Below are 288,358 nucleotides of genomic sequence, written 5' to 3' on the forward strand. Positions count from 1 at the left end.
AAGACCAAAGAGAATGGCTACAATGTAACGTAACAAATAAAGCCTTAGAGGCATTGATAAGACTGCTGTCTTTGAAGGATTTTGATATTACCTCAAAAATAAACACAAATTAAAATGAACATTTTAAAATGTCAACAAAAAACTAAAATGTAAAGAATTCATGGCAGAGCTGCTACAATGGATTGCAATGCAATGGCTGTCAAACATCACAGGTTTATATAATAGTACATACTGTGCACTGAATTTAAAGTCAGGTATTTGTAACTTACTGGTCTTGATTTGAAGCATTTTCCATTTATTCAAACGATTCTCTTACACTTTCAAAGACATTAAACATTAAACCAAGTTGTCCTCTGCCATCTAAGCTAACACCACCCTGCTGTACATTCTTTGCATATTGTGTATGAGCTTTGATTTACTGACTCAAACAAGTAACACATTTCCATTTATGTTGAACCCACGTCACCAGTCAGCAATGACACAACGACTTTTCAAACCTGCTATATGAGTGCCAGTTTAGCTCAGTAAGCAGGTGACCACATGCTACATGGGCTGGATTTGAATCTGACCCAGAGTGGCCCTTTGCTGCCACTGTCCAACAAAGGCTCCAAACATATGATCAGAAAATAAAACTACTTTACTGTTAGAAATGTAACAGTATGAAGACGTTTGAGTTTGTAACATTCACGTCCGTCACTTCACTTAGATGTTAAATATTCCAACATGTCATTGCACTGCATTTCCAATTATCTACACCACAGCACATTCAAAATAAAGAACTTGAAATGGATAAACAAATATTTGGGTATATTCTGTTATAGTTGCTCCCATTTCCTGCATCACGTGGTACATGACAGTAAGGAAACAATTAGTTTTTCCACAGGCACAACCAGATTTATTTGGTTTCACTTTCAAAACAAGAACAATTGAAAATTGCATCAGACGCTGTCTCAATCAACACAAAAATCCAATCTACCAAAGATCACTATCATGAACCTGGAAAAAAGGATTTCTCCTGAAAAGAAAAACAAAAAACCAACTGCTGCTTGCTTCTTTCAATGAAACCTTTAAATTTACCACTAACAATATTCTAACAAAGGATTATTGAGCATTCGCAAGTGCACAAATGAAAACCGATGGCAATACGATAATAACACTGCAGACTATATTCTCATTCTATGTGCTAACTCATACTGCTGCCTCCATTTTCAACAATCGTGCAATTCTTCTCTGATGCTTTGAAGATGTTGGCTCTGTAGTGCTGCAGCTCCTTGATGCTCTCCCGGATGTCCTCCAACGCTCTAAAGAAGAAAAGCTCCATTTTAACTTTACCATTGTGGATATTTCTACATTCGCCTCCACATACACACTTTGTTCCAGGATTAAAACAAGATTCTGCAAAGGTGGCCCCCACCTAAAAGCTCAGCTCCACGCCCTGTGAAGGGCATCGAACACTTTGCAAATGAGCTCAGGCTGCGTGTTTGTTTAAACTTATATTTATGGTGGAAGATTTAAAAACATGAACTACTTTCCATTAACCTATCAGAATGTCAGCTTCATGTCTAAAAAAGCGATATGAACAGCAAAGTCTGAAGATTAGGCTGTGGAGGCCTTTTACATTTTTGGACTGTGTAATAGTCCACTAACATCACATAATAGACTGAAATTATTATTATTACAAAATAATATATTACAACAGTTCAGAGTAATGTGTTTGGGCCGTGACACTTTTCAACAAGTAACGCACGAGGTTGCTTCCCCATAGAAACTTTGTTTCACTACAAGTTTCATTATGTCCATGTTCCTTCATCACTATGGCCCAAGATGCATTTCATAATTACCACACAGCAATATGAATCTCTGTCCTTATGAGGACGTGTCTTTATTGTCCTCATTAAGAACGAACACCAGTGCTACCCCTCACCCTCCTCACAGATGCACCTGTGGTAGAAATGTGAAAGTCCTCTGTGCTTTGTTTCTTTGTTTGACTGCTGAGTTCAGGAAGTGTGCAACCTTAACAGGGGATCACATACTTTTCCCCTCACTGTACAGGTTTTAGAGCAGCAAACGCTCCCACAATGATGTCTTTTTTCATATTTCCATACTTCAGCAGGACCAAGCTAAACCCAATACAGCATCTGTGTAACTAGCTTTACACCAGGGGGGTTCAACTCCAGGCCTCGAGGCCCGGTGTCCTGCAGGGCCTCGAGGCCTTATCACCCTGCATATCACCCTGAGGAAGAGAAAAGTCGGCTGTACACTATTCTGTTCAACATCTGATCCAAGATCTTCAATAATCAGGTGCAATCTTCACTCTCTTACAGAGAGGTCATGCTTTGACACTGCAGGCCTACTTGTTGTTCCTAGAGTATTTAAAAGTAGAATGGGAGGCAGAGCCTTCAGTTTTCAGGCCCCTCTTCTGTGGAACCAGCTTCCAGTTTGGATTCGGGAGACAGACACTATCTCTACTTTTAAGATTAGGCTTCAAACTTTCCTTTAAAGCATACAGTTAGGGCTGGACCAGGTGACCCTGAATCCTCCCTTAGTTATGCTGCAATAGACATAGGCTGCCGGGGATTCCCATGATGCACTGGGTGTTTCTTCTTCTTCACTATGTGTTAATAGACCTCTCTGCACTGAATCACACTTGTTATTAATCTCTGGCTCTCTTCCACAGCATGTCTTTATCCTGTCTTCGTCGCCTCGCCCCCAACCGGAGGTTCTGCTGAAGGTTTCTTCCTGTTAAAAGGGAGTTTTTCCTTCCCGATGTCAACCGTTTTCTGATTGTTGGGGTTCTCTGTATTACTGTAGGGCCTACCTTACAATCTAAAGCACGTTGAGGCGACTGTTGTTAGGTTTTGATGCTGTATAAATAAAACTGAAGCTCATCGGCCGTTTCATATATATGTTGATGCAGCTTTCTTTTTATTTACCTGTGTGTTGCTTTCTTGTGAGGCACCATTTTGTATTCTTCTGGAAACCAGCGTCTGAAAGTGTTTATAGAAAGAAAGTCAATCGTACTGATACATTTATCATTTTCATGTATGGGCAGCATGCAGATGAAAATGCCATGCAACCTTTTCTTTGCTATGATGTGCAGCGGTGCATTAACTGCAGTAAACGGTTCTCACGACTTTAGTTCACATCAAAGTGAGAAACCACGTAAGTGAGTGCGGCTTGTCTCTGGCAAACACTGTAAACTCTAAAGTACCTGAGCCATGAATCTGTGGGCATTCATTTCTATAAAGGGTTTGATTAGAAAATGGAAATTAGAAATGAATATACATTCATGTTTATGGGTGTAGTCCCCCCCATCCCACCCACACTCCCTGTGACCAACAGTGTTTAACAGTGGCTCTCCACATGAAGATGCCAGATTATTCTGAGGTCAGCTCATGCAAAGCGGCCTGGCTGCAACAACTCTCACAGTTTACATCTCCTAAAGTCACCTGCCTGCTAAGCTCCTTGATGGTGCTCACGTCGATGATTCTGTAGTGAAGGTGGTACATGAACTGTGGCATATACTTGTCCAGGAACCTCTTATCTGCATGCACAGAGTTACCTGTAGAACAACAAATCACAAGCATGACTCCTCAAGCCAATCACTGACACCAGCACATGATCTACAGTATAGTCTGAGCTTTGAGTCCAGTGTGAGGAGGGTGAAGCAGAAGAAACAGATCACCTACACTGACACCTGACTCAGTCCTTTCACACTCAGCATCTTAATCACTTTCATGAGCTCACTGTGCATTATCTAACACAGGGTGGGGAGCTCCAGGCCTCCAGGGCCGGTGTCCTGCAGGGTTAAATGGCTAAATGACCTCCTCGACATGTCTTCAAGTTCTCCAGAGGCCTGGTGATGAACATTCGATCCAGGGTGAGATCTAAAACCTGCAGGTGCTCGAGGCCTGGAGTTCCCCACCCCTGATCTAATTAGAGTAATCACAGCTACCCAAACGGAAACCTCGGACAATTAGGAAAGCTAAGCTGACGATTGGCTCTCCTCGAGCTCCTGTAGCTTCACCGGAGAGTCATTACAGAGATGCTAGGCATAATCCAGCCATCCACACAGTACCACAGACAGACATGCAGAATCATAACTTTGTGCCCAGGTCTTGGTTCTGAGGACATGAACAGAAAGATCAGAGTTTACCAGCGAGGGGACATTGTCCAGGTGGTGTGTGCTGTCTGACGAAGGACAGGAACTCGTACTCTGCTTGTTCCAGGGTGATTTTACTGTCCCGTACAGCCTGGGTCAGTCCTGACTAAGACACAAGTACACCAACAGACTTTGTTACTTCACTTTAAAACACGCCTCATCGTTCAAACAAGACAACAGTAAAGTGGAAAGGAAAAGCAGACGTGAGCACAAATACTAAAATCTGAACTGCTGTGTCTGGGTTTTCTCTCAGTGTTGCACAACCTGAGGTTACAATAACATTAACTTCTGGGAAGATTGGTAACTGTCTGCACCTCCCTGAATCTTTCTCCCTGTAAAATGATGAACTTTAAATGATTTGATGGGTCGCACCAACTGTTTCTTTAAGATCAATCCTGATGTCCAGACCAGCAAATTGTCAAAACTTCTGATTAATCAGTCCATTGATTAGCAGCACCTGGTGCTACTTAACCTCTACTGAAGCAGCAAAGGGAGACTTCATTATTCACACACTGTCTACATTCTGGTTTAACGTTAGTCTGACATGGGTCGTGTCCAAATTCATGGGCTGCATCCTCCTGAGGCCGCATTTGTAGACCGATTACGTCACAGCGACGCGCCGAAGGCCGTCCAAATTCGTAGACTCCTCCGAATGCAGCCGACAAATGCGTCCTCCTTTTCCCCAAATTTGAAGGATGGGTCGGGTGTGTCCTTCGTGGCCTACCATATCCCAGAATTCATAGCGCGGCCCAGCCAAACTCCAGTTTCCAACAATGGCGGCCGCTTCTAAGTTTTAAAATTACTCATACTAATCTTTCTGGGTCACAAAATAAACTTTTAACATATTTTCGGGCGAGAAAGCAGCTGTGTAAACATCAAATATCTGCTCGGTTTATCAAGATATCGCATATTTGCAAAAGTGCTTCGACGTTTTCGGAGACGTCTGTTACCCACCAGCTCGATAGCTAGCCGGGAGCTCGAGGGTCACTGATGCGGCCGAGAACGGCACAACTCCCGGCACATCATTTTCAGATCACCGCGGACTTTCGCTACTCGGGTTAAACGTAATATATAAGTCACTTAGACAACCTAAAAATGTTATTGTTGGGCTTTTTTTCAGTGTTTTATTTGTTCGTGAGTAAATCGGTTTGGCTGAGATTAAAGTTATTAGATTAGATTAGATAAAATAAAACTTTATTAATCCCCCGGGTGGGTTCCTCCTTGGTTTTCACACAGCTGACTAAACGTCAAACAGAAAACTGATTAAACAGAAGTATGAGACGGTCGAGAATTTACACCAGTGTCCTGTTATATTTTAGATAGCAAGGAGCAGACGGCTGAGTTTATTAAACTCCACCGAGACAGCGGTGACGCTGATCTGAAGGCTAGACCATCCAATTTCCCCAGCCGTTTACTTCCGGCCTACCCGACCTTCTGAGGACCCGGCCCACGTAGACCGCGAAGGCCGGGTCCTCAGGAGGATGCAGCCCAGGAATTTGGACACGACCATGGTGTCACATGTCATGCTCTTGTGCAAAGCTGCATTTATCTCATTTTAAGAGCTATAGAGGATCAGAAGATTTTGTTTTGGGTCCGGATACGTCAAACCTTGGAGTTAAGCATGTGGACTTTGTCACCTGAATGTAACGATAGTAAATTTCATACACTGGTAACCTGGTCCTTAAGTGATGACGTATGAACCCTGCTTCAGTCCAAACAACTCTGTGTTTATTAAGGCTGTTGTGTTTTTAACATGTTTTAATGTTTTGTATCTTGTTCTGTTTAATCTGAACAAGCCCCTAAAAACAGTCAGTGATCATTGTCGGCCTCTCTCGGTTTTTAAACATTACGATGTAACTACAGCCCCTGCAGCAGTATATTAATGACTAACCTCGTATTGTGGATGGATTATCTCAGTTGTTCTCCTGACTGAAGTTTGGTCCGTTTACAGCATCCTGCCATGTGTTTGCATTTGTCTCTAACCATCAGGAACCCTCACGTTAACTTTTATCGAGTGGAAAAAAGTTAGTGTTCATCCTCCAGCTTCACTGTGTTTATGTTATGCTAACATAGCTGTGTCGCTAGCGATCACGTAGCACATCATTATATACCAGCTAGCCCAACTTCAGTAACCCTACAAACGTCACTGCTGTTTAGTTTTCTGTCTTCATTTATGTTGGAAGTGACAGCAGAGCTGTATGTTTGGATTTTTTCAGAAATCTCTCAGTCAGAACATGCTACATCATGTTTAGGTGGAAGCTAGCAAGATAACTTCCTGCTAACTTCTAACTTTGTTAAATGTAATAAATTCTGTTCTCATGGATGCCTGGATGTTAAACTTCATTGTTACACCTGGTAAAGCAGCAACGCTGATCATTTTATTAAAGATGAAAGAATTTAGACAGTTTGTAACTCTCAGTGATGCTGCAGTGTTCGTTTGACTTTGAGACCTGAAACAGAGACACAGCTAATGACGTCAGACTTAAACACCCGATTGGGGGAAAAAGGTTATTTTTGAAATGACAATGATGTGTCCGGTGTACTGTGGGAGATACGACACGTCCCACAGTACACTGGTCACCTCTTACCTTATGTCAACTTAAGGACCACCCTTAGGTAAGAGGTTAATCTTTTTAATGGGTTTGTGTTACGTTGTCAGCCTAATGATGGCCACCTTCATTCACATCAACATCTCTTTGAATCTCAAGAATTTCAGTGAAACAATATCAAAGCAAGTTTAAGAGTTGGAATCTCAAGCAGAGCCTTCATGTTCTGAATTTGTCCTACAGGCAAACAGCAGGTCTCACCTGTACAGTTACCTATGAGCCTGTGAGAAACTGGAACATAAAAATGACTTCAGTAATGTGACAAGTATTAAACTTTATTTGCTACACTAACCAGAACCTTCATTTCAGTTTAGGTGAGTGAACATTTTAGATTTTATTAATTGACACTAATTAGCCAGTAAAGGTTTTTGTGTATTGAACACAAAGTTTATAAGTTCCTAAGAACGCTTGAGTAACAGCCCATAATACCACACGCCACCCTTTCATCTGCACTGGGTCACTCCAGAACGACCACCACGGCAGCAACCAAAACACTAACGTTAAAGCTTCAATTCAATTTGATTTATGAAGTGCCAAATGACAACAACAATCGCCTCAAGGCACTTCATATTACAAGGTAAGGACCCTACCTACAATAGTAAAGACCCTGATTAGTGCTACTGCGTTGTTACCGCACTGGAATTTCAAACACAACCGTGAGACCCCCAAAAAACACTCAATATCATTATCGTGGGGAAGATTTGACCCCGTCCTGTGAAAACACAAGTAATGATGAGGCAATTTTTGAAAATGTTAACTTCTTAGTTTCCAACTAATTCTTTCCAGTTACAGTATTTAAGATTAACTTTTGTGTGTGTGCTTGTCAAACTGGAGGAGGCCGAGACGTCACTGTTAGCAATGATACTGTTGCAACTATCTTCATTTGATATTAATTTTAGTATCAGTGTTTTTGACTCAGGGAGCATTCAAATGGCACAGTGCAACCAGCAGAAAGAACATATGTCTGCAAAATCTCTACAATGAATAAGAAGAGACTGATTCAGAGACTCCTAAGAGTGTAGGAGCCGGGAACATTCGTGCTCACGCTATGGTTTAAAGGCCATGGTTGTAAGGAGCTGCATGTTCCCATTAGCATTCTAGATTAGTTTGTTTTCTTGCAGAGGTGCTTTCCAGCACAGACTTTTGACAGACGTGTAGAAAAACAATCTGTATTTCTGCTTTACTGGTACGAGCCCCTGAACAAATGGCAGCTTACCTTTCCGTGATGCTCTTTACACCACTCTGACATCCCTTCCAGTAGCTCGTCGGGCTGCTTAATGATCAAGTTTGGCCCCTGGAGAAAAACAACAGCTGCCTTGAACTTGTATGACAGAGAGAAGAGCAGAGGCTCCAGTGTTCACGTTCACATTACCTCAGCCAGGATGTTCAGGTTAGAGTCTGTAATAAGGCAGGCCATTTCAATGATTTGGTCCTTTTCAACGTCCAGCCCTGTCATCTACACACACACACACACACACACACACACACACACACAGACGTAGTTGTCATTATAAACAGCACAGACAGATTGAGAACAGCAGCTCAAGTCTGCACACCCGTGTGCCATGTTCCTGCGTGGACTGCCTACAGCTCGTTGGACACTTCACACAACTATTCCAGCATCCAGCGCTATATGCGCCATCTAGTTCCACAACGGCTAAGCAAAGCGTTTAGTGCCTTGTAGCAATAACCACAGTTCCCACGACGTGACTCACCTCCAGGTCCACCCACACCATTCTCTGGGACATGCCCGTGGCTGTCATGCTGCCTCTTGTTGATGCCTGACCTGCGGCTGGTGCTAACAGCGGACTTCCTGGCCGGCTAAGCGCTGCCTTTCCGAAAGACCGCGCGAACAGACTCTTGCTGAATGTAGCGAGCACCCATGCCGAACTGCGCGAGCACACCGGCATGCTGAGCCCACTTCCGGTCTTATTTGCCATAAGAAAACTTTTCAAACAGAGACTTCAGCAACGAACTGCTGCATTACTGCCACCTGCTGGTGTGGATGTACGTGTACAGCTATCAAGATCACTACTGAAGTCCAGGTGCTTGAAGTCGTTGGTCTGCCTGCCTGTCAGTCCTTGCACTCTGGCTACGATTAACTGAAATCGTGCCGCAGTCTGTAGCGTGGATGCGGACATTTATTTCATTTTTACTGCACAGAAGTAGTGATGTGACGTTCTGTATCGAGGCTTCAAAGCTTGTGTCTGGTGATGTGTCGGTCGCGAACGAAATGGCTCTTAGAGCCGACTCTTTGACGTGAACGACGCGAGCCGGCTCCTTATCGCGAGCCGTGGGTTTTTTTTTCTTTCTCTCACCCTCTCTCTCTCTCACACACACTTTTTTTCCGCTTCACTCCACTCGCCAGCCTTGTGCTTTGCGCTGGGAAGAAGGGGGAGGGGCGGTAGTTACACATGCTAGGTAACTACAGGAGGGAGAGAGAGACAAAGAGAGCAGGGACAACAACGTCACATTAGAAAGGTATAGTAATCATCCACAACTATTTTCAGTTGCGGATGATAAAGGATTCAGAAACTTTATTCATGCAGACCCATATGACAGAGAATGTGCATGTTCTTTTTGTTTTCATATTTTAATTTATATTTAATTGTGTTGTGGTTTGCAGTGTTTAATGTTGTTACACTTTAAATATGTTTAAAAGGAAAAAGCTGAAAATTTAAATAGTTAAAAGTTGAACCGTGAATAGTTGGTTTTTGTATTATATGATTTATTTATTACATTTTATGTGGAGTGAATAAATAAAAGTATATTTACGGTGGCCCCTAGAGACAAAGCACGTACAAACCCCGAAGCACGTACAAACTCCAAAACACGTAAAAACTCAGAACACGTACAAAATACAACAGAAGTGTGCCAGGATGCTGGGCGCAGTATTGAGCTTTTGTTACCTAGTGGCTACACAAGCCAGCAAGTACCAACGACCGGATTTGGTGTGTGGTAGTAACAGGTAAATGAACTTTTTTTATTATTATTTGAATATATATGAGTGCTTGTGTATAAATACACAAACAATACACACATGCTTTCATGCTTTCAATTGTGTCATTTAAGTGATCTAGGTAGCTCTGTTTTGGAAGTTCAGTTAATGTTAGAAATGTGTTTTGGAGTTTGTACGTGTTTTGTCTCTAGGGGCCACCGCATATATTTATATATTAACATATATAAATAAAACAACTTCTTTTTTTTACATTAGTAATTCCTTTTGTGCATAATTTTATATTATTGTTAATAAAAAATTAATTAAAGCAACAAAACAACCTGAAGAGCCGGTTCGGAGCCGAAAGAGTCGGATCTTTTTAGTGAGTCGAGCCGAAAGAGCCGGTTCTCTAAAAAGAGCCGGAAATCCCATCACTACTTGTGTCGAGTAATGGAGGGGGCGTTTCCGAGATGCGCATATCGAGGCTTGCTTCATTTATGGGAGGAGCTGAAAATGATGACGTCCGAAGCCTCGCTGCCCGGCTGTACCACGTGACTGGTTCATGAAGTGGTTCGAACTTTGCCGCGAGCTATGACAGAGATATAAACCCCTCAGACTTCATTCAAAATGTGGGTGTTTGATGGAGAGTTGCTGCTATGACAGCACTATACTTCTATCTTTGAACAGATACGTAAAAGAAAATGGAAACTGGAAAAACGTCATGATGCATGCTCAATCATCCAGGTAAGTAAATCTCCAAAAGTTGATTCTGTTCATCTGGGCGTAGCGTTTTGTGGGAAAAATGTTTCATCAGTCATTCAGGTGACTTCTTCAGTCTCAGCTGACTGCAGGTTTCCCCAATCTTATAAACAGTACATTTGCATAATGACTGAAACCAGCCCACTGAAGGAACAATGGGCTGGGAGGTCAGTTCCTTAATCTTAATTATGAAAATTCTCCATCAGTAATGGGGGACATCTAAAAGCTGACGTGTACCGTAAACCTACACATACGGATCAGTATTTAAGGTTTGACTCTCATCATCCACTGGAGCACAAACTGGGCGTCATCAGGACGCTACAACACAGAGCGAACACCATCCCCACAGACACAGCAGCCAGGGAGGCAGAAGAACATCAAGAAGGCCCTAAGTAAATGTGGTTACCCCAGCTGGACTTTTGTCAAAGCTGGGAAGGCTCCAAAAGAAACCTCCAGCCGATCCAGGAGAGAAGGACAACCGCTGCTCAAGCGAAAACCTGTAGTGATCCCGTACGTGTCAGGAGTATCGGAGCAGTTGAGACGCATTTTTTCTAAACACCGGGTCTCTGTGGCTTTTAAACCCCAAAACACACTGCACCAAAAACTGGTCCACCCCAAGGATCGGGTCCCCGACACAAACAGAGTAACATAGTGTACGCTGTTAAGTGCAGGAGGATTGGCAGGATTTATACATCGGGGAAACCAAACAACCTCTGGCTAAGAGGATGGCACAACACAGAAGAGCCACCTCGTCAGGCCAGGACTCTGCAGTCTATTTACACCTACAGGCCAGTGGACACTCTTTCAATGATGAGGATGTAACATCCTGGACAGGGAGGAACGCTGGTTTGAGGGCGGAGTCAAGGAGGCCATTTACATGAAAAGGGAAAGACCATCTCTGAATGGAGGAGGGGCCTAAGGGTACATCTGTCACCATCTTACAATGCTGTGATTGCAGCCATTCCCCAACTCTCTGTGAATGGGACTCATGGGCTTTGATCAGTGGTTGTTGATCAATGGTCATGAGAATTTACATATTGATGATTATAAACTGACCTCCCAGCCCATTGTTCCTTCAGTGGGCTGGTTTCAGTCATTATGCAAATGTACTGTTTATAAGATTGAAACCTGCAGTCAGCTGAGACTGAAGAAGTCGCCTGGATGATGACGAAACGTTTCTCCCACAAAACGCTACGTCCAGATGAACAGAATCACCTTTTGGAGAAACTGGAAAAAGACACAAAACAGGATAATAAAGGATTTGTGTTTTTTCATTATTCACATGATTTCCTCCAGAAGTATGGATTCACTTTGTTTTAAAAACTCAGTGACAGCAGTCATGCACACAGCAGATTTCTTTTACTATGTTTTACTACTTTTGCATCGATATGATACCGATCCTGAGTTTCAGAGTCCCCTTGTAACCATGGTTATTCTGTGATGGGTACATTAGAGAGGAGAGCATCTGTCCTGCAGCCTGATCAGCTAGATCATTTAATGTTTACGTCACAGGTCTGTTTTGTTCCTTATTGTCTGCTACAGTACGATCTCACCTGTGACTCACCTGAGTCTCACCTGTGACTCACCTGAGCCTTCTTCGTTTCCTTTTTAGAAACACTTCTTCATGGTTGAACTGTTTTGGCTAACTAATCAATACCACGTTAACTTTGGTCTCCTGGTTGGAAAACAAGCACATCATTTTAGAATGACTAAAGACAATACTCAAATAACTGACTGGTTTTAATTGTAGGGATATCTCACTGGAACATGTGTGTCTAGTTTGAAAATAAATCGGTGCATTGATCATTTATTACTTTGACATCAATTTGTTGTTGGCCTATTTTCACACTGGTGTGATGAAAAGAAGTATGAATGTAAACACATGTTAAACGTCTGGTTAAAAACACAAACCTACAACCTGCCCTGTGTGAAAACATTACCTGCGGTGTATCACATCTTTAGAAAGCCGAATAGTCACACCCAGGCGTGATTATTACCACACCTGTGCTCAATCAAAAAATCACTTACATAAGAGCTGCCTGACAAAGTGCAATAGACCAAAAGATCCTCAGAAGTCAGACTACCTGCTGTGATCCAAGAAAATTCAGGAACAAATGAGAAACAAAGTACCTGAGCCCTCTCAGTCTAGGAAAGGTTATAAAGCCATTTCTAAAGCTGTGGGACTCCAGCAACCCACAGTGGGAGCCATTATCCAGAAAGGTGGATGAACCAGCAGTGAACCTTTCCAGGAGCTGCCGGCCGACCAAACTTAACCCAAGAGTGCATCCACGAGGTCACAAAAGACCCCAGGACAACATCCAAAGACCTGCAGGCCTCACTTGCTTCCCTTAAGGTCAGTTTTCATGACTCCACCATAAGACAAAAAGAGCCTGGGCAAAAATGGCCAGCATGGCAGAGGTCCAAGATGAACACCACTGCTGAGGAAAGGAACATAAAGGCTTTCAGTTTTCCTAGAAAACATCTTGATGATCCCCAGGGCGTTTGGGAAAATACTCTGTGGACTGGTCAGACCAAAAGGTGAACTTTTTGCAAGGTGTGTGTCCCGTTACATCTGGTTTTCAGGAAAGGAACATCATACCAGCAGGAGAATATGGTGTTGGTAGTGTGACGGTCTGGGGCTGTTCTGCTTTATGTCTGGGCATCTGTTCAAGACCTCACGGTGAAGTGCACTTCTGCAGCAGGACAATGATCCAAAACACACCAGTGAGTCCACCTGTGAGTGGATGAAGGTTTTGGAGTGCCTTAGTTACAGTCCTGACCTGAATCCAACTGAGATGCTGTGGCATGAAAAGACGGTTCTGCTCAAAAATCCTCCAATTCTGCAAAAATGAGACGGTTTCTCATCAGCGCTGTCAAAGACTCATTGCCAGTTATCATAAATGCTTGATTGCCGTTGTTGCTGCTGAGGGTGGCCCAACCAGTTATTATGTTTAGGGGGCATCACTTTTTCACAAAGGACCATGTAGGTTTGGATTATTTACCCCTCAAACAAAAACACCTTCATTTAGAAACAGCATTTTGTTTACTTGTGTTCTCTTTGTCTAATATTTACATTTGTTTGATGATCTGAAACATTGAAGTGTGACAAACACACAAAGAATGAGGAAATCAGGAAGGAGGGGCACACTTTCACGCCAATGAACTCACAATGTATAAACAAATAAAGTTAATAACTTTAATAAATACTATTGTTCATACGTGAATATAAAATCTGTGACAAGCATTTTAACATGAACTTGGATTTATGAATGACAAACTGCTTTGATTTGTTGGTTGTTAATGTCTTTCTTCATCAAAGGTTCAATAAATACTTCATATTCTAACTTTCTTCATATAACTACAATCTTTTAACTTCAGCTTCCTTCCTTCTCTCACTCTTCTGTGTAGAGATCACAAGTTTAAGTATTCAGACATCACCAGTTTTTGCAGTGCGAGTGGAAAAGGGAGAATCTGACACAGACGAGTTTTATTGGAAACAGCAGGGCACAAACTGCTGCCGCACATCACAGCCCTCTGGACAGTCATTCAGCTCCACCGATACAAGTCTGCATCAAAAATGGTGATTGAACCATCATATGTTGTGTTCATCATATTGACGCAGACCGCGTGCACACTGATCACCGGTCGGCTTCATCACGTCCTCCTTGCAGCAGCTGATGGACCACGACAGCTTCAGCAGAGCCGCTGGTAGCTTGTTAGCACGATGAAGCATGACATGGACAGGACAGTCGTTTGCGTAAACGCTGGCAGGAGACTATGAAGAACACTCACTGTGAATGACTGACTTTATTAAAGGACTGCAAACAAACGCGACACCGAGACGTTCAAACTGGATGTAAACAATGCTCCATTAGATCACCTGGATTATAATTAGGGCAGTCGGACAGGTGGCAAAATGCAAAAACCCGAAGAAGAAATCGAGATGATTTCCGCATAGATGGCGGTAATGCGCCCCGCCGCTTGTCGCTACCTACCACTAAAACCAAAGAAGAAGAGCTGTAGCGTTAGCTGTGGACGCAGTAATGCTTCTGAGTTGGTTTCAGTTGAGGAGCCACCATGGACGCTCGGTGCGCAGCCTAACATGCTCATAACGCTGTGCTACGTCTACATGTGGGTGCGCTTTCACAGGTGCTACTCTGCCCTGATCCGGAGCGGTCTGTCCCGGCTGAACAGCAGCAGCTTCAGCTTCAGCCTGTGCTCTTCAGGCTCGCTTCAGCTCGAGGACAACGTGTTTCTTCAGCGGGGAGATAAGGCCGTGTATGTTAGCGAGCCTCAGGTTGGTCACCGTGGAGAGCGAGTACTTCCTGCTTTAAAATCTTACTAATCTCACAGTTTGACAGCTGTGTGTGTGTGTTCGTGTGCGGTGGGCTCACGCGCAGGTCCCCACGGAGCCTGACCTGAACAGCACGCCGAGCACCTTTGTGAAGCTGTACCGCAGCTAAACGCATGGAAAGCTGCGAGTTAGGCTGGCGTTCACTCGTGATACAGTGTGTGTGTGTGTGTGTGTGCGCGCGCAGCAACAACACAAAACTCATTGTGCTACTGGTGTCTCACTGTAATGTCACTATAGTCCCATTGGTGTCTCACCATAGTGTCTCGGGTAAAGTTTGTAGCATGCGTGCTTGTTGTTTTTGTCTGCTTCCACTTGTGTTTGCACTAGGATGATGTCGGTGTAAATGTGCAGTCATATTCGTTGTGTTCCCACTAGTGCTGTCAGCGTTAATCTCGTTAAAATGACATTAACGCCATAACGCGGCAAATCTCCGTTAACGAGCTACCGCGGATCGCCCCGTGCGTGGGGCTGGACGGCGCTTTGCAGTTATTTATTTGTAAAAAATGTTTGGAATCATGTATGATTGTCGTTCCACTTCTCACGTGTGCACCACTTTGTGTTGGTCTTTCACGTGGAATTCCAATAAAACTGATTTATGTTTGTGGCTGTAATGTGACAAAATGTGGAAAAGTTCAAGGGGGCCGAATACTTTTGCAACCACTGTGTATTAGTAAAGGTCAGTCTGCCATGTCAGCTTTGTTGATGAACCCACTAATAGTACCCTCTGGGCCCTTTCATGAGTTCCCACTATCCAGGCCACTGGTTCCATTATCAGACAGCTCCCTGGATCATTAGGTAGGATGTTGCACAGACTTTGCTGCATAGTGCATTGCTGGTGTGATCCACAGTCGAGCACCTCAGGTCTGGCCTGCGAGCCTGAGTAATGTAGCAGAATAAGTAAATGGAGCATGGTGAAATGCTGAGCAGTGTTAGGATCAGAATGCACCCTTGTATGAAAACAGAACGAGGTGATTGTAACTACCACTCGTGTCTTGCACAAGCATGGGAAGAGTGAATACAGAGGATCAGGTCAGCTGTTACAGTATGAGGGACTCGTCTTTGCATCGGAGCTTTAACAGCTGGTCATGCTGAGGCCATTCCCACGATGAAATAACATCTTAGCCCAACACTTTCATATCGGTCACATTGTACACCACGCTGATACCATACTTGATAATGGGACACCCAGAAAACATGTTACTAACTACTTTATGTGTAAGACTTTGTCGTGTTTGAACTTGCCGTCTGTTCTGTCTGTACTTTTCCAGGTATGTGAGGACCTCAGCCAGTGGACTGTTCTCCTGCGGTCCTCTACCGTTTGTGCTCCACGAATAGACAATATTTTTTTCATCATAGAAGCTACAGAACATAAAGTGGGCTCTCCTTCTCATCGGCCGTCTAATAAGAAAGTAAGCAATGTGCTTTCTTAACTTCTGTTCTCATTATGAAACAACAAGCTTGTATGTATATAAATATAAATGAAACACTGACTGGGCGACTGGCTCCAGCACAGCTCAGGACAGATGTCTAAGAAGAGCGCAGTCCTGGGAACAGCAAAGATACTGCACAGGAACCTCAAGCTCCCAGCCTCTGGTAGAGGACCCGAGCATGAGGGTTGAAGACAAAGGTCAAAATTTAAAAATAATGAAATTAATAAAATTTGGATTTTGTTTGGTAAGCTCAGGAAAAAAAGGTGGAGGTATCTGCTCATGTATTCAATAGTTTCTCTTGATCGCAGCTTTTCTGCAGTGTAAAACAAAACTTTATTCATCAAAGTAGTCATCCTCTGCCCCTGACTGATTGGACGCTGTAATAATGAAACTAATAACAGGAGAGTTGCTCCAGGAAAAGAAGCCCAATAGTGCCCTCTACTGGAGACGTTCATCAGTTACTACACCTTTTAACTTTTCAATAAAAGTTAAAAGGTCCCATGTCATGCTAATTTACAGGCAAGATTCAAACAACAACAAAAATGCCCCATTTCTTTCAAAGAAACTCATAATTTAAACGCCATGTCTGTCCTCACCATTGCTCACCAAGAGACCGTAACAACGTTTAGTGTCCAAATAAGTAAGCCTACAGTGGGTTGCAAAAGTATTCGGCCCCCTTGAACTTTTCCACATTTTGTCACATTACAGCCACAAACATGAATCAATTTTATTGGAATTCCACGTGAAAGACCAACACAAAGTGGTGCACACGTGAACAGCGTTTGTGAACAGCAGTTTTCAGATCTTGCCACAGATTCTCGATTGGATTTAGACACCAGACAGGTCAGGCATAAAGTTATTGAGAAATTTAAAGCAGGCTTAGGCTACAAAAAGATTTCCCAAGCCTTGAACATCCCACGGAGCACTGTTCAAGCCATCATTCAGAAATGGAAGGAGTATGGCACAACTGTAAACCTACCAAGACAAGGCCGTCCACCTAAACTCACAGGCCGAACAAGGAGAGCGCTGATCAGAAATGCAGCCAAGAGGCCCATGGTGACTCTGGACGAGCTGCAGAGATCTACAGCTCAGGTGGGGGAATCTGTCCATAGGACAGCTATTAGTCGTGCACTGCACAAAGTTGGCCTTTATGGAAGAGTGGCAAGAAGAAAGCCATTGTTAACAGAAAACCATAAGAAGTCCCGTTTGCAGTTTGCCACAAGCCATGTGGGGACACAGCAAACATGTGGAAGAAGCTGCTCTGGTCAGATGAGACCAAAATGCAAAACGCTATGTGTGAAAACTAACACTGCACATCACTCTGAACACACCATCCCCACTGTCAAATATGGTGGTGGCAGCATCGTGCTCTGGGGGGGCTTCTCTTCAGCAGGGACAGGGAAGCTGGTCAGAGTTGATGGGAAGATGGATGGAGCCAAATACAGGGCAGTCTTGGAAGAAAACCTCTTGGAGTCTGCAAAAGACTTGAGACTGGGGCGGAGGTTCACCTTCCAGCAGGACAACGACCCTAAACATAAAGCCAGGGCAACGATGGGATGGTTTAAAACAAAACATATCCATGTGTTAGACTGGCCCAGTCAAAGTCCAGATCTAAATCCAATCCAGAATCTGTGGCAAGATCTGAAAGCTGCTGTTCACAAACGCTGTCCAGCTAATCTGACTGAGCTGGAGCTGTTCTGCAAAGAAGAATGGGCAAAGATTTCAGTCTGTAGATGTGCAAAGCTGGTAGAGACAGACCCTAAAAGACTGGCAGCTGGAACTGCAGCAAAAGGTGGTTCTACGAAGTATCGACTCAGGGGGCTGAGTAATTACGCACACCCCACTTTGCAGTTATTTATTTGTAAAAAGTGTTTGGAATCATGTCTGATTTTCGTTCCACTTCTCACGTGTGCACCACTTTGTGTTGGTCTTTCACCTGGAAGTCCAATAACATTGATTCATGTTTGTGGCTGTAATGTGACAAAATGTGGGAAAGTTCAAGGGTGTTTGTAACACAAGCGTCTGTAGCTAGCATGCAGCTGGCAGGTGCTGACGTGACATCAGTGTAAATGAGGCCGTTGGAGCCTTTGTGCCTCTTTAAAACACTACACTGAATGAACCGGCACAAAATGCAGAATGTGGATAATAATGGTTTTGGTGGTTATGATGGTTTTCATATTTAGTATTTTAGCAATGTTAAATGTAGCACACAGAAAAATATGCATTTAACAAATATGGGATAAAGTACATGTTCTTCTGGTTTGTGCTGATGGAGCCATTGATGCTGTTCGGATGATGCTGTGGTTGTTATTAGGTTAGCTTTTATGAAGTGAGGTGAAAATAGACACGTGACCATCATTACAGGCTTATAGCATTGTTTCTGTACTAATCCCTCCTGAACACCAGGTGATGATGTAGTAGGCGGGCATGCTGAACTCTAACACGTGTCACTGTGTGTTGTGTACGTGTTGTGTGCAGGTGCTGAAGTTGTCCGACTGCTGTCTCCCTGTGGCGTGTTGCCCTGGCCAGCCGTTCAGGGCAGTCGCTCGAGCCAGCGTGGAGAGCTACAGCCAGCTCGGGATAGCTTTCATAGAAGATCGCCTCCAGCTGGACAATGGACTTACGCCCTCAAAGATAGTCCGTATGTTGTCTTCAAGTAGATTTTCTACGATGTTTTTGTTACATGGTATCCCACCTCACAGTTCCTTACTCATGTCTCGTTTGCATTGAGTATTATGTTGATCAGCGTGATTAATAAAGCCCAAAGAAAACAGCAATTTCCTGTGCCAACACCTTCATCTTGTGACCGTAGAGAAAGCGATGAGGATCGTACTGAAATTCTGTTGGTCGGGTTTTGCTCCACCCCTCTACCAAACGTCCTAATATACTTCCCCGAGGTCGTGTTCATGTAGTACTGCAGTGATGACGTTCAGAAGGAGAATAAACTTTCTTATTGTTAGTTTACGTTTCCAAGATAAAAAGGTAGAAGCGTGTTCTCACCACCTTCTCACCCTGTAGTGTCTGAAGTAGCTTTTTAAACTCAGCCTTGCATCCAGCAGCAGCAGGAAACTGTTTTCACTCACAAAACCTCATATACAACGTTGAGCTTACAGGTATAGAGCTGCACACTTTAGTGCACAGTTTAAACTTAAACTGTCTCATGACCCATTGAAGAGTTACAGACATTTTTTGACTGTTTTCAGGAGCTCAGGTTTAAATAATGTCACAAACAAATTTTCTGTCGTCTGTGAGGAAGTTGTGACGTGTAACTGCCCGACATGTGGAACTCTACAGCCACCGAGCTTCTTACCCCATCATGACATGAGCTGTAGCTTCAGAGGTAGAGCAGGTCATGTACTAATTGGAAGGTTGCTGGTTCGATCCCTGGTTGTCAAACATGCCTGCGTGCCAAATATCCTTCGGAAAGTTGCCAGGTTGCTCTCTGATGCTTCTATCGAAGAATGAATGTGTGTGATTGTTACATAGAAAGATGGATAAGATAATTCTTTATTGTCATTGCACAGTCATCCATAGTACGATAGTGAAATGAAATCGGAAAATTGTCCCACGTCGGCACTACGTACAACACAAAACGACACAACACAGAAACTTATGTAATAAAAATAAGAAGAATAAGCGTATGTGTATTGCACATTGTTATTAATGTGTGTGTGTGTGTGTGTGTGTGTATGTATGTATGTATGTATGTATGTATGTATTTATTTATTTATTCACTTATTCAGTGCTTCTTTTCCCTGCTGTATTTGTGTATAGGGTTAAGCCTTTATACCAGGGATGTCCAACTCCAGGCCTCGAGGGCCGGTGTCCTGCAGGTTTTAGATCTCACCCTGGGTCATCACACCTGAACCACATGATTAGTTCATTACCAGGCCTCTGGCGAACTTGAAGCCATTTAAATCAGCTGTGTTGGATCAAGGACACATCTAAAACCTGCAGGACACTGGCCCTCGAGGCCTGGACTTCCCCACCCCTATGGCGTTATTTTTGTGCCACTATTCTGAGCGCACGTAAAAAACAATTTGCAGGTGCAAGTGTTGCATTTTGAGGAGAAATTTATTTTGAGCGGAGAAAAGCTGAATCTGAGTGAACAAAATTCATTGCGTGCAAAAATGTATTTCAGTGTTTGCTATTATCCCCCCACACACACACACACACACACACACACACACACAATAGCAGCTCCTGTTGCTCAGTTTTTGCATTTGCGCTCGCTCGCAATGTGTTGCTTGCACTCTCAACATTTCTGCCCGTGCTCGCTCAACTCTTTTTGTCCAAAGCTCAAACGAGGCAGTGGCGGAGGAACACAGAGTGGCAGAGTTTGAAATATTAATCTTTCTGGGTCACAAAATAAACTTTTAAGATATTTTCATGTGAGAATGGTGCTGTGTAAACTTCAAATATCTGCTCGATTTATCAAGACATCACATATTTGCATAAGTGCTCTAACGTTTTCGGAGATGCCTGTTACCCACCAGCTGACCGGGTGGTCACTCGGGTTAAACATGATATAAAAGGCTGAACTGACAAAAAAAAAAAAAATCACTGACTACACCACCAGGTATTATAGGAAAAACCATAAAGCCTTTGAACTAAAACAAACGCTGTTGTGACAGTGATGTACACTGTTGTTGGTATATATGTATGATTTGTATCACTTTCATGTTTCCCTCTCACCACATATCCAAACCGACATCATGACCAGCAGCTTTACAGCTGTGGCTCCAGCAAACATCAGCTGATACTAGAAATTAATATTAAATAAATTCTAACAACAGCTGATCAAGCTTAAACGTGCTGCTGTTGTTTAGCACGACATCCGCTGGTTTCCTGTTTCTGGTGCAAAGTGGGCGATAAACAAACAAGAGAGACGATCAGCTGATCATTGATCAGTTTCATGATTGAAGTAGCAACAGGAGAGGGAGGGGAGAGAATGAGGGGAGAAGAGGCAGCTGTGCAACGTAAAGACAGAATAACTCCAGCTTTGTCTTTTTGATTCTAGCTGAAGTCCGGGACTAATCGCGTTCCTTTTCCCTTCAATACGGATGTATTGTAATTGGTCCAGCCCAGAGTTGATCATGGCCAATTGGCTAATCCACCACCTTTCATTGTTTATACCGTTACAAAAACAAACAAACAAACATAAAAATGAAAAATCACCATCGGCCCACCAGGCAAATGTCCGGGATGCTCAATGGCCAGTCCAGCTATGCGGTCAGCTGGTGGGTAACAGGCATCTCTGAAAATGTCAGAGCACTTATACAAATATGTGATGTCTTGATAAATCGAGCAGATATTTGAAGTTTACACAGAAACATTCTCGCATGAAAATATCTTTAAAGTTTATTTTGTGACCCAGAAAGAGTGATATTTCAAACTCTGCCACTCTGTGTTCCTCCGCCACTGCCTCCTTTGAGTTTTGGACGAAATGGATTCTGGGATATTGCATTTCGTCATTTCGAGCTGATTGGAGACCAAAACAGCCAATCAGATTTTTTTGCATCCAAGTCTGTGATTGGCTGGTTTTGTGGCACAAATATAACGAGCAACACATTGCGAGCAAGCGCAAATGCAAAAACTGAGTTAGAGGGGCTGCTGTTGTGTGTGTGTGTGTGTGTGTGTGTGTGTGTGTGTGTGTGGATAATAGCAAACACTGAAATACATTTTTGCACGCAGCAATGAATTTTGTTCACTCAGATTCAGCTTTTCTCCGCTCAAAATAAATTTCTCCTCAAAATGCAACACTTGCACCTGCAAATTGTTTTTACGTGCGCTCATTTTTTTTTTTACGTGCGCTCATTTTTTTTTTACGTGCGCTCAGAATAGTGGCACAAAAATAATGCCATACACCCCTGCTTTATACCTCTGTGGTGTAGCACAGCTGAAATGAAAGGTTTCAGCAGCTCTGAGCTGTTTGTTCTCCGAAGCTGCTGGATACAAGAACTGTACCAAAGAGCTTACATTGTTACTCTTTTACTGTTCAGTAGTTTAGTGGTTGACAGAAACAGTTGTTTGAATACAAAGATAGATCAGTAGATGGTTCTGATGTTTTTGTGGTGTGGTTGTATTTCCACAGCTGTCCTCCTGCAAGAATCCACTCTGAGTGCACTGCTGGACCAGCAGTGTCCACAGAGCCCACGGGCACAGTCGTCACTGCTTCCCTGTAGCACTGGAGAGCCCATAGCTCGCCACCATCATCTGCAGTGCCGTAAAGGCAGCTTCCTTCTCATCCCAGAGGTAAAGAGGAGGTTAGAGGACCGGCGAGGGTCAGAGCCGCTCCGCAGCTCCCAGGATTTGGAATCTCTCGGTGACTTGGAGGAACACTCCCTGGGGAATCATCACCACATGGAGGGCCACGGACACCACCTGCATCTGTCCAGCTGCCATGAATGTCTGGAACTGGAGAACAGTACTATACTCTCTGTCAAATATGCCTCCGCTGAGAATATTCCAGACCTACCGGATGATAACTCGGTTGGAAACGAGTGTCTCGATGAACTTGAAAATGATTCCCGAGGGTTTTTTGGTCAAAGCGGTGGCAAACTCCCAAATGTTCTCGTCTACACGGGGGGCTGTCAGGAACGTTTTCAGACAGTTCGCCAGCTTTTATCAGAATGTATCAACACGGAAAGTAACATCATCTATCCGCTCCAGCCAGAGCAGGCACTGAATGATCCCTGGCTGGAAAACACAAGACTCCTGGTACTGGCAGAAGAGGAAACCCTAAGTCCCCAGCTTCAGACCCGCTTTCTCACCTACCTGAGCCAGGGGGGCAAGGTCCTCGGGCTAGCCTCTTCTCTGTGCCCTGCAGGACTCTACCTGGAAGTCAGGCAGAGCCAGTGCATGCAGGTCAACAAGCTGAATTTCACCAAGGAAGACAGCACAGAGCTGAATCTGAGTATACTGGCGAGTGGGAAAGTCTACATCAGGGATCCTCGGGGGGGAGGAGAAGTTGAACTGTGGGGGGAGCTGAAAGGGGATGTCCCCCATAAGAAGGATATGGTTATTGTACGACTGACCCACGGAGGGGACAGTGGAGAAGCTGTCCTTTGTCAGGTAAACCCATGTAAACCCATGTAAAGCATGCTATTCATTGTCCTTGGGGACAATGAATAGCATGCTTTTATTGAGGCCCGCAGTAGTGCTAACACATGTGGGACAGTGAACCTGCATGCTGTTGTGTTTCTGTAGTGTCAGATCAAAGCAACAGTTGCCTCACACTAGGGCTGCCACAAACGATTATTTTGATAGTCGACTAGTCACCGATTATTTTTGCGATTAGTCGACTAATCAGATCATCATCCATTGGACGTAAAACGTACAGCTTATTGCACCAGCAGCATCTGCTCTTATATAACTATCATTAGCTTATAGCTTTAAGTGTTTAAGGTATGTGCTAACTAACAATAAAGACAAGATGATAGTTTGTTAAATTTTAATGAAATTTGCAGATTGTTTCTGTGAAGTTTAATAAACTCCTTGCTATCTAAAATATAACAGGACACCGGAGTAAATTCTCGAGCATCTCACACTTCTGATGATCAGCTGTCTGCTTGACGTTTATTCAGCTGTGTAAAAACTATAACTTTAATCTCAGCCAAACCGATTTACTCAGGAACAAATAAAATACTGAAAAAAGCCAAACAATAACATTTTTAAGTTATCTAAGTGACTTATATATCATGTTTAACCTGAGTAGCGAAAGACGGCGGTGGGTTTGAAAACGATTTGCCGGGAGTCCGGTGTTCTGACGGCTCTAGTGAGCCGTGCCCCCGGCTCGCTATCGAGCTAGTGGGTAACAGACGTCTCCGAAAACGTCGGAGCGCTTTTGAAAATATGTGGTGTCTTGATAAACTGAGCAGATATTTGAGGTTTACACAGCTACATTCTCGCCTGAAAATATGTTCAACGTTTATTTTGTGTCCCAGAAAGAATAATAAGAGTAATATTAAAACTAACTAGCTGCCGCCATTGTTGGAAACTGAGCTGGGCTGCGCTATGAATTCTGGGACAGAGCTACTTCTTCTTCTTCGGGGTTTAACGGCAGCTGGCATCCTTGTACATGCAGTGCTGCCATCTTCTGTTTCAGTCCGTTATTACACTCTTAAATCCTACTACTTATTCCTGCGTCTTTTGGGATCTTACAAAGCTTCAAACGACGCGTCGACTATTAAATCAGTCGTCGACGATTTTGATAGTCGACGTAATCGTGACTAGTCGACTAATCGTGGCAGCCCTACCTCACACATAAAGACCATGTGATGTTAGAGAGAAAAGCCCAACATTCAGGCGATCCCACGTCCAAGGACTTGGCGGAAGTTGGAAAATCTCTTAACGGGAAGAAAGAGGTTCAGATGTATGAGGTCTCAGTGACTGACATGAGTGTGAGTGGCTCAGTGGGTACGCCCCACGACAGGAGTGCAGCAACTCTCAGATTCAACTCTGATGTTTGCTCTTTCTCCTGATTTTCCATCTTCAGTGCTGCACTGTCCAATAGAGGCAAAAATGCCTTCAGGTGAAGGATAATTGCATCATGGGATGTTTCCAGCAGTCTGAGCCTATAGCAGCAGATCTAAGAGAAGATCAGCTGATCTAGCAGTCTCCCTATAGCACACGATTCCTTTATTAATGGTGTAGCTAGCAGTAAATTAACTGCCACAGCAGCCTGAATCTTCTATAATCCAGGAACTGTTCTGTCCTCGTTTTGCAGTCGGGTCTAGAAATATTATCATTATTATTAACATTATTTATGCATTCTGAATGAATCCAGGTGCTGACAGTGGGTATGTGGTACTGCTAACTGTTGGGCTAGTAAACGAAGCCCGGTGTCATATGATGTCTAGATTACAAGCAGATTTATTAGGTGCAAATATTTGCAGTGTAAAATAAATAATACTCATTTTTGCTGCCACATTAATGTTTCCTGCATCCTCTGATGTTTTTACTTAAACATGTATATCTGCAGGTCCACTTTGAAATTGCTCCCAACTCTCAGAATTTGCCATTGGACGCTTTTGATGAACTGAAGGTCAACAATGCGTCGCGGTATGAAGTCTTGACAGAAATCCTCACCTCTCTAGGCCTCAAATGTGAACCAAGTCAGACTCCAAGTCCAAGTACAGTACACCTGCTCGCTACCTCTCAGGTAAGATACTCAGCGTTTTTGTGTTCAAGACTAAGAACAGCTTCATGTCCTATTGGCTCATCTCTCCATGTGAAATAGGTTCAGTGAGTGCCTCCCCCCTGAAGTACAGTAGCTTTGCTTCATTAAATGTGCTACATTTTAAATATGAAGTACTATAGTTACTGTAAGTTACAGGGTTAGGATAAAGTTATTCTCTCTTCTTTTTCTGGCATTTTGAGACCTCATAACTTGTTGAGTAAAGGAGTTAGCCCACATAATTTTGGGGACTGAGCCTTTGTTGAAAACTGCAACAGAATCAAGTTACATCACGTTTTCTATCACTTTGATTAAATTGTATTAATGCTCATTCTAATTAATCATAGTTTTTAATAACATGGTAAAGGTGTCCTTTGTTACGTCCGTAGTGCAACATAAAGCTCAAACACGGGTATCCCCGCCCCGGTCCCCAAAGCCACAAACCCAGTAGCCAATTAAAAGTTAAGGTGAGCTTTATTGCTCCACCAGCTTAAACTCCGGGGTGAACCATGGTTAGAATAACCAACAAAACGAGCTATTCCAAAGAAGTGCTACCTAAACCCTGTGTGAAAACTGAACCAAACCCTAACTCTAAAAGTTAATAAACCAGACACATGCACGTTCAGTTAACGGTGTATCTGAGGCACCCACGTTGATGTAGTTCCTGCATTATACTAGTGTAGATCCAGGATCAACACTGCAACTGACCTACCACACTGCAAAACTATGACATCATAACAATGTGGGGAAAAAAGGCAAATAAGATGCCTTTGTTTTAGGGGTGCAACGATACACAAAATTCATGGTTCGGTTCGGTTCGATACTTTGGTGTCACGGTTCGATATTTTTTCGATACAAAAAAATGTTCATGCCTTTTTAATTTGTCATTTATTAAAATTATAAATATATATTTTAACTCAAAAGTACAGTTTTTAAATTTAATGTTGCTGAAACAACAAAGTAATAAAATAATAAATCTATCTGATTGAGGAATCACTCATCTTTGGAAAAGAGAGTTTATTACAGAGAAATGGCTCTTTCCAAAATAAAAGCTATACTATACGCTTCTTCTGGGCTATATTCTCAGCAGCATATTAAACATATCAGGTCCCCATAAGGAGAATCCTGTGCTAACGGCTGTCTAAATGACTCGGGTAAAGTTTGTAGCATGCGTGCTTGTTGTTTTTGTCTGCTTCCACTTGTCTTTGCACGAGGATGATGTCGGAGTAAATGTGCAGTCATATTCGTTGTGTTCCCACTAGTGCTGTCAGCGTTAATCTGAAATGACGTTAACGCCACAACACGGCAAATCTCCGTTAACGAGTTACCGCGGATCGCCCCGTGTGTGGGGCTGGAGGGCGTCAGCACGTTAACGAGCTAACTGCGCTAACGCAGTAGTTCCCACCAATGTAATTGAGCATTGCGTGGCACATCCGACATACTGTTTTACTTTTGTCCACGACGCGCTTACCTTCAGGGTCATACTTCACATGAAGACCAAAATAGTTCCAAAGGCCAGATCTGAATGAGGATGGGGGAGGTTCAATTTGCCATGTTGCAACGAGCTTAGCTTCTGTCTCGCTAGCTTGCGCTGCGCTCAGTGAATCTGCGTTCGACTACTCCGCCTAGGCTGCACTGTCGAGCGCAGATCCACTGAGCGCTCAACACAGACAGCATCGTCAGAAGAAAAGTTGATAAAATAAATTAAAAATGTTGTATTGTTCGATACATATGCGTACTGAACCGAAAGCACTGTATCGAACGGTTCAATATCGATACGAGTATTGTTGCACCCCTACTTTGTTTAATCTGAACTCGTGTTAGGGAGCAATAGTAGAAGGTAACTCTTGTCTGGTAGACTTCTGTGGAGGGACGGTGCTGCCAGCAGGGCGGGATTGCCAAAACATTTTAAATCTACCAAGATTGTCCATTACATGTTTGACACAGTGTTTATTCCGTTTGGCAATATTACAGCAGCAACAAGCTAACACGGATCATCTATGATCACATTTAGATGTTGAGAATGAAGACACCCATCTAACTTCATGAATAGTTGTTTTCCTGGCCTTGTAGAAGAGTGCTAGGTCACACAATGACACCACTGTTCACAACCCAAGGATGGAAACAGAGTTTGAAAGCACCGAAGGCTCCAAACTTGTTCCTGCTGAATAATTAGAAAATGTCTTTGACGCAGAAGGAACCTGCTGCAGCTTCTTTCAACCACTCACCATCCAACATGGTGACATGACCTTTGAAAGTTCACCTAAGATGCTCCTTTTAAGGTTTGAATATGGAATTGTGGGCACATGTAGGGTGCACAGTTGAACTCTGCGTCCATTGTTAAGTGCCATCAGGTCCTTAAATAGTGACAGCTGTGTCCACATCCTTGGGATGGTGTTGGATTCCACCTGTGCTTGTCTCTAATTCTAGGCCATACGTGTCAAACTGTTCAGTGCTGCCCAAAGTAAGGAGCTTCAAGTATCCTGTGGTTCTGGAGTCTTCGTAGGAAGATGGAGCGTGCCATGGATTGGTGCAGACTCTGCAGTAATGGCACATTTGCCAGACTGTAAATGGACTGGTTCTTGTATATCACATTTCTACTCTTTATATAGAAATGTTTCTCAGTGTTTAGCCTGTATCCAATGGCTTAATCCCTCAGAGTGCCGGTGAGATGTTGGTAAATCAGCTGATTGTAACTGAATCATTGACAGCACTGTTACAAGGGTGTAACTTGGTTTACTGCAGTAATCTGAACTGTCCATCAAAGTGACCAATCACATTAGGACCCTGCTCCTTTTAGGCTCCGCCCTCCAAACTCTCAAAAACCAGTTAGATCCAGTGCAGGATTCAGGTTGGAGAGCGCAGCGTTACCACAGAGTGCTAATCTGCTACAGCCCTGATAAAGCAAACAGTGTTGTGTGAATGATGACTAACTCACAGCTGCTGAGATATTTACTCAAAAGTAATTTCATTTTTTTATATAAATATAATACGTTAGTTCATTTAATTTGATTGGTGTCTTGGCTCATAGTGAGGAGGACACTTTGGCTCTTTGTCCAGGCCAAAAAAAGGTGACACATCTGAATTAAGATCCTCAGTTCACAGTTAATCTGCAGGTTTCCTCTGCTCTTTATTGACTTCGGTGAACTTTCCCATTGTTCTGAGTGCTGTCAGACACTGTCACTGTGTGCTGTACAGACATCCTGGAAAAACTGGAAATATTCATGCCCTGTGTGTGTGTGTGTGTGTGTGTGTGAGAGAGAGAGAGAGAGAGAACAATTTGGCGCTGGGAGTTTGTTTTTATTTTTAACCCCTAGGGGGCGTTGAAGGCCCACATTGCTCAGTAGCAGGAGCCCTTCTTCACAGCAGCTCTATGACTGAGTGTCACATTTTAAAAGAAATTGGCTGTAGCCAATACAGACGCTGCAGGGAGGTAGAGCAGGTCACCTACCGATCTGAAGATTGGTGGTTCGATCCCTGGCTCCTCCAGTCTGCATGTCAAGTATCCTTGGGCAAGATGCTAACCCCGAGTTGCTCTCTTATGCATCGGTCTGTGAATGTGTGTGAGTGTCGTCAGAAAGCACTCGGATTACAGAAGGTGCTTGTGAGAATGGGTGTGATTGGGTGAATGTGGCATGTTGTATAGAGCGCTTTGAGTACTCCGGGAGAGTAAAAAAGTGCTCTATAAGAATCAGTCCATTTACCATTTATCAGTCCATGTATTTGGTATGCAGTACACCATTCATTTTGCCTTAAATGGGCAAAGTCATCTTCCCTCTCTTATCCATATCTCATACATTATCAGCTACTCAGATTAAACCACTGGTATGATAAAAAATAAAGTAATTTATTTCATTGTTTCTTTATTTAAAAATGCTGCCAAGCTGCCGGTTCAGTTCAGTACTTTGGTGTCACGGTTTTTTCAATACAAAAAAAATGTTCATGCCTTTTTAATTTGTCATTTATTAAAATTATAAATATATATTTTAACTCAAAAGTACAGTTTTTAAATTTAATGTTGCTGAAACAACAAAGTAATAAAATAATAAATCTATCTGATGGAGAAATCCCTCATCTTTGGAAAAGAGAGTTTATTACAGAGAAATGGCTCTTTCCAAAATAAAAGCTATACTATACGCTTCTTCTGGGCTATATTCTCAGCAGCATATTAAACATATCAGGTCCCCATAAGGAGAATCCTGTGCTAACGGCTGTCTAAATGACTCGGGTAAAGTTTGTAGCATGCGTGCTTGTTGTTTTTGTCTGCTTCCACTTGTGTTTGCACTAGGATGATGTCGGAGTAAATGTGCAGTCATATTCGTTGTGTTCCCACTAGTGCTGTCAGCGTAAATCTCGTTGAAATGACGTTAACGCCACAACACGGCAAATCTCTGTTAACGAGCTGCCGCGGATCACCCCGTGTGTGGGGCTGGACGGCCAACACATTAACGAGCTAACTGTGCTAACGCAGTAGTTCCCACCAATGTAATTGAGCATTGCGTGGCACATCCGACATACTGTTTTACTTTAGTCCATGACGCGCTTACCTTCAGGGTCATACGTCACATGAAAACCAAAATAGTTCCAAAGGCCAGATCTGAATGAGGGTGGGGGAGGTTCAATTTGCCATGTTGCAACGAGCTTAGCTTCTGTCTCGCTAGCTTGCCCTGCGCTCAGTGAATCTGCGTTCGACTACTCCGCCTAGGCTGCACTGTCGAGCGCAGATCCACTGAGCGCTCAACACAGACAGCATCGTCAGAAGAAAAGTTGATAAAATAAATTAAAAATGTTGTATTGTTCGATACATATGCGTACCGAACCGAAAGCACTGTATCGAACGGTTCAATATCGATACGAGTATCGTTGCACCCCTAATAAATTAGGCCAGAGCAAATAAATATCATCTTAAACTTTAGTTAAATCCAGTTTCTGTATTGGTAACAGAGTCCATTCATTCTTAGTCTTGTATAAAGCTGTTCTGTTCATTTTATTGGTTTTTACCGTTGGTATTAAAATCTGGCTCCTGTAGCCTGTCTGCCAGAATATTCATGTCTGTGTACACTGAAATTTTTATACAAAATAATTAGAATCTTTCTAAAAAAATAATATTTCTGAAAACATCAGTAAAGAATAAATGAATATGTGTTTTATAGCCAACCAGTTAAGACATTTATGCCTTGTTATATTTGTCCTGAAGCATTCATATGGCTCTGTTCTGTACCATCTGCAGTTTCTGACCTGATCACACTCCTGGATGATATCAAGATGAGATTATATTTATTTATGAAGCACAGCAACTATCACCTCAAGGCACTTTATATTGTAGATTAAAAACCCTGCAGTAATAAAGAGAAAAGCCCAACCATCAGACCGAACCCCTGTGAGCAGGCACTTGGCAACAGTGGGAAGGAAAAACTCCCTTTTAACAGGAAGGAACCTCCAGCAGAACTAGTCTCAGCCATCATTCTCCGGCTCTGCAGGTGGTGGTTGAAGCTTTCCTTGCAGGCAGCGCAGGGGAAGACGACCTTAGTGATAGATGTAGCGATACTGAATGAGTGCAACGTCAGGACGAAGGGAAGAAAAGAGGGCTGAGAGAAGACCTCGAGAAGATCTGGAGGGTGAAGGTAACAGTGGTCCCCGTGGTAATCGGAGCACTCGGTGCAGCGACTTTAAACTAGGCAAGCGGCGGTGTCTCGTTCACTAGTGGCATATAGCTTGATGTCATCCATGTAGAGGGAGGTGATTGCTGATCTCACTGAGGGGGTTTGGCCTGCGCAGAACAGCAGAGTGGACAGAGCATCTCCTTAGTAGATCTGCACTTGATGGTGACTTGTGCCCTTCTTAAACACACTTCTCAACTTAAAACGGACCGGAATTATTAAGATATACCACTGTGGTTGTGCATAAGTCCTAAAGCAATTTAAACTACTGACAGTCTGTAAAATGAAACCAAACTGATGTCCTCTCTTCTGTATTCAACACAGGAGGCCAAGGCCAGATTCCTGAAATGGCTCCAGGCGCATGCAGAACACAACGGTGTCCTTACGTTGTCCAAGGCCTCCCTCGTCGTGATGTCTGGTTCAGACCTTCAGGATGCTCTTTTGCTGCCTAAAGGCTCTGTGGCCCTGGTCACTAATTCTGCAGAGTCGCAGAGCTGGGCCCACTTTAGTATGGAGACCTACAGCAAGAACTTGAAGACCAAGCTGCTGGGTCACACTGTGCTGTTTGCCGAAATTGTCACTTCTACCATGGATCTATTAGAGGGGTAACGTGTGTTTCTAAGAATCTGTTTAATGTTTGAAATGTGGACTTGGGCCAGCAGGAGTTTATTCTAACAATGAAATATCCAAGTAGCTCTGAGATGAGACTGCGGCAGTATGGGCTGTAGCTTTACAGCCGGGGTGTCGAACTCCAGGCCTCGAGGGCCGATGTCCTGCAGGTTTTAGATCTCACCTTCGGGTCAACACACCTGAATCAAATTATTAGTTCATTACCAGGCCTCTGGAGAACTTGAGGAGGTCATTTAGGCATTTAAATCAGCTGTGTTGGATCAAGGACACGTCTAAAACCTGCAGGACACCGGCCCTCGAGGCTTTACACCAGGGGTCTCGAACTCCAGGCCTCGAGGGCCGGTGTCCTGCAGGTTTTAGACATGTCCTTGATCCAACACACCTGATTTAAATGGCTAAATGACCTCCTCAACATGTCTTGAAGTTCTCCAGAGGCCTGGTAATGAACTAATCGTTTGAATCAGGTGTGTTGACCCAGGGTGAGATCTAAAATCTGCAGGACACCGGCCCTCGAGGCCTGGAGTTCGAGACCCCTGCTTTACACCATATCATTCACTGCATTTGGCTTGAAATGGGCGAAATAACATAATCTTATTTAGAATGCTCGAGACCTAAAAGTACAAACTATGGAGTCGACTATAATGTGTCATGCTCCCTGACCTGTCCTTTCACAGGATGAGCCTGTGTTACTGACCCATATATGCCTACAGTATGGGTCAGTATTTACACGTTGTAGCCCATAACACTGCCATACAGGTCAGCTGTCCAAGATCTTGTTCTTTACCCTGTTATGTCCATCAGTGTGGAACAGGCTAAATCTAGACTCATCACACCACATGAGTTGTTGCCACGGCCCCAGGGTCCAGTCTTTATGCGTCCCAGCAAACTGACATTTGTTTCCAATAAGTCTTACTGATAGTTTTTGTACGGCAGTACAACAGTTCGGTGTTTGTCCCTTGAGTTCTCGGCACATAGCTTTGAGTCCTGTATCCAGCTGTTTCCAGGTATTATTGCATTGGACATTTCTTAACTCGTATTTAGTAGAGTCTGTTTCTTTCTTTGCTTGATGCAGGCCAGTAATTTGACCCATCTGAAACAGCTCGACATTTTTCCACTAACAGGTTTTCCATGAAAACATGTTGGGTTGTTTAAGGAATGAGAAGTTGCTCATTTCCTGATTTTGGATAAATCCAAACAAAACAAATAATTAGTAGTTCTTATTAATTTCCTTGGTTAACTCCAGATGGTGACTTGTTTTGGGGCTGGGCAGTGTTGGGCATGATAATGTAAATGAAGTGCTAGTTGGAGCACCTTCATTCATTAAATGTTAATAAATAGGCAAATGAAGCAGGAAAAGATTATCACAGCGGTTGCTGTAAATTCATATACAAGCTCGTATGTGGAAAGTGAGATCAGGTCTTTACATGGAAATTCAAACATGGTTTGAAAATCTTTTCTTGTTACTGAGCCAAACACATCAATCCCAGAGAAATCCATGGCTGGGTTGTCTTTTTTTGGCTAAATTGGTAAATGGATTTCAGGGTATGTTGATGCACAAATTTGCATATTTAAGAGAGAAAATGGATATTTCTTCCAACCTTGCTTAGAATTCTTGATGGCAAACCCAAATTTTCAGGAGCAAGTAGTCATAGAAAGTACAGAACCTTTAGATTACATTTTAAATCACAAAAATAATAAAAATATCTTCTGGTCCCTAGCAGGTCTTGAAATGTATGTCAATATTTATCAGATGAACACCAACACATCACACACGTGTCATTATTTCTATTCATTGTCTTTTTTTTTCATGCTTGGGGCTGTAGTCTGTCCCAGCTGTCAGTGTTTATCTGACACTAATTTTGTCAAAATGTAGAAGCAATGTGTGAAAACCTAATAACTTCCTATTACATGTCCAAGCCTAATAGGCATTAAGAGGGTAAGTAGCAGAAATCAGATGCGCTAATTGCTAATCAAATGCATTAATTGATCATCATCAGTGTGAGCACTGCTATAAAAGCAGGAGTTTTGGCAGTTTGCTGGTCTCGAGTGAGGCGTGTTAACACAAGGAGGAAAAAGGCCAGCAATGATCTTAAAAAGTAACTCTCTTCTGGGAAGCGATAGAAGGCCATTTGCAAACAACCTGCGGTACAAAACACTATTTACAATTAGAAGACATTCAATACAGCTGCCAGTCTTTACAGGAGACAACCCGATGTCACCCTAGTCTCAGACCATGAAACACTCAGAGAGCATCTCACACTCTACAGGTATCAGGTAGCATATTAAAGTTTATTATAGTGCCATTAGAGAAAGATTTAACAAGTTGGGCTTGTTTGGAAGGGTTGAAATCCTCTTCTCTGTAAAAAGAACAACACCACAAAGTTGCACCTGAACGAACGACCATACTTCTGTACCAGTGTCCTTTGGATGGACGAGACCAAATATGAGATGTTTGAGCGTAATGCACAGTAGCACGTTTGGTGGAAACCAAACAGCGTACCAGCACAAACACCAATGGTGCCAGTGGTGAGCACAGTGGTAGAGCGATGATGGTTTGACCTTGTTTTGCAGCCAGAGGGCCTGGGCAGTCATGTGAAAGACTGAAGTCGTACAGAAAAGGATTACTCCAAGTTATTTCTGCTTCACGTGGTTCATACATGGGTTCTGCATTTGGCTGAACTTTTGTTAAGTCAATAATGATTTAAATCTAACCTCAGATGTAAAACACACAGTTTTACATCTGAGGTTAGATTTAAATAATTTAAGCATATGCATGAAAGCTTAGAATTAAGACAGAGTGTACTTCCTTTAAACTCTGACTGTGCATGTTTTTTCTGTCATGATGGTTTGCACAGAATACACCCATGCAGCTAACATTAAAACCACCAGCTAGTTTTGTGTGTAGCTCAGTTTGGATGTTGCCTGCAGACATGGGCACTGAAGCTTTGCTGGTGTGCTGTGGGGTATGCCAGATTGTGGATCAGATGTACCTGCACATCCTGTGCATGCTCAGTCAAACTGAAGTCTGGGGACTTTGGAGGTCAAGATAACACCTTGGGCTCATTGGTTTCTGCAGCACACATGTGGGAGGGTTCGACATGGCAATGAGGTGTGTGTTGTTTTTGGACCAAAGATTAGGTGAGTGGTACTATCATAGTAATATCAGCATGATTACCAGGACCCAACATGCTGTTTTTTGGAGTTGGCAGTGCTTCCAGTGTTGTGGCTTATAGCTGAAGATCCTGTGAACACAAGTCAAAGCTTTTCACTCGCTCTCTTGTGACCTGACTGAGATTAGGAATCAATCCCTGGCTAACAACACTGCACTAACTGTGCTGACATTTAATATCAGCTGTTAGTTATACACTAAAAATACATCTTACAGTGCAGACACAGCTTTAACAAGGCCCAGACCGCCAACCTTGCACATGCATATATGCATGTCATGCATGCAATACATGTTGAATAAGCAAAGGGATAATGGAGGACAGACCACTGGATGTCACAGTCTCTCCATGATGTTCACTCACTAGTTGGTCAAAGTGCCTCTTTATGAACGTTTGACTGCAAACAACGGAGAGAGAGAAAAGATAAGACAAAGTTTTCAAATGCATGTAGTGTTTCGTACTGGAACTGGGCTGGAACTAATTTAATGCCCAAGTGACCTCACTGGAGCAAAGGCAAGTTGCACCTAATAGACTTCTTTGTCTGCATCCACACATGTGACTGAAAGTGGCTGTTGAGCGGGTCGATGAGGCAGCAGGTGGGAGCAATTAAAACTGTCATAAAGTTTGAAAAATGGATCGTAGAGCAGCGCTGAGCTGATTGGAACAGACAGTGTTGTCATTAAGCTTATGCAGAAACTAAAGCGGGGTGAATAAGTAGGCCATACAACCCCAAACGTGTTGCTGCAGTTTGATTTCACTGCTAATGTTTGAGTTTCCAGATGTTTCTCTGGAGTGGCCTTGATTAATGTTATTATTAAGGAATGCCTGTTCTATTTCTCCAAGCATTTGTGTTTTTTAAGTAGTCGTGATCCTTATTATTTCAAGAGAAAACCACTTTTTGAGGGGGGAGAACTGACAGTTTTAAACAGTTGTAGAGAAACATGGGTAAACTGGTCTGGAGCCTCCATGGATCAGGCTTTCTCCAGTTCAACACAAACTGGTGGGGACTTTGTTTTCCTCAAGCTCTTCAACTTTCAGTTACTTTAAAGTAGATTTCAATTAGAAAGCAGTCTCTGCTTTTGGCACATGGCACATCAGCCGTTTCATTTTGTCTGTTGCATCTGTTCATCTGGTGATAATTTTGCTTTGCCATCAGATGAGGTATCCTTTAACTCCCTTGACTAAACCTTAGAGGTTCAGCATTGTCTTCATCTTTTGGCTCATTGGTCCCAAGGTGCTCTGTGTTCAGTAAAATGGCCTGTATTTGTATAGCGCTTTACTAGTCCCTAAGGACCCCAAAGCGCTTTACATGTCCAGTCATCCACCCATTCACACACACATTCACACACTGGTGATGGCAGCTACATTGTAGCCACAGCCACCCTGGGGCGCACTGACAGAGGCGAGGCTGCCGGACACTGGCGCCACCGGGCCCTCTGACCACCACCAGTAGGCAACGGGTGAAGTGTCTTGCCCAAGGACACAACGACCGAGACTGTCCAAGCCGGGGCTCGAACCGGCAACCTTCTGATTACAAGGCGAACGCCCAACTCTTGAGCCACGATCGCCCTAGCAGTAGTGATGTGCGGATCGATCCTGAAATATCGATTCCTCCGATACCAGTCATTTATGTTCTAGAATCGATTCTCACATTAAAATATCGATATTTTAGTAATTTAGGGTAAATTTGTAGTTTATCATTAACAGGAACACAGTGGAAAGAAACTATCCTTCGGATTGTCTACATTGGAAGGAACTAGTTCCTCTTCCGCCTTTCATAGTCATGTGTGAAATATGGCTGTATAAATGTGGCAGCCCCTTGGCGTGCGCACTCACAACAATGGCTGAGCATAATTGGAGTTATGTGTGGACGTGTTTTACATCCACAAACAGCTGAGACGTGGTTTGCGATACATGTGGCAAGAAAGTGAGGTGCTGTGGCAACACCACAAATTTGTCAAACACCTCAGAGTAAATCATGTCACAGGATATGACGAGCGTAATGTTGAGGTGAACTGAAGAGGAGGACAGGGACAGGTGCTGCTAGGGCAGACAGACGTCTCTCACGGAGTCCTTTAGTGCTGCAGGCAGGCAAGGTGTTCAAATAACTTCAGGTTTTTTATTTCTATATGATGAATTCTGCATTATTAAGTGATAAGAACAAGTAATCTGATGTCCTGTAATCATTATGATGATATAATTTGAGATACAATAAATAAAATATGTTTTTGTACAAAGTATCGGATCAGTGTTGTCGATACCACCCTGAATATTACTTTGTATTGGATCGGAAAGGAAATCAGTGGTATCGCACATCACTAGTGTTCAGAGCTCTTCTGTGTGCTCAGGTTTTAAAAAAAAAACTACATCAACAGTGGATTTTATATCAAACAACCACGACATGATTGAAGACTTTGAGCTTGAATTTAATAAGAAGATGTTTAGGGATCACAGACATCTTTGAGGGGCTCAGAGGTCATTGGAAAAAGTAACAAATTTAAATGTAAGGATTTGTGTCAATAATTAGATGAATGAAGTGTAGAACCCACAACATCACCAAATACTGCATTTCCTGCCCGGAGATGCTCTGATAGATCTTTATTACAGCACCTTCAGTTGCTCCTCGTTTGTTGTGATCATGTGACTGACTTGGCCACTGGAAAAACACCATTTTTCTTTGAGTTGAGACGTGTTACAAATGTGTATGGATTGATACACAAGCTTAAAGTGACAGTTACTTTTGTGTGTCATTTTTGAGGACTCACAAGAGGCCGTAGCTCAGGTAGAGCATCTACTGATCACAGAGCTGCTGGTTTGATCCCTGCCTGCTATAGTTTTATATTCATGTTAGATAGAAAACACTTCAGTAAGACAAAGCATAGAAAAAACTGCTTGTATCAATGGCTATGAATGAGGCAAGTTGTATATGGTGCTTAGTAGAAAAGCACTGTATAAGAAATAAGTCCGTGTGCTTCAGTCCATACAAAGCAATCTGGCTACAATGAAAACAGCTCTACAAATGCATCCAAACCTGAGGAAAAAGTGATCATTTATACAAGTTCAGCTTCACAAATCTTTCAAAAAGCTTCCTGTGCACACAGATGTGTAAAAATACACATCCCAATCAAAATGGCATATCTGGCTTCCACTGTGTCGCTGCCTTTTTTCAAATGAAACAGACGTTTTCTTCTTATTTGGTTCTTTTCTAAATAAAGAGAAAATCGCGTCAACATAGCTTCTCCATAGCTTTTACGTCCCTTCGTTCGGCTACAACTACAATCGTGGTTTCATCAGTCCAGACTGTCAGAAGCTTTTTTTAGATGGTTTCTGTCCTGAGCACTTCAGTCACGTCTTCATAGTCTGATCTTCATTAACCTGTGAATTTTATTCAGAATGTTTATGCATATTCATATGTTATAATATTGAAAGGGGATTGATACCATAATTCTGAATATATTTAGGTGAAGTGTTAGAGCAGCACACAGTGTGTTTTTTAATTGTTGCATCGATGAACACAGCTGTAGATGTTGTTTTTCACGGTAAGCTACGTTTTGCTCCTGGACGTAGAATAAATGGAGGATAGAAAATGAGCCTGGCATAAAAAAGTGAGCTTTCATATCCACCATCATTTATGGTGATGTCATACTTGAAAATTTACCTGAAAGTTTTATCAACAAGAAATCACAATTACTGTTTGCTGCCAGCAGAGTGCTTTACACTCACACTGCACACAGTGTATGCTGTCCACTCTGGACAAAGAACAGTTCATTGATTGACCCCAAATTATCACAAGCGTCTGTAAACTTTTGATCACAACTGTATGTTTGTGTGATTCTAAACTGCAAAGGAAGTTTATCTTTCAGACCGTAGCTGTTACCAGGTGGGCCGTCAGATGAGTCCTCATCAGGTGAGGGCCACCCTTCCTAGCTGCTTCACCTTTTTAATCCAAGGACATCTTTGGGTGGTGCAGCGCCAAATCACAACAACAGTCTCCTCAGGGCGCTTTATATTGTAAGGTAGACCCTACCCTAAAAAAAACAAAACAAAACAATCATATGACCCCCTATGAGCAAACACTTTGGCGACAGTGGGAAGGAAAAACTCCCTTTTAACAGGAAGAAACCTCAGACAGAACCAGGCTCAGGGAGGGGCGGGGCCATCTGCTGCGACCTGCAGCTAGCCTATCTTCAATTCCTGATGGTTTCTTCTAAACAGCAGCCATAACCTCCCGTTCTATGCCCCTTCACCCAAATCCTTTTTTTTTTTTTTTGGCTTGGACCCAGTGACTCAGAGGGCCTGTAGCAATGGTTGACGGGATTTCCCAGCATGTATCCAGCATTTACAGGGTATTTGCCTTCCACTGTGCTTCAGGCACCTTTTTTGGGCCTTTTCCCAGCTTTATTAGATCGGGACAGTGAAGACTGACAGGAAGACATACGACAAAGGGCCGTGAGTCCACCCTCAGCCATACAGCATGTGGTTGCCTGAGCTAAACGGGCGCCCCTGTACTTCAGGTGTAGCTCATTTCTGGGGCTTGGCAAGGTGTTGTGTCTGAACCTCCCCTCAATCTTGCCTTTTTTCAGCCCAAGGTATCAAGTTATGGTTTTGCTTCCCAGTTTATCCATCTTCTTTTCAGCAGCTCTTTTCTCCCGCTGGTTCACCCAGGAACCAGCGGGAGAAAAGAGCTGGTGGTTACTTCTGTAACCACCAGCTCTTCAGCTGTGGAACTTTCAAGATCTAAACCACATGGAAATCTAGCTTCCTGCATTTGTCTGTCTGGTTTTGGTCCCTGGGTATGGCATAGTGTTTGACACAACCAGGGAGAAAAAATCTGCTCTGTTCTCCTCACACTGGTAAGTCTGTCTCTCAGTTGGGCCTAGAAAGCTTCACGTCGTCCTTATCGCTCTCATGTGCTCACCGGAATACTTTGTTGAGGTGTCATCCGCCTTTTATCAGCGTGACGTTCCTCAGTCTCTCTTTTGCTTGAGGCTGCTCATCTTCTCGGGCATTTCTCCTCTTCCTTCTGGCTGCTGGCTCATGGTGTATCACTTGTGATTGGACTCGCTCTCGCTTTTTGTGGAGATATGGAGATGTTTAGGAGAGGGAGCAGTGGAATTTGTAACAAAACTGTTGGCAATATGGTGCCAAGAAAGTAACTGAGTACTGCATCAGGAAGTCAGGAGTGGCAGAGAAGTAAGTGAGGGCTGTGGAGAACATGTAGGAGTGACAGGGTGGAGACGAGTGGTCAGAAGGATCGCAGCAAGAGTGAAAGGGAAGGTTTACAAAATGGGAGTGAGATGTGAGGGGTGTATGCTACGAACAAAGCTCAGCACATCCAGGCTTTCTTCGAATTAGCGAAACCTACGCTGTTTATTTCTGATCATCAGAGCAGTGAAATTGGAACTGGACCCATTGAAACATTAAAGCTTACTGTCCCACAGCCATTCACACACATGTTGTTTGAACATGGTGTGTTCCACTGTTCAGGTCATAATCAAAACATGCTGAGCATAGATCATAAAAAGTAAGAAATACTTGTATGTAGTTCAGACCTGAGTGAATAACAGAGTCGGTGGTTACAGAGGCGAGAACGTGTGTTTAAACTAGAGCTGCAGCTGTAGTCTGCCCGAGCTTTCAGACACTGATTTACTTTGTTTAGCTAGCTGAGTATTTTTGCACAGATATATTGTTGTTCCTGATGTTTTATTGTTCATGATAAGAAACCTCAGCTTTATGGATTAGGGAGGATATTAAGGGACTGGTCTCTCATTTCTCGCAGTTGTGTTTGTTTAACAAAAGTTTGAAGAGACGAATTTCAGATATTAGAGTCCTTTGAAGTGACAATGACCGAGCTTTTCTTCTGTCAGAAGGAGGATTATGCATTGCCACAAATGCTAATAGACACAGACGGTCTGAAAGCAAAGTTCCTGCCGGTCAGCGCTGCCTCAAACTGAATAGCTGATGAAAACGCAGGTTTAGCTGCTTGAATGAAGAGTCTTGAAGCTGAGGCTCAATGGCTGGCAGGCTGTGTGTTTGTTCAGGGTATTAATGCTTTGTCTGGCTGTGAGCAGCTAATTACAGTCAGCACTGAGACACAGGACGGTGTTCTCACAAGGTCACACCACACTGGAATCTCATTGTGTGTCAGTGAGAAGCTTCACACTGCAGTTTCTGTTTTAATTTCACTTTTGAATTTGTTTATAGACTTTTATTAAAGGGAGGGGTTGTACGTGGGAAGATGTTTTCTGGTAGGAAATGACATGAAAGTCTCACTGATATTATGGCACCTTTGTTTCATCTGGCAAAAACTAGTGTAAAAATGTGCTTTTATTTACTTGTTCCTCAGCAGTTTGTGAGTGTTTGACATTTTTTACATTTTAACAAAAGCTTTCATTTTTTTTTAACCTTGGTTCTCCGAGTGAGAGACTATCTCTCGAGTCCATTACATCTTCCACATGTATGGGGTATGACCCCCGCTGGGTCATGGTGTGTGGAAACTTCTTTAAGACACTCCAGCTAGCCTGGACACGGCCCACAGCTTACATATAAAACAGCTGCACAGATGTGAAACCGGTGATGGTTTGATCGGCACATGTCTCCGAGTGGCCTGAAGGTGGAGAGATAGTTTCTCAGTCAGAGAACCAAGGTTACAATGTAACCGTTCTCTATCATATCGAGGCTATCTCTCCAGCCCGTTTCGTCTTCCACATGTACGGGCTAACTCTGTGAGTCACCCCGCGAGGAGACAGTGCAACCGAACCCAGAGTGAATGTACCAATGAACTATTTAGAAATGTACACATATACATGCTACCCCGCAGCATCAGGGAGGCTGCTGAGACAGTCTCCCAACAGCAGACCCAACCACGACACACAACACCCTCACACAGGACCACACACACGCAATCGGTCACACATGCTCACTTTCAGGTGTAGATCAAACGATCACCGGTTTCACATCTGCATAGCTGTTTTATACCTAAGCTGTGGGCCGGGTACTGCCACTGAGCCTGGTTCTGCCGGAGGTTTCTTCCTGTTTAAACTGAGTTTTTCCTTCCTACTTTTGCCAAATGCTTGCTCACAGGGTTTCATCTGATTGTTGGGTTTTTCTGTAAATAAGAGTAGTAAAAGTTTAAAGATAAGATAACTCTTTATTGTCATTGCACAGTCATACATAGTACAATAGTACAATGAAACTGGAAAACTGTCCCACATCGGCACAACGTACAACACGACACAGTAACTTAAGCAATGAAAAGAAGAAGAAGAAGTGAACATGAAAACACGAACTGTTTAACCATTGCAAACCTGCATTGTAAGACTGTGACATTGGACTTGTTCTAATCAAATCTTCTGCTCGAGCCGTATGTTTCCTGTCATTATTTTCCTCATAGTTGATTTTTAGTGTGAGCGTTGATGGGACTGGTGGGCATATCAGTAAGCAGTTGGTGTTTTGTTAAGGTTTGTTAACGTGCTGAAGTGTTTATTGGTGGAAAACATGAGAGACTACGAGAGGCCACTCAGCTAGCCTGGAGAGCATAATGATTCTTTTCCTGCTGTGCTGAACTTGATCCCTGGGTCTGCAGCAACACTGACTACATGTTCACGTCTTTGTAAGAACTTGGACATGAAAACCCAAGGGTCCACTTTTTGCTCTTGTATTATATTTCCCTTATTTTTCAGTCAAAAACTGACATGCATAAATGAAGAGAAGCAGTAGTGGATTTGCACTTGTGGTCATAAAGAGTCAGTTTTCATTGTTCTGTGAAACGTATTTTTGAATAACCCAGTTTAAAACCATTGGCTTTGTAAAAACGACTGTGAAATTGCAGCCTCCGTAAATAATGTTAGAAAATGGTGTTTTGGTGTAAGAGTCACACAAATAGGAAAATTCTGTGAACAAAAAAAACAACCGTACGAGATTGTTTTTCCAGTTGTCCACTCACCGTTTGTTTGGACAAGCAATCGAACTTCCAGGCTAACGGTGTGTGTGTGTGGGACGAGGTCCTGTTTCCTGTGAACAGTACATGCTGCACAACGGCTGTGGTGGAAACAACATGGATTCCTCTTCTGTGGCAACAGGTTAGACCATAAAAATCAAATTGCCCTAGTTGACCTTGCATGCTCCACCTGCAATTATAAAAAATTGGAAGCAGATGCCTAAACGTCCTCAGCGTCGTATTTGGAGAAACATATGGAGGCGTGTTTGACTCAGTCCTGTGCTGGGGAATCCAGCGCAACGCAAGCCATCCTGCAGGAAAGATGGTGGCACCAAGAAGCTCCTTGTTCCTTAAAGAAATACTTATCAGGCTCTCTGTGATGATTCTGAACAAAAACGATGGCTGCACTAGTCAGTGATGACAGAAACAGAAATGAGGAGCCACTGGAGGGTCTTTAAGTTTAAGCAGAGGTCAGCTGCAATTAGCTGTTCCCACACAGCGCCACTTAGGTCACGCAGTGATGACGAAGGCATGCAAAAGTCTGTTTCAGTGATGAAGTCAAAACAGCACCAAACCTGCAGAGGAGGTCAGTTGGTGTGTATGTGCTACACTACTGTGTGTGAAGCCCATAGCTGTGCATGGAGCAAATCGCCTTCTTTGGTTCATGATTGCAAACCCGTGTCTGTTGTATCCATTTAAAGCATGCAGCAGACACGAGTTTGCAGTGTGTGAGTGCAAAGGAAGATAAACTCCAGACTCTGAAATCAAGCTGAAGGTAAAAACTAGCTACAGGTAGAGTCGCGTAGTCCAACGTGCTCTTTATGTACCAGAAACATGCTCCATTGTGACATGCTGTGTACAGACTGATTTGAATCCCATTCATTTTAAGACGCTGACTCTAATGGATTGTTGAGCATTGCTGGCCTTTCCACACCAGGCAGTCAGCAAGGCAAGGTCGTTGGTGCCTCAGCTGGCCGCTAGTAATGGAGCAGCCCTCTCTCATTGATCACTTCCAATAATGCTATTTGGAAATGATAATTTCTGCTGCTCCAGAGTATACAGGATTAGCTCAATTAATCACATTTACAGATTAGTTTGTCCTCCCTTATTGATCATCCCTTTGTTGCTGCACCAGCATCAATGCAAACACGTTTATCTACTGCAAATCCTTTTTTTAAAATGAGCATTGATGGCAGGAATAATCTTTTCATCTGGGATGCTTTAATCTGGGAAGTAAGTGGTGAGTGATGTGGACCTGGGTGGCTGGTGGCAACGTTGGAGGATGCAATAATCTCTGTGTTTGGAAAGTCTTCATCGTGTGTGTTTTAGGACACATCCGTGCTTTGGATGGACGTGAAAGCTGTTCGGTAAAAACCAGACTCCACTCTTCTCTTTGTTTGCTGCCTCATAGCTGTGTGTGAAAGATGGCATGTAGCTCCTCATCACAGGATGACTCGGGTGGCGGCCGTTTATCCTCCTGACCTACCTACGGGGTCTGACGGTGACACCCTCGGCTCGGCTGCCGCCTAAACAGAGTTCAGAGCGTGCTCCTCCTCTCTCTGTGTGTCAGATGTGCTGCTTTATAGAGCAGGGCGATATGGCCAAAAATATTTATCACAATATATATTTGAAACTTTGCGATAACGATATAACTGACAATATAATTGATGCGAGACAAAATACAACTCCACAACTTTACTAGTGCAAAAAACCCATCCATTTATTTTCATTTAAACAAGCAGCTGTTTTATGTGCATTAAAGCTATATAAAAATTTAACAGTGCAAATGCAAATTCCTTGCTGAAAGTTTAACCAAAAGGCATTTCCAGTAGAAATGGGCTGACATATCCTGAGCATAACCATGTATAATACCCACTGAAGATTAAAAGAGGTGCTTTGCAACATTAAACTGCAGTGTGCCAAATAAAAAAGTCAAATACGTATTTTTTGGACCATAAACTGCACGGGATTATAAGACACATTAAGCGAAACAAAGCAGTCAGATAAATCAAACTTTATTCAACTCATTCTTCTTGCTTCCTCCACTTCTGTACCATTGATTCATTAATGCTGTATTCTGTCACAGCGGCTCTATTCCCATGTTGTTGCAGTATATTAATCAATAACCTCGTATTGTGGATGGATTATCTCAGTTGTTCTCCTGACTGAAGTTTGGTCCGTTTACAGCATCCTGCCATGCGATTGCATTTGTCTCTAACCATCAGGAACCCTCACGTTAACTTTTATCGAGTTGAATAAAGTTAGCGTTCATCCTCCAGCTTCACTGTGTTTATGCTATGCTAACATAGCTGTGTCGCTAGCGATCACGTAGCACATCATTATATAGCAGCTAGCCCAACTTCAGTAACCCTACAAACGTCACTGCTGTTTAGTTTTCTGTCTTCATTTATGTTGGAAGTGACAGCAGAGCTGTACGTTTGAATTCTTTCAGAAATCTCTGTCAGAACATGCTACATCATGTTTAGGTGGAAGCTAGCGAGCTAACTTCCTGCTAACTTCTAATGCTGTTAAATGTAATAAATTCTGTTTTCATGGATGCCTGGATGTTAAACATAATTGTTACACCTGGTAAAGCAGCAATGCTGATCTAACCATTTCGACTGCAACTTCATTTAAATCCAAACACATCTTCTGATGATGTCACAGACTAATATCAGTTTTCAAGACTTTTTAGAAGTGAGCACATGGTGCCAGTTACTGGGCAGCAGAAACATTATTAAAATGTGTGCTGTCACCTGTTTTTACCCCTCAGCCTTAAAAGGCTGATTGGCTGTATTCATCACCCAACGGGCAGGTGGGCAGGCAGCATGGACACCCACCTGTTGTGAAGGCAATAACTCAAGAATGAGGCAACGTAGCATTTTGAAACCGACACTAGAGGTGTATCTACTAAAAATGTGAATTTCAATAACCTCCAGCTCAAGGTCAAAGTCACAGTTTTCTGAAAATCTTGTGAATGCATTAACTCCAGCATGAGGCGACATTTTTCAAATCACCACTGCAGCGATGACAAAGGGTTTGAAAACCCCTGTGATCCGAAACAAACGTGTCTTTAAAACAGGGAAAAAGATTCAGCTACATTCCTCCTCTTTACTGTCAGCTCATCATATCCAAAAGATATCCTTTCAAGACTGACGTAAATTTTGCTCTTACTCCTGACCTTCAGTGGACAAAAGCCAGAGAGACTGGAGTGGGGGTGGGGGGGTTCATACGAGGCCCTGTCACTATTATGTCTGTCCTACAACATATATCATAATCACCTGTACCAATGACCTTGGCTATGAGCCTAAAGGCCTATGAATTCAATGCTAAGATAGGTTACAGTGGAGGTTACGCAGCCTGTCCTCTCACACCTCCCTGAGCTGGAAACACTTCTTAGAGGCAGCGTGCTACAAAGCTCTAAGCACAGCTGGGAAACCCTCTCACTGGGACTGAGCTTAAGCTTGATTGACCCCACACCAACTTTGCATTACAACAGCAGAAAGAGTGTGCTGCTTCAGTCTGTATTCACTGACCAACAGTTGCCTTGAGTCAGTGACTGAGCTTTAATTGCATTTGGAGCTGAATGTAAACACAGTGCTTGGATCAGTGATTAGAACCTTGCAGAGTAAATGTTCAGCTTCATTGTACCAATGACCTGCTGCCTGGCTGTGGTTGGGATGTCAGCGGAGCTCCTGAAAATGATTCTGCTGCTGCGTAAAGGTCAATGCTTTTCCCTGGGTATGCAGTCCATATAAATTCATCTTCTTAAATTTTTGTGGGTGGCTGTAGCTCAGGTGGGAAAGCAGGTCACCTGCTAATCAGAAGGTTGGTGTGGTCGAGCCCCGCTTGCTCCAGTTTACATACCAAATGTAATGGCAGTATACTAACCCCAAGTATTGAAATGATACAAACATACGAAGAGCATAGAAAAAAGTGCTCGGGTCCGTGAAACAACAGTGAAACTCAGAGAAGAAAAGTGTTATTTTTATTTGTCACCAGCCCAAATTACAAGACTTCTGGGCAGCATGGTGGTGCAGTGGTGAGCAGTAGCACCTCCCAGCAGGAAGGCTGCTGGCTAGCCTGCTGTCCTGGTGCGTTTGAGTCTCCTCTCTAGTTGCTCTGGCTTCCTCACACAGTCCAAACACATGCTTGTGCATTTAACTGAAGATTGATGACAGCTAGATAAAGGCAATAAATGTGTCATAGATTACGTTTTTTATTGATGTGTTGTTCAATGTGACTTATAGTCTAAAAGCATTATGTCATTCATACATACATACACTTGTGGTCAAAAGTTTACATACACTTGTAAAGAATATAATATAATGGCTCTACCGAGTGTCCCGTTATTTATAAAATAGATTTTTCTCTGATAGAGTGATTGGAACAGATACTTCTTTGTCACAAAAAACATTCATGAAGTTTGGTTCTTTTATGACTTTATTATGGGTTAACGGAAAAAAGTGATCACATCTGCTGGGTCAAAAATATACATACAGCAGTGCTAATATTTGGCTACATGTCCCTTAGCCATTTTCACTTCAATTAGGCGCTTTTGGTAGCCATCCACAAGCTTCTGGCAAGTTTCTGGTTGAATCTTTGACCACTCCTCTTGACAGAATTGGTGCAGTTCAGTTAAATTTGATGGCTTTCTGACATGGACTTGTTTCTTCAGCATTGTCCACATGTTTTCAATGGGGTTTAAGTCAGGACTTTGGGAAGGCCATTCTAAAACCCTTATTCTAACCTGATTTAGCCATTCCTTTACCACTTCTGATGTGTGTTTGGGGTCATTGTCCTGTTGGAACACCCAACTGCGCCCAATACCCAACCTTCTTGCTGATGATTTTAGGTTATGTTGAAGAATGTGAAGGTAATCCTCCTTCTTCATTATCCCATTTACTCTCTCTAAAGCACCAGTTCCATTGGCAGCAAAACAGCCCCACAGCATAATACTCCCACCACCATGCTTGATTGTAGGCATGGTGTTCTTGGGGTTAAAGGCCTCACCTTTTTTCCTCCAAACATATTGCTGGGCATTGTGGCCAAAAAGCTCGATTTTTGTTTCGTCTGACCACAGAACTTTCCTCCAGAAGGTCTTATCTTTGTCCACGTGATCAGCAGCAAACTTCAGTCGAGCCTTAAGGTGCTGCTTTTGGAGCGAGGGCTTCCTTCTTGCACAGCAGCCTCTTAGTCCATGGAGATGCAAAACACGTTTGACTGTGGACAATGACACCTGTGTTCCAGCAGCTTCTAATTCTTGATTCTCAGTTGACTCTTCACTAGAGCTGGGCGATAGAACGATAACGATATGTATTGCGAAATAACTTTTTCTCGATAGAAAAATTAAACTATTGCGATAGGCCTCACCACTCTTGTCCTCTTAAAAAAAAAAAAAAGAACAGCCAATCCAAATTAAGTAGCGCAGAGCCGAACCAATCACAGCCGCAGCGTCACGTCACGTGACTTGTTACGTACAGCACAAGTGCCAAGCCGCACATGTGTATTTGTTTGGGAAGCAGCCAGCCGCCGTGCCGCCCGGGTAATGGAGGAAACGAGTGTGCCGACTAGAGAAAAATCAACCGAGAGCGTGACCGAAGGTTACCGAAGAGAAAACAGATGATGGCTCCAACGCCGGAGAGATTGTCGAACGGAAGAGCCATAGAAGTTCTGTAGTGTGAAGGTATTTCAGCTATTTCAAGTATGACAAAAAACAGAGTAGCGCGCACTGTAAATGTGCCGAAAGCAAGTCTGGAAATACAATAAAGCGGTGCAGCTCAATCTCTGACTGGAAGCGCTAATTCGTCATTCGGCTTTTGTCAGACTAAAGTAACTGTTAAAACTGTTTGAAAAGCTCAGCTATACAACAAGGAGAGATTGAGAATTTCCTTTTAGTTCTCAGTTTATTTGATATTGACAAAAGTTAGTCAATTTTGTCTGTTCTTCTGTAAAACAAACTAAGATTTATTTTTAGAATTAATATTTTGTTTCTAAGTGGAATTGACAATTTAGTAGTCTGTTTTGTTTGTTCTATTTTGAAACTTAAACGCTTTGGCGGCTGCCTCTTGTGTAGTTTGCAATATTTGCCTTTATTTATCTGAAAAAGTCTCGTGTTCCTTAAGTGCATCTACCCTGTTGAACTTATTATGGGAAATAAATATTTAAATCAAAACAAGCTGCTGATTATTTCACATTTTACTTGTGAGCAACGGCACATTTAAATCTTACAAATATAGTTATTTGGCTTATATCGTGATATATATCGTTATCGCCTGAAATTAAAAAAACATATCGTGATATGAAAAAATCTTATATCGCCCAGCTCTACTCTTCACCCTCCTGACCAATTTTCTCTCAGCAGCAGGTGATAGCTTGCGTTTTCTTCCTGATCTTGGCAATGACGAAACAGTGCCATGCACTTTATACTTACAAACAATTGTTTGCACTGTTGCTCTTGGGACATGCAGCTGCTTTGAAATGGCCCCAAGTGACTTTCCTGACTTGTTTAAGTCAATAATTCGCTTTTTCAGATCCATGCTGAGCTCCTTTGACTTTCCCATTGTAGCGTTTGTGGGTGTTTGTATCCAATGAGCCCTATTTAACTGGCCTAAGAGAAGTCACCAGCTGTAGTCACTCATAATCACTCACAAGAAGTTAAGAGGCCATGCTATGAAGCTCAGTTCACTGACAACTTTCTAAGTCACCAAAATTGCTAATTCATGTTGCTGTATGTATATTTTTGACCCAGCAGATGTGATCACTTTTTTCTGTTAACCCATAATAAAGTCATAAAAGAACCAAACTTCATGAATGTTTTTTGTGACAAAGAAGTATCTGTTCCAATCACTCTATCAGAGAAAAATCAGAGTTTGAGAAATAACGGGACACTCAGTAGAGCCATTATATTCTTTACAAGTGTATGTAAACTTTTGACCACAACTGTACATACATGCATTCCATCTCCTAATTGCTACTCTTGGTAGCCGGGGATCGGTCTGCCAGGGCCTCACTCCGGGCCGTCCTCCAACACACATTGCCCCTGACCCCCACGGTGCCTCCTGCGAGTGGTGGGCCTACAGGAGGATGGGCCCATCTCCCTTTTTTGGGCTGTGCCCGGCCGGGCCCCATGGACTAAGGCCCAGCCACCAGATACATAACAGTGTTTGGTGTGAACTGTAGCCAACAGTAATGGACACATGGTTAAGGAGAGCTGTTTAAAACAAATCCCTGACTAGGCAAACTGACACTCTGAGGAAGGCTGTGCTTTTCAAATTTGAAATTCTGACTTTCATTTGAACGGTGAAGGGAAGCACGAGTGTAGAGCATAGATAGGACTGGAAATTTAGGCTTCAGTTCAAGATTTGTTGACCATGTCCAGTCCCCTTCATGGTCACATGGTCTGTTTTTCTCCTACTGGACCTAAAAACTGAACCTACCTGTGCAAACTTGCTTTTATTTATTTCTGTCTGTTAAAACTGTTTTAACTGTATCCTCTTGTATTGACGTGGTTCTCCTGCAGCACATTTCTGCTAAATTGAGTCCAAGTCTCATTCTCCTAATCACACACACATTCATATAGTGCTCTTATCTATATCTAATCAGACTTATCTAAAGTAGACATGCACAAAGTATTTTGCATCATTCCTTCATCATATAAATCAGCGGTCCCCAACCCCTGGGCTACGGACCGGTCCGTGAGGCATTTGGTACCGGGCTGCGAGAGTTGACACTCGGGTGTGAAATTTATGGTTTTCAGGGATTTTATTGGTTTTTATCATTATTTTTTATCATTTTTATCGTTAACTCGGTTTCTTTGGGTCCTTTCCTATGTGTTATGAATAAATCTTCTTTGTTTTTGGTACCGGTACTGTTTTTTTTTTTTCTTGTATGTATCCGCGAAACCTTAAAGACCAGTCCATGAAAATATTGTCAGACATAAACCGGTCTGTGGCACAAAAAAGGTTGGGGACCGCTGATATAAATGATTAGTTAACTTACGTTATTGGATTCTTCTTGGTCACTGTCCTGGATCTCAGTTTGGAGTGGCCAGGTTGGGAAAAATAAACACATATTTAGTGAGATTGTTGGATTTAGTAGAGAGACTGAATTAAGAGAATTAATCATTAGTGTGACAAAGAATATCACTTTCACCGATGGTCTTATAGAAAATGATTAAAGCTATACAACACTCTTTACAGTAAGCTGAAGAAACGTGTCTCTGTGCACGGGCCTGCTGTGGCTCCTCTGCTGTGTTATCCAAAGCAGTTGGAATCAGTACTGTAACTGTTTTTCTGTAAGAGCGTCACACACATCTGTTCCCAGGATAACACTGGAAGTGTCACGGTTTGCTTGAGGACTCACACGCAGGACAGAGGCACAGTTGGTATTTATTACAGTTCCACCAGGTGTATATACAAATAGTACAGGGGTAGTGCTATATACAAAGCGGTGACAGGGAAAAGGCTCCGGAGAAATCCAGGTAGGGAAAAGACACTTGCTCCTCTTCTGACTCTCTCCTATCGTGACCAGTCTCTCTCCAAACACTCACAAAAAAACAGGAATCCACTCGGGGAATGCAGGGTCGGGTCCAGGGGATCTATGTACACAAGGAAACACGTTAGAGGTTTTGCGCAGGGAAGCAAAAGAGAACTTGCTCAGAGCTGGGCTGCACTGACGCGAGTCACACACAACGATCCAGCGATGAGTAGAAGCCACTCCCTGGCTTAAATGCTGGCTGCACTGATGAGGCCCAGGTGTTTCCTCTTCAGAGGGGCGTGGGCCGAGGGCGTGAACCCGCCATGAGTTCCGCCCTGGCGAGAGAGAAAGAGACCGCTACTAGTCAGCGGCCTGCTGATCCCCTGGCCGTGACAGTAAGAAGTGTATAGATGAAACTCGCAGGTTTGCCCCGGTGAGCAGTTGCATTCGTTACACGTTCACTGTGTTACTTTTGCTTCCTTGCGAGTAAAATAAACACGTTGGAACTCGCTGCTCTGTGTGTCTCACTTCATAAGAGAATTTTTGAAACATGTCCCACAGAGACACTTTGACACATTTCTGTCTCTCCTCAGGCTGACTGTACACTTACCAAGAGACATGGGTTTAATAGTAGTAGCTACTCAACAAAGCCAGGGAAGAGGTCAGTGCATTCATTTTTTATTTTCATTTTGTACGTACACTACCAGTCCACATTTGGACACACCCTCTTATTTAATGGTTTTTCTTTATTTTTACTGCTTCCACATTGTAGATACAAACTGAAGACATCAAATATATGAAGCTAGATATATGGAATAATGCAGCAAAGAGAAAATGTATAAATAACTCTGAGGAATCTAAAATATAAGACATTTAAAGTAACCCTTTGCTTTGTTCTTAATGACGTTGGGACCATCTGTTGTGTTGTGCAGCAGTCAGGTTGGTGCACAGCTGACAGGCCTATTTGACAACTGCTAGAATTCATATTATGGCAAGAACCAATCAGCTAAGTAAAGAGAAACAACAGCCCATCATTACTTTAAGAGCTGAAGGTCAGTCAGTCGGAAAATTGCTAAAACACTGAATGTGTCCCCAAGTGGAGTCGCAAAAACATCAAGACTACGATGAAACTGGCTCACATGAGGATCGCCCCAGTAAAGGAAGACCAAGAGTCTCCTCTGCTGCTGAGGATACATTCACCCGAGTCACCAGCCTCAGAAATTACAATCACAAGCAGCAGCTCAGATCAGAGCCCAGATAGATGCCACACAGAGCTCCAGCAGCAGACACATCTCTACATGTTCAGAGGAGACTGTGTGAATCAGGCCTTTGTGACTAAGGAACTAAGGAAAGGCATCAATGAAGGCAAACTGGCTACCACAGCATCCTGCAGCCACATGCCATCCCATCATTTACTCCTCAACAGTAAAATGACCCCAAACACACCTCCAGGCTGTGTGAGGGCTGTTTGACCAAGAAGGAGAGTGATGTCTGTGCCAGATGGCCTGGCCTCCACAGTCACCTGACCTAAACCCAGTGGAGATGGTTTGGGATGAGATGGAGCGCAGAGTGAAGGCAAACAGGCCAACAGGTGCTCAGCATCTCTGGGAACTCCAAGACCGTTGGAAAACCATTTCAGGCGACGACCTCATGGAGAGAACGCCACGAGTGAGCAAAGCAGTAATCAAAGCAAAGGCTGGCTTTGAGAGTTATTTCACACTTGTTGATTACTGCATAATTACATATGTGTTCATTCATGATGCCTTCAGTTAGAATCTACGATGTAAACAGTATGAAACTAAAGAAAAACATTAAATGAGAAGCTTTGTTCAAACTTCTGACTGGTAGTCTATTTCACAGTATGCTTTAGGTGTTTGGTAAAACTTGCTGCTTGTGTTTTGTGCTGTAGGTCGGGGAAGGAATGCCTGGCTCAGCCCTCTGGGTTGTGCCATGTTCACTCTGAATGTCCAGATTGAGCTGAACTCCAAGCTCGGACAGAGGATTCCCTTCCTGCAGCACCTGGTTGCTCTTGCTGTAGTGGAGGCTGTTTGCTCACTTCCTGGATATCAGGTATCCCGATATCTCCATAATAACATTAAGACATCCAACTGTTTAGCAGTCCATGTTCTTATTACAGCATTACTACCAGTTAATGTCACTGTATTAAAAGCATTTTATTCGAAGCACTGCAGCGTTAGGGCCTTTTTCCTGCTTAGATGTTCTTCTATTGTTCTAAAAGATGATTGTGCCCTTACTGTAAGTTTTATTTTATTCATTTTTTTAGGTTTTTCCTCATATACCCTGTGTTTGTTCCCCCATCATTAGCCTAGTATTTACCCAAAAGTTGATTCTGTTCATCTGGACGTTTTCAGTGGGAGAAACGTTTCGTCATCATCCAGGCGACTTCTTCAGTCTCAGCTGACTGCAGGTTTCAATCTTATAAACAGGACATTTGCATAATGACTGAAACCAGCCCACTGAAGGAACAATGGGCTGGGAGGTCAGTTTATAATCATCAATATGTAAATTCTCATGACCATTGATCAACAACCACTGATCAATGTCCATGAGTCCCACTCACAGAGAGTTGGGGAATGGCTGCAATCACAGCTTTGTAAGATGGTGACAGATGTACCCTTAGGCCCCTCCTCCATTCAGAGATGGTCTTTCCCTTTTCACGTAAATGGCCTCCTTGACTCCGCCCTCAAACCAGCGTTCCTCCCTGTCCTGGATGTTACATCCTCATCATTGAAAGAGTGTCCACTGGCCTGTAGGTGTAAATAGACTGCAGAGTCCTGGCCTGACGAGGTGGCTCTTCTGTGTTGTGCCATCCTCTTAGCCAGAGGTTGTTTTGTTTCCCCGATGTATAAATCCTGCCAATCCTCCTGCACTTAACAGCGTACACTATGTTACTCTGTTTGTGTCGGTGTTTGGAAGATACTCCTGACATGTACGGGATCACTACGGGTTTTCACTTAGCGTCCTGATGACACCCAGTTTGTGCTCCAGTGGATGATGAGAGTCAAACCTTAAATACTGATCCGTATGCGTAGGTTGATCAAGGAACTGACCTCCCAGCCCATCGTTCATTCAGTGGTGCTAGTTTCAGTCCTTGTGCAAATGTCCTGTTTATAAGGTTGGAAACCTGCAGTCAGCTGAGACTGAAGAAGTCACCTGATGATGAAACATTTCTCCCACTGAAAACATCCAGACGGACAGAATCAACCTTTTGGGAGAGCATGCATGAAGACAGCCTAGTATTTACCTCATAATGGAAATTTCTCTCTAACATATCCAAGCATGGTCATTAACATGCAATTACTTGGTACCATAACCTTGTTAATCACATGGAAATGTTATTAGACTATTTTCACACATTTTGAAGTATAATAAAGGTCATTGTGTTGGTATTAAAGTACATGTAAGATAGATGACGTTTAACCTCCTGTAGGACATAGATCTGAGGGTGAAGTGGCCCAATGACATCTACTACGGTAACCTGATGAAGCTCGGAGGAGTGCTGGTGACTTCCACAGTACTGGGATCAACTTTTCATCTGCTCATAGGTGACAATCTGCACGGTTCAACGGACACATATCACTCATATCAACATGAAGCCGTTCCTCACATGGCTAAACTAACATACTCATTTTAAACTTGTTAACGTAAGAGAGTACCTTAACGTAGCAGTATACAAAGTTTTATATGAGAATGGGCGTCTGATTGGTTAAAACTGATGAGGAGAAATCCTAGTTTACATTTATTCTGCCTTCGTTGGTGCCCCGAGGTGGTCCCAGCCTCTCAGCACTCCGTCTCATCCAATCCTGAAGAGCAGCACCTAAAAGGGAAGGCCCCTACTCTGCTACACGGGTACTAGATGTTTTTCCCTCTCACCTTTCACCTAATCACTTCTCACGTCTTAGTTAGCATGAAGGCCACCCTGGCTGAGATACTGGATATTGTTTTTGTCTCACGCGTCCCGATGACCCACCTTATCATAGGACTTTGTGTCCCTTCACCTTGAAGCTTCTTCACTGTCGCCATCTAACTAAACACTGTCTAGACATCTAAATTCTTAAGCTGTTCACTATAACACTAAATAGTCCCTCCTCTTACACCTGTTAAGGTGTAAACCTTTATCTCACACATTGTCTTCCCCTTTCCATTGGACAGGGCATCTGTGGTGCCCTGGAGCTTCAACCTTCAACACTACACTTGCTTTTGCCCTCAGAGGCCTTTACTCCCTCCTGTTACACCTACTCTTCCTCGTCACCCTCTGACTCCTCCTCCACTCGGAACAATGGCAACTGTTACGATGTAGAGTTCTTCTCCTTAGACAAAACAGCTACGATCAACCTATCCAATAGCCGTCTAGCACGTGGAATACAACAACAATCACAGGAAAGTGGAATAGCTAGAAAGCACGCTATTTATACTAACAAGGACATGCAGTGGTTTACGCGTTTCTGTCGGCTGTCTGTCGCCGGTTTCTGCCAGATTAGTCCTCACCTCGGCCAAAGTTCGCGAGGGTGGTTGTGCAGGTACACAGTGTGTCAGGTGGTACCAATTAGCTCCAGCTTTACCGTTACCTGGACTGCATGGGTTATACATTGAATCACCTCATAGGGTCCAGTCCTGGGTTCAAGCCACTTTCTCTTGTGAACTTTCACCCATGCCCACTCACCAACCTTTACTGCTCATTGCACCTGCTTAGACAAAACTCTGGTCAGTTTAGTCAACGCTGTCGTATGTTCATCACGACTCACCTGCCAGACATCCAGAGAGAGCATATGACCTCCCTCTCATGGTGGGCCAGGGCACCTGGGGAGGTTCTCATTGACATGAGAGCAATGGGGAGAGAGTCCAGCCACATCAGTCTAGTTCCATAAGATAAATCAAGAATCTTTCTCTTCAGAGTCTTATTTGCCCTTTCCACCAGCCTTTGTGAGGCAGGATAGCAAACGGCCCTGAAACTGTGTTATACCTCGAGCCTTTTCTACCCCTGCCAGTTCTTTATTTGAGAAATGCGAGGCATCATCGGAGCATATGCTCCTTGGGACCCCAGACCAGGGTATTAACTTGTTTTTCAGCCACTTCACTACAGTCTGCGCTGATTCATTTTTGCATGATACTGCTTCCACCCAGCTTGTGAACTTTTCCACCATCACCAGCAAGTACCTGACCCACTCCCACATCAGTGAAGTCAATTGTGATATCTTGAAGTGGAGCCACTGAGACTGGAAACCTTACCACTGGGCATTTGTAGGGCGCCCTTGGGTTGTGCTCATTGCATGTGTGACAGCCCGTGACCTAGTTGACTACAAATGCGGTCATGTGGGGGTCCCACCAGCAGGTTTCAGTGTTCGTCTGGGTCCTCTTCTTTCCTTCATGGGCAAGCCCATGTGCTTGTTTCAGTAGCAGGTGGTATAGTTTCAGCTACTATTCTTCCATCATGAGACCTCCAGAGTCCATTCTTTAAATTTTTATTACATTTTTAAATTTTATTAAATTAAATTTTTTTATTTCCCCCCGATATCCAATCCAGTCATTTAGGTCAGGATCGGACAGACACATACTGTGGCCTGAGTCGGCGTTTGGGTCCCATCAATACTGTTCCAGATCCCAGACCTAGGATGGCATCTGATTGGGGAACCTTGGCCTTGGTGCTCCTTCATACTGTCTCTGGTTGGACATTCCTGCTCCTCTGCCTGTGAATGGGTTTGGAAAAGAGGGATAAGGCTCCTGAGGCCCTGTTGTGCCTGATTTGGCATTGGAGAGGACCTTCACACACTACAGACTGCCTGGATTGCATTATTGGAGTTATGTCGTGCACCTTGTATGCCTTTCCTACAGGGTGGCAGCCCATTTTAAGCACTCCAGCATCCCTTTGTGTTATTTCCTTTTTTATGTCTCCGATAGTCTGTCAGTTGGGTATTCCTTCCTTAGAACTCCCAGAGGTGATCCCATTACAGGTTGAATAGTATAGCGTATCCTTCTCATGACCCGATGCTGGCTTCCTTTAGTAGTTTACGTGTGGTGTCTCTCCCCTCCAACTTACTCAGCAAGGCCCTGAGGTCTCCACCTCCGTAGGTGTCTCCCATCGTCTCTCCCTCTAGGGTGGTAATCCAGTCTGAGGCTCCTCCTCCCACTGGGGGAAATTTGGAAGGTAGGCCTCAATGTCTCTTTGGGGAATGGAACATACAGCAGGCCTCTTCCATCTACTACTCGTAGTGGCAGTTGGGTTATTGGTATTGATTCCCCGCCTTGATCTCGGTCACATCCTACGAGTCTGGGGTGGAGATCTCTCAAATGTGAGCTGGGACCCCTCTGCACCACTCATTGGTGGAGGAGTGAATACCCCTGTGAAGTCTCCCACTAGTGTACCCTGAATCTGGGTTGTTGGTTGTTTCCTTCAAGTCGTGTGGATCCTCCTCCAATTTTCCACTTGTCTTGGATCTCGTCCTCCAATCTGAGTCCTCCTGTAGGGCTGACCCTCCTCGGAAGTGTGTCTTAATATGCAGCCTGTCGATGGCATGGAGGGCGTGCTGGCACTGGTTTGTGCTTCGTGGATAATCTTTTTGGTGTGCAGTCCGAGGGCACTGGTGAACTCCCGGTGCTAAGTGATCCTTCTTGTTTCAAGGTAAGCTCAGCAATGGCCTGCTTCAGTTCATTCACCTGCCAAGTCGATTGAATTACCACCTTTACCGCTGTGTCTGCCATTTCTGTCACTTCCCTGTGAAGTGTAGCATTTGCCTTCCGATCCGAAGCCTCATCTAGATCCAGGACGCCAGTCTTTACTTGGAACAGTGGGGGTACTGCCCCCAGCATCAGCATAAGGGGGCGGCGTTGTGGGCAAAGCAGGTAGAGTCTGGCCGCGCTCCTTTTTCTTCAGAGTTCCCTTCTCCACCTTTCTGTTGCTTTTTCTTTCATTTCTTCGCTTACTTCCCTGCTGCTGTGTGTGCGTGTGTGTCTTATGGTCTTTGCCGATCATTTTCAAACTGGTTTGGCTGGAAATAGCCATTCCTGTTTATGTGGTTTCTTTGGTCCTCACAGCTTGGTTGATTTATTTGTTAGACACTGCAAGGAGTTTACACTAGCTGCCCAGTACACACCGTTCACATCCTTGTTTTGTTTTTTTTGTTTTTTGCAACTTCTGTCCAAATCTAAAATGAGGATGGGGCATCCCCGGTTGTCACAGCTGACACAATGCAAAGTCAGTTAAAGAATAAAATGTTACAATTCTAGCAGAACGGATAGTAAGGTTTTATCAGGGAATACATTGGTATGCTGGCCCTTTGCTCCTATTGTACCAAAACACCACTATTCTAGCTTCTTGGAGTTCATCTTTTATAAACAATGCCTGAATGACCCCCTCATTTCTGCACCAAAGTCACTGCAGATCAGTGGTGTTAGATAAAGCTCTGTTGTATTCTCATCTCTGCTTTAAGGAATTTGTTTTTGCAAAGAAATTATAATCTGTTTAATAAAACGGCATGAAAATAACGTACACGAGGCATTGGTGACCATAGAAAACAAGCAGCAGAATTTATACCTACATTTCTGCTGTATATTCACATATCACACATTCTATCCAGTTAAACATTTTTGCGTCCTCACCTTGGGCCTGAAATTGCTTATAGTGTGTTCACTCATTGGTGCATGTTAAATGTTAAAGTTCACGATGGTACGATTGGACTGAAATTGTTTGGCTTGTTTGGAGGAAAGCCTCTTTTCTCAAAAATGAACTTGGTAGCATGGCTTGGGTTTGCATCTGAATAAACCAGAAGATTTCTGGAACAATGTCCTTTTATAGTAACACGAATTCTGTTAGCACAGCGTGGGGAGGTGATGGTTTGGGCTTTTGCTGCAGTCCACCATGAGATATCATATTTAACTGTAAAACAGCAAAGTATTCTGCAGTCAGATGTGAGGCCATCTGTCTGACAGCTAAAGTTTGCCAAAATTGGATTGTCTAGCATAACAACGATCCCTCAAGTACAGCAGCAACTCTACAACATAGTGGCTAAAGAGGAAAAGAATCAAGGTGCAATAATGACTCAGAGTAAAAGTCAAAATCACGATCCTGATCAAAACGCTGTGGAGGAACCTCGAGAGCTGTGCATGAATGAATGTGCACAAACCCAGGTTATCTCAGAATATTGTAATTATCTCTTAAACGTGTTCTTCCCTACAGGCTGTGGGTTTAATGTGACAAACAGCAACCCAACAGTGTGCATCAATGACCTGATCCAGTCGTACAACTTACAGCACAACTGTAGCCTGCAGCCGCTCAGCTGTGCCCAGCTCATCGCGAGAACTGTCAACTGCCTGGAGGCCCTTATTGACAACTTCCAGCAAGGAGGCCCAGAGTCTGTCCTGCCCACGTACTACAAGAGATGGCTCCACAGGTGTGTAACATAGACAACTCTTGATGCTTTGAACTAAGATTTCACTTTTACTTAGAATCACACACTTTCTTTTAGCAACATGGGAACAAGGATTTAATGGGCGATTTTCAGTGTAGAGATGCACTGACCAGATTCAAATCAAGTATCCTTATGATACCACTTCCTATTTTTGCTTTTACTGACCCAGTCCCTAATACAGGGAAACTGTAATGTCATATATCTCTCTAATTACAAATTACATAATATTTAACAATCTCTTGTGTGGATACAAATTGAGGTAATTAAATGTGTTCTCTTTATCTTGTGATTAAATCTCATTCAGTCATATTTGACTTTCTTTTTCTGATTCGCCTGTTAATAGACTTTTAATCTTTCATGTACATGTATCCTCAAACACTACTAAAATGCAGTCAAATCTAATTTATATTCCATTGTGCATTCAGAAGTACATAACATGAACAAAACTGTGTAAAAGAAAAACGGCACATAAAATCCTGAAACAGATGACGTTTTGTTTTTCATGTAAGAGTAAAGTGGCTCTGGAGTTGGGTTTTAACCACTGTTCAACTTAACTAAGTTTACTAGACCCCACATTCACATTTAAACTGTAAAAACTGCTCTCTTTGTTCTGACCTCAGTGGAACTTGGGTGCGTCTCTGGAGTGAGGACGGCCCAGAGGTTCAGGTGATGGGTGTGGACCACAACGGTTTCCTCCAGGTGCACAGCAAGGAGCAGGGTGTGGTCTCAGTGGAGCCGGATGGAAACTCGTTTGATATGCTGAAGAATCTGGTGGTCATCAAAACACATTAGGACCAAATTCATAAAGCACAGACTCATCAAGTGTGTGTGTGTGTGTGTGTGCTGGACCATGTTAACCAGATGTTTTTATGTTGGTCAGGTTACTTGTTCAGAAACATACAGTAGTGACAAAGACAGAAAAAACATGTAGGGATCTCTGCATTGGTAATGACTGGTGTGCTGGTCTGGGACTACTAAATGATGTTAATGTCTTACAATGTATATTCATTTTGTCTTTCAAAATAAATCTTGTACCCGTCACTAGAACGATTCCATGAAAACAGTGAACAGGGCGATTTGGACTGTTGCTATTTTCAGCAAAATAAAGATTTCCACACACATTTTTTTGTCATTTCCTTTTTACCTAAACTATTCCCTGGTTAGACCTTTTTTTCTGTAATCATGATTTTCAGGGGAAGCTTCAAATTTTCCGACATATGGAGGACCCTGGAGTGTCCTGAAAGGCCTGAGGATAAAGATGTGTTGAGAAGTCTAGCAAGTCACCGACAAAGCTTTTCTTTGGATGTTAGCTGCTTTTTGTTCATTTTTTTGATCCCCCACTGCTTCAGTAATGAGCTTCAGGATCTGGGAAGGCCATTCCAGGACTGTCAGTGTTCCATTGTATGTTTTTCCAAGTATGCTTTAACTGCACTGTTTAGGATCATTGTCCTCTTGACAATCTCTCAAACTCACTGCACCACTCTCCTGACGTCCTGCATTCATGTAAATGACTATTTGAATACAAATTGTCAAACAAACATTCGATTTGACTCAGATAACGGGCTTCTAAATTGCCTTTTCCTCCACCACGTTAAAGTTGCGATTCACGGAGGGGAATCTCAATTCTGTAAAATTTTAATCACGTCAGCAGTAATGACACCCGCTTATGTCAACTGGACATCACTATTATATTTCAGTTCAATTCAGTTTATTTATATAGCACCAAATCACAACAACAGCGCTTTATATTGTAAGGTAGACCCTACAATAATACATACAGAGAAAACCCAACAATCATATGGCCCTTATGAGCAAGCACTTTGGCGACAGTGGGAAGGAAAAACTCCCTTTTAACAGGAAGAAACCTCCAGCAGAACCAGGCTCAGGGAGGGGCGGGGCCATCTGCTGTGATTGGTTGGGGTGAGAGAAGGAAGACAGGATAAAGACATGCTGTGGAAGAGAGACAGAGATTAATAACAGATATGATTCAGTGCAGAGAGGTCTGTTAACACATAGTGAGTGAAGAAGAAACACGCAGTGCATCATGGGAATCCCCCAGCAGTTTCAGTTCAGTTTTCAGTTTTATTTGTCATATGCAAGTTAGCACAGGGTCAACATCGCAATGAAATGTATTTGACGAGCAGAAGACAGCAGAATGGTACAGTATAAAAAAGTAAAATAAAATAAAATAATAAAAAATAAATAGAAAAATAGTAAGAGCAAAATAATAAGATGTAGTAAAAGAAAAAAGAGATTTTCAGTTAACTGACTAAATATATATGTATGTATATATAAATATATGTACACACTAGTGATTAAATAAAGAAAATCTTAAATAGGAATGTGAGGGGCGGGGGGCAGATGGGATATTGCACAGGAATGAGCAGCAGTACAAACTAAACAGTACAAAAGTTTTTGTTTTTTGTGGCAGTTGTTACAGTATTGCACTTTTTTAAAATATAAATATCAATGAAGTGGAGTGACCAGTGCAGCCTACACCTATTGGAGTATAGAGCGAAGTGCTCTAATAGGGTGATATGGTGCTACAAGGTCATTAAGATAAGATGGGGCCTGATTATTTAAGACCTTGTATGTGAGGAGCAGGATTTTGAATTCTGGATTTAACAGGAAGCCAAATCTGCTCTCTCTTTCTAGTCCCTGTCAGGACTCTTGCTGCAGCATTTTGGATTAACTGAAGGCTTTTCAGGGAGTTTTTAGGACTTCCTGATAATAATGAATTACAGTCGTCCAGCCTGGAAGTAATAAATGCATGAACTAGTTTTTCAGCGTCACTCTGAGACAGGATATTTCTAACTTTAGAGATGTTGCACAAATGGAAGAAAGCAGTCTTACATATTTGTTTAATATGTGCGTTGAAGGACATGTCCTGGTCAAAAATGACTCCAAGGTTCCTCACAGCGTTACTGGAGGCCAAGGTAATGCCATCCAGAGTAAGAATCTGCTTAGATACCATATTTCTATTACTGACAGACAGGAAGCACCCATATCTAGGTCTTGGCCTTGAAGAAGAAGCTGTGGGACACAGGTGTAGTGTGCACTTGGTGTTCGCTCGCTCTGCGGTAGAGTATCACTTCCTGTTCCTGCTCAAACACAGTGGTGTTTCTGAGTAGCTTATTTGCTTAGCAATTTAATTAACAACTTTTAAATACATTCTTCTTTCATAGTATAATCTTCACGTGCTTCATCCGAAGCACACTTTCTGTGTACTCACTACCTAATTTATAGCCAAAGTATTCACTCACTGTCTCTGTACTGTTTCGCTAGCTTAGCTTAGCTCGTAGCCGACTCGTTAGCACCATGGCTACTTCACCTGTCCCTCCTGCACTTTCTTGCTCATTGTGTCAGATGTTTAGTTACTCCTCGGCCTCCTTTAGAAGTAATGATATCTGTAACAAATGTAGCATATTTACAGCTCTGGAGGCCAGGATTACTGAATTGGAGACTCGGCTTCGCACCCTTCATTCACCCGTAGCTAGCCAGGCCCCTGTAGCTGGTGCAGCCGAAGATAGCGTAGGCCCCGCTAGCTGTTCCCCGGCAGACCCCAAGCAGCTGGGGAAAGAGGGCGGCTGGGTCACGGTGAGGAGGAAGCATAGTCCTAAACAGAAGCCCCAGGTACACCACCAACCCGTTCATGTGTCTAACCGTTTTTCCCCACTCGGTGACACACCCGCCGGGGGTCAAACTCTGGTAATTGGTGATTCTGTTCTCAGACATGTGAAGCTAGAGACACCGGCAACCATAGTCAATTCTCTTCCAGGGGCCAGAGCAGGCGACATTGAAGGAAATTTAAAACTGCTGGCTAAGGGTAAACGTAAATTCAGTAAAATCATAATTCACGTTGGCAGTAATGACACCCGGTTACGCCAATCAGAGGTCACTAAAATCAATATTGAATCGATGTGCAACTTTGCTAAAACAATATCGGACTCTGTAGTTTTCTCTGGTCCCCTCCCCAATCAGACCAGGAGTGACATGTTTAGCCGCATGTTCTCCTTAAATTGCTGGCTGTCTGAGTGGTGTCCCAGAAACGATGTGGGCTTCATAGATAATTGGCAAACCTTCTGGAGGAAACCTGGTCTTGTTAGGAGAGACGGCATCCATCCCACTTTGGATGGAGCAGCTCTCATTTCTAGAAATATGGACAAATTTATTAAACCCCCCAAAATATGACTATCCAGAGTTGGGACCAGGAAGCAGAGTTGCAGTCTTACACGCCTCTCTGCAGCTTCTCTCCTCCTGCTACCCCCCCAAAAACCCATCTCCATAGAGACTGTGTCAGCTTCCAAAAAGACAAAAAACAAACTAAAAACCAGCAACAAACAACTTAAACATAAACAATTACAAAGAAAGAACAGTACAGTATCCACATCTGAACCAAAGAGTAAAACAGTGAAATGTGGATTATTAAATATTAGGTCTCTCTCCTCCAAGTCTCTGTTAGTACATGACTTAATAATTGATCAACAAATCGATTTACTCTGCCTTACAGAAACCTGGTTGCAGCAGGATGATTATGTTAGTTTAAATGAATCAACACCCCCGAGTCATTCTAACTACCAGAAACCTCGAAGCACAGGCCGAGGGGGCGGTGTGGCAGCAATTTTTCACACCAGCCTATTAATTAATGAAAGACCAAGACAGACTTTTAATTCATTTGAAAGCCTGATGCTTAACATTGTCCACCCCAGCTGTGAAACTCAGAAACCAGTCTTACTTGTTATCATCTATCGTCCACCTGGGCCTTACACAGAGTTTCTGTCTGATTTCTCAGACTTTATATCTAATTTAGTTCTGAGCTCAAATAAAATAATTATTGTGGGTGATTTTAACATCCATGTAGATGCTAAAAATGAAAGCCTCAACATGGCATTTAGTCTGTTATTAGACTCAATTGGCTTCTCTCAAAATGTAAAAGAACCCACCCATCACTTTAATCACACTCTAGATCTTGTTTTAACATATGGCATAGAAACTGAACATTTAACAGTGTTTCCTGAAAACCCTCTCCTGTCTGATCATTTCCTGATAACATTTACATTTACAATAATTGATTACACAGCGGTGGAGAGTAGATTTTATCAAAGTAGATGTCTTTCTGAAAGCGCTGTAACTAAGTTTAAGAATATAATCCACCCACTGTTATCATCTTCAATGCCCTGTACCAACATAGAGCAGAGCAGCTATCTGAACGCTACCCCAACAGAGGTCGATTATCTTGTTAATAATTTCACCTCCTCACTACGTACGACTCTGGATACTGTAGCTCCAGTGAAAACTAAGGTCTCTAATCAGAAGTACCTGACTCCGTGGTATAATTCTCAAACACGTACCCTAAAGCAGATGACTCGTAATCTGGAGAGGAAATGGCGTGTCACAAATTTAGAGGATCATCATTTAGCCTGGAGAAATAGTTTGCTGCTTTATAAGAAAGCCCTCCGCAAAGCCAGAACATCTTACTATTCATCACTGATTGAAGAAAATAAGAACAACCCCAGGTTTCTCTTCAGCTCTGTAGCCAGGCTGACAAACAGGCAGAGCTCTGTTGAGCCAACCATCCCTTTAACGTTAACTAGTAATGACTTCATGAACTTCTTCACAAATAAAATTTTTATCATTAGAGAAAAAATTACCAGTAATCATCCCACAGATGTAATATTATCTACAGCTACTCTTAGTACCATTGATGTTAAGTTAGACTCTTTTTCTCCAATTGATCTTTCTGAGTTAACTTCAATAATTACTTCCTCCAAACCATCAACGTGTCTTTTAGACCCCATTCCTACAAAACTGCTCAAAGAAGTCCTGCCATTAATTAATTCTTCGATCTTAAATATGATCAACCTATCTCTAATAATCAGCTATGTACCACAGGCCTTCAAGCTGGCTGTGGTTAAACCTTTACTCAAAAAGCCATCTCTAGACCCAGCAGTCTTAGCTAATTATAGGCCAATCTCCAACCTTCCTTTCATATCAAAAATCCTTGAAAGAGTAGTTGTCAAACAGCTAACAGATCATCTGCAGAGGAATGGTTTATTTGAAGAGTTTCAGTCAGGTTTCAGAGCTCATCACAGCACAGAAACAGCTTTAGTGAAGGTTACAAATGATCTTCTTATGGCCTCTGACAGTGGACTCATCTCTGTGCTTGTCCTGCTAGACCTCAGTGCAGCGTTCGATACTGTTGACCATAATATCCTATTAGAGCGATTAGAACATGCTGTAGGTATTACAGGTACTGCACTGCAGTGGTTTGTATCATATCTATCTAATAGACTCCAATTTGTGCATGTAAATGGAGAGTCCTCTTCACACACTGAGGTTAATTATGGAGTTCCACAGGGTTCAGTGCTAGGACCAATTCTGTTTACATTATACATGCTTCCCTTAGGCAGCATCATTAGAAGACATAGCATACATTTTCACTACTATGCCGATGACACCCAGCTCTATCTGTCCATGAAGCCAGATAACACACACCAATGAGTTAAACTGCAGGAATGTCTTAAAGACATAAAGACCTGGATGGCCGCTAACTTTCTGCTTCTTAATTGTTGGGGTGGCTGTAGCTCAGGTGGTAGAGCAGCTCATCCACTGGTCGGAAGGTTGGTGGTTCGATTCTTGGCTTCCCCTAGTCTACGTGCCAAATATCCTTGGGCAAGATACTAACCCCAAATTGCTCTCCGATGCATCCATCGGAGTATGAATGTGTGTGAATGTTAGCTATAAAGCACTTAGAAAAATGTGCTTGTGCGAATGGGTGTGAAAGGGTGAATGCACAAGTTGTGTAAAGCGCTTTGAGTGCTCAGATGAGTAGAAAAGCGCTATATAAGAACCAGTCCATTTACCATTTAATTCAGATCAAACTGAGGTTATTGTACTCGGCCCTGAAAATCTTAGAAATATGGTATCTAACCAGATTCATACTCTGGATGGCATTACCTTGGCCTCCAGTAACGCTGTGAGGAACCTTGGAGTCATTTTTGACCAGGACATGTCCTTCAACGCACATATTAAACAAATATGTAAGACTGCTTTCTTCCATTTGTGCAACATCTCTAAAATTAGAAATATCCTGTCTCAGAGTGACGCTGAAAAACTAGTTCATGCATTTATTACTTCCAGGCTGGACTACTGTAATTCATTATTATCAGGATGTCCAAAAAACTCACTGAAAAGCCTTCAGCTAATCCAAAATGCTGCAGCAAGAGTACTGACAGGGACTAGAAAGAGAGAGCATATTTCTCCTGTTTTGGCTTCCCTTCATTGGCTTCCTGTTAAGTCCAGAATTGAATTCAAAATCCTGCTCCTCACATACAAGGTCTTAAATAATCAGGCCCCATCTTATCTTAATGACCTTGTAGTACCATATCACCCTATTAGAGCACTTCGCTCTCGCTCTGCAGGCCTACTTGTTGTTCCTAGAGTATTTAAAAGTAGAATGGGAGGCAGAGCCTTCAGTTTTCAGGCCCCTCTTCTGTGGAACCAGCTTCCAGTTTGGATTCAGGAGACAGACACTATCTCTACTTTTAAGATTAGGCTTCAAACTTTCCTTTTTGCTAAAGCATATAGTTAGGGCTGGACCAGGTGACCCTGAATCCTCCCTTAGTTATGCTGCAATAGACGTAGGCTGCCGGGGGATTCCCATGATGCATTGAGTTTTTCCTTTCCAGTCACCTTTCTCACTCACTATGTATTAATAGACCTCTCTGCATTGAATCATATCTGTTATTAACCTCTGTCTCTCTTCCACAGCATGTCTTTTATCCTGTCTTCCTTCTCTCACCCCAACCGGTCGCAGCAGATGGCCGCCCCTCCCTGAGCCTGGTTCTGCCGGAGGTTTCTTCCTGTTAAAAGGGAGTTTTTCCTTCCCACTGTCGCCAAAGTGCTTGCTCATAGGGGGTCATATGATTGTTGGGTTTTTCTCTGTATCTATGAAGCGCCTTGAGGCGACTTTTGTTGTGATTTGGCGCTATATAAATAAAATTGAATTGAATTGAATTGAATTGAATTTCTAAGATTTTCAGGGCCGAGTACAATAACCTCAGTTTGATCTGAATTAAGAAGCAGAAAGTTAGCGGCCAGCCAGGTCTTTATGTCTTTAAGACATTCCTGCAGTTTAACTAATTGGTGTGTGTTATCTGGCTTCGTGGACAGATAGGATTAATATTAAATCAGTGTGTAACTTTGCCAAAAATTGTGGGCCCATAGTTTTCTGTGGTCTCCTCCCCAACGAGTGACATGTTTAGCTGCAGGTTCTCCTTCAATTGGTGGCTGTCTGAGTGGTGTCCAAAAACCTTTTCAGCATCTTTATACTTATCACCACACTATGCTTATCTCCTAGAAAGATAAATAATTTCCTTGTAAATAAAAACAGTAACTCATCTGCCCAAGGCATTTTGTAGATTGTATAGCAGCAGTGGCAATCTCCACTTTTTAACTTTTTTCTTGAAATTGAATTCCACCTTTAATCTCAAAAAGATCAGTGATATTTTTTTCTTAATGGGACCCCAATACTCTGTAGTAATTATTAGACTCAATTATATAGGCTCAATATTAGACTTCTTCAAAATACAAAAGAACCCACCCACCACTTTAATCTCACTCTGGACCTTGTTTTGACATAAAGGATAGAAAATGAACATTTAACAGTGTTTCCTCTTTTGTGTGATTATTTCCTGATAACATTTACAGTTTTGGGGGAATACATCACAGCAGATGTCGTTCTGAAAGTACTGTAACTAACAGTGGGTAGATTATGAATATAATCCACCCACTGTTATCATCTTCAATGCCCTGTACACAGAGCAGAGCAGCTACCTGAACACTACTCCCACAGAGGCTGATTATCTTGGTAATAGTATTATCTTCACTGCATAACTCTGAATACTGTGGGAAAAGTCAGAAGTACTTAACTCTGATAAAACTCTGAAAAAATAGTTTATTTATCTATTTAGAAAAAATACCCTTCATAAACCATCTTACTCTTCATCACTTTAAGAAAAAGATCAACCCTAGGCGTCCCCTCAGCACTGTGGCCAGGCTGACCAAAAGTCTGAACTGCCAACCATTCCTTTAATCTGAACTAGACTTCATGAACTTTTCACACTTAAAGTTTTAATCATTAGATAAAAACATCCATAACCGTAACATTATGCACAGCTGCTTTTAGTAAAATCGATATTACAAGCAAAGCGTTGAATAGACACGCCGGTCCACCGTGTCCAGTCATGCTTTACTTCTCCAAAACGTGATGTATACACACATGCAGGAGTTGCAGTTAGCTGCAGGAACAGCAGAGGGAGATCATCATAATCACGGGAAAGCATTTAAACAGACATTATTAACACATTTACATGCAAATACATACTAGGAGACTAGCTTCATTGTTTCTGGCTATTAAGGACCCTGGAATGCACTTTATAAGGTTTTTGCTCACTATCGACTTTGTGGATTTAAATATATTACCTCCCCCTGTATTTCCATGACACTGGGTTGGATATTTAGTTAGACTCCTTCGCTGCAGTTTATGTTTCTGAGTTAGTTTTGATTATTACTTCCTCCAAATCATCAATGTGTCTTTTACACCCCGTTCCTACAAGACTCAAAGAAGTCCTGCCATTTATTAATGTTTCAATCTTAAATATTATCACCCTATCTCTATTATTGGGCTACGTACCATAGGTCAAAAAGCAGTATTCAGTATTGTAATTCATTATTATCTGGACGTCCTAAAAACTTCCTGAAAAGCCTTCAGTTGATCCAAAATCTTGTAGAAAGAGGAACAGGGACTAGAACGAGAAAGCGTATTTCGTCCATACTGTCATCCCTTCATTGGCTCCCTATTAAATCCAGAAGCAAATTTAAAATCCTCCTCATCATAGAGCTTGAACAGTTAGTCCCCGTCTTACCTTAAAGACCTCATAGTACCGTACCTGTCAAACAGACCACTTCTCTCTCAGACTGCTGGTTTACTTGTGGTTCCCAGGATATTTAAAAGTACAGGGTGGGCCATTTATATGGATACACCGCAATAACATGGGAATGGTTGGTGATATTAAAGTCCTGTTTGTGGCACATTAGTATATGTGAGGGGGCAAACTCCTCAAGATGGGTGGTGACCATGGTGGCCATTTAGAAGTCGGCCATCTTGGATACAACTTTTGTTTTTTCAATAGGAAGAGGGCCATGTGACACATCAAACTTATTGGTAATGTCACAAGAAAAACAATGGTGTGCTTGGTTTCAACGTAACTTTATTCTTTCATGAGTTATTTACAAGTTTCTGACCACTTATAAAATGTATTCATTGTGCTGCCCATTGTGTTGGATTGTCAATGCAACCCTCTTCTCCCACTCTTCACACACTGATAGCAACACCGCAGGAGAAATGCCAGCACAGGCATCCAGTATCCGTAGTTTCAGGTGCTGCACATCTCGTATCTTCACACCATAGACCAGCGATCCCCAATCTTTTTTGCGCCACGGACAGGTTTATGCCTGACAATATTTTCACGGACTGGCCTTTAAGGTGTCGCGGATAAATACAACAAAATAAAACTAGTACCGGTACAGAAAAAAATAAGATTTATTCATAACACACGTGTAAAGACCCAGGAAAACCGAGTTAACGATAAAAACGATAACAAAATAATGCTAAAAACCAATAAAACCCCTGAAAACCATACATTTCACACCCGAGCCTCAACTCTCGCGGCCCGGTACCAAACGACTCGGGGGTTGGGGACCGCTGCCATAGACAATTGCCTTCAGATGACCTAGTCTAAGGGGGTCAGATCGAGAGACCTTGGGGCCATTCGACTGGCCCATGACGACCAATCCACTTTCCAGGAAACTGTTCATCTAGGAATGCTCGGACCTGACAGCCATAATGTGGTGGTGCACCATCCTGCTGGAAAAACTCAGGGAACGTGCCAGCTTCAGTGCATAAAGAGGGAAACACATCATCATGTAGCAATTTCAAATATCCAGTGGCCTTGAGGTTTCCATTGATGAAGAATGGACCCACTATCGTTGTTCCCCATATACCACACCAAACCATCACTTTTGTTGTTCCAACAGTCTTGGAGGGATCCATCCAATGTAGGTTAGTGTCAGACCAATAGCGGTGGTTTTGTTGGTTAACTTCACCATTCACATAAAAGTTTGCCTCATCACTGAACAAAATCTTCTGCGTGAACTGAGGGTCCTGTTCCAATTTTTGTTTTGCCCATTCTGCAAATTCTGTGCGCCGATCTGGGTCATCCTCGTTGAGATGCTGCAGTAGCTGGAGTTTGTAAGGGTGCCATTTGTGAGTAGCTAATATCCGCCGAAGGGATGTTCGACTAATGCCACTCTCCAGTGACATGCGGCGAGTGCTACGCTGTGGGCTCTTGCTGAATGAAGCTAGGACAGCCACTGATGTTTCTTCATTAGTGACAGTTTTCTTGCGTCCACATTTTGGCAAATCCAACACTGAACCAGTTTCACAAAACGTAGCAAGCAGTTTGCTGACTGTAGCATGGGAGATGGGTGGTCTCGTAGGGTGTCTTGCATTGAAATCTGCTGAAATGACCCGGTTACTGCGTTCACCAGATATCAACGCAATTTCAATCCGCTCCTCATGTGTTTACCTCTTCGACATGTCAATGGCTGTGAACAAAGAGAAACTTGTAAATAACTCATGAAAGAATAAAGTTACGTTGAAACCAAGCACACCATTGTTTTTCTTGTGACATTACCAATAAGTTTGATGTGTCACATGGCCCTCTTCCTATTGAAAAAACAAAAGTTGTATCCAAGATGGCCGACTTCTAAATGGCCATCATGGTCACCACCCATCTTGAGGAGTTTGCCCCCTCACATACACTAATGTGCCACAAACAGGACTTTAATATCACCAACCATTCCCATGTTATTGCGGTGTATCCATATAAATGGCCCACCCTGCAGAGTGCAGAGATGATCGTATGATCGTTGTCCGGTCTTCCTCCTCTAGCCCCCCACCCGGAACAGGATTTTCCAGAGGCTTAATATCCAAGTGTCTTCAGGCAATATACTGAACCCTGGGTTTCCTCTAATGTGTGTGTGTGTGTGTGAATGTGTGTTTGTGTGCGTGTGAGTGTGTGTGCGTGCGCTTGTGTGTGTGTGTGTGTGTGTGCGTGTTTGTGTGCATGTGTGTGATTAGGTGAGGCTTGTTGGCATTATATGCGTACCAGTCGAGTGTTCCTCTCATGTGGCTGATGTGATCACACACAGATCTCTTTCATGACTCTTCATTTGTCTCCAGCACCTTACACTGCTGAGCTCTCCTCTCCAGATGAAGTGGCAATGTCAAAGGAAATGTGCAAAGTGGACGCAGCATGATGCTTTCATGGGACCTCAAAACTTCCTGTATCTCAGATATAACAGGCCATTATGGAAGTCATCATAGTGACACTACTGCAGTGTTGTCGGTTCATTCACAGCATAAACGGACTGGTTCTCTTTGAGATTGCATTTAAATTAGTTTAGTAAAAATGCAACTGCACCATTCAGCCGTATTGTAAACAGGAGTTTGTGATGATGCACACACAGATTTACACTTGATGTGCACAAATTCACCAAAACTGAATCAAAGATCATTTAATCTTTAATCTCTCTGATAAAAGGTCAGTCTTTATAACACTGCCTTTCTTCCTTCATCCTCCTGTACCATCACAATATTATGAAGGTCATTTCTGTTCTCAGTCCTATAGCCCACAGGTTCTTGTGTGACAGAAGCAGAGATATATTAAGTAAAAGGGGTGAAGAGACACCGTTAAGCTGCTGTTGGTGCCAAAAGCCATCTGAAGATTATTAAGCAAATGGCTCTCTGTTGGATCCATACTCTCAACATCCTATTAAACAACTCAAGTCTGCAGGTTGCTGGGGTCAAAAGGAAGCGCTCCCTTTTTGTATTAAGTGTGTGACACACATGTACAGCCCCGTCGGTGGACACGCACACACAGTTCAGACCATTAAAGCGCTGTGATGACTCTTCAGAAGGCAGATTTTAAACTGAAGGAAACAAAACCAAAAGAAAAATGACACTTAGCTGTGTGTGGCTTCATTTAAGCACCAAAGTCACTCAGTCTGCTTTGTGTGATCGATAAATGAACCGATTTTTTTCTGCTCTCAGGAGCTCAGTCTGGGTAGAGCTTTTTTTCTCCTCCTCTCTTGTGTATTTCATAGTTTTTCTCTGACCCGTCTTCCCAATGTGATGTTTGTACAATGTGTGTATGGTCGGTAACATGTACATGTAATGATGCAAGTGACAATTGAAGGCATAATCAATCAATCAAAGCGTTTTATACAGCATGCCTCATTCACCCATTCACACAGGCACGATCTTCTACACTTCAGTGCTTTCACACACATTCATTGGAGAGCAACTTTGGGTTTAGTTCCTTGCCCCAGGATATTTGGCATGCAGCCTGAATCTGCCAGGGATCGAACCACTGATTAGCAGATGACCTGCTCTACCTCCTGAGCTACAGCCACCCTGTCAGCACGAACGCTAGCTGCTCGTTCAGGACCTATTAGGACTGAAAGGTTATACACTAGCTCCAGTAAACTAGGTCCTGTTTACTGGTACTCAATCAAGCCCATCATTGCCATAGTCATGAAATCCTCAGCTGGCAAAAGTAAAATACGGACACTGGGCACTCCTCCTTCACAGAGGTGTGTGTCAATGATTGTTAGCAAAGAAACCAATAACTTCATAAAGATCAAGATCATTTTTAAAGCTCTTAGAAAGCTGAAAAATAGGAGTTGTACAAAAATATTTGTGCTTCTCCAAAATGTCCATGTGAAAGTAACCAAAAGGAGAAACTGCACATGATGCAGCAGCCTGAACATGTTGTCCTGTGCCTCCACTCTGCACCAGTCTTCAGCAAGCATAACACAACACAAGTCAAATTAATGAGAATACAGTGTAAAAAAAAGTCTGACTACCGTGTTTGAACAGGAAGGGCAGCAATGACCACTCACATTTGTGTTGAGGTGGCAACAGAATATCCACTGGAAAACTTAGTTTGACTTAAAAACGTCTTTAAATTTAGGAGCGCTGAACTTTGTTATGGACAGATTGTCAATGACCACATAAAGAAACAGGAAGAACTGATTTGAAAAAATGTTGTTTTTTTTAAAAATAGCTTTATTTATGTAATTTTTGATAAATTACAAATGTTACTGACATGCTGGTGTAAAGCAGGTTAATAGTGTGGTACAGTCTGGAATGAAAGTGTTTGGCTAAATTAGCAATATGCAGTACAAAGTTAGCTCCGGTCAGTAACAGGTTAACTAAACACACCATCAGGAAACAGGAACAAACCAGTCTCTTTCCAAAGCTATACCAGTCCGTGTTTGAATAATATAATATTACAAACCCGGCTTATTACGCTTGACTTTAATTTGATTGCTTTCACAGAAAATTATTGTTTATAAAAAAAAAAATAGTGCAAAGGCTGAAAAAACACAAGCAGACAAACATTAATATTTAGGGTTAAAATGCTGAACACCAGAATACTTATAATAATAATTTTTGGCAAATGTTTTTAGGTTTTTGGTCGTCATTATTCAGCCATAGAATGAGTGTTATCATAAACAAACCAACGTGATTCGATTTATATGAGTAAACCTAACCCTAACCCTGAAACAAGCCCCTGTTAGAAGACAGCTGTTAACAGTGAAATCAAATATCAATAAAGTCTTCTGATTTGTCACAGATTTGAGTTTTAATAGTGTTTCATCCTGTGTTGGTCGCTAACTTATCATATTTTGAGTTTTAATGAATAATTTCATCTATGCAATAAATATATGAAAATTCACAACACATCTGCTATGCAGTATTCATGGCAGCACAAGCAAACACAGCACAGCTAAAACACAGGCAGACTAAAAAGATCAAACTTTACCAGTTTGACAACAAGTTCAAGAGTTACAGAAAATGAAGGTGAACAATGACATGAGCTGAAGACTAAACTGACCTACACCCGTTTTCACACCTTGGCTCGTGTGATTAGGTAGGGGGTCCATTGCCCCTGTTGGGGGGGACACTCCCACAGGGTTTAAATCTGGGACTCTCCACAATTTGACCCTAGAACTGAAGAAGCTTCTCGAATGAGAGGTGAAACGTCTTCAAGCTACTTAAAGAAGTCCAGAGGCTTTTCTTTCCGAGCTCCGTAGACTACGATGACCTGGATGACTGAGAGGCTTCACAGACATGTTCCCATGGAAGTGACACATGGACAAACACACCTGCTATGAAATGACTGAAGTAACAGTAGTAATATTTGCATTTCAAATATTCTGATCACATGATTCAGACATTATTCCATCTTTAAGTCCTAAGTTTAGGTTAAGATCAAATCATTCATTCATACATTTATTCAGTAGAAAGTAAATAAAATACTTTCAAACGCTGCATTACTACATATGCTTTACAGAAAAGTTCTAACCCTTCTGTTTTAACATGATGGAAGAAAAAAAGCTTTCAGCTGCAGTGTCAGAGCTATGTGTGCAGACACGGATAAAGCCTGCTTCTCCTTCTGGGTCACCTCTCATTCGTGATGATGACAGATGTGCCAGTGCAGTGTGGGGTCTCTCTGTGGCTCTCAGGAGATGAGCTGGAGCTGGGACTCTGGCTAGTACAGTTGTAAGACACCATCTCTTTACCTTGGTAACAATGGCCATCTGTTATATTGCTCAGTGAGGCAAAAGGGGAGGCCTTAATAGGACCAGGTTTGCCCAAGACTTGATGAAACTTTAAAGACATATATGGAGCTCCTATACCTGTCAGCATTCTTGTGTCCTCTGCAGATCTGGACTGTGGCTCCGTGGCAGCTCCAAACTGCTGCTGGTCGTCAGCAGGTTGATGATATTCTGCAGCAATGTGACTGTAAGGGGTGTCCATCATACAGAGCATCTTCTTCTGCTCAAGCACTATCTGCACAGGGAGCGACTGGCCTATGCCATGCAACAAGCCACCATGCTCACCTTTACCAAGTACCAGGCTGCTGAGCACAGGGCAAGCCAGGGCCCTGTCACCTTTTGCATAATGTTGCATGTCCTGGTTTAAAGCTTTACTCCCCTTTGCGGCATGAGGCTGGGCATGTGGACAAACTTTGCTATGGACGAGTGTGTAATGTTCACAGAATTCGTCCTTTAGCCTGCTGTTTGAAAGAGGGTTCATTCCACTGGGACAATCATCCTGGTACCTACGGTCAGCTGCCAGTACAGGCCCTATTAAAGAGAAGACATGTTCAGAAGTTGGCTTGCACCTTAATTAAAATGACATGAGCACTCTGCTGAATGGCTCCTAAGGAATTTACAGTGTTATTCACAAGATGTCAGACTGTAGATTAGTGTTTTAATGAATCCACCTATGATGTTATTGACAAATGCATGTTTTCCTGAGCTTGCATTCACTACTGCAGACTAAGCTTTAGTTTAACATTCTTCCATTCTGAAAACAACATGAATTGTGTGGAGATGAATATGGACACTGTTACTTGCAAGTTAAAGCTACAGCTTTCTGTTGTTGGTGCGAGTGGCAATGCCATTGAAAGCCTATCTGTAACACTGCAGAGATGAAGAGGACCGAATGCATTTCAGAATAGCATCAGCTTTACAAGTTGTCTAACCTGGAAAACACAGAACAATTCAGAAAAACACCAGACTACAAAAAATTATTCTGTTGGCTTCAATATGGACTTCCTACTTGTGTTTGTGTAGTCTGGCATTTGTTCAGAACCAGAACTCCAGACCCTCAGTCCTCACTGGACCATTATATTTCAAACAGCTTGTGAAGCCCAACTTTCACCACTTGCCTCTTCGGGAGAAACTTAACTGCTGTTTCCCTGTGTACAGATTGTTCTGCATAGAGCCAGCAAGCTATTTTGTGTTCTTGGGAGACCTGTTTGTGGGCACCTTTGCCATCAAGCTGCCTCTTCTAAGCCTGGACGTGAAGCGATGGAAAAATGCATACTTCTAGCTGCTGGGCTCACTCACCCGTCTTCCTGACCTCACAGCGCAGGCTTTTTCTTTTTGGGAAAAAAAAGATCTGAATGACAAAATTCATCAACCACTGGGAGGTGGCACGAGCATTCTTTATCCCAACCGGTAGCACTTTAAACTGGTATAAGATATCATAAGTCACAAATGCACATCTCACAAACACGTTCCGTCAGTGGTACCTAACAGTACCCTTTCAAAAGATCAACCTTACGTACCTAGCCCTACCCACTTGGTCAATGCAGTCTTCCAACCGAAGTATGGGGAAAGCATCTGAATTCGTGACATGACTGACCTTCCTAAAATTCACCTTCCAAAAACGATCTGGCCTCACCTCCTTAGCAGCTAACAGTACAGGTGAGCTCCACGCCCCATCTGCTGGCTCAATCACACCAATCTGGAGCATGTAAAGCACTTCCTCCTTCGCCACCTTCCATTTGTGAGGGGACAGATGATGCGTGTTGTTTAATTCGGACTGCCTCTCCCACATCCACATCATCAACAATCCTATCAGATTTTCCAGGCACATCCATGAAATAGCTCAGAATAGCAGTCAACTACCTCCTGCCTCTGGCACTCAGTCAAGTGTTTCAGCTCTTCCGCAAGAGCTGCTCTGGCCTCTGTGTTATATAGTCTGGCATTAATAACCTCAGACCCACATAGCAAGCAGGTCTGGCCCAGATCGGTGTCATGGCAGAGTGTATGTCAACCAGATGTGCGCCATGTCTGACAATGATGGCACTATTTATGTTCCTTTTTTCCTATTTTAGTTAGAAGACCCAAATGCCATGTTGCAATACTATACTGTTATGGTAGCCAACGTTTCAAATGCAGATTTGACAGGTTTGTGAGTGTACACTTTATCCAAAACCTAGTGACGGTTTACTCATGTTTGCCAGCGGGTGGCTGTAGCTCAGGAGGTAGAGCAGGTCACCTACTGATTGGAAGCTTAGTGGTTCGATCCCTGGCTCCAACAAGGTCCAACAAAGTCAACCATTATGTGAGCAAAAGGCTCATCCTCAACTGGAAAAAGTTGTAATGGTGTTACTGGGTTAGATACACTTGGCTTTTCGACAACCTGACAAACATGGCAGCGGCGCCAAAATAATTTCATATCCTTCCACATACTAGGCCAATATAGGTGTTGGCTAAGTTTCTCCAAGGTTTTCTTTGCAGCCATGTGTCCAAACAATGACGCATGCACCAACTGCAAAACCTCCTGGCGACAACACTTTGGCAAAACGACTTGTTCCGTTGTGGCCCGGTCCTCATCAGCTGGCCTAGAAGGAGGCCTCCACTTCCTGAACAATGTGTCATTGTGAAAATAGTAACACTTTGGCACATCTTTAGCCTCCTGCACTTACTGCTGACCTCATAGCATGTTCCAGGGAAGGATTATTCTGCTGCTTCTGCACCAGAGACTCCCAATTCAGAGAGTCCTCCTCATGTTTTACTCACATGACCTGTTTATCTCTTCTGACAGCTGTGAAGAGCACCCATTCCTGGGTCATCACCTATACCACCACATGCTTTATTCCCATCAACAGATTGCACATCACAGCCATTCCAAGTGCTTAATAGGGAATCAGAGAGGTTAGTAAAAGGGTGGTTCACAGGGGGGCCACACATGCAGGAAAAACTTCAGGAAACTCCAGCTCCAGCTCTCTTGTCTTGGGGGAATCCACTGGGTAATCACTGACAGACAGAGCAACTTTAACCCAGGCCACATCATTGGCCATAATCAAATCGATAGATCTAAAGGAGAGATTTGTGATTCTGCTACATTACAAAGCCTGTAACCAGCTCAGATCTCAGGTAAAGCTTGTATACCTGCAGGATCTCATGACCCCTCCTACACCTCGCACAGTGGTGAACTGTGGGAGACAGTGGCCTCAGACATAAATCCGTCATATCCCTGTAGTTCATTGAGAGACTCCCGAGCTATTGTTACAGACCTACCGGCCTGGTATTATTTTGCCTTCTTGATAACCAGGGCACTGATTTTTCTTGTGACCTAATTTATGGCGCCAATAACAACGAGGCTCCGCAGGAGAATTCTGGCTCCTACTTTGGAATAGAGCTGATCCACTGGGCTGTTGTATCAAACTCTTTTCTTGTCCTGACGGGTGCCAGGTCCTGCTTCCACCCATATGGACCATCCTCACTCCTATCCTCATTAACTCTCCTCCTCCCCAGACTGACTCCCACCTTAAATCCATGGGCAACTTCATAACAATCGTCCAACTCTGTGGCCTCCGGGGGCTCACAACATCACATTCATTGAGATAAAAGTCAACCTCCCTGGGAGCACTCACTTTAAATTGCTCCAACAACATTAGGTCCTTTAACTTATGATGATGACCAAAAGCCTGAGATGAATTTATCCAACAATGCAAAGCAACTTCCTGTCTATGCCACATATCCAAATAAGACTCACTTGGTTGTCTCCCCAGCTCACGTCACTGCCTGCGGTAAGTTTCCGGAACACCTACCATAAGAAGGCGTCATATTTCAAAAGTGGCATCTAGCGCTGCTACTGCTCTGAACCATCAAACCACCACTTGTCTTCAGGCCACCCACTATCTATGGCAACTTTTTCAAAAAACACATCAACAGCATCTTCATCAAATGAAGGCATAAAAACACGAGCTCTATTCAGATCGAATCTATCATCACCTTGGCTTCCTTAGCTTTTTTCACCTCTCATTTACCTAATCTCTCCAGGCAAGTCCCTTCCCTCTTTTAACTTTTTCCCTCCTTTTGCTCCATTATTTGCTGTCACTTTTCTCCTCCACCAATTTTCTACGTTGCCTTTGCTTTAACCGCACTTCTGTCCGCAAAACCTCCATTAGGTGCAGCGCAATTGCAGGTTTAGCCAGACCTTCCTCCAGCGAAACCTCCTCTTCTCCTGCCAGATCGATCAATTCATCCTTCTTCAACCTCCTGAACTGCTCGCCTTGTCCACCTGTTCCTGATGTCCTCGTTTATAGCCACTATTTAAGGTAGCAACAGGCCCTCAGTCCTTGCTGGACCATTATATTTCAAACAGCTAGTGACGCCTGGCTCCTTTACCACTGTTTTTGCCACTTGCCTGTGAGAGAAAAACTTGCCCGTTTCCCTGTGTACAGATTGTATTGGAGAGACCCTTGCTAGAGAGCGATGAGCTATTGTGTTCTTGGGAGAACATCTTTGTGGATTTGAATTTTTTTTATCACTGTAAATAAAATCACTGAGCTGTAAAAGTGAGTCCTGCCTGCCCAGTGATCCTTGACACCCAGGCTGCTTCCACCACAAATGGTTTAGTGTTAGGTCCCCACAGTGGCAATTCTACTGAGGTGGTTTTAACAGAAGTGGGGTTGGGTGAGAGTAGTTAAAATATGGTAAAACAAAATCTAGAATATGGAATGTCAGTATGAGATTTAATCATAGAAACCTAGACTATAAATCAAATTAAATAAAACCTTAACCTTTGTATTTGTTGGCTGCTGTGGAGTTGCTGATGTTCCATCCATCAGCCCCTTTACTATGCAGGGAGCCGATGATTTGTTGAGATAGCTGAGAGGAGGGAACTGAGCTGGGCAGCTGGCTCTGAACATTCAGATGCTGATGATGGGATGGGTAATGGGGAGTCAGATTGTAAGTGGGGCTGCAGGACACCTGAACTCCTTCAGGTCTCAGGTTGGTTCTCGTCTTCCTGCAAGGGGTCATTGGGTACAGGGATCTGTCTTTCAACATCCTCTTTTGTGACGAGCAGTATGAGAGGTCCGGCTGGAAGAGGCGAGGAGCCTTCTGATGTTCATAAAAAATACAGGGAAGGTTACTATCTTAGGATAACACTTTATTTCAGTATTTATCAAAGTAGCTCTGTAAGACAATACGGGGAAATAATTTTCCTACTAGATCCCTTGTAAGTCAAAAATGGTTTGAATTGGTCTTTGTTCGCAGTAATCATCAGGATCAAAGCTCTTCTGTGTAAAATTCAGCAGAAGCTTAAATTACATCTCAACTTATTCACGGTGGGTAAAACATTCTGTGTTAGTTCAGAAAGTATTCAGCACTTCATGTGCTTCAGTGTTTGTCATATTCTAAAACTGAATCCTTATTCTAAAAATTCATTTTTCATCTCAAGATTCTACACACAATACCCCATAATGACAACGTTAAAGAAATTACTTCAATGTCTTGCAAATTTAGTAAAATTAAAGAACAAAAACATAACACGTACATTATGTACCTCTTGTACATCTTGCTTCCACTGTTCATCTATCAAATGTTTCTACAACTTGATCAGAGTCTACTTGTGGTAAATTCAGTTGATTGGACATTACATGTAATTGGATTGGAAAGTACATGTAACACATTTTAATAGTTGGGATACAGATTTGAATATTTTCATGGGTACTGGACCACCTGCAACGGTTCGACTGCTAGAGCGAACTGGATGACTAATGAAACACTCGGAGAACGAGGTTTGGTGAACTTGCATTTCTTCACAACCTTATAATCTCAACATGAATAATCACTTACATATATAATAAAAAAAAAACCCAATTACATCAACAAAATAATAAACAGAATACACCCCCAGCGGATGTGACTCAGCCCACATCTCTAAGTTGTGTGAGTCCAGCAATAAAATCTCTTCTTGTAGAATGTGCAAAGGAGCAGTGAAGTGCAACTCTGTCCTGAGACTTAAGTAGAATTTGTAAAGTTCATGGCTTGTCCAAAGAATTTCAGTTTCTTCTCAGATTCATCTCAACATATCCTGGAGGGGTGGCTCGCCATCTTTGGACTGGTACACCCAAAAAACCTGAGAAAAGTAAACAACAAAACGGGCTCTCCTGAACCCTCAAATAGGCGACGGTGCGGCGTCATAGCACAACCAGAAGAATCCCAGCAATAATAAAACTCTCCCCCAACTAAACAACAGTTGCCTGGCAGCTTGTTTCCTCAGCAAAATCTGACTAAAGAAGGCAACAACGTTTCTCACTCAGAGGACCTTTTTTTCTCCCCCCCTCTTCTTGATCTCCGTAGCTGCTTCAGGTAAAATGCAAGGAGGCAGTACTCCCAAACTGTATACTTTACAGACCATCGGGACATCATAAACACCGGATCTTCAGTTATTTAAAAAATAATTTTACTTAATTAAACTTGATAATGAAAAAAAAAAGTCAACCTCAATGATAATGCACTGAAACCCTTAGTAACTAGGGTTACACCCACACCTGTCTATGTAAGGTCCCACAGTTGACAGTGCATGTCAGAGCACAAACCAAACCATGAAGTCCAAGGAATTGTCTGTAGAACTCCAAGACAGGGTTGTACCGATGCAAGGGTCAGTCTGACAGAGCTCCGCTTGATCTGTGGAAAGAGGAGACCTTCCAGACAACCATTTCGGCGGCACTCCACCAATCAGGGCCTGTATGGTAGAGTGGTCAAGGAGGCCATTCCTCATTAAAAGGCCCATGACAGCTAACTTGGAGTTTGCCAAACAGCACTAGAAGATTGTCAGACCATAAGAAAAAAAATTCTCTGGTCTGACACGACAAAGACTGAACTTTCTAGTGTCATGTCTGGAGAAACCAGGCTCCGCTCATCACAAATCTGTACAGTGAAACTTGGTGGCAGCATCATGTTCTGGGAATTCTTTTCATCACCAGGAACTGGGAGACTGTAATATAACCACTGTGTGGCAGGCAGCCAGGAAGTGGACCCAAAGCAGGACTTGTCATAAGACAAGACTTAAATTTATAACAACTGGCAACTGACAGAGCAACAAAAACAATAGTGGAGCAGGACAGGAGCAAAATGATCAGAAACTGGGACTAGAGGTAGGCACAAACCTGGGTTTCCAAATATGAGGAAAACAAACTAGGAAATGCAGAAATAATAACTGGGTCCCAGTCCTAGGATCAAGACCGAGATTAGTCAAGGTTGAGGGAAAGATGAATGCAGCAGTGTGCAGCAGTGAAGAGTTGCTGTAGCACAGCTGGTAAAGCAGGTTGCCTACTAATCAGAAGGTTGGTGGTTCAATTCCAGTCTGTATGCCAGACTAGGGCAAGATACTAACCCCAATTTAGAGTCTGAATGTGTGTGAATGTTAGGAGTATTGACATAGAAAAAACTAATTGGGTAAATGGGTGATTAAGGCAAGTTGTGCTCGTAGTGGAAAAGTACTATATAAGAACCAGTTCAATTGTTATTTGCGAACATCCTTGATGCTTCAATCTTAAGTACAGTCCCGATCAAAAGTTTAGGACCACTTGAAAAATGGCAAAAACTCATATTTTTAACATGGATCTTAGCAAGTCGTTAAGATCCAGCATTGCAAAATATGAGTTTTTGCCATTTTTCAAGTGGTCTTAAACTTTTGATCAATCCATCTCTAATAATGGGCTACATACAACAGACCTTTGAGGTGGCAGAAATTATGGCTTATTTGAAGAGTTTCAGTCAGGTTTCAGAGCTCATCACAGCACAGAAACAGCTTTAGTGAAGGTTACAAATGATCTTCTTATGGCCTCTGACAGTGGACTCATCTCTGTGCTTGTGTTGCTAGACCTCAGTTTAGCACGATATTTTTTTTACATAGATTAGAGCAATTCAATTCTGTTCAGTTCAGTTTCTTTTATATATTCCCAAATCACAACAGCAGCCGCCTCAAGGTGCTCTATATTGTAAAGTACTGACTATGTATTTATACACCACTCTGCATTTAATCATTATTTATTATTAATCTCTGGCTCGCCTCCACACTGTGTCTTTTATCCCATCTTCCTCCCATCATCCCCAACTGGTCATTTCAGATAGCCACCCCTCTTTAAACCTTGTTCTACTTGTGGTTTCTTCCTTTTAAGAGTTTTTCCTTCCCACTGTCGCCAGGTCCTGGGTTATAAAGGTCATCTCATTTTTGTGGTTTTCTCTGTATTATTGTAGAATCTTAACCTTCCGGTATAAAGTGCCTTGAGGTTACTGTTGTTGTGATTTGGTTCTATATACATAAAAATGGATTTAAGGGAATGTAATAACCTACCCCAGAGCTTCCAACACACTAATAACCTTAAGCACACAGCCAAGATAACAAAGAAGTGTCTTTGGGACCACTATGTGAATGTCCTGAAGTGGCCCTGCCACTGCACAGACTTGAACCTGAGTGAACATCTCTGGAGAGATCTGAAAATGGCACCAATGCTCTGCATCCAACCTAATGGAGCTTGACAGGTCCTGCAAAGAAGAGTGGAAGAAACTCCCCCAAAATAGGTTTGCCAGACTTGTTACATCTCAAAAAGATATGAGTGTGTCATTGCTGCCACAGGTGTTTCAACAAAGTACTGAGCAAAAGCTATGAATACTCTTGTTCATCTGAAACTTTATTTGTTTATTAATTAATTTCTATTTGTGTTATTTCAGTTATTACATTATATGTAGTATAGTATGATGATGTATAAGGCAAGACAGGCAAGACAAAAAATAATATAGAGGCTATATTAAAAAAATAAAAATAAATACAATAAAAATATAACAAAAAACCCTCCAAACATACAGCACCTGGAACACAAAAATTAGAAAATACTCAGCTACTTATAGTGAGAGAGAGAGAGAGTGAGAGTGTGTGTGTGTGTGTGTGTGTGTGTGTGTGTGTGTGTGTGTGTGTGTGTGTGTGTGTGTATGTCTTTATCACACATATACTTGATAATGAGGGTGGGAAGCTGTAGCAATGCCCCCAAAAACCTGGAAGGAGAAAGAGATGGAACCAGGACAACTGTGCCATCCACGGCCCCCAAGAGTACCAAAGACTCAATGCCAAACATTTTCTGTGCATAGGCTGTGAATACTTGTACATGTTATGGTTTTGTTCTTTTTATTTTTAAGAAATCTACAAAAGTTCAAAGCAAATGTTTTGGACTTTGTCAAAACGGGGTATTGTGTGTATTTTTTTGAGGTCAAAACTAATTTAATCCATTGCAGAATAAGGCTGTATCATGACAAAATGTGGAAGAAGTAGAATGCTTTCCAGATTGTAAATGGCCTGTATTTGTATAGCGCCTTATAGCGCCCTAAGGACCCCAAAGCGCTTTACACATCCAGTCATCCACCCATTCATACACTGGTGATGGCAGCTACATTGTAGCCACAGCCACCCTGGGGCGCACTGACAGAGGCGAGGCTGCCGGACACTGGCACCACCGGGCCCTCTGACCACCACCAGTAGGCAACGGGTGAAGTGTCTTGCCCAAGGACACAACGACCGAGACTGTCCAAGCCGGGGCTCGAACCGGCAACCTTCCGATTACAATGCAAACTCCCAACTCTTGAGCCACGATCACCCCCAGATCCAGATTCCAGATGCACTGTTGATATCCTCCTCATGTGGGGTCCCACAGGGCTCCGATTTAACACCCTCACCCCAGCCCACCGCCTTTCACCCAGGGCAACTCTAGACTGAGACAGAGTCCAGCCCCTCTCAAAGAGACTGGTTCCAGAGCCCAAGCCATGCTTTGAGGTGAGCCCGACTATATCTAGTTGCTACCTCTCAACTTCACGCACTGACTCTGGCTCCCTCCCTGCAAGAGGGGACCTTCCATGTTGGAACTGCTAGTCTTGGTAGCTACGGCATCTCCTGTGCATGGTGGGCCAACAGGAGGATGGGCCCATGTTCCTTTTCGGGCTGTGCCCGGCCAGGCCTCATGGATTAAGGGCCAGCCACTAGACACTCACCCTCGGGCACCCTCCACAGGCCTGGATCCAGGGCAGGGCGCCAGTAACCATATCGCTGGCAGGGTGAACTGTTCCCTTGATCTTATACTCAGAGTGTTTTGAATAGTTCTTTATCTGGTCCTTCACCCAGGACCAATTTGCCATGGGAGACCGTACTGGTGGCAAAATCCCTGGTACTCACAAACCCCTCCACCAAATCAAGGTAGCGATTCACCCATTCATTTGGGTGGTCTCAGAATCTCATCTCTGCTTTTCGCAGATGATGTGGTTCTGTTGCTTTGTCAGGTGATGCCTCCAGCTCGCACTGGAACAGGTGGAAGCTGACTGAAGCTGTGGGAATGAGAATCAGCACCTCCGAATCTGAGGCTAACGTCTTCAGTCAGAAAAGGATGGAGTGCCCACTCTGGGTCAGGGAGGAGTTCCTGCCCCAATTGGAGAAGTTTAAGTATATTGGGGTCTTCTCTTCTTAGGCTGCTGCTCCCACATTTCAGCCCCGGATAAGTGGAAGAAGATGGATGGATGGATGGATGGATGGATGGATGGATGGATGGATGGATGGATGGATGGATGGATGGGAGAAGGGAGCAGGAGATCGACAGATGGATTGGAGCTGCAACTGCAGTGATGCGGCTATATCGGTCCATCGTGGTGAAGAGAGAGCTGAGTGTAAAAGCGAAGCTCTCAATTTACCGGTTGACCTACAACCCTTCCCTCATCTGTGGTCACGAGCTGTGGGTAGTGACTGAAAGAACGAGATTGCGGATACAAGCAGCAGAAATGGGCTTCCTCCGAAGGGTGGCTGGCCTCTCCCTTACAGATAGGATAGGGTGAGGAGTTCGGCCATCCGGGAGGGGCTCAGAGTAAAGCCGCTGCCCCTCCACATCGCAAGGAGCCAGTTGAGGTGGTTCAGGCATCTGACAAGGATGCCTCCTGGGCACCTCCTGGCTGAGTTGTTCTGGGCATGTCCCACCAGGAGGAGGCCCCGGGGCAGACCCAGGACACTTTGGAGAGATTATATCTCTCGGCTGGCCTGGGAATGCCTTGGTGTTCCCCCAGACATGCTGGAGGAGGTGGCCAGGGAGAGGGAGGTCTGGTCTTCTCTTATTAGGCAGATGCTGTACCGGAGAGCTGAGTGTAAAAGCGAAGCTCTCAATTTACCGGTCGATTTACGTCTCTACCCTCACCTATCGTCACGAGCTGTAGGAAGTGACTGAAAGAACGAGTTCGTGGATAGAAGCGGCGGAAAGGCCTTCTCCAATGGGTGGGTGGCCCTGAGTAGTTCGGCCATCCGGCAGGGGCTCAGAATAGAGCTGCTGTTCCTCCACATCGAAAGGAGCCAGTTAAGGTGGTTCGGGCATCTGACAAGGATACCTCCTGGCCCCCTCTTGGGTGAGTCCCACTGGGAGGAGGCCCGGAGCAGTCCCAGGACATGCTGGAGCGATTATATCTCTGAGCTGGCCTGGGAATGCCTTGGTTTTATCCCGGGCAAACTGCAGGAGGTGGCCGGGGAGACGGAGGTCTGAGCTTCTCTGTTTAAGCTGCTGCCCCTGCCACCCGATAAGTGAAAGAAGATGTATGGATGTTCTATTTTTACGCTTGTATGAGCAAATATGTGTTGTTATTGTTTTGTTTTTTTACTGTGTCTTATATTTATTCTACTGTACACCACTTTGGTCCTTTCTGGTTGTTTTAAAGTGATTTAAAAGTAAAGTTGGTATGGTGGCTCACACAAACACAGTTTCCCTAGTTTTGTAGTTTGCAATATTAATATTTCTGTAATGAAACTGATATATTATTTTTTGCTATAAGAAAGGTAGGAAATATTTCATTTATTTCTATATTTCTCTGGAATCTTAATAATTACTAGGTCACGTGGAAGTCCTACCTCAAGATAGGGAGCTTCTCTTAGTTTGGTCTTCATCTTGACTGCTTTGGTTCTGAATTGTCTGCTGTGGTCCTGAGAGGAAGTGAGACTTACACCGCACTTAGTGACTTGACTCTGATCTTCAGATAACTGTAGTTCCTTGCTTTCAATGTCACTGTGTACAATAAAACAGGTATATAGTCTGCATTGTTTCATGCAGGTTTTACATTTTAGAAGGAGGCTGCTGACTCACGTGAGGACGTAGTTCACACTGACAATACAGTGAGGTCTGGATGAACGGCTGTTGTGGACAATGGTGGCGTAACTCTGCACCCATACCCAACCTCCATGCTTTGATAGCAAGCGGTAATACTTGGTGGTGACCTGACCCTTCACCAGCACTGTAGTAAACACAGAGATAAACTGGTCAAATCTCCCTATGTAATTATCTTTAGGTTAGTTCTTTTAATTTAGTTAGCATCTAAAATTATTATTTATTTGTCAGTAACCATGCACAAAAACATTGTACCAGATTGAACCACTTTTCATCCTCAAGGCAAATACACACAACATTAATCAAGCTATAAATGCAAAATACAAATCAAAGACAATGTTTTAAACTCCTCACAAATGTTCACACATACGTCACTCCATCCTCCCCCATGAATATCACTGAAAATATTTAAACTTACATAAATGATGAGCGTATCGTAGATGGAAAATGTCACAGGCATGAACGTGGTGGTAAAGAGTCTTGTCTATCAGGTCCTGAGGCTCGTAGCCTGTCAGCTCTGCCACCCTGACTCCCCAGGAAAGAATAACAGGTCAGGGCTGATTTGAACATTCATATTTGGAAGTGAATCATAATGTTCATTTAACAGCCCTAAAATGTTTTAAAATAGCTTTTTGTTAAGCTTATATACCAATATTTTTTTAAAGTGAATATCGTTTTAATTGCTTAATGTATTATACCTGCGTTAATCCTTATTACTAGATTTATCTTTATGTTGCTCATTTATTGTGACGATGAGTTTTAACAGGTGACAGAATATCATAATGTCATGGTTTTCCTTTATCTAACCACCTTCTCAACATGTCTCCTACCTCATGTCCAAAAAGATGAGTTTGAAGTCCAGGCTGGCTCTGAACATGAACATGTTACTATGGAGTTTGATCTCAGTGATACCACTGGGAGGCAGGGAGTGTCCAACTGCTACCAGGCCCATAGTCTGATAGCATGATTCATAGAGCACCATGTCCACCATATACTGACGCACTTTCAGGTAGCCACTGCAGTGGATGACCTGGGAAACAACGGTAGGAAACAAACGTCATTGCATTCAAAAGGAGCTGGGACTTTTCCAAATCAAACTTCATTGTTTAACCAAGTAGCACTTTATGAAACAACTTTTATAGGATTACATTTTGACAGTTAAACTATCATTTAACAAACCATAATGTTCAAATCACAGTCACCCAGATTCCACTGTGAAATGCAGCTTTCGTATTTGGGTGCATTTCATGTGGATCACATGCTCCTTTTTGTCGGATCTGATCTGGGCTCTAGTGAGGATGCTCAAGAAATATGTGTGCCACAGATGCACTGATTGTGCCCCTTTTAAGTTAACTTCTCAGACATACAGTATCTCAAAAATGAAATGTGTTCATTTAACAATTAAAAAAACAACCCTCCTGTGCCGCTCCAATAGTAGTAGTAATAATGGTAATATTTAATATTTTCAATATTTTAATATGTAAATATTTCAATTTTATTTCTATATTACTACAATATAATTTTTATAATATTTTTATAAAATGTAATTATTCAAATTATCAGAATAATATTGAAGTATAGAATTACAGCTTTAATTTAAGGGGTTTAATAAAATGATACATGCACTGGTACTGAAATAGCACTTTTATATAGCACCTCATCTAAATACACAAAGTGCTGTCTTACTACAAGCCTTATTCACACACACACACACACACACACACACACACACACACACACACACACACACACACACACACACAGGAAAGTGCTTTTAACCTAACACATGCCTCCTCCACGACTCCTCCAGGCTGCATACCCTTGGGAACTATACTGGAACCCGAGTTGCCCTTGATGCATACATTGCAGTGTAAATGAGTGTCAGAATGTTTGACATTCATGCACTCCTTACATAGAAAACAGCAGCTTTTTGAATTAATGAGTAAGCTTATAATTAACTGTTTGTTTAGCATTTACATGCATGTGGACCAGTGTTGGTCAAGTTACTTGAAAAAAGTAATCAGTAACTAATTACTGATTACTTCCCCAAAAAAGTAATCCCGTTACTTTACTGATTACTTATTTTCAAAAGTAATTAATTACTTAGTCAGCGGTCCTTTTGCTCTATTTTCACCTGTAAAGCAGGAGTGAGGTAGGCGGAGGTTTACCCTGGTGCAGGTGTGCCGCAGCGGTCAGTTGAAGAATCCACGAGTTTCTCTGTGAGTTTCCCATTATGTGGTAGCGCACTCGGTGCTTGCTCGGAAGTTTAGGGGTTTATTTCGTTGTAAAAAGAAGTTTTCTTCCCACGCACAACGGACGCTAATGTTTTTGTCACTTTTTATGGAATCAAACTTAAACTAAGGTCAGTACTTCCACGCTTTAAACGCTGCTACTCTCTCCGCACTCGATATATGATCCACAGTTGATCTGCACACAGCTGTTGTCACGAACGTCGCACTCGCTTACGTCACTGTCATGAGACATTCTTGCAAAAAAAATCACGGTTTTAGTAACGCAGTAACGCAGCGTTCCTACGGGAAAGTAACGGTAATCTAATTACCGTTTTTGCAATACTAATCCCTTACTTTACTCGTTACTTGAAAAAACGTAATCTGATTACATCTCTGATGTGGACATTGGAGCACTTCGCTCTCACGCTGCAGGCCTACTTGTTGTTCCTAGAGTATTTAAAAGTAGAATGGGAGGCAGAGCCTTCAGTTTTCAGGCCCCTCTTCTGTGGAACCAGCTTCCAGTTTGGATTCAGGAGACAGACACTATCTCTACTTTTAAGATTAGGCTTCAAACTTTCCTTTTTGCTAAAGCATATAGTTAGGGCTGGACCAGGTGACTCTGAATCCTCCCTTAGTTATGCATGTTTCTTATTCACTCACCTTTTTCACTCACTATGTGTTTATACATCACACTGCATTTAATAATTCATTATCATTAATCTGGCTTTTTTCTGCAGCATGTCTTTTGTCCAGTCTCCCTCCCCTCGCCTCCAACTGGTAGATGGCTGCCTCCCTAAGCCTGGTTCTGCTGGAGGCCTCTTCCTGTTAAAATTGAGTTTTTCATTCCTACTGTAACCAGGTGCTTGCTCATAGAGACAAAATAGGACAAAAAGTGTGCTTTAAAGTTCCCTGGAGCTTGTGTGCTATAGCATACTACAAAAGCAATTTTTTGCAAGGCAAGAAAATTTAATATATGTTAATGGAAAGTAAGTCATCTGATTTCAAGCAAAAGGAGCATTTCTTTCAATAAGTTCAGATGAAATTGAAGGCAGAGAGACCCACAAACAAAAAGCCAATGAAGGCAGCTGGAGTAAAAACCTGACAGAGTATCTCAAGGGACTAGACAGAGCATTTATTGATGTACATGCGGACATGGGTTTTCATCCAAGCATTAAAGACACAAACACACAATGTGTGCGGTGTGTCTGTGAACAATCTATACACTGAACTGTATTCAAAACACCATGAACATCCACATCAGTTAGTCAATCAGTAAATCTATTACAAAGGAAGGGGGTCTTTGTTTTTCATTAAAAAAATGATGCTTAAAAAGGACTGGAAAATCATCAATAGGAAAAGGGAAAATTATTTTCATGTCACAAAGGAACCAAGATAGGAAGAAATTAGAAACAAACGCACCCACTGAACTTTGGTGTCCTTGTTGGCAGATTTGTCATCCACTGGCTTTACATACCTTATATCCTCCACATGTCAGCCCTGCATTTCGTTTGGCAAGAACACACTTCATCCTCAAGAAGAAGGACCGCTCAATTTCATACTCTGTCAAGAAACAGACAAAAAATAGTTCAGAGGCATTACGCATGTTATATTATTTATATTATGTTCCATTTTTAACACTTCTTCAACAACTTCCATTTCTCACCCAGTTGCCACTGCACAACCTTACCATAATCCTGTCCAAAAGCTCTGGGACAAGAGTTTCTTATGAGTACAGTACAGTAAAAAATTGGGGTGGGGGTTGAATGCTCTTACGAAAGCTTTCTTTGTCTTTAAGCAGTTTACAGGAATAGTGTCCAGGCTTGCAGGTTTGTGAAAGGACGGTGGATGGTGGCTACTTTGTGTTCCATTCTCGATCACACTGCTTCAGTAATATTGAAGTCTGGGATCTGGAGAGGCCAATCCATAGCTGGTGGTCTTTCGTTGTCTTTTTCTTTCCATGTATGCTTTTACTGTATTAGCAAGATTTCTGGAATCATTTTCATGCTAAAAAACAAACCTCTTGCCAATCAGGTGCTTTCCAGAAGGTATTGAATTGCATTGCGGATCTAAATTCAAGTATTTGGTGTATCTTTTGTGTTCATAATACCATCAACTATAACAAGATCCTTAACACCACTGGCTGTACCCCCAAAACCATGACTGAGCCCCCACTGTGTTTACAAATGGCTGCCGATAATCACTGTTTTACTTATTTTCCTTTGTCCTCTGTAGATTCTGACAATGATTTGAACCAGAAATTTCAAATGTAGACTCATCACTCTGTAAGATTTGTTGCCACAGATTTTCAGTCCATCGCTTGTGTAATTTGGCATGCTTCAGGTATTTCCCTTGCTTCCCTTCCTTAAGAATGGCTTCTTGACAGCCAGACTTGCACTGAGATTATTTCTGGTGTGACTTCAACAAATAGTAGATGGATCAAGTGAAGGGGCAGATACATATCTCAGGTTGCGTGTCAAGTCTTCACTGGATTTTTTTCTGTTTCATAAAGGCATAAATTTGACCCATTTTCATCTCCTGTACACTTTTGTTTTGTCTTCTACTTGTCCAGTTATCTCATTGTTTTAGGATATATGACACACCATGCAGAGATATACCAAGTTAATAGCTAATAGCTCTTTGTGAATTGTATGGTTACATTGTAACTTTGGTTCTCTGAGTAAGAGACTATATCTATTCTTTTACATATTCCATGTGCATGGGAAATGAATGGGAAGGAAGTATCCGAAAATATATATGCCTGCTGCATGACATCTACAACCCAGTGAGACAGTCTGCCTTTGACAAGCGTCTACCAGGACTCCAAAGTTAAAACAGGTAAAAAGCTGATCAGTCTTCCTAATGGTCTGAGTGCCCCTAATATACTCTGTCAAGACTCAGACAGAGCACAGAGCAGCCTGGTACAGGCTGTCTTCTGCCTTGGGTTGGCCTGTAGGGTTGGAACGGAGGATAAACCCTGCTGCTTCCAGTAAAAACCTGCAACAGTCTTTATGGACTAATCACTAATCACTCTGGAAAATGTTATGTCTATCAGAACAGCTGTTTTGAGGGAAATTCAGTTCAAATCAGCATCCTTGAGGCTTGAAGGCAGGTTGGTGAAGTGCACAAAGGTCTGAATCCAAATCCCATAGGGGATTTAGGGGATCTAGACTGGTGAATTGTCGCCCTCTGGGCACCTTTTAAAACTGGGAGCTGATTTATTACCACTGAGTGGAAATGAATCACCTCTGATTCACTCCGGATGAGTGATCATATTGGTCACTCAGCTGGAGGTGAGTGACCAATATAATCTGTCTTGATCAATGCCACAATACCTCGCAGGGTAACTGCTGATTTGCATGCCTCCAGTTAGGATTGCAAGAACTGCAGGATGATCTCCACTGTAGCCTCATGGTTGGCCATCTGGTGGGCCATGCATCAGGAGCCAAACAGTCCCCAGTGATACAAGTAGGCAGTCCTAGTGGGCTCTTGCATAGACTCTTGCATAGTTCGTACCACCAGTTCTGCTAGCCACAAGGCAAGGAGCCTTTTCCTCAGGGGCCACACATCAGTCTGTGGGAAAGGGGAGAATAGTGTTCCATTCACCTAAGACAGGAGTTTCCTTCAAACCAGGAGCTGGCTTGTCACAACCTGGTTGCCAGCTTGCAGAGGATGTTAGAGTCTAGGCCCCCTTCCTGTTGATGTAGGCTGCTGTGACTGTAGTTACTGTGCTGTCTGTACTGATGATGACATGATAGCCTCCCAGTCTTAGCAGGAACTGCTGGAGTGCAAGGAACAGAGCCATTAGCTCCAACACATTTATATCCAACACATAACCCTGCTCTAATTTGAGAGTACCTTCAAAAGTGGAGAGCTCAGTGGAGCCTCTGTGGCACCAAAGTCCCTGCCTGATGAGACTGCTGTGGGCAAAGGCCCAAGCTCAGAAGGCATTGCCGAACATGCCATGAGGCCCATGAGGCAAAGAGCATTCCCCAGCTGACCCAAAAGTGTAGCCTGAAGAGGTCGAGCCAATGTCTGAGTGGCCCTGTTGGAGTCCAGAGTCATACCTAGAAAAGTTGTGACCTGGGATGGGTGGAGCTTGCTCTTTTGGTAGTTCAGAAGCCAACCCACAGGTTGGACATGTTCTAAGAGCACAACTACATGGCTGCAAGACTATTGTTCTGAGACTGCACAGACCAGCCAGTCATCCAGATAATTCAGAATTCTGAGACCTCACAAACTCATAGGTGCAGGAGTCGTTGTTACAGGGACTCTGTGTGAGAACTGTCCATGGTATCCAAGAATCACAGTGGACATCATCCATGGTTCTGTCCCTAAAGCCAACTGTGCTGCCCTCTGCTGACCTGGTGGGACAGTGAGACTGTATGGAGAGGTCAAGGCCACTCTCAACACACAGCTCTGCATGGATAAGTACCCAATTCCACACATTGAGGACCTGTTTGCATCCCTTGCAGGAGGCTAATGCTTCAGTAAGTTAGACTTATCAAATGCCTATAGATTGACTATAGATTGATGTAGAAGAGAATTCAAAGAAGCAGTTGACAGTTTCTACTCAAAAAGAGCTATTCTGCTTTAATTGTTTACCCTTTGGGATAACATCATCACCAGGCTTATTTCAAAAGGCTATGGACCAAGTGCTTTTTGAACTACCATACGCTCATTGTTACCTGAACAATGATGCTAAGCTATTATGTACATTTCATTCAGGACAGTGGCTACACTGTCCTGAATGAATTGCTCAATAAAGAGAAGAAATGACAGTAGACATCATACAGATACAGAGAAACTGGCAACTCATTGGTAGAAAAGCTTGCTGCTGCATTTGAGAATGATAGATAAAGAAAGAACCTGGCATCCCAGTGCCAGAAGGGTTCACTGTAATGAACCCTTCTGGCACTGGGATGCCAGGTTCTTTCTATATCCATCATTCGCAAACTGCAGCAGCAAACTTCCTACCACAGAGCTGCCACTTTCTCTGCACAGATGTTTAAAAAAAAAAAAAAAAAAAGGCACCGGGTTGCCAGTTCCACTTCTCTCTATCCCTCCTTTGGGAAATGCAGCATGCTTTATGGCACCAGGATGCCAGGTTCTCTTTCTCTGTCCCTCATATGCAGCAATAAGCTTCTCTGCAGCTATCACTGCAAAAAGCAGCAGGGAACCCTTCTGCCTTCAGGATGTCAGTTGTCTGCCATCTGTCGTTTGCACAAAACAAAAACAAAAAACTTCCTGATACCGGGATGCCAAGTTCTCATACCAGTTTTTTGCTCTACTGTCCCCCCTTTGCAATTTGAAGTAGCAACATTTTCTGGCTCCAGGATGCCAATTTGTCTTCACTCTATCCCTCTGTCACAAATGTAGCAGCAAGCTTTCCTTTCTGGGATGCCAGCTTCCCTGCATCTATCAATCTTTCACAAAATCTAACAGTGAACAGTGCACATTCCTGGCACCGGGTGCCCAGTCTCCTTCACCATATCAGTCATTTGCAAACACAGCAGTAAACATTCCTCACACCAGGATGACAGTTTCTCCGTTTTGTTCCCTCCTGTGAAGAATGCAGCACCAAACCCTTGTGGCACCGGGATGCCGGGTTCTGTCTTCTATCGCTCCTTTTAAGAGATCTGAACTCCACCATGTGCATAATTCCTCAAGGTGTCCCTTTTGAAATCGGCACAGTAGTTATTGCTACCTTACCCAAAGCAAATTAACCAGCCAGGCACCCCCTCTCCATCTTCTGCTCCAAGACAAGCTCACTTAAGCGTTTATAACCCCTCAAGCCATTACTTCAAGTCTCAAAATCCCAGCATACATCACTGTTAGAGCTTCAGTTCCGAGTCAAGTCATGTTGCTACATGATGAAGGGTTCCCCTTAATCATCTATCAAGGTCTTTCGTAATTTTGAAATTCCTTTGATCTCTTCTCCTGCAATTTCTTCCTAATTTTTTGAGCTCATCCGCTCCACTCTATGGAATCCTCCACCACCTTATTGAGGCCATGGGCTACTTATCTTCGTTAGCCTGACTACCGGTTATATTACTGCAGAGGTCTTTGACCTTTGTAAAGCACAGTTATTACTGCTTTTAGGGGATGCCTTCTTTGGGGATCTGCCATGCCCAGGAGCCGCGGCCAGTCCCCTCCGAGGCCTTCCCCAAACTGCAGCTCAATTCATGTTTAAGCCATTCACCTTTATCTACTAAATTCAATTCAATTCAATTCAATTTTATTTATATAGCGCCAAATCACAACAAAAGTCACCTCAAGGCGCTTCATAGGTACAGAGAAAAATCCAACAATCATATGACCCCCTATGAGCAAGCACTTTGGCGACAGTGGGAAGGAAAAACTCCCTTTTAACAGGAAGAAACCTCCGGCAGAACCAGGCTCAGGGAGGGGCGGCCATCTGCTGCGACCGGTTGGGGTGAGAGAAGGAAAACAGGATGAAAGACATGCTGTGGAAGAGAGACAGAGGTTAATCACAGATATGATTCAATGCAGAGAGGTCTGTTAACACATAGTGAGTGAAAAAGGTGACTGGAAAGGAAAAACTCAATGCATCATGGGAATCTCCCGGCAGCCTACGTCTATTGCAGCATAACTAAGGGAGGATTCAGGGTCACCTGGTCCAGCCCTAACTATATGCTTTAGCATAAAGGAAAGTTTGAAGCCTAATATTGAAAGTAGAGATAGTGTCTGTCTCCCAAATCCAAACTGGAAGCTGGTTCCATAGAAGAGGGGCCTGAAAACTGAAGGCTCTGCCTCCCATTCTACTTTTAAATACTCTAGGAACAACAAGTAGGCCTGCAGAGCGAGAGCGAAGTGCTCTAATAGGGTGATATGGTACTACAAGGTCATTAAGATAAGATGGGGCCTGATTATTTAAGACCTTGTATGTGAGGAGCAGGATTTTGAATTCAATTCTGGATTTAACAGGAAGCCAATGGAGGGAAGCCAAAACAGGAGAAATATGCTCTCTCTTTCTAGTCCCTGTAAGTACTCTTGCTGCAGCATTTTGGATTAGCTGAAGGCTTTTCAGGGAGTTTTTAGGACTTCCTGATAATAATGAATTACAGTCGTCCAGCCTGGAAGTAATAAGTGCATGAACTAGTTTTTCAGCGTCACTCTGAGACAGGATATTTCTAACTTTAGAGATGTTGCACAAATGGAAGAAAGCAGTCTTACATATTTGTTTAATATGTGCGTTGAAGGACATGTCCTGGTCAAAAATGACTCCAAGGTTCCTCACATCATTACTGGAGGACAAAGTAATGCCATCCAGAATAACAATCTGGTTAGATACCATATTTTTAAGATTTGGTCACATGGCAAGTGGGGGATGCTGACCACAAGTTGGTGCAGTAAGACAGAGGAGCTGCCACACAAATATATCACCCCAATGTGGCGAGTGTGCTAAATAATTGAGATGAGTTGGGGCTGGAGGTACTAAATTCACCTATTCCACTATTTCAGCCCTTTTAGGGCTGGCTGGCTGGCAATTCCTGGTGGTTTGTTCTGAACTTTGCGATGCCAACAAGGCCCTTGACTGACTTCATCTGAAAGGTTACCCCAGACCTGGTCCAGTGGATGGAGCAGTGCAAAATGCCTTTCTTGAAGGTGAAGAAGGCTCTCTGTGGGGAACCACTGCTCCACACACCAAACCTTTCCCTCTCTTTTATCCTGCAGACTAACACCTAAAGCAGAGGCCTGCCGTCAGCAGATAAGGGGCGGTCAACTGCCCAGTTGTGTACATCAGCTGGAAACTGTCAGAACTAGAAACCTGGTATAGTACTGTTGAAAAAGAGGGCTTGGCAATCTGGTGGGCGGCACACTCTCTTTGCTATTACCTCCTGAGATGCCCATTCACCCTCTGCTGGATTGTACCCCACTGCAGTGGCTCTGGTGCATGAGAGATGCCAACACCCAGATCACCCAGTGGACTTTGAAACTTCAGCCTTTTAAATTCAAGGTGGTCCATGGGGACTCAGGTAGTTGTAGCTGATTTCCTTTCACAGGAGGCAGAGTTGGCTTGTACACACAATCCGAACATGGGGTACATTTTCTTAATTCTATGTTGTTGTTTTCAAATTCTATGTTGTTGTACTTTTTCAACATGTTCAAAATAAAGATTCAATCAATCAGTCAATCAATCAATCAATCAATGACCTCTGCAAACCTAGGCATATATTATAAATTTTTAAAATATCTTTTGTATGTATATCACATCATAACATCATTGTAGTAGGAGGGGTGTTACAGATGGTGCCAAGGGAGGCTGGCCAACACAGACGGTTCTAATCATGCATCCCATACTTCAGTAGCACACCGCAACCGGAGGAGAGACAAGAGGAGCAGCCAGGCATGGACAGCATCGAAGAACAAACAGTTAATTCACTTCAAGAATAAAATATCAACTACCACTGTGTGGCACACAATGGAGACATAAGGTCTTTAAGTACCTGGCAAGAAGTGATGCTGTGGGGCCTGGCGGAGACTCAGCACTGCTGTCATCTCATCGTGGTCTGATGGGTGGATGTACTCAAATATACTGTTTCCTGTTAGCTCCACCTGCGGCACACACATTTGGAACATTTAGTGATTAGTTGCACAAATGCATTAAATTCATATAGAAACAAAAGAGTGTTCTATTTATGCCATGTCTGAAGTGTGTTGAAAACTCAGTTGTTACATGACACATGCTTCTATGTTACTTCACATACATTTTTCTCCAGATTGTTTGGTTCAGAAAATCTAAACTTATTCCTGGGTATACTAGTCCACATGAGAGAGTGCTGAGGTGGATTGTCTTACCTGTGACAGACCAAGGTGCACTGATGCCGTTTCTGAAATGTACATGATTTTTCCATCTGATGCAACAACAAAAACAAACCCATCTAGAGTCTGAGGGAGAGAGCAACAATGAAGGTACTATTAACAACAAGTTATGTTGACGATAACTACTAGACCTGCCCTGAGGTCTAGTAGGACATGCATAGATATGGGTCTGCTGTTATAGTCCATAAGAAAATCTGAAGCTGGACTGAAACTCTTGAAATAAATAAATTCCTCTGTGGATGATCAGTTAGGTGTTTACAGCTAAAAGGAGGGTTGGAGATTGGCCTATAATTAGCCAAGACAGTTGGGTCAAGTGATGGCTTTTAAAGTGATGGTCTAATTACTGCCAACATAAAGTTCATTAACTGACAGAGATTTTTCATATTTAAGATTGATGAATAAATTAATGGTAGGACTTCTTTGAGCAGTCTTGTAACAATACAGTCTAAGAGATCTGTTGATGGTTTGGAGGAAGCTGAAGTTAACTCAGAAAAATAATTTGGAGAGAAAGCATCCATCCATCCATCCATCCATCTTCTTCCACTTATCCGGGGCCGGGGTACAGGGGCAGCAGGCTAATAAGAGAAGACCAGACCTCCCTCTCCCCAGCCACCTCCTCCAGCTTATCTGGGGGAACACCAATGCATTCCCAGGCCACCCGAAAGACATAATCTCTCCAAAGTGTCCTGGGTCTGCCCCAGGGCCTCCTCCTGGTGGGACATGCCTGGAGCACCTCACATAGGAGGCGCCCAGGAGGCTTATCAGATGCCCAAACCACCTCAACTGGCTCCTTTCGATGTGGAGGAGCAGCCGCTCTACTCTGAGCCCCTCCCGGATGGCTGAATTTTCCACTCTATCTCTAAGGGAGAGGCCAGCCACCCTTCGGAGGAAGCCCATTTCTGCTGCTTGTATCTGCAATCTCGTTTTTTCGGTCATTACCCACAGCTCATTACCATAGGTGAGGGTAGGGAAGTAGATCGACCGGTAAATTGAGAGCTTCGCTTTTACACTCAGCTCTCTTCACCATGATGGACCGGTACAACGTCTGCATCACAGCAGCCGCTGCACCAATCTGAAAGAAAGAATTTAAATAAATAGTAATAGCATTCTGCAATTCTGGCAATAAAGCTGATGACAAGTTTAGTCCCACTTCTGGGTCCTGCATTTTGGGTCCTATCCTCCCTCCCACACACAGCTTCTCATGACAGATTTGAATTGAATCAGTTGGGTTATCACGTGTCAGTACAACTCTGGGTCTTGCCTGCACAAAAGCTCTGGCTGTACAAATACCTACCATATACCACAAAATGTGACTTCATGATCAAATTAGTATTTCGCACCCATCCATGAATCACCACCTTATCATGATGGAGAGGTTTGTGTGCCTATAGGGGCTATGTTGTCTGGAGCCCCTGGTAGGGTCTCCCAAGACAAACTGGTTCTAAGTAAAGCGCAAGAAGGGCACAGAGATGTCGAGCTCAATGCACAACTGGAGGTCTACTGGAGAGGGGTTAAACTCTTTTGTTGGACTTATGTGATAACCACAGTCTGCATAACTAACACCATGTTTGAACATAATTTGTGTGTAAGTGTGTATGGCTGCAGATCATGCTAGACTGAAGATTGATGTTTGAATTTGTAATCGTACACTATATTGCCAAACGTATTCCCTCGTTTGCCTTTCATATGCAAATTAACTTGAGTGGGATCCTATTCTTAATCCATGGGGTTGAGTATAATGTCAGTCCACCCTTTGCAGCTATAACAGCTTCAACTCTTCCGAGAAGGCTTTCCACAAGGTTTAGCACCTTAACGCCTAGTGTGTCATATTTGTTACATACAGGGTTTTTTTTTGAGACTTCTACATCATTAGTGTGATCCTTTCCCCCCCTGAAAAACCTCAATAAATTGCACATTTTTAAGCAAAATGCCACATGTAACAAATATGAAAAAAATTAAAAGTCATGCATGGAAATTAAAATGTAATTAATTTTTTAAAAGACATTTTTTCTGATGGTTCAATAAACTCCTTTTTTTTAATGGCTGAGAAAGCCTGGCTTGCAGTCTCCACTCTGCCAAATGTCTTTTGGTGGGTATTTTGCAGCACTGAGAGTTCCTTCCAGTGGAACTATGGGGCCGTGCCTGGCTTCTGAAAAACAACGCCACAGCAAAATCCCCCTCCACCAAACTGAGTTACTATCATTCCCAATCTTTTTCACCTTTTTAACAGTTACCTTTGGAATATTTTGTAGTGAGGTATTTTCATGACTGAACTTGTTGCACAAATGGCATCCTATCATGATACCATGTTAGAATTCACCGAGCTCCTCAGAGTGACTCTTCTTTCACAAAAGTAGAAGCAGTCTAACTCATGCCTAGGTGCTTGATTTTATACACCTGTGGCCATGACAGTCATTCTGACACCTGATAATGATTTGGATGGGTGAGTGAATAGTGTCAACATAGTGTAATTTCAGATTTGCAGCTGCATGTTCTGGACTCTCGGGTGAAGAGAAGATGTTCCACACCTCTGTTGGTGAGGCAGCTATGCAGATCTGTAGCCTGAAAGTCTTTGGTGCTTGTCATGACAGTATTAGCCGCGCCAAACAGTATTACTCAAAAAGCTACACATAGCTTTTGGCACTGATGGTGCCTTTCCAGATGTGCAAGCTGCCAATTTCACAGGCACGAATGCACCCCCTTCCTATCAAAGGTGCAGGCTTTGAACTGAGTGCTGATAACAAGCTGGAGTCCTCAGTCCTGACAAAATGGTGTCCATGTTTTCCAAAAAGAAAAGTTAATTTTAAATTAGCTTTGGCCCAGAGAAGATGGCAGTGATTCAGAATCATGTGTATTCTTTGTATGATAGAGATTTATCACTATAGGTGAATCACATTTTGCACCCTCACTGTGAAAGTCTATGCCAAGATGCTGAGAAGAAGATTCCGTTCATTAGTCAAACCTCGGATACAGGAGGAACAATGCGGTTTTCATCCTGGTCATGGTACACTGGACCAGCTCCTTATCCTCTTGAGGATACTTGAGGTTCATGGGACTTTGCAAAACCAGACTACGTGTGTTTTGTGTACTTAGAGAAGGCATTCAACCCTGTCTCTCGGAGTGTCCTGTGGGAGGTGCTTCAGTTTGCTCAGTACTTTGTTCAAGTACCTTTGGCCACAATACAGCCTCAGTGTTTTTGAGTACGATGATACATGCTCGGCACACCTATTTAGGGCAGTTTCTCTCACTCTTCTTTGCAGAACCACCGAAGGTCCATCAGGTTGGATGTGGAGCATTGGTGCACAGTCACATGCATGTTTAGATCTCTCCAAAGATGTTCAACCAGGTTTAAGCCTGTGTGCAAGTCTGCAAAGAGTTCAGTCTCTGTTTCATCTGAGCAGAGTATTTTGTTTCTCATGGTCTAAGTATCCTCCAGATGCTTTTTAGCTAACTCCAGGCAAGCTGTCATGTGTCTGGATGTGTTACTGACTACGATGACCTGGATGACTGAGAACCTTCACAGACACGTTACTGAGTAATGGCTTCCATCTGGCCACTCTACTATGCAGGACTGACTGTAGGAGTGCTGCAGAAATGGTTGTCCTACTGCTAGGCTCTCCACAGAGCAATACTGGAGTTTTGTCACAGTAACCATCAGGTTCTTAGTTACCTCCATAACTAAGACCCTTCTATCCCAGTTGCTCAGACTGGTCAGGTGGAGGTGGCCAGCTCCAGAAAGGGTCCTGGTGGTTCCAAACGCCTTCCATTTATTGATGATGGAGGGCATTTTGCTCATTTGGATGAGGTGGAATTTGAAGACAATTCAGGTAAACATACCTTAATGACTGCCAAAAGCTGCCGGTTCTCCCTACAATGCTCTTGTCCAATGTATAGTCCTTATGGAAAAAGATGGATGAGCTAGAAAGCTTGGGTCACACTGAAACATGACGTGAAAAACACTTGTGGCCTTCATCAAGACATGGTTCTGTCATCCAGATCAGGAGAAGGAGCTGGCACTAACTGCATCCCTTTGTGTCTGGACCGTTCAGTGGAAACCACCAACAAGCAATGGGGAGGTGTGTGCTTCTACATCAGAAAAGGTCCTTTAACACTGTGGTGGCTCGTGAGAAGCTCTCATGACATTGAGCTGTTAACAGTCTCACTCCGACGCTTCTACTTGCCCTGTGAATTTCGAGTCACAACCAACGCTGGAACGTTGAGCTAAACCGGGTAGCGTAGTCGTGATTAGCATACCTAGTTTGTGAAGGAGAGAGAACGTTTTCGTTACTGTGCGTGTGTTTTTCTCATCTGCCTCCAGGATCCAGGGATCGGAGGAGGAGCGGGCACAAGGAGTTATTTTGGATTGTCACTGCACTGTCACCACGGGGAGAAGCAACCGTATCACTGCACTGCCCTTTTTGGATTACAGACTCGAACTGTTGCCTTATTTTTTCACTGTGAATAAATTCACTGTCACTCTGCAAGGAGTCTCGCACCTGAGTCCTTTAACCCAATTCACCATGACAGTCACGCCAGCATCCAGTCCATCCAAGTTACATTACATTAAAATAATCAAATTACAGCATTTACATTTATGTTAGACTACTTTTAATTACCTGCTTTAGCCCACTTACAATGAAAATTTAAAAAAATCTAGTTCGTGACCTGTGCAGCATGTTAACACTATTGGAAGGAAAAATAACTTGAACTCCAATTTTGAAAAAACAACTTCTTCTTCTTTCTTTTTTTTTATAAAGCTCTGACTTGTATTATGAGTCTGTGGTCTGGGAGAGAGTCTGTAACTCTGTCTGCAAAATACAGTAAATAACGACCAATGTTGGGCAATTAATTGTATAGTTACTTCTTCAAAAAAGTTTTGCAAACAACAACGTTTTTTGCAGCTGTTTACCTAAAAATGCAGCCAAGGCATTTTTTTAAATAAACATTTCAAACTATTTACAGAACAATCAGCTGTTCTGCATCAAATCTGATGCCACACAAATTATTTGTGCCACTCCAAAAAATAATTTCTGTCCACTATGAGATGAAGGAGAACAACAGCCTGATACCTGCAGGCCTGACAGCAGCAGATGCATCACTGCTGTAACACCTGTAACATTCAGCAGTCGCCTCATTGTTCTGACACACACAACAAAACTATTGACTACACTACACACTAACTACACACTAACTACACAAGATTTGCACTAAATGTCTCAAATCTCTCAAAACACACCATCACTCCTAAAACTTCCCCTTCCTAAACAAATAAATGCCATGTTGCCATATCATTTTTCCACCAATAGGAAAGGCTGAGGTTTTTGGTTTGGTTTTGCTCACAGGCTTTCGAGCGTTTTCCTTATAAAACGCCGTTTTTACCGTTTCTTCCTGCAGTAAACATAAACAACGACAGTATTCAGGAAGAAAACCAAACATTGCAGATATTTTTATCATAACTCTGGTTTTACGTGGCCGATCAACACAATTTAAAAACTGGTATAAAGTCCACACTTTTCCCGTCAGTTGTTCCGTCTGTCCTGCTCACATCTCCAATGGTTGTACACGTTGTCATTAACGTGGCTTCACTCCACATCAGCCGCTTTGCTCGCTAAAACACCGGTGTCAGCACATAAGGACGCTGTCATAGCCTGTCAACCACGTTGATTAGCTGCGCATATACCCATCGGCTGAACTATGGGATAAGGTGGCATCGTTCTGATCCCATACGGGAGCAGCCAGTCACTGACTAACACTGCAGAACAGACTTGTTAACGGATTTATTTTCATTTCAATTCAGGTTAGTTTTTTTTTTTTGTGCGCAACGCAGATTTTCTGTGCGCAGAGAGCGAGTCAGCAGTGCGCAGCTTAGAGGGAACATTGGACTCATCATATATCACTTTTGTCTGGACTCCAACTAAAAAGTTATTTATCCAAAAAAGAAACGTTGGATAACGAAGGAAATCAAAGCATTCATCAATAACAAAGAAACTGATATACAGATGTGGAGACGTTCCTGAGAAAAAAGCTTTCTCCAGACAGGTACGAAATTAAAAAGGCTAAACAAATTATAAGGCTAAAAAAATTATAAGGCTAAAATTGAGGTGAATTATAGAAATAAAAACCTTACAGCTGCCTGGCAGGGAATCAAAAATATGCCCTCCATTAATCAGTATGCTAATGCATAGCAGCTGTACTTGCATGACTAGTAATGGAAACCTTTGAAAAGATCCTAAAAAGTATTATTGTGTCCTTTAAGGTCAAGGTCAAGTTTATTTATATAGCACATTTCCAACAGCCGATGCTGCACAAAGTGCTTAACAATATAAAAATGGTATTAAAAAGCAACAATGTAATACAATAATAACAATAAAAAACAATAAAAAACAATAATAGGACAATAAAAGAATTAAAACAATAACTAAACTAATTCAAATAAGACCAAAATGTTTGGGTCATAGTGTGTTAAAAGCCAGGGCATAGAAATGTGTCTTTAGTAATGATTTAAATTGCTCAAGTGTTTGTGCAGATCTAATATTTAAGGGGAGACTATTCCAAAGTCTGGGACCTGCCACAGAGAAGGATCTATCACCACGGGATTTGAGGTTAGTCCGTGGGATGGACAGCATTAGTTTTGAGCTAGACCTCGTGGTTTGTCCTGGAGCATAGGCAGAGAGGAGCTCGGGCATTAAGTGACTTAAAAACAAAAAGTAAAAGTTTAAATTGGATCCTGTAGGAGACAGGAAGCCAGTGTAAAGAAGCTAAAACTGGGGTTATATGCTCTCTCTGTTTGGTACCAGTTAGCAGGCGAGCAGCTGCATTTTGAACCATCTGAAGATGATGGATGGTGGCCTGATCTAGACCATAATACAATGAATTGCAGTAGTCTCATCTGCAAGTAAGGAAAAGGTGACTAACACGCTCAAAGACGTTAGCCGGGAGGTATGTCTTTACCTTGGCTAGCTGTCTTAACTGAAAGAAGCAGGACTGAACTACTGCACTCACCTGCTTATTCAATTTAAAAGAACCATCAATGTAGACACCGAGGTTTTTTACATGTGTTTTACGATACGAGGAAAGGGCGCTCAGAGTGCTGTCGATATGATTAAAGTTGCCAAAAATGACAACCTCAGTTTTATTTTCATTTAGCTTTAAAAAATTTAATGACAACCACTGTTTGACATCATCAAGGCAGCGTAATAAGAGCTGCGGTGGTCTGACCCTGCTTTTAAAGGTAGATAAATCTGCAAATCATCAGCAGTGAAATGAAATGCTGTACTTTATTAATGGAAAACTTGATCCTTTGCCATTTGCTTATCAACCGAGTAAGTGTGGATTACGCTAAACTATTCACATTAAGTCTATTAGCACTTTGAAAAACCCAGTTCTCATGCATCTGTTTTGCAGATTTCTCCTCAGCTTTTAATAAGATTCAACCTCATATTCTGATGGAGAGACGTGCCTCTTATTTTAAACTCCCAGACCAGCTCCTGATGCTGATTTTACACTTTCTTACTGACAGAGTTCAACAGGTCTTCGTTAATGGACAAGTGTCCGTCAGAGTCGTGTCAAGCTCTGGTTCACCTCGGGGCTGTGTCCTGTCGCCAGTTCTTTTTATTTTTTATTTTATTATTATTTTTTATTTACTTTTTCGTTTATACAAAATAGAACAAAAAAACAACAACAACAAGAAACAAAAAAAACCCAAAAAAATCCAGACACAATAAGCAGTCTGAGACATGAAAACGGAGAACTTATACAGTAAGTCTACCACTCATTTACACATTTGCCAGTTCTTTTTAGTATGTAAACCAGGGGTGGGCAACTCCAGGCCTCGAGGTCCTGCAGGTTTTAGACGTGTCCTTGATCCAACACAGCTGATCCAAATGGCTAAATTACCTCCTCAACATGTCTTGTAGTTCTCCAGAGGCCTGGTAATGAACTCATCATGTGATTCAGGTGTGTTGACCCAGGGTGAGATCTAAAACCTGCAGGACACCGGCCCTCGAGGCCTGGAATTGCCCACCTCTGATGTAAACCAACAGCTGCTGGACTTGGTATGAGAAAAGATTTATAATTACGTTTTCTGATGACACTGTCCTCTTGTCCTTGCTTCAAGGCAGGGGCGGATCTAGACGGGTGGCATGTGCCACCCTAAACTGATCTCTTGCCACCCCTATGCATATGACAGTGTTGTTCATTAAAATAAGGTAGCATTAACACTTTGATCCCAGCAACAATTAAAATTGAATAAAATTGAACTGACCACCACCACAAATGGTTCAGCCCATAGCGTGGACCGGCTTTACTTCTTGTTGTCAGTAGCAACAGATGCCTATGACCGTGCCAGAGCACATTTGAACAACACCATGGGCATTTCAGATTTTACACAGGTGGTGGGTTGGTCTGGAAATGGAATGAAGGTGAGTGTTATTAACCCTCTGTGGTCCACGGACATGCCGCACCTCCAAATCACATGACGGATTTAAGCTGACATAGCAACAAGCTGCAGCCACGCTGAGTCTGTGTTTCAGCTTGTTGTGAAGGTTCGGACTTCAAAGTATACACCAGTTTTTACATTTTAATGACAGGCCACTAAATCCAGAGTTATGATTAAAAAAAGAAGTATAAGCAGTTAAAAAAAAGCATTTTCTCAGGACAGCATAAAAAACAGTAAAGAAAGAACAAAAGCCACCTCTTTCCTATCAGTGGAAAAATGTACCATAGATAAGTGTTTTGTCTATCAAGGGCAGAAACTCCCTCAGCAGTACTGTTAAGCCCTGCTCCAAACTCACAGGGAGAAGAGAGCTTTGGGTTCACTCTGGGAAAATAAAGAAGGCAAGAAACATGATTATCCATCCTAGACATATTTTTTCATCTGAGTCCAGGATGTTGTCTCAGGTCACCGTTACCTTGTAACCGAATGTAGAACAAACAGAAGCTTAAAATCCTTCCATCCCTCAGCCGTTAGATGACTTAACGCTGACGGGGAGTATTTAGACATTTGTACTTTTAATATATTTATTCTTGACCTCATGGTTTGTTGATCTGTACCTTGACATGCATCAGTGTGATTAGTATTTAAAGACTGCAGGTTGTGTGAGCAGGTAGTTTGGATATGCTGTAAACAAACTGGGGTTAATAGAGTTATCTGAATCTGTCATCAGGATGGCTGTGTGCAGGAGGAAATCATCTCGTGTGTCCCAGGAAACTGTTAGCTATGTGCTGACACCATCATATAATTCATATGATATTCTTATCTTTCTTCTGCAGAGATATGAGGACCATATTGCATCATTGCATCAAAAGTCATTCCCAGATGTGGTGTAAAATGCAAATGTCAGAGGAACCCAAATCATTTAAGGTAAAATAATCGTTTAAGTCCAAATTTAGCTCTTTGTCATATCAAAGCACACCAGCACTCGCACGCAGTAATCTCATTTTACACACGGCATCAGTTTCATACAACACGTGATAAGTTAGTGATCAGAGGAAACTGTGTAAGAGCATAGAACGATGACATGGTGGGTTATTGGTTATACTGACTTGTAAAAGGTGGGTACCCAGCTCCTTTGCCATGCTGTCCAGAGGACTGAACCTTGTTGACTGCCCCCATCCATCACCCAGACCTGCACAGAGAGACAGACACAATCAGAGAGACAAAGGCTGGCTCCATCGGTCACACGAACCAGACTACCCAACAGATTAAAAATATATCTTTGACAAACACACACACGGCCACTAGAACAAAGTTAATGTCACACATTCATTTTCTTTTTTACATGAAGAAAATATTATTTCACAAAGTTTTTGGGCCAATGAAGCCGACCTTAATAAGATTAAATAACTGAAGCATCAGACGTGCTGATTTTTTATTTCACTACAAAGCCAAGCAGAGGAAACTTTATTTATTTGATACTGATGCCATCAGAAGAGTATTAAAATAATGTGTCATGATTTATATACAAAAGGTTGTTGGAAATTTGTCATTGTTTGTTTTCATTGGAAGAAAAAACAAGTTGGGTTTTTAGTATTTTTTACAATCTGGGTGGAATTAAACCAAAAATATTTAATCTCAGAAAAACTTTTAGAATATTTGGCACATTTTTCTACTATAACTATTTATTTATGTGTCTAATTAAGGGTAAAAACATGTGATATTTGTGACACTGAGTAGACTGTTGCTGCTGTCCAACATACAGGATCAAAAGTTCAAAGCACTTTGCACAACTTTCCTCATTCATTGAATTCATACATGTGCTTTTTTCTTTGTTTCTGTTTTCCATTGAAGTGCTTTCTATCTAACATTTACACACATTTATAATGCGATGGCTGCATCGGAGAGCAGCTTCGAGGTTCAAGGATATTTGGCATGCAGACAGGAGCAGATTGAACCACTGCTGTTCTTCTAGAATCGGACCGTGTATTAAACATAATTCAATTTTCAGATCAACAGGAAATCTCTAATGTTAACTTTCCTTTTCCAAGACTATTCTCCCACCTATGCATGAGATTTGCCCTCAGCTGTGTATTCTGTATGTTGGCCAGGTGACATACAAAAATGAATCAGTGGGAGTATTCTGAATATTCTGAAAATATGTATTTTACTATATAAAGTTATTACAGTGTTCTATAATTTAATAACATTATTGAGCTGCATCCTTCTTTGTATCCACAATGGAACTAATTACTACCTACTGTATGTATGTATGCTCTGCCATATTTACACAGTATGTGTGGGAAAATCTGAAAACAGACAATAAGGGGGCGATGAAATATGAGAATCGGCCTGAACAGTTAAGGCTTGACATAATTCATCTAAACTCTTTTTTGTCATCTCGTCATGGTGTCCCAATCACACAGTGGAAGGTTTGGTTTTAAATCTATGACTTGGAAACTAAGTGAAACATTTTCAGGCTACATAAATATGGAACAGTTCATCTCTGCACAGTCAGGTCCTGCAAAGACATTTAGACAAACTGTAAACCAGTGTCTCTGCTAATCAAGCAGTTTGAACTAATTCTGCTTTTAATATCAAAGTTATTTCACATGAAATCTGCTGAAAGCCAGAGAGTGAAGAGATGTGAGGAACACAAAGTAAGTGTTTGAAAAAAGAAGGAGAACAAAGTTAAATTGTTGTTGTTGTTTTTTTACATATTGGAGTGAATTGTGTTATTGTGTCATTAATACAAAAACGATCCAGTTAAATTTCTCTAACTATGCCAGTAATCCAGACATTTGCTGTCAGCACAATAATGTCCTCACAGTCACTCCTGACTCCAGAATCTGCTGTGGACTGGTGTGTGCATGGAAAAGAGACAGAAGCAGCTTTACATTGAGAAACTTTTTATACCGCAAGTATAAAAAGTTGACCTGCCATCAGATGACTTGATTAAAAATATATGTTTCTGTATTTTTCACACTGTATGTCCGTGCTTCACGCTGCTATCATGAAATTTAACCATACGTCGGGGACAGACACATTTTAGCTGTTAAAAGATATGAAAAGTATCCAACAAAATGAGACATAAAAAGCACATTTTTTAAAATCCATATTGAGACAAGTGAAACAAATAAAAAAAAAAAAACAGTGAGGTACACTCTACAGCGTGTTAATACTGAAGAAAGGTTGTCTCGATGCATGCTCGAGAATCTGGGCACAGAAATCAAGTTGATTCTCTTCATCCAGGTCTGAAAATATCCAGAAAAACAGGATCAAGTCTCTGGGAATGCAAAAAGTATTCTCTGAATTCCAGTAAAAAAAGAAATCTATCTATCTATCTATCTATCTATCTATCTATCTATCTATCTATCTATCTATCTATCTATCTATCCTCTATTAGAATAATAATAATAAAATAATAAAATAAAATAAAATAAAATAAAATAAAATAAAATAAAATAAAATAAACTGTAAAGAGTAAAGAATGTTTCTCACAACCTCAGTTTGAGATTGTTGGTATTTTCTCTGGATTGTTGTTCACTCTCTACATTACAATATAAATATAATGTCATAAACAGCACAAGAAGCTCATTTCTCTTCTGCAAAGACACCTGAGTGACCTGCTGTCCCAGCACCCATCAGAGGTCAAACTGAGGTACGATTTCTTCCCCAAGGCCACTGGAACTACAGATGAATTCAAATAGCAAAATCAGAATAGCCACTGTGTAACTCATATATATATATATATATATATATATATATATATATATATATATATATATACACACACACACACACATATACATATATATGCTTTTTACATTTATTTTTATTTATTTATTTTACATTTATCAGTTGGACATGTTGGTATTTGAAATTATATTACATTTAAAGTAGGGTTGTTGCTTTTTTAAAACGAAATATTAAACCATTCAAATAAACTGTAAAACAGCAATAGGAGTCATCTCACAGCCCACTGAGGAAATAAAAAAAAATCAACAGAGAGTTTTTATTTTGCAACAGTCTCAGGAGGAGCGACTGGAAAACAGGTTACACTTGCCTTCATTACTCACAGAAGGCTGAAACGACACTAGTCATCTTTTAATCAAAAGAACGTGTGCGGACTAAAGAGTAGTACACGTGTACCTAATACTGCGTAAACTGTACATTTAAATAGAAGGAAAATAGAGCAAAATAGGTCATATTAACCCGCAACACTTAAAAAGTCACGTAATCACACTACTATAATAGCATGTAATTATATGTAATTATTTAACGTAAAGAATGTTTGTATGTTCACATTGTTTCGACGTCAGGTGAGTATTTCTACTTTGCTTCAAGGCCAAACTAATGTGACGGTAACTCGATTTCAATCCTTTGAGTTCAAAGTTTATTTTGCACAATGACACTGATGAGCTAATAAGACCAGAACAGTTTTACAAACGAACAACAGATATTAATACTTAATAATAATCAATAACGCAATAAGATCACGTGACAAATATATTTCAACGTGGATTTGACAGCAACAGAAGTGAAATGCATGCTTGTGTATTTCTTTTGAATTTATGTATATCTCGGTATGTGGGTAATATTTTTAACACATGTAAAACTGACAATTTGATACAAAAAGATGTTTTTTCATGTTTACATTCCACTTGAAATTTCAATTGAATGAAATATTTTCTATTTTTTAACTGCAAACAGAGAAAAACAAGAGTCCTGCATTGTAACAGTTACAGTTGTTGTAATCCTGTTCGTTTTTAACATGACGCTGATGTCAGCCTTCAGGCGGGATAAATGCTGTCAGATTATCCCGAGGCTCCCGATGTGGAGCGTTTAGCTTCAGCCAAAATGATGCCAAACTAAACTCTGAACATAATAAACATTTAGCAGAAGAAGAAATAAGCTCTCCGTGTCAGAGCGATGCAGTGAAAGAAACAGACCATCAGAGACAAACGAAGCTTCCTTCATTAAAAGCAGCCTCAGCCGTGCAGTAACAGGCCCACGCTTATCTCTGCACTCACTTTAACACAGGCTCAGCACTGCTAACACGTTTAACTTTGACGGTCACATTTACACAGTCATTCTTTCACAGATCCACAGAAAGTACAGGCCACATCTGGATGCTGAAACCCATTTTCAAATGTAAAAAGAATGCAAGCTGCGATCTCTGCTGGAGAGAACAATAATAATAATAATAATAATAATAAAGCGCTTCATAACCTCGCTCCTCCATATTTATCTGATCGTCTCCATACAGAGAGTTTCCCTTCTGTCTGTTCCACCTGCCCGCCTGACTACCGTGGGGCTACCGTGGGACTTGTTCTGCCCGAGTCTTTGGATGCACTTTCAGCAGATCTCCGGACTACAGACCTCCTCTCTACTTTTAAATCGCGTCTTAAAACCATTGATTCTAAGTCGATTTTAACCTTGTTTAGTTTTTATACTTTCATTTTTGTTTTTTTGTTTTTCATTTACCTTTTGTTTTTATTTTGTTGTACTAATGTAAGGTGACGCCTAGAAATCAAATGTATTATTATTATTATTATTACATTCTATTTTTATGTAATATTATTAAACCAAATAAAGCTCTCCGTATGGAGACGATCAGTTAAATATGGGGGAGCGAGGTTATGAAGCGCTTCATTATTATTATTATTATTATTATTATTATTATTATTTCAAAGATCGTTGGACTTCCAGCATGAGAACACATTTGTGCTGAAACACAGCGGCGTCCCTGAGCAGGACTCTGTCTTTCGTCTATGACGCCTTTAGAAATCCACGTCTCGTGCATCTGTATGATGAAACTTTGTTGTCATTCGTGGATTACAGCTGGATTAGACTTCAAACTCGGTAAGAATCCACGCGAGAACGACCAACGGGCCGGTCAGTGACTGAAGCAGACTTTCTGAGTGTTGACAGAGTTTTCCCGCACTGCCCCAGTGCCCACGGGCACTAATGAAATAATTCATCTTGATAAATGAGTCCGGCGTTTGAAGCAGACATCAGTGTTTAAACTTCCAATCTACTGTGTCCATCTAACTAACAAAATAGTTATTAATAATTATTGTTATTATTATTGGAAGAAAACCTCTGGTCTGAATCGGCTACAAATGAAAGGGTGTCGGGTGCCTACCGTCGGGGAGAATGCTCCGCATCCGGAGGTAGCTGCTCGTCAGCCGGATGATGGAGGCCTTGTCCAGCTGGGAGGTGATGGCCGCCGGCAGAGGCAGCAGCTTGGCCAGCTCATAAAACTCTCCGTTCTCTTTCTCTCTGCGCTTTTTCGCAGCATTCTTTGATTTTTCCTTCATTTGAAGAACTTTCAGTTAAACGCTGCTTGCATGAAAACACGCGACGAGTCAGAAACACGGCGTTTCCGTGAGAACGACTCGCTGTGTGTCGCTGCAGTGCGATGTGCTGAGTGCCGGAGAGGTCCGAGAGTCCCGGGCCTCCTATGCCCGTGTCAGCAGCAGCAGCGCAGCTCCCAGCCCTGTCAACTTTACACTCTCACCTGTGCCACGGCACGCGCTTACACAAGCTGCAGTCCAAACTCGCGAATGCCACGTCCACTTCACCCGGTTTCCACGGCCCTCTGAGCTACAGCCTTACAACTATTCAAGCACAGTCACATCAGAATATAGACAGCAGACCTGTCTCTCCGCCCGCTGCTCCCTGTGTGTGTGTGTGTGTGTGTGTGTGTGTGTGTGTGTGTGTGTGTGTGTGTGTGTGTGTGTGTGTGTGTGTGTGTTTTTGTCCTGTATCTCTGCAGTAAAACCAGTATAAGTCTTCTGCTCACTGAACCTTAAAAAAATAAAGAAAATAAAGAAATAAGAAAATATTTTACACATTAAAGTTCACTAAAAATCACAGTTTTGCCACTAACTGGTCTAAGTGCAACCAAAAACCAGTTCAGATGTTTTAAATTAGCAAGACTATTTCTCAACAAGCAAACACAGGTCACAATGTTAACAACACAGAACACACAACAACACATTTACTGAAACGTTATGAAGGTCTCAGCATAGCAGGCGTTTCCCCAAACAGCTCAAACATGAAGCAGAATCCTGCAGATGTCCTGGAGAGGGTCTCTGTCAGTGAATCATTCATGCCACCAAAACTGTAACACTTATTCCACACAATAAGATGACAAAATTGTATTATTTTAAATCATTCTCATTAGCAGAACAAGAAGGAAAACCTCCTGAATTCTGTTTCTTCCCTTTGCCACACATCCACACAGCCTCCATGTTCACGACCTGCACCTGTGCGCTCACAGCGTTTGATAGAAGACGTGAGAAACTACATTCAAGTTTCTGTCACACGTGTTTCAAAGGTTGCCCACCGAAAGGACTGATCTGTGACGACTTCACCAACAGAGTGATTCTGACACATGCTGATGATGTTGGAAAGAAGGTCAGCGGTCAGAAGCCTGAGTGGGTAAATGCTAGTTCAACAGTCATTTTAGTGCTCCAAGATGTCACAGAATCAATTCATCAAAGTCTTTTTACTTTATAACGAGAGGAATTTCATCCTAGCCGCAGCAGCTGAGTGTGGACTGGATAGTAACTGGAAGAAAAAGGTTTCTTACATTCCTGTAATCAGGCCATTTATTTGCACTGGCAGTAACAGCACGGCTATCGTTTTCTGCACGGCTGTCTGTGGTGATGGATGAACATTGCTCTGGCTAGATTGGAAAAATCTTTCCACAGGTACTTCCTGTAGACTTCTGAATCTGGGCTTGCAGTGTTTTAACAACCAGATTGGACAGTTAATATGTTTTATGTCATTAGTTTCATCAACACGTCTGTTCATTATTAAAACACCTTGGTACAATATGACATAATTCAACTGGATCACACACTGCAGCCTCGAAAATACACAAAGATTTAAACCAGAGAGCAGAATGTTAAACAGCCTGTGCCATGTTATTAAATACAGCAAGTACCAAATGTATTTCTACAATACTGCGTCGTTACTGTGAATTCCATCCGTTTAGATTAGCCAGTGTGTAAAGCAGAGCATGAAATGAATTAAAATGAACTGTTTGATTAAACGGAGGACTTTGAGTATCTGTCACTTTTATGGTTGGTGTAGGCGAGCAGCAGCTGTTGTGTTCACACACTTCCATACATTCATCATCGTCTGCATTACAATACAAACTGCAAACATTAGTGAAGCATGTCTGAATGATTCACTCTAATATTCTCCTCGTGTAAGGGAAAAACACAGCTGGCAAAAAGTAAGCCACAAAACATTCCCGTCCACAACGTTCATACTCGTGTAGCAAATCCACTACCTTGGTGTGCTGCTGAGACGGTTAGTAAATCTGGTCCCAGTGTCATGGTCCCTCATGTCCTCCAGATGCACAGTGAAACTAACCAGCAGTGTTCAGACTGTTAATGCTCCACAGGTAAGAGTTCTGTTTGAGTAAAGAAGGCCTGTAGTTTAATTTTGTTCTTGTAAATGAATCCAGGGTTTGTATACTAAACTTGTGAAACTGCCTCTGCATGTGTGAGCGCTCTGTGTCCCATGGTGCTTCTCAAATCAACCTTGGCGTTGTTTTGTGATCTCAGGTTTGTTATTTTAATCAATTAGGTCATCAGAACTGCTCTCTACTATTTAAAACATATATCAACACTTTGAAAACAGACTCCTACTCCAATCAGTGACGTTATCAGATGACTGTTATGGGGATTAAAAATCTCTAAAAAACAAAGCAGATGTGGTGATTTAGCACACAGAGCAATGAAAGAAACATTTTAAGTCAAGTGAGTTTTTTTTATTGAGTGTGGTCTCAGTGCTTAATGTCAGATTTTGTTTAAGTGTATCCAGTTTAAAGTTGATACATTAAAGGTTACTGTCCCATATCTCACAAGAAGGATGATAAATAATAACAAACACATGGACATTTATTTAGTTTGCAAAAGGGAAATTCATTTTCTTGGTTTTATTGATTATTTTTGGTATGTGTGCAATTGATGATCACCCAAGTGCAGAACACTGTAAAAGTTTATTCAGGGCCCCAAAGTGTCGGTCAGGTATCGCAGGCTTCACAGTTTCAGGTTTTGAGGTTGATCTGCACAGACAGAAATCTGACTCCAGATGATCACAGACCGAGAGCGTACCTGGCTGATGCAAAGATCCGAAGACGACTGAACATTTATTCCAACATTGAGCAGACGGCTCATTGTGACTACGAAGGGCCACACGGGAAGGCGGAGAGACCGGACGACTCGCATTTAAAGAATTTACTTCTGGGTCACTGAGCTTCAGTAAACTAAATGAAGTATCCTTCCACAGGAGTAAAATCACACTGTTGCCTTTCATGTTAGCTAGGTAGTATAATAATAATTGTATAGTGCTTCTCAAATCCCGTATCAATATTAAAAGATTAAGATGGAGATAAACTAAGAATGTTCAAAAATATCAAATCTATACTAAAATGTATTTCTAAATATAACCTTACGATATAAATGAGCCTTTAACAATGAGCTGAGGCAGATCAGTCCTCACAGCAAACGCTCAGTGGCTTCTGTCTTTAAGCTTGACGTATGAAAAGCTAGCACATTTCTGCCCGAGGACCTGAGGCTGCACATTGGTTGGTTCAGGAACAACAGCTCATGTCAGTAAAGGTTTGAACAGTAAAATCTCAATATTAGTTCTCAAACTAATGGGCAGCCAGTGCAGAGCCATTAAGACTCTGCTTGGTTTTCTTGGTTCATGTAAAAAGCCTGAAGTTAATTTCTGATACGTAAAAGTTGAAATACCATTACAATAATCGAATCGAGAGGACGACTAATAGTCTGAATGTCACTAAAACTCAATATTCAACTCAAGTCAATTTTACTTATAAAGCACATTACAAACCAACAAGTGGCGACCAAAGTGTTGTACAATTTGGACAATATCAAAAGAAAGACATTATTTAGACAGGTTTAACAGCCTGGAAATAAAATAGGTTTTTAAATGAGTTTTAAAAAGATCTGCCTATTCCACAGTTTCAGCTCAGCTACTGCAAAAGTCTGGTCTCCTCTATGTCTGGTATTGATCGAATGCTGCTGTTTATATGTTTGTAAAGGGTGAGATTCGAGTCAAATATCACACCAGGTCTCTGACAGCTGATTTTATATAAACTGATAAAGGATGAGACGAGAGGATCACGATGGTCTGAACAGAAGATCAGTTTTGTATTTTAATGTCAAAACATCTCCAGTGGAGCACAGGTCAGACGGGACAGCGATAACAGAACCCAGAGCTGTTTTGGATTTCATTTCAAAGGTTTAGAAAGTTAAGACATTCTACACTACATGCTGTGGTTTTATTTGCAGTGGGATGAGCAGGAGGTGAGTCTGAGTTCAACCTGCGGCCCTTTGTCACACGTTTCTTTCCCTCCACTTTTCTGTCAGTCTTCACTGTACCCATCCAATGAAGTCAGAAAAAGGCCAAAATAATCATTAAAAAAAATACAACACTACAGGATTTCAAAAAAGAATCCAGTGTTATACAGAAAGAGCTCTGGAGCTCTGAATCAAAGTGCTAACCTGATCATAAATGAAGCCGTTAAAACCATCGAGTTAATACTGAAGCCCTGCATAAAGTCCAAGTTTACACATAGTCATGTTGTTTTAAATGAAATGACACATAGTTCACAGACAGGCTCATCTTTTTCTACGATGTGATTTGAGCTGATCTTAAAAATAAAGTCATTTAAAATATGAGTCTTACTGACTGATGTCAGGCTGCCATCTACTGGAGTGGAAGAGTTTGCACAAGTCGTGTCTGGGGAGGAGGGCCCATATTTCACTGGTAGATTTGATTTAGAAAACACAAACACATTACATCCTCCAATGTGTTTGTGTTTCATTTAGGTGTGTATACCATCAGCATAGCACAGGTGGAAAGTGTCAGAACGAGAGCGCTCAAAGACAAAGAAGAAGAAAAGACATGATGGGTAATCACAAAGATTCACATTGCAAGGAAAAACCGTTACACCATAAGCGAGTTGAGCCTGTGACATTTTCCAACTATTTACTACCTTCATTGTTCAGTGTGGGTGGCTGCTCTGTGACTGTCAGCCAGTCTCTTCTTTCTGATGATGCGAGGGATCTGAACTGAGTTTCTTTAAAGGAAAATATATTTGTGTATTTAAAGCACATGTACACACTGCAGTGGCTACACAGCCATAATATCACATCCACTACAGACAAAGTTACAAAGTCAAATGCGATCAGATTGACACCTCAGTGTCAACTATAGATGTTCAATTTGTGTAATGTACTGGGATTCCTGTGATTAGAGCTACTTTGTAACTGTGAAATATCTCATATTAAATGATAAATGGAAGGTTTTCTACTCTACCTGACTCAAACAGCTTTAAACTACTGGGCTCATTATCCTATTCATACACATACTTTCAGTGCTCTCTGTCTGTACTCTGATGGATGCACCGGAGAGCAGCTTGGGGTTAGTTTCTCCCAGGAATATTTGTCATGCAGACTGCGGCAGACAGGAATCAAACCACCAGCCCTCACATTTTTATTTCATTTAGTTTAGTGAGTTCATGTTCTTACTAACTTGGAGTAACTGTGGCCTCATAAAGTATTCTCATTCTAAACTATGACACGTATACAGAGCTAATGAGAGGGGGAAACATTTTTAACATACTGAAAAAAAACAATCGTTAAAAGTATAGGGCTTTGGAGCGTGATGTCACAGGAGGGGGCGTGACCGCCGAGGCGCCATTTTAGCAGGCCAAACAAAGGGCTAAAGGAGCGAAAGCATCAGCAATAGTTCGCCCTTGCTGTGTTGTCAGTTGTTAGATCGCACGATTGGGAAGAGAACAAGCTGGAAAATTTTAACCAAGACCAGTAACACAGAGTTCTGTCTGACCATGTTAATCACAGTGTTTTAAGTATGAACAAGTCTTCTGTCTGGACAGGCTGGAGATCTGCTGTACTTTCCTCGGGGAACCATCCATCAAGCCAGAACCCCGGCAGGAGTGAACTGCTCCATCCACTTAACTCTCAGCACCTACCAGAGAATGTAAGCTTCTTCTTCTTCCCCTTTTTACCCCAAGCCCTAAAAGGCTGATAGTAGCAGATAAAAATTTTGTGAATGTGCTAACTGGAGAACGAGGTGGTTTCAGATTGATACCATAGGTCAGGGGTCTCGAACTGCAGGCTTCGAGGGCCGGTGTCCTGCAGGTTTTAGATCTCACCCTGGGTCAACACACCAGAATCACATGATTAGGTCATTACCAGACCTCTGGAGAACTTCAGGACATGTTGAGGAGGTCATTTAGCCATTTAAATCAGCTGTGATGGATCAAGGACACATCTAAAACCTGCAGGACACCGGCCCTCGAGGCCTGGAGTTCGAGACCCTGCTGTAGGAGCATCTACTAACTCAGAAGAGTTCAAATTCCATGGCGTTGACCACATTGATATGAAAGTCTGCAGAGACTCTCACGCGACGGTGGCCGTCTCGGTGAGGGTCCAGTCCCCGTGAGCCCACCCAGCGCTGAAAGCCTCTCATGTGCAGGCGTCCCAGTGTTATCGCCACTAGAGAAGAGGCCATCAGACCGAGCAGCCTCTGGCACTGTTTGAGGTTCACTGTGTTGCCTCTGCGAAACAGTGCTAGGGATGACCGTATGGCCGCTGTTCTCTCCGGGGACAGAAACGCCCTCACCCGGAGGGAGTCTAGGCTGAGCCCTATGAAAGTAATGCATTGAGTTGGCGTCAATGTGCTCTTTTCCATGAGCGGGGCCACTGCTGCCTCGGTGCATTTCACAAACACCCTTGGGCTCAGTGAGAGACCAAAAGGCAGGACTACACACTCGTATGCTATCCCCTGGAAAGCAAATCTCAGATACTTTCGGTGTGGGGGATATATGGGGATGTGGAAATAAGCATCCCTCAGGTTGATTGATGTGAACGAGTCGCCCGCTCGTACAAACCATAGCAGCGAGGCGTGCGTCAACATCCTGAACTTGTATGTCCTTAAATGCCGGTTCAGGGCACGGAGATCCAGAATGGCTCTCATCCCCCTCCCCCCTTTCTTTGGCACAAGGAAATACCTTGAATAAAATCCACTGTGCATTTCCTCGGGAGGGACAACTCTTATAGCTCCCTTGTCTTTCAAGGTGGAAATTTCCTCCAGGAGAAAACTGGCGGACTCGCCCAGAGCATGAGAGTAAACGAATTCTTTGAAATGTGGTGGAGCGACATTGAAATGCAGCCTGTAGCCCTATTCCAATGTCCTCAGCACCCATGCTGACTGAGTGCAGGTAGCACAGCTCTTCATGTGGAGAGACAGAGGGCTCACTGGCCACTCCACCGAAGATGGCATTTTGGCGCCCCCTTGTGGTCGCAGCGCGAACCATACGCCATTTTGGCGTCCCCTCACCTCTGTCACAGGCGAGCGAGGTGACGGGCTCATCTGTATCATCACAGCCATGGAAACGCGAGTCTCCACGGGCTGCGTTATGGCAGACGTTGCTCTGTTTTTCAACATTTTTTTTTCATGTGTTTTGCAACACTCGACAGCGCCCTCGGCAAACTGCCTGGATGCGCGTGGCGGGGCTTTTTTAATACAGAATGCACGAAATAAGTGCTAGTGAAACAACACTGTGAACTTTGGCTCTCTTTCCCTCTGGCGGGTCCGGTGACAGGAACGCCGGCCCGAGTTAAGCACTCTGTGTGGAACATGTCCCGTTGAACTTGCTCTGGAACGGAGCTGGGAGGCGGCAGGGTGGCCCATGAAGGGGGGAAACTGGGTTCGCTCACGCCTAGAGGAGAGGCTGTCAGGCTGGCCGCTTCTTCCTCCTCACGATCGCGGCAGCGGGGGGAGGAGGAGGGGCCGCTTGAGGTCTGGCCTGGGGAGACTGCTTCCGAGTCCATGGATTCTTAGGGGTCCCGGCAGCCTGGGGGGCTGCCTGCGTCTTAGGCACTTTGGGAATCCTGAAAGCGGGGACCGGGCGAGACGCTGCCTGCGCGAATGACTGGCGCGGTGCTGCTGGGGTGGCGTGCTGGGCCCTCCTCGGCAGGCAGAGTTTCAGAGCCTCATCATCTCTCTTTTTCTCCTCACATCTCTTCTGCATGGATGTAACAGCCGCACCGAAGAGACCTTGAGGGACGACAGGGGTGTCGAGGGCTGCCTTGTAGCACTTATCTGTAGGGCTAACGGTCTGCTTCAAACTTTCCTTTTTGCTAAAGCATATAACCAACAAATATATATATATATATATATATATATATATATGGGCGGGTCGGCAAGAGACGAAAACAGGGCGTTGTTGGAATGCTACTACACAAGTAACCCTGGCGGAAGGGGCTACATGAATAGGATGAGGGACCTATGGATTCTTCGATACCCAACATCCACAATGACGGCGAAACAACTAGTAGCTCAGTGTTCCAACATTCGAAAGAAGGGACTGCTATCACAGCTAGAGATTGACGAGGTACAACATAAATGCTACGGCAAGGAGGAGTCAGGACGCCAGGTCAGGGGGGAGATATCATCACCCCCACCCGAGATTGGGTACATAGCCCCAAGTGCGATAGGAGAAGGATCGTTGAGTGCGAGAGGAACTGACCTGAGAAATAGGATCATGGCCAAGCTTGAAACCTGGATCCCCCGTAGCCGGTTACCAAGATTACGTGAAGTACCCTCAGAAGGTCTGCTAGATGATGTTAATGCAGCACTACGGACGATACCTACAACCACGATTACCGACACTAACAAACTGATCTACAATACGGCAGCAGTGATCAGTGAGATGCTTGGCTACAAGTTGAACAGCCACAAGGGGCAGTACCCTCCATGGAGAAGGAGGCTAGAGAGCAAGATCAAAGCAGCACGGAGGGAGGTTAGCCAACTAACGGAGTTGCAGAAAGGTGCGGCAAAGAAGGTGCATAAGAAATACAGCAAACTGTCCATACCTGAGGCCTTGGAAACTGCCAAGCAAAGACTCACAGCCTTGGCCAGCCGCTTGAGGAGGTACACCAGAGAGATAGAAGGCAGGAGAATAAACCAGCTGTTCTCCACAGAACCAGCAAAGGTGTACTCTCAGTGGCAAGGGAACAATAAGAGAACAGCACCACCAAGGCTGGAGACGGAGCAATACTGGAAGAGTATATGGGAGAAGGACGCAACCCATAACGGCAATGCTCAGTGGCTAGTGGATCTGAGGGCAGACCATAGCGACCTCCCTGAACAGGGACCAGTAACCATCACAGTGGCAGATATCCAAGAAAGGGTCTCCAGTATGAAGAGTTGGACAGCACCAGGGCCCGACATGGTTCACGCCTACTGGCTGAAGAAGCTGACTGCACTCCACGAGCGTCTGGCAGCACAAATGAACCAGCTGCTAGTTAACGAGAGACACCCGGAATGGCTAACCGAAGGTCGAACGGTCCTGATCCCCAAGGACCCCAAGAAGGGACCGGTCCCATCCAACTACCGACCAATAACCTGCCTCAGTACTACATGGAAGCTCCTGTCAGGCATCATATCGGCTAAGATGAACAGGCACATGGGTCAATACATGAGTGGGGCACAGAAAGGGATTGGCAAGAATACCAGAGGTGCAAAACACCAGCTACTGGTAGACAGAACAGTCAGCCGAGACTGCAAGACCAGACTGACCAACCTGTGCACTGCCTGGATTGATTACAAGAAGGCCTATGACTCAATGCCCCACAGCTGGATCCTGGAATGCTTAGAATTGTACAAGATCAACAGGACCCTAAGAGCCTTCATCAGGAACTCAATGGGGATGTGGCGTACAACACTAGAGGCCAACTCCAAGCCCATAGCACAAGTCACCATCAAGTGCGGGATCTACCAAGGAGATGCTCTGTCCCCACTGCTGTTCTGCATAGGCCTGAACCCCCTCAGTGAGATCATTAACAAGACTGGCTACGGATACCGACTACGGAACGGAGCAGTTGTCAGCCACCTCCTGTACATGGATGACATCAAGCTGTATGCCAAGAGTGAACGAGACATCGATTCACTGATCCACACTACCAGGCTATACAGCAATGACATTGGAATGTCGTTCGGACTGGAGAAGTGTAGTCGAATGGTAACGAAGAGAGGGAAGGTAGTCAGAACTGAGGGGATTGAACTACCAGAAGGCAACATTGCAGACATAGAGGACAGTTACAAGTACCTGGGGATCCCGCAGGGGAACCATGAAGAGGCCGCTAGAAAGGCTGCAACCACCAAGTACCTGCAGAGGGTCAGGCAAGTCCTGAGGAGTCAGCTGAACGGTAAGAACAAGATCCGGGCCATCAACACCTACGCCCTGCCCGTGATCAGGTACCCTGCTGGGGTAATAGGCTGGCCAAAGGAGGAGATAGAAGCCACTGACATAAAGACAAGAAAGCTCCTTACCATGCATGGAGGGTTTCACCCCAAGTCCAGCACCCTGAGGCTGTACGCTAAGCGGAAGGAAGGGGGCCGGGGACTGGTGAGTGTCAGCACCACAGTCCAGGATGAGACAACGAACATCCAAGAATACATTGGGAAGATGGCCCCAACTGACCGAGTGCTCAGTGAATACCTCAGGCAGCAGAAACCCAAGAAAGAGGGGGGAGACGAGGAACCATCATGGAAGGACAGGGCCCTGCACGGTATGTACCACCGGCAGATAGAGGAGGTGGCTGACATCCAGAAATCCTACCAGTGGCTGGACAAAGCTGGACTGAAAGACAGCACAGAGGCACTAATCATGGCAGCACAAGAACAAGCTCTGAGTACAAGATCCATAGAGGCTGGGGTCTATCACACCAGGCAAGACCCCAGGTGCAGGCTGTGTAAAGATGCTCCAGAGACAATCCAGCACATAACAGCAGGGTGCAAGATGCTAGCAGGCAAGGCATACATGGAACGCCATAACCAAGTGGCCGGCATAGTGTACAGAAACATCTGTGCCGAGTATAACCTGGAAGTCCCGAGGTCAAAATGGGAGATGCCCCCAAGGGTGGTGGAGAATGACCGAGCTAAGATCCTGTGGGACTTCCAGATACAGACGGACAAAATGGTGGTGGCTAACCAACCGGACATAGTGGTGGTAGACAGACAGAAGAAGACGGCCGTAGTGATCGATGTAGCGGTTCCGAATGACAGCAATATCAGGAAGAAGGAACACGAGAAGCTGGAGAAATACCAAGGGCTCAGAGAAGAGCTCGAGAGGATGTGGAGGGTGAAGGTGACGGTGGTCCCCGTGGTAATCGGAGCACTAGGTGCGGTGACTCCCAAGCTAGGCGAGTGGCTCCAGCAGATCCCGGGAACAACATCGGAGATCTCTGTCCAGAAGAGCGCAGTCCTAGGAACAGCTAAGATACTGCGCAGGACCCTCAAGCTCCCAGGCCTCTGGTAGAGGACCCGAGCTTGAAGGATAAACCGCCCGCAGGGGCGAGATGGGTGTTTATATATATATATATATATATATATATATATATATATATTAGGGGTGCAACGATACACAAAATTCACGGTTCGGTTCGGTTCAATACTTTGGTGTCACGGTTCGATATTTTTTTGATACAAAAAAAATGTTCATGCCTTTTTAATTTGTCATTTATTAAATTTTCACGGCACATTCTGCACCACCTCTCTGTGCGTTCATCATTTGTTTGAAGCCAGCTCACCTCCTGCAACTACTTTTCCGAGAATACGCGCTTCTTTTGTGGTTCGGACTCCTTCTGACATTTCTTTGGAGGTGGAGGAACATCACAGTAATTGCTTAAAGGAGCTTCTTCGACATCTTTAAGAGTTCTAAACAAATGTCTGTCCTCCTCCTGAAAATCTAATGTACGCAAACACGTGTTGCAACTTCTTATCTTGTGTGCGTTTTTTATTTTGACAGCGAATGCGCACCTGCGGACCACTTATGTGCAGCCCTGGTTATTTAGCTCGTCATGTTGCAGCCACAGAAATTCTTTTGTCCATGAAACCATAAAGCTGCACTTTCTTTTTGCCTTATAGTCTGATTTGTCATAACTTTTCCGTTTTGTGGTAAGCTTTTCTTTGGCTGTCACTTCTTCACCCTGACCTGTCTTATTTGGCTCAGCAGAACTAAAATATATATCCTGCTGCTTTTACACACGCACTCACATAAGCTCAGCGATTCTCTGCGCGATCAACCTCTCACATGTTTAAGCTGCGGGAGATTTCACTTGTCATGTTTGCATAGTAAGCTAACGATTGATAAGACGATGTCAGAGGAATTGGTGCGCAAATTATCATCACTCACCAGTCAGTGCTGTCGCTCTCTATACACAGTTCGTGCGATTGCAAAGTGAAAGCAAAAAACAAGCGCAAATTCAAACGCGATTTCAATATGTCACATATTGACAGTGGCTCACCGATGCCAATGACATAATTACCAAGCTACATTTCCGAAAGAATGCAAAAGCATTGACATATATTTTTCCTTCCTACGATAGCCCGACGGGCAGGGCAGAGATAGATTTTGGTAGCCCGACTGGAAAAATGGCTAGCCCCGGGACGTCGGGCTAGCGATATTGCGAGCCCTGTATCTGATTGAGGAATCACTCATCTTTGGAAAAGAGAGTTTATTACAGAGAAATGGCTCTTTCCAAAATAAAAGCTATACTATACGCTTCTTCTGGGCTATATTCTCAGCAGCATATTAAACATATCAGGTCCCCATAAGGAGAATCCTGTGCTAACGGCTGTCTAAATGACTCGGGTAAAGTTTGTAGCATGCGTGCTTGTTGTTTTTCTCTGCTTCCACTTGTCTTTACACTAGGATGATGTCGGTGTAAATGTGCAGTCATATTCGTTGTGTTCCCACTAGTGCTGTCAGCGTAAATCTCGTTGAAATGACGTTAACGCCACAACAGGCAAATCTCCGTTAACGAGCTACCACGGATCACCCCGTGCGTGGGGCTGGACGGCCAACACGTTAACGAGCTAACTGCGCTAACACACTAGCTCCCACCCATGTAATTGAGCATTGCGTGGCACATCCAACATACTGTTTTACTTTTGTCCATGACGCGCTTACCTTCAGGGTCATACTTCACATGAAGACCAAAATAGTTCCAAACGCCAGATCTGAATGAGGGTGGGGGAGGTTCAATTTGCCATGTTGCAAGGAGAGCTTAACTTCTGTCTCGCTAGCTTACCCTGCGCTCAGTGAATCTGCGTTTGACTGCTCCGCCCAGATGGCCCCGCCCCTCCCTGAGCCTGGTACTGCTGGAGGTTTCTTCCTGTTAAAAGGGAGTTTTTCCTTCCCACTGTCGCCAAAGTGCTTGCTCATAGGGGGTCATATGATTGTTGGGTTTTTCTCTGTATCTATTATTGTAGGATCTACTGTACAATATAAAGCGCCTTGAGGCGACTGTTGTTGTGATTTGGCGCTATATAAATAAAACTGAATTTAATCCAAAACCTAAAAAGGTCTCCAGACTCTGTGAGAAGCTCAGACTCCTATAAACTACTAACCTATACTTTCACTGCTCATCGTCATACAGGAATGTTGAGTCATATTGCGGAAACAGTCTTTTTTCTTGAAAGGAAGATTGATCCACTGTAATGTAAGGTTGGTCCAGGACATCTCCGAACTGAAGACAGTCACTCCTTCTCTTCTTCCACTCCAATAAAACCTTTAATTCAGTGGAGCATCATTTTATGTTGACGGTACCTGAATTTTCTTTGTGGAAATAAATTCAGGTGACTCTCCCCCTATTTAATACACACACACACACACATATATATATATATATATATATATATATATATATATATATATATATCCCTCTGAGTCTGATCAAAATCACTACCCTTTCAGCTTGTTCGTGGCCACCTACAGATTAGGTCTGTAATTTTTATTATTTTTGGTTTTTTGCCATTTTTTCTGCATAAAGCTTTTAAGTAACTTCAGTTCTTTCCATAAATATAAAATAATTATTACTTTTTTATTTTTTAACCCTTTAAACACCAGTTTGTTTGTCCACTGCACCAGCTGGACGACAACCTCAAATCTCGCAATTTTATATAATTGCATTGCTACTGAAATTTCTTGTATTATTAATAGTAGAGTCTGGGGCATATAATTGATTCACATCAACATTGATTATAATGCATTGTTATTTTAGTGCAGAGAGAGCAAAAACATAAAAACTCCCTCTCAGACTGTTCGTGGCCAAAAATGGCCACCCCTTGTTTACATTTACAAAATGCTATAAAATTCATATATATTAAGAAAAATGTCCAGTTTTTTTACATGATTTTTTAGATTAGCATCAGGGCTGTTCATGAAAATCAAAATTTCATTAAAATTCTGAAATTTAACCCTTTAAATACCAGTTAGAGCACATAATCATAACAACTCATAAATAGAGAAAATCATAAAATCCCAGTTTTTTTTCTAAATAATACATGCCATCTGATTTATTTGCTAACCATGATGAAGGTTAGATGCATAGCAATAATTAACAGCATCAATGACATTTATGCAACATTGTTTTTTTCTGCAGTGGCAGAAAAACAAAAAAACTCCCTCTCAGACTGTTCGTGGCCAAAAATGGTCACCCCTTGTTTACATTTACAGAATACTATAAAATTATTATATATTAAAACATTTTTCTACTTAGACCAACTTCATTTTTTAAATGAAAACCAGTCCTAGTCATGAAAACCAAAATATAATTCAAAATTAGAAATTATACCCTTTGAATACCAGTCAAATTATATGTTACTATGTTTTTTGGGGGGGAAATAGCAATAAAGTTCAAATTTTTTCAGCAGTTGAATGACGAAACCTTTTTTTTTTTTTTTTTTTTTTTTTTTTTAAATCATTGCAGGTCAGTGCCAGTAACAAAAATAATTATTATTAATATTTTGTATTATTCCTGTGAGTAATGACCCCAATAAAAGAAACTCCCACTTTGTTAGTCATGCCAAAAACGGCCTTTTATTGCTTGTTTGTACAAAATACATCCTCTTTCTGTGTGTGTGTGTGTGTGTGTGTGTGTGTGTGTGTGTGTGTGTGTGTGTGTGTGTGTGTGTGTGTGGGGAAGGCAGGACACGCAAACCACAGAAGAGTGATCTTTGCAGACACTCTTTCCACAGCTGGAGCAAGTGGTTGCCGTTCTTCTTCTGTTTAGACACAATTCGCACCTTTTCCTCATTTTGTTGATGGGCTGTGGGTCATACTCTGATTCTGACTGCTGTATCTCAGCAACAATAGCAGCGGCTGCTTTTGAGCGTGGGGCACAAGGCCGTCTTGCAATTTCTGGAGTCACCAGCATGTAGCCCAGCTCCTCCAGGAACACCCTTCGTTGGTGGGTCTTGGTGGACTCCCACTCAGGATTCACTTCTTTCCACAGGACAAAGGCATTGTATGCTGAGATGTCCAGAAGATTGTAGAACAGAGCCAGTGGCCAGCGACCGGTTTTCCTCCGACAACTGTAGGTGCCAACAACCTTGTCTAGGTTATCCACTCCACCTTTACACCTATTGTAATCAAGGATTGCTGCTGGCTTCTTCTTTTCCCCATCACTGACTGCTGGTTCCCTATGCTTTGTGCTGAAAAGAAGCACATTCTTCCCTCGCTTGGGCATGTAGGAGACTGCCATGGTTGTTTTGGTGAAGGCAAAGAGAGATGAAAGAATCTTCCTCTGTCTCAGCTGAACAAGCTGGGGAGGGAGCTCTGGTTTGTTTCTCCTGATTGTGCCAACCAGAGCTAGTTTTCTTCTGAGCAGCTCCTCTGCCAAGCTGAATGATGTAAAGAAGTTGTCACAAGTGACAGTGTGTCCTTGGAGCCCCTCTGTCAGTTGTAGCACAACTCTCATTCCCTGATTAACTTCCCGGGAACTTCCAGGTGATTTTCCTGTGTAAATTTCCATCTTCCAAGCATAGGAGGTTGCCACATCACAGGTCACCCAGATTTTAATGCCATATTTTGTAGGCTTCTTGGGCATATACTGCCGAAATCCACATCGACCTTTGAATCCAACCAGCTGCTCATCGACACAGACGTCAACTCCTGGATTGAACAGCAGGGGGAGACGAGCAACCCACTTTTCCCACAGGACGCGAAATGCAGCAAGCTTATCGTTCCTGAAACGTCCCGGGCGGGTGAGCTCGTCATCAAAGCGGATGTTAGCGCTGATCTGGGCGTAGCGGTAGTGGGGCATTGTAGCACGGAATATTGCCGTCCGGTCTTGTCAGCCCACAAACCACGCGATGCTTCATGCCTTGAGCGGTAGACACCAGCGAGAATCAAAATCCCAATGTACGCTCTCATCTCCACATCATCCACATCCCTCCAATCCTCACACTTTCGCCTCCCATGCAGGTTTGTGTGGGTGCACAGCAGCTGAATGATCTCTTCTGTCTGTAACCGAGGACAAGGGATGAGTAAACGGGGCAAAGAAATAAATTGATCATTTATTTATTACATGAGTTAGACATACAAATTCCCAGTCATTTCCAGACAGGACTTACAACACATCCTGCTGATATCCCAGCTGCACATGAGACTTACCACACAAACTGTGCGAAAATAACAACACTGCAACCCGTCACACCCCGCTTAGCGACACTGCAATCGTGGCACACACTGCAAACAATTCGGGTCTCAGCGCAGCTGGGAATCAGTGCTATGCATGGCCTGCGATTGGGAGATAAAGGGAAGTGGCACAAACAATTAAACAAAAAAACAAAAGGGAGGTTAGTCCGCCCTTACACAACTTACTCTCAATCAATAACCGCCTTTACGGCTGGACGGACTAACCAAAACAAAATTACAAATCAATCAAAAGAATGAAAAAAGGACAGCAGAGACAGCACAGCTGAAAAACAAACAACATTATCAATTAAAATATTACCCAATAAAATATCAATTTTATGAAACCATTCAAAATCATGAAGCTAAAACAAACACTCAATATACCTACAATATTGATCAGTTTCCCTGTGCGCAGTCGATCTAGGGCTTGATCAATTCTTCTATTAAAATTCGTGGTCACACTAAAAAAGTCCAATGACACATTAAAAATAGGCACATGCAATAGCAAACGATCCAAACAAAAATGGCAAAAGTCTCTTACTGACAGTATACCCACTCGCACCTGAGTGAATTAATTGCCTCTGGTTTTTTTCCACAGAAGAGCGCTGACTTCACCCCACACACCCACTACCTTTTCACAGCTCTTCAGCCAATCACCTGGCAGAGAGCAACAAACTGCCAGGTGACACTTGTTACATGTCACAAACAGGTCAAATGCAGATCTCAGGGTGCTAATGCGGGCAACTGCATACAGGGTGGGCCCTGGAGTGATACCAGTGGGTACTGGATTGTAGCGCATGGTCTCCTCAGCAGTGGGAAACCACTCAATATTCCCAGAACGAGACATCCACTCAGCCACCGGCGCCCCGGCGTCTGCCACTTCTCCTACCGTCTCTGCCATTAGCCGCTCTGCCTCGACTGCTGTCTCTGTATCATTCTCACTTGCTGAAGAAGAGGAATCGGGCACTGGATGGTAATCCTCATCACTGGTAGTGATGCTGTCATTCTCTGAGGAGACTGAAGAAGAAGCCTCTTCTTCAGATGCAGCGGATTCCTCGTCATCTTCGCTTTCTGAGCGCATCACATAGTCAAGTGCTTGAAGCAGTGAATATGACCGTCTTGCCATCTTGCCAGAGCAAAAATGATCTTGAAGCTGCTGGGTTTATTTATAGCTTTACAAATGACTGCACCTGTATAAACCCCAGGACAGAATTACAAACAGTCCCAGTTTGTTGTTGTTTATGCTACAGCTACAGCTTTGAACTTTGCAGAGTGTCCTGTGAGTTCTTTCTGTTTTGTTTTTTTTGTTGGGAGAGTAGATATTTTGGTGTGCATTTTTTTAATGAAAAGAACAAAGTTAGAGGTGCTTTCATTATGAACATCAAAGTTAAAATTCCCCAGGAAGCTCAAAGCTCAATAGCTTGCATCAAGAGACATTCACATGAACTTGGACGTATGGCAACATAATTTATTTTTCTCTCTTGCAAATGCAAAGTTGTGCTGCAATTTCACACTGGCACTTTTTTTTTCATGCACAAACACAAACCTTTGTCTAACATCTTTAAGATCAAACCTGAATCAAAATTGTGTCATTTTTTTGGTCCATTGGAGTGCAGTAAGCCATCAAATACCCCTATAGAAAACTCAGAATATTACATGAAATTGCTTGCTTGGCCAAAAATGGGTAAATGATGTAATTTGGTAAAAAAAAAAAAACATTAAAAACTACAATTTTCATGTGTTGAGTTTAGAATGAAAGCAATTTTACCTAAATCGCATGACATAGTACTGTCAGTAACAAGGAATCAAAAAAGGTGGTTATAATGGGTTTCAATTGGCCACAAATGGCCACGATAGAGCCAAGAGGAACAATTTAGTGTATAGTGAATATTATTGACATTATTAAGGAGCTGATGTTGAAAATTAAAAAATCTGAAAGAAATACACACCTTTGGGAAGTTTCATTTTATTTGCATTAACAGAACAAAAACGGTTGAAAGACGAAAAGCAAAGTGGCCACAAATGGCCACGATAGGACTCAGAGGGTTGGAAGAGAGAGAGAGAGAAAATGAATTACACAGAGAAAATGTAGGACGCCATTAAGTCTGTCCCATCTCTCTGTATGTTTTCATACTGGTCACTTAATTTAAAAACGTGTAATGAAAGTCAGCGGTTATTTCAGTAACTCTTATCTCTGCTTCCTGTGGGCAAACCTGTTCTAGGCTCCAGGACCTCACCTGCTCAGGTCTTCCATCTGTGAATATCACCCTGTTGTCTTGTCCCACAGCAAATTCAATTAATGACCCTGGAAACACATGAATTTGAATCCCCAATAGGACCATTAGAATAGAAATGAAATAAATAAAAACATTTGGCAATAAAAATGTAAATCAAGTTCAAAATAACAAGTTTCCAGAGTCCATGGTGACGTCACTAATGCACTGCAGTAGTGACGTCACGGAGGGAAAGCTCCGTTTTACAGTCTGTATTTCACTTGATTCCGTGTCTGTGAAATGCTTTTACATCCTAAACGTGTTCACAGAGCGACGCTGATGAGCGTCAACAACAACTTTCAAGGCCGTGACCTGTTTCCGATGCTGGGGGAGAGCTCCCGGTGTCCCGGCACAGCAGCCGAACACGTCTGCGTGTTTTCTGTGAGTGGGTTTGTTGAGCCTCCGCTGAATGACTGATGGTGACGGCTTTCTCCAGCGCGCGCGTGTCGCTGGTCCTGACAGTGAGTAACGTCCTGCTCCTGTTTTCCTCTCGGACCATCTGACACGTGTAAAACGCTAAAGTCACCGTTTGTGTCTCACTACATGTCCCGTGTTCTGGCGCTGGTGTGAGTTTCCAGTCGGACATAATTTGGAAAACACTTGTGAAGTCACACGTGTGGCTGACCGGGGTCGTCGTCGAGCTCGAGTGGAGGTGTGTTGGGAGGTGAGTGAGTGCGTGGGGTTGTTGGATGTGGTGATGTGGAACATAAAGCCGTCGCTTTGCTATGGCTGTGATGGAGCTGTCACGGCGTCTTCGGGATCCGAGCACCGCTTTATGACCGAGCAGCTTCACCGGTGCTCCGTCAGCCCATCCTGATCCGGGACGTTCCCAAACATCGTTCGGGTAGAAAACTCTGTTCGCAGCGATGCTTGCGGTGTGGGCTGTGCTGTGTTCACAAGCTTGTATGGACGGAATCTGAATGTTACGAGCTTCTGTGGGTGCTATTACTCCTTCTGACCAGAGGTGTCGCTGTGTGAGCGGTGAAAGAGGCGGGAGAAGCTAAGAGTTTGTCTGCTCCACACAGCTGATCCACACACTGGCTCAGTGGGATGATCAAGTGTTCCCAGTTTGCTCCAGCAGACTTTGGCCAGTTTAAGTAAGACACAGCTCAACAGCGCTCACCGTGCAGGAAAAGGAATTTGATATAGGAATGATCAGATAATGAATTCAATGACCTTCAATGTGTTGCTTTAACTCTAATGATATTCTCTGGACTTGTGTGCAGACTGAAAAAGATGCCAAAGAAAAGCAAAACTCCGAGTGTGAAGAGACGGATCGCTGACCAAGAGCAGCCCGCTGTTAAACGAAGCAAAGAGGAGCAGAGCGACACTTCACCCCTTTGCTTCCAGAGCCCAGCCACACTGTTCGAGAGCCTCATCCAGCCGATGGGGACAGATCGGTTCTTCTCAGAGTATTGGGAGAAGAAGCCTCTTCATCTGCAGAGGTCTGATCCTGGCACAGCCTCGTACTACCAGTCCCTGTTTCAGCTGTGTGACCTGCAGAGCCTGTGTTCTCAGGGTCTCGAGTACTACAGGGACATCAACGTCGTTCGCTGCGTCAACGGCAAGAAAAAGCTTCTGAACAAGGAAGGCCGAGTGAAGCACAGTGTTCTCAATAAGATCATGAGTCAGAACAAAGCCACCGTCCAGTACCACCAGCCGCAGAGGTTCAAGGTGAGTGTCATGGCTTTGCTGCCTTTGGACCAGTTTGCATTCATGGTTCATCCACCTGTTTCCTTTTTGTGTATGCAGTGTGTTTGGTGCGCTGCCGATACATGGCCAGCTGTGATGAGCAGTTGTCGTCTGCACAGCTGTGTTGGCGCCCTCGCCTCTGGACCACACACATCACCAGTACATGAAACTGAAGACGTTTCTATGCCCGAGCATTGTTCACAAACCCGTGTCTGGATGTTCCATGTACACATTTCTCTCAGACCATCTCGTTTCCTTTTCACCAAACAATTTCATTTCTTGCCGAGCACCTTTGTTTCTTCTTTTCAACATCCACCACCTCATGTTAGACTAAACCAGTACCACTGCAGCCTGGTCTCCCATGGGGCCTCACGGGTGGGGGCTCAGTCGGGCTCGGCTCACTGTTAGTCTCTGCAGCCTGTTTGCTGCTGTGCTCTGTCGTGTTTCGTGTGATATCTGTGTTTCTCCATCCATCCCGATCACCTGATCTGATGTGTTGTTGAATGTAGTGGGGGATTTGTCTCCCACTGAGTTTCTGCCCTGTGCTCATTGATCTTCCCTCCTCCTCCTCATCTGTGTCTCTGTGGGAATTTTCCTCTTACTGTCCTTTGAAGAGTAGCTCTGCCGGGCTCGTCCCAGTTGTGGATTGTGACGTCCTTCCGGAGTTCCTTTTTCCAGTCTAACCCTTCGGATTGTGCGATGTGCATTCCTTTTCACTTCACCGTTTACTTGTGCCCACGTGGGTGTCAAAGACAGGAACTGTGTGCCGCTGTGTGTGGATATTGTGTCTTTATTTCTGCTTTGATGTCAGTCACCCTGGACATGTTTGCACCCACTCCCAGCACATCTAGTTGAATTGCAGTTTCCTTGCTGAGTATTGGCTCTCCTGTTGCTTGATGCAGTGAAGTCAGCTGGCATTACAGATCTACTTCACCAACGGTAAATGTCACTGTGTTTGATCTCTCATTACAAACGTATAGTTTTGCTCTGATTCTGTTTGCACACATCTCACTGTTGGTTTCCACTGTATTCTCTACATGATCGTCCTGAGGCACGCCTGTTCCTTAGCAAAATGACCCCCACGTTTATCTGTTTTCTCTTTCCCATCTTCACAGTGTTTGCTTGTATTAAAGTTCCCCTCCATCGCTGCCATCTGCAGCTTTACTCGTTCACACTGTTCCTTGATCACTGAAGTTCGAACCAGTGTCACGTTGGCTTCTTGCAGCAACTTTCCCTTCACATAGTCGAACATGTGTCACCGAGGCATCCGCCTCCTCGGTCAGCTTTCCGTCTGTGGTCAGCCGCCTCGTCCCCCTGCAGTCCAGCACGACACGCTCGGCGTAGCAGTCAAACTTCAGCAAAGGCTTGTTGTCATATTCCTCGATGAGCCTGTGCTTATAAGATTTAACTCCGGCTCGTCGCTGTCACATGTATGTGACACAGCTTTTGTTCAGATTAAAGTCTTCACTTCAATCAGCCTGAACTGTTTAATTTAACACCCACTGTGAACATAGGCCAGATTTCAAAGATCATGACACTGTCCAAGTACCTGTGGAGCTAACACTGTGTGCATGTGGAGCCCGCTCTCAGCAGGTCTTCTGTGTGTTGTCAGGATGAGCTGTGGAGGATTCAGGAGAAGCTGGAGTGCTTCTTTGGGGCTCTGGTGGGCTCGAACATCTATATCACCCCAGAGGAGTCGCAGGGCCTTCCACCTCATTATGATGATGTAGAGGTACAACAATAACTGTGGATGATGTACGGTCCAGCATACGTGTTGCTAATCTCCATGGTGCTCTGTGCACAGGTGTTTATCTTGCAGCTGGAGGGACAGAAACATTGGCGTCTTTATAATCCTACTGTTCCACTGGCAGCTGAATACAGCGTGCAGTCAGAGGACAGTATTGGCATCCCAACTCATGATATTATACTGAAGGTACAGCACTTTATATCAGCTAAAGCAAGTATGATCTGATTCTGCAATACTTCTTCTTCTGTTCAAGTGTTAATGTTCATTTTTATTCAAACGTATGATCATCTTTGGGAATGTTCAGTAGGAATGGGCAGGGGTGCAGAAGTCCCTGGAAGAGCAGTTTTAATGGTTCCTTAAACGTTTCTCCCGCAGAGGCGGACTGTATGGGAAAAGAAAAGGAGCTCAAATCAGACGTGCTTGACTCTGTTGTCTTTGTTAAATCCAGAATCAAGGTTGAAATCCTTTGTCTCGCACATGGTCTCAAATAATCAGACCCAGTCTTATCTTACAGACCTCATAGCGTGGTATTGCTTCAAGCAGAATGGGAGGCAGAGCCTTCAGTTTTCAGGCCCCTCTTCTGTGGAACCAGCTCCCAGTTTGGATTCAGGAGACAGACACTATCTCTACTTTCAAGATTAGGCTTCAGACTTTCCTTTTAATAAAACATGTAGTTAGAGCTGGATCAGTGACCCCGAATCCTCCTTCAGTTACTGCCACATGAGAACAAAGGGCTGAGTTTGAATTAGGAATTTCATGTGAATTTTACTAATGGGTCTGTGTAGCACAGACCTACTGCTGGAAGGCCAAGATAATTCTACTACAACAGCAAAAGCAAGACGCAAGTCACCAGAGCTCTTTGTGTTGCTCGTGCACGAGGGCGAGAACTGTGACGAGCGCCGTTCCTTCCACTCGAACCCCAGTCGCTCTGTTTCCCCCGTAGCACTGCTCTTTATTGTGGTTACATGAATATGCATAGTCTCATTAAAATATGACATCTTACACAGGCATACATGTGAACAAAGAGTACCGTGTGTGTGTGTGTGTGTGTGTGCGTTTTGTGTGACCTCCTCACACAAACGGTCTCACCATACACAAACACAGGTGAGGTCATAAAGGCAGGAAGTAAAACATCCTCACTAAGTAAGAAACAGAGCCCTCACATAGGATGTGTCCCTATAAAACACTACAGCCCCCCCACCAGCAGGCTGGGGAGGTGGTCAGAGACAAAGGAATGTCTTTGATCCTGCTGCTTGAACTAAGACTTACAAATTTAAGTAACACAATGACAACATTTAGCAATTTGACTCCAACGTTTACAAGGATGGGTCACATTCCAAAGTGTTCCCTCATTGTGTGAGGACTACTTGTGGCTGATGTCACTATGAGGTCATACAGTTATTATGAAACAAAGATACTTTTTGAAGTTTTTACACAGAACAAAGATTTTTGATTTTAATTCTTAAACAAACTAAGTTTGAACAGTCATGTCATTGTTTTATTATGTGAGACATAATTGAACTTATTCTGTGTTTATATGTACAAAACTTTTAACCGAGACCAGTAACACAGAGCTCTGTCTGACCATGTTAATCACAGTGTTTTAAGTATGAACAAGTCTTCTCTCTGGACAGGCTGGAGATCTGCTGTACTTTCCTCGGGGAACCATCCATCAAGCCAGAACCCCGGCAGGAGTGAACTGCTCCATCCACTTAACTCTCAGCACCTACCAGAGAATGTAAGCTTCTTCTTCTTCCCCTTTTTACCCCAAGCCCTAAAAGGCTGATAGTAGCAGATAAAAATTTTGTGCTAACTGGAGAACGAGGTGGTTTCAGATTGATACCATAGGTCAGGGGTCTCGAACTGCAGGCTTCGAGGGCCGGTGTCCTGCAGGGTTTAGATCTCACCCTGGGTCAACACACCAGAATCACATGATTAGTTCATTACCAGACCTCTGGAGAACTTCAGGACATGTTGAGGAGGTCATTTAGCCATTTAAATCAGCTGTGATGGATCAAGGACACGTCTAAAACCTGCAGGACACCGGCCCTCGAGGCCTGCAGTTCGAGACCCTGCCGTAGGAGCATCTACTAACTCAGAAGAGTTCAAATTCCATGGCGTTGACCTGAGAGGTTACACTTAATGAAAATCTCATGAATCCAGTGACTTGACAACAAGGCGATGTAGAATTTTGAAAGTGATTTGTTTGTTTGTTTGTTTGTTTGTTTGTTTGTTTGTTTGTTTGTTTTTACAAAGTATCAACTTTGATAAAAAAAAGATATTCTGTTGAAATCGCACTTCCTTTTCCTTTATTGGCATGTCAGGGAGTAAGTGTGCAGTAAAACTACTTCCCACTGATCCGGCACACGTTGGCCAGAACACTGACACGAACAGACGTCTGCTCAGCAGAGTAAAGTCAGGATACATCATCAGGTTTTCAGCCAATAAGAAACAGAAGAACTGGTCCTGTTCAAAGCTCCAAACACTGATGACAGATGGGTTTGATGATGATTGTTTCTGTCGTGCTCAAACAAAACTGGTGTGTGGATGAGATCCAGACCAGTTCTCTGTTGCTAATCAGTCCCACACTGTCTCACTGTCCCCGCCTGCTGTCAGGTCATGGGGAGATTTGCTGTTGGACGTATTTCCCAGCTTACTGCGTGACCGCAGCAGGAGGGAAGTCAGCCTCAGAGAGGGGATGGCCAGAAGACTCTTACTGGTAATCACGACAGTATGAACACCATCTTTGTATTCCCATGACATATTATTCCAAACTGATACTGACAGATGCTTTTTCTGTCTGTGACTGCACGCTGAAGAATCTATGACCGTATATGAGATGGTTTTATAGTACCAGTCAGGAGTTTGGACACAGCTTCTCATTTAATGGTTTGCCTTTAGTTTCATGACTGTTTACATCGTAGAGTCTCACTGAAGGCATCCAAACTATGAATGAACACGTGGAATCATGTAGTAAACAAAAAGTGTGAAACAGCTGTCAAAGCCAGCCTTTGCTTTGATTCCTGCTTTGCTCACTCTTTCATTCTCTCCATGAGCTTCATGAGGGCGTCTCCTGAAATGGTTTCCAACAGTCTTGAAGGAGTTCCCAGAGATGCTGAGCACCTGTTGGTCCTTTTGCCTTCACTCTGCGCTCCTTGTTTGGGAGTCCCCGCACCGAGTGCTCCGATTACCTCTGGGACCACCGTTACCTTCACCCTCCACATCTTCTCCAGCTGGTACACTACCAAAACTCTGGACACACCTCATTTAATGTTTTTTCTTTAGTTTCATGACTGTTTACATCGTAGAGTCTCACTGAAGGCATCCAAACTATGAATGAACACGTGGAATTGAAGGAGTTCCCAGAGATGCTGAGCACCTGTTGGCCTTTTTGCCTTCACTCTGCGCTCCATCTCATCCCAAACCATCTCCACTGGGTTTAGGTCAGGTGACTGTGGAGGCCAGAACATCTGGCACAGACATCGCTCACCTTCTTGGTCAAACAGCCCTCACACAGCCTGGAGGTGTGTTTGGGCTCATTGTCCTGTCCTGTGGCTGCAGGATGCTGTGGTAGCCATTCTGGGTCAGTCTGCCTTCAGTTTTGAATAAATCCCCAACAGCGTCACCAGCAAAGCCCCCCCCCCCACACCATCACACCTCCTCCATGCTTCACAGTGGGAACCATGCACATAGAGACCATACGTTCACCTTTTTAGCAATTTTATGGACTGACTGACCTTCAGCTCTTAAAGTAACGAGGGACTGTTTCTAACAGTTGTCAAACAGGCCTGTCAGCTGTGCACCAACCTGACACAACACAACAGATGTCCCAGCGTCATTAAGAAGGCAAGAAACTCCACAGATGAACCCTGACAGGCTCACCTGTGAGGTGAAACCATGTCAGGCACTACATCATGAAGCTCACTGAGAGAAGGCCGAGGGTTTGCAGCGCTGTCAACAAAGCAAAGGGCGGCTACTGTCAGGAATCTAAAATATATGTAGAGTTATTTATACATTTTCTCTTTGCTACATAATCCCACCTGTCATGCTTATTATATTAATGTCTTCAGTTTGTATCAGTTTGAAGAAGTAAAAATAAAGAGAAAGCATTAAATGAGAATCTCTGTCCAAACATTTGACAGGTAGTGTGTGTAACATCTGCAATATGCTGTTTTTAATTGACTCATAATTACTTAAAGCTGTTCTGTGATATTTTCCCTGAAACTGGAGCAACGTTGAGATAAACAGGTCCTCATTCTAATGCACTGCTTTCATAGTTTTTAGAAGACTTATATTCTAAGAATGAATATAAAACAAAAATAGCTTCAGAAGACAGCGAGGTCTGTATTTGTGCCTCTGTCATTACAGCTCAACTTCCAATGCTTTCTGAATTATGTAAAATATGAATGAGATGCATTCACAGTCACATGGATGTGTGTGTGTAGAGCAGCAGTGCAGGCCTGCACACCAACAAGCGGCTGGCCGCCAGCCTCAGAGCTCTGGCTGACGAGATGGAAACTGGGGCGCAGGAACTGGGCTTCACTCACATGAAGAGAGACTTCATCATGAACAGACTGCCTCCTTACTGCCAGCAGCAGCTGTCTTCACCGTGTATGTTATGGATGCATTCAGATCGATTTTTCAGTGATGTACATTTGTGCATATAAACATGTGATGTGTGTCACAGCTGGGAAGAGTCCTGCCTTGGAGGATACAGTGATTCTGACCTTTAAAGACCACGTGGTAATAACAGTGGAGCCCCACCCACAGAGCACAGTGAGTCCTTTAAGGCTGTAAGTACAGAAATGTGCAGCCCTGTTGGGGTGCTGTGTGTGCGCTCTAACAGTGTGTTCTGAACTGTGTGTGTGTTTCAGGACGACGCCACAGAGCTGGTAGTATTTGTCTTGCATTCTTTGAAGAACCAGAGAGAAGGTCACATGATGGGCGACAGCTGTGATGACCAGGAAGAATGCAGCATCTCCACGGTAAATCCATACCTCGCTGATGGTCCTTTCATATTCATAACACATGTTCAACAGTGTTCTGCTGCAGAGGTGCAGAAATCCACCGCCACAGATATTTATCCTCTGTGACGAAACCTCGAACAGCCACAAAACAGTTAGTGTGACCCTCGAAAACCGAAGCATTTGTCCATGTTTGGTTTAAAACGAGTGTTTTTAAGGGTTTTTATCCTCAACTGTAAAAGCTGGTCGGGTGCTGTCACTCGGATCAGGCAGTGTAGGAGGTTCACACTGACGCCACAGGTGCTGCTGCTGAAGAACTGGACCAGTTCAAATCTGTGACCTCAACATAAAGGTCAGAGGTCATGTTTTCTGAAAGTCTTGTTAATGCCATAACTGGAGAACAAGCTGACGTAAGATTTTGACCCGATAGGTGTGTGTACTGGGAGGCTGAGGGTTAGCGCTGGCAGCTTTATTTATACAGCAGCAGTTCACAGCAGTTATCTCAAGGTGCTTTATATTCCAAGGTAAGGACCCCAGACTGTGAGGCTGAAAATATCCACGAATCAATACCAGTGAGATGTGCAGCTGTGTTATATCATCAGGTATTTGAAGAAGGACCTGGGTTTACCTTCTGATTGGACATGGACAGTGAGACAATGAACCGCACTATATGGATGTGTGTTGAACATGTGTGTTGAAAAAGGTCTCCACCCCAACCATGCCATATGTCTGTCTGCAGGGCTTGCAGTTCCCCCTGTCCTACCTCCAGGCCCTGCGGCAGCTCCAGCTGGCAGAGCAGCTGGTTGTTGCCCAGCTTCAGCTGCCCACACAGGAGGACAAACTCAACCTGGCCCTTGCTCTGTGGAGTGAGAACCTGCTGCGTGTCCTGTAGTTCACCTGCAGTCAGCTACTCATGTACACCTGATTGTTATCAAAACGTCGTATTTGTCTTTGACCTCTTTTCCTGAATAAAGCTGGTATTTAAAGATTGACCTTTACAAAGTTTTGACAGTTACTGCTTGAGTTCAAATGTCTTCTTGTATAATGAGGATTAACAGGAACGTCACTGGGAAAACTGCATGGCTCTGTGTCCCTGTGCAGTAACAGTAGTAATAGCTGCTGTGTGCTGCTGCTGTGTTGTAGCCTCTCACTGCTGTAACCATAGACTAGACCTGTAAAATCGACGGGCTCATCTAGTTTGTTTTTAATGTATTTATTGGTTTCTATTATTAGTTTGAGTCTGTTAGTAATACAGCAGTGCCAGGAAAACACAACGGGTCATTCCTGCGACGACGTGCATACAAAAACAAACGGCGCCTAATCAATGCACAAACACAATCCGCCATCACAGTAAGGAGACCTGACCCCAAGCAGGAGACGGCCCACACGGAGCGGTCGCCATCATCATGATCTAATGGTACATATATGTATGATTGTGTCATTTGTATAAAATATTATAAGCTGTTTATGCAAAGCTTCATTAAGAATGGTGCAACCGTACAAGACGAGATGCTACAGTCATGATGAATGTAGATGTTGGCCAGTTCATGGAAACACTGATGATACCAGAGACCGAGGCGAATCTTCACAGACAGGTTCATAACATTTTTAGGATTTCACCTCTGAACATCACAATAGTGGATTTTCAATGAAGACGTGATTTAAGAGCAGATTTTCAGCTTGGTTTCATAAGTATTAAGTAGCTATTTAATTACCATTTCCACTGCCATCTCTTTACAGCTCTCCATTTTCAGAGGCTCAAATGTAATTGGGCAAATGCCATGTCCTTCCTTGAGATGCTGCTAGACCTTTACTGCAGCACCTGTGACCTGCTGGTTACAGAGGGATTGAATAGGACGGCTGAATCTGCAACACATGAAAGAAGGCGACTTGAGACAGCAGTAGGGCTAACAACTGTTTGACTTGGAGCATGTCACAGGCCTGCGCTGCTCCTCCAAGCGTCCAAGCAGCAGCTCAACCACATTCATATAATAGAAGAAGCCGAGTAAATTCAAACCGAGTTTGGACCTTTAGCTTTACTCTGCAGCAAAACTAGAGTTTGATTTTATGGGTCATAAATCACACTCCAGCCACAGGTCAGTGTACTCTTAGTGCTGGCTCCACACCTGCATAAATGCAGAGGACTGCATCAGGATCAAATGTTTTCCAAATCATCGTTAAGATTTCAGTGCTGAATAAGGCATGGCTGCTTTTGACCGAGGACAAAGGAGGAGGCTGGGGCCAGGAGACCAGAGGAAGGAGGGATGGGCTGAAACCGACCAACAGTAAGATCGACAGCCGCAGTTCTAAAAACAGACGATTAACTCTCCGAATTTATTTCAAAATGTTAATGAAACACTGTGAGATCACCACTGAATTCGTGTTCACCCACAAACACTGAAGAATGATTGTTATCTATTTTTTTTAAAGAAAGGTTTGAAAGTGGAACCAAAGTGCGAGCGTCACAAACATCACCGAGCAGATTTCACCGGCGTACCCGGGAGCCTCCAATGACAGGTAACGCTCGACAACAACATCAAGGTAAATGAATGTGTTTGTGTGTTTGTGTACAGCCTGTGTGTTTGACCGCAGAGCTTTACGTTCACAGCGTAAACTGGGACGAAGCATTTGGAGCTGCCTGAGCGAACATTGAGTCAGCGCAGGGAAACAAACGTCCAGCGAGCCTTTATTTGTTTCTGTGACACGGCAAACACGCTGTGCGTGAACCGAGCCTGAGCTACTTTAAGTGTGCAGATCGTGCAAGTTTCTAATAATACGAGTCACAGATTCGGTATGTTAACTCATAATAAAGCTGCTGACGGCCTGACCAACATTTAGTTATTCCTACAAACCGACCAGCTTGTAGGAATAACTAAATGTTGCACGGCTGACAGGAATTTCCTTTTTTTTTTAACCTCGGATGTCACTGTTATTTGGGATTTTTATCCTCTTTAGCAAAATGCGCTGCGCACAGTGATTTTCTCAGATTGTTGTGCAGCAGCTGGCGGGCACGGAGCTGACCCTGACTGTAGTCACAGCTCTTCACTGGCACAATGCTGCTCTTCTGTCTCGGTGCCCACGTTTGAGCAGCTTTGAAAACCCTGACCGGGGATCATTTGGATGGTCAGCATCTGTGGGCCACTTCTGCAAATCATCAGCGGGTTTCCCACAGTCGAAATTTCCACAACTACTCCTGTGAGTGGTTTCAACTTTGGGACCAGCTACAGCCAGTAAATCGCCCTTTTAGTGAAAATGTCTGGAAAGGGGTTTTGCATTGGTGGAAGGAGCTCACTGTGTCCTTGCCAGATTTGGTCTCTAACAAAGACAACACGTGAGAACTACAAAGTCATCGCATTTAAACAGACAAACACACCATAAGCTCTGAACAGCAGATACTGTCCACCTGTTCTGTTTGGACAAACCTGCTGATGTTTGTCTTGCAGTTGATGCTGGCCTCTCTGTCCATGATGATGTCACATGGTTTCAAGAGCAGTAAGCAGGACTTCAACTTTGGACCATGGAAAGTGACTGCTTCCAAAAACCACATCATGAAGTCCAAAGACATTGAACGGTGAGATATTTGTCACATTTTAATATCAGCTAAGCTGTGTTGGGTCCAGCCTGTGTAACCAGGCTGACTGTCAGAGTACCAAACAGTAGAGCCTGTATGTCCACATGAGTCGTGTTTACATGATCAGCTGTTTTTGCCTGTTTATTGCATCACAAAAGCTGTAACACACGTCCTCTTCATCAGACAGCAACGCACCGAGTATCATCACATCTTCTCGCTGTGATGTGATCACATGGTGGAAAAATAGAAATAACCATAAATGAATAATGTAGACACTGAAAGAAGCAGCCGCGACACGTTAAAGAAAACAAACTAATGTTGTTGCAGGCGCTGCTCGATTTGTTTCTGATGTTTTGAATCCTCCCAAAACGACTAGAATAGATGAGAAAACCTGATTGATATCAGTCTTCACTGTTTGACTTTCCAGGCTAGCAGAAGACATGAACATGCCTTCTCTTCCAGAGATGTTGTTTGGAGACAACATACTGCGCATCCAACACACGGACGGTTACGGGATTGAATTCAATGCTGTTGATGCCCTGAAGAAAGTCAGCAGCATGGAGGATAGCGTCAAGGTGGCGTGTGCTCAGGAATGGCAGGAGAGCAGGTAAGACGCTCACTGTTAGCTTCTGTCAGATAATCTTCTCTGCTTGGATAAAAACCCACTTTCAGACCAGTACTTGGGCCTCAGCGTGCTGCTGTGTCTGTCTACGGCGTTCTGCGGCAGATTTTCTGCGGCACCGCTGTGTTGCACCAATTTTCTGACTGTCAGCTACTGTCCAATGTATTTGACAGGTCTTGGTGTTTCAGTCATACCCTAGAGAACAAAGTGTGGTGCGTTCATTCTCTCAGCTAAAGCTAAAGGTGTAGCATAGGCTCAGGGTTACACTGGCTGCACTGTAGTAAACATCTTGGATGATATCCCCTTCCAGAGCTGATTCTGAACACTCTAAAGATGTGATCCGACCTTATGACTGGACGTACACCACAGACTACAGAGGGACTCTGACAGGAGAAAGCATGCAGATAAAGGTAGGCAGGTTTGACACTGTTCACTCTTTACAGTCACAGGTTTGTAAGAAAGTGATGTGAGGTTTTCGTGTGAAGGTGTCTGAGACTGCCGAGCGTATTGACATGGAGAAGCTTAAGGCTCGGGAACACATCATGTTCTTTGATGAGGTGCTGCTGTTTGAAGATGAGCTGCACGACCATGGAGTCTCTATGCTTAGCGTCAAAATTGTGAGTGCCGTCTTCCTGTCGCGTGGGACTGCCAAATCCAAATGAGCAGATTTAACACTGATGATGACGATGATGTTTCTTGTTGATGCAGCGAGTGATGCCGACCAGCTTCTTCCTGTTGATGCGTTTCTTCCTGCGAGTGGACGGAGTGCTGATTAGAATAAACGATACTCGACTATATCACGAGGTACGTTGTTTCATCACCTGAGAGTGTGCTGCCAGATTTCATCACGGGCAGGTGACAGACTTCAAAGTGACTCACGTGATGTAACGTTTGGTTTCAGGCTGGGAAGGATTACATGCTGCGAGAGTTCACTACGAGGGAAAGCAAAATCTCAGAGCTGAAGGTGAGCAGTGACACAGAGCTGTGATTCTGTTATTTATTTCCACTTACTGGCTTCTTCGATCCAAAGCAGAGCCCGAATATTTTCATGTTCACGAAAGGCTTTGTGTGAGTTTGAACGTTGTCTGGCACTTTATTCTAGCACAGACTCCTTTTGGATTTGTTAATAACTGTGTCTGTTCTTGTGATGAGATGTTTACAGAAATGTTTGTGTTTGTTCAAAGGAGAACTTTATATCTGAAGATCCAGCTTATAAAGAAATCTGTAGCTTTTATAGACTGGCACACATCACATCTCAGTGGGGTTGGATATCTAACAATAATAATAATCAGGGCTCGCAAAATCGCTAGCCCGACGTCCCGGGGCTAGCGATTTTTCCAGTCGGGCTACCAAAATCTATCTCTGCCCTGCCCGTCCGGCTATCGTAGGAAGGAAAAATATATGTCAATGCTTTTGCATTCTTTCAGAAATGTAGCTGGGTAATTATGTCATTGGCATCGGTGAGCCACTGTCAATATGTGACATATTGAAATCGCGTTTGAATTTGCGCTTGTTTTTTGCTTTCACTTTGCAATCGCACGAACTGTGTATAGAGAGCGACAGCACTGACTGGTGAGTGATGATCATTTGCGCACCAATTCCTCTGACATCGTCTTATCAATCGTTAGCTTACTATGCAAACATGACAAGTGAAATCTCCTGCAGCTTAAACATGTGAGAGGTTGATCGCGCAGAGAGTCGCTGAGCGTGATGTGAGTGTGTGTGTAAAAGCAGCAGGATATATGTTTTAGTTGTGCTGAGCCAAATAAGACAGGTCAGGGTGAAGAAGTGACAGCCAAAGAAAAGCTTACCACAAAACGGAAAAGTTATGACAAATCAGACTATAAGGCAAAAAGAAAGTGCAGCTTTATGGTTTCATGGACAAAATAATTTCTGTGGCTGCAACATGACGAGCTAAATAACCAGGGCTGCACATAAGTGGTCCGCAGGTGCATTCGCTGTCAAAATAAAAAACGCGCACAAGATAAGAAGTTGCAACGCGTGTTTGCGTACATAAGATTTTCAGGAGGAGGACAGACATTTGTTTAGAACTCTTAAAGATGCCGAAGAAGCTCCTTTAAGCAATTACTGTGATGTTCCTCCACCTCCAAAGAAATGTCAGAAGGAGTCCGAACCACAAAAGAAGCGCGTATTCTCGGAAAAGTGGTTGCAGGAGGTGAGCTGGCTTCAAACAAATGATGAACGCACAGAGATGTGGTGCAGAATGTGCCGTGAAAATCCCACTCTAGCGGACAAAAACAGTGCCTTTTATATGGACGCAAACGCGCGCTGCAACTTCTTATCTGGTGCGCGTCTTTTATTTTGACAGCGAATGCGCACGTGCGGACCACTTATGTGCACCCGTGTAAATAACATAATGTTCTGCCGGGTGTGTTGTTGGTTTTCCCTCGATTTCTGAGTCGACAAGCGATTTGTTACTGGGACCAGTCATTTTAAGAAAGGCCCCCATTAGAACCCATGAGAAATGCAAGAAATGCATCATTGCTCAGTCTGCAATATCTTTCCCAGAACAAACACCAATTGCAAATAACATACTAAAAATAAACCTGAAAATCAGTTTAAAACAGCTACTATGTTGCAAAGACTGAACTACCACTGGCACAATGTAGCAGTCTTTGCAAACTTCAAAAAGCAAACGGCCTCGATCTTGGTTCCACTTGCCTCTTACCCGGGACTTCAGTGGAAATTTCAAATTCAGGATCTGACACAGACTGATTCATGTCCTACACAGTTCTTACAAGTTCATAGAAATTTCTGTTCAATTAGAACCAAGTATTTGAGTTGATGATTGTAATTTTTATACAATGTTGTAATTTGTGTTTCAACAATTTTTTGATTAATGTTTTGTTTCCGTTACAATATTATACTTTAATGTATAATATTGTAAAGGAAACAAAACAGGAAACAAAACATCAATCAAAACATTGCTCTCTTTTTTATTCGGGCTACTTAAATTTATTTTGGGCTAAAACTGAAGAGTCCCTGCCCGAAGGGCTACCAGGGATTTTGAAATTTTGCAAGCCCTGATAATAATAGTCCATTTTAAAAGCACCTTTCAAGACAACCAAGGACACTTAACAAAGAATAAAACACATAATAGATCAATAACAAGATGAAGAACAATAAAAACAAAAAAGCACAAGATAAAATGAACAAACATTAGGTTCACAGTGAATATGCAGATTTGAACAGATGGGTTTTGAGTTGAAATTTAAATTGGGGGAGAGAAAAAGTGTTTCTTATATCTGGGGGAGAGAGTTCCTGAGCCTGGGAGCGGAGCAGCTGACAGCTCTGCTTCCCATGCTGGTGAGGCAGAAGGAAGGCACAGCAAGCTGGACAGAAGAAGAGGATCGAAGTGAAGGGGCACAACAGGTAGTGCTTAACAGGTCAGAAAGGTAAAAAGGAGCAAGGTTATGAATGGCCTTGAAGGTGAGCAGAAGAAGTTTGTATATTATTCGGAATTTCACAGGGAGCCAGTGAAATTCCTGAAGAACAGGGGTGATGTGCTGGTAGGAGGGGTTCTGGTAATAATCTGCCTGGTAATAATGCAGGCAGCGGAGTTTTGAACCAGTTGAAGCTGATGGAGGGATTTTGGGGGGAGACCATGTAAGAGAGAATTACAATAGTCAAGGTGGGAGGTAACGAGACTGTGGATGTAGACTGGGTGGGGAGAGAAGGACGTAATCTGTTAATGCTGCATAGATGGAAATAGGCAGGTGAGATCATTGATGTGAGATTTATAGGACAGTGAACTGTCTAGGATGACACCGAGGCTCTTAACCTGAGGAGAAGGGAAAACTGGAGTTATCGATGGTGAGTGAGAAATGGTTCGCCTTCAAAAGGTTGGATTTGATGCCTGTAAGGCGGATTTCAGTTTTATCCTCATTGAGCTTTAAAAACTTATAATCTACTGACTGGACTGGTTATTGTGTTAGAAAAGGAAGGAACCACAACATGAAATGAAATGAAAATAATCACAGGCTGAATTCAAAGACAAGCTGAAAATCAAAGTGAACAAAAATGTGCACCAGGCTAGTGCTTGTTGCCAGAATGGGCCTCAGTAGTGTTTATGCCGCCACATGCATGCCTGACAACATGGGACCATGCTCCTCCGGTGCACTAGCAGCTCTTCTCACAGATCTGGACCGAGCTCCTGGACAGTCCGAGGTGCAACCGAACTATGATGTCCCTGAGGTGTTCAGTTGGATTGGGGTCAGGTGAGGGTGGGTATCCATGGATATGCCTCCGTAGACCATCACTCACCCACCGCCAAACCGGACATGCTAAACGATGTCCTTCAGGGTAAACTTGCCAATCAGGCTCCTTGGTCCTGGGCAGCAAACACAGCGCCCCCTAGAGTACGTCATGTCCTCGTGAAGTTGGTGAAGTCTGTTCTGCTGCTTAGATGGAAACAGCATAGAACAATATGAATGGGTGAATAAAGCATGTTGTATAGATCACCTTGAGTGCTGTGGGAGAGAAGAAAAGTGCTATATAAGAATCAGTCCATTTACCAATATTGTGTCGATGGTAGTTTTGCTAAAAAGATGTCCGACTCTGAAGCTTTCTGTGGTCCCCTCTCCACCTGGACTAGTAGCGTTCTCCTGTCTGAGCGGTGTCCAGAAAAACAACGTGGGTTTTATTGGCAAACTTTGTGGGAAAACCTGGACACATGGTGTCCATCTGTTTCCCCATGAATTAATGCTTCGGGTTTTAACAGGATGAATCTGTCTTTATTAACAGGTTACATACCACGGACTTCCAACCCTTACTTGAGCCAGCTGCCTTGGCTAATTATAGACTGATATCTTATCTTCATTATAGACTTTTTGAAAGAGAAGTAATCAAAGAGTTAACTCATCAGCTCCAAAATAGGAATATTATACTTGGTCCTAAAAATGTTAAAAGTTGATGTCCAACCTGATACTTGGCTCAGATGGCCTCACCTTTGTCTCCAATAAAACTGTGAGGAATATGGAGTCAGTGTACATTCAACAAATACGTAGAGCTAGCCTGATTCATTTGTGCAATGTCATTAAAGTTAGAACCATCCTGAGTCAGAGTGCTGCTAAAAACTGGTTCATTATTATCAGGATGTCCAAAACATGACCTGAAAAGCCTTCAGTTGACTCAAAGCCCCGCCCACTGGCACTGCAAAGAGATTATTAGCTTCTCTTCATTGGCTCCCTGATAAATTCAGACTTGAATTTAAAATCCTTCTCATGTTCAAAGTCTGTTCAGCCACATCCTCAACACCTCACAGTTATTATCCTGACAGAGCACGTCGCTCTCAGACCGCTGGCTTACCTGTGGATACTTGTTGGCTGATGTATCAGTAGAGGACGCTCCAAGCTATCAAAATGTAGGATGAAATATTTAATTCTAAAAAAAAAAAAAAATCAGAACAAAACAGTTAAATTCATGTTGTAGAGGGCTAAGGGTGACGATGGAAATGTACTAAAACTGTACAACAACAACAATAATAATGAAACCAGCGTCAGACAGCTGCCTGTGCCCGTCCTGGGACGAGATGTCAGTGTGCAGAAGAACCCCAGCATGTTAGCAGCGTGTTTGCAGAGGAAGCTGGGAGCTGTGGTGAGCTCAGTGTACTCGTGTTGTCTGAAGCAGCACCAGGACTGCTCACACTGACATGCTGACTGTGCTGCTTGGCACCATCACACGTTCATGATGCTGTTTATACAGCATTTAGGATTTTTGTTTTTCATGGGTGATTCTGAAGTACATAGATTATTATTTGTTGTTTTTTATATAAATATGAATATTCAGATCTATTTTTACTTTAATATGTGGTTATATTTTTATTTTGACTCCAGATTAGTTCTTCAGTTTGATTCGTTGTGTTCTCCTCTTCAGAATGTTCCGGCTCCACTGTTCACCGATCCCAACGAGGTGGCCCAGTACTTAACCCTGAAGATGACCGAGTGTGAGAAGCTGGAACTTCCTGTGCTGCAGACTCACACAGCTGATAATAAAGTCATTGAGTGACAGTATAGTGAAAGATCCGCGCTAACTGTTCTGCATAGTGACAAACAGAAATATTAGTCTTAAACTGTTCCTTTATCTCACACCAACGCAAAGCCACGACTGCTCTTACAATTATCTGTACAGGAACAACTTTTTTCATATAGTTTGCCCTTAAAACTAGAATCTGCTTCCTGTTTTGTTCATATTTGACATTTCTTATTATGAGACCTGCTTTGTAACATAAAGCATTGTAGAATAACTGTTTCTAATATTAGTTCATCGGTACAAAACAAAACAAACAAATCCTGTATTTTCCAAATTCAAAATCAACAGTTTGTGTAAATATCCCTGCTGAAGGTGAAGAAGTGTATTTTTCCTTTGTGTCTGAAGCACCTTCAGATTCAAATGTCTCCCATATGGCCACATAAATTTTGTTTGTGTAGTAACTACGTTGCTTTGTGTGTGGTCGATAGTTCTTTCCTGACATTTTTAAGTCATTCCCTCTATCAGACAGCATTCCGGTTGGACTCCAGCTGGGAGCGCTTTGAGCCTCACCAGGTGAACAATGAGAACATGTGATGATAGTGTTTTGTAATAATAGCATAATGGCAGTAATAATATTGCACAAAAAATGTTTCAAATATGAATTGTTATTACATTAAATAATGTAATTTATAACAAACATAATCGTCATTATCCAGAAAGAATTCCCTGAGTGTATAACAACCATGAAAGAGAGTTGGGAGCTCCACTCTTGCACTGACAAAATATACAGAGTCGTGTGTGATGATGTGAGTGCATCATATTTTTAAGAGCGTGTTGTTGCAGTAAACCTCTGCCACAGGATTGGTGGCAGCTGGAGTTTTCTAAAAGGCCTGTTACAGTACAGACCTCCTGTGGAAGCAGCTCCCAGATCAGACTCAGGAGACAGACATCTGCTCAACTTTCAAGATCAGGCTTCACATCTCTCTTCACTGAAGGTAGTCCGTAAGAGATGACAGGATGACCCCAACCTCAGCAACAGGACCACTCTCAGCACCGACCAAGTGTGTTTGAACTGTGTCTTCATTCCACCTACTTCACATACAAGGGTCAGTTCCACAGGCAGAAACATGGGTGTGCCATGGGCTCCCCAGTTTCATCCATTGTGGCCAACTTGTACATGGAAGAAGTGAAAAAGAGGGCTTTGCTATCCTACCCTGGAACACCACCAAGTCATTGGTTCAGGTATGTGGATGACACCTGGGTGAAAATCAAATCTCAGGACATACCACATTTCACGGATCACATTAACTCGGTGGACCGACACATCAAATTCACCAGGGAGGATATGAAAAGTGGCAGGTTAGCCTTCTTAGACTGTGAGATTTCCATCAGTAATGGGGGACATCTAAAAGCTGACGTGTACCGTGAACCTACACATACGGATCAGTATTTAAGGTTTGACTCTCATCATCCACTGGAGCACAAACTGGGCGTCATCAGGAGAGACCATCTCTGAATGAAGGAGGGGGCCTAAGGGTGCATCTGTCACCATCTTACAATGCTGTGATTGCCGCCATTCCCCAACTCTCTGTGAATGGTACTCATGGCCATTGATCATTGGTTGTTGATTTTGATCAATCCTATAGTAAGGTCTAGAACAGGTGACCCTGAACCTCCCCTTAGTTACACTACTGTAGTCTCAGACTGCCGTGGACTTCCTACCAATCACTGAGCATTTCCTCTTTACGTCCTTCATTTCACTCACAGCTGTTTGTACACCACCTGTGAATGTCATTCATTTTTACCAACTCTCTCCCATTGTTGCTGTGTTCTTTCTCTATATTAATGAGGAAAAATGTGTTTCCCACAAGAAGTAGATGCTTAGTGTCCCAGGATGTTGTGAATATCCTGAAGACTTGTTTCAAGTCGCTTCCAAAAATACAAAACTTTTGGAAGTCCATGAAAACAAAGAAAATCATTTTAATATCTAACCTGTTGTGTGGATGTGTAAATCCAATGTTCTAACATCTAGACAGCTAATAATGTTCATGAATGAGACTACAGACAGGTAGGTGTTCATTAAATGTGCATATAACATCAATATAACAGTTTTGAGACCTCTGACATAGCGTGGTCTATACATCATGTCTGTTACTGAAATATGATTAATTAGGTGCATTTTTTTGTAATTTTTTTTACAATAAATATTAATCACAGTTCAAGTATGTAATCCCAGGGAGAAATGTTTTATAATGAACACGTAGTACAGTACACTGCAGCCAAGTGTAGACGGTAGTGATGGGTCGGTCGCGAACGAAATGGCTCTTAGAGCCGGCTCTTTGACGTGAACGACGCGAGCTGGCTCCTTATCGCCAGCTGTGTTTTTTTTTTTTTTTTCTTGCTTTCTCTCACCCTCTCTCTCACACTTTTTCCCGCTTCACGCCGCACGCCAGTCTTGTGCTTTATGCTGGGCAGAGGGGGGAGGGGCGGTAGTTACACTCGCAGTAGCACAGAAACAGAGCGGGAGGGAGAGAGAGAGAAAGAGAGCCAGGGACAACAACGTCACATTAGAAAGGTATAGTAATCATCCACAACTATTTTCAGTGGCAGATGATAAAGGATTCAGAAAGTTTATTCACGCAGGTCCATATGACAGAGAATGTGCATCTTCTTTTTGTTTTCATATTATAATTTATATTTAATTGTGTTGTGGTTTGCAGTGTTTGTGTTGTTTCACTTTAAATTGGTTTAAAAGGAAAAAACTGAAAATGTAAATAGATAAAAGCTGAAATGTGAATAGTTGGTTTTTGTATTATATGATTTATTTATTACATTTTATGTGGAGTGAATAAATAAAAGTATATTTATGGTGGCCCCTAGAGACAAAGCACGTGCAAACTCCAAGACACGTAAAAACTCAGAAGCACGTAAAAACTCCAAAACACGTACAAAAGACAACAGAAGTGCTCCAGGATGCTAGGGCGCAGTGTTGAGCTTTTGTTACCTAGTGGCTACACAAGCCAGCAAGTACCAACGACCGGATTTGGTGTGTGGTAGTAACAGGTAAATGAACATTTTTTAAATTATTTGAATATATATGAGTGCTGGTGTATAAATATACAAACAATACACATGCTTTCAATTGTGTAATTTAAGTGATCTAGGTAGCTCTGTTTTGGAAGTTCAGTTAACGCTAGAAATGTGTTTTGGAGTTTGTACGTGCTTTGTCTCTGGGGGCCACCGTATATATTTATATATAAACATATATAAATAAAACCACTTTTTTTTTTACATTAGTAATTCCTTTTGTGCATAATTTTATATTGTTGTTAATAATAAATTAACTAAAGAAACAAAACAACCTAAAGAGTCGGTTAGGAGCCGAAAGTGTCGGATCTTTTTATTGAGTCAAGCTGAAAGAGCCGGTTCTCTAAAAAGATCCGGAATCCCATCACTATCAGGAAGATCCTAAAATGTTTCAGCAGGACTCATCTCACTCCAAGCCAGAGGGGGCGCCAAACACAGAAACAGACTGGGAGTAATATGGCGCACAGCTCTCGGCTCGGACACACGTCCAATCAGCTTTCTTCCTTCCTGACAGCTGGCCAATCACGGCGCCCACGTTCAGGCTGAAAACTGTTCAACATGGAGACAACAGTTGAAAAGCTTGAGGCGATGGTAAGCACAGCGTCAAACTCCTTTTCCCGACTGTATCTTTTCGCTGTTGAACCGCTATTGATCGTAGCTTTGTACACGGTGTGCCGCTCACAGCAGGCGACTCACGGTTGTCTGCTAAGAAACAATCCAAAGTCAGGCCCATCAAATACCGCAGGACCGCGAAGGAGCTCGGCTAGTTTCAACATCGCCGCCACTCGAACGTCACAGAGCAACTCGGAGCAAGCAGTCCGCAGCGGGACCAAGTGTAGCATCGCTCTGTTGTTTTAGGACTTTTATTCACAGATTGTTTGTTTTTCGAGACCGTCTCAAACACCAGCTGTCTCCTGCACATGGCTCAGTGCATCAAGTCTCACGGTGCCAAAGCCAAGCGTACTTACTTCCCCGTAACTCTTATTGCAGAAGGGAAATGGGAGGATGTGCAGCCTGTAGCTGAACTCTGTCTGTCTGTGCTGCTGACCATCTGTACCGGTTGTGCAATCCTGGGACTAGTGCAAAGTTTACCGTGTGTGAACCTCGAGCTGTTGGCAGATGCTCTGACTTCATTGCACTACTGTATCAGACAACTAGTAGTGCAATAGTATTGTCAAAGCATCTGAAAACTGCAAGGACCACCTCTGTGTTTACACACCTTCAATAAATGCATTAAAGAAAAGATGCACTTTATTTACCTCACAGCTGGAATAAAGTCGATATCAGATAATTACTTATCTGTAATCCAAATGTAAATACAGCCATTGAAAATAAGTCTAAATACAAATATTAACTTGTAATACAAGAACAATATTTAAAATAATAGTGTGTGTGTGTGTGTGTGTGTGTGCGCACATCGATCCTTACTCCTGCTCAAGCTGGAGTAATCTACACATTTGTGCTCTCTAAACAACGAATCAGACGACTTCCTTCTTAAGTTCGCTCCGATGTGGCTGCAGCTGTACAGCTGTCAGGGTAGCAGCAGTGACGTTGCTCTCTGAACCACTCAATCACTCATCAAATCAGAAACTTGAACCACTGGCCCCCTACAGTGAGGAGATCTGATGGCTGATGTTGTCTGGGGACTGCTGGACCATAGACCATCTTTATCCACTGTCCCTCCTCTGCACATGTCCAGACCTTTGCAGCCTTGTGTCTCTGTGTCCTGAGAATGCATTGGTCAGTAGGTGGTGAGTTCATACCTGTTGATCTCTGATCTGGAACGTTTCTTGGTGATTTCCACCCAGTGGTACAGAAGACCCCGGTTTAATCCTGAAGTTACCTGGATATGCCAAAGTCCTGCTGCCTAGTACACACTCTGTCCTGGAACAGCAACATGGGCGCTGCACGTCATATAGTGTAACATGATGAGGTTCACATAAAGCAATGAGCTGTAAGTGTGATTCCACCAGGCATGTGGAGTCAAACAGCAAAGAATCTGAACATGGTGCAGGAAGTTCAGTGCCACAATGTGATGCACTTTGTCTTTGCAGTTTCTGAAGGCAGAGGCAGACCTGGATTACATTGAGAAGCGGTTGAAGCTGGACTTCATCAACAGCAGTGCAGAAAATGGATGTCCAGCTGAGGTGACTAACAGATGACATTTCTCCCATCATCTGCAGGCAGAACTAGAGAAAATCAAACAGCTCTTAGTGAATTACTGGCTGCTAACACTGAGGCCTTTGTGCTTGGAAGTTGTGTATTATTTGTCTTTTGTTAAAAAAAAAAACATGATGTCATCAGGATACACAGAAGAACAAACTCCAACTAAAGTGAAAGTAAGATGAACCGGCCTATACCCATAAAGATGCTAATAGTTATAACCGTACCAACCAGTACATGTAATAAGACATAGAAGAGGGAAGGAAATCCCAGAACTATCATTCAGTTCACCTGGATGCAGCGCTTCCAGTGGGAAAAACACTTTGTCACTCAGTGATACGAGTGATGCATGAGGTAGAACATTTCATGTTTGCAGAAAGGCAATAAGAGAAAATCAGGTACACACCTGAGCATGTAGTCTGTGGGCTGATGATTGACCATGTGCTTGTAGAACAACCTGGCAGTGGTGCTGGAGAACCTGAAGTCTATAAAGTCCAAACACTCAGCCCTGTGCTCGCAGGTGACGGAGCTGACGAGTGCACAGAAGGAGTCTGTAGACTCGATCAGAAACAACCTCAGCGACGTCATGGAGCTGCTGCAACACTTTGAACAGACCACTGATATGGAGGTGGGTCGATCGACACTTTATGACTGTTTAACATAGCTCACTGATACAAGTACTACTGCTGTGGGAGGTCAGATTTGATTAACCATCTAATCAAAGGGAAAATGTGCAAAGATACGTTGTGGTGAACTTGGCGATGAAGTGAGGAAGGCGTGAGAGCACTTGAAGTGCTAATTCAAAGTTTAAACTGGTCTTCCTGTCCCAGAGTACCTGCGCTTGGCCCAAGAAAGCATCAATGTTGAACACACACACAGAGACTGCAGAGAGCGCTTTGACGTGTCCTAGGTGTGGTGTTTTCTTTTCATTGGTTTAATCACAGTTAGCAAGCTGCAGCAGCCTCCAAACACGGTGCAGCTACTGCAGTTATATCCATAACATGTGTGGAAAGCAGGCCTAATGACATTTAATCACATTCATTGTGTGTATTGTTCACGGGTTTGTGCACACACCTCCATCCTGCTGCAGTTTGTGGGTATCGTGCAGATCGACATTTCTCCTGAATTCTCTTTAAAGCTTCCATTCAGGATCTGCTGTGTTTCCTTGTTGGTGTCTCTGCAGGTTGGGACACTGACAGAGTCAGAGCGAGAGTCTGTAGCACTGCTAAGTGCTGTCAGTCGCACCACAGCTGAGGTAAGCAGTACGACACCTTTAGACGGCACTTCTTTGATAGTGGACTAGAAGCATATGCTTGGTTTGCTTCAGTGGGAGCTTAACAGGAGGAGCCAGGGCTGGACTGGCCCGGAAGGCCAGTGGGTCGATCGAAGGGCCGCTGAGCAACAAGCCCTTTGCTCATTTTCATTACTGCCCTATCACATCTCCTCACTGTGTGCCGTGCAGAGCAGAGTTTAGTGTAGAGACGTGGAGCCGAGAGAGAAAAAGTCAAACTAAGTACAGCAGTGGTAGCTGCACCATCATCCACAGTGGTGCCAGCAGCACATGCCATTGAATTTGTCCCACGATGTATCATTTTAAATAAATTACATGAGTTTACATGTCAGTAAGGAGTAAGAAGGATGTAATCCCAGCCCTTCTCCTCTCACAGTGAGCCACAGAACGTCTCTGCTTCCAACCTGGACTGTGTACATTCATCATCATCATCATCATCATCATCATTATTATTCTTAGGTTTATTTCCTGCTGGTCTCGGTGCTGAGTTCAGTCCCAGGCTCCTCATTTCACATTTAAAACCTGATAGTGGCCCCAGTGATCCCCCAGTCCACCTGTAATATTCACAGTATGTGGTGTTGTAGCATAGCACTGCTCCCCACCCGCAGCTTCTTCTTTTTTCCTTTTTTGTTACACAACACGACTGTCACTTCACCAGAGCACATCAGTCGCTGCTGCGCTTTCTTTGTTTGCTCTTTTTAAACATAGCGACAGAAAGATGCTCTGAGCCTGAAAATGTGGGATCGTAAAGAATCAAAGGCCATGTTCACACTAATGCGTTTCCGTTTGAAAACGCATCTTTTTCTCTCCGTTTTGGCCTCCCGTCCACACTGAGACGCCGTTTTTGCTCAAGGAAAACGCAGCGTTTTGAAAACGCTCTCCAAAGCGGATACATTTGAAAACGCCGTTTTCGTGTCGCAGTGTGGACAGCGAACCCGGAGCCTTTTTGAAAACAATGACACATGTTAGTCATGTGATGCAGTCATGTGACCAATTAAACTAAGATAGCGGAGGGCGTTACACAGCAGTTGTTTCGTTTGACAGCCCTGTTAAAGATTAATCAGTCTGTACGTGCTCCAGAGAGCTTTTCTTCAAATTCTTTAACGCTCACTCGCGTTTGCAACTTTGTACTTTTGTGTTGCTCGCAGCAACAACTCCACCTCATTGTGAGTCCATTTAACAAACTCGGTGCTTTTCCTCCACATTTTGCCGCGACGTTTCAAAGAGCCTGAAAGTAAATGAACAGCAGACAGAAATGAGGCGGGCTGAATCTTCTTGCTCCTCACACATGCGCAGGACTGGAACGTCAGCATCTTCGGCCGTTTCAATGTGGACGCACACCTCTATGAAAACAATAGTGTGGACGCATTTTCAGACGAAAACGCTGTTTTCAAATTTATCCGGGGCTAGTGTGGACGTAGACAGAGTGTTACATAACTTTAATACTTTTACACACAGCAGACGGCTGCAGATACTTTTAGTGAAATACGGCTGAAGATTGAATTTTTGGTATGAAAATGTTTTGTGCTGTTAAACAGAACGAGGACATAGTTTGCACATAGGAACTGAAATCCTTTTTGCTGAATAACAGCCTCACACACGTCTGCTGAGCGATCCCAGTCTCTCAGCTTTATCTCATTTGATGGTTTTCTGACATGGACTCTGGTCTCCAGTTCATCCCACATTTGAACTTCCCACTGGCTGAAGTTTTTGTTGCCATGTGTAAATTAGACCTTCACTTGATGTTACAATCTTTGAGCTTCACAGAACTGAAGCCCATCACAGTGGTTTATGCTGTGGATCAATAAAAACCGATAATATTGACCCTGGTAATTCTGTTACTCTGTACAAAAATAAATGTAGATGAATATGAATCAGTGCTTTACCTTTGGTCAGAAGCTCCTGTTTCACTGCCTTGTTACCTGCTCCATGTTTCTTCCAGGTGTGTTCAGCTGTAGCAGCTTCTCACCAGGAGCTGCCACAAAGTAAGTCTGTTACATTCAAGTTACATTCAAGTTACATTCATGTTACATTCATGTTACATTCATGTTACATTCAAGTTACATTCAAGTTACATTCATGTTACATTCATGTTACATTCATGTTACATTCAAGTTACATTCAAGTTACATTCAAGTTACATTCATGTTACATTCAAGTTACATTCAAGTTACATTCAAGTTACATTCATGTTACATTCATGTTACATTCATGTTACATTCAAGTTACATTCAAGTTACATTCATGTTACATTCATGTTACATTCAAGTTACATTCTGCCCGTCTGCTGATTGGTTCAGGCTGAAAAGTCTGTGCAGCTGTTGGATGGACTGAACAAAACGCAGATGTTAGTCCCCACAGCTTCAATTGTAGTAACGTTTCTCTGAAATTGAATATGTAGATTTTCTAAAATGCTTCAATTTTAAATTGTAGATTTTTATTATTGTAGAGTCTCAGTGCTCTCATAAGATCATTTGAAATCATCTTGGTGCACTTGTGGTGAGCCACTGGTATTTCGTCAAATGTTCGTAGCCTTCAGAACCTAAAGTAACACTTATTAAAATTTATGAGCACACCTATTCAGCGTTGGTACAGTTCATGGTAGTTTGAGGGTTTGAATGATTTCTTTGAACATTTCTTCAGCATCACCCTGAAACAGGATGTTTGCATTTTGACAGCATTGTGCAGCAGATGAAACGAGCCGGTCCTCCAGACCTCTCTGTGTGTGGTTACAGGGTTTTCCTATATTCACCAAATGTTAGATTAATGAATAATAAAATGCTTTTAGATGGTTAGTTTCAAATCACATGTATATTCAACTCCCCTGTCCCTCCGTGACCAAGTTAAAGAATTTCCCAACCTGTGATGAATAAAATAATAATGATCCATGTCTGATCTGTCATTGTGTCCCCAGGCAGTGAGTGTGAGGAACTGACTGCAGCCATGCTGGAGTCGCTCCCCCCGAGCGTACGCTCCAACATCAAGCTAACTGACCTCAATACGTTCTACCAGCAGCTGCAGCAACATCTGGGCAAAAGTAACAGGTTGGAGAAAAACAGCTGTTATTGTGAGAGGCTATGGAAAAGTAAACTAGTTCATTCTGAAAAAGCTTGATTACATGTTGAGTCTGGATTGGCTGTCACTGTGTAAACGTATGATTACAAGCAGCCTGTAGTCTAAAGAGTTTTGAGTGGTCTGGGCCAGAAAATCAGTTTATAAATGTGAATCCATTTCCATTGCAGGGGATCACTTAGCGTGCAGAAGATGAAGCAGTTGAAGATGAATGTGAGCGATGCTAAGCTGAAGGTCCTGCAACAACTATCTTTAGTTGAGCTGGACAGTAAAGGCCATGTTCGCCTTGTGCTCTGAGCAGAGCGATGGTTGTCACAGTATGTACCGAGTTCTTGAGCAGAAACTAACCACATGGGTGGGATAGACGCATACAGGCCACGAGATGTCAGTTATACTTTCAGTCAGCGCTATGTTCGGTCTGTACGTTGTATAAATGCTCAGATAGATTCACCAAAGTACAGCGCCGTCCTTTGAGCACTGGGGCATAAGCTAGCCACAATGATGCTGTGAAGATGCACAGTGTGTGCTGCCTGTTCATGTTTTTCATGTTATGATAAGGTTTATTGTAAAAATATATGATTACATTTTAACACAAGACCCTTTCCCCTGAGTAAAATGCTAAACCTATAAAGATGCTAATAGTTATAATGTATTTTTGTCACTGCTGTAACTCATTTAAATGAGTAACTAAATTACAGAGTTTCTAACAGTAAAATCTACCTTCAGCTGTGTTGATTGAAACTCGAAATCTTAATACTTTAAATGTACAAAGAACAATGATGGACATTAAAATAAATGTAAAATTGTAATGTGTGGTCCTCTCACTTTGTGAGGTGTGAAATAAAAGATAATGCTAAGGGAATAAGATTGTTTCATTCATATATGTATGTGTGAAAAACGCCGCTCTCGCCGCTGTGGGCGGTCTATCCTCCAAGCTCGGGACTACCAGAGGCCTGGGAGCTTGAGGGTCCTGCGCAGTATCTTAGCTGTTCCCAGGACTGCGCTCTTCTGGACAGAGATCTCCGCTGTTGTTCCTGGGATCTGCTGGAGCCACTCGCCTAGTTTGGGAGTCCCCGCACCGAGTGCTCCGATTACCTCTGGGACCACTGTTACCTTCACCCTCCACATCTTCTCCAGCTGGTACACTACCAAAACTCTGGACACACCTCATTTAATGTTTTTTCTTTAGTTTCATGACTGTTTACATCGTAGAGTCTCACTGAAGGCATCCAAACTATGAATGAACACGTGGAATTGAAGGAGTTCCCAGAGATGCTGAGCACCTGTTGGCCTTTTTGCCTTCACTCTGCGCTCCATCTCATCCCAAACCATCTCCACTGGGTTTAGGTCAGGTGACTGTGGAGGCCAGAACATCTGGCACAGACATCGCTCACCTTCTTGGTCAAACAGCCCTCACACAGCCTGGAGGTGTGTTTGGGCTCATTGTCCTGTTGAATAATAAATGATGGGATGGCATGTGGCTGCAGGATGCTGTGGTAGCCATGCTGGTTCAGTTTGCCTTCAATGTTGCTTTTCCTTAGTCGTGGTTTCTTTCTTTCACCAGTGTGTGAATGTGTGTGTGAATGGGTGGATGACTGAATGTGTAAAGCGCTTTGGGGTCCTTAGAGACTAGTAAAGCGCTATACAGATACAGGCCATTTACCATTTCTTAGCAGCTGTTTGACCATAAAGGCCTGATTCACACAGTCTCCTCTGAACATGTACAGATGTGTCTGCTGCTGGAGCTCTGTGTGGCATCTATCTGGGCTCTGATCTGAGCTGCTGCTAACTTGTAATTTCTGAGGCTGGTGACTCGCATGAATGTATCCTCAGCAGCACAGGAGACTCTTGGTCTTCCTTTCCTGGGCCGATCCTCATGTCAGACAGTTTCATCGTAGTCTTGATGTTTTTTGCGACTCCACTTGGGGACACATTCAAAGTTTTAGCAGTTTTCCGACTGACTGACCTTCAGTTCTAAAAGTAATGATGGACTGTTGTTTCTCTTTACTTAGCTGATTGGTTCTTGCCATAATATGAATTCTAGCAGTTGTCAAATAGGCCTGTCAGCTGAGTTATTTATCAATTTTTTGTTTGCTACATTATTCTATAAATCTTGCTTCATATATTAGATGTCTTTAGCATGTATATATAATGTAGATGCAGTAAAATTAAAGAAAACCATTAAATAAGAGGCTGTGTCCAAACTTTTGACTGGTGTATATATAATTAGGGATGTTCCCGGTGACTAATTTCTTAGTGGACTGAGTTCAAAGAAACACTTGGATATTAGGTTAAATTTACATGAGTATAAATGGCTCTTACAGGTTGCTCCAGCCCTTTTATAGTAACAGACCCTTGGGAGTTATTCCAGGCGACTAAATGTAACCAAATCAGTTATCAAGTGCATCAATCTAGAGGGGAGTTGCCAGGACAGGTGTCAGGACAGGTGTGACTGGTAGGACCAGGCTTGCAAGGCTGCCCAGGTCTCAGTTTTTTCTTATCAGAGGAGGCAGGGAAGACACCTGGATAACAGAGGCAGTCAGTACTGGGCTAATCCCCTCACCTATCAGGCTCCATCTAAGCTCTGTACTGCCACAAAGACCCATAGCATCAGAGGTTAGGACTTTTAAACAGAGAGCCAATCCAGACTTCTTGGATTGGGGCACTGGTTCCACCAGATTGACACACTGCTGAAGTACTGCTCTACTTATTGTTGAGATGTTACCATGCCGTAGGAAGGAAGTAATGCTTTGCTTAAAAACTTATACTTAAAAGATATTTGGTAGAAATAGGGACAGTCTCTGGAACAAGAAAATGAATTTAGAAACGATGTTGATTTTCACAGCGTGGATTCTGCCTATTAATGACATTGGGAGGTTGTCCCATGTTTGGAAGACCTGCTTCATTTTGGAGTAAGCTCCAGTTGGGAGAATAGAGGCAGACTGAGTGTAGTAGTAGGGCCAATAAGTTGGGGCCAGAGACTTTATAATTCTGCATGTCTGTGATTGTGTATTATCTCTTGGATAGTTTGTGGAAAATTATCATCAGCAGCTGAGATTCTGGATCATTAATATGCAAATTGTCATGACCATGATCGACAACCATTGATCAAAGGCCATGAGTACCATTCACAGAGAGTTGGGCAGTGGTTGCAATCACAGCATTGTACTGTTTATAAGGTTGGGGAAACCTGCCGTCAGCTGAGCCTGAAGAAGTCACCTGAATGAGTGATGAAATGTTTCTCCCACTGAAAACATCCAGATGAACAGAATCAACTTTTTGCTTGCCTGGATGATTGAGCATGCATCAACACACTCATTTGTTGTCTTGGCTGTGTGGTTAGGAATGTTGTCCTGTTAGAAGATGGACTTTTGTCCCAGTCTGCGATCCATAGAGCTCTGGACACATAACTGCATTCATCTTTCCCTCGACCCTGACTACTCTATCAGTTTCCCAGTTCCCTCTGCTGAAAAACATCCCCACAGCATGATGCTTCCACCACCGTGCTTCACTGTAACGATTTTATTGGCAGACAATGAGTGGTGCCATGATGCTTGGCATTCAGGCCAAAGAGTTCAACCCTTGTCTCATCAGACCAGAGAATTGTGTTTCGCGTGGTCTGAGAATCCTTTAGGTGCTTTCTGGGAAACTCCAGGTGAGCCGTCATGTGCCTACTGAGGAGTGGGCTCAGTCTGATGACTCTACCATACAGGCCTGATTGGTGCTGCAGAAATGGTTGGACTTCTGGTTCAGGTTCTCTGTCCACAGAGCAACACTGGAGCTCTGTCAGAGTGACCATCAGGTTCTTGGACACCTCCAGCTCCAGGTAGAGTCCTGGTGGCTCCAAATGTCTCCCATCTATGGATAATGGAGTCCACTGTACTCATTGGGACCTTCAATGCTGCAGAATCTCTTCGTACCCTTCTGCAGACCTGTGCCTCGATACAATCCTGTCACTGAGGTCTACAGACAATTCTTTGGATTTCATGGCTTGGTTGGTGCTCTGACACCTGTCCATGGTTTGGACCTTACAGGTGTGTACTTTCCAGATCATGTCCAGTAAACTGAATTTACCACAGGTGGACTCCAGTCAAGTTGTAGACACATCTGACAGATGAACAGTGGAAACAGGAAGCAACTTAGCTCAGATCTGAATGTCACGTTTTTGTTCGCTATTTTTAATAAATTTGCAAGAACATCAAAGTATTTTTTTCACTTGAGAAAAAGTGAGAAATGAATTAAATTTTTGAATTAAGCTGTAACATGAAAATATGAGGAAGCGCCGTGAATCAATTCAATTCAATTTATATAGCGCCAAATCACAACAAAAGTCGCCTCAAGGCGCTTCATAGATACAGAGAAAAACCCAACAATCATATGACCCCCTATGAGCAAGCACTTTGGCGACAGTGGGAAGGAAAAACTCCCTTTTAACAGGAAGAAACCTCCGGCAGAACCAGGCTCAGGGAGGGGCGGCCATCTGCTGCGACCGGTTGGGGTGAGAGACAGAGGTTAATAACAGATATGATTCAATGCAGAGAGGTCTATTAATACATAGTGAGTGAGAAAGGTGACTGGAAAGGAAAAACTCAATGCATCATGGGAATCCCCCGGCAGCCTACGTCTATTGCAGCATAACTAAGGGAGGATTCAGGGTCACCTGGTCCAGCCCTAACTATATGCTTTAGCAAAAAGGAAAGTTTTAAGCCTAATCTTAAAAGTAGAGATAGTTTCTGTCTCCCGAATCCAAACTGGAAGCTGGTTCCACAGAAGAGGGGCCTGAAAACTGAAGGCTCTGCCTCCCATTCTACTTTCTCCAGTGCATCCAGAATCCTTTCTGGATGCACTGTAACTTGTTTCTGTGAATGATTGCAGTCTGCTGATGCACTGTTGTTGTCTGACCCCTTTGCAAAGACAAATTAAAACCTCACATTGACAACCTGTTTGTGCAGATTCATTTATGTCTAATTTCCATAACATGGTATGCATTTTAAAATGTTTAGCAAAGTAAACCAAAAAAAGTGTTCCTCATAAGATAAGTAGGAAAATATTCAATATAATATGTGAATGATATACAGAAGCTGGTTTATTGGAAATAACTGTTGAATGAGTGTGATCCGGTCAGCCTGTGAGGAGCCCTGCTTAACCAGCTTCTTTTTAATCCCACTAGCAAAGCTAAATCTGTGGTAGCCTAGCTTATAGCATCAACTTGACTAAATATGTTCATTCCTCCTGATGTTGACTGTGGTTGGTGAACATGTGTGTGTGTTAGCCAAGACACAGGGGGAGAATGTGAGATGTTGCATTTGTCCCATTACAACACAGTGATATGGGTCCAAGAAAAGATCTGCCAGGGCTCTAATTCAAATGTAATAGAGTTGAATAAAGCAGCGCCACCTTCTGGTGAAGATGGCCTACATGTACTGACCTATATAAGGATACAGTGCAGATGTCACCGAGCCCACTCTGGTCAGAAGTCCTGCACCCGTTCACTGACTTCACAGAAATGAGCTGGAAGCTGAACGGCAGATGGCAAAGCTAAAATGCCAGTAAGTGAAAAGAGGTTGTGTAAAAAAATGAAAATCACATGATGAAGCAGCCCTGAAGCCCACCATAGACCTGTGGAGCAGAGGTTAGCACTGTTAGCTCACAGCAACAGGGATCCTGGTCCTCTGTATACAGGAGATTGATAGTAACGCATTATTATCGTCACAGGGTCGAGGCAGGGCTTGAAACTGATGGTGCTAAATGGCTGCATGTGGATTTGGGCCGACTGACGTGAAGCAAAACCAACATATGTGCACCTTCTCACGAAATTCCGACAGCACTTAAATGTAGCAGAGCTCTGCTGGGAAACAAAGCCCTCTTTGTCACTTCTTCCCCTTTTTCAGCTTTTTCACGTGAGCGAGGTTAATAAACTAACACTTGATCGTGTTTGATGACACACTTCGGGCGCAGAGTTGTGCTTTGTTAACTTTTTCCTGCTGGTTAGACCTTTGTTAGAGCCCAGTCTGGAGCGCAGGAGAGAGAAGGAGGGATTTCCCTGTTCCAAAAACTTTTTCATCCAGTTTCCATTAAGGAGGGGGAGGGAGGATGGACATTCCTCTCATACTGAGGCCAGGCGGTGTGGGGGGGAGGGGGTGCTTCCTGCCACTTCTCATGTACCGCTTCTTTCTTTACTCCCAACATGGAAAAAGACTCCTTGGCCTCTAACAAACTCTTTTTCCCGGTGAAAGAATAAAAAGCCCTCGGTGACGTCCAAGATGGAGCGGCTGCAGCAGCGCGTTTCGTAACTTCAGGAGAGTTGGTGCCGAGGAGACGACAGAGCAGCAGGGAGCGAACAAAAGGATGTTTCACTGAACTCACGGGCTCGGAAAGTAAACCAAGTTCTTCAGGTAAATCTTTTACGTGTGTGCGCGCACATCAACCGGATGCTCCGCTTATCTTTGTCACACTGTTTCAGTCCTGCTGTTGTCATTTTACGGCACAAAACTAAACGGCTGAGAAAAACCAGACTTTCAGCTCGTCGTTCGTGAAGCTTGGATTGGCTTCGGACTCAGTCATGTGTGCTTTGAATTAACTTCAATAATCACTGCCAATTCACTGACAGCGTGACGTGTAGGTGGGTGTAGCCTTTACTGCATCCTGGCCTTATCAGTAGGACTCCAGTTAGCTCTGTGTGACATTTGAATGTGAACGTGGGGTCCTTGGAGTGGGCCAGTCTGAAGTGGATGACACAACAGTTGTTTTGCATTCACAGCGTTGTACTGTCAGTTATCACAGGCGCACAGTAATCTGCTGATGTGACGTTTGTACCTCAGAGTGAGTAACAGAGACTAAACAGGAAATCTAAACTTTAACTGACCAGATAAACAAGAAAACTCACTCTATGGCTTTTTGCATAGTAAGATTTTAATTGGGAAATCCATCCAGTCATTCATTTTCCCAACTGTTTATCCTAATTGGGCACGAGCGCTGTCCCACGAGCCTGCCCCAAACCTTACAGGGGGTTCGGCATTTCCACACAGCATCATGGCTTTAGTTTCTGTTGACACACGCAGACTAAATTCTGATAATTCTCATTTAATTTAAGACCAAACAAGATTGAGTTTAATGATTTAGATTAATTTGTATTTGTAAAATATTTGAAATTGTAGCTTTTAAATAAGCTTGAATTGCCATTAAACACAGAGACTAGAACAGGGGTGTCCAACTCCAGGCCTCGAGGGCCGGTGTCCTGCAGGTTTTAGATGTGTCCTTGATCCAACACAGCTGATTTAAATTGCTAAGTGACCTCCTGACCATGTTTTGAAGTTCTCCAGGGGCCTGGTAATGAACTAATCATTTGATTCAGGTGTGTTGACCCAGGGTGAGATCTAAAACCTGCAGAACACCGGCGTTCCTGGCCTACAGCTGGAGTTGGACACCCCTGGAATAGAAGGTGTAGCTGTACAGTCACTGGTCCTTTCTTTTGATTTGAAGATATTTGTTAACAGCACTCTTCAAGGAAAGACATTTGCTGCTCCAAAATTTGGAGTTCAGCTTGAGGTCAAAGGGGCAGTCCATCCTAATGTCTAATGCTAGGGTAAGAGTTCCTTTAACTGAAGGGGCCGGGCCCAGCTCCTGTGAAACAACCCCGCACCATGATCCTCGCTCCACCAAACTGTACACTTGGCACAGTGCAGTCACACAAGCATTGTTCCCAAGTGTAACACTGAACCGGCAACTAGCAGAAGTAGTGAAGGTAGATGACTTTAATCCCTGGGGTTGAGAGGTCAGCAGAGGAAAAAGGGAAGATTTACAAAGTGCTGTTTAGATCAAAAAGACAGGAGCTGTTCAAGTTTTCACTGCGAGTGAGCAGGATGGACAGAGGCTGAGACGGTTTGGACGCGAGCGGCAGCTTTTGATTATTTTAGTAAACAAGTATCCATTTCTTTTTCGAGTAATCGGATGAGACATAGTTTTGTTTTAATAATCAGCAGTAGTAAATAGAAAAATACAGGTCCTTTAAAATAAACTCCTCATTGGTTTTCATGCTAGAAATGTCAGTGTTCTGCATAGTTTAACTAAACAGAACCTAAAGGAAGTGAGGTCAGAGGTCACATTGTAATGTAACTCCTGTATCTTTACTGTAGAACTGAGTAAACCAGACAGTGGTGGATGGGAGAAGCTCAAAGGTTTGCTGATCAGTGGTTTGATGGAGCACCGAGCTAGCGTTTCCCTGTAAACGTTTGAATGGTTATGACAGTAAGAAGCACTGCTAGAAAAATGTTTTCCCTGCACCAGAGCTCGTTCTCGTGGTTACGACTTTTTGCTCCCGATCATTTGTGTGTAGACAAACTCCGTGTTAAACTGTGACGTTTATTTTCACTGCTGCTGTTGTTTTATCAGCCGTAGCAGCCAGTTTGCTAACATGTCAACAGTTTGCTGATTGACTGGGATCACAGTCCGACTTACAGCTGGTTACACCCCCAACATACCGTTTACCCCTGTTATCCTCTGTTGTCCTCGTGCTAACCAGGCCTCACCCTGCTTAGCTTCCAAGATCAGAAAAGGCTGGCTCCAACCTTTAATGTGCTATATCTTGTTTTCACCAGCCACATACCCCAGCACGTACTGCACCCGTGTGTTGTACCTGATTCTTGAATATTGTATCTGACAGTTTAAATATCTGCAGTTGCTTTAGCATCATTCTGCTTGCTTCTTCCATTTTATGTGTCATGAACAATCTGCACTGATCTTAGGAAACATCTGCAACATGAACGACTGACACTGAGTCAGACTTCTGTTATACTGATATAGAAAGTGTTCCAGAATAAGGACGTCTGCCTTCAGACAGTTTCACATAAACATCTTGGTGGTCTTCACTTAATATCAGATGTGTGAGTGGATGTTGATGCTCCACAGATCTTTAAAGAAGTGTTGCATGTTATACTGTGCTGAGCTCAGGTGACAGAAGCATGAAATGTGGTTTGCATGAGCCGTCTCGAGGACAAGTCTACACATTGTTCTTGACTCTTATTTATTTTATTAGAATCATCATGGGTTTTATTTTTCAAGTCCTGAATATTTTCATTCTTTATCTTAGACCGAGTAAATACATGTGCAATAAAGTGCAGTGCGTATATTTAACCAGGAAAGGCATCTGCAGTATGAAAGCACTCCCACTATTTTGTCTTTCTATAGTTTTAAAGACAACAGAAGGAAAAATGTGATCCCACAGTCCATCCTGTTGTTCATAGAGTCACAATGTCATGGTCTGAAACACTTATCACAGAGACGGTTGACAGTAAATGCTGGTTAAGCAATTACACTAGTGCACAGGTATGAAGGTGTGGCTTGGAGCTGAATAGTTGCCAGGTCCACCTCCGAGCTCCACCTGTCAGAGTGTGGGAAGAAATGGGAAAAGAGGTGCGTTGCTTCAAACCTTCAAAACCCAGGTACATATCGCTGTGAGTGGAACAGACATTTCACTGGGATTGCTTTATAAGGAAGGATTCTTTGAGCCACACAGGTATGATATCATTGTAAAAACAAAGAAAAGGTCTGGACAGAAGCTGAATTCAGGTTTGAGCTGTAGAGATAAAATCAGCGCTTTACTGCCATGCAGTAGAGACCAACAACAGGTGGGAAGAAAATTTTTGCATGTATTTTTTCTGAAGGCCTCACTCTAGCAGGGATCTCTGAAGCATTATATCTGAAACTATTAACATTTTTAGCCAGTACATGTATCAAATGTGCTAAACCGAATGCATACGCTGTACTCTGTAATATAATTTAGCACGATGTAAACAGTCAGAGAACATCAGGAGAATGGAGGCTTACTAAATAAACATGGATTCCTTATTTTCCAACATTATTTTAAACACAAGTGTATTTTTTTAACTTTTGATTTAAGTTCATGTTTCCACTTTTATTGCATAAACAAAGGATATAAGAACCAACAAAACAAGAGGTCATGGGTGTTACAGTAGCATCAGTTGGATTATGTCTTTGCTCTCATGTATGTCAACAGGTGTTGTTAATGGTCGGTTGTGCCGGCAAGATAGGAATTTTTTTTCCATCGCTTTTCCCCCAAATCCTTTTGTAAACAGATGGAGTCATTTGCTCTAATAAATGAAGGTGTTTAATTATGTTAATAAAATTTGTGGGGGGTGCTTCTGAAGCCAACATTTTGTAATGGCCTTCTTATTTGCTGCAAACATGACAGGGTGTCTGTACATCAGGAGGTAGAGCAGGTCATCTGCTGACTGGAAGGTTGGTGGTTTGATCCCTCGCATGCCAAATATCCTTGGGCAAGATATTGACCCCAAGTTGCTCTCCGACGCGTCCATCCAAGTGGGAATGTTAGTGAGTACTTAATACAACATTCACTTTCTTCTATTATTTTAAGTACTTTGAGGACCCCAGGAGAGTAGATAAGAATCAGTCCATTTACTTTCAGAAGGTAGGCGTCATATTTACCCATATTTTCCGGGATATACCTGAGATCTGGAGACCCAAAGCTTGTATAAACCAAGATACCCAGGGTTATTGCAGCAACATCCTTCCAAATGGGATATGTGGCTGGTGGATATGATGAGCATGAAGAGCCAGCTGAGTTTTGACTTTTCCTTGGGAGTGATAAAGAAGCGGATCTGCTTTTTCCAACAAAAGTCCCTCCAGGTTTGAGAGTTGCTTCTTTTTCCCATTAACATTGTTTGTAGAGTCCTTATTCATCATAACCTTACTCTGGTACAGCTTACTACTAGACCATTGCTGTTCCCGAAATTATAAGCATCCATGAATATCTGGATAACATGAGGAACTTCAATCGGACAGAGACCCTTAATGTTTTGGGGGTTTTTGGTCATTGAACAAGTAGATGTAATACTGCAGTGAACCCACTGTACATATCTCATGTCTTGTAATGGTGACAGGCATGCCACCTTAATAATTTTGGAGTTTGTACTCATTGACCACTTTCACCCACATTTGTAAGGAAAGTTCCACCCACTGGTTTACTGTTTTAGGGATTTCTTCCTCTTTTTTCTGTCGAGCCAAGTAATGACTGGACTATTAAATTCCTGATATTTTAGATAATGCCAGGTGATTAGTAGTTATTGAGTCTACGGTGCTTCAGTGGACATGAAAATTTCCAGTGCATCACAGAGGTATATACGAGGTGTCCTCAAATTGGTGCCTTGAAGCACCAATGGTTGCTGGCTGCTACAATATTTAGTGATGAGACACGAGGTCTTGAATGATCAGGCCCCATCTTATCTGAAAAACCTCGTAGTACTGTTTCACTCCATTGGAGCACTTTGCTCTCAGACTATGGGCTTACTAGTGGTTCCTAGGGCTTTTATGGGAACAGTACGGGAGGCTGAAGACTGCAGTATGGGGGGCAGCCTTCAGCTTCAGGGCCTCTCTTCTGTGGAACCAGCTCCCAGTTTGAATTCACGGTGACCGATACACACTCTACTTTAAGGGCTTAAAACGTTCCTTTTTGGACCAAGCATTTAGTTATGTCTGGAACAGTGCAGTAAATCTAAGCTGCTGGGGTCGTCACATGATGCACAAAGTGTTTCTTCTTCACTCACTGTGTGTTTATACGCCACTCTGCGTTTAATCATTAGTTATTATTAATCTCCGGCTCTCTTCCACAGCGTGTCTTTGCCCTGTCTCCCCACCCCAACTACACGTGGTAGATGGCTGCCCCTCTGTCCCTGAGCCTGGTTCTGCTGGAGGTTTCTTCCTGTTAAAAGGGAGTTTTTCCTTCCCACTATCGCCAAAGTGCTTGTTCATGAGGGGTCATATGATTGTTGGGTTTTCTTTATTCGCCTTGCAAAATAAACATCTTGAGACAACTGTTATTTTGGTTATATCCCCAGACACTGGTGTCAAAGTTGTTTACAGAAACAAGTCATCAAAAATCCTGTCCTGAATAAGATTTTATTCATTTTTCCACATAAACTCTGATCTTGGCGTTAGCAAAATTTTGTTACGTTTGTCATGTTCTATGGAAAGTGCTGCGGGAGCATGGAGTGTCTGGACCCTTGTTGTTGGTTCTTGTACAGCTGTTTCAAGAACTTGGTTCGCATTACCAGGAACAAGTCGGACTTGTTCCCAATGCGTTGGACCCCGTCAGGGCTGCCCTTTGGCCCACATCCTCTTTATTATTTTAATGGACAGAATTTCTCGGCGTAGTCAAGTGATGGGCTTCCACTTGGGGACACCTCACACCCCAACCACAGCCTGTTCAGACTCCTGCCCTCCGGCCGACGGTACCGTGGCCTGAGGTACAACGCTGTGCGGGGCTGTGGAAGCTTCTTGCAAACCGCCATAAGACTGTTGAACATTTTTATAGAACAGGGTCAGCTGAAATGGTTCAGCTGTCTGACTGAGATGCCTCCTGGACATCTCTTGGTGAGTTACACTGAGAGGAGATCCATGGGCAAACCCAGGATTATGATAACAAGCTGAAGGCGACTCTAGATTAGCAACATTTATGCTGTTTTTTGTGTTTTCAGCTTTTTTCCCATTTTTGTGAATTTGACGTCTTCTTGTCAAATTTGGCAAATTCAACATTAAATTAATATTTGAAACTATACAAATTAAAGTTGTTATAGTTATAATTCCAGCTTGGTTCTGGATGGAGTATTGAGAGTTGGAGGTGGCCTCGCTGCTGCTGCGATGCCAGAACATATGAAGCATCCAATCATTATCCCAAAGGCCGTGCATATGACCACACTGCAGGACACACACGAGAAGATTGGACACTGTGGAAGACTGTATATGCTCTCAGAGCTGCAACAGAAATATTGGATTCCTTCTGCTAACTCGGCGCTGAGGAACCTTCTGTCAGGATGCATAATCTGCTGGAACGCTAAAGGCAAACCATTGGAACAAACTGGCCAAGAAGACTTCCACCCGATGAACTCCCCGTTACTAATGTGGGAGTGGATTGCTTTGGATTGCTGATTTGAAGCAAGGCCGCAGCACTGTGAAAAGATATGGTGTGCTGCTTACCTGTCGTACAATGTGCACAATTTTAATGTGCACACAATAAACACTGATTCTTGTCTAAATGGCATCAGATGCTTTTTTTATGCAGAAGAGGTCAGGTTGTGTCATGTGGTCAGAAAACTGCACCAGCCCAGGTGCTGCTGAACAGGAGCAAAACTATCCAAGAGTAGAATCGGTCAGAGATCGCAGATTTTTGTGTCATGCAAAAGAAAATTCAGTGGATGTTAAACTCCTGAGGTCTAAACTGAAAGAACAATCAGACAGTGATGAAGGTTTGCTGACACTTATGTGTGAAGTGGAGTCAGTACTAAATAACAGATCACTGACTCCAGTAACGGATGATCCAACAGACCCTAACCACCTGCTGCTGATGAGGAAACGGCCAGTTTGCCTCTTGAAACTTTAAAGAAAACATGTTTGCAATTGCAGGAAATGGCAATATTGAAGTATGCTCGAACTATACATGTCTGTGCTGCAGTGGAGTATGGGTGTGCATATTTCATGTAAGAATAAGAGCAGTTAAATTCCTATGCATGCTTATTTCTGGTGCCTAAAACATATTTTCCCAAAACCTGAAAAGATTTCAATGCCAGAGATGAGCAGTTTCTAGATTTGTCATCCAATATTTGTTCATTTTCCAGATCCTTTGTGTGTATTTAAACAGGAAATGGATTTGGCTGTCATTCAGTATGTGTACACCAATGTTTTCTTCTTGTGTTGTCAAATGTTTCAAACGAACTAAAATGCAGATTGCAACAGGAAGATCCATTGAAATGAATATCACAAAAATAACACGCATATGTAACAAGTCTACCTTGAATCTTGGTGTCTGCTGCACTGATTTTGAGTCTGCATAAAGTCACCATTTTGACCATGTTCCTTCTAACAGGAAGGCCCTCTGACAGAGCCAGGCTTGGGAGAAGCAGCCGTCTACAGGGCCACGTGGGAGGTGAGGGGCAAAGGAGGACGGCAAAGAGAAAGTAGAGAAAAACAGTTACGTGGAACGTGGTGCTCAGAGTACTCATTCCATTATGAGGAGCTGCCCACCACCTATAGCACTATAATTAAAGGAGGATTCAAGGTCACCTGATTCAGCTCTAACCAAATCTGAGATTTAGATTATTATTGCTGTCAGATTTCTTGAAAACAGACAGGTGGTAGTTCAGTGCAACCAGACGTCCTGTTCCCCATTCCACTTTTGATAGCTCTAGAAACCTTTGAGAATTGATCTCATACTAATACACTAGACTAAGGTATAATCTGGCACGAAATGAATGATCAACTGGAATTTGGATTTAATGAAGAGGGGAGATTAGAGTCTCTCCTCCAATAGAAAGCTGACATTGCCCTTCTGTGTCTGTGAACAAAGCAAGTTATTCAGCTAACAGCTGCAATTCTCTGTCGTGTTTAAACGCAGTCTAGTCTAAAGAGCTTTGAAAGAAACTGACTGGATGTCTTTAAGTTTCCTGACAACATTTCATCTCTCATCCAAGAGGCTTCTTCAGTTCCTCTGGGATGAGACAAATCCAGTCACTTCCATGTTCCTTAAACTAGTATAACCTGGATGACAGAACATACACTGACAAACATGCAGTCTAGTTCGTTCAAGTATAAACATGTTTATGTGAAAAGTCATGTCAGAGCTGCCACAAGCTTCAGACTACAAGGTGACATGTGGGTGAAAAATGACTTTTACAACTTCATTTATGTTACATTAGCAATTCGCTGATAGGCTTTCAAATTAAACTTGTGTGAATGAACCATGAAAAAACAGCCATTCGATATTAAGTAGATATGCCACAGTGCAACCAGGTGGTACGTGATATTGAAAGCTGCCTCTGTGTTGCTTTAATATTCGTTAATGACATTGACTGTTAAATTCTAGAATAATAGAAAAAGTAGCTACTGAAAATACATCTTTATAAGAAGTACTTTTTGAGTTTTGTTCCCAAAAAATTCTCTGTAAAATGAATCAAAACGACAGCACCACAGTCTGAGGAAGCCGGAGGCTTCTTCCTGTTAAAATGGAGTTTTTCCTTCCCACTGTCGCCAACAGAGATGGGCAGTAACGCGTTACTGTAATCCGATTACTTTTTTCAAGTAACGAGTAAAGTAAGGGATTACTATTGCAAAAACGGTAATTAGATTACCGTTACTTTCCCGTAGGAACGCTGCGTTACTGCGTTACTAAAACCGTGATTTTTTTTTGCGAGAATGTCTCATGACAGTGACGTAAGTGAGTGCGACGTTCGTGACAACAGCTGTGTGCAGATCAACTGTGGATCATATATCGAGTGCGGAGAGAGTATGAGCGTGCAGCGTTTAAAGCGTGGAAGTACTGACCTTACTTTGAGTTTGATTCCATAAAAAGGGACAAAAACATTAGCGTCCGTTGTGCGTGGGAAGAAAACTTCTTTTTACAGCGAAAAAAACCCTAAACTTCCGAGCAAGCACCGAGTAGCTACCACGTAATGGGAAACTCAGAGAAACTCGCGGATTCTTCCACTGCGGCTCACCTGCACCAGGGTAAACCTCCGCCTGCCCCACTCCTGCTTTACAGGTGAAAATAGAGCAAAAGGACCGCTAGTCTTTGACTTTATTTATTTTCTGCTGTGTTTTACTTGCATCTATTTGAAAGACTGAGTGTAAACACACACAAAAAAAATTTATGTGCTGGAATGTGCAGAAAATAGGTTTAAATGTTAAACAAATTTCTTCCAGTCAGAGAATGTTGCATATAATTACATTTTTGCTTGATGCTCAAAGTTAAAAGATTAAAACTAATAAAACAAGTTTTAAAAAGAGACTTTTCCATTTGATTACATTTTGTATGATGGATTATGCAGAAAAAGTAGAATTGGGCTGAAAGATCTATCACTTTATCACCTATTCAGGTTGTAAATCGTGTTTTTAAAAAGTAACTAAGTAACTAATTACTTTTGAAAATAAGTAATCAGTAAAGTAACGGGATTACTTTTGGGGGGAAGTAATCAGTAATTAGTTACTGATTACTTTGTTCAAGTAACTTGACCAACACTGGTCGCCAAAGTGCTTGCTCATAGGGGGTCATATGATTGTTGGGTTTGCCTCTGTATGTAGGGTCTGCCTTACAATATAAAGCACCTTGAGGCGACTGTTGTTGTGATTTGGTGCTATATAAATAACATTAAATTGGATTGAGCCACTGTTATAGCTTAGGAAGGCTGTCAGGCTTAGGAAGGCTCAGGAACTTTAATATGAACTCAGTTGAATACGAATGTTTCTAACTTTGACTTTGAACTCTGTTTTGTTGTATATGTATTTTGCTGACGTGCAGGCATCTCACCAACACTAACTTATTTCTCCTTTTGTCTCATATTTTATTTGCCAACAGATGTTTCGGAAAAAAGCATCTTCCTCCTTGAGAATGAGAAGGATAACAGAAAGCACTAGATGTAATGATTTTCTTTTCTCTACTCTATCGAACAGGGATCACATTCAGTGTTGTCAGTAGAAACCATACTAATTTGAATGCAACAGAAAAACTGTGTACGTTTTGCTGCAAATCCTTTGATATACTTTCCCTCAGTTTATTGCTGCTTTGTAGAACTTGTGCCTGAAAGTGGTGACCGTGCACCAGGAAGCTCCCTGCCAACCACCATTACTTTAAAAGAAGAAAGTAGAAGAGACACTACCAGTTTCCATGTTTTACCAGTTATAAATACTGTGAGCAATATTGAGATTAGATGATTGTATTGAAAAAAGAAAACTCCCAACTGGGAAAAGCCACTTTTCCCAGTTGGGAGGTAACAGCACTCGTCTAGACTTTGCTTTCCACACCTGCTTAGGTTGTTTTCTCAACTAGTACTTCTCAAGGCTCTTGTGCTGCTCCTTGGTGGAGTTGTTATCTGTGATTGCCACTTCTATCAAAGCAGTTTTCTGCTCCTTGCCAACCAGCACAGTGTCTGGCTTCTCAGCGCTGGTCTTAGCCTCTTCAGGTATTTTGCCCCACAGATGATGCATCATCATGGACATCACTGGAGTGTGGGATACCCAGGTACTTGTGCCTATCCTGCTACACTATATTGTCAAACGTATTAGCTCGTCTGCCCTCACACACATGAAATTGAGTGGTGTCCCATTCTTAATTCATAGTGTTTAATATGATGTGGGAATTTTGACCGTTCTTCCCAAAGGTCAGGCACTGACACTGACCTGAAAAGGTCTGGCTCGCACTCTCCACTCGAATTCATCCCAAACATGTTCTTTTGGGTTGAGGTCAGGACTCTGTCCTGGCCAATCAGGTTCTTCCACATCAGTGTGTTTTTAGACTTTGTGCACTGTTGTGCAGTCCTGTTGGAACAGTCAGGTTTGTTAGGGGTGTGAAATTGCCCAAAATCTCTCGGTATGGTGAAGTATTAAGAGTTTGACTGCAGCTAAGAGGCTGAGCCCAAGTCCTGTTTAACTCTAACACGCTGTTCTTGAGCTCATCTGAAATGTCTATAGTGACTGACTCTGCACACTGTGCATTCAAGCATCTGCTGACCCTGCTCTGTGATTTTCATGAATCATGGAGTGCTGTTACCTTTTTGTACCTATGGATCATGTTTTTTTTTCTGCTCATGTTTACTTCTTTACACTGATTATTACTGCTTTCCTGTGGAGGGCATATCTCGAGTGTGTTGGACCTCTTTTATCCACAAATTTCTAGAGAAAGGAGGAGACCCCTGGTGTCTTTCCTGAGATGGATAGCAGGCTTCCAAATATTGAGAGTCAGTAAATATATCATAATGAGTAGGTGCCTTGGTAACATATTGTACAGGACCACATGATTTGAATCATGCAGTGAACACTGTCCCGTTAGGATTGATCTTTTCGTGTTGGGACACTACTTGCAGATGAAACGGACTGCTCTGGTAACAGCTATCCTTCATGGATGTCCTGCAGGATTTGCAAATGAATCTCAGAAACTGTTTTCAGAATCTTTACATTGACAAGGGAAGGTAGCAAATACCCGACTGTGCCATTTGCAGTTTTTACCCTTTTATATCACTTTATATCTGCAATTGTTACATTTTTAATGGCATATTTTAAACTTAACAATAAATGAATAAAAAAAGTATAGAAGTATGAAGTTACATTTTCATAGGAATCATCCAAACTTTGGATCATATCACCTTCAGGCAAATTGAAGACTTTGGACGTGACCCAGGGTTTGAAAATATAAAAAATATCCACATAATGATTATTTTCCAGTGTTATAATTAGTGTTTCTAGAATTGTGTTGTATTTGAACGGGTCTGTCTACTGATATTTTTGTTTTTGTGTGAAGATTTGTCATATTTGCTCAATCCAGCATGAAATCTGAAAGCAAATCATTCACAGCTTGTTGTATATGTTCAACGTTTGCACCATGAAATTGTAATGCAAATAAGTTTGAGCAGAAAGCCCTCGTTGATTGGAGAATGACCTCTGTGTCTTATTGAGACGGGCACGTGAACAGTAACAGTGTTACTCTTACAGTGTTTACAGTTAAATGCCCAACGGCCGCCGCCGTCTTCTTTCTGTGGTTTTAACTCCTTAGTTAGTTGAGCGTGTGATCGGGGGTTGAGGGCTTGGGTGAATGGTTTCTAATGTTTTTCAGGAATTGTTCCTCCTCCACTTGTGTTCTGTTGTTTGTGCGGGGCAGTGGTGGTGATGGATGCTTCCTGTGCATCTGTCTGACCTGAACGTTATTTCTTTCCTCTCGTATGAACTTTACTTTCTCTTTCTTTGACTGTCGATCTCTTGACCCACTAAACTCATTCCTGTCTGTACTCACTGTGGCACTTTCCCTTCTCCTCTCAGGGAATATCGACCGTGGGCGAAGCTTATCCTTCCACGAGGTTTGTGGCCAGCGCGAGGTGGAGATGAGGGCCGCAGCCGAGGAGTCCTCCAACAGCAGCAGTAGTGTAGGAGGTGGCGGCAGCACAGTCCTGCAGCGTCTCTTACAGGAACAAATGAACCGGAATTATGTGCTCCAGCAACAACAAGGTGGAGGAGGAAGTGGTGGAACAGGAGGGGGAGGAGGATACTCGGTGCAGGGACAGGTTGGGCCATCTGATGATCATTCCATGAGCCCCCACATTGCCCGGCAGGAGCCACAGGGACAGGAGTTACAGACAGACAGCGGCCTGGAGAAGCTGGGCTCCTCCAGAACCGGAGTAGGAGGTGGGAGTAGTGGAGGGGGAGGAGGTAGTAGCGGAGGAGGGAGCAGCCAAGGACAGTGTCCAAACTCTGAAGACCTCCCTACATATGAAGAGGCCAAAGTGCAGTCGCAATATTTCCGGGGCCACGCCCCCCCTCCTCAACCTCAACAGCAGAATAACCAGGCCCAGCAGCCTCCTCTACAAGCGTCTGTGGGCGCCGCCTTCTATGTCACAGGGGTGAGCAGCGCCAAGGTGCGTACTGAGGGGCGCCCCACGGTGCAGCGAGTTAGCGGCATGGGGAAGGTCCACCAGGACGATGGGCTGAAGGACCTGAAGCAAGGACACGTTCGGTCACTTAGTGAGCGACTTATGCAGCTCTCATTGGCCACCAGTGGCGTGAAAGCTCACGCTCCTGTCACTAGCGCCCCACTTTCTCCCCAGCTGCCCCCTCCAGGGCCAGCTGGTGACTTATACAAGACGCAGCATCGTGGCCCACCTCCTGACTACCCGTTCAAAGGTATGGGTTCTCCTACCAAGCAGCAGGAGGCGGGAGGCCATTTTTACCAGGAGCAAAGAGGAAGGGAGCACTCGAGGGAAGTGCCTCATGTCCGATACCAACCCCCACCAGAGTACGGCTCGTTCAGGTAAGGAGCACGCCCTCACGCAGTTATAGGAAAATACGAATGAGCTACAACTTTCAGCACACTTGTGTTCAGTAGGCTGGAAAACAGACTTCTACAGTAGTTACTATTCCAATAAAGGTGTAGTATTGGTTAAAGTATTGGTTGTTGAACCATTCCCGGATCTTAAAAAGTCACAAGTGGTCTTTTCCTTGTTCATGAAAAACCTCGGTGTTCTCCAGCTCTGCTGTGACTCTGCTGTTTACAGCTCAAACACAAGTTTAACCTTTCGGCAAACAATTAGAGAAAAAATAAAAGTACACCAAAATATCCTAATACTACCTAATACTCGTGGCTCAAGAGTTGGCAGTTCGTCTTGTAATCGGAAGGTTGCCGGTTCGAGCCCCGGCTTGGACAGTCTCGGTCGTTGTGTCCTTGGGCAAGACACTTCACCCGTTGCCTACTGGTGGTGGTCAGAGGGCCCGGTGGCGCCAGTGTCCAGCAGCCTCGCCTCTGTCAGTGCGCCCCAGGGTGGCTGTGGCTACAATGTAGCTGCCATCACCAGTGTGTGAATGGGTGGATGGCTGAACGTGTAAAGCGATTTGGGGTCCTTAGGGACTAGTAAAGCGCTATACAAATACAGGCCATTTACACAACCCAATTGTGTAGTATGGTGGAGGGAGTTTTTACAGAAGCATGCGAGGGCAGCAGTCCACGAGGACCGTGGCCTAGGACTCCCATGTCAGTCAGCACCAGAATGATTGGAAAAAGATCCGTTTTCGGTTTGGGAATGGCAGCTTCAAAGCGTGGAGCTGCGGGGTGTGTGAGCTGAACAGGCGTTGATCAAGACGTCCCAGAAATATTGATGAGCTGAGACTGATTTACTTTTCTCAGCTTACACTGAGTTATTACTTTGTGTGTTCAACAAATAAATTAGAAGTAAAAATAATAAGGCACCCAAAGCGCTGTACAATTCCACTATTCATTCACTCTCACATTCACACACTGGTGGAGGCAGCTACAGTTGTAGCCACAGCTGCCCTGGGGCAGACTGACAGAAGCGAGGCTGCCATATTGCACCATCGGCCCCTCTGGCCAACACCAGCAGGCGGTAGGTGAAGTGTCTTGCCCAAGGACACAACAAGCAGGACAGACAGAGCTGGGGATCGAACCCGCAACCTTCCGGTTACAGATGACCGTCCCAATCCCCTGAGCCACGGTCGCCCTACAGCTGTGTGTGTTTGTGTGTGTGCATTCATACACTTGGTCTCTACCTCAAGATATCCGAGTCCTTCCTTCCTTCCTTCCTTCCTTCCTTCCTTCCTTCCTTCCTTCCTTCAGCACAACACTTGGCTCTACTCAGCTGTTAAATGGATCAGAAACCTCTAGTTTGGGATTATTCAGCACTCCTATGCTAACCATGCAGCTGTGCTTTCAATTCCACAGCTAAATTAAAGTCAAATAAACAATTATCAGTCGGTAAAAAACAAGATTTTAGTTTTCGTTTAGGGTAAAAATTCTCCAAGCAGAAGGTAGAAAAACAAAAACCGACCCTGGTTTCTTGGATGCAAAGACGGATCCTGTTGGGCCTGTTTAGCACTTACCTCAGAGCAAACTGGATTTAAACAGTCATGAATACAACCAGATTTTAATTGTCAGGGCAGGACGTGCTACGACATGACCTGCTGTGGTCTGATGTCATTCCTTTGAAGACAAAAGATATTTTCTGAACAAACTCAGCTGAAGCTGGTGTGTTCCCATGTTACTCAGAAACAAGTCTCACATCACCCAAGCAGACAAACCAATGAATCAGACAGGACACGTGGTAAAAAGCCTTAGTCTGTATGTAAATGCAACTAGTGTGCATGCTGGGGGAAATTATTATTATTTGACCTCCTGCTGAAATTTGAAGTTTGCTCACTTACAAAGAAGAAACGATCTCAACCACAAATCTCAATGCAGTGAATTCGTCCTGTCTCTTAAACAGCAACATGTTTCTACCTCTGTGTGTGACTGCGGGGACTTTCTGCTGCTGCAAACATGGCAGGTCCCTGTGTGTGTGTGTGTGTGTGTGTGTGTGTGTGTGTGTGTGTGCGCGCGTGACTGTGGGGACGGCATTTCTGCTGCTGCAAACATGGCAGGTCCCTGTGTGTGTGTGTGTGTGTGTGTGTGCGTGTGTGCATGTGTGTGCGTGCGTGTGACTGTGGGGACGGCATTTCTGCTGCTGCAAACATGGCAGGTCCCTGTGTGTGTGTGTGTGTGTGTGTGTGTGTGTGTGTGCGTGTGTGCATGTGTGTGCGTGCGTGTGACTGTGGGGACAGCATTTCTGCTGCTGCAAACATGACGTGTGTGTGTGTGTGTGTGTGTGTGCGCGCGCGCGTGCGTGTGACTGTGGGGACGGCATTTCTGCTGCTGCAAACATGGCAGGTCCCTGTGTGTGAGTGTGTGTATGTGTGTGTGACACAGGTTAAATGTGAGCTTTTGTGTGGTCAGCTAGACTAGAAAGGCGCTGTTTGTTTACTGTTTGTTTACTGTTAAAATGTGATTGGAGCAAATCATTTGGGCTCAAATGAAAATGAAAAAAATGGCAATAAAATAGCTGTGGACACATGCTGTGTCTATTTCAGTGAACTGTATGCTAATAAATGTTCAACAGTGTGCAAAAACAACTGACTTACAGATGTGTAACCATGCTTTCTGCAGGTCCAGTAAGGAAGGCTTAGTTCACACCCAGCGACCCCTTCAACAGCACAGTCCCACCTCCTCTGTCACCTCAGTGGGCTCTTTATCGCGCACTCAGTCCTCAATCCTTAGCAACATCCTTAGTGCCTCCCACTCCTTTCATCCTTCCTTCCCTCATCAGCAACCCCAGAACCAGGGAGAGCCCTTACTCACGGCGGTCCCTCGTAGTCCACATAGTACCGGCTCCCACCAATTGGCAGAGTCTTTTACCTCAGGGTCGCTTCACCCACCACCACAGAGGAGTCATGGTTTTTGTCCAGATCCCTATGGCTCCACACCAAGGATGCACCATCATCATCATCATCAGCAGCAGCAGCAGCAGCAGCCTCCCCATCTGTATCATCATCATCATCAGCAGCATCATCAGCAGCAGCAGCAGCAGCAGCCATTCCAAGGACCTTCCCAACCGCAGCTGTCGGTCCATTCTGGACCTTTCCCCCTGTCACAGTCCTACACTCACCTGCAGGGGGAGCCCTTTGCAATGATGGCCCGTGCCCAGCAGATGGTAGATACACTGACAGACGAAAACAGGATGTTGAGGCAGGAAATGGAGTCCTGTCGCGAGAAAGTCACTAAATTACACAAGGTAAGAAGTTTAGCAGCCATCTGTTTGTTAGTTAGATACATGTGCAGACAGTGTTGCCCACTAAGTTTCAGATGTTAGTGTTCAACATGACCTTTGACCTGTTTGAAACCAGAGTACTCCTTCAAACCTGATGCTGACACGTTCAGCCTAACAGCAAGACAAGTGTAGCACTGTGTGAAGAAGAAGATGTTTTTGGATATAATCTGTTTTCTTCATGCGTTCCTGAACAGTTTGGTTGAAATGTGTTTCAAAGTGCTAACAGACAATAGAACAGTGGTGTTGTTGGTAAGGCCAGTTTGGACCAGTAACTGGTATACACGGAGAAATGGAAAATCAGTTTCACTCTTTCTGTGTCTGTGAACAGCTGGAAATGGAGATCCAGCTGGTCTCAGAGGCCTATGAAAACCTGGCAAAGTCTTCCTCCAAGAGGGAGGCCCTGGAGAAAACTATGAGGAACAAGTTGGAGCTGGAGGTGCGCCGGCTGCATGACTTCAACAGAGACCTCAGAGGTGAGAAACAGTGACGAACATGGCCAACATTCCTCAAATGACTTCAAATGTAATGGTGACCTGTAACAGCTGTACCCCGTCTCAGCTCCCAGCGTTTACAGAAATACGGGATCGGTTGGATGGACTTGGATCTGTCCTTTTGGGGACAGATCCAAGTCCTGGCTCAGCCGCTTCCAAGCATTTTGGCCCCACACTGCGAGAGTGTGACTTAAGTAATATACAGTTACACATTTATTTATTTATTTCATTTTTATGAGGTGAAATGTCTTGAAGAAACTTAAAGTCCAATAAGCTCTTTAGACTGTCTGGAATATTTTTAAAAAGAAGGAATCCCCATCCAAGCATTTTGGTGTCAATGACTGCAGATTTCCCTTGATTAAAAAGAAAAACCTTCACAGCATCTAGCTTTGCTGTTCTTGGGGAGGTAGGTCTGACATTTTAACTTTCCTTTCTGCATGAAAGCAACACTGAAAGCAACATAAATAAAGAGAGTTAGCACACGCTCCAGTTATTATAAACTAGAAGAAATCTAAATGAAGATCTGAAAGTGTCTTGGGAAAGGAAAAGAACAGCTCATGAGTCCTGGTAAGCATACAGAGCAGCCAGTGGAATCAGGTCGCTGCAGCTGATGGATGTAACGGGGGAATTCTGGAGTGTGTGGGGATACCGCCACTGTTTTTAACGTTAGTTTTTCCATTTTCCTCAAACGTTTACAATAAATTGAGGGAATAAAGGAAAACGTAGCGGGATGAGGAAGGACAAATGACAAAACCAAAGCCCCACCCAACTTGTGTGGTGCTACGTAAACAACAAAGAATGTCTACATTTGGGTGAGCCTCAGAAAGATTCCACTTCTCCTGTTGTGGGAATTTCCTCCGTGTCTTGCCTTTGCTCCAGTCTCAAAGGATCACTTTGAAGCCAGTTTGGTGTAACAACTTTCATCACTTTAAACAGGTAAATGTCTTCACCATGAATGACTTCTGGAGATAAGAAATCTGGGAGTGTTTTGTAACATTTCCCAGAAAGATTGAACCTTTTCACATTTCCAAAAACTGTGAGCCAAATTCTCTCCATTGTCCAAGTAGAGGTGTGTTGGAACAGGCAGATGGATCAAAGCCAATCATCCGGTGATAGTTCAGTCTTCATTCAGATTCCCATTTTTGTTTTATATACAATGAACATTTCTATTAACTCACTGGCCTCCTGAGAGAGATGCTTCTGATCTCAGTGTTATAAAACGTATCATAAATAAGTCAGAGGTTTGCAGCTCAAACTCCTGCCTGAGCTTCTCAGAGGACTTAAACACACGAGTGTACAGTTCATGTACATACTGCTGTGGTTCCCCAGTCCTTCTGCACTATCCAGTGTGAGGACCAAATCAGCATTTTACAATCTACTTTGATTTTGTGTTTGACTACCAGATCCCACCAGACCTTTAATGTTGCCGTGACAACAGGATTTGGATCCCTCAGATATGTGTACATTTAGTCCGTTTGGTAAATTGAGTGCAGGCATAGACTGAGAGTGCCAGTTTGGTTCAATCCTTTTGCATCGCATTATTAATCCTGCTGTCTTTGGTCTCATACAGTGTGTTTAGTCCTCTTGTTAGACGGGCTCCCAAATCCCATTTAAGTTTGTACTTCTGTCTGATGAATTCAATCCTTCCTGCACAATATTTGAGTCTTAGAAATATTTAATTTACATCCAGATTTTTCTCTAAACTCTTCTAAGATGGTCCAGAGCTTGAAGAATGTGTCAACTGGGTTTTGAAGGTATAGCATACCATCTGCGTTCTTTGTTCTTCCCGTGCCATCAGCTCATTGCTTTGTCTCGTATATGTCTCAGACCTGACCTGTTCCTGTGGAGAGCTCAGAGCTAGCTGTCACATTTATTTTCATTCCAGCCGCTGGCTCATGACACAACGCTGGTATACGTCTAATCAAAGTCTAGTTGAAACCCTCAGCATCCAGGCTCACTGAGGCTGTGGGAACGCCACGTTTGTTAGCTTCACCTATGGGCGTAATGTGCGTCTGATGTAGTCCCGTGTGTGTCGACCTTTAATAAATCCCGTTTGATCTTCATCTATCAGGTCTGGGAGTTTACAGCCGACATTTAAGATATCGGCCGATAGGATTTGCAGTACTCATTATTCTTACCTTCTTTTTGTAACTCATATCGCGACCTGTTTTCACGAGTTTTGGCCTTTTTAACTGTCCAGCTGAATGAATCCAGTAAAGGGGAGCTAGCTGTACCATTCACTGGGGTAGCCCAAACGAATGGTACAGCCTTATAACGCTTTGCTTTAGTGATCAGTGAGGTTAAGGTGTCACTGGAAAGGTTCCTACAGAGGGGACGTCTAATTCAGCAAAATGATCTACAATTTCTTTTTCATCCACCAGTTCAGACGGGTCATGCTGAGTTTTAAAGCAGTGTAGAAATTTTGACATTTTGCTACCTTAACTGTGTCCTATGTTATTGTCGGTTCTATCTGCAGTCCTGGATTTCTTTTTTTGTTTTGTTTTTGTTAAACATGCCATCTTCCATAATGTTCGTCTGTTTATTTTGATGTATAGTTAAATAAATAGCATTATGGTCAGATATGTCTGCTGTTCCCATTTTACTGCCACCACCATGCTTTGGTGGGTGTGCGTCCCTCTGCAGAGCCCCGTCTCTTTTATAAGAATGATTTATTATTTCTCTATTTTGTTTAAAGCTTGTTGTGTCCTCGATATTGTTAAAGTCGTATTCCAGTCCCCTCCACACATCAGGAATTTCCGTCACACTTGGTGGTAATCTTGTCAAATGTGTGTCCCCCTCTGGAGGTGCATACACACGAGCTACTGTGACACTCTTTCCTTTCGCAGTTACATATCTGCCTTCTTGATCCTCATCTTCCTCAATCCTTTCAACATTAACAGTGCTTGATATCAGGGTAGTTGCACCTCCTCTCCTGCTATTCTTATGTGAGCTGAAGATGGAATTTGTATATCCAAACCTTTTTGACATGTGTTTCATGTAGAAATATCACCTGTGTCTCTTCCATAAGGAGAGGATCCTAATTGTCCACCGCCTTTACTCCTGCTGTTGGTGCCGCTTCTCTCTTCTAATGAATTGAAGCGGCTGTGACATTGCGTGTTGTATAGGAGTGGTGGCAAAAATGCCGTATAGTGCGGGACTGTGGAGCTGAGCGAAGCGCTCACCGAGTGGAGAAGTAATCAAAACTGTGCAGCTTGAGGCTGGCTTCATGTGCGGTGCTGTATACACGGCCTGGTCCTCTATGGGCTCAAAATGTGGTCATAAATATTTTGTACTTGTAAAAAAGATTTGTGTGTGCATAAAAAAGATTTGTGTGTGCGTAAAAAAGATTTGTGTGTGCGTAAAAAAGATTTGTGTGTGGACTTAGCCCAAAAAAACCCTGCAAGTTACAAGTACGAATTTTGACCCTATTTTTCTTCCTTTCATCTGATTGGTCAATGTCATGTCAATCACAAATGTAACAATCCAATCAGAGAACAGATGGGTTTGGCTGTCGGAGGGGCGCTTTTTTTGAACTGCAGGTCTTTGAAGGGAATAAATGCCCTTTTACATGCCAACCCAGCGTTTTCCTTCATCACCACGAAGGAAAACAGTCTGTGGTCGTCCGAGTTTGGTGATTTTTGTGTCACAGGTCTACGTGTTTAATATAGGGACTTCCACAGCCTTTTCAACAGCGCTGCGGACCGCAGGGTGGGGGCGGGCAGTGTTTTGGAAATGACAGTCTTCATTACAAAGCTTTCTTCGTTATGAATTAGCATACATGTTTTTATTGAACATTTGAAGAACCAGCAAAAAAAAAAAAAAAAAAACTCTTGTAGAGGACATAAAGTCAGAGATAGAAAAGACAAGGAGCAGGTGCATCTAGTACAGGTAGAGCTGCTGCAAAACCCCACAGAGCTCAGCAGCCAGCACAACAAATTCTGGATCCTTTGCTTTTAGTTAGCAGTTAGCATTAGCAGCACATCCTGCGTCCGATGTGAAAGGACTTTTATGCTGCGCACTGTGACTCACAGCAATGGTCCCGGGTCAGCCCTGACTTTGTGTTAAACTAATCCTAAAGTAATAATGGTGTTTCTAACCACTGATATAGCAAAACTTTACCCTTTCAAGAGCTGCTGAAAGTTGGGGGACCTAGCTGCTATCAGATATTTATATAGAGATCCTCCAGCTTCAAACTGTATTACCCTTCAAGGACCTGCAGTTCAAAAAAGCGCCCCTCCGACAGCCAAACCCATCTGTTCTCTGATTGGATTGTTACATTTGTGATTGACATGACATTGACCAATCAGATGAAAGGAAGAAAAATAGGGTCAAAATTCGTACTTGTAACTTGCAGGGTTTTTTTTGGGCTAATTCCACACACAAATCTTTTTTACACACACACAAATTCTTTTTACACATACAAATCTTTTTTACGCACACACAAATCTTTTTTACGCACACACAAATCTTTTTTACGCATACAAATCTTTTTTTACACACACACAAATTCTTTTTACACATACAAATCTTTTTTACAAGTACAAAATATTTATGACCACATTTTGAGCCCATAGTCCTCTCAGTGGATTCATATTCTTGTGTAGGGTGTTTGAAAACGTCCCTTCCTCTTCTTCCCCAACTCCAAAAAGTCATGTACTGTTTCTCCTCGATCAGCTTGTTTTGAATACGGTGAGCGCTCCGCTCAGCTCCACAGTCGCGTCCTCATTTCCCCCCACCTGTGGCCACTCTCTCTGATACTCCTTTCATTTCTTCAGTTGTTTTGTCGAGTTTGTTGCCCATTTCTTGGTGTAGAGAATTAATATCCTTTCGTAGACTGTCGTGATCCTCTTTCAGTTCCGACCTGAGCGATTCTGTAGCGCTCACCAAATCATTCGGGGCTCCAGGGTTCGTGTTAGCTTGCGTTGCAACATTGCTAGCTTTTGCTGACGAGTTGTTTATGTTTTGGGCATATTTGTGTTTTGTCAGTCTCCTGCCTTTCCTTCCCCACTCAATCGTGTATTTAACTCTAGAAGAATCGCCTATAAACAAATTTTTATATCTCCATGTAACCTTATATATTTTAAAATTAAATAATGAAACATCCTAACCGAAAATGGATTTAGCTACATTCTGGACAGTGTTTCCGGAATGCAGTAGCTAGCGAGCTGATTGGAGACCGTTACAGCCAATCAGAATATTTGCAAGTCTGTAATTGGTTGGTTTTGTGGCACACTTATGGCGGTGTACGGAGAGTTGAGCGTGCAGGGAGCAGAGATCTGAGCAACTGACGATATAATTGACACTATACTAATATATTTTCACTTAAACAAGCAGCTGTTTTTTATGTGCATTAAAGTTATATAAAATTTTAACAGTGCAAATGCAAATTCCTCGCTGACAGTGTAACCAAAAGGCATTTCCAGTGGAAACTGGCCGACATATCCTCAGCATAACCATGTATAATATCCACAAACCTTAAGAAGAGGTTATACACACACAATACGGTAATATTATGTTGAAGCACAGTACGTATCACTCCGCGAGGCTCCGCCTACGATAGCCGTAATGCTCCGACAATCCATCGAGCGGCGCGGCTTCGTAGCTTAGCAAAGTCGTACTGAAACATTTGACAGATTTTCGAGCGCCGTGAACATAAAATCGTTTCGAGGTCAGTAAACACAACCAAAGTTCATACATAAGGCACACGGGATTATAAGGGGCACTGTCAACTTTCAGGAAAATCAAAGGATTGATTTTTAGTGTGCCGTATTTTCCAAACAACACGGTAATAACGACGGCCCGCTAGCACGCTCTACCAAAAATAGTGCTTTGTTGTGTGTCTGACGGACGAAAGCTAAACCAGTTCCACACCACTGAAGCTGCAGCATTTTTACAAACCAGTCCAGGTTCATCTGTTTTAATTCAACGATCCGCTCTCGCCCTTCTTATTCTCCGTCGCCGCCATGATTTTTCCGCCATGTGCGTATGAAAACAAAGGCACTGCGCATGTGCGTTTTACCCATATTCTATCGCCATATTTCATTTTCTTATCGTTGCCCAACATTATACCGGTATTACCGTGAACGGTATGATATGGCCCAGCCCTACTGGAATACATTTCTTGCATTGAGAGATTAAATATTCTTCGCTCAAATGAAACTTTTCTTCCCTCAAAATAATTTTTTGCGTGTTGTTGGTTTTTTTTTTTGGTTTTTTACATGCGCTCAGAATAGAGGCACAATGATAACGCCATACCAGTGTCATTGAAATGCATTGTGCTGTATGTGTGTATACCCAGGCACCAAGATTTTGTGTTATATGCTGTTGTTTTTAAGAGCGCATGGAAACCGCTAATAAGCAGCTCGCTGCTAAGGAGTGTGACGGCTCGGAGGACAACCGCAAAACCATCTCCCAGCTCCTGACACAGAGTAAGTGCCACACACAGACCCAGCATCAAACCAACAACCTTCCTGAGGAATAATGACGTGTTATTATTATTATTTTCTAATATAACACCTGTCAGCAGAATGCAGGCTATTAGAGGATGATGCACATCACTGTTGCCTGTTGGTGTCCACATGGAAACTAAGCAGACACAATCGTTTGGTCAACTCTTTTATGTCGGGACGACTTTCTAGTTGAGCTGGACAGACTGTGTCTGACACTCAGCTGTTTTATGTAGGTGAGCCTCTCAGATTATTTTCTGTCATCAGCCTGTATCAGTACGTTTTTTCATTAAACAGTCCAAATGAAGGGCCGTAACCTGCGGACCCTCGCTGGTGGTCAAACCATCCGCATGTCCCCGATGTGAAAGCAGTGTTTTACACTTCATCGGTGCCACAAACACACTCAGCTTTCACTCATTCGACATTATTTTTAGCAGTCCATGGAGCTCACACGGCAATGCTGCAGGTCCCCAGGTTTTAATGGCGGCTACCTTCAATCATCTCATAAAGGACTCGCATTAAATAAAAGAAGTCCAGTCTACTCCAGCTGAGATGATTAACAGGCAGCACAAGAATTACAGCAAACAATGCTGAAAGTCTCAGAACTGTTACAGCATTCCCGGCGTTCCCTGTTTGGATATTAAAAAGTAGAGCGAGGTGATTGTTCGGGGCAGAAACTCGACCTGCTAAGTTTTTATTTTGTTTTTTTACTTTTGGGGTTTCTGGACTCACAATTAACTTCAAAATAATTAAGAACATGATACAAACTGTGAAATTCAACCTGGCACATCAGAGACAGCCTCACAAATTCTGTGAACCTTCCTCATTTTATTCATTGTCTAACTGTCAGGAAGCAGTTTATGTGTAAACTGATTATCTTCAGATTTGAGAAGTGTTATTATTCTTGTTTGGAACGTTATGTGGACTTCATTTAAAGCTCGTTTGTCTGAGACCTGTCAGGTTTCGCGCTGACAGGGTTCATATCAAAGTGTGTCGAGCCTTTCTTTCTCAGTCTGCAAAATACACTGACATCACTCCTTTGTGTGAAGTTGAGAAATGTGTGTTGTTCCTGTTTTGTTGTGAAACCGTCCCTTTCATGCTGTACTGAATCAGCCCCTTATCTGTGGGAGGGGCTTGCTACTGCTGTGCCTGCCTCGGTTGGGGAGTATCCGAACACAGAGACAACGACGGACGTGCAAACAAGTAGTGACTCCTGTTCCACTTTACTCGGGTTTGTTGGGTTTCTCTGTGAACGAGCCAGCAAACACTGTCAGCTGACAGATGTGCGCGTGGAGCCTGGCGCTCACTGACTACGTTTCTAGTGGACGCTTGAACGTGTTCGTTAGATTCACATGTTGAGTTTTCTCAGTGCTGGACGGTGTGCATCCTTAAAGTTCGTGTGATCATCATAGCAACAACACCAACGATCACTCATAAGGAAGCATGAAGGAAACTTCAGTGCTGTCGCCTCACTTGGTGAAGCTGTGAAACCGAGTTCAGCTGATCAGAGGACAGTGCACGCTCTAACCAGTCGTATCACGTCAGGAGTTTATCTTAAGCTGGATAGTTTTCTTGTCATAACAAAGAAAGAAAGTGATAATTACAACGAGTTATCCTTTTATATAAGACTATATAAATATAAAATGTATATAAGATGTTGGGCTGATCCATGTTTGACATAATTGTGTTTAGTGTGACATCAAATGTTAACTGTCAGTCATTTATGTGTCATTGAGTGTGTATCTGAGGTCTGCTGTAGTGTCTGTGGTGAGGACAGTGTTCAGTGTTTCATGTCCTTCTGTGCACTCAGACAAAGAAACGCTGCGTGAGAAGGAGAAGCTGGAGATGGAGCTGAACGCACTGCGCTCGACCACGGAGGACCAGAGAAGGCACATCGAGATCAGAGACCAGGCGCTGAATAATGCCCAGGCCAAAGTCGTCAAGTTGGAGGAGGAGGTGTGACGTTTTTGACTGCGCTGCTTTCATTGACTTAGACGCATTACATTTATAGATGCAATGTACAGTACAGTACATATGACATGTGAGTTTAGTGGTGCAGATCAGCCTTTAATTATTTTCTGAGAAAAACAACTCCAAGAGTACAATGAGGCACAGCTTCTGCAGGAAATCCTTCACGTTGCCATTAGATCAGTGCGAGGAGATAAACAAATGTACAGACTGAAGTTCCTGTTTGCTTCTGATGCGACAGCCGCAGTTTGTCATTTATAAATGTAAACGTTAGGATTGTTCGGTGTGTTTAGTTCTTCTCTGGGAATGAGTTTATATGCCGATCAGAGTGGAATTATTTCTATTGATGAAATGGATCAGCCTACAAATGTAACTGATCTGTTCCTGATAGGTTTTCTTGTAGCTGAAAAGAAAAAAGGGGAATTAAACATCCAAACAGAACGGATACAGACTCCAGTAACTGTGCATTTACAGCTGACCTGCATGTGGGAGTGTTACTAAGCTGTAGCTTAAACGCGGTGCATAAAAAGCTATAAAGCTTGTGTAGCTAAACGAAAGAGTTTCTGAGAACGTGGCAGGTTAAGGTCACACTCTGAACGCAGCCTGGTAATATTCAGAGCTCATCTAATGAGTAACATGTTCAAGGTTCACATTTGACCCTGAACACGTTTTAGGAGCACGCTTTCCATTTTCACACATTCACACACAAATTTCACAGAACGTTTGCGCAGTGTGAGCAGCTGCGCTGACACCCTCACGACCAAGTGATTGATGATCGGGAGCTGGTCGTGAGGTGTTAATCTCTTCTCGTTACCCTGCGTATACTACACGATGCACGACACACGATGAAGGCCAAAACTCGGGCCGATCACCAAAACGGTCGCACGACTGAAAAATCGGCTCAAAATGGGCCAGAGTGTGAGCTCAGCTTAAACGTTTTATTCAGAAAACATACCCATCACAGGCTGTTGACTATCAATGGCTACCAGGCCAGTGTGTGAGCCACCAGCCACTGGGGCACAAACTTCCCTACGAGAGCAGTGACTTCAGGTCAGAGTAATGAGCGATCTCACAAACTAACCAGCTCCTATTACCAGTTTTAATTCACTCTTTATATAAACAAATTTCTATAAATATATAACTTAGCAAACTCATAATTTTAAATTTATTACTGTGGGCTTCCAGGGGGGCCCAGCTGCACTCATGTTAGCATTATACTAACATGAGCACGAGTGTCACAGCCACTGCTATGACATGCTCATGCATTCACCTATTTTCCTGCTTTTTATGACATTGGACTGGATTTTAGTTCTCATTGGTTTGTGCACTACAGCCAACCAGCAACAAGAACACGTATCACTGTGTGTCTGTGCTTCACACACAACAAACAAACCTGTAAACTGTGATGGATCAGGAGCTGCTGTTACTATGGGCTGTGTATCGATCAGATTTACATTTGTTTGGAGATTCAGTGATGTCATATGATTGGAATAATTGTTTCATGTAAATCACTGAGAGGATCAGAATGTGCAGTGAGCATAATGATGCATGGGATGAGAATTTAAAATATTACAGGGTTGTAATAGTAGTGGAACATAATGTGCGTGTGCGTGCGTGTGCGTGCGTGTGTGTGTGTGTGTGTGTGCGTGTGCATGCACAGCTGAAGAAAAAGCAGGTTTACGTAGAGAAGGTGGAGAGGATGCAGCAGGCTCTGGCTCAACTCCAGGCAGCCTGTGAGAAGCGAGAACAGCTTGAACACCGACTTCGTACAAGACTGGAGAGAGAGCTGGAGTCACTCCGTATGCAACAGGTAACACACCACATGTGCTGACTCACTATCACTATCTGTATTCTTGGTAATTTGTTACCACTTTATTATGCACCTTTATGACTGGAAGATGAAGATCTTATTGGGCAATTGTTTAATGGTGAACTATGCCATTTGGTTATCCGCTGTAATACAGAACAAATACTCAAGAAGAGTGAAAATATTTAGTCCAAGAGCCGAGGACCGCTTGTGGAGAGCTACAAGTGGTCCTGGAATCAGCAGGTACAGTTTTCTAAAATAAAATGTAACCCATACCACACAAGCGTATTTAAAGTTTGCTCGAGACATCTTGAAGCTGTCATGAGCAACGTTGGCTTTTGTGCAGGATATTATATAAATTTCAGCAAGCCTGTTAAATACTAAATCTACACGTGTGTTGTACACACATACCTCAGATATGAGCGAGATTGGACTTCCAACCCACAGGATCTTGGTTGGCTAACCAACCGGACATAGTGGGGTTGGACAAGCAGAGGAAGACGGCCGTAGTGATCGATGTAGTGATACTGAATGACAGCAACATCAGGAAGAAGGAACACTCGAGAAATACCAAGGGCTCAGAGAAGAGCTGGAGGGTGAAAGTAACGGTGGTCCCAGTGGTAATCGGAGCACTCGGTGCGGTGACTCCCAAGCTAGGCGAGTGGCTCCAGCAGATCCCGGGAACAACATCGCAGATCTCTGTCCAGAAGAGCGCAGTCCTGGGAACAGCTAAGATACTGCAGGACCCTCAAGCTCCCAGGCCTCTGGTACAGGACCCGAGCTTGAAGGATTGACGCCCGCAGTCAAAAGATTTAGAACACCCCAATTTTTCCAGTTATTTATTGCAATTCAAGTTGTTCAAATCCAATGAATAGCTTGAAATGGTACAAAGGTAAGTGGTGAACTTCCAGAGTCCAAACAGAAAAATAATGCACATTTCAGAAAATGGCCTTTTTCAGGGAACAAAGAATAGGTTAACAATTTAAAGCTGTTCTGCAACAGTGGAGGTTGATCCAGCCTTGAAAGCTGGTGCTGCTAAGTCCTACAGCTGTTCCAACCTCTCTGGATTACTTCCAGGCCCTCTGTCTGCATAAAAGCCAAAAAGGCGATTAACAGTAGAAGACAGACCATCATAACACTGATAAATGTAGGTCTGTCCTACAGAGAAACTGCAAAGAAAGTCAAGGTGTCAGTGAGTCCAGCTTCCTTCAAACTGTGACAGGAAGAGGTCTGCAGACCCAACGACACGACTGAATCGGACACACGTTCCTGAGAGTTAACAGCTGTGTGATGGCGGCTGACAGGACAACAGCTTCAAGCAGCTTAATAGTGGTCGTAGTGAGAAAGTCTCCGTTTCAGCTGTGAGGAGAAACTTCGAGCTGCAGGTTTAAGAGGACGAGCTGCAGCAGACGCCAGAATAAGACAGAGGCTCGTCTGGGCCATGAAACATTGGACTACTGAAGACTGGAAGAAGGTTTCATGGACTGATGGATCAACATTTGAAATCTTCGGTTCATCACGCAGGACCTTTGCTGTGGAGTAGGTGAAAGGATGGATCCACAGTGTGTGGCATCGACTGTCAAACATGGAGGAGGAAGTGTGACGGTCTGGGGCTGTTTGCTGATCCAGGGTCGGTGACTCGTACAGAGTGAGAGGCTCCCTGAACCAAAACAGCTCCACAGCACTCTGCAGCTCCATGCAGGACCCTCTGCTCAGTCAGAGGTTCATCCTACAGCAGGATAATGACCCAAACAGTCCAACTGTGCCAAGCTTGGAAACACGGAGGGTCCAGCACAGTCTCCAGACTGAAACCCCATCGAGCTGGTTTGGGATGAACTGGACAGAAGAGTGAAAGCAAAGCAGCTACAAGGTCCACGTTTATGGGAACTTCTGCAGCAGACATGGGAGAAGATTTGATTTCTATTGCAGACAGAAGCCACGGCTGTGTTCAGCTGTTATATCTGCAAAGGAGGCGACTCTGATGAGTCAAAGTTTAAAATACACTCTGGTCTATAAACTGATTCCATGATTTATTTTTTCACTCCAGTTGCTTATTTGTACCGTGCTTTTATGTCAGAGTGCAATGGAACATTAAACTGTGTAATTTTCAGTGAAAAACTGGAAATATTGGGGTTTTCTAAAACCTTTGACCGGCAGAGAGAGAGAGTGTGTAAATAAAACAAATATATCTCTTCCAGCGTCAAGGTGGTGCTCAAACCAGCGGTGTGATCTCGTCAGAATACAACACCACAGCTCTGATGGAACACCTGAGGGAGAAGGAGGAACGGATTCTGGCTCTGGAGGCTGACATGACCAAGTGGGAGCAGAAGTATTTAGAGGAAAGTGTAATGAGGCAGTTCGCCCTGGATGCTGCAGCATCTGTTGCTACTCAGAGGTACATGTCAAATGTTTCAGGTTTTCTTAGTTTCATACTGTCTCTCAGCAAAGTTATTGCTTGTCTTAGTTGTTAGGATCTTGAAACACGAGATGTGTCGTGGTGCGCGCTCAGTCATCCAGGTAAGCAAATCCCAAAAGGTTGATTCTGTTCATCTGGACGTTTTCACTGGGAGAAACGTTTCCTCGCTCATCCAGGTGACGTCTTCAGTCTCAGCTGACTGCAGGTTTCCAACCTTACAAACAGGACATTTGCACAAAGACTGAAACCAGCTGACTGAATGAACAGTGGGCTGTGAGGTCAGTTTCTGTACTGTAAGGTTGGGAAATCTGCATTTAGCGGAGACTGAAGACGTCACTTGGACAAAACGTTTCTCTCAATTTTTTGGGACCATAGGAAAGCTGCCCCCCAAAACTCACAGCCATCTGAGCTTCTCTGGGCAAGAGGCGCAGCAGCTGTACTGCCCCTTCAGTCTGTGGCCACCAAACATCAGCTGTGGCTGGGAATCAGTGATTTCTATAACTGATTCAATTCTGATTCACAAGGTCTGATCTGATTCGATTTTGACTCAGACAGTCAGAAATACTATAATTATGATCATTTATCACTACATATCCATATTTTTATATCTATGTATAAATAAAATAAATAAATAATAAATAAATGCTGTGCAGTAGATCACAAACTGAAGAAAACCACGACTCAGCATGTGAACATTACCTGATGCTGCTGAAGTGAAGCAGAGCAGAGTCACAGGTTTGTTAGAGGCTACACGTTTAGCTTTTGGCAGAATTTGTAAAAGTTTAAATTTCTTTGGTATCGCACAGCAGGAATTAGGTTTTCTTGTCAGAGAAATAAGAGCCTTAGGCTTGATGGGGCAGTTACACACTTTAAGCTGCTAGTTCAATTTTTGTGTTTCATTTTTAACAACAAACTCTGGTTTCGTAGCTTTGTGGCAGCTGTTAAACCAGAGCAAATACATAACAGTAAATATTTAATGTTTAAATATGATCTGCCTGAGATGTTAAAAATGTCAGAAATGTAATCACTGCTGTAGTTCATGCTATTACGCACCTGTTGGAGGAAGGTACAATATGGCCAAAGCCATTGCACAGAGAAAGTGCATCATTACCAACAAGGGCCCATCCTAAAACTGTAGCTCTACACCTGTTCTGGAGCTCCTATCCAAAGAAGGTTGCTGCTCACCTGAGAGGTGGCAGTCATTGTTTTCCTGGATGAGATCATCCAGTCGTCACCCTCGGAACAATAAGGACCAACGGTCTGTTTAAGAGAAACCCCAGGATGGGTGTGAGCCACTCCTGTCCTTGTTTGTGCAGGGATACGTCTGCTACGATGATCAGCCACTCTCCTAGCAGCAGCTACGACACATCAGTGGAGGCTCGAATCCAGAAGGAAGAGGAGGAGATTCTGATGGCCAATCGGCGCTGTCTGGACATGGAAAGCAGGTAAACTGCTCCTCTGCAAAGGGCTGTTTGATTGTGTCAAGGTGTGCAAACAGATGGAGAGAGCGTCATGGGCTGCTTCTACGCAGAGCTGTATTTGTGGTGTGAAAGCATTCGGGTATAGAAAAGTGTTACCACTTCATACCACAGTACCTGCTTTCATTGTAGATTGAAGCCATCGTATTATATTTAGGCTTCACTTGTTTTTGAATCTTGTATTTAATCAAGCTCATTCTTTATTCTGCTGTTTGTTAACTTTCTCAGCTGTTTGTGTCTTTTAACCTCTTGGACCTGCGTCCACATATGTGGGCTTCACATTTTGGGTTGTCTAGACCACAATACTAAATTTTGCTCTACAAGGGCCTGATATCCACTTACGAGGACGTTATACTGCCACTGTTGTGTAAAACAAATGTAAATGGACTGATTCTTATGCAGCGCTTTTCTACTCTCCCGGAGTACTCACAGCGCTCTATACCAGCGGTCTCCAACCTTTTCTGCGCCACGGACCGGTTTATGCCCGACAATATTTTCACAGACCGGCCTTTAAGGTGTCGCGGATAAATACAACAAAATAAAAGTAGTACCAGTACCGAAAAACAGAAGATTTATTCATAACGCACGTGAAAAGACCCAGGAAAACCGAGTTAACGATAAAAACGATAACAAAATAACGCTGAAAACCAATAAAAACCCTGAAAACCATACATTTCACACCTGAGCCTCAACTCTCGCGGCCCGGTACCAAACGACTCACGGACCGGTCCGAGGCCCAGAGGTTGGGGTCCGCTGCTCTATACAACACGCCACATTCACCCATTCACACCCATACTCACAAGCACTGACTCTAAACTGAGTGCTTTTCTAACGACATTCACACTCCGATGAACGCATCAGAGAGCAACTTGGCGTTGGTATCTTGCCCAGGGATACTTGGCATGCAGAGTGGAGGAGCCAGGGATCGAACCACCGGTCAGTAGGTGACCTGCTCTGCCTCCTGAGCTACAGCACCCCAAAATCAAATGTCCTCATATGTGGAACTCATTTTTCTAAGAAACAAAAATGGGTTAAAAAGATAATTCTTTGTTTTTACATTCATCAGGCCCCAATCAGCCCAAATAGCAAAGAGAAATTAAAAATGCATGAAAGAGTTTGGGTCTCAGGGGGTTAATGGTCAGTAAGACTAGAGAAGCGTTTTATAAATTCAAGTACATATTGTGTTTATTCTATTGAGCTAAGTTGTTTTTAGTGTGATTTTATGATAAATGATTTTAAAAATCAATCCATGATTTAGTTTCAGTCACAGCCAGACATTAACTGTGGCTGCGTCTGCCCTGATCCAGGATAAAGAATCTGCACGCCCAGATCATTGAGAAGGACGCCATGATTAAGGTGCTTCACCAGCGCTCTAGGAAGGAGCCTGTTAAGTCTGATGCACCATCTGCCATGAGGCCCTCCAAGTCCTTGATGTCCATCTCCAACACGGGTGGTTCTGGATTGCTCTCTCACAACTTGGGACTGAGTAGCTCACCAATCACTGAAGAACGTAAGGACACGAGTTGGAAGGGCAGTCTGGGTAAGAAGCAGCAGTCGGTGCAGAGGTTTTAGCCCATGTGACTATTTCATGTACATGACTTCATTCTGAGGAGCACTTGTTCTCATGTTCCTCCAGGGGTTCTGCTCGGTCCCGAGTTTCGCATGGAGTCTCTCAGGACGGAGTCGATGTCGTCGTCTCCCTCCCCGGTCCTTCCTTCTACACCGATGACTGCAGGACACTCAAAGACAGGCAGCAGAGACAGTTACACGCAGACCGACAAGGGCCACAGTCAGGACACCAGCAAGCCCAGCACTCCGGCTCTGCAGAGCATGACGCTGCCAGCTCGCCTGTCCAGTCCCAGTCCCGTCTACATCCCTGACCGCATAGCAGGTCAGCCTCTTTGTGACAGACACACAGCCAGCTGTATTTTACCTTCACAACAGAAGTCAGTCCACATGCTTCCTTTTTGTGCACTGGAAAGTAAAGACACGAGTATTTCATAGTGCGTTTCTACTCGTAGTGAGCATGTAAGAGCTTTTTCTACTGAAAGCCACACTCACCCATTTACAGTCACATGCTTACAGCGCTTTATTCTATACCTTTAAATGCTTCTCTCCCTCCCTGTCGATTCTTCACTGTCCCATTCAATAAAGGCCAAAAATACATACATACATATAGATACAGATATAGATATAGACCTCTATTGGATTTAGGTAAGGTGAGTCACTCATTGGTCATCAATTTGGAGGATTAAGAAATCTCCAGCCTCAAGTGATGACAGTGTCACTTGAGGCTGGAGATTGTTGTGCACCAGGAGGAACCCAGAACCTGCTGCACCAGCATAAATACGAGGAGGGAAAACCATTCCCGTCCCTCTACGTGTGCACCTGTTGTTAATTTCATTGACACCAAAGCAGCTGACCCTGATTTACAACCACTGACCAGATCAACATCATAGAAGTTTACCTGACCAGTTGCTGTACTCGGTGTTCCTTTAATTGTTTTTTACGTAGTGCACTATAAAATTGACAAAAATCATAATCTCAGAAGGGCTGAGGAGCAAATATTGCTTGTTCTTCTACATCACAGTGACGCAGAGTTAGCACCATCGCCTCAAGACAAGGGTGACCTGGATTTGTATCCACCAGTCGGCTGGGGCCGTTCTGTGTGAAGCTTGCATGTTCTCTGTGAGGCTTCATGGGTTCTCTTCAGGTTTCTCCTGCAGGCCAAAGAAATGGATGTTATATATAGTGTGTAGTTTGGCCCTGCGATAAACTGACAGTCTGTCCAGGGCATAGCCCGCATTTCATCCCATAATGGCTGGGATAGGCTGCAGGACTCGAACAACCCCGTTTCCAAAAAGGATAGATGCTTTATTTATCTATCAAAAACTTTACACAGTTCTCACTGTGTAAACATGTGAGCTTTATTCATTTCATACTATCACAAAGGTACAGACAGTTCTTACTGTGCATCCACACAGTATTTCCCTCGCTTCACTTGTTCCACGGTTTGTCATGTTACAGCCTTCACATGCACTCACAGCCTTTGTCGTGACATTCAGATCTGAGCTAAGTTTCTTCCTGTTTCCACTGTTCATCTGTCAGATGTGTCTACAACTTGACTGGAGTCCACCTGTGGTAAATTCAGTTTACTGGACATGATCTGTCTCTGTAAGGTCCAAACCATGGACAGGTGTCAGAGCACCAACCAAGCCATGAAATCCAAAGAATTGTCTGTAGACCTCAGTGACAGGATTGTATCGAGGCACAGGTCTGCAGAAGGGTACGAAGAGATTCTGCAGCATTGAAGGTCCCAATGAGTACAGTGGACTCCATTATCCATAGATGGGAGACATTTGGAGCCACCAGGACTCTACCTGGAGCTGGAGGTGTCCAAGAACCTGATGGTCACTCTGACAGAGCTCCAGTGTTGCTCTGTGGACAGAGAACCTTTCAGAAGTCCAACCATTTCTGCAGCACTCCACCAATCAGGCCTGTATGGTAGAGTCATCAGACTGAGCCCACTCCTCAGTAGAAGGTGACGGCTCACCTGGAGTTTCCCAGAAAGCACCTAAAGGATTCTCAGACCATGCGAAACACAATTCTTTACCCATCTAATAAAAGTTTTGATTTTCATGAACGAGACACTCTCATGACTCATGGAGTGATGCCACTAACCAGCCAATCAGTGGCATGCAGTCTGATGACATCACATTTTAGTACCTGCTCGGATCACTTGGAACCTGAGCAGGTACTATTTTAGTACCTTGTACCAGGTATCACCTAATGGAAAACTGTGGCAAGTCGATCCAAGTCATACTAATGGAAACGGGGCTATTGTAGTAAGCAAAATAAACAGTAGAGCAAACATAATATGAACCAACAGACGCTTTAATATCGTCATCTGATACATAGTTTAGATTTTGGAGACCGACACTATCTCTACGTTTAAGATTAGGCTTAAAACTTTCCTTTTTGCTAAAGCATATAGTTAGGGCTGGATCAGGTGACTTTGTCCACTCACCCTTCTCACTGTCACCAGAGCACTTGCTCGGAGGGGGTTACTTGATTGTTTTCTTTGTAATATTGTAGGGTCTTTACTTTGCATATATTTTGTCAAATCGCAGAGCTCCACTGCTCATCACTTGGCCAATAAAATCCCTACAATGAAGCGTGGTTCTGTGGGGATATTTCTCAGCTGCAGCACTGGGCTGCTCAGTGAATGTCCTTAGGTGGGCCAGCCAGAGCCCAGACCTGAGCCTGATAAAGGTTCTGCAAAGAAAAATGGGGGAAAGTGCCCAATAGGGCTGCCACGATTAGTCGACTATCAAAATCATCGACGACTGATTTAATAGTCGACGCGTCGTTTGAAGCTTTGTAAGATCACAAAAGACGCAGCAATAAGTAGTAGATTTAAGAGTGTAATAACGGACTGAAACAGAAGATGGCAGCACTGCATGTACAAGGATGCCAGCTGCCGTTAAACCCCGAAGAAGAAGAAGCTGTGTCCCAGAATTCATAGCGCAGCCCAGCTCAGTTTCCAACAATGGCGGCAGCTAGTTAGTTTTAATATTACTCTTATTATTCTTTCTGGGACACAAAATAAACGTTTAGCATATTTTCAGGCGAGAATGTAGCTGTGTAAACCTCAAATATCTGCTCAGTTTATCAGGACACCACATATTTTCAAAAGCGCTCCGACGTTTTCGGAGACGTCTGTTACCCACTAGCTCGATAGCGAGCCGGGGGCAAGGCTAACTAGAGCCGTGAGAACACCGGACTCCCGGCAAATCGTTTTCAAACCCACCGCCGTCTTTCGCTACTGAGGTTAAACATATATAAGTCACTTAGATAACTTAGAAATGTTATTGTTTGGCTTTTTTTTAGTATTTTATTTGTTCCTGAGTAAATCGGTTTGGCTGAGATTAAAGTTATAGTTTTTACACAGCTGAATAAACGTCAAGCAGACAGCTGATTATCAGAAGTGTGAGATGCTCGAGAATATACTCCGGTGTCCTGTTATATTTTAGATAGCAAGGAGTTTATTAAACTTCACAGAAACAATCTGCAAATTTCATTAAAATTTAATAAACTATCATCTTGTCTTTATTGTTAGTTAGCACCTTAAACACTTAAAGCTGTAAGCTAATGATAGTTATATAAGAGCAGATGCTGCTGGTGCAATAAGCTGTACGTTTTACGTCCAATGGATGATGATCTGATTAGTCGAATATCAGAATGATCGTTTGTGGCAGCCCTAGTGCCCAACAATAGATTTGCCAAGCTTAGAATCATAAAGACTTGAGGCTGTAGCGCTGAGCAAAGAGCGTGAATACTTCTCTTATATTTTGGGCTTTATTTTTAACTAATTCCAAGCAAGCGTTTTTTCCACTTTGGCATCATGTTGTATTGTGTGAACATGAAGCAAGTAATCTGTTTTAGAGTATACAACAACCTGTTACGAGGTGCTTTATGAAGGTAAAAATCCCCGGTAGTGGCTCACGGTTTAGAAATCATTTAAAAGTATGTATGTATGCAACACACACTCCTGGCAACATTATCACAGTTAATGTAACATTTTGTTGTGATATTGTGTAACGTGATGTAATGTCAACATGTGAAGGATCTATAAGATTCGAGGTGTACACAGCAGACAGGATCAGAGGAGAAATGTTCTCATCAGTTTTTCACTGTCACATTTGTGTAGATGCTCAGGCGTTTCACACCAGCACGCTGGAGCGCAGACTTCCCATCCAGGCCCACCCACAGCATCAGTCAGCTCCTCCAGCACAGTCGAGCCAACAAGAAGCAGACACAGATATGGTGGAGATCCTCATCTGACCACTTCATCTCCTGAGAAACGAACAGCTGTGTGGGAGCTCCGTCAGCGCAGACGACCTGCAGCTCTCGTTTTCATACCTTTGTGTTTACAGGCATGTTCATTCAGACACTTTTACATCAGCTCCAGTCCTTCGCTGAATCAGTGTTCATCGATATCTTTAAAGGAAATCAGCCCGTTGCAGCACCCCCAAGCGCTTTTTCTTGAATGTGAGTTTAAATTAAGTGGTGACTGGAATTTAAGAATGTCAGTGATCATGTGATTTCTTTTGTCCGTGCCACTCGTGCTCCTGTGTTCACAGTGATGGCGTTGCATGGAAGTTAAATAGCTTTATGGACTAAGTAAGCATAAATCCTTGTCATGTTGTGTCCACGCACGAGAATGACACGTTGTTCCTGACTGTACATAACTGTTTATAGCTGCACCTCTAAGGTAAATATTTCACTTGTTGTCACTCTGCCCTGGGGGTTCAGTGTTACTGTTAATAGGTCAATACGTCACTGTGTATGGCACCAGTAGTATTTCAGCACATTGCCAAGCTTAACGTGTAACTTTTTCCCCTCTTGCAGCCAGTAATGCACCATCTATATAACATTTATGTGTGTAATAGCAAGTTTTCTTCTTTAAACTACCTGATGTTAAAGTACGACATGAGCAGGTCAGTAAACACCCTTCACTCTGAAACTGGCCCACACGCTGCCCCTGTGCTTCATCCAAACAGGCGAACCCTGGATTGCGTCCATGCCGTGCACATCACTGTTTCGAGTCAGGGTTTCACACGCACACCTGTCTGCCTTTGACCTCAGCAGTACGGGTGGGACAGCTTAGTTAAGCTTTCACGACCTCCCTCTGTGGAGGAATTTCCTTCACCATGTTACGGTCTGTGTTGTAAGAACATGTGGAGCTTTCTTTTAGTACGTTGAATATATCATTTCAAAAAAGTGACACAAGCGTTTAGTTCTTGAGAATCTTTACATTTCTGACACTTTTATTACCAGATTTCTCCAAGTGACTCACTAAGGGTCAGTGCATCGATGCCTGGCTCCTCCTCTGCAAGCAGCTCACCCCTGACGTGCCCCCAGTGCATCCATCAGATGTTGGATGAAAGCACTGTATAGATGTGTGTTACTGGGTGAATCAGAAAAGGCACTGTATAATATCAGTGCACTGAATGTCTCTATGTATCACTTTGGTAAGTTGTCAGGCTAGTTTTTGCACACGAGTGTGCTGCTCTGTATTAGCGAGCTAGTTTCCACCCACCGTGTCATCATCCTGAACAAAAGTAACTGAATGGATTTGAAATCGACCTGTAAAACAAAAAGCTTTGTATACATGACATAAAACTTTAACCTTCAGCAGGCAGCACGTGCTCAGTCTCTGAAAATAAACTTTCCTCACATAAAGAATCTGATTCAGATAATTATGTTCAGCAAAAATAATATTTTAAGACAAATGTATCCAACTATTTATCTTCTGTGAAGTTCTTCAGCCTCATTAGGTATGAGTATATGGAGGAGTGCTGCTGCTCGAGTAAATGCACAGACATATTGGTCTCCATCAGTATGACTGTCCACATTTGTATCCATGTTACTGTAGTGCTGCTACAGCCTGATGTCACCAATGTAAGTAACTGAGCTGATTCACACGGCTAATATCACAATTATGGAAAAGTAGTTTTATTATTCAAGCTGTCATTTAACAGTATCCAATAAAACTGTACCAAAGAATGGCAAGCAAAATAACGTCATTTCAGTGGGACGGGATATCATTTCACTACAAATAGTTAAAGAAAATTGACAATAACTTAATATCATCAGGTTAAATGAACACTTTTCCCACCATTGCAGAATATTTTAGGATATTTACTCTCCACTCTTACTTATTTCCTCTTGTTTGAGATTCCTGAATTGTAATCTGTCTGTAATATCCACGTCTGTCTACACGTTGGGACCATCCAAAACTAGCTCACAACACAGTTTCTTTTCTTCGATTGTTGGTTTCACATTTGGTAAAGTTGCACTTCTTTGTTTCGCCCTGTCATGAGGTGAACTCGTGTATGAATCAAGCTGCTTTGCTTTCTGGTGTAGAACAATGAAAGATGTTAAACTGCGACAGAGTTCAGTCTGGTGTGAACTCTGTAGCAGTAAATCTGTCAGGCGGCTCATAAAGGTCTGTTACTGGTTCATGTTATTCATCGGCGTGTTAAAGAGGTTATGGAAATGATGCTAAAACACAACACAGTGTTAGTGCATACGTCTTTATTAGTTTCTACCATTAGTATAGTATTATGCATGCATTATAAAGTATTGATGTTTCATGTGGGCTCAGTTGAAAGTTTGATGACAAAGGACCCTGTGGGCCCTCAGGTGGGATCACTGAGAACTTCAGGATATTATGAATGTCTCCTTTCAAGTCCTGGAGGATGCCTAATAAGTATGTAGTTCTATTATTTTACCAAATTTCAGTGTTTTGTTCAGCTTAATTTCTGGGTTTACAATTATAGTCGCAGGACTCTCGAGGAATTTCAGAAAACACACTGGAGAATACCAAAGGTTCTCATCAGAACACCAGTAGCTCTCCACTTTGGGAGAAGAGTAAGAAAACCAACATTTTCGAACGATCCTTAAAAATCACTCGAATCGAAATTGTTTTTTAGAAATGAACTGTGTGTAAGTGACGGCTCATTTATTGCAGAGATGACTGTTAACATTGCTCCTGCAGCTGGGATCTGTGCTCTTCAGTCTTTAGGATGTGCGTCTCTCATCCCACCTGAGGATGTCCTCGGTCCTGCCCCACCTGTATTTCCAAAGCTTCCACTGTGTTCATAGCTGCTTTTTGTTTAAACAAGTCAAATCTTTTGAAAGCATTTCCTCCTACAGCATATTTAGTTAATAATCTCAAGTTACATTAGTTCCTCTGCACTTTCCATCAAATAAAGTACAATTTGTTAAGGATTGCAGTCTGTACCAGGCACATGCCCTAACATATTTATTAATTCGTGATTATCTCTACATGTAACACCTTCAAAGACTGAAGTGGCTGTCACATTTATTGCACATTGTGATTATAAATCTCCCATAATGTGACAAATGCCTGGCAAAGAACACATGTAACAAAATGTCTTGTATTGTAGCTTCTTTACGTTCTTTTTAGGCCGTTTTATACGCGCTCCTTAATTTTGTTATTGCTGTACAATCAAAATATACAGAATATAACTTTCTCATTCTATATTGTATCTTGGTATGAAGTCACTGATTTATGTACTTTTGGATTTGAAACTTGGTCCTTCTCCAAATGTTTTTTTATTATCTTTTATGAAGTGAGTATTACTTTAACTGTTGTTAAATAAATTAATGCTGAGGCTTCAAGGTTGTTTCGGATGTTTGACATGGACACACCTTGTCTGTGAAGGTGCTCGGTCATCCTGATTGTGACGCACACCCGTTTTCACACCTTGTGATTAGGTAGAGGATCATCAGGAGGTCCATTGTCCCTCTTGGAGGGACACTCCCATAGGGCTTAAGGCTACGTCCACACTAGCCCGGATAAATTTGAAAACGACGTCTTCCTCTGAAAACGCTCCGCGTCCATCGTTTTCAGTCGTTTTCACAGAGGTGTGCGTCCACATTGAAACGGCCGAAAATGCTTATGTTCCAGTTCTGCGCATGCGTGAAACGCAAGAAGATTCAGCCCACCTCATTTCTGTCTGCCGCTTAGTCACTTTCCAGCTCTTTGAAACGTCGCGGCAAAATGTCGAGGAAAAGCACCAAGTTTTTAAATGGACTGACAATGAGGTGGAGTTGTTGCGAGTAACACAAAAGTATAAAGTTGCAAAAGCGAGCGAGAGGTAAAGAATTTGAGGAAAAGCTCTCTGGAGCACGTACAGACTGATATTAATCTTTAATAGGGCTGTCAAACCTGAGAGCAAACAAAACAACTGCTGTGTAACGCCCTCCGCTATCTTAGTTTAATCGGTCACATGACTGCATCACATGACTAACGTGTCATCGTTTTAGAAAGTCTGCGTTTTCGCTGTCCACACTGCGACGCGAAAGCACAGTTTTCAAACGTATGCGTTTTCGAGAGCGTTTTGAAAACGATGCGTTTTCCATCAGCGAAACCGCCATCTCAGTGTGGACGGGAGGCCGAAACGGAGAGAAAACGATGCGTTTTTTAAAACAAAAATGCGTTAGTGTGGACGTAGCCTAAATCTGGGACCCTCCACCATTTGACCCTAGAACTGAAGAAGCTTCTCGGAGGTGAAACATCTTCAAGCAGCTTAAAGAAGTTCAGACACATTTCTTTCCAAGCTCCTTAGACATGGAAACACCTTCTATTGAGTGCACGTTAGTCACCATCAATACTGTAATCACATAAGGTACACATAATCACCTCCTCACTACGTACGACTCTGGATACTGTAGCTCCAGTGAAAACTAAGGTCTCTAATCAGAAGTACCTGACTCCGTGGTATAATTCTCAAACACGTACCCTAAAGCAGATGACTCGTAATCTGGAGAGGAAATGGCGTGTCACAAATTTAGAGGATCATCATTTAGCCTGGAGAAATAGTTTGCTGCTTTATAAGAAAGCCCTCCGCAAAGCCAGAACATCTTACTATTCATCACTGATTGAAGAAAATAAGAACAACCCTGGTTTCTCTTCAGCTCTGTAGCCAGGCTGACAAACAGGCAGAGCTCTGTTGAGCCAACCATCCCTTTAACGTTAACTAGTAATGACTTCATGAACTTCTTCACAAATAAAATTTTTATCATTAGAGAAAAAATTACCAGTAATCATCCCACAGATGTAATATTATCTACAGCTACTCTTAGTACCATTGATGTTAAGTTAGACTCTTTTTCTCCAATTGATCTTTCTGAGTTAACTTCAATAATTACTTCCTCCAAACCATCAACGTGTCTTTTAGACCCCATTCCTACAAAACTGCTCAAAGAAGTCCTGCCATTAATTAATGCTTCGATCTTAAATATGATCAACCTATCTCTAATAATCGGCTATGTACCACAGGCCTTCAAGCTGGCTGTGGTTAAACCTTTACTCAAAAAGCATCTCTAGACCCAGCAGTCTTAGCTAATTATAGGCCAATCTCCAACCTTCCTTTCATATCAAACATCCTTGAAAGAGTAGTTGTCAAACAGCTAACAGATCATCTGCAGAGGAATGGTTTATTTGAAGAGTTTCAGTCAGGTTTCAGAGCTCATCACAGCACAGAAACAGCTTTAGTGAAGGTTACAAATGATCTTCTTATGGCCTCTGACAGTGGACTCATCTCTGTGCTTGTCCTGCTAGACCTCAGTGCAGCGTTCGATACTGTCGACCATAATATCCTATTAGAGCGATTAGAACATGCTGTAGGTATTACAGGTACTGCACTGCAGTGGTTTGTATCATATCTATCTAATAGACTCCAATTTGTGCATGTAAATGGAGAGTCCTCTTCACACACTGAGGTTAATTATGGAGTTCCACAGGGTTCAGTGCTAGGACCAATTCTGTTTACATTATACATGCTTCCCTTAGGCAGCATCATTAGAAGACATAGCATACATTTTCACTGCTATGCCGATGACACCCAGCTCTATCTGTCCATGAAGCCAGATAACACACACCAATTAGTTAAACTGCAGGAATGTCTTAAAGACATAAAGACCTGGATGGCCGCTAACTTTCTGCTTCTTAATTCAGATCAAACTGAGGTTATTGTACTCGGCCCTGAAAATCTTAGAAATATGGTATCTAACCAGATTCATACTCTGGATGGCATTACCTTGGCCTCCAGTAATGCTGTGAGGAACCTTGGAGTCATTTTTGACCAGGACATGTCCTTCAACGCACATATTAAACAAATATGTAAGACTGCTTTCTTCCATTTGCGCAACATCTCTAAAATTAGAAATATCCTGTCTCAGAGTGACGCTGAAAAACTAGTTCATGCATTTATTACTTCCAGGCTGGACGACTGTAATTCATTATTATTAGGATGTCCAAAAAACTCACTGAAAAGCCTTCAGCTAATCCAAAATGCTGCAGCAAGAGTCCTGACAGGGACTAGAAGGAGAGAGCATATTTCTCCTGTTTTGGCTTCCCTTCATTGGCTTCCTGTTAAATCCAGAATTGAATTCAAAATCCTGCTCCTCACATACAAGGTCTTAAATAATCAGGCCCCATCTTATCTTAATGACCTTGTAGTACCATATCACCCTATTAGAGCACTTCGCTCTCGCTCTGCAGGCCTACTTGTTGTTCCTAGAGTATTTAAAAGTAGAATGGGAGGCAGAGCCTTCAGTTTTCAGGCCCCTCTTCTGTGGAACCAGCTTCCAGTTTGGATTCGGGAGACAGAAACTATCTCTACTTTTAAGATTAGGCTTAAAACTTTCCTTTTTGCTAAAGCATATAGTTAGGGCTGGACCAGGTGACCCTGAATCCTCCCTTAGTTATGCTGCAATAGACGTAGGCTGCCGGGGGATTCCCAAGATGCATTGAGTTTTTCCTTTCCAGTCACCTTTCTCACTCACTATGTATTAATAGACCTCTCTGCATTGAATCATATCTGTTATTAACCTCTGTCTCTCTTCCACAGCATGTCTTTTATCCTGTCTTCCTTCTCTCACCCCAACCGGTCGCAGCAGATGGCCGCCCCTCCCTGAGCCTGGTTCTGCCGGAGGTTTCTTCCTGTTAAAAGGGAGTTTTTCCTTCCCACTGTCGCCAAAGTGCTTGCTCATAGGGGGTCATATGATTGTTGGGTTTTTCTCTGTATCTATGAAGCGCCTTGAGGCGACTTTTGTTGTGATTTGGCGCTATATAAATAAAATTGAATTGAATTGAATTGAATAAGATCAAATCCGGTTATTGTTGCCTCACATTAACTCATAGTTTCTCTCAGAATAAGCTTTTTAATGCTTTTATACTTGAAAATTATTGATCTGGTTTGGCATAATGTAGCACAAAAACAGTAAAACTGCAACTTTTGACGTTAAATTTCTTCCACTAATGGATCTGAATCTGATGTTAAAGTACAAAGTGAATGACTTTGTGTTGATATGTGAACAAAATATAACATTAATAAAATGACACATTAACTGGCAATGCATCTCAGGTGACGTTACAAAGGAAAGCAAAGGTAGTTTCAGCACTAGATCATTTCTACACCGCTCTGCATTTAATCATTAGTTATTATTTTCCACAGTGGGTCTTTGGTCCTGTTTCCTTCTCCCACGTGATGAAGGCAAATGGCTGCCCCTCCCTGAGCTTCACCTTGACACACCTAAAATCTGTGTGAACATTTTGTGCACTAAAAACATTTTTCAGACTCACCTATGCTTGATGCAGCCAATCACAGCGATCTCGCAATTTTAATGGCCGAATTTGCAACAATGTTTTTTCCAACCAAGCTCAATTTTCCGGATATTTCTTATCCGAATAAGCAGATCATAATAATTAGACCACTGCATTTGCATACTTATTCTATTGTGTATATAGTATTCTTTCTATTTTGTATAATATGTTATTCTGTTTATCTTATTCTATTCTATTGTTTTTCTTTTTCACTGCTCTTGTGAGAATGTTTTGGTCACGGCTGAAAGTACGTGTGGAACTAATAAAGGTTTATTTTATCTTAAATGGGAAACTAATACTACTGTATTTTACCTTGGACACACAGCTAGACGCTGATCCAGGTCGATCGGCTCTCTGAAATGATTTCTTCAGATGTGGTCCCAACTCTGCTAACAACAGCTCAAACTACCCTGCTGACAAATATGGACACAAACTGCCGTGGTACTGTTTCAGCTCCTTCTCATAATAAATGGATGAGCCCAGACTTGTTTGGAAACATCATAGCTTCATGTTGATGTTTTTTCTCCACAGTGCATTTTTTACCCTTTAGGACAAATTTTACCCCTAAAATCAATTTGTTGCCTCATAGTGACTCAAAGACCATACAAAAATACAAGGAAAAGGAGAAAACCTCAACAATCATATGACCTCTAATGAGCAAGAACTTTGGCAACAGTGGGAAGGAAAAACTCTTTCAAATGGAAAACAAACCAGAACCAGGCTGAGGGAGGGGCAGCCATTTGCTGCTAATAGTTTGGGTGAGGGAAGGAAGACAGGAAAAAGACTAATAACTAAATGCAGAGCAGATAGTAAGAAAGATGAGTGAAGAAGAAGACCTGTGTTAATAGAGAGGTTTGAAATCTGCTTTTGAATGTACGTACAGATGTCATTTATCTCATGTAAGCAGGTAACTTGTTCCAAAGAACAGGACCACTGTAACTGAAAGAATCTTCATCATACTTGGATCTGATTCTGGAAACAGTTCAAAAATCTGAACTGGGTTGGACACCATAAGAAAATCAGACATGTACTGGGAGGCCACATTGTTGAGAGCTTTGTGAACTAATTTTAAGGTAATTCTATACTGCACTGGTAGCTGATGCATTGTTTTCAAACTGGGCTGATGTGGTCAAAACTCCACGTACCGCCAAGGATTCTGGCTGCTGCAATCTGGACAAGCTTAAGGCATCAGACTGATGAACTGGGGAGTCCTGCAAATGGACCAAAATCTAACCTACTTGATATGGAAGAATGGACCAATTTCTCAAAGTCAGTTTGAGACAAGAGTTTTCTAAATAAATGTTTTTAAGTTAATCACATCACTGCTTTCTGTTATCAAAACTGAGCTCACTGTCCATATCGATACCATGCTCCCAACTGGCTCATTGTGTTTCAGTGAAGTGGTTGATAATTATGAACAGATTTTCTGCCTCTGACTTTTTGGACCAACATGTGTTTGTCTTGTCTCCCGACATCCAGCATTTCATGCCATGAATGCAGTTTATTAGTTTGTGAACAGGTTTTACATCATCAGAAGAACATAAGTGCAACAGTGTATTATCTGCATAACAATGGTTGGACATATTATGATTCTTTATCACAGTACAAGTGGGAGCATGTAGAGGTTAAATGGTAATGGATCAGGGATTGACCCTCGAGGAACCCCTGACTGAATTTTTGTTTGTCCAGATCTAAAAACTGCTAATTGGATGAGAGCCAGTCAAGAACCTGACTGTTAAACTAACCGAGTCATGAAGCCTTTGTATTAGAACAGTCCACAGTGTTGAAAGGAGGAGTGAGATCAAGAAGGACTCAAACTGAAACTCTCAGAGACACTGTTGATCCTCGGGTCATTGATGACTTTAGTTTCTGTGCCTTGATTGGTTCTGAATCCTGATTGGTACATATCATAAAAACTATTAGTTGAAATATATTCATTCAGTTGTTTGTATCAAATCAGATTGTTTGTATCCAAGTTATATATCTTGAGCACCGGTTTGGTTACAGCACATTTAAGAGACACGGGTAAAATGGCAGACTGGAGGGAGCTGCTGATAATATTTACTGAGTGATTTGTAAAGCAGCAGATTTGAATAGTTTGGTGGGGATGGGGTCGAGTAGATAGGCTTCCTCCAAATCTTTAGAATTTAAAGTGGACATTTAGCTTGTTGCAGTAAGTTGTTCATTATGTTCATTATGTGAGGCCACACTAGATAAATTACTATGAAAGGGTAAGATATTACATAGTATAATTATCACATTATGAAATTAATATAATAATATTAGAAACTTTGTTCTTGTATAAAGACACAAATTCATCACACTTATTGGCTGAAATAAATTCAGCTGGTGTGGTTTTGGAGGCTTTAAAAAGTTTATCAATGGTTGAAAACAAAAAAAGCAGAATTAGACTGGTTATTGTTGATCAGCTGAGAGATGCAGGGTTTTCTAGCTGATTTGATTGTATTGTTGTAGCAGTAAAGTGCATTTTTTGTAGATTTCAACAGGAGTTTATTTTTTTCCATATTTTTCTCGGCTGTCCTGCAGTGTCTTTTTGCCATCTTTACCTTTGTGCTGTTTCTTCCGGTTGCTTTTGGTGGATTGTGTACATTAATAGTTTTGACAGGAGCAATGTGGTTAATAATCTGAGAGACTGAAGTCCTTCATCACCTGATGACAATAACGGTCGTGTACACCAGGTAGTGTGATAACGTTTTCGCCCAACACAAACATCATAAAGCCCAGAAGCCCCAGATTGGTTGGAACCAATAGCAAACACCAAGAAGCTGAGAACACCAGCATGCTGTGTGGGAAACATGTAAGGGTTCCCAGAGAGAAGAGGCCAGAACACTGGAGAAGCTGAGGGACAGCAAAGAGACTTGAAGCCCAAGTGGAATACCAGCCAGCACAACCCAGGTGCCACGACCCACCCCCAAAAGCGCAAGACAACCAGGCCCAAAAGGGGCCCACCTGAGCCCCGCACTCCCGCACACTCACCAATCACAGGAGCAAGAGACACTCATCCCAACACAAAGAGGTGGGCAAAGGGACATGGCAGTGGGACTGCAGGGAGAACCACGGGACCACAGCACACAGGCCAACACAACGCATTGGGGACAAATTAAGGAAAGGGGAAGGGAGCCAGAGAGCCAAGTCGGACAGAAATGGCAGGATCAGACAGCCTTACTCCCGCACTGCCCGGAGTCCAGAGCCCACCGATGACTGCCAAGGTACCCACCCCAACATAGCAAACCACCCCTCATGGAGACGGCAGGGCGACCAAGAGAGGGGCCACAGGGGGCTGCGTTTTGTTTTTTTAATTGGATAAATAATTATACAATATATATATACATCATGAATGTTCTCCAATTCCCTGATTGGGAACGTCTATAAATTATTAAAGTTTATTAAATAGATTTTCCAACTGCTGGATGAACTGGGACCGGCAGCCCGGAGGGCTCAACATCCCCTGCAGTAGCCCCAGTCTCAGAGGCAAGGTGGAGCAATGGAGAAACCAGGGAGGGGGTGAAACCAAGCCTGCCGAGCCCCATGGTAGGTGGTTGTATATGTATGTCGAGTGTAGGAAATCTTGTTTTATTGTGTTTTTAATTTGTGCGTAATAGAGAATATTTCTGTTGTCTAATCCAAATCTTTGAAACAGATTAGAGGGTCTACATGAGCTTATTATCTTTGAAGATCTATTGAAGATTCCTTTCTGTTCTCTGTTAATCTGAAAATCTGAGCTGTGCCAAATTGGAGAGACTACAGGGTTCTGTTAAAGAATTTGTAATCTCAAGGGTTTTCCACCAAGCTGTGAAGGTGGAGGAGATTAAAACAGTTATTTGTTCTAATTCTATCCAGGAGTTGTGGGCTGCATGTGGGTGAACCCATTTAGTAATATCTTGTATCTGGTTAGCTAGATAGTAATGTAGAAAATTTGGTGCGTCTAATCCCCCAATGCATTTGTTTTTCTGGATAGTGGAGAGACTGATTTTAGCTTTTTTGTTTTTCCAGTTGAACTTTACGATTTGAACCATTTTAATGTAGGCTTGAATTCAATTATTGAAAAAATATCATTGACTTGGGCTAAAAAAAGCAATCAAACAAAAGTTTATATGGAAGCTGTTTACTCTAATAAAGAGATGGGTAGATTATTCCAGCATTACAAGGTGCTGTTGATCTTAATTCTGATAGTCTGATAGGAGAAGAGATTTATACCTAGATACTTGATATTTCCTGATTGCAAAGAGAAGTGCAGATCTTGGGCTGCTTGTTTTTTTCAATAATAGAATTTCTCATAAGGAAAAAAGCTTTTTGAGGAAAAGATTGAAAAATCCCTGTTTGTTTCATTTCTGAGTCTTCAGACATTGCCAAGAACAAAATATTGGTCTTCCAAACATTCCTTTATTATTTTGGCAGATTGCTAATATCTTATACATTATACATACCATGAATATATTAAATATTAAAAGGAATATTCAAATCAGCAAATATACTGTCATCCAAGAAATTTGGATGAGTGATAAAATGTTTCTCCCACTGAAAACACTACATCCAGAAGAACACACTCAACCTTTTGGGTTTCTACATGAAACTGTTTATTATCAAGTGGAAAAACCTAATAATTGGTTGGGCCACCCTTAGCAGCAACAACTAAATTCAGGCGTTCGTGATAATTGGCAGTCTTTTGCAGTGCTATGGAGGAATTTTGGCCCACTCATCTCTGGAGAATTGTTGTAATTGAGCCACACTGGAGGGTTCTTGAGCATGGACCATCTTTTTGAGGTCATGCCACAGCATCTGGATTAGCATTGACTCAGGTCAGGACTTTGACTAGGCCACTTCAATGCCTTCATTTTGTTTTTCTTAAGCCATTCAGAGGTGGACTTCATGGTGTGTTTTGGATCGCTGTCCTGCTGCAGAACCCAAGTGCAGTTCAACTTGAGGTCACAAACAGATGGCAGGACAGTCTCCTTCAGGATGTTTTGGTAAACAGCAGAATTCATGGTTCCGTTTACCACAGCAAGTCTTCAGGTCCTCAGGCAGCAAAACAGCCCCAGACCATCACAATACCACCAGAATATTTTACTGTTGGTATGATGTTCCTTTTCTTAAATGCACTGTTATTTTTACACCAGATGCAATGGGACACAAATCTTCTGAAAAGTTCACCTTTTGTCTTGTCAGTCCACAGAGTATTTTCCCAAAGTCCCGGGGATCATCAAGATGTTTTCTGGGAAAACTGAGATGAGCCTTTATGTTCCTTTTCCTCAGCAGCGGTTTTCATCTTGGAAATCTGCCATGCTGGCCATTTTTGCCCAGGCTTTTTCTTATGGTGGAGTTACGGACCTTAACTGAGGCAAGTGAGGCCTGCCGATCTTTGGCTGTTGTTCCGGGGTCTTTTGTGACCTCTTGGATTAGTTGTTGTGGTGCTCTTGGGATATTTTTGAAAATTAAGATTAAGATACTATCCACAAGTTGCATCCATGAATGTGTGTGAACGCTTAGATAAAAAGCACTTAAAGCATAATGCTTTCTATCTAGTGGGTGAATGTGGAATGTTGTATAAAACGCACTGAATGCTTTGCATGAGTAGAAAATCGCCTCATAAGAATCAGTCCATTTATCATTTAGGTCAGCTGGCCACTTGGAAAGGTTCACCACTGTTCCATATTTTTCCCATTTCTACAGGGTGGGCCATTTATATGGATACACCGTAATAACATGGGAATGGTTGGTGATATTAAAGTCCTGTTTGTGGCACATTAGTATATGTGAGGGGGCAAACTCCTCAAGATGGGTGGTGACCATGGTGGCCATTTAGAAGTCGGCCATCTTGGATACAACGTTTGTTTTTTCAATAGGAAGAGGGCCATGTGACACATCAAACTTATTGGTAATGTCACAAGAAAAACAATGGTGTGTTTGGTTTCAACGTAACTTTATTCTTTCATGAGTTATTTACAAGTTTCTCTTTGTTCACAGCCATTGACATGTCCAGGTAAACACATGAGGAGCGGATTGAAATTGTGTTGATATCTGGTGAACGCAGTAACCGGGTCATTGCAGCAGATTTCAATGCAAGACACCCTACGAGACCACCCATCTCCCATGCTACAGTTAGCAAACTGCTTGCTAAGTTTTGTGAAACTGGTTCAGTGTTGGATTTGCCAAAATGTGGATGCAAGAAAACTGTCACTAATGAAGAAACATCAGTGGCTGTCCTAGCTTCATTCAGCAAGAGCCCACAGCGTAGCACTCGCCGCATGTCACTGGAGAGTGGCATTAGTCGAACATCCCTTCGGCGGATATTAGCTACTCACAAATGGCACCCTTACAAACTCCAGCTACTGCAGCATCTCAGCGAGGATGACCCAGATCGGCGCACAGAATTTGCAGAATGGGCAAAACAAAAATTGGAACAGGACCCTCAGTTCACGCAGAAGATTTTGTTCAGTGATGAGGCAAACTTTTATGTGAATGGTGACGTTAACAAACAAAACCACCGCTATTGGTCTGACACTAACCCACATTGGGTGGATCCCTCCAAGACTGTTGGAACAACAAAAGTGATGGTTTGGTGTGGTATATGGGGTACAACGATAGTGGGTCCATTCTTCATCAATGGAAACCTCAAGGCCACTGGATATTTGAAATTGCTACATGATGATGTGTTTCCTTCTTTATGCACTGAAGCTGGCACGTTCCCTGAGTTTTTCCAGCAAGATGGTGCACCACCACATTATGGGTGCCAGGTCGGAGCATTCCTAGATGAACAGTTTCCTGGAAAGTGGATTGGTCGTCATGGGCCAGTTGAATGGCCCCCAAGGTCTCCCGATCTGACCCCCTTAGACTTTTATCTTTGGGGTCATCTGAAGGCAATTGTCTATGGTGTGAAGATACGAGATGTGCAGCACCTGAAACTATGGATACTGGATGCCTGTGCTGGCATTTCTCCTGCGGTGTTGCTATCAGTGTGTGAAGAGTGGGAGAAGAGGGTTGCATTGACAATCCAACACAATGGGCAGCACATTAAACACATTTTATAAGTGGTCAGAAACTTGTAAATAACTCATGAAAGAATAAAGTTACGTTGAAACCAAGCACACCATTGTTTTTCTTGTGACATTACCAATAAGTTTGATGTGTCACATGGCCCTCTTCCTATTGAAAAAACAAAAGTTGTATCCAAGATGGCCGACTTCTAAATGGCCACCATGGTCACCACCCATCTTGAGGAGTTTGCCCCCTCACATATACTAATGTGCCACAAACAGGACTTTAGTATCACCAACCATTCCCATGTTATTACGGTGTATCCATATAAATGGCCCACCTTGTAGATAATGGCTCTCACTGTGGTTTGTTGGAGTCCCACAGCTTTAGAAATGGCCTTATAACCTTTTCCAGACTGAGAAATTACTTTGTTTCTTTGTTCCTGAAGTTCCTTGGATTGCAGCAGATTGCATGGCTTTTTAGGATCTTTTGGTCTACACCACTTTGTCAGGTTGGTCCTATTTAAGTGATTTCTTGAAGAACAGTTGTGGCAGTAATAACGCCTGAGTGTGGCTAGAGAAATTGAACTCAGCTTTCCAAAGATGTGATACACCGCAGTTAATTTATCTTATAACAGGGGAGGGCAATCAGGTTTTCACACAGGGCCATCCATGTACATGTCAATTCAATTCAATTCAATTTTATTTATATAGCGCCAAATCACAACAAAAGTCGCCTCAAGGCGCTTCATAGATACAGAGAAAAACCCAACAATCATATGACCCCCTATGAGCAAGCACTTTGGCGACAGTGGGAAGGAAAAACTCCCTTTTAACAGGAAGAAACCTCCGGCAGAACCAGGCTCAGGGAGGGGCGGCCATCTGCTGCGACCGGTTGGGGTGAGAGACATGTGCATTTATTTCCCCCCCTTAATCATAAACATCTTTATTTAGAAACTGCATTTTGTGTTTACTTGTGTTCTCTATGTCACACTTTCACCAGGGTCCTAACAGTACTTATTACAGACAACATTTTAAATGTCATGTCTATCTGAATAGAAAAGAATTAAAACATATGAGATAATGAGGTTTCACCAAGGATTGGATGGTATAAACCTGAACTGCTTAATAAGTGTTGCATCATGCAAATAAAGTATGATAATGATTAAAAATGGTTTAAACCCATAAAAATAAAAAATATGAACCACTATTAAAAGGTCCTGTGGAAACCTGCTGGAAACAATCTCTCAAGAAAGAAAATCCAAAATGTGACCCATTTTTTCCTATGAGAATTAACTTGACCTCCTCTCTGGTTGGGCCTAATCATCTCTATGCTTATAAACAATAAAGATAATGTTTTTCATGGATGCACCCAACGACAGGACTGGTAGTGTATTTCTTCATAATGAAGCCCCTGTGTAACACTGATGAATTTTTACTTGATTAGAAGATTTAACACGACTACTGAGCTGGTGGTCAATAATTAATAAATATACACAGGTTGATTATGTTCATGCAGATATCATGTATTAAAACAAAAAGAATAATAAAAATAAACAAATATCCACTCTCGCTGCAGCAGTTGAATCCAAAACCGATTTAAAGTACACAAAGACGACCGAATTTTCTTTTAGCCTAGAACAAGCAATAAAGACTCACAAATTAGACAAATATTCCCCCTGAATAAACAACAATCACTACAATTACAAAAACACTGGCCCACACAGGAGGGATACCATCCATAGTTTTATATGCATACTGTCTCAGGGTCCTGGGTATGGGGTGAAACCCTCCATGCATGGTCAGGAGATTCCTCGTCTTTATGTCAGTGGCTTCTATCTCCTCCTTTGGCCAGCTTGACCTGTTCACCAGCAGGGCATAGTTGTTAACTGCCCAGATCTTGTTCCTCCCATTCAGCTGTCTTCGGGACTTGCTTTACCCTCTGCAGGTATTTGGAAGTTGTGGCTTTCCTCGCAGCCTCTTCAGTCTCCATTTGCTTGTGGGATTCCCAGGTCGTGTAACTGTCCTCAGCGACTGCAATGTTGCCTTTTAGTAGTGCAATCCCCTCAGTTCTGACTACTTCCCCTCTCTTCCTTACCATCTTCTCCAGTTTGACACTCCAATGTCGTTGCTATAGATCCTGGTAGTGTGGATCAGTATATCGATGTCTCGTTCACTCGTGGCAGCTGTTGAGTTTAAATTTATTTTAGAAGGATCTGTCGTTATCTGTCGTTTAAAAAGATTTAATTTGCTTTGGCAGTTGAAATTAAAAGTTACAGCGCTGGACCTTTGCGTAATGCAATAGTCTGCCTCACAGAAAAGATAACCCTGAAACATGCTGTACATACGGTGGCCCTGAGAGGCCAGACGGACTGCAACTTAAGAAAACACCAGCAATAGGAAAAATGCTGCAAAAGCACACACAACACAACGCAAATAGGAAAAAACAAAGCAGAAATAGGAAAAACGACAATGGAAATAGGAAAAAACAGCACAAGGGAAGTGTTTCTGGGGAGACAATAACACGACGGACCAGTTGTGGGAACCAAAATATGCTAAGAATTGCGCTGGGAGACACTTAGAAGAAGTGGAGGATCTATCGGTTTTGTGAGGAAAGAAAAGATGCGAGGTAAGTGTGTTAGCCTAACTATTAGCCTAAAAATCTGTCATCAGTGTTATATGAATCATGATAAAACACGCCTACCATGTTTTGGGTTCCTGCAACTGGTCCGTCAGGTTATTGTCTCCCCAGAAACACTTCCCTTGTGATTTGGGAAATCTTTTTTTTCCTATTTCCGTTGTCGTTTTTCCTATTTCCGTTATGTTTTGTGTGCTTTTGCAGCGTTTTTCTTATTGCTGATGTTTTCTTAAGCTGCAGTCCGTTTGGCCTCTCAGTGCCACCGTATGTACAGCTTTATACACCGCGTTCCAAATTATTATACAAATAGTGTTTAAGAGTCATAAAGATTAATAAGTTGCTTTTCAATTAACTCATCAATGGAATTGTGTCTCAGGGCTCTTTGGATCCCTGAAATTAATCTCGGACACCTATGATCATTAGTTTGACAGGTGAGCCCAATTAAAGGAAAAACTACTAAAGAAGGATGTTCCACATTATTAAGCAGACCACCATTTTCAAGCATTATAGGAAGGAAAAAGGATCTCTGCTGCTGAAAAGCGTGAAATAGTTGAATTCCTTGGACACGTAATGAAAACCTCAGATATTTCACAAAAACTTAAGCGTGTTCACCATAATGTTAAGAGATTTGTGGCTGAGTCACAGCATACACGAGTTCGTACAGGTAAAGGCACAATGATGAAGGTTTCTGCCAGACAAATCAGATTAAGAGAGCAGCTGCTAAAAGGCCATTACAAAGCAGCAAACACATACTTGAGGCTGTGCCTCTGGAGCCCACTTTGGTCACTGATGAGTGCCGTGCAACCCTGGATGGTCCAGATGGATGCAGTGGTGGATGGTTGGTGGACGGCCACCATGTCCCAGCAAGACTGTGACATCAGAAAAAGGTAGTGGAGTCGTTTTTGGGCTGGAATCATGGGGAGAGAGCTGGTCCGGCCCTTTAGGCTCCCTGAAGGAGTGAAAATGACCTCTGCAAAGTATGTTGAGTTTCTGACTAACCACTTCCTCCATGGTACAAAAAGAAGAACCGTGCTTTCTGCAACAAAATCATCTTCATGCAAGACAATGCACCATCTCATGCTGCAAGGAATACCTCTGCATCATTGGCTGCTATCGGCGTATCCCTCAGTTGACTTTAAGGCCCAGTTCAGGACATCTTGTCTGGACTCCCTGACCCAGAGACTTATAGAAAACCATTATCAGTGTAAGCATGCTGCAAAATAGCCCTCTGCACTCTATGTCCACTCTTCAATATTTCAGCCCAGTTATAGTGCCAACTTAGTTATGAGCACAATTGTATTGTGTATAAATAAAATAATTAAAATTTCATAATTTAAATCAAAAACCAAAAATTTTGAACCCTAACACAGCTTGACATCATCCATGTAGAGGAAGTGGCTAATGATTGCTCAGTTCTGTTGTTGTATCTGTCACCAGTCTACTACTTATAGGCTTGAAGTTGGCCTCTAGTGTTGTTTGCCACATCCCCATCGAATTCCTAATGAAGGGTCCTGTTGATCTAGTACAATTCAAGGCATTTCAGGATCCAGGTGTGGGCATTCAGTCATAGGTTTTCTTAAAGTCAGTCCAGGCAGTGCACAGGTTGGTGAGTCTGGTCTTTGAGTCTCGGGCGACTGCTCTATGATTAGTTTAGAGATTACATAAAACTTTATTAATCCCTTGGGTGGGTTCCTCTGGGAAATTCAGTAGGATCTGCCAATAGCTGCTGTTTCGCCCCTCTGGTATTTCTGCCAATACCTTTCTGTGCGCCACTCATGTATTGAGCCATACGCCTGTTTATCTTAGCCACTATGATGCCTGACAAGAGTGTCCATGTTGCGCTGAGGCAGGTTATTGACCTGTAGTTGGATGGGACTGGTCCCTTTCTGGGGATCATCACTGTCCGGCCTTCAGTTAGCCATTCTGGGTGTGCCTCATCTATTAGCAGCTGGTCATTTGTGCTGCTATATATATATATATATATATATATATATATATATATATATATATATACACATATATATATATATATATATATATATATATATATATGTATATATATATATACATATATATATATATATATATATTAGGGGTGCAACAATACTCATATCGATATTGAACCGTTCGATACAGTGCTTTCGGTTCGGTACGCATATGTATCGAACAATACAAAATTTTTAATTTATTTTATCAACTTTTCTTCTGACGATGCTGTCTGTGTTGAGCGCTCAGTGGATCTGCGCTCGACAGTGCAGCCTAGGCGGAGTAGTCGAACGCAGATTCACTGAGCGCAGCGCAAGCTAGCGAGACAGAAGCTAAACTCGTTGCAACATGGCAAATTGAACTTCCCCCACCCTAATTCAGATCTGGCATTTGGAACTATTTTGGTTTTCATGTGAAGTATGACCCTGAAGGTAAGCGCGTCATGGACAAAAGTAAAACAGTATGTTGGATGGGAACTAGTGTGTTAGCGCAGTTTGCTCGTTAACGTGTTGGCCGTCCAGCCCCACGCACGGGGCGATCCGCGGTAGCTCGTTAACAGAGATTTGCCGTGTTGTGGCGTTAACGTCATTTTAACGAGATTAACACTGATAGCACTAGTGGGAACACAACGAATATGACTGCACATTTACTCCGACATCATCCTAGTGCAAAGACAAGTGGAAGCAGACAAAAACAACAAGCACGCATGCTACAAACTTTACCCGAGTCATTTAGACAGCCGTTAGCACATGATTCTCCTTATGGGGACCTGATATGTTTAATATGCTGCTGAGAATATAGCCCAGAAGAAGCGTATAGTATAGCTTTTATTTTGGAAAGAGCCATTTCTCTGTAATAAACTCTCTTTTCCAAAGATGAGGGATTTTTATTACTTTGTTGTTTCAGCAACACAAAATTTAAAAACTGTACTTTTGAGTTAAAATACATATTTATAATTTTAATAAATGACAAATTAAAAAGGCATGAACATTTTTTTGTATCGAAAAAATATCGAACCGTGACACCAAAGTATCGAACCGAACCGTCAATTTTGTGTATCGTTGCACCCCTAATATATATATATATATATATATATATATATATATATATATATATAAAAATTCCCTGCTCACCCCTGCGAGCGGTCTATCCTTCAAGCTCGCGTCCTCTACCAGAGGCCTGGGAGCTTGAGGGTCCTGCGCAGTATCTTAGCTGTTCCCAGGACTGCGCTCTTCTGGACAGAGATCTCCGATGTTGTTCCCGGGATCTGCTGGAGCCACTCGACTAGCTTAGGAGTCACCGCACCGAGTGCTCCGATTACCACTGGGACCACCGTCACCTTCACCCTCCACATCTTCTTGAGCTCTTCTCTGAGCCCTTAGTATTTCTCCAGCTTCTCGTGTTCCTTCTTTCTGATGTTGCTGTCATTCAGAACCGCTACATCAATCACTATGGCCGTCTTCTTCTGTTTGTCTACCACCACTATGTCCGGTTGGTTAGCCACCACCATTTTGTCCGTCTGTATCTGGAAGTCCCACAGGATCTTAGCTCGGTCATTCTCCACCACCCTTGGGGGCGTCTCCCATTTTGACCTCGGGACTTCCAGGTTATACTCGGCACAGATGTTTCTGTACACTATGCCGGCCACTTGGTTATGGCGTTCCATGTATGCCCTGCCTGCTAGCATCTTGCACCCTGCTGTTATGTGCTGGATTGTCTCAGGGGCATCTTTACACAGCCTGCACCTGGGGTCTTGCCTGGTGTGATAGACCCGGAGCTTCTATGGATCTTGTGCTTAGTTCTTGTTCCTGTGCTGCCATAATTAGTGCCTCCGTACTGTCTTTCAGTCCAGCTTTGTCCAGCCACTGGTAGGACTTCTGGATGTCAGCCACCTCCTCTATCTGCTGGTGGTACATACCGTGCAGGGGCCTGTCCTTCCATGATGGTTCCTCGTCTCCCCCCTCTTTCTTGGGTTTCTGCTGGCTGAGGTATTCACTGAGCACGCTGTCAGTTGGGGCCATCTTCCCGATGTATTCTTGGATGTTTGTTGCCTCATCCTGGACTGTGGTGCTGACACTCACTAGTCCCCGGCCTCTTTCCTTCCCCTTAGCGTACAGCCTCAGGGTGCTGGACTTGGGGTGTAACCCTCCATGCATGGTCAGGAGCTTCCTTGTCTTGATGTCAGTGGCTTCTATCTCCTCCTTCAGCCAGCTTATTATTCCAGCCGGGTACCTGATCAGGGCAGGGCGTAGGTGTTGATAGCCCGGATCTTGTTCTTGCCATTCAGCTGATTCCTCAGGACTTGCCTGATCCTCTGCAGGTACTTTGTGGTTGCAGCTTTCCCAGCAGCCTCTTCATGGTTTCCATTTATCTGAGGGAACCCCAGGTACTTGTAGCTGTCCTCTATGTCTGCAATGTTGCCTTCTGGTAGTTCAATCCCCTCAGTTCTGACTCCCTTCCCTGTCTTTGTTATCATCCGACTACACTTCTCCAGTCCGAACGACATTCCGTCATTGCTGTATATCCTGGTGGTGTGGATCAGTGAATCGATGTCTCGTTCACTCTTGGCATACAGCTTGATGTCATTCATGCACAGGCGGTGGCTGACAACTGCTCCATTCCATAGTCGGTATCCGTAGCCAGTCTTGTCAGTGATCTCACTGAGGGGGTTCAGGCCTATGCAGAACAGCAGTGGGGACAGAGCATCTCCTTGGTAGATCCCACACTTGATGGTGACTCGTGCTATGGGCTTGAACTTGGCCTCTAATGTTGTACACCACATCCCCACTGAGTTCCTGATGAAGGCTCTTAGGGTCCTGTTGATCTTGTACAGTTCTAGGCATTCCAGGTTCCAGGTGTGGGGCATTGAGTCATAGGCCCTCTTGTAATCAATCCAGGCAGTGCACAGGTTGGTCAGTCTGGTTTTGCAGTCTCGGCTGATTGTTCGGTCTACCAGTAGTTGGTGTTTTGTGCCTCGGGTATTCTTCCCCATCCCTTTCTGTGCCCCGCACATGTATTGACCGATGTGCCTGTTCATCTTAGCCGCTATGATGCCTGACAGGAGCTTCCATGTAGTACTGAGGCAGGTTATTGGTCAGTAGTTGGAGGGGACCGGTCCCTTCTGGGGGTCCTTGATGATTAGGACTGTCCGGCCTTCGGTTAGCCATTCCAGGTGTCTCTTGTCAACTAGCAGCTGGTTCATTTGTGCTGCCAGACGCTCGTGGAGTGCAGTCAGCTTCTTCAGCCAGTAGGCGTGAACCATGTCGGGGCCTGGTGCTGTCCAACTCTTCATATTGGAGACCCTTGCTTGGATGTCTGCCACTGTGATGGTTACTGGACCCTGTAAGTGAGGTTGCTGTGGTCTGCCATCAGATCCACTAGCCACTGAGCATTGCTGTTATGGGTTGCGTCCTTCTCCCATATGCTCTTCCAGTATTGTTCCGTCTCCAGCCTTGGTGGTGTTGTTCTCATATCGTTCCCCTGCCACTGAGAGTACACCTTGGCTGGTTCTGTGGAGAACAGCTGGTTTATTCTCCTGCCTTCGATCTCTCTGGTGTACCTCCTCAAGCGGCTGGCCAAGGCTTGCTTTCCAGTTTCCAAGGCCTCAGGTATGGCCAGGTTCCTGTACTTCTTAGGCACCTTCTTCATTGCCCCTACATACATACAACAACTCCCACCAGGGTTTAAATACCCGAGACTCATCACTGTTTGGTTTAGGAGTGAAAAAGCTTCTTGGATGAGAAGTGAAATGTCTTCACGAAACTTAAAGAAGTCCAGTTGCTTTTCCTTCCAAGCTCCATAGATCACATTACACTAATCTCTTAAATTAAATATGTTCTATAAAGGACTTTTGAATCCCAGTTGAATTTACAGCAAATAAATCTCTGCTTTTGGAAGCGATTTTATTAGGAAAATAAAGTGTTAGCTTTCTGAAGTCTAAACAGCTGTCTTTCTTGATTCAGCATTGGCACAGCAGTATCTGGATAAATGTTCCCGCCGACAACAAGAAACAACAAAATAGTTTTCTCACAAATGTTTAGTGTCATGTCAAAAGAGTGAAGGTAGTCATTTAAGTTAGAAATGATACTGTAAATAAACACAAAGCAAAGCAGTGTTCAGCAGTATTTACTAGTTGCAGTGTGCAGTGACAGTAAGGATGTCAAAGTCCAGTCACCGGGTTTCTCTTCATTGCTGACAAAGCAAAGATATCTGCACCGTACATGCCACCTTCCACTTTGTATTAATGCAGCTATATATCCCAAATCTATTTTGTTTTTATCCTTTTTGTTTAAATAAGAAAAAAGCAAATATACATACTTTGTGAGCTAAAACTTTATAACATTTTTGTGGTTTACATTCAGGAACATTTAGGTTAAGTGAAAAACAAACAATAATCAAACACAAGATCAAATGAACAAATAAAAAAAGCCAACTTATTCACAATATGTATTTATAAACACTATTTGTTGCCAAACAGTTTTCATATTACTAGATCCTAAAAGTCCAGACTGCCTTCCAGCATAATGAGCTATTATACTTTCTCCTTTGAGGGGATCCAGATATAGGGTCCTGAATGTTCTTCTATGACCTGTTTGCAGTGGGTATAAATGTCCTCCAAGGTTTCTCCTTGAACCAGTGCTGCAAATAAAAAAACATATGAATGAACCTTGTATGACACTGATACATCAAAGTTTGATGTTTTTATTCAGGAAGCCAGGATTTGAAGATTCCTGACATACGCTGGTAGGATCGAAAAAACAACAACAACAACAACCCCAATCCCAGATTTATATGAAGTTGACTCAAACTGGGGGATTTCAACAGCATTTCCTTTTCCCCAATTGCTATTAGATTTGGTGAGTTATTTAGCGTCTCTGTTTAGCTTCTACAATTAGCTTTTCTATGAGTCTTGTGGTCCATGTACTGGAGATGAAGAGCAAATGTAAACTGGTTGTTGGATGTTTCTGGCCCACTGCTAAAGAGACACGTGTTTCCAGAGGACATTTTGCTTTGGCATTCACTCTCCTAACCTATCCATCACAGAAGAAGAATATGAGGAATGTGAAAGCACACTACAGTGAAAGGCAGCTTTGATCCTTATACTGTGTGTACCGGTGGATTCATGCCAACATTCCTCTGGGGGAGCATGATATAATGCTCATATGGCACATTTTTCAGTTATTGGCTTTGCTTGTGGAAATATGTAATAAAGAGCAGTGCTGTCTGTAAACAGAAAGCATCAACAGTCCAGGTAAATATTACATAACCTTGTGATACATAGACTTCAGACAGAGTGATTCATATATTTTAAACACTAGACTGGCATCAGTGCCCACAGTTTTATTTTTTACATGATTTAATTTCTTTATTTATGCAATTTGTAGACTGAATGGAGTTGGATGGTCTTGGCTTCTTCAGCACAATATACTGCATCTAAGCAATGAATGTCCTGTATATCACAATAAAGCATTCACAGCATTACACTGCTTCAAACAATTACAGGAACACCTTTTAATCAGAATATTTAGCAGAACGCGTTGTTGATCTGTTTCAGCTACTTTGGTGTTAATGAATTAGCCTCGTGTGCACCAAAGGCCCAACAATGACACGACTCTCAAACAGGAACGGTTTAACCTGTGGAGGCCACTGACATTTTTTTCTGACCATTTTCTTTACTAGTTTGCATTTGTCCAGGGTCACTACTGACAGCATGAGCTGATACCTGGACCCTGCTGAGGTTACATACAAGCCATATAAAATACTACCCAGTGCCATGTTGAGTTGCTGGAATGAGAGTTTGGTCTTCGGTAGGTTGATAATTTTCATTTCCATCTTTATTCAAGGAGGGGAATGGAGAGTGTTTTCGAGCGTACAGCTCACACTCCTCAGCCTCCTCGGGAAGGTTGATGTCAGAGTATTGGACGAGGAGACTCCATCCATTAGTTAAACCTCAGATTCAGTTCAATTTAATTTTTCATGTCAATCTAATTCAGTTTTATTTATCTACTGTCAAATCACAACAGTCGCTTTATGTTGTAAGGTAAATACTCCAGAATAATACAGAGAAAACCCCAACACTCAGAGGGCCCACTATGAGCGAGCATAAAGTAAGAGATGGCGTCTGTCTCCCAAATCCAAACTGGGAGCTGGTTCCTCAGAAGAGAGGACTGAAGGCTCCGAACGCCTTTCAGCTGTACTGAGGCAGGTTTAGAATTCCTAATTTTGTGCATCTGGTGACATCGTGAGCTCAGACCAGACCAACAGAATTAGTCTTTAAATGATTTTCAAAGTTTTTTTCTGTTTTTGATGTACATCTTTCAAAACTTCAGCAAAGGTAGAAAAGTTATACATGCTAAAATCTTTACAGCGTGTCGTTCTCCTTATTGAGGACTAGAAGCTTTTTCAGTTGTCTGACTTAACCAATACTGTCACTGATGCCTAAGCTTTGGATTTAGACACTGTTCAAACAACGTTTGAGCTACAGTGATTCAGTATAAATGTTGTTTTAACACTGTACCTGTAAAGAATTCACCAAACTCCTGCTCAAGCTTCATCGCCCTGTCAAAGATCTTCTGGGCTTGTTCCTCTGTCAGTCTCTTATTCATGGCCCTGTACACACACACACACACACACACACAGACACACACACACACACACACACACGAATAGAAATGTGTGCATCAAACAGGTTTTCAAATCAAACACACCCGTCTCTTATTTTATTTCAGATTAAGATGCCTGGGCCTACATTTCTGTTAATATTTTACTACCCGGCCTTCCTGTGCTGAACTAAGCTGTTTGACTTCACTGTGCGGTTCACTGTGTCCATCGGTTTACAGCTGCTAGTATTGCATGTCTGAATAGTGAGGTGGGGGGGACCTCTATTGGTAGTGTGTGACAAAAGACCACATGAATACTCACATTAATGAATCAATAGACTTCGGTTTTATGAAGATGGCGATGGGATAGAGTTGTGCTACTTGTAGTCGTTTGATAGCATTTCCAGAAACATCCAGAATGCAGTGTTTACCCTGAGACAGAAGCACAGCTTTAGCTGTAGCACACAGAATCACACTAGCTCTCATATTAAGATCATTTTAAAATAACTCTTATGTGTTTCTAAATCGTCTTTGCAGTGCAGCTGCTTTGATTTCTCAGAGAATATATTGCACTCTGCACACTTATTATATTTAACTATATTTTAAATGCTTGTCTGTGACGCTGCTGGCAAACAGATCAAATCTTACCCTCTCAGCCACGTATTTGACCGAATGGACGCTCGTTCCATAGAGATTATCATTATACTGCCCAGCCTCAATGAACTTGTGCTCTTGGATATCCTTCTCCATCTGTTCCCTCGACATCACGAAGTGGTAATCTCGCCCATCAGCCTCGTAGTCCCTCTTTGGTCGAGTGGTATCTTCAGTATGAGCAGGAACATTAACTCTTAGTAACTTTACATTTGCTATAATTCTATCTAAATGAATAAGTAACTCACTCACATTTTACAATTCTCACATTAACTGTAACAAATTCACCTTTAAAGCTATCCAACAGAGATTAAAGGGCTAAACTGGAAACATGGGATAACACTGCTAGCACAGCACAGTAATAACACGGTAATGCTGGGATAACAGTTTAATAATGAACAAGTAAAATACTGATATACTTGTGATTAATACCAAGGTACTGCGTGGCCTTTACTTCAGTAAGTAGATAGTATTACTTGCATGTTCTGTCTTTATTATCACACTGATACTAAAACCACTCTTACCATGTTATTACCAAGCTGTGACATAAATGTGATCATGTTTTTGAACTCACAGGTAAGCACCTCTGTTAATATATGGAGAGGATGTGGCACAGAATTCTATATTATTAGTGCACCATAATGATATAATAATAACAATAATTCCACATTATACACAAACTGTGGTTCCAAAAAGATGAATGGACTTGTTTATGGGAACTACTTCACTTTAAAGGACTTTCTAAACAGTAAGTTGAGAGAATCAGTTCATGGGCTCACTTACCTTGGTAACCTGAACGGTTAGCAGCTTTATATGGTTTAAAGGGTAAATTCAAATAAGAGATGGGTAAATAAAAACATGCAAAATCAAAACTGCTGCAGCTGATGACAAACACAACACACACAACTGAAGAAGAAGAAGGCTGATCCTGATGGATAACTGTTTGTATAATTTAGGGGCGCAGGGAGCTGCTGCCTATTCCAGCTGTCCAAGGGTCAAAGGTGGAATCTACCTGAGCACCAGCAGAGTGAGACAGACAACCACTCACTCTCACATTCACACATACTGTATTCAGACATACTGTAGAATGGCCACAGACATGTTAACCAAACATCCATGTCTTTGTACTGTGGATGGGAGCCTGAGAGAGTGCAGACAGTAGCAGGGAGAACATGCAGACTCTACACAGAAAGGTCTCCAATGGATGCAGACGTAGACATTTCTTCCATTAAGCTGGAATACTAATCTGTAATGTCCTGTTTCAGTTTCCCACTTCATCCTTACATTAGCAATGCAAAGTCAAATACGTACGCGGCACACAAGATCCAAACTTGTCTGGGAACTCTGATATGAGGTCATCATTGATTCTTTCCTTCATGGGTCCCAGGATTATGACAGGTCTGGCATAGTTAACTGAAGGAGAAACACAGACTTCATAAAAAGTAAACTCTTAGAGGACCGTAGCATAGCTTTAGTTATGTTGTTATCATCTACAAAGGATATATCGATTCTTGTAATAGAAAAATGAATAAATAATAGAAAATATGTAGAGTAGACAGCAGCACCTGGGAATCTGTACAGTTCTTGCAAAGTGTATACATTTCGATTTCAAATGCGGGGCAGTTTGTGGTGAGAAAATGTATTAAAACCATCCCTAACTTTGTTGGGCTGTTTAACAGAAAAGAGGAATAATATGGAATTTAGGCTGGCACACAAAAACTATTTGGAAAAACCTAGTTTGTAAAAAAATACATACGAAACTAAATTTTAACAAAATATATAATTTCAAGAAGCCATAAAAACCAAAAAAACAATCAAGGTGTCAGAGTGGGCTGTGGGCTGTCAGAGTGGGCTGTGGGCTGTCAGAGTGGGCTGTGGGCTGTCAGAGTGGGCTTACCCCAATGCATCCACCCGTGTGACTGTCTGTGAATGTGGCATGTGCAAAAATTCCCAAAGCCCGAGATAGCTGTGACGTGTTTGTATTTAAATCAACAACTTGAAAGTGAAGCTCATTAATGCTCAGTGGCTGATGTGTCTAACGCTTGCTTTAAGGACACAAAAGAATGAATGAATGAATTAATTGAAAAAAAAAACCCCACAACCAATACAGCCTTTGTTCTCACAACATCATACAACTAATTGTCCCCAAAAATCAGAACAGAATTGGGGAAAAAGGCTTTTAAATCCGCTGCCCCTGTTTCCTGGAATAATCTGCAGAAGGAACTGAAACTGTCAGAGTTGGTTATGTTGATGGAGTTTAAGTCCATCTTTAAGGAACGAGAGAATAAGTCCGTGTGATTGTTTTTAATGTCGCTCTTAACTGATCTGTTATGGTGTATTTTTCACATGTTTGTGCGGGATTTTGTATTTGTTATGTACTTATGTGGTACATGTATTTTTGACTTTTGCTGCCATGATGCCAGGTCTCTTTTGGAAATAAGATTTTTAATCTCAGTGAGGTTTTTTCCTGGATAAATAAAAGACTAATAATAATAAAAAAAAGTCTTAGCTTACCTTCATGACGCATCACTGGTTCATATGAGAGAATCACTTCCTCTTGACTTCCTGTTAGGATATTTCACAAAATATAGTGCTACCTTTAGCTATCAGAATTTGTGGGCAACAAAGAAAAACCCATCAAAATACATGTAACAGTTCGAGATAACTCTGTAATAATCAACATTTTATTCATGTTTTACATTTACTGATATTTTAGTATCTTCTAGTTTACAAATGAGAACTTCAAAAAAGTACACGGTGGTTTCAGTGATGCGTTTGTGTTGTCAGTGCTAATAATTAGCTAATTTAGGAAACTCTTAAAAACATAAAAACGTGTCTTGATTTGAATTTGAGGTACTGAAACACGCATAATTAAATACTCTCAGTATTTAGCAATAATCAAACTACTGGACATAAACACATACCCGCAACGCTGAAACATGAACTCCAACAGCAAATGACATTTTACTGTAGAAGGCCCAAACAAACAGATGTAACCGTGGCAACCTCTAAGACTGTCATTCAAGCTGCTATGCTCATAAACGAAAACAAAAGCACCATGCAAACATGCATGAAACAATATCCACATAGTGAGGCTGGAATAATAAAGATCATGCTGGTGGAGTCGTGAGAGATCCCAGTGGTTCCTCCTTAGGCCGAATACAAGGTCATAACTGTGTCCTGCAGAACCTGCGACCCTTAACAAATCATGCAGTTCTCAGATAATGCAAACATTACAGACACGCCAAGGTATAAATGGCACAAGCCACCGAAAGCATAAAAACTAACCCAATATATGTATAATAAGATTTCAGTAGTTTAATTTAAACATTTGTCCTCTGATGCATTTTAAACGATTCTTTAAAGTCTTATACAAGAAAAAGATGGTTGCTTGAAATCCTTACATGACATTATACAGATATTAAACATTTTTAAACCTCTGCCACATGTCATGTTTTAGTGAACCAAGAAGCAAGATAAAGCCAACAACTGCAGCATGCAGTAATGCAGGCAGAAGAACAACCAACTTACTTAATGTTTTTGTCCCATACCCATCATCACCTATCCCCAGGATGTCCTATTGGCCGTCCACAGAGAGTCAGAGCAGAAGAAAGAGAGCAAGGAGGACAGCCACAACATAAGCAAAAGGTGGAGGAAATGAGGACAGAGGGTGCGGCCCACAGATCTGTCCTTCTCAAAACAATGAGCGGCCAGCAGGGAGAGCCAAAATACCAAATGTTGGACTGTACCTAGATGATCTCTGAAGGGAAACTGGGTCATATAATATCACCACAAAATGAACAGCAGTGATTATGAGAGCAGTGATTATCGCATTTCTGCATCAGAAAAGGACAGAAAACAAGGATGACTGCAAAGAGTCTCCGCGAGGTTCCCACACTTGGAAACACACCTGTGGTTTCCCTTCTGGCCTGACGTGTGACCTACACTGACTGCATGAAAGCACGTATGTGTCTGTGAGCTTACTTACGGTCTGAATCACTGCCATCCTGCTCACCATCTTTGTTCTTGTAGAATGGGAACTTTCGTGTAAAGATGAAATTCTTTTTACGTTTGTCAGTGAATGACTGCGAAGGGAGAGAAAGCATGGGGCAAACAGGTGTATCATTGTCATGCAGACAAAACTGTTTGCAGGAAGTAGAATGTCAAGAAGTTAAGTGTTAATCACTGCTGCGTGTTTTAATTTGACCTAATAATATGTGAAGCTTTGAGCTGAGCTGGCCACAGATAGATGAGATCAACCAAAAACTAAAGACAATTACAAGACTGTCAGACAACAACAGCGATATATAAAACGACCGAGCTTCTTCTGCTGTATTCCTAAATAAATCAGTATGAGACTGCACACTTCTTGACATGCCACCCATTTAAAATAAAAGCAAAGTGAGAGACAGTTACCCAGAACATGCCATGAAAAATAAAATATAAGAAAGAGGTTCCATAAGAACACGTAAAAACATGCAGTAATAGAAGGAAAAGATGGAATTTGAGAGGATGACAGCTGAAATAACCTGCCTGTATGATGTGTGTCTGTGGTTGTAGAATATATTGCACTTGATGCTTTGTAAATATACCACATCTGTTTCCAAAATGAAGTTGAGCTGATAATTCACAGGTGGTGCAGGTTTGACTTGTGGGAGGTAAGATTAATAAATGAAGCACATCTACAGCTGTAAGAAAGGGTTTGTGGCATTGTCAGGATTTTTGCACCGATGGTTCTTATATAGCGCTTTTCTACTCTGAGCAGTCAAAGCACTTTACACAACTTGCCTCATTCACTCTTTTCCATGTAAGTGCTCTCGAGCTAACATTCATACTCCGATGGATGCATCGGAGAGCAACTTGGGGATATTGCCCAAGGATCCTTGGCTCGCAGACTAGAGCAGGCAAGGATCGAACCACCAACCTTCTGATCAGTAGGTGACCTGACTGACCATGTGTGAAGTCAACTATACACAAAAAACTGCTTGTTTTTCATGTCAAGTAATCACTCACAGTGCCGGCTGGAAAAATGAGTAAGCCCCTGACTTCACCTAGCCAAAGACTCCTGCATGATCTACAACACTGAGCAAAGCTCTGTGGGGAGCTGAAAATGCTCAGTGTTATATTTGGAAGTTAAAAGCCTGGCAAACCTTTACAAACCTGTAAAGTATGGTGGAGACAACCCTGGGCCTGCGCACATTGTCATCACTGGATGCAACCAAAAATGAAATGTGGCAGGAGAATGTCGGGGCAGGAAGTCCATGACCTGAAGCTTAGTAGAGGTTGCTGATTAAACAAGGGTGCAAATCAAAGCACACACGTAAAATATCAAGAGAACCGAAACAAATACAAATGAAGACGTTTTACAGAAGAAATGATCTGATGGACTTTTCCAAAGTTAAGCTTTACTTGCCTGCACTGGAAGTGATTACTTGTTTGTTCATGAAGGCATAAACATGTTTGTCTGTGTTAACTTTGTTTGTGTGGCAAACCAAACAGCTAAAGATTTAAAGGCTAAGCTTCTCATACATGTTCAGTTCTATCTGAACTAGCCTGTGGATCATCGCACTGTGTCGCTAATAGAAATTTCCACTTTGCGAGGTACTCACCCCTTTTGACTCAAACGACCCTGGCTTGGCATTGAATTTAACAGTCTTTAGACGTGCGCGCTCTTTCCTTTCCACCCTGTTGAGGAAATAACTAGTCAGCTGGTTATAAAGCATTAGAATTAAAGTTATATATATAAAGTTTAGCAACTGTGAGGAGAAGAAGGAAGTCTTAACAATTTCTATTCTACACGTACTCCTGCCCTTTCCAGTGATCACAGCTAAACATCAGCAAACATCAGGTGTGTGGTAACACACTGCTTATTGAATTGGGTTCATTGTGTGCTTCATCCTGTCAGCCCATTTAACTGCTTTTACTTTTCTCCAGTATTGCTGATCTTACCAGTACCTCACTCCTGATACTTACTGAGCACCTGCAAGCTGAAGCACCTGAAAGTACTTGAAGTTGAAAAAAACCCTAGTTTTAAGCTTGTTTTAACTTTAAATTAATAGCTGTCCAAATACAGTATCACGCCCCTGCATTTACACACTGCTGAATGAAATTAGAGGAGCACTTCAAAGCTAACAGAAAAGCTCCTAGTTGTTGCATCCAGATTCACCTTGTATGAATTTAAAAAACCTACATCGCTTTGTTCTCAAGTTCAAAATAATGACTTCTATTTTTTTAATTCAGTTACATTTTATTTATTTAGCACCAAATCACAGCAACAGTCACCTCAAGGCGCTTTATATTGTAAGGAAAAGACCGTTAAATAACACAGAGAAATCCCAACAATCAGACGAAACACGGTGGGAGGGAAACACTCAGCAGAACCAGGCTCAGGGCCATCAGCTGTGACAGTGGGGGGTGAGGGAAGGGAGACAAGACAAAGAGAGCCAGAGATCAAGAATCAATAATGATTAATTATAGTTTATTAACCCATGATGAGTGAAAATGGGCGAGACAAGGAGAAATGCTTAGTGCATCATGGGAGTCCCCCAGCAGCCTACACCTATTGCAGCATAACTAAGGGCCGATTCACGGTCACCTGATCCAGCCCTAACTATATGCTTTGTCAAAAGGACCTCTAACCTTGAGGTCAAGGTCACCAAGTTTTTGGTGGACACACCAGTTGCATCACTTTCAAACTCCCGTGTCTTTGTTCTACAGTTTTCACACTCACAAGATTTTCAGAAAATTGAGGCAGACCTTGAGGCCGAAGTCACCGAGATCCAAACTCGTCTGAGATCTTTAGTCCTAACACCCACACTAGCAGTCAAGTTTGGACACGTTTAATTCTTTATGTTTTTTTGACCATTTACATCGTAGATTCTTACTGAAGGCATCAAGACTATGAATGAACACATGTGGAATTATGTAGTAAACAAAAAAGTGTGAAATAACTCAAAGCATGTTTTATATTTTAGATTCCTCAAAGTAGCCACCCTTCATGCCTGGATTGCTTTCAAGTTATAGCCACCCACAGGTGACTGTGGAGGCCGGGCTATCAGCTCACACAGCCTGGAGGTGTGTTTGGGCTCATTGTCCTGTCCTGTGGCTGCAGGATGCTGTGGTAGCCATGCTGGGTCAGTCTGCCTTCAGTTTTGAATAAATCCCCAACAGTGTCAGCAGCAAAGCCCCCCCCCCCCCCCCCACACCTCCTCCTCCATGCTTCATGGTGGGAACCATGCACGTAGAGACCATCGTTCACTTTTTCTGTGTCACAAAGACACGGCAGGTGGAACCAAAGATCTCAAATTTGTACGCATCAGACCAAAGCACAGATGGTCTGATGTCCACTCCTCGTGTTTCTTGGCCCAAACAAATCTCTTCTGCTTGTTGCTTTTCCTTAGTCGTGGTTTCTTAGCAGCTGTTTGACCACAAAGGCCTGATTCACACAGTCTCCTCTGAACATGTACAGACTGTACTGATCTGAGCTGCTGCTAACTTGTGATTCCTGAGGCTGGTGACTCGGATGAATGTATCCTCAGCAGCAGAGGGACTCTTGGTCTTCCTTTCCTGGGCCGATCCTCATGTCAGACAGTTTCATCGTAGTCTTGATGTTTTTGTGACTCCACTTGGGGACACATTCAAAGTTTTAGCAGTTTTCCGACTGACTGACCTTCAGCTCTTAAAGTAATGACGGACTGTTGTTTCTCTTTACTTAGCTGATTGGTTCTTGCCATAATATGAATTCTAGCAGTTGTCAAATAGGCCTGTCAGCTGTGCACCAGCCTGACTGCTGCACAACACAACAGATGGTCCCAACGTCATTAAGAAGGCAAGAAACTCCACAAATGAACCCTGACAGGCTCACCTGTGAGGTGAAACCATGTCAGGTGACTACATCATGTAGCTCACTGAGAGAAGGGTCAATCACGACACTGGACGGAGGGAGACACAGACAGTAAAGGAAGAGGGAAGCAGGGCAAAGAGGAAACACCTGGGGGAGACTATCAAAGTAAAATTGGAAGTGCGAGAAACACGCACTGAGATGCAGACTGACGAAACCCAGGGCACAGGGAGGACAGAGAGGGCGAGGGACATGTAGGGGAGAACACACATGTGTGAGAGAGAGACGGGGAGACGAGGATGAAACACTAGGAGGGAAACATGGACTAAAGGAGACGAGACACACAGAAGCGAGCAAACACAGACATGACTGGGGGAACATACGACATATTTGTGACACGAATCAGAATTCAAACCTAAAGCAAAGAAACAAAAATCCCACATTTGACAAATGGTTTCTGCTCTTTGATAATGAAAACATCTTTTTGGCATTTTTGTGATTAAATCCTGAAAACTTTGTTTGCTGTATCGACGCACACCTCTCAGATGAATTTGATTCTGCACCAGTGTTATTCAGGACTGGGATACGTTACGTTTTGGCTGTTGTTATTACGAAGGTCTTCAGCTCTTTGACTTCCCTGAGGTGAGTATTGTTGTTACTTGGTGATTTATAAATGAACTTGAATCAAAAACAGCCTGTTTTTGGATAATGACTAGTTTAGAAGAAACTAGTCAAGAGTATTTTCACACATTAGTGTATTCACTTCTTACCGTCTCTTGCTTGGGATGACGCCCATTTCCTCACTGTCACCATGTGGAGTAACACGGCGAGCCTGCCACCACTCATCATCGGAGGCGTTGATGACATGCAGGATGTCCCCAAACCTGAAGCCGAGCCCTTGGCTGGGAAGACCGCTGTCCTTTGACTTTTCATAGTCAAAAAGTGCCCTATTCCATGAAAGAAGGACAGTAATAAAATAATAATCCCTGTTTCTTTGCAGTAAGTGACTTTTATTCTAAATTAGCAAAGAGAAACTAGATGCAGGATTTCAGCAGTTATAGTTACTATAGTAAATAGTGAATGTGTTTCTGTTTCAGTCACACATCTCAAACCTGATTTGAATATCTGCATAAATCTTCATCTTAGTTAGGGTCAGACATCTATGCATGAAGACACACAAGCTTACAAAAGTAAACAACGCAAAAGCAGCTTTGCTGTTTAGCCTGGGATGTCTGACTGCAGAATGGATGTTTTTTCATTTTCTGCATTCTTTGAATTTACCACAACCATCTAAAATCCAAAGCAGACCAACCTAACATAGAGTGATCTTTTCTGATTGGTTCGCAGGGATCCTGACCCAGAGCTCATGCTGTGGTTCATCATCTGTTCCCGCAGGTCGTGGATTTTGGCCTCAAAACGTCCGTACTCTACAAGACAAGGTTAGCGTGGATCAGCACTGACAGTCTGACTCAAATAAGGTCTTGAGTAATTATCTTTAATGGAATTTGCATTTAGATATTGTTTAAGGTATAACTGTCATTGTAAGGTTATGTCTCTCTGCTCTGTTTATTATCAGGCCTTTTAGTTCCCTTGGTTCCCTTGTGTGATCACTTCAGCTGTGTTACCTGCTGTTCCCTCTCTATAATCACCTCTTGTGTATATATCTTCAGCTGTCCTCATTATCCTGCATTATCAGTGTGACGCTTTGTCTCTCGCTCACTTTTATGCAGTGCTTTCATCTAAAACACACAGAAACACACACAGTATCTTGTCTGAGGACTTTTTAAGTAATAAACACTGATGTTGTGCCATCAGTGTTTATTAGTTATAAAGGTTCAGGAGTTAAGCTTTGGGCCAAGAAACAAGAAGAGAAGTATACAGCAGCTGTTGCTGACTAACAGATATTCTATAACTGTCTGCACGTTCAGTCTCATGCTCAGTTTCCACTTGTGCTTTTAAATATTGTCTTGGTTTCTTTCTCCCTGGTGTCTACACACATCTCAAATCTGTGTGTCAGCAGTATACAGAAAGGGAAACACTTATCTCTCTGCAGTGGGTTCTTATAAGCAGCATGCATTCATACCTGACCTATGAAAATAGAAACAAAGGCATTTATCCCATTTCAGCACATCAGCAGCAGGACAGTGTCACAAGCTGCTGTATGATACAATGAGATATATAACAATACACCCCAAAGAAATAGGAGACAAGCAGAAGGAGGCAAATTCTCTGGTTTCCTTTTTTACGTCTAAAAGAGGAGACGTTCCCTCCCACTGCTGCTCATAGAGCATCGTATGATTGTGGGGTTTTGTCTGTTTCTTTGTACTGCTATAAAAAGCACTTTGAGGCAACTTTTTGGCAATATATGAAAAAAGGAATTAAAAAAATAAGACTACCTTTGAAAACATATTTGTATATTTATATATGCTGATGAGGACATGGATTATGCGACAGAGGATGTTACAGACGGGGTGAGGCAACACCTGAAGGCAGCAAAAGAAAAAGAAGGACTGTGAGTCTGACAATGTCTCAGTGTAAAATCACTGTGGTTGGCTATATTGTTGTAGGAGTTTTCTCACTAATACTTGACCTCTTTTTTAAATAACAGGAAAATAACTAAACTACTAACTACTAGGAGACAAACACTAAGTTTCTTTGTTTCTTGTTTTTTGTAAACATATTGTTGGCAAATTGCTCTAAATTGCTGCAAATTCTTTGGTAGCCAGCTATCACTTAGGCTTGTTGGTCCGGAGACCCGGCAGCGCCTCACCCAAATACTCTGCTCCACAGACCCTAACTTTACTTCCAACTGGGGGAGCCTCCTGTTCCAGTGCAGGAGGCTCCCCCAGTTCTGCACTGAACATGTTGACTCACTTTGGCAACACAAAAGTGAGTTTTTTCTTACTTTTCTTACTTACTGTTTTAACCAGAAACATAAAAATGTTAATATTAAAGCACTATTTTATTGAACACTGTTTCATAGACAGTGTTTGGCGCTCAAGCCCAGCGAGCTAAACTGTCTCGTGAAGACAGGTGAGGAAGCTGAAGTCGATATTAGAAAAGTTGCTGAAATCATAACAACTTTTCGGAATTGTAATAAATTAGCAGAAATATTGACAGTGTTTAAAATGTAACAGATGTGTTTTTTTAAGAACAAATGTCCATGGTTTGAATTATGCCTAGTTCATGCTTCATAATTGATCATTCTTGCTTGACGTTTGACATTTAATAAGTTTTCTTTGCGTTTAAAAAACAAATATAAAAAACAAATACATGGTTTATACTGTTGAAAAAGGTGGGACTGTCTCCCATTATATCTGAGCGAGGGTAGAAGGACAGAACATCAAGCCTATTATGTTTAAAGTGTTGCAGCTAGCAAATCCTTGCACACAGTTAATGAACACTGTGAGAACAATGAGAAGGTAAATCAACAGAGTGTGCTTTGGATAAAGCACATAGAGATTACACTATGAAACACACACACACACACACACACACACACACACACACACACACACACACACACACACACACTATACTGTGCATTGTAACATGAACAAGAAGTGATGCTTGTTAGAATTTATTTTTTATCTTGTATAACGCATTATTTATATTCACAATTACCTCATAATTATCACACGTTTATCTTTTACTACACAAATATGTATTATAGAATAGAGGGTTGAAAGAAAGTGCCACAGCCATACAGCACAAGGCCATAGGAAAAATACTGGACAATGTTAGGTGGACACACTGGCTTTAACACACCAATGGGGAGGCAGCGTCCCACCCAAGTACCCAGGCCCAACCCTGATTAGCTTCCAAGATCGGACAAGATCTTGGAAGCTAATCAGGGTGGTATGATGGAGCCTTTACTGTGTTTCACTGATGGCTGTATACACTCACTGTTGTACCTCCCTCCTTACCTCCTCTGTATATACTGATGACAACTTAAACTTTATACACATGTTTGTTTCACTTGGTGACTTCTTGACAGCCTTAGCAGAAACAAAGACAAAATAAGACATTTCTGATGAGACTGATGAACAGCAGATAGATCAACTGAAGGACCAGACATGTCTTTCAGGTCCTGTGTCAGGTTTTGCTTTTTCCTCCTGTTTCTTAAGAACATGACTTTCAGATACGGTTTATCTGCTGTAGATTATTTTTTAGACCTACTGCTTCCACATTCCTCAGTTTTTTAAGGACACACAGTTCACTGTGCTAGGTTATACCAAGTGTTTTGGCTAATAGCTCTAAGATGTTTTAAATAAAACATTGAAGCGACTGTCTAAAAAGCGCCCAGTTGTAGATTTTAATTGGATGGAGATCAGGAATGTTTTTTCAGGTCATAAACCTGGTGGAGTGGAGAAAACATGGTGATGACATTAAATCAGTGGCTTGAAATTTAGCAAAAAATCAGTTTAAAGAAGCAGAATGCTTGTTAAATGAGAATTTATTACCTAATTACTTCAACAACCTTCAACAAAACACAGTACTTTGCAAAATATGCAATAAAATTGTTCCTCCTAATGTGGGAAACCACAAACTTGTTTCACCCACCACCTGAGGCAAAAACACAATCAGGCTGTGAAGGAGCAGAAGCTAGCAGCTGGTGATGGACCCAAATGTGATCAAATGACCCAAGCATCACCAGCTGCACTTGCTAGTTGCAATCCACACGGCAGAAAGAGCAAATGGTGGATGGAAACTACTGATGCAGTTACACGTTGGAAAAGAAAGTGGTTCACGCTCTACCCAAGATACAAGATGCCAAGGTATGAAATACAAGCACTTTCTTCTATGTTTAAGTACTTTCTGTTCACTAATTACACACACTGATTCTGTATTGTCATAAATATGATTATTATCTTGAAATGATATTTTGATATCATTTTGAGGCTATATCGCCCACGTCCACCCCCAATCACCTGTGCAGTACTCTCAATAAAAATCCTTCCCATTAAAACCAATTATTACCTATTTGGGGAAGCAAATTGTTTTAGATTTCTGATCAGCTGATCAACACTTCACTGAGTCCACGTAGCTCCTACAGAGGAATTCTGATAGAAGATAAGATTAAAAATGACACAAAAACTAAACTTAAATCTCATTAATGAGAGATAGACGTAAGTGTTTTTTAAGGGGTCGTTCAGTGAGAATTTTCACATTAAATGGGGACTAAAAAATACTTTGGTTCTCTTTTTCTTTATTTGTGAAACACCGTGGACGTATTCGACGTATATGCTGCCTCGGTGAATAAACTTCACAATAATATATTTTCTAGAAATGCTGTAAATTGGTTTGCAAACATCTTGTCCACACATATATTCATTCTGGCTGTGTTTCATTTGCTTGTGTATGAGGTGTTTCCAATGCAGATATTGCAATAAAGAAACATTTTTACACTACAATGAACTATTCTTTGTCTGACAAAGTGTTCAAGAGCGAAAAGACTTCTGTGAGATTCTTACATTGCGTCCATTGAATATAAGTGCATAGGTGCTAATTACGTAGGTGTCTCATAAGTTTACATACCCTAGCAGAACTTTCAGACAGTATGGATGATAACACAAAACCTTTTCTTTCACTCGTTGTTGGCTGACGCCATTTATTGTCAAACTGTGGTTACTCTTTTTTTTAACACAACACAAACTACCCAAATGACCCAGATCAAAAGTTTACATACCCTGGTGACTTGCACACGACACAAAAAGGTTAGAAAGGCTATGAAATGTCACCATCGTCACCTGTGATGTGTTTGCTTGTAATCAGTGGGTGTGTATAAAAGGTCAGTGACTTTCTGGGCTCCTGACAGACCCGTGCATCTTTCATTCACCGATGTTATTCTAAGTCATGAGGAAAGCAAAAGAATTGTCAAAGGATCTGCGGGAAAAGTTGAACTTCATAAAAAAGGAAAGGTATATAAGAAAATATCAGCAATGTTCAAACTCTAATTAAGAAGTGGAAAATTGGGGGTTCTGTTGAAACCAAACCACAGTCAAGTAGACCAACTAAAATTTCAGCCACAAGTGCCAGAAAAACTGTTGGGGATGCAAGGAAAAAATGTACAAATAACTTCAGGCTTCATACAGGACTCTCTGAAAATGTGGTGTGGCTGTTTCAAGATGCACAATAAGGAGGGACTTGAAGAAAGGTGGGCTGCATAGTCGAGTTGCCAGAGGAAAGCCATTACTACACAAAGTATTCCACTTACAATATGCCAAACAGCACAGAGACAAGCCTCAAACCTTCTGGCACAAAGTCATTTAGAGTGATGAGACTTAAACTGAACGTTTGCCAGCTTGTGACACTGTCCTGCTGCTGATGTACTGAAATGGGATAAATGCCTTTGTTTCTATTTTCATAGGTCAGGTATGAATGCATACTCAGTGTTGGGACTAATGCGTTATTAAGTAACGCGTTACAGTAACTACGTTATTATTGTGGTAACGAGCACGGTAACTAGTTATTATGCCAAAATCAGGAACGCGTTAGTCGTTACTGGGATTTAGATAGGCTCGTTATTCGTTACTTCGTGTGGTGGCTATCGCGGAGCTTCCACAGATTCAGTAACATTAGCAAGTGGTGGAGGCCAGCAGGTGGAGGAGGGAAAGGGGACGCAGAAGGAAAAGAGACCCGAGGCGGCCGCCGGTCCAAGTGTGAACTGAACTTCAGGTAAGAAGTTATGACCTGCAGTCTCTCTGGGTCAGATATAAACCAAGTTTATGTGGAGTTTATTTTCGTTATTCTGACTTTTTCCGTACTGCGTACTAGCTAGCATGACGGAGTTTCTATACAGCTGGGTGGGTGCTATGATGTTAACGATGTTAAACTTTATTTTGTTCATAAGTTTTTAGAGTTGCCAACCGTCCTGTCTGGTATTCAGAGAAAATATTACGCGTTTCTTATTGAGGTGAAAAGGAACAGTTTGTCCCGGACTTCAGCTACAATGAAAAAGACACAAAGTTGGAGTTATTCTGTGTCTTTGCTGCACAGCTGCCTCTTCTTCTCTCATTCTCTCCCCTCCCTCTCCTGTTTCTACTTCAATCATGAAACTGATCAATGATCAGCTGATTGGCTCTCTTGTTTGTTTATCGCCCACTTTGCGCCAGAAAGAGTAAACCAGCGGATGTCGCGTTAAACAACAGCAGCACGTTTAAGCTTGATCAGCTGTTGTTAGAATTTATTTAATATTAATTTCTAGTATCAGCTGATGTTTGCTGGAGCCACAGCTGTAAAGCTGCTGGTCATGATATCGGTTTGGTTATCTGGTGAGAGGGAAACATGAAGATGAAACCAGGAGATGTCCTTACTGAATCATCAGAGCTGAACAGGTGATGGAGAAACAGGTTTACCTTTTAGGTGACATGAATGAGTTAAAGGGAAGTTATGAACGGTTTCTGAGAGACAAATAACACCAGGATCCTTTTTTAGGTAGCTGACAGCTGGTAACTGTGCAGGGGCGGGTCTAGCAAGGTTTTGCCAGGGGGGCAGGTAGGGCATTAACAGGGAGAGGTGGACACAAAGATATACTTTTCTTTCTTATTCTCATTTAAAATGTCTCGCTTTTAAAAAATAATTATCTGAATCTTACAACAAACGATTGATAGATTGATACATATATACCATCAAGACGGTGAACATCACTGTCACAACAGCGTTTGTTTTCATTCAAAGGCTTTATGATTTTTCCTATAATGGCGGCCGGTCTCTAGTCAAAATGCCCGGGCCAATTTTTTGTCCCAGTCCAGCTCTGTATGCAGCTCATCTGCAGTCTGGTGTTACCTACATCTTCCTATTCAGAAGGCAGAATTTCTCAGTTCTGAGTACAATCGAAAGCACCACGACTGCAGTTTTTGTGTTGGATGTAAAAGGCGCACATGACGCTGTGACGTAGGCTAGAATCATGGCAGCAGTCAATGACGGTCCAGGCGTGGGATTTCTCTCGTGGAAATATGCACATTATCTTTTCCTTTCTATTGGTAGGTGGCACAGTGCACTTGTGGCAAGTAAGCAAGCTAGAAGACTGGCAAAGTTATGGAAGCAACACATTAACAAGAGAATTCTGAATAAAACCAAAGTTACTTTCCCTAGTAACTAGTTACTTTGAAAGTAACGAGTAACTTGAAGTAACTGAGTTACTTTTGATAGAAGTAACTAGTAATGTAACTAAGTTACTAATTTAAAGTAACTTACCCAACACTGTGCATGCTGCTTATAAGGACCCACTGCAGAGAGATAGGTGTTTCCATTTCTGTATACTGCTGACACACAGATTTGAGATGTGTGTAGACACCAGGGAGAAAGAAACCAAGACAATATAAAAAAAACACAAGTGGAAACTGCCACAACAAGGCAAACGGTGAAAGGGCCACCATTCCTGATGTGAAACATGGTGATGGATAGCTGATGTTTTGGGATGTGTGAGCTACAAAGGCACAGGATATTTGATCAGAATTGATGGCAATAGGAATGCAGTAAGCTATCAAAAAAGGATTTTTTTTTAAAATTGAGTAAATTTTGCATTCATCAGCCTGGAAGCTGCAAATGTGACGTACTTGGACATTTCAACATGACAATGATGCAAAACAGAAGGCCAAGTCGGCCTGTCATTGGCTACAGCAAAATAAAGTGACATGCCAGTCTCCTGACCTCAATATCATTGAGCCACTCTGAGGAGACCTCAAACTTGCAGTTCATGCAAGACAGCCCAAAAAATACAGGAACTGGAGGCTTTTTGCCAGGAAGAATGGGCAGATTTACCATCTGAGAAAGTATAGAGCCTCATCCACAACTATGACAAAATACTTCAAGCTGTCATTGATGTTAAAAGGGGCAATACAGGGTAGTAAGAACTGGGTATGTAGGTGGGGTAGTTTGTTTTGTGATTATTATCTAAAAAGAGTAAATACAGTTGTTTGCTTTATTGAACATGTGCTCAGCATCAGTTATAACAGCACAACAACAGGTACGACAGCTAGGAATAAAACTGGCACTAGGCAGCTCTGCCGCAAAAACATATCAGATGGGCAACATGGGCACTAACATAACCCAGTATATAGAATAGAATAGAATAGAATAGAATAGAATAGAGGTAACGATGTACAGAAATATGTATAGAAAAATTGTACAGAGATATGTATAAAATGTACAGTGAACAAACAAGCTGGTGAGTAAGATGACCAAAGGGTGTTAAACTGTGTTACAGAGTCTGACAGCTGCTGTAAGAATGACCTGCGGTAGCGCTCCTTCCTGCACTGTGGGTGTAAAAGTCCACTGCTGAACGAGCTGCTCAGTGCTCGTACAGTCTCATGCAGGGGGGGAGGTGATGTCCATGATGGATGTTAGCTTAGACAACATCCTCTCCTCCCCAATCTGCTCGATGGACTTCAGCAGATGGTCCAGGACAGAGCTGGCCTTCCTGACCAGTTTGCTGAGTTAGGTCTACTCCCTAATTCACACCGCCCACAATGGCGGTGTCGTCTGAGAACTTCTGGAGATGGCGTCCGTGTTATAACTGAAGTCTGCAGTGTACGGGGTGAAGAGGGAAGGAGCAAGTACTGTTCCTTGTGGGGCCCCTGTGCTAGAGACTACCACCTCAGACACACAGTCCCGCAGCTTCACATACTGGGATCTACTGGTGAGGTAGTCAACAATCCACGAGGACAATGATGGTCCACTCCCTTTCCCTGCAGCTTCCCACTTAGCACTGAGGTCTGGATTGTGTTGAAGGCACTGGAGAAATAAAAAAACATGACTCTCACAATGCAACTGGTTCTCTCCAGATGAGAGAAGACCCGATGCAGCAGGTAGGTGACAGCGTCATCCACCTCGATGTTCGGCAGCCTCGTATAACCAGGCCTTTGGCCTCTGATAGCTCATTCTTCACCTTCATGTACACTTTGATGTTCGGTGGCACACTACTTCCGTATACAGGCCATCCCCTGCGTATGTAGGTGATGGCGGTCTGTAGTTCGCCATCAGTTGCAGTGTCTCTTTAATGCTCTGCATTCAGCTTGGAGATGCTGGAATGCCCTGTATCACAGTGGCTATGTAGCAATCTGCCCGAGCCTGTGGGCTACGCGACAACGTATTGGCGATGTCATTCGAGATTCAAGATTCAAAGTGTTTATTGAAATGCTATTTCTTCTGTACACATGACAATAAACAATTTGAATCTTGAATCTTGAATGACAAATGTTTTGCCAGGGACATAGACGACCTCCGGCTTGTACCTCATGACATCTTGTTGATACCTCAATGGAACCTTGAGTATAACAACCAAACACCAACCATGAATGAAAAGAAAAGTTTTTGTGTTATCATTCATATTGTCTGAAAAATGGTTAGGAAATCATAAATTCTGCCAGGGTATGTGAACTTACGAGCACAACTGTTCATAAGGAGGTCATCACTTGGCCCAATTATAGCCAATTTACTTAGAGGCCCGCAAAGATCTATTTAAGCATTGTCCTGTGTAGGTTTGTGCTGATTAATAAGGCATTTACACCACATGATTGGTGTGCTTGTAAAGTGCATTAACTTTTTTCAGCTGACTTACCTTCAGGTCTGTACTGAGCAATGATGGTGACCACTTGTCCTGCTCCTTTTAGGGCTGCAGCTGCTTGTTCATGTGTGGCTCCTTGTAGGTCAATGCCATTGACCTATTTTAACAACAAAGTTGAATTATTTTATTACAGTTTGCTTTACTGTATATTGTGTATTGACCTGCAATACAAAAAAGTGCACTTTATTTCACCTCAGTGTTAATGCATGGTGTCCATTAATAGGAGGACAATTCAGCTTCAGATTTAGTTTAACCCATTTATCAATTTTATTGTGAATTTTTCCAAATGACAATTGTCAAAGCCCTTCATTAAAATTAAAGCTGAAAGTTTTGACTATCTTTCAACCCCTCAGGTGGGGTGGGGGTTGTGGGGAGGAGAGAGGTATGTGTGTATGATCTTCAAGCTTGGGTCCTCCTGAGGTCGAAGGTTCTATGGAGTACCTCAGCTGTTCCTACTACTGACGCAGACCACTGATGTTGTGGGCTGAAAGTGCTGGAGCCCTCTTCCAGTTCTGGGGTTACAGCTCCTACTCTACTACTACCACTGGGACCATTCTGGATTTTATGTTCCACAATTGCACCAATTGTTCATTCAGCCCCTGGTACTTCTCTGTTTTCTCATGCTCTTTCTTCCTGCTGTTGCTAAAACCAAAACTACAGTCTTGTGTTCCTTTTTAACCACCACAATGTCTGGTTGGTTGGCCTGTATACTGCTTCATCAACCAAACTAGTTTTTTGGTCATTGGGTGTTATTTCCAATGCCCATTTGAAACCTGGATCAGCTTGAAACCTGGATCCTCTGTAGCTGGGTACCAAGACAATATACCCTAGGAAGATCTACTAGATGATATGAATGCAGCACTCTGGACAATACCTACTGTGACCATAACCAGCTGATCTACACTACGGCAGCAGTGATCAGTGAGATGCTTGGCTACAAGTTGAACATGGAAAAGGAGACTTGAGGCCAAAATCAAGGTAGCGTGGAGGGAGGTTAGCCAACTATTGGAGCTGCAGAAAGGTGCAATGAAGAAGGTCCCTAAGAAGTACAGCAAACTGTCTCATACCACAGGCCGTGGAAACTGCCAAGCAAAGACTCACAGCCTTGGCCAGCCGCTTGAAGAGGTACACCAGAGAGATCGAAGGCAGGAGAATAAACCAGCTGTTCTCCACAGAACCAGCCAAGGTGTATTCTCAGTGGCAGGGAAACGATATGAGAACAACACCACCAAGGCTGGAGACGGAACAATACTGGAAGAGCATATGGGAGAAGGACACAACCCATAACGGCAATGCTCAGTGGCTAGTGGATCTGAGGGCAGACCATAGCAACCTCCCTGAACAGGGTCCAGTAACCATCACAGTGGCAGACATCCAAGAAAGGGTCTCCAGTATGAGGAGTTGGACAGCACCAGGCCCCGACATGGTTCACGCCTACTGGCTGAAAAGCTGACTGCACTCCACGAGCGTCTGGCAGCACAAATGAACAAGCTGCTAATAGATCAGCCACACCCAGAATGGCAAACTGAAGACCGGACAGTGATGATCACCAAGAAGTTACCGGTCCCATCCAACTACCGGCCAGTAACCTGCCTCAGTACCACTCAGTACAAGCTCCTGTCAGGCATTATAGCGTCTAAGATGAACAGGCACATGGCTCAATACATGAGTGGGGCACAGAAAGGGATTAACAAGAATACTAGATGTGCAAAGCACCAACTACTGGTAGACCGAGCAGTCAGCCAAGACTGCAAGACTAGGCTGACCAATCAGCCTCCAGTGCACAGGGCACTGCCTGGATTGATTACAAGAAGGCCTATGACTCAATGCCCCACACCTGGATCCTGGAATGCCTAGACCTATACAAGATCAACAGGACCCTAAGAGCCTTCATCAGGAACTCAATGGGGATGTGGTGTACAGCACTAACTTCCAACTTCAAGCCCATAGCACAAGTCATCATCAAGTGCGGGATCTACCAAGGAGATGCTCTGTCCCTGCTACTGTTCTGCATAGGCCTGAATCCCCTCAGTCAGATCATTAACAAGACTGGCTACGGATACCGACTACGGAATGGAGCAGTTGTCAGCCACCGCCTGTACATGGATGACATCAAGCTGTATGCCAAGAGTGAATGAGACATCAATTCACTGATCCACACCACCAGGATATACAGCAATGACATCGGGATGTCTTTCAGACTGGAGAAGTGTAGTCGGATGATAACAAAGAGAGAAAAGGTAGTCAGAACTGAGGGGATCAAACTACCAGAAGGCAACATTGCAGACACAGAGGTTAGCTACAAGTAACTGAGGATCCCACAGGCAAATGGGAACCATGAAGAGGTTGCTAGGAAAGCTGCAACCACAAAGTACCTGCAGAGGGTAAAGCAAGTCCTGACAAGTCAGCTAAACCAAGGGGTGTCAAACTCAAATACACAGTGGGCCAAAATTCAAAACTGGATCAAAGTCGCGGGCTAACATTAATATTTATTGAAAAAAAAAATCTTCCTCCAGATATAAGAATGAATCTTTTCTTATGGACTCAAACAAGTTTTGCTGAAAAACTGAATATGGAATAAGCAAAGCTTAATGCTAAACAATAGATATATTAGCTGTATAATACCAGTAGGCCAGCTCTAATAGTAATTTGGTATGGCTTCGCGGGCCAGAGTTTGACACCTATGAGCTAAACGACAAGAACAAGATCCGGGCTATCAACACCTACGTCCTGCCTGTGGTCAGGTACCCTGCTGGGGTAATAAGTTGACCAAAGGAGGAGATAGAAGCCACTGACATCAAGACAGGGAAACTACTGACCATGCATGGAGGGTTTCACCCCAAGTCCAGAACCCTGAGGCTGTACGCTAGGTGTAAGGCAGGAGTACAGGGACTGGTGAGTGTCAGCACCACGGTCCAGGATGAGACAAAGGAAATCCACAAGTACATCAGGAAGATGGCCCCAACCGACCGCGTGCTTAGTGAACTCCTCAGCCAGCAGAAACACAGGAAAGAGGAGGAACCATCATGGAAGCATAGGCCCCTGCACGGTATGTACCACCGGCAGATAGCGGAGGTGGCTGAAATTCTACCAGTGGCTGGACAAAGCTGGACTGAAAGACAGCACAGAGGCACTAATCATGGCAGCACAGGAACAAGCTCTGAGCACAAGATCCATAAAGGCTGGGGTCTATCACACCAGGCAAGACCCCAGGTGCAGGCTGTGGAAAGATGCCCCTGAAACAATCCAGCACATAACAGCAGGGTGCAAGATGAGATGAGAGATGAGATAGCCTTTATTTGTCAGTTGCAGGTCTTTTGCCCACAACCGAGATGACAGACCTTGCCGACCGTACATACAATACACAAACATCACATTGGGGAGACAGGTCAGGCTAGGTAGTGAGGAAAAAAACATCGAAATGTGTAACACAAAAGGATAATACAGGAATGCACAGATATCAACACACCACAGCACAATAAACACAGACAAGAAACATGGGAAAGAGTTCCAGTGTGTACATCTGATCTGGGACCGCTGCAATCTTTCGACTGCGCCTCTAACTGACCCGATGTCCACATCAGAGGGGAGGTAAGCGTTGGAGGTGGCGTTGGATCCGGGGTAGGGAGGGTGATGCGTCGGTGAGTGCTTATCAGTATCAGTATATGTATGTGTGTGCGTGTCCATAGTTCAGCTGAGACAGTGTCCTTCACCCTGCCAGGCTAAGTAAACAGTCTTCCAGCCAACCCAGGTGGCCTTGCATGGAATGGGAAGGAACAGACTAAATACAGTCGTTATCAGGGTGTTTTGTTCAGCTCCGGCCTTGCAGCTGGCGCCAAAGGGGTATCCGCATAAGTGATGTTATTTTTTACTTTAGTGCGAACAGCTCATATGAATTTCAAAGCAGTTCTACAGTCCAACACTGGTCTCTCGATCTCCCGTTGGGGAGCCGCGAGCTTCGCCATACTAGCGTTCTGTGATGTTGTCATTTCTTGTGCTCAAGATGCTAGCATGCAGGGCATACATGGAACACCAAAACCAAGTGGCCAGCATAGTGTACAGAAACATCTGTGCCCAGTATAACCTGGAAGTCCCGAGGTCAAAACAGGAGACGCCCCCAAGGATGGCGGAGAATGACCGAGCTAAGATTCGGTGGGACTTCCAGATACAGACGGACAATATAGTGGTGGCTAACCAACCGGACATAGTAGTGTTGGACAAGCAGAGGAAGGTGGACATCGTGATAGACATTGTGAAAGTAACATCAGGAAGAAGGAACACAAGAAGCTTGAGAAATACCAAGGGCTCAGAGAAGAGCTGGAGAAGATGTGGAGGGTGAAGGTAACAGTGGTCCCAGTGGTAATCGGAGCACTAGGGGTGAGTGGGGAATTTGTATATTTTTCTTGTCTTTTTTCTCATCTTGTCTGTTCTGGTAAATAATCTCTTAAAATCCAGAATAATCTTCTTTGTCTTTGTGGTGTTCAGAGCCGGTCGATATAGGCTCTGAACACAGGAATAATTAAAGCATGGGATGAAAGCCTATCTCAGAGAGAGGTTGGAAATTCTGGTGAAGACTGAACACAGTCCCTAAAAAATCTGACACTGTCAAGTCCAGATGTTTTCCTGGCGCCAACCCCTCTTAACATCCACTTTACATCCTGAACCTGTACAGTCAATGGTTGGGAGCTCAAAACTGGGACTTGGAAGGTGTTAATGGTTGAGACAGAATAGTGGATTATGGGGGAGGTGTCTCAAAGCGTGAGAAGTTCCTTTGCTAAGTGTGATGCTCGTGTCCATGACTGTGTTGGTCTGCCTCCTGAAGTTGACAATACGCTGGATACCCTACCAAAGGTTATTATGGGAGAGTTGATTTTCTATACTCCAATTTTCCTGATTCCGCTCTTCAGATCAGCTCTGGCAGCACTATATACTTCCCTGAAAGTGAAATTGTGGGCTTTGGGGACACGTTTGACAGCTTACAGGACCTTTGATTGGGAAACACACAGGTACATTTTTCTGCTGCTACATTTCCCACACAGAAGTTGATGGATAGAACAGCTTCTGTATGAACAGTCAAGTCCTTATTGCCAAAGACACTTGACTCAGAGGAATTGTGCTGCTTCTGTGTATACGTCTGTGGATGTATTCAGGGGAGAGGATCACAGAGAAGTGGTCAGACCGGCCTCTGTGTGGGAGATAACTGTGTTTTATGCTTGTATAAACTTGAGCCAAAGTGTTTTCCCCTCTGGTCACACATCTTACATGCTGGTAAAATCTAGGCAGGACAGACTCTAAGTTTGCCTGATTAAAATCACCCGCAGTAATATGTGTGCCGTTGGGTCCACTGTAGTAGTGTTTGTATGGTGTCTGCCAATAACGAGAGAGATGTGCTAGTGTTAGCATTGAGTGGAATGTAAAAAGCTGTTATTTGTCAGCATTTTGAGTTGAACTTTGTATTCGTGACTCTTTCCTTGGCATTATGAAGAAGATAAAAGTTTAAGTTTTATAAGGTTTAATCTTGGTTTTAGTTCTTTTTATGTCTTTGAGTTTACTTGTGTTTCTGGTTGATGGTTTCTTGTCAATTAGGTTCCTTTTGTGTCTTATCCCGGTTTCTCCTGTGAGAGTCTGTTGTGTCTTTGTGTTTGTTTCTCCTGACTCTGCGTTTCCTGTTTTATTTTGATAGTCCCTGTCTCATGTGCCTTGGGTTCAGTTTTGTTCCCCCTGTCTAAATTTTTGGACAGATTTCTCCTCCCCTATCATAAAGGATGGTCAAGTGTATCCTATGCTGAAGGAAGCACTCAAGCTTCATTATCGTGTCGTCCCTCAATACTGTTCTCCCTTGTTCCCTGGTTTTCTCTACTATCCTAGTTTGTATTCCTGGTCCACTACATCTAAATGCTTTCTATTTAGCAGTCACACACAGTATGTTGCCCCAGGATACTTACCGGCCTTTTAAACTTATATATAAGTTCACCAGGGAGAATATGAAAAATAAAAAGTCTAGCCTTCTTAGGCTGTGAAATTTCCACCAGTAATGGGGGACATATGAAGTCAGTGTGTACAGTAAACACTGACTAATATTTAAGGTTAGATTCCCATCATCCACTGGAGCATATAGTGTCATCAGGACACTACAACACAGAGCAAACAGCTTCCCCACAGACACAGCAGCCATGGAAGCGGAGGAACGTTATCAAAAAGGCCCTGAGTAAATCTAATTATCATAGATGGACATTTGTCAAAGTTGGGAAAGCACCTAAAAAAATCTCCAGGCAATCTAGGAGTAAAGAAGGACAGCTGCTGCCTAAGCAAAAATCCTTAATGATCCCTTCAGTGTCAGGAGTATCGGTATAGCTGAGAAGCATTTTCTCAAAAGGCAGCACCTCTGTTGTTTTCAAACCTCAAACAACACTATCACAAAAACTGGTACCCTGGCACAAAAAATGCAACGTTTAAATGAACATAATGAGACAGCCTTTAAGATAGCTACAAGAGTGCCAAAAGGTGGATTTTGTCACTTTTGACTGTTGTTCATTCAGGACAGTAAATGCAGCAGCTTCTCTCCTCCTGCTACCCCCCCCCAAAAACCCATCCCCCATCTCCATAGAGACTGTGTCAGCTCCCAAACAGACAAAAAACAAACTAAAAACCAGCAACAAACAACTTAAACATAAACAATCACAAAGAAAGAACAATACAGTATCCACATCTGAACCAAAGAGTAAAACAGTGAAATGTGGATTATTAAATATCAGGTCTCTCTCCTCCAAGTCTCTGTTAGTACATGACTTAATAATTGATCAACAAATCGATTTACTCTGCCTTACAGAAACCTGGTTGCAGCAGGATGATTATGTTAGTTTAAATGAATCAACACCCCCGAGTCATTCTAACTACCAGAAACCTCGAAGCACAGGCCGAGGGGGAGGTGTGGCAGCAATTTTTCACACCAGCCTATTAATCAACCAAAGACCCAGACAGACTTTTAATTCATTTGAAAGTCTGATGCTTAACCTCGTCCACCCCAGCTGTAAAACTCAGAAACCAGTCTTACTTGTTATCATCTATCGTCCACCTTGGCCTTACACAGAGTTTCTCTCTGATTTCTCAGACTTTTTATCTGATTTAGTTCTCAGCTCAGATAAAATAATTATTGTGGGGGATTTTAACATCCATGTAGATGCTAAAAATGACAGCCTCAACATGGCATTTAATCTGTTATTGGACTCAACCTGGTTCTGCTGGAGGTTTGTTAAAAGAGAGTTTTTCCTTCCCACTGTCACCAAAGTGCTTGCTCATAGGGGGTCATATGATTGTTGGGTTCTTCTCTGTATCTATTACTTTAGGGTCTACCTTATAATATAAAGCACCTTGAGGCGACTGTTGTTGTGATTTGGTGCTGTATAAATAAAAATGAATTGAACTGAATTCAATGGAAATGTGACTTTAAGTCTGCAACATTAATTATTTTGATTTCAATTTAAATGTGTAAAACAAAATATGAGTGCTGTCAATAGATAAAAAAAATTAACTAATTAATCTCACAATTTTAATCGCAATGAATCGCAGTTACTTGATCAAAAGCCTGGTTGCAATTACATTTTTTCAACTTTATATTTAAGCTTGTAACATACATTTATGCAATATAATGAAGTATAAACACAAAGAATGTTAAATGCTTAAATTCAAAGAGAATTTGAATAGTTTTCTTCAGTCTTTTAGCACAGGCTCTCTCCTGTGAAATGCAACTTTTTAAAAAACTATACTATTAGGTAAGTATAAACTAATATATAATTATATCAAACTGCTGTCAAAAAATATATTTAAAATGTTTAATCAGATTCATCACAGGGTTACTTTGGATTAATTTTGATTAATCACGATTAAATATAATTTTTATTCAATATTAATCGCATTTCATTTTGCATGAGCAAACAGACTCGAGAAAAGCAGTTTGTTGCAATCCACTTGGCGATTGTGTCAGTCAATATGTCCGAGGTTGTCTTACTGAGTCCCTGATGCTCCGTGAGTGGTTTGTCCAAGCTGGGTGACGCGATAGCCAAAGTGCTAGCAGCATCCTGGCTAACATATGCTTCGCGTCAATGTGATATTTTAAGCAGGAAGTGCTTCGGTGAAAAGAAAATTCCTTCTTGCACAACGTGCATAAGACTTTATGTCGGTCGACTGTTCCGTCTTCTTGTTTTTTTAATACTCAAATTTCCCATCGAGAGGCCGATGTGCGTTTACCATCTTCCATATTGAGTTGATTGGTTCAGCTGCCCGTCACTACCAGATCAACTATCCATTTGCGCATGTGCGAAGGTAACTCTGCTTGGACAAACTGCCCGAAATGATGCGTTAACAGAAACATTTTAGGAATTTTGAGTCATTCTGCACCCAAGATGCGTTAATTGCGTTAAAAATTTTAATCGCGTTGACCATGATGGCGGATTAATTTGCGTTAACGCGTTAATTTTGACAGCACTACTAAATACTTATTTTTTAAATCGCTGTCGTTTTAAAAGAGATGTTTTCCATTCTTATTTGATTTCAGCTGCCACGCTGCTTCTGCTTCCTTTTGTTTAGAAGTTTAATCATGATCCACCACTAACGTGACAGATCGGGACTATTGACCGATGGGACTGGACTCTGGGTTTTAAAGCAGCCATGCTGTTGGTTTAGCAGAGCCTTTTGTAAAGGAGATTGTCTGGATGGCAGCACATGTTCAACATGTTTAATATATAAAGTATCTTCACAGATGTGCAAGTTTTTTGCACAGCTGGATGTTTCCCTTCCTTGTTAGCTCAGAAAACACAGGTTCAATCATTTCCACAAAGAATTAAAAATTTTGAACAGTCAAACTACAACTCAGTTTTTGCAAGTCATCTTAGTCTACAAATAGGATAAGACCCTTTAGAAGTTTTATTTTTATTTTGGATGCCAGTTTGGTTTTTTTTATTGTAGATGCATCAAATGGCTCTTTCCTGACAGTAGTTTTCAGAGACATGCCATGACTAGATGGTTATACATGTTTATTTGATTAAATCTCTGCATTCTTTGCAAATTTAGATTTAAAAACAATGTTTTAAAACAACTTGCAGACACAATCTTAACCCCTTCTCCTTCTTTCCTTCTGAAAGGCTTAGCCTCTATGTAATGCTATTTTTTACCCCTAATCCTCCCATGCTGCCGAATAACCTAATTATCTGTCAGATGTTCTGCTGGGTGTTTTCTTAATATTAGACAAATTAGCAGTCCTTTACTGTCCCTTTCCCAGCTTTCGCTGGCAATGAATGAAATTTCTGTTTCGTCATTAATTATTAATTATTTTAACAATTAAAGCAATAAAGATGAAAAACACTAGTTTTGTATTTATAGCTGTCAATTACAAATGCACATATTTAATAGATTTAATTTAAAAAAACCTGCTAATAAACTATGACACACAGCACCTATCTGTTATCATACTGGAGCAACACTGCAGAAGAAAAAACCCACGTTCCATTTGCTTTGAAAATAAATCTAGGCCACCTGAACTATTGCACACTTTATCATTGTCCTTGGAACACACACATTTAACAAAAGTCAGCCTGTACTTGTGCAGAGCATTACAAAGAGATTCAGACTGCAACAAATAAAAACAGCTTTCCATATTTATTCAGATTTGTTTGTAAGCAGTTTGCATATTCAGTTCAATTCAGTCTATAAAAAACTGAATACAGCTGCCTCAGGATGCTTTATACTGTAAGGACCCTCAAATAGGGCTGCTATTGAGCTGTGAAGGTTTTTCATAATGAATTAAACCGCAGGTGACATCAGAATTTCTACATCAATAATTTCAGTAAAACTTAAACATATTTTGAAACATTACTATGTGTAAATCTCTGTGGGTATAGTGGCTCTTGCATACTCACTGATAAAATCTGGTCACCTCGCCTCAGTTCTCCACTCAAGTCAGCGGGTCCTCCCGCAAGGATGAAGGAGACAAAGATGCCCTCACCATCTTCACCACCTACGATGTTGAAGCCCAAGCCCGTGGTACTCTTGTGGAGCACGACCTTCCTGGGTTCCCTGTGCAGACAGTTTAAATAATACATAAGCTCAGGGGAGTCAGTAGGTCTCAGCATCTTCAGCTCAGAAAGAAGACTAAAAGGTGGACAACAATTGCTCGAGTAAAGCTTTGTGCAGACACTGAAGCTCAGTGACTGCCAGAGCTCCACAGGGGGATAGTGCTCTACTTAGATCACTTGTCCCAATTTAGCGCTGACGAAAAAGGAGCCTCATCATATTACACACTTTCACACACTGGTTTGCTTGCTCTTTTGCTCCATCTGTCACAAACTTACAGACACTCGAATATACTAATGTATCTCAAAATATTTGAAGATTATGAGTACTGAATCTAAGGAGCTTGGAAAGAAAAGTGTCTGGACTTCTTTAAGTGGCTTGAAGATGTTTCACCTCTCATCCGAGAAGCTTCTTCAGTTCTAGTTCTAGTCCAGATGCTTTTCTTTCCAAGACTACGATGACCTGGATGACTGACAACCTTCACAGACATGAATACTGAATATTGACAGTTGTCAAAATGATCATCGTTAATACCCTTCACAGGTATGGTAATCCACAGAAGGTCGTTGCTGAAAATGTTGGCTGTCTACAGAGTGCTGTATCAAAGCTTATTATTATAAAGTTAAAGTTGAGGGAAAACGTAGGAAAACGTGCACATTATTAATTGATCACAACCAGTTCAGGAAACTGGCAGGTCTGTGTTAACACAGCTGAGAGAGTAAAAGGTCTAAACATCCAGCTTTATGTGATTATAAATGTGATTAAAAGTGATGCCCTCTTATGTGATGAGAAGGATTTTAAATTATATTCTGGTTTTAGCAGAAAACCAATTAGGACAAGCCAGTATAGGAGAAGTATATGCTCTATTTCTAGCCCTAGTCAATATTCTTGGGGCAGCATTTAGGAACTGCTACTGCACAAGTGAAAGTAAGCATTCTGCACATTTGTTTATTATGCATATTCAGGGACATATCCTGGTCAGAAATGACTCTGCACGTTATGTCTTTAAGACATTCCTGCAGTTTAACTAATTGGTGTGTGTTATCTGGCTTCATGGACAGATAGAGCTGGGTGTCATCTGCATAGCAGTGTAAATGTATGCTATGTCTTCTAATGATGCTGCCTAAGGGAAGCATGTATAATGTAAACAGAATTGGTCCTAGCACTGAACCCTGTGGAACTCCATAATTAACCTCAGTGTGTGAAGAGGACTCTCCATTTACATGCATAAACTGGAGTCTATTAGTTTGCAGTTATTTATTTGTAAAAAATGTTTGGAATCATGTATGATTTTCGTTCCACTTCTCACGTGTGCACCACTTTGTGTTGGTCTTTCACGTGGAATTCCAATAAAATTGATTCATGTTTGTGACTGTAATGTGACAAAATGTGGGAAAGTTCAAGGGGGCCGAATACTTTTGCAAGCCACTGTAAATTTGTTTTATGTCTTATGCTTGTATGATTGTGTAAAGTTCTTGCTTTTATGCTGCTTTTATTATTCTGCTGTGTACAGTGTCCTTGAGTGTTTTGAAAAGCACTTTCACATTATTATTATTATTATTATTATTATTATTATTATTGAGGCTGTCATTTTTAGCATCTAGATGGATGTTAAAATCACCCACAATTATCTGAGCCGAGCACTAAATCAGATAAAAGTCTGAGAAATCAGACAGAAACTCAGGTGGGCAACAGAATAAAACTGTTTGACTTATACAGCTAGGGTGGGCAAGGCTAAGCATCAGGGTTTCAAATGAATTACATCTCTGTCTGGGTTTTTGGTTGAATAAGAAGGTGCAGTGAAAAATTGCTGCCACACCCTCTCCTCGGCCTGTGCCTCAGGGATTCTGATAGTTACTATGACTCAGGAGTGTTTATTCATTTAAACTAACATAATCATTTTGCTCTAACCAGGTTTCTGTAAAGCAGAGTAAATCAATATGTTAATCGATTATTAATTCATGTACAAAAAGAGACCTAATGTTTAATAATCCACATTTTGCTGTTTTACCCTTTGGTGCACTTGATGATACTAGATTGTTCTTTCTTTGTAATTTTTAATTTTAAAGCATTTCTTGATGATTTTTTTTGGTGGTCTAGGACAGACACAGTCTCTATGTGGAATGGGGTTTAGGGGGAATAACAGGAGTTAATCTATGGTGCTGCTTCCAGGTCCCAACTCTGGATAGTCATTTTGCCCAGAAACGAGAGCTGCTCCATTCATAGTGCATTGGATTCCTTTCTCCTAACATCAATAATCTATAAAGCCAGACAACCAGCAACTTAAGGAGAACATGCAGCGAAAGGTTGCACACGATTCAGGATTCATTTTAGTGAACTCAGATTGATGGAACCATGTGTCACTACTGCTTGAATGACGATTTTCTGTAATTTGCCTTCACCTTCATTGCTGCTCTGGCCCCTGGAACACAATTCACTATGGACACATCTCCAGTTCAGTGACTCTGACCTCCACCGGTGATAATGGGCTTCATTTAGTACAGTATCAGTAATTACTAAAGGATGTAACTAAACATCTTACATACTGAGCAGAAAGAGCAGGGACAGGTTTAGAGGCCATGCAGAGGGAAACACTATGACATATTGAAAACACTGTATACTTTTTACCACAAAAGCAGGGATATTATGATGTCATAGTGATTTTACCCTACCAATCAGTAGGGTAAAATTACTCATGTGTAGCATTTATACACCTATAACAACCACACATTTTTATGCACAAAATGAATATTATCATGTTTCCTGGCAAACACCAAGCAAATAATCTATGTTGACTTTTATATTACAGAGCATGACCTAAATATTGCAGGAGATCAACAAAAATTGGCTAATTTTTAATTCAACCAGCCCCTTATTTATCATCTTTCATATACACAAGATCGACCACAGTTACTTCTCTCAGCATCATTGAGTAAATTGCTTTGACAACAGCAAGAAAAGACCAAACAATACTACAGCACTAGTTACAAAATTACAATACAGTAATTACAATCTGGAACAGATTCCAGATTTTCATCAGGATAATGATGAAATAATGAATACAGGATACATGATAGTTAGAGGAAGATCTTATTCTGACAGAATAAAATGACAAGTTGTCCATGGTTATTAGTGGAGTTTGCATAACACTGCTGCGTGCAGCGTTTCAGCCTGTTCTGCCTCTTATTTGTTTAATAGTGTTCTCTACCAAACATATTGAGCAAACATATTGGTTGAATGGTGCGCTGTACAGGATATTCTCAATGACAATGTATCAATTGAAGGCTTCCAAACTGTTCGAGCTGACAGCGAAAGCTCTGCAATTGATAAGCAGTTCTTGTTAACAACCCACCAGTTGTTGACAACATAACCTTCTGCACTAGCTCCACTGTCCCAGCTCAGACTCTCTGCTACCCAAATAACAAGCCATGGGCGACTAATGACATCAAAGACCTCCTCAATAACAAGGGGATGTTTTTCAGAGTGAGAAATAAAGTGGAGCTGAGAATGGGATTATTGAGCGGCAAGATCAGAGAAACTAAGAACAATAATAGGAGAAAGCTAGAGCAGAAACTCCAGCAAAACAGCAGAGAGGTCTGGAGTGTCATTAAGGATTCACTGGATTCAAACCATCCAATAGAAGAGAAGCTGTTGGGGGACAGAGCCAGTGACTTGAATTTGTTCTTCAACTGATTTGATACTGCAGTTAATGCTCAGCTCCTACTGACTTACCTGTGGTGAGCCTGCAGTCCACAGCCACACCACTCTCTCCTTACTGCACCTTCGCCTCCAGTGAAAAACCTGACACCTCTCCTCCACCCATCACTTTCACGTACGACCACGTTCAGAAACACTATACTCAGGTAAGTATGCATGACCAGACAGGATGAGTCCCAGCACAAGTACACACCGCAATAGTCCCACTCTCTTAATATCTCTTAATACAGAGGGGCACCTAAATTTTTACATCAAATAGGTGATAACCTGCATATGTGTGTTTTCTTTTTACGTAGTTTATCCCCTGTAGAGAAGAAGTATGACAGTGATGACGAAAAACTCCTAGCCGTTAAACTAGCCCTGGAAGAATGGAGGCATTGACTCAAGAGGGAAGAGCAGTTATCACTGTAGAGGATGTGTAAAAGGGTGTAACTATTGCACTGTGCATTAGATGGAGGAGTTGTACAGGGAGATAACCACATGGAGATAACATCTGCCTTTCTGACATCACCTTAATAGAGTCCAGCTCCATCCTCACAAGATCACTGGCCTTGCGGATCCGTTTATTAAGTCTGTTGGCATTTGCAACCCTCTCTATGCAACAGCATAGAGAATGTGTACTCTGATGTATTTATAGTCCACCACGATGTCCACATCTACCCTCTGGACTGAAAGAGGCGTCACTGGTTTCCTGGTCCTCCTCAAGTCTACAGTCAATTCTTTGTCTTTGTCACATTGAGCTGCAGATGATTCTGCTTGCACCATGTTATAAAGGAGTCAACCACAGCCCGGTACTCTGTCTCTTCACCTTCACTGCTGCATCCAACCACAGCAGAGTCATGAGAAAACTTCTGAACATGGCAGGTTTCTTTGCAGTGGTGAAGTCTGTGGTTTAGAGGACAGACCTTGTGGTGCCCCTGTGTTGCTGATCACCTTGTCAGACACACAATGTTGAGGACACACATATCATCAGTCTTTTAAGACGTCAGAAGTCAGTAATCCTGGGAACCACTGGGATGTCGCATCTTTGGTACAGGAACGAGGCCTGACATCTTCCACAGCACTGGGACTCTCTGCAGACTCAGACTCATCATGAACAGTTTATGAAAGACTCCATAAAGCTGGGGGGCACAGGCCTTGAAGACACAGGGACTCACCCTGTCTGGTCCAGCAGACTTGCCTGCACCCATATGTTCTGGACACAAGAGAGGGGCTGAGCTGTCAACTTATCACCACCTCGACTGCCGAACTCCCTCACTGAGTTGCAGCCGCAAGGTGGTTGGTTCCTGTTGTGGTGGTAATGCCCAAACCAAATGGTGGACACCAGAGGTGAAGGGAGCCACAAGGCTGAAGAAGGAGTCCTTCCGGGCTTGGCTAATCTGTGGGACTTCAGAGGCAGCTGATAGGTACCGTCAGGCCAAAAGGAATGCGGCTCAGGCAGTGGCTGAAGCAAAAACTAGTGGTGTGAGAGGACTTCAAAGAGGCCATGGAAAAAGACTTTCGGACTGCCTTGAAGAGATCCTGGCAAACCATCAGGTGACTCAGGAGGGGAAAGTGGTGTTCTACATGCACTGTGTATAGTCTGGGTGGAGCACTGCTGACTTCAACTTTGAAAATTGTCGGGTGGTGGAAGGAATACCTCAAGGACCTCCTTTATCCCACCGGCATGTCTTCTGTGAAGGAAGCAGAGTCTGGGGGCAAGGGGGACGACTCTTCTATCTCCAGAGGTTAGGTCACTGAGGCAATTGCACACCTCCTTGGCTGCAGGGCCCCTGGGGTGGATGAGGTTCACCCTGAGTTCCTGTAGTCTCTGGATGTTGTAGGTCTTGACTGACACACCTCTGGAGACTTGCGTGGAGATCAGGGCGGTACCTCTGAATGGGAACCACCACCCCAGTCTGCAAATCTTTAAGAAGAGGGACTGGAGGGTGTATTCCAACTATAGGGGATCACACTCCTCAGCCTTCCTGGGAAAGTTTATGCCAGGGTGCTGGAAAGGAGAGTTTGTCCGTTAGTCAAACCTCGGAAACAGGAGGAACAATGTGGTTTTCGTCCTGGTCATGGATCACTGGACCAGCTCTTTATCTTCTCGAGGATACTTGAGGGCGTATGGGAGTTTGTCCAACCAGTCTACATGTGTCTTTTGGACTTGGAAAAGGCATTCAACCGTGTCTCTCAGAGCGTCAGTGGTGGGAGATGCTTCGGGAGTATGAGGTGTCTGGGACATTGCTATGGGCCATTCGATCTTTATACAACTGTTGCAAGAGCTTGGTCTGCATATCCGGCAATAAGTTTGACTTTTTTCCGGTAGGTGATGGACTCTGCCAGGGCTGCCCTTTGTCACCGATTCTGTTCATAATTTTTATGGACCGAATTTGTAGGCATAGCCAAGTGGTGGAAGGCTTTCACTTGAGTGGCCTCAGAATCTCATCTCTGCTTTTCGCAGATGATGTGGTTCTGGTGACTTCATCAGGTGATAGCCTACAGCTCGCACTGGAATGGTTCACAGCCATTCAGCCGAGTGTGAAGCGGTGGGAATGAGAATCAGCACCTAAATCTGAGGCTATGGTCCTCAGCCGGAAAAGGGCGGAGTGCATCTCTGGGTCTTGTTCACGAGTGACCAGAGAAGGGAGATCAACAGCCAGATTGGTGCTTCGTCTGCAGTGATGCGGACGCTGTACTGGTCCGTCATGGTAAAGAGAGAGCTGAGTGTAAAAAGCAAAGCTCTCAATTTACCAGTCGCGATCGTGGCTCAAGAGTTGGGAGTTCGCCTTGTAATCGGAAGGTTGCCGGTTCGAGCCCCGGCTTGGACGGTCTCGGTCGTTGTGTCCTTGGGCAAGACACTACACCCGTTGCCTACTGGTGGTGGTCAGAGGGCCCGGTGGCGCCAGTGTCCGGCAGCCAAATCACAACAAAAGTCGCCTCAAGGCGCTTCATAGATACAGAGAAAAACCCAACAATCATATGACCCCCTATGAGCAAGCACTTTGGCGACAGTGGGAAGGAAAAACTCCCTTTAACAGGAAGAAACCTCTGGCAGAACCAGGCTCAGGGAGGGGCGGGGCCATCTGCTGTGATTGGTTGGGGTGAGAGAAGGAAGACAGGATAAAGACATGCTGTGGAAGAGAGACAGAGGTTAATAACAGGTATGATTCAGTGCAGAGAGGTCTGTTAACACATAGTGAGTGAGAAAGGTGACTGGAAAGGAAAAACTCAATGCATCATGGGAATCCCCCGGCAGCCTACGTCTATTGCAGCATAACTAAGGGAGGATTCAGGGTCACCTGGTCCAGCCCTAACTATATGCTTTAGCAAAAAGGAAAGTTTGAAGCCTAATCTTGAAAGTAGAGATAGTGTCTGTCTCCTGAATCCAAACTGGAAGCTGGTTCCACAGAAGAGGGGCCTGAAAACTGAAGGCTCTGCCTCCCATCCGATCCGAACCGTGAGATTTTTGATCCGTGGCACCACTAATGTATAGTGTAAAGAACCACCAAGGTTCTATGAAATTCTATGAAAGTTCAACTGATCCAGTTGAAAATATCCATATTAGCTGAGCCCTGCATTTGCCACAGATCACTGACAATTACCCAGCTTAAAATGTAAAATGGATTTTGGATGTTATGGATGTTAAATCTGAAAAGCCTATGTGACCTCCTTCTACCACATTCACAAGATCTTCAGAAAATTTTATCTCTGACCTTGAGGTTGAGGCCACTGAGATTCAAACTTGTTAGAGATTTTTAATAGAAAGACATATGGTATTTTAAAAGTCCAGGGTGACATCTTTCTCAAGTTATCGTGGTAACAAGAGCTTTAGAAACATGACCTTGAGGTCAAAGTCCTTATGAGCCTGTGTGCAAGTTCCTCACCAACAATCGAATTCGAACACTACCAACAGCTATCTGCTATCTTAGAAAACAAAATGCACAATGACATTCAGAAACCAAACACTCAAGCAAGAACAGAGCAGAATGTGGAAAAAACAACAGGACATAGGGTTGTTCACATGCTGGCTCCAAGGGACAGCAAACACACCCAGAGCCCAGGATACCAGCCGACACAACCGAGAGGGGGCAGGGGTGGCACCCATCCCCGTCACCCCTGCCATCTCCTGGCAGAGCAGAAGGTGCCCACCCCACCCCAGAGGGGTGAACACAGGACTCAGATACAAATTCCTCCAGGAGGACCCCGGACATGCACCGTGCTGGCCAACACAGCACACGGGGGAGCGAAAGGAATGGGGAACGAGAAAAGGGGAAGTCCCCATGCATCCATGACCTACATCAATCCATTCCAGCTAAGGCAGAAGGGGGAGGCACAGTGCCTCAGGCAGCGATCTTTTAGTCTCAGTAAGGACTCAGTTTCAGGACCAATATTCCCCTGCTCACCTGCCAACTCTGTCCAGCTCAACAGCCTTACCTGCAGTCTATTTCCATTTTGACTTGTAAACTGCCTCTAAGTAAATAAAATCGTAAATCTTCAATATATGTTTGTGTCCTGTTCTTGGTTCCCCTTTGCCTGGCTGTGGCAGTCAATGAGTTAGTAATGGAAGGCCATGAGTAAGTAACTTGTGACTGTAAGTTAGAAGAGTGTTGCCAAAAATATTGGTTATTGCATTTCCAAACTTTTCTACACCATGGCCATCAGTTATTGATATTGTGGCTATGTATTAATAACTTGTGGCCACAAGAGCTATGTATTACAACAATACATGTTTTTTCCACTAATGTCAGCAGAGGACTCCTTACCCTCTGCTTACATTAGCTACCTTACTCAAACACATCTTTATTTTGTGAGAGAATTCCTCCATCTTCGGTCTAACTTTGATAATGAATAAGGTCATGACCCTGAAAAATCAATGTCCTAAAGAAAGAGAGAACAGCAGAAAGGAGGAAGGCTTGAGAAAAACAATATCACGACAAGGTTCCCAAGGGAGTAAACAACAAATGCATTAGAAGAAATAAGGTAATTATATAATAACATGGCATGCTATTCATATAGTTAGATGGGATACAAGTGGTACAGTGCAGAAAGGTAGTGAGGGTGGTGGTTGAAAGTACCTGGTGATATCCAAGTCAGGAAACAGACTTAAGATATAGTTAGGGAGTGGGGCAGAGTGGAAGATGCTTTTGTCACACTCCACTGAGGAATAGTGTCGGGGGGAGGGCACTTTGTCACTTAGTTTGTTCACAGTGCTGTAAACTGGCTCAGGAGGCCTATATTGAAGCGAGAGACAAGAGCAGAGAGATTAGTGTCCAGAGGAAGAGGTGGAATAGAGGCGGAGTAGATGGAGTACAATAGACTGGCATAAATACATACGTGAAAGATGGGAAGAAAACACATAACGCACCTTGAGATGTGGCTAAAAGGGGAAAAAATACTGTACACACTGAGAAGTCTTACTGGTCAACACACCCGATCTAGGGGTGTCATGCGTTGCACACTTAGTAATTCATAGTAACACAAATTTTTACTTAATTACAAACTTAAATGGTCAACAGTTCACTTCCACAAATCCACTTGATTTCTTATTGAGTAATCGTGTCACTTTGATCCATATCCTCCACAGATTTATATATTTACACATTTATACTTTGTTAGGTATGTCTGCTCAGTTGCCTATTGTAATCACATGGCAGCAAATCAGTACATATAAGCAGCTGTGGTCAAGATGGTCATTTTAAATTGATTTTAATGACTTTGAACGTAGCATGGTTGATAGCGCCAGACAAGCTGGTGTCAGTGTTTCAGAAACACTCCTGGGTTTTCCTGCACAGCCAAGGTTAAAAATAGTGCTATAGCACTAGTATACAGTGTTGGTCAAGTTACGTGAAAAAAGTAATCAGTTACGTTATTACTCAGTTAATTACTTTTTAAAAACATGATACACAACCTGAATACGTAATAAACCAATAGACCCCTCAGCCCAGTTCTGTTGTTTTCTGCATAATCCATCATTTAAAATTGAATCAAATGAAAAAATCTCTTTTAAAACTTGTTTTATTAATTTAATTCTTTTTAATTTAACGAGTAATCAGAAATAATGTGTTACTGCCCATCTCAAATATAATTAAGTATAAATCAAATTAATATAGTGAAGGAGAACATGTAACACATTTAATGGAATAACTGTAATGCTTGAATTTTGACCAGATTTTTGTGAGGAAGTGCAGTAGAGTCTAAGGAGCTTGGAAAGAAAAGCGTCTGGACTTCTTTAAGTTTCCTGAAGACGTTTCATCTCTCATGTGAGAAGCTTCTTCAGTTTCAAGGTCAAATGGTGGAGAGTCCCAGATTTAAGTCCAAGGGGACACACGAGCAAAATGGAGTCTATTAGGTAGATATGAGACAAACCACTGCAGTAAAGTACCTGTAATACCTACAGCGTGCTCTAATCACTCTAATAGGATATGATGGTCAACAGTATCGAACGCTGTACTGTCCACAAATTATATCAGTTTCCATTGAAACCAGCAACCATTCAGTCCTAAGGACAGTACATGTTACCCCAAGATAACGAGTGATATCCTGATGTCAGCTCTGTTTCAGCTCTTCACTAGAATTTCATTAAAGGACGAAACACATCAACGGCATTGTTGAGAAAGGCAGGATTGAAAGAGACTGAATTCTGAACTCATCGCACGTGACAGAGGGTAAAAAGACTTTTATGTTTTAAAAGTGATATAGATTGCTCCAGCAGAGTTCTCAGATATGTGCTTTTGCTAAAAGTAAATTGTAAAAAAAAAAAAAGTACAGGTAAATTTCCTAGTTTGCAGGAATGTAAAAGATAAGAAATGTGTCCCTATCCTGTTATTATTGTGATGGTCCTGAGCCTGTGGACTCAGCAGTTTTGTTTTGATTGTTAATATCTTTTTTTCTGTTTAATTCTGGTTATGATTTTCTAGTTCGTAGGTTTTGGTTTCTGTGTTCCCTCTGTACTGTGTTAGTATTGTCTCTCCGTGTCATTTCCTGTTTTATTTTGACAGTGCCATGTCCTACGTCAGTGTGTCTAGCTTTGCTTCCCCTTGTCTCGTTATGTCTAATTAATCCCAGCTGCGTCTCCCTCCTGTTTCCCACTCCCTCATTACTCCTCTGTTTATTTAAGCCTGTGTTTGCCTTTGCCCTCTGTCGTGTTGTACCTCCTCATGTGTGCAAGTCTCTCTGCATTTCTAGTTTCCTGTTGTTTGAGTTTTCAGTTCCGTGTTTTGTTTCTAGTTTCCATTTTTTCTAAGTTTAGTTTGTTCTTGTGAGTTTATATTTTGCACTATTTTCCCAGAAATAAAGCTGCTACCTTTAGTTTTACCTTCCATCTATGAGTCAAGCATTTGGGTCCAATCCTGCCACACAGCTTCACATGACAATTATACATGATTCTCCATGAGAAAAATGGTATGTTGCAATTGTTAAACACAGAATTGATTTTGCTGATAATCATGATAATTGCTTAGTACTGATCAGAATATTATCAGGTATAACTTTAATCAATGTACTAAATGGCCTGTTTGTGATTACTTGTCAACAACAGTGATTGGATGTAACAATGTGTGAGGCCAGACGTCATCTGAGCAGATGTGACGTCCAAAAAGAGAGGGGGGAGAAACGAGAACCAGGGATAAAAGTTTTTTATAGAAGAGAAGCTGTTGATCTCTCTGTCTCCTGTGAGATGAGCAGAACAGAAGATTGGATCTAAGAGTTCAGTTAGAAATTAAAGCTGGGATGCTGGAGGGATCAACCACTGGCCGAACCGTGAACCTACAATTTGGTTTGATATTTATTGGCTTCTTCTCTGCTCATTTCTGATTCGTCATCAGTTCTTATTTGGTTCTCATTGGCTCCGCTTTGAGATTCACCACCATCTCTAAGCAGCATACCCAACACATTACATTCATGCAAATGAATTGCATTCATGCAAATGAATTGCATTCATGCGGTCAAATGTTGGAGCTATTTCCCCTATTTGTTGTGATCAGTGTTGGAAAAGAAAGTAATGTATTACACAAAACAAGCTTCTTTAAAGCAATACAGTACATTAATTAATTATTCCCAGGAGAAAGTCATTTGTTATACTACTATTTATGTTATTTTTGTGTTTCAACCCATTGCGTCATAGTTACAATTTAAAAATATAAACTTTTATGCTACAGTCCCACACACCAACACAAATAGTATGAATACGACGCCAACAGCACAAAGCAAAGATGAAAACCAGCAAAAAGAGACTTTAACCTCCTAGGACCTGGCGTCCACATTTGTGGACATCACATTTTGGGATGTCTAGACCAAAATACCTCATTCTGCTCTACAACAGCCTGATATCCACTTACGAGGACATTATACTGCCACTGTTCTATCAAAACGAATGTCCTCATATGTGGCTCTTATTTTTCTCAGAAACAAAAATTAGGTAAAAAAAATAATAAATCTGGTAATTCTTTGTTTTTACATTCATCAGGTCCCAATCAGCCCAAATAGCAAAGAAAAATTAAAAATGTCATCAAAGAGTTCGGGTCTTAGGAGGTTAAAGTGCCACAGTGATTCTACCTGAGAAATATATTTTAACATCATTCTGGGTTCTTAGCTACCCTTAGCATTAGCATGCTTCCAAAGTGCTGAAGTTGTGTTAGCAGCATAATGCAGTTGTTTCTGTTCTGGACACAGTTTGCACTGCATTGTGCTCATGTCCTTTTTAAAAAATAAAAGTAATGGGTGTATCCATGCTGCAGACCGCGCCACCATATTCTACCTCTTGCACAAGAACTGAAATAAGCTGGTTGTAGCGTGAGTGCAAGTGGAATTGATAGAAAATCAAAGTAACAATTCCAGAGGAATTAAACTACTGGGAACTACTTGACTTCCATCCCTACATCCAAGGGATGCTGGGGAAATCAGGTCTCAATGAACCATGTTCAGCACCTGCATTGCTGAGGCTTCTAGAAGGAGCTGTGGCTGCAAGGTGGTTAGTGCATGAATTTCTCCGAACCAGATGGGTGACACTGATTCTGATTCTGTGACTCTTTCTTTTGCCAATAAGCTAAAGAAAGAGTCATGTTCAGTCTTGGCTAGCCTGTTGAACTACAGACGTAGCTGAAGGGTACCACCACACCAAACAGAATGTATTCTGATTGGTAGCTGAAGCAAAAACTTGTGTGTTGGAAGAGTTCGATGAAGTCATGGAGAAAGGCTTTCGGTCTTCCTCGAAGTGATTCTATCAAACTGTCAGATGGGATTCAGAATTTGTAAGCGGTGCTCTATTCACAAGGTGTATACTGGGAGTGGGACACTGCTGACCTCAAATGAAGCCGTAATCAGACGATGGAAAGATATTTCAAGGAACTCCTCAATACCACTGAAACTGAAGCAGTCTTGGGATGAGGGGGACGAATCGCCCATCAGGTCATGGTGAAGAGAGAGCTGAGCATAAATGTGAAGCTCACAATTTACAGTCAAACTACGTCCCTACTCTCACAGATGGTCAGAAGCGCTGGGTAGTGACAGAAAGGATAAGATCACAGACACAAGCGGTGGAAATGGGCTTTCTTCGATAGGTGGGTGATCTGTCTCTTAGAGATAGGGTGAGGAGTTTAGCCATCTAAATGGAAACCTTAAGGGATCTCAATACTGCATAATCATATTTCAACTAGGGGTGGGAAATGAATTTTAAATGCGATTATTTAATTTGAAAAAAGTAATGTGTAAAAAAAAAAGCATTTAATTGCACTTTGCATTTCAAGCAAAGGGGAACTTTTGTCAATGCACGATTTCCTGCTATACCGATTACACTGATGCACATATCAGAGCTATAAAGAATCAGAAGAAAGTGGTTTGCTAGGACTGATCGGAGGCAAATTTCATTTCAAAAGACTACTGGAAGACTAATGGATTGCTCTGGACTGTAGACCACTATAAGTGGTAGAAGATAGGGGATTAGAAAATGTGCTACAGTTAGCGTAAGGTGATCCAACTTTCCAACTGCCGTGCTAAAAGACTATTTCAAGTCAAATCCAACACCTTTATGACACTGAAAAGCAAAATTTGATGCATTACAAACAGCCCTGCTAATATGGAGGTGGAGCAGGGCATCTCCTAATTGGAAGGTTGGTAGGTTAATCCACGGCTGCTCCAGCCTCCAGACGGCATGCCTTTTTTTTTTTTTTGGTCTTTGGCTCTCGGAGGAGGCGGACGCATCTTTCATCCTCTCCTTCCCCTTATCTTCCCTGCTGCTGCTTCTATGTCCTTGTCTGGTCTTGTCTGACTCTAACCCTGAGAGACCTTCTCATTCTCGCTCTTGTTCTCTAAAACCTAAAGAAGAACTATGGATTTGATCAACTGGTCCCTTAATGCAATTGACACCCTCTTCTCAACGAGAAGCCTAGGATCAGGAGAGCCTGAGTGCCCTGGAGGGACGTTCCCCGCTGGATACACGATGGACGGGTGGCAGAAGTGGCGCGTTGTGTGCCTAGCGGGACTGTCTATTGAGGACATTGAAGACATCTACCTATTCGGCTAATGGGGCTCTTGCTGATTGGAGCTAGCTTGGCCCTGGTGTATCGGAAATGGAAGAAAATGGTGACTGCCACTTTGATCGAAATGTGGGAAGAGCTGTGAGTACTCAGACTGTTCCTACTGAATATAATATGGGAAAGATCTTGGAGGAGCCCCGGAGACCATTGACAGACGATAAGAACAACTGTAAAATTGATGCAGTCTGTTCTCTCTAAAACAACATATCCATCAGCTACCTCCCCACCCCGACGGCGCCAGCTGGACGCTCTTGAAGGCTGACGCGACGAGAACAACAACAATTCTTCCAAGAGATACGAGAACGAGAACGAACTGTCTCTCTCGCCTGATCCCTCAAGGCCAACTGTGTAGGCTGTGGACTGCTGATCTTCGCCTAATGGGCGAAAGGACACTTTCTCAGGCTGAACTCAGGACACACATACTGACACGCACGCACACATGTACACTGATACTGACACGCCCTCACCATCATCCCCGCCTTCCCCGAATCCAACGCCTCCTCACTTGCTTACCTCCCATCTGATGTGGACAGCGGTCCAGCCGGAGGCGCAATCACAAGACTGCAGAGTCCCAGATGCAGCTGTGCACATTGGCAGACTCCCCCATGTTGCTTGTCTTGTGTTTTTATGGTGTTATGATGTGATGATACTTGTGCTTCTTATGTGATGGAGTTTTTGTCTTCTCCTCATGCTGACTCCCTTTAAGGATCAGTATGAGCAGAAATTCTTTTGTTCCCCTGATCTGACCTTTTGTTTTACACATTTTGCTACCTAGCCTGACCTGTCTCCCCATTGTGAATTTGTGTTTTATATGTACGGTCGGAAAGGTTTGTCATATCAGTTGCAGGCGACTGCAACCGACAAATAAATGCATTTATCCAATCCAATCCTAAGTGTCTTTGAGCAAGTTAATTAACCCCAAGTTGCTCTCTGATGTATTCATTGTGAATGCGTGTCAATGTTAGAAAAGACTCTAACAGTCAGGTTTAGAGTGCAGTCAGATGGATGAATGTTGTATTAAGTTCTTTGAGTGCTCGAGCAGAGTTGGAAACAGCACATTTTCCATTTAAAGACCTGTATAAGGCTAAATATATGCTGTATACATTCAAAATCGTACAACTACTAGAGTAAGTCTGTTCCTTTCACGACTGCTTCTAATGATATCATTGGTCACTCCTCATTATTTCATTGTGAGGAGACAGGGTTACTAAAAAAACAACAAATTCACACCACCTGGAAGAAGCTCACGGACTCAGTAGGCAGATGTAGACTGAGATAAGTAAAGACAGTTGGTGTAGAACACCATATGCATTTTCTCCTAGCATTTATAAAGCACCAGCTTTATAAAGAAACGTCTCCAACAAACATAATTTATCTTTATGGATGATTTACAATCCATTATGGATGAACAGTTTCTGAGTAGCAGTGGGTACTTATGAGCCACTATTCTGCAAAAACGATAGAATTCGTTTCTTACAGCTGATTTATAACAAGCCTAAAAGCTCAAGTGATCATGAGAATATCATACGACAAAGCATCGGTCTCTGTGAGCAAAGCAGAGCACTTAGTAGATGCATTGTTTTATAGTTCTTTGCTAAGCACATCACACTTGAGCCTTTAGAAATCTGTTTTACTGCTCGGACTCTTTGCTATGTCAGCACCATAGTAACGCGGTTTGATTATACCGCGAACAATAAACACAAGTTCACTGCTTGAAAAAATTAAAGGAACACTTCTTAATCAGAATGTAGCATCAAGTTAGTTAAACTACTGGGATATTGGTCTGGGTGGTTAAGTAGCAGAGGGGGGTGTTAATCAGTTTCATGGTGTTCATGACATTAACAACAGGTGCAAAAACTCAACACAGGAGTGGTTTGACAGACACTGACACTAACACTGACTGTGTCCTCTGCACTGTCAGGAGACAGTTACAGAGCCATCAGCAGGAAGCGTATCTGCCACATCCCAACAAAATGACTTCCAGCAGGCCACAGGTGTGAATGCCGTGGACTAACAGAATCAGACTTCATTAGGGAGGCACCAAAGTTCACCATGAACACATGTGACAGATGTGAAAGAGTCTGAACTAACGAGTAACATTTTGAGCTGGTCCAATAAAACTTTGGCAAAGTGGAGTAGCACTCTGCATCATTTTTATCACTCCGAATTTTGGTGTGTCTTTGAACTCTAATCATTTTAATTTCATCAAACAATGTGACATCCTTTCACTCCTAACACCATGTCTGTACAGTTATAGTCCATGACTTTTTTTCCCATTGAAATTTCCAAAATGTTCCTTTAATTTTTTAGACAGTGTACTCCCCCAGAGAACTGTTTAAAACAGAGTTTTGATGGCTTTTCAAAATTGCACACAAAGACAGATCGGGACAAGAGACAGCAGGAGCGAGGTGGAAAGAGTTTGTACCTGTAACTTTAGTAAGCTAAAGCCAATCATTAAAGAATCTCATATTGTAATGAGGAGGTAATTAAAGACAAAAGAAAAAACCATCCAACCTGTTTACATCCTCTTCCCTCGGAAAGTGCGTAGAGAGGGGTGAATAACTCTCAGGGGAAGCCACGGGCGGGTCGGACTTGTAATGCAGAGAGCCGGTGTTGACGGGGGAAGAGACGTGATTTTTCATGGCAGGAGAAAAAGCTGCAGCACAACACAGCAAACAACAGAGTAACAGATGACTAAACAGAGAAGATGAGAAGCTGACATCTGGAAGACATTTCTACGTGTACTGTGTACATCACAAATCTTATGAAATAAACAGCAACATATTCGACTGAGTAAAGCTCGCTGCAGTCTGGTTCTCCATATTCTATTGATATATAACTACAGACTAATCTAGTTCATAGCAACTGCATAACAACCTATTCCATAAGACTTACACTGCATGTTATCAGGAGGCCCATAGGGATCTGATAGATACACACTGGTGGGTTTCCCCACCTTTAAAGTGACCACATCAGACGTGTTCTTCAAAATGCCCACAGCCTCTTCATGAGAAACGTCCTCCAGACTGTAGTGGTTCACCTGTGCAGACAGATATAAGAGTTCAGAGGCGACCTTTTCTTCTTATTGCTCGTTTCTAAAGAGTCCAACAAGCTCCCTGCCTCCATGAGAGTGGATTATGACAGATGGTCTTCGGATGAGAACACACCCGCAGAGAGGTAATTTAATTAGGGGGTGATTAAGCAAGACAGATGCCCTCCTAGAGAGACGGCTTGTTGTTAAGCAGGTTGCTTTCACAGAGTGTGGCAGACACGTCTCACTACAGTATGACGGCTGCCTGGTTAATGAAATGATGAAATAATGACTCCCATTATGACTCCCACTGCATACTGAGTAAGGCTGACTTCTAACTAAAATTAACTTGGTTGTATATTTTCACTAACCAGTCAAGCTTCAGCTTAAATCGACATGTTTCCATTTTGGATGTTGAACTTCACCACGTCTGTATTTTAAGCCAGGAAATGTTTGTGCAAAGTTTTGTCCTTTTTAGTATATGAAATTATTTAAAGATTTAAGCTGTAATGGCTGCTATTATCTTGACAAGTATTTATTATTTGGCGTGCTGCGGGGAAACGCCTGTTCTAACGACTGGTGACTATTTTAAACCTAAAGCAACAAAAAATATTGCAGTATCAGTGTGTAATAATAGAGTAAATACACTGGTTCTTATATAGCACTTTTCTACTCTATGTGAGCAGTCGAAGCTCTTCACACAAGCTGCCATTCACAATCACACAAGCATATCTAATATTCACAGAAATTCACACAAATGCAATGGAAAGCAACTTGAGGGCAGTATCTTCTCCACGGCACACAGACTGGAGCAGGCAGGGATCGAACCACCAACCTTCCAATTAGCAGATGAGCCTTAGTGTTGGTTATTCAAACTGTGTTTATTTGGCACAGTTCTCCAAAAGCTGATGCTGCTCATCTGGACAGCTGGTAACTGTGCAGGGGCGGGTCTAGCAAAGTGTTGCCAGGGGGCCAGGTAGGGCATTAACAGAGAAAGGGGGGCACAAAGAAATACTTTCTTATTTTCATTTAAAATGTCTCGCTTTTAAAAAATAATTATCTGAATCTTACAACAAACGATTGATAGATTGATGCATATATACCATCAGAACAGTGTACATCACTGTCACAACAGCGTTTGTTTTCATTCAAAGGCTTTATGGTTTTTCCTATAATGGTGGCCGGTCAGTCAAAACGCCTGGGCTGATCTTTTGTCCCAGTCCAGCCCTGTATGCAGCTCATCTGCAGTCTGGTGTTACCTACATCTTCCTACTCGGGAGACAGAATTTCCGAGTTCTGAGTACAATCAAAGCACCACGACTGCAGTTTTCGTGTTGGATGTAAAAAGCGCACGTGATGCTGTGACGCAGGCTAGAATCATGGCGGCGGTCAACGACGGTCCAGGCGTGGGATTTCTCTCGTGGAAATATGCACATTATTTTTTCCTTTCTATTGGTAGGTGGCACAGTGCACATGTGGCAAGTAAGCAAGCTAGAAGACCGGCAAAGTTATGGAAGCAACACATTAACAAGAGAATTCTGAGTAAAACAGGACCGCTCACATCGACCAAGTGTGTCTACTTTTGGAGCTGTGTCTTAATTCCACCTACTTCACATACAAGGGTCAGTTCCACAGGCAGAAACATGGGTGTGCCATGGGTTCCCCAGTTTCACCCATTGTGGCCAATTTGTACATGGAAGAAGTGGAAAAGAGGGCTTTGCTATCCTACCCTGGAACACCACCAAGCCATTGGTTCAGGTATGTGGATGACACCTGGGTGAAAATCAAATCTCAGGATGTTCCACATTTTACGGATCACATTAACTCGGTGGACCGACACATCAAATTCACCAGGGAGGATATGAAAAGTGGCAGCTTAGCCTTCTTAGACTGTGAGATTTCCATCAGTAATGGGGGACATCTAAAAGCTGACGTGTACCGTGAACCCACGCATACGGATCAGTATCTAAGTTTTGACTCTCATCATCCACTGGAGCACAAACTGGGTGTCATCAGGACGCTACAACACAGAGCGAACACCATCCCCACTGACACAGCAGCCAGGGAGGCAGAAGAACATCAAGAAGGCCCTGAGTAAATGTGGTTTTCCCAGCTGGACTTTTGTCAAAGCTGGGAAGGCGCCTAAAGAAAGCTCCAGTCGATCCAGGAGAGAAGGACAACCGCTGCCCAAGCGAAAACCTGTAGTGATCCCGTACGTGTCAGGAGTATCAGAGCAACTGAGACGCATTTTTTCTAAACACCGGGTCTCTGTGGCTTTTAAACCCCAAAACACGCTGCACCAAAAACTGGTCCACCCCAAGGATTGGGTCCCCCGACACAAGCAGAATAACATAGTGTACGCTGTTAAGTGCAGGAGGATTGTCAGGATTTATACATCGGGGAAACCAAACAACCTCTGGTGCGGAGTCAAGGAGGCCATTTACGTGAAAAGGGAAAGACCATCTCTGAATCGAGGAGGGGGCCTAAGGGTACATCTGTCACCATCTTACAATGTTGTGATTGCAGCCATTCCCCAACTCTCTGTGAATGGGACTCATGACCATTGATCAGTGGTTGTTGATCAATGTCCATGAGAATTTGCATAATTAAGATTAAGGAACTGACCTCCCAGCCCATTGTTCCTCCAGTGGTGCTGGTTTCAGTCATTATGCAAATGTCCTGTTTATAAGATTGAAACCTGCAGTCAGCTGGGACTGAAGACGTCACCTGATGATGACGAAACATTTCTCCCACTGAAAACGTCCAGATGAACAGAATCAACTTTTGGAGATTTACTTACCTGGATGAGTGAGCGTGAAGACATTTTGCACAGTTCTTAACCAAAACGTCTCCTCCACCAGATTTTCAATGTAATGTAACACTTTGCATTTAATAGAAATGAAAATAAAAATCTTTTTATGTTTAAATATTAATATGTTGGGGGTTTTTTTCAATATATTTTTATTGATTTTATAATTGACCAGTATACAACAATCACCTTCAAAAGAACACAATAGAAGGTGGACGGCAAGTCAATAAGGTGGTAATACAGCACACATAAATGTTAAAACAGAGCACATTTCACTTAAGTTTATCTATCAGGCTAATGACTGGTTGCCAAATCTTATAAAACACTCTCTCTCGGTTAGACAAGGTAAACCTTATTTTCTCCAGGTGGAGTACATTTCCAAATTCTCTCAACCACATTTCAAAGGTAGGAGGTTTATCAGACTTCCAGCAGAGAAGTATCAGCTTTCTAGCCACAAGTGTGGTCATTGACACAACCTGCGTCTCTGTCTTGTCCCTTGCCCATCCCGGTTCAGACACCCCGAACAATGCTGCAAAGGGGAACATGGGACCTCCCTGCCAATGGCTTTGGTCAGAAAAACAGATGATTCCAAAAAAGCTGTAGTTTTTGGCATTGAAAGAAAAGGTGAGATAAAGTTCCTCAACCACTTGAACACTTCAGACAGAGGGCTGAAACGTTCTTATATATTTTTTCCACTTTAGTGGGAGAAAAATGCAACCTATACACAACCTTAAATTGGATCAGATTATGTCTAGCATTTATAGAACTACAATATATATTCTTAATGCACTTTTGCCAAACATCATCAGTAACATCCACCCCCAGTTCTTCCTGCCACTGCTCCCTAAAAGTATCAGATGAAGGACTGTATATATCTTGTAAGGCCCTGTAAAAGCGAGACACAGCACCTCTAGTGTAGGGCTCAACTGACACGAAGCTGTCAAGCACTGAGTTTCGAGGAATCAAATCATATTGTGGAATAGATGCTTTGATGAAATGTCTCAACTGTAAAAATCTGAAAAAAAATGTGAATTAGGAAGATTAAATTTCACCCTCAATTGCTGAAAAGATGGAAAATGTCCATCAATGTAAATATCTTTGAGAGAACAAATCCCTCTTCCCTGCCATGTCACAAACGTGATGTCCTCCAGCCCAGGTCTGAAGGCATGGTTGTTACATATTGGAGCATCCAGATACATTTTAGGAGCCTTTACTGTGCCCAATATGTTGTTTTTAGTATGATGCTCTCTTGAAACAGAAAGATGAGTAGCTGTCGTTTTGTCACCCTGGCTACAGTACTGAAGAGAAACCTGGGGTTGTTGATTAATGAATAGTAAGATGGTCTAGCTTTACAGAAGGCTTTTTTACAGAGCAGCAAACTATTTTTACAAGCTAAACGATGATCTTATAAATTAAGATCGCCATTTCCTCTACAGCCTACATTTATGTGCTTTAAGGTGTGCATTTGAGAATTATACCAGGGAGTCAAATATTCCCTTGACTTTTAGTTCAGGTAGCTGCTCTGCACTGTGTTGACACATGGCATTTAAGATAACAGTGGATTAATTATGTCCTTAAACTTCTATTAAACTTACATGCTTAATCCATTATTTTAAATTTAAATGTTAATAGGAGACAAAAGATGGGTTTCAAGAAAATACTGCTAAATGTTCAGTTTCTATGCCGTACGCCAGAACAAGATCTACAGTATGAAAGTGGTGGGTGGTAGGTCGGCCTAGCATCTTGCGGGCCGACCTTAGTAGTTTGCTCTGTTGCAGCCCCTTCGTTTTGCAGGACTCACTGACAGCAGTCTTGCTTCTGGCAGAAAGATGGCCGGAAAAAAATCCCGAATGATCGTGATCGGCGATCATGATTGAGCGCTTGGTGAAATCAAATAGAAGAAAAACAAGGATTCATCGAGCTCAACCTGTGAAAGAGTGGTTCTGGGAACATGAGACATCATTTTCACACATGGATTGGCCACCACAGAGTCCAGAGCTTAACCTCCTTGAGAATCTTTGGGAAGCGCTGGAGAAGGCTTTGCGCAATGGTCAGGCTCTACCATCATCAATGCTCGATCTTGGTGAAAAATTAATGCAACACTGGATGGAAATAAATTTTGAGACATTGCAAGACCTTATTGATTCAATGCCAAAGCGAATGTGTGCCATAATCAAAGCTAAACGCAGTCCAACAAAATATTAGAGTGTGTGACCTTTTTTGGTGGCAACTTTTTTTTTTTTTGTCCTGGCAGTGTATAGCAGTGTGTAAAGATAGTCTCGATATGATTGAGACTGTGTGGTTACTTTGTAAACGTGGTTCTCTGAGTGAAAGACTTCAGCTCTCTCCCGATTCAGGCCGCTCGGAGACGCATTCCGATCAAACCATCAACGGTTTCATGTTCGCTCAGCTGTTTTATACGTGGCCAGGCTAACTAGAGTGTCTTAAAGAAGTATTCACACGGCATGACCAAGGGGGTCATTCCCCTTATATATCGATTATGTAACGAGTGGAGCAATACTCTCAGACAGAGAAGGTTATAAGGTAACTGTACATTCTCTGACATCTAGCCTCTATTACTTGATGAAGTTTATACCACTGTGATTTTTACTGTACAGTCATGCTTAAGTATTTTCTATATCATCTTTCTGTGTTTCAAGAGAGCATCAAACTAAAAACAACATATTACTATTTAAGCAAAAACGATCTTTATTAAATGGTATTAAAAGTGTTAAATCACATTGGAAATCTGGTGGAGGAGATGCTATACTCAAGAACTGTGCCAAATAAAGAACATTTTAAACACAGTTTGAATAATCAGCAGAGTTAAACAGTCCATAAAAAGTGGGCTAGAATTACAGTTTGATAGGGTCCGAGTGTCTTGGGGCAGAAAAACACAAACACATACAAACAGCAGTTTGGGTTGTCAAGTGTTGCCATACCACTGGTAAATAGATTACAAATAACACCACACAATGCTCTGCAGCTGATATTGTCACTAAGACATTTTTAGATCCACAGGGAATTAACAGGGGTTAAGAAGCCACACCTCTCATACGGGCTTTTCATTAAAGCTCGTACACATCCAGAACTGTCATACACGTGTGTGCAATGTGGGTCTTACACGTGATGTTCATGCGGTTTCTCACCATTAATAATCTGTCTCCAACTTGCAGCCGGCCATCCTTTTGTGCCGCCCCACCATGAATAATTTTAGTTACATATATGCTGTTGTCACCAGGGATATGCTGGTTTCCCACTCCACCTGCAATACTGAAACCAAGGCCTGTGTGTGTGTGTGTGTGTGTGTGTGTGTGTGTGTGTGTGTGTGTGTGTGTGTGTGTGTGAGAGAGAGAGAGAGAGAGAGAGAGAATGACAGTAGTTAGTTTAAAGATATGACATAGGCATACACATTATGATATAGGAGGATGCTATAAATGTTGTATTTATTAATTGAAAGGGACACGTTTTTGTGGTAGTGTCATTGGTTTTCATAGGCTTTCTGACAATGAATACATTTCACAGTAACTTCAAGGTCTTAAGCTCTGCTGTGTTTACAAACCTCCCAGCTGTCATAACTACAGTAAGTAACACCTATTCTTGTGCTGAGCTCTGGAAAACCAGATTAATCATTCAGGGTCAAAAAATGACCCTTGCCATACACAAAATGTGCAGCAGTATCACTGAGAACGGAATATCATCAACTATTCTCTCAAATTTATAATGCACAAAATCATGCTTTTTAGGTCTATACCAACCTTTTGGTCCTTTGATTAGCTTGAGCTCAATGATTGTCTCTAGCATAGGCCTGCGGCGCCGCACATACAAATGGACAACAGAACCTGCAACCTTTAGGGCCTCTACTGCCTTACTGTGGGAAACTTCAGACACATCAGCATCATTCACCCGAAGGATGCAGTCATTTACTCTGGAAAAGGAAAAGTCATATCAATAGCTAATTCACATGAAGACAAACTTACAATACTAATCAGAACTTCATTAACTGATATAAAACTCAGTGGTGAGGAGAGTGTTTCCAAGGCAGGCGCACATCACGGACAAAATGCTAACCCCAAAGGCTTTGTTACACACTGAAGCTCAAACTTTTATCTCATTACATGACTTTTTTATTGACTGCTATTCCCGAAAAAAACAGAAAACCTGTGAATACATTCCAGCATATTTACAGCACAAGCACACGCACATTCTGTATAAATGTTAAGGTCTGACAAACAGGGACAGAGCTAGCAAGCAACTGAGTTTGAATTCCTATTGGGCGTCGACCAAAACTTCCATATGGTGGCAGCCAAGGACACGAACCTCCTGAAGGATGCTCACAGTGACCAGGTGGGGCCCAACCCTCGCTCACACTCTCTCTTGCACATGTTACACCACTCCAGGACAACTTGGTGTAAACAGCAAACCGAGTTTATTTGGGTACCCCAGAACCATGGCTTTTACATACAGAACCCAAGCATGCTCTTCGCTTCTTCTTTTCCAGAACATTTCTTTTTTTCTTTTTTCCGTGCCTGCCCTCTACTGGTGGAAACGTGTAACAGCCAAAAACCCAACATAGCTGAATAGCCCAAATACCAACGGATTCATGCAATGTTTTAGACCTATTTTAGCTTTACACTTTACCAAGTGCTACACACACACACACACACACACACGTAGTAAGATTGTTATGATTATAGTAACGATTTCATTATATTATATTTTATGTCAGAAATAAAATGTTAACCATTAGAGAAAAAATATATATAACCGTCTCACAGACATTACATTATGTATCGCTACTTTCAGTACCACTGACATTTACACCCTTTTTCCAATTGATCTTCAGTAATTACTTCCTCCAAACCATCAACATGTCTTTTAAACCCCATTCCTACAAGACAGCTCAAAGAACTCAACTAATTATAGGCCTATCTCAATCTTCCTTTTATAAAAAAAAAACCCTCTTCTGATATATATTAAAAAAACAAAGCCCTTTGGGGCAACTGTGGTTGTGATTTGGCCTATATATAAATTTGAACTGAATTAAATTAAATTTATTTGAAGTGTTTCAGTCCAGTTTTAGAGCTCATCACAGTACTCGTAGCAGTTGTGAACATTACAAATGATCACGGTCGCTGACAGTGGACACATCTCTGTGCTTGTTCTGCATCAGGCCCCATCTTATCTTAATGACCTTGTAGTACCATATCACCCCATTAGAGCACTTTGCTCTCACACTGCAGGCTTACTTGTTGTTCCTAGAGTATTGAAAAATAGAATGGGAGGCAGAGCCTTTACCTTCCAATTTCCTCTTCTGTGTAACCAGCTCCCAGTTGGGATTTCGGAGCCAGACACCCTATCTACTTGTAAGATACACTTGTGTTTGGGTGTGGTTTGTGGCTCAGCTGCAAGGGAGGGATGGAGCAGGGGTTGAGGGTGGTGGTGACAGGGGAAGGCTGACCAACACAGCTGATTTCCATCATGCCTTCCCTTTCTGTGTAGGATGCCTGGAACTGATAGTCAGCCATTAAGAGTGACTGACCAGGGTATATTGTTCATGTCTCGCACACTTAAAAAACTGTATGACTTATTGGGCATTAAATCTGTTTGGACCAGCACCCTCTACCACCCTCAGACTGACGGGCTGGTGGAGTTGCTGAATAATAATAAATTGCATTTATATAGCGCTTTTCAGGACCCCTCAAAGGGCTTTACAATTCCACTATTCATTTACACGCTGGTGAAGGAGAGCTACAGTTGTAGCCACAGCTGCCCTGGGGCAGATTGACAGAGGCGAGGCGGCCATATTGCACCATCGGCCCCTCTGGCCATCACTAGTAGGCGGTAGGTGAAGTGTCTTGCCCAAGGACACAACGACCAAGACTGTCCGAGCCGGGGCTTGAGCCGCCAACCTTCCGATTACAAGACGAACACCCAACTCTTGAGCCACGATCGCCCCTAGTAAGACTTTAAAGTCCATGATTCACAAGTTCATTCACAAGGATGATCGCTCAGTCCCAATTGTTTGTTGTTTGCAGTGCGGTGGGTGCCTCCATTGGATTTTCTCCCTTTGAGTTATTGTTTGGCAGGAAGCCGTGGGGGGTGTTGGACCTGAGGGTCGAAGGTCCAAGTCCAGCAAAAAACGAGATCCAGTATTTTCTGAACCTGAGAGCAAAGCTGCACACATTAGGGAGGTTATCATGAGGAAATTTGCTCCAAGCCCAGGAACTTCAGGAGCGCCTGTACAACAGAGGGACTAGGTTTATGGCAATTTTCACCGGGAGATAAAGTGCTTGGATTACTCCCTTCTTTCAGCTCAAAGTTACTCACCCAGTGGCAGGGACCCTTCATGGTCACACAGCGAGTGGGTGACGTATGAAGCGGTATGGTGAGAACGGGGGAGGAGCAACACAGATTTATCACATTAACCTCCTAAAAGCATGAGGCTGAAACTGCTTATTTGGTGAGCCTAGTGAAGGAGAGAAATGGTTTGTGGGCTGTGGCTCAGGCAGTAGAGCAGATCAGCTACTGATTAGAAGGTTGGTGGTTCGATTCCTGGCTTCCCCAGTCTGCATGCCAAATATCCTTGGGCAAGATATTAACCCCAAATTGCCCTCCGATGCGTTCATCGGAGCGTGTGAATGTTTATTAGTTGCACTTGTGTTTAGAAGTGCATGGGTGAATGAGGCATGTTGTATAGAGCGCTTTGAGTACTCCGGGGAGTAGAAAAGCGCTATATAAGAATCAGTTCATTTACCATTTGGGGCTGGTGGTGTCAACTTCCACCATTCCACCATTGAGGTGACCGTCCCAGAGAGCAGATGCTGCTGGATTGCAGCAGCTGTTTGCAGATGTGTTCTCCCCCCGTCCAGCCTCACAGAGCACCATTTTGAAACGTTCCCTGGCTTGACTGTCCGTTCATGGCTCTACAGGTTACCTCAACATAACAGACATATTGTTCAGAATTGGCTGAAATGCTAAACCTGGGACTAATAGAAGAGTCACACAGTGCGTGGTGTAGCCCCATAATTCTTGTGGTGAAGAGTGATGGGCCTATACGATTCTGTGTCGACTATTGTAAGGTGAAGTGCCACAGTTTGATGCTCATGCCAGCCTCTGGTTAACGAGCTTCTGGACTGGTTAGGCTAGGGGTGTCCATCTCCATCCCTTGAGGCCTGGAGTTGGACACCCCTGGGTTAGGGACTGCTTGTTTTTTCGTTACACTGGATTTAACAAAGGGCTACTGGCAGATTTTCTTGTCTCCAGAGTCCAAGGAGAAAATGGCCATTTCCACTCTGTAACAGCCATCGCATCGTAAGACCAAAAAAGAGTTGAAGGTCTTGGGGCTGGCTGGTTTCTACCGCCGGTTTGTGCCCATCTTTGTGGACTTAATCAGCCCATTTGCCGATTTCATTAGTTAATATTAATCTCTGGCTGTCTTCCACAGTGTGTCTTCATCTTGTTTTCCTCCCCCCACCCCAGCTGGTTGTGGCAGATAGCCGCCCCTCCCTGAGACTGGTTCTGCTGGACGTTTCTTCCTGTTAAAAGGGAGTTTTTTCTTCCCACTGTCACCAAAGCACTTGATCAAAAAGGGTCATACATTTTTTTCTCTGTATTACCGTACAGAGTTATAAAGTGCCTCGAGGCAACTGTTGTTGTGATTAGGTGTTGTAAGTTAAAATAATAATAATAATAATTTAATTGTACATAACTATAGTTATAATATATAATATGACATTTAGATAAATGTTGTTAGTCACACTAAATAATAAAAAATAGTTTAATTTATCTAATAAAATAATACACCCCCCTCAGGAAACAAACCCCTCCAAGCATTTGGGTCATTTAAATCAGATGATGCTCTCCTCCAGTTACAGGACTGTCTTGATCTGACAGACTGGTCCATCTTTGAACAGCAGGACCTGGAGACCTTCTCTCAGTCTGTCCTAAGTGCTGTGTACAGAATGGGACATTTAACAGAACCATCCAGGTTCTCCTAATAAAGGAGAGTAGGTGTAGGAGTAATAGGAGAGCTGCTGGCCCCAATTGCATCCCAGGGGCTCTGGTTCAAGCCTGCACGGATCAGCTGGCAGGGATCCTCACCAGGCTGTTCAGACCCTTCCTGACTCTATTCCCACCTGTCTGACGGCCTCCACCATTAGTCCCATCTCCAAAAAGACTAGAATAGACAGCCTCAATGACTACAGACCTATAAGCCCTCAAATCTGTAGTCATGAAGTTTTTTGAGCAGATTGTGTCTACCCCCTCCCTCCACCCCCAGCTTGAGTGATTCACCAGTTCAACAACACCCTTCACAGAGTGCTGTGCAAGGGCATCACCTTTGATGGCCATCAAAGGTGATGCCCTTGCACCCCGCCCACCACCAATTGGACCCAATGCAGTCTGGTTGGCACCTTGGGTCAGTCAGGTCCCACACCTCCAAACTTACAAACAGCTTCTTCCTGAGGACCATCAAAAACACTATCCTCTCACACCCCAACCCTGCCCACCCACTTCACCAATCTGAGCCATGGTGTGAGTAACCCCCATCACTCAGACCACTCACTTATTTTTGTATATATTTCTCTTAATTGTATATATTTCTCCTGTTTCCTATTTATTTCTATATTTTATTCACGCAAAGTCAGTGTGGAGCACCCACAGTTTTGTTCTACATGTACAATGGCAATAAAAGGCTGTTCTAATCTATTCCATTCTATATGAGAGTTTTGTTATATTGAGGGCAAAAATTGTTGAAAGAAGTAATTATTATAGAACAAACACATCATCATCTTGCTTAAGTTTAAAAACCTTATACTCTCAAAATACACTAGAAACCAACAGAAATATGACAATACTACCTCAGAACTGAAAGATAATAAAAGATTCAATTCAATTCAATTCAATTTTATTTATATAGCGCCAAATCACAACAAAAGTCGCCTCAAGGCGCTTCATAGATACAGAGAAAAACCCAACAATCATATGACCCCCTATGAGCAAGCACTTTGGCGACAGTGGGAAGGAAAAACTCCCTTTTAACAGGAAGAAACCTCCGGCAGAACCAGGCTCAGGGAGGGGCGGCCATCTGCTGCGACCGGTTGGGGTGAGAGAAGGAAGACAGGATAAAAGACATGCTGTGGAAGAGAGACAGAGGTTAATAACAGATATGATTCAATGCAGAGAGGTCTATTAATACATAGTGAGTGAGAAAGGTGACTGGAAAGGAAAAACTCAATGCATCATGGGAATCCCCCGGCAGCCTACGTCTATTGCAGCATAACTAAGGGAGGATTCAGGGTCACCTGGTCCAGCCCTAACTATATGCTTTAGCAAAAAGGAAAGTTTTAAGCCTAATCTTAAAGGTAGAGATAGTGTCTGTCTCCCGAATCCAAACTGGAAGCTGGTTCCACAGAAGAGGGGCCTGAAAACTGAAGGCTCTGCCTCCCATTCTACTTTTAAATACTCTAGGAACAACAAGTAGGCCTGCAGAGCGAGAGCGAAGTGCTCTAATAGGGTGATATGGTACTACAAGGTCATTAAGATAAGATGGGGCCTGATTATTTAAGACCTTGTATGTGAGGAGCAGGATTTTGAATTCAATTCTGGACTTAACAGGAAGCCAATGAAGGGAAGCCAATACAGGAGAAATATGCTCTCTCTTTCTAGTCCCTGTCAGGACTCTTGCTGCAGAATTTTGGATTAGCTGAAGGCTTTTCAGGGAGTTTTTAGGACTTCCTGTTAATAATGAATTACAGTAGTCCAGCCTGGAAGTAATAAATGCATGAACTAG

At 42.8% G+C, this 288,358-nt stretch overlaps 7 protein-coding genes and 1 long non-coding RNA gene across 30 annotated transcripts in view; 4 read left to right on the forward strand and 4 right to left on the reverse strand.

Moving 5' to 3' along the window:
- Positions 1–274: 274 nt before the first annotated feature.
- rexo2 (RNA exonuclease 2) lies at positions 275–8,957 on the reverse strand. The gene is made up of 7 exons (XM_084941330.1): positions 8,484–8,957; positions 8,141–8,224; positions 7,985–8,062; positions 4,157–4,268; positions 3,454–3,562; positions 2,934–2,987; positions 275–1,301 (listed from the first exon to the last, which is right to left on the reverse strand). The coding sequence occupies exons 1-7, from the start codon at positions 8,706–8,708 to the stop codon at positions 1,184–1,186; spliced, it is 780 nt and encodes a 259-aa protein (XP_084797456.1). The 5' UTR covers positions 8,709–8,957; the 3' UTR covers positions 275–1,183.
- A 5,025-nt stretch (positions 8,958–13,982) lies between these two features.
- hlcs (holocarboxylase synthetase (biotin-(proprionyl-CoA-carboxylase (ATP-hydrolysing)) ligase)) lies at positions 13,983–60,848 on the forward strand. The gene is made up of 11 exons (XM_084941325.1): positions 13,983–14,762; positions 16,088–16,228; positions 18,728–18,890; positions 22,344–23,323; positions 25,233–25,412; positions 31,412–31,692; positions 51,895–51,962; positions 53,211–53,371; positions 54,753–54,867; positions 59,496–59,709; positions 60,348–60,848. The coding sequence occupies exons 1-11, from the start codon at positions 14,424–14,426 to the stop codon at positions 60,517–60,519; spliced, it is 2,814 nt and encodes a 937-aa protein (XP_084797451.1). The 5' UTR covers positions 13,983–14,423; the 3' UTR covers positions 60,520–60,848.
- Positions 60,849–73,922: 13,074 nt separating this feature from the next.
- Positions 73,923–113,808, reverse strand: sim2 (SIM bHLH transcription factor 2). Its single transcript, XM_084941333.1, has 11 exons — positions 113,290–113,808; positions 108,251–108,333; positions 98,684–98,773; positions 98,332–98,440; positions 91,338–91,423; positions 88,463–88,662; positions 88,051–88,157; positions 87,612–87,759; positions 87,380–87,533; positions 80,244–80,565; positions 73,923–76,005 (listed from the first exon to the last, which is right to left on the reverse strand). Exons 1-11 carry the CDS (start codon positions 113,462–113,464, stop codon positions 75,317–75,319), a joined length of 2,163 nt encoding a protein of 720 aa, XP_084797459.1. The 5' UTR covers positions 113,465–113,808; the 3' UTR covers positions 73,923–75,316.
- Positions 113,809–129,572: 15,764 nt separating this feature from the next.
- On the reverse strand, positions 129,573–130,980 carry LOC146378541 (uncharacterized). The gene is made up of 2 exons (XR_014801470.1): positions 130,094–130,980; positions 129,573–129,807 (listed from the first exon to the last, which is right to left on the reverse strand). It is a non-coding gene; the product is annotated as an uncharacterized LOC146378541 (long non-coding RNA).
- Positions 130,981–132,148: 1,168 nt separating this feature from the next.
- On the forward strand, positions 132,149–141,373 carry riox2 (ribosomal oxygenase 2). Of its 5 annotated transcripts, XM_084941342.1 has the most exons (11): positions 132,421–132,439; positions 132,557–132,642; positions 133,205–133,652; positions 135,283–135,402; positions 135,475–135,603; positions 137,052–137,155; positions 138,034–138,136; positions 139,863–140,028; positions 140,105–140,193; positions 140,292–140,402; positions 141,121–141,373. In XM_084941342.1, the coding sequence occupies exons 3-11, from the start codon at positions 133,215–133,217 to the stop codon at positions 141,271–141,273; spliced, it is 1,413 nt and encodes a 470-aa protein (XP_084797468.1). In that variant the 5' UTR covers positions 132,421–132,439; positions 132,557–132,642; positions 133,205–133,214; the 3' UTR covers positions 141,274–141,373. The 5 variants fall into 5 exon arrangements, with proteins under 5 accessions (XP_084797472.1, XP_084797471.1, XP_084797468.1 ...); XM_084941346.1 differs by lacking the exons at positions 132,421–132,439; positions 132,557–132,642 and adding an exon at positions 132,149–132,359; XM_084941345.1 differs by having other exon boundaries at positions 132,366–132,630.
- Positions 141,374–142,811: 1,438 nt separating this feature from the next.
- Positions 142,812–161,043, forward strand: tiprl (TIP41, TOR signaling pathway regulator-like (S. cerevisiae)). 6 transcript variants are annotated; one of them, XM_084941353.1, is made up of 13 exons: positions 142,814–142,922; positions 143,825–143,952; positions 144,380–144,559; positions 144,885–144,984; positions 145,060–145,191; positions 145,283–145,378; positions 145,476–145,538; positions 155,707–155,799; positions 156,267–156,443; positions 156,999–157,070; positions 159,049–159,091; positions 160,021–160,150; positions 160,349–161,043. In XM_084941353.1, the coding sequence occupies exons 2-13, from the start codon at positions 143,828–143,830 to the stop codon at positions 160,473–160,475; spliced, it is 1,338 nt and encodes a 445-aa protein (XP_084797479.1). In that variant the 5' UTR covers positions 142,814–142,922; positions 143,825–143,827; the 3' UTR covers positions 160,476–161,043. The 6 variants fall into 6 exon arrangements, with proteins under 6 accessions (XP_084797475.1, XP_084797479.1, XP_084797474.1 ...); XM_084941349.1 differs by lacking the exons at positions 155,707–155,799; positions 156,267–156,443; positions 156,999–157,070; ... (1 more) ...; positions 160,021–160,150; positions 160,349–161,043 and adding an exon at positions 150,470–151,029 and having other exon boundaries at positions 142,812–142,898; XM_084941348.1 differs by lacking the exons at positions 155,707–155,799; positions 156,267–156,443; positions 156,999–157,070; ... (1 more) ...; positions 160,021–160,150; positions 160,349–161,043 and adding an exon at positions 150,470–151,029.
- A 5,260-nt stretch (positions 161,044–166,303) lies between these two features.
- Positions 166,304–211,907, forward strand: amot (angiomotin). Of its 5 annotated transcripts, none has more exons than XM_084941338.1 (15): positions 166,304–166,573; positions 174,076–174,135; positions 176,560–176,620; positions 179,013–179,997; positions 182,677–183,301; positions 183,666–183,810; positions 190,164–190,256; positions 192,085–192,230; positions 193,903–194,052; positions 196,248–196,444; positions 197,782–197,910; positions 199,251–199,483; positions 199,580–199,834; positions 203,654–208,163; positions 210,645–211,902. In XM_084941338.1, exons 3-14 carry the CDS (start codon positions 176,560–176,562, stop codon positions 203,785–203,787), a joined length of 3,153 nt encoding a protein of 1,050 aa, XP_084797464.1. In that variant the 5' UTR covers positions 166,304–166,573; positions 174,076–174,135; the 3' UTR covers positions 203,788–208,163; positions 210,645–211,902. The 5 variants fall into 5 exon arrangements, with proteins under 5 accessions (XP_084797464.1, XP_084797466.1, XP_084797465.1 ...); XM_084941339.1 differs by lacking the exon at positions 166,304–166,573 and adding an exon at positions 166,587–169,692; XM_084941340.1 differs by lacking the exons at positions 174,076–174,135; positions 176,560–176,620 and having other exon boundaries at positions 210,645–211,901.
- Positions 211,908–226,872: 14,965 nt separating this feature from the next.
- Positions 226,873–288,358, reverse strand: part of LOC146378545 (disks large homolog 2) — a 149,986-nt gene continuing 88,500 nt past the window's right edge. For 9 of the 10 annotated variants that reach the window (XM_084941359.1, XM_084941358.1, XM_084941355.1 and 6 more), the window contains 17 exons: positions 282,324–282,493; positions 281,715–281,851; positions 275,621–275,765; positions 275,240–275,381; positions 267,269–267,424; positions 258,338–258,494; positions 248,418–248,520; positions 239,166–239,280; positions 238,624–238,800; positions 235,623–235,698; positions 234,002–234,098; positions 232,528–232,578; positions 231,325–231,426; positions 230,011–230,183; positions 229,685–229,794; positions 229,281–229,372; positions 226,873–227,401 (listed from right to left, as the gene is read on the reverse strand). In XM_084941359.1, the coding sequence (XP_084797485.1) occupies positions 227,295–227,401; positions 229,281–229,372; positions 229,685–229,794; positions 230,011–230,183; positions 231,325–231,426; positions 232,528–232,578; positions 234,002–234,098; positions 235,623–235,698; positions 238,624–238,800; positions 239,166–239,280; positions 248,418–248,520; positions 258,338–258,494; positions 267,269–267,424; positions 275,240–275,381; positions 275,621–275,765; positions 281,715–281,851; positions 282,324–282,493 (2,110 nt within the window). In that variant the 3' untranslated portion in view covers positions 226,873–227,294. The remainder of the gene's footprint in view (positions 227,402–229,280; positions 229,373–229,684; positions 229,795–230,010; positions 230,184–231,324; positions 231,427–232,527; positions 232,579–234,001; positions 234,099–235,622; positions 235,699–238,623; positions 238,801–239,165; positions 239,281–248,417; positions 248,521–258,337; positions 258,495–267,268; positions 267,425–275,239; positions 275,382–275,620; positions 275,766–281,714; positions 281,852–282,323; positions 282,494–288,358) is intronic. The other variant, XM_084941357.1, reaches the window with a different exon arrangement.

This window comes from Perissodus microlepis, chromosome 10 (genome assembly GCF_051167445.1).
Source record: "Perissodus microlepis isolate ML-2025 ecotype Zambia chromosome 10, ASM5116744v1, whole genome shotgun sequence".
Classification (NCBI taxonomy): domain Eukaryota; kingdom Metazoa; phylum Chordata; class Actinopteri; order Cichliformes; family Cichlidae; genus Perissodus; species Perissodus microlepis.

What these genes read in the sequence shown, in the direction of transcription:
- rexo2 (XM_084941330.1), bottom strand. Translation starts at nt 8,708, where the DNA reads ATGGCAAATAAGACCGGAAGTGGGCTCAGCATGCCGGTGTGCTCGCGC. An exon ending in ACCTGAACATCCTGGCTGAG is followed by an intron (nt 8,063 to 8,140) that starts GTAATGTGAACG and finishes GTTTTTCTCCAG; the next exon opens with GGGCCAAACTTGATCATTAA. An exon ending in CACAAGAAAGCAACACACAG is followed by an intron (nt 1,302 to 2,933) that starts GTAAATAAAAAG and finishes TTTCTTCTTTAG; the next exon opens with AGCGTTGGAGGACATCCGGG.
- hlcs (XM_084941325.1), top strand. Translation starts at nt 14,424, where the DNA reads ATGGCGGTAATGCGCCCCGCCGCTTGTCGCTACCTACCACTAAAACCA. An exon ending in ATCGGCCGTCTAATAAGAAA is followed by an intron (nt 16,229 to 18,727) that starts GTAAGCAATGTG and finishes TGTTGTGTGCAG; the next exon opens with GTGCTGAAGTTGTCCGACTG. An exon ending in ACCTGCTCGCTACCTCTCAG is followed by an intron (nt 25,413 to 31,411) that starts GTAAGATACTCA and finishes TATTCAACACAG; the next exon opens with GAGGCCAAGGCCAGATTCCT.
- sim2 (XM_084941333.1), bottom strand. Translation starts at nt 113,464, where the DNA reads ATGAAGGAAAAATCAAAGAATGCTGCGAAAAAGCGCAGAGAGAAAGAG. An exon ending in CTCATCTTTTTGGACATGAG is followed by an intron (nt 88,158 to 88,462) that starts GTAGGAGACATG and finishes CTGGGGAGTCAG; the next exon opens with GGTGGCAGAGCTGACAGGCT. An exon ending in ACGATACGCTCATCATTTAT is followed by an intron (nt 87,760 to 88,050) that starts GTAAGTTTAAAT and finishes TGTTTACTACAG; the next exon opens with TGCTGGTGAAGGGTCAGGTC.
- riox2 (XM_084941343.1), top strand. Translation starts at nt 133,029, where the DNA reads ATGATCAAGTGTTCCCAGTTTGCTCCAGCAGACTTTGGCCAGTTTAA. An exon ending in CTCATGATATTATACTGAAG is followed by an intron (nt 135,604 to 137,051) that starts GTACAGCACTTT and finishes CTCTCTGGACAG; the next exon opens with GCTGGAGATCTGCTGTACTT. An exon ending in AAGAATGCAGCATCTCCACG is followed by an intron (nt 140,403 to 141,120) that starts GTAAATCCATAC and finishes GTCTGTCTGCAG; the next exon opens with GGCTTGCAGTTCCCCCTGTC.
- tiprl (XM_084941353.1), top strand. Translation starts at nt 143,828, where the DNA reads ATGCTGGCCTCTCTGTCCATGATGATGTCACATGGTTTCAAGAGCAGT. An exon ending in CAGGAATGGCAGGAGAGCAG is followed by an intron (nt 144,560 to 144,884) that starts GTAAGACGCTCA and finishes ATCCCCTTCCAG; the next exon opens with AGCTGATTCTGAACACTCTA. An exon ending in CATCTGGGCAAAAGTAACAG is followed by an intron (nt 160,151 to 160,348) that starts GTTGGAGAAAAA and finishes TTTCCATTGCAG; the next exon opens with GGGATCACTTAGCGTGCAGA.
- amot (XM_084941337.1), top strand. Translation starts at nt 178,916, where the DNA reads ATGAACTTTACTTTCTCTTTCTTTGACTGTCGATCTCTTGACCCACTA. An exon ending in CTTCAACAGAGACCTCAGAG is followed by an intron (nt 183,811 to 190,163) that starts GTGAGAAACAGT and finishes GTTGTTTTTAAG; the next exon opens with AGCGCATGGAAACCGCTAAT. An exon ending in GCATCTGTTGCTACTCAGAG is followed by an intron (nt 196,445 to 197,781) that starts GTACATGTCAAA and finishes TTGTTTGTGCAG; the next exon opens with GGATACGTCTGCTACGATGA.